This window comes from Podarcis gaigeae (genome assembly GCF_964106915.1).
Source record: "Podarcis gaigeae genome assembly, chromosome: 6".
In the NCBI taxonomy this organism is placed as follows: Eukaryota; Metazoa; Chordata; class Lepidosauria; order Squamata; family Lacertidae; genus Podarcis; species Podarcis gaigeae.
In genome coordinates, this window is record NC_139682.1 from 37,510,860 (window position 1) to 37,773,750 (window position 262,891).

The following is a 262,891-nucleotide window of genomic DNA, read 5'->3' on the forward strand; positions in this document are numbered from 1 at the left end:
AGAGAAACCATGCAGGAACCTGAGAGCCTCCTCTCTGCCCTATACCAAAGAAACGCAAAAGGTAGATAACGTTTCATTTCGTAGACACCAAGGCGATGAAGAAGATCAGCATGTCCCTAAGCAGTTCTAGTGGAACTTGCAGCAGCCATAAAAAGGGCTTGTTGCAGCGGTGAGAAAACCAGTCCTCTACCGCAGTTACTGCCAGACTCCGATTCCCATGATCCCCAGCCACGCCCAGGATGATGGGAGTTGCAGTCCAGTAACACTTCGGAGGCCACGGTTCCCATCCAGGGAGAGCGACTCGCACGCCCCGGGCTAACCTTCGCAGGTGGAGCCTGCCCCTTGGTTTCTCCTAACTCCCGACTGGCCGGATCTGCACAGCTGGGCGTCTCCTGCTTGCCGCCGGACTCGACCCGGGCAGGTCCGCGAGACCGGCGCTCTGCACATGCCCCGGCAGCGCGTCGACCCGCCGGATGCTGCCTCTTTAAGAGCCGCTGCCTACGCGGACGGTGCCCCTTGCTGCGAACTCAGCGTCCGCCTCCTCCGCTCAGGCGAGGGAAGCGGAAACGCCGCCCGCTCGCCCGGCAGGGCGCATGCTCGGGCTGGAACGGGGCGAGAGGTGAGTGAGGCGCGTGCAGAGGGCGGAGAGGCGGGAGCTCGGGAGAAGCAGTTGGCCGGCTGGCCGGCGTCGCTTCATGTTCCGGTAGAGGAGCCTCCTGTGCACCTGAACTCCGACCCCGGTTGCTCAGGGAACAGAAGGAGATGCAGCATCCCTGTGCAGATAACACGCATAGCCGGATGCTTCATCAACACACGCATTCACATATGCACACTCCCACCTAGCGGGAAGGGGATACCGGGCGGGGAAGCAGGGCTAAGAGCACGTTCTGATAAGAGCCCCGAATTTCAGAATTAAGAAATTACCTTCAGGCGTGATCGCGACTTCGAATTCTTGCAGCTTTTCTCCTTTGCTACAGAAGTTTTATCTTTGGAGATTGCTGGCGAGTTCAACCCCAAGAAGGGGCTGCTTAATTCTGAAAGGCGTTGGGTCTAATAAAATGCTTTGGCTTAATGCACAAGCATTGCAATTTGGCTGCTGCTAGGGCATGCCTCAATCTAGCTGCAGCTTCTCCTCCCAGGTAACTTTAAAAATTAGAATATAATAGGGCATTAGAACTGTAGAATTGGAAGGGACCACAAGGGTCATATACTTTAATAATAATGATGATGATGATGATGATGATGATGATGAATATTTGTATGCTGTCCATCTGCTGGCTTGCCACAGCTGCTCTGGGTGGCTCTCAACATAATATAACACGATAAAACACCAAACATTAAAAACTTCCCTAAACAATCTAGTCCAACTCCCTGCAATGCAGGAATCTTTAACCCAGTGCGGGGCTCGAACCCATGACCTGGAGATTAAGAGACTCATGCTCCAGCGACTGAGCTATCCGGCCTGTAAAAACACTATTCATTTAAGTGTTTCAGAATTACAAACATGAACCGACCCAGACCCTGTGATCATCTGAGGCCCTTCTTCGTAGCGTCCCCCATGAAATGCCTGGAGGGTGGCAGCAAGAGAAGAGGCTTCCTACTTGCAGAATGCTCTCCCCTAGGAGGTTCATCTGGTGCCATAGTTACATAACTTTAGGTGCTAAGCAAAAACATTGCTCTTCTCGCAGGCCTTTGGCTAACTAAACAATCTATGGCCTGTTGAACTGTGTGTGTGGCAGGGGGTATTGTTTTTGTTACTATGTGCTTTTGTGCATTGATACCACCCTATGATCCTCATATGAATGGCAGTACAATAGTACCTCGGGTTAAGTACTTAATTCATTCCAGAGGTCCGTTCTTAACCTGAAGCACCGTTCTTAACCTGAAGCTAATGGGGCCTACTGCTGCTGCCGCGCCGCCAAAGCACTATTTCTGTTCTCATCCTGAAGCAAAGTTCTTAACCTGAAGCACTATTTCTGGGTTAGCGGAGTGTGTAACCTGAAGCGTATGTAACCTGAAGCGTATGTACCCCGAGGTACCACTGTAAAGTTAAAAGATCTAGTTAAAAAAACAAATGGAAGTTCATGTGCCCTGTCCTGTTTATATATGTTATGTGTACTAATTTAATTGTTTCCCCTTATCAACTCTTGAATAGCTAACAATAGTGGATGTGGCATGCTTATCTCTTCCATCGCTGAGACTCCTGACCTCATATTAACAAGAGTCTCTACCCTCCCTTCCTTCTGTCTGTGTCACATGCATATATAATACACGCAGACGGAGGTTAATATTTAACGTTTAATGAAGTAGGCTCTGCTCTAGGAAAGCTTGTTGGTCTTTCAGGCGCCACCACACATTTTTTTGCAGGGAAAGTGAACCTAGACAATTCAGGTTTTAATGGTGAGATGCCTGTCTAAGTGGTTGATCTTAGGATGAAGTGGTGAATATTTTTATTGGTTGTTGGAAGGTGGGCTGTTTTGCTAGTCTTTGGTGCTGAAGTGGTGCAGAGAGCCTGCAGATGTGGTTTAGTCCTCAATCCCTTTTATAGCCCTTGTTACAGCAAGGCTGATTGATCCATTTTCATTTTTGTAATACCCGTTTTCCACTTCCAAGATGCAACTACTGTGGCTTAAATGAGGCCACATGTTCATGAAGCCTGAGTTCTACCATAGTTTCATCAAGACAGTTCTATCTTCCTAAAGATAAAAAGTGCACTGGTTGTTGTTACTTTAGCTATATTGATTGCTGTGATTTTTATTCCTAGAGCCAGGTTGAAGCATCTGATGGTTAAAGGCCTGATGGCAATGAGGTGATTCAGTTCCCTAAGCAAACCCAGTCTAGGAAGTCAACCCACAGGGTTAAGAATGGCCGAGCCCTTCCCTCAACTCCTCATCGCTGCAGCCCGCCAACACCTGAGAATCGGGAAGAAGAAAGTCTTATCCCGCTCAGCCTCCTTGAACCTCGCTGGCGAGATACTGGCTGTAGCCGCTGGCTTGAAGCCAGCTTTCCTGTACGATTACAATTCTGCTGGGACTTCTCAGATCCTAAGCTACGTTCAGCAGCTTCAGACCATCAATCCGCTTGGATGCCGGCTACACATTCTGAGCATAGCTGAAAATGTTCTGATTGTCAACTTGGGGCTGATGCTGCTGTGGTTGGAGACAATCTTGCTTAAGGACAACATCCCCTTTGTTGACGTTTCTGCTTCCAGGACATGCCCTAGCCTTTGTGATCTGGAAGACGTGGGTCTCATCAAAGTCCATCTGTCGGAGATACTCAATCATATTAAAGCCCAGGCAGCAGACACATCTCAGATGCTTTCCTCCAGTGCGGTCTTTTGCTCAAAGTGGAATCTATGCACTCTCTTTGGTGTCTTGCTGGGCTATCCTGCTGCTTACAGTTTCCCTGTTCAGAAGAGCTTTGACAATTGCCTTTCTCTGACCCCACTGAGGGTGTTCACTGTCCAAGCCACATTCTGTAAGATAAGCAACGATTTTAGAGTACGCTTTTACTCCTTCAGCATCCCAGAACTCTTGTATCCCGTCATGAAAATAGGCCTTGACGCGTGGTGCGAAAATCTCAAGGATGCTTTTAAAGCTCAGAAAGACTTTGCAGATCTTTGTATTACAAATGAAGTCGTTGCTCTGGCAGCAGTGGCCTTGTAAATGTGGGATGCAATCCAGAGGAATGCAGCAATTTTTCCTCACGCCATATTTGAGCAGTATTTTGGGGAGTGTGACTCACTACTTAAGAAAAGGAAGTGGGGAAATGGTGCAGCTCTTATTCTGTTGGAGTCAGGGGTAGCCAATATTCTGTTGGAGTCAGGGGTAGCCAGATATTGATGGAATAAAGCTCCCATCTTCCTTGACAGGAGGCTCTCACTTGCAAATTTCTGTGGGTGTCTATACCCAGGCTCAGCATATTTATAGAAGGTGGTATATAAAGCCTCATTTTGAAAGCCATCCTGCATTCAGTCTTCTCAAAATGAAGACCAGCCTGTCTGGTCTTAATTCTGTGAGGATCAGGATTAAATTGGCAAAATAAAAAATGAAGCCTTGTTAACCCCAGGCAGAAATATTTCAGCTGTTTGTTTCTTTGTTTGTACGAGTCCCAACTCCTAGGCCTGGGATGGGGAAGCTGCAGTTCTTCAGCTGTTGAACTCCATCTCCCAGCCAGTGTGACCACTGGTACAGTCAAACCTCGGTTGTCGAATGTAATCCGTTCCGGCAGCCCGTTTGGCTTCTGAAATGTTCCAACGATTGAGGCGCAGCTTCCGATTGGTTGCAAGAGCTTCCTGCACTCAAGTGGAAGCCATGTCAGATATTTGGCTTCCGAAAAACGTTAGAAAACGGGAGCATTTACTTCTGGGTTTTCAGTATTCGGGAGCCGAAACATTCCAAAATGGAGGCGTTCAAGAGCCTAGGTTTGACTGTATAGGATGATGGAAGTTGTAGTTCAATAACATCTGATGGGGCATGGGTTCCCCAGCCTTGTCCTACATGGTCAGACAGCACATAGCTGGATTGTGGGTTTTGAGGTTTCCAAAGCTATGGGACAATTGTGTGATGTTTCCATTCAAAACCCTCTGGAGGGTTTATGCATCAGACAGGCACTGTACTTTTTGTATTGTAGCCTTTAATTTTTTTTTTTAAATAATACAACAGCCAAATGAAGCAACATACAATGCCAAGCAGTCCAACAAACTTCTTTAGGAGATAGCAAAGTTCAAAATTCTTTAAGAAATTAAAAACATGTTTGATACAAAAATAGTCACTCTCTGAAGACAACTCAGAATGCCCAAATGCAAAAACACATAAGCAAAACTAAAGATAGGTTGTACTCAGGGTACAAAATTTATTAAGTAGGATACTACAGCTGTTGCCATCACTACCAGTAGTAGAGGAATCCAATGATCCGGCCATCTCTGTGGGTGGAAAAAAGAGAGAAATCTAATAAGATAAACAAACTAGGGTATAATGTGTCTCTGTAATTCCTCCCTCTATTCAATCAGCTACACTTACGTCTCTCCTACACTTCCCTTTTGTATTTTATTCCAACAAAGTCTGTGGTTCTATTTGCATGGAATGGTGATATTAGCGAATTTTTGGGAGTTGAATATTTCCCCCACTTTGCAAAGACAACAAATGCGACTCACTGCATAGATGCTGAAGACTGATTAATTCAGAACTTATCATAAATAAAATACAAGAACTGCCAAAACCCACCACTCTAGTGAACCTAAAAGAGTTGCAGTTTCCTGTATCTTGCTGGTCCACGATGGTTGTCCTAGCGTTACTGTTTGAGTTTGTGCTGAAATCTAAGACCACTGACTCACATTTTGACCTGACATCATGGGTGTAGCTGGGAGCGGGGGCAGCTGCCCTCCCAAATCAATAAAAATAAAAATACGTTGCTAACTGAGGTTCTGCCCCCCCCCCCAAAATCCTGACTACGCCCATGCCTGACGTGGCACGCTCTATCAACAGACTATATCAACAGTATGAGGTAGCACAAAGGGGGCATTCAGAGTGAATTCCTACTTTGGTCTTTTTGCTCTGAGGGTGATTGATCTCATCTCGGCACTGCTGTAACTTGGCAAGGCAGCTGCGGTACTCGTCACTCAGAATCTCTAGCTCACAACGGAGATCTATGCACTGGGCAAGAAAGCAAATGTGTTTAGTATGGTTGTTCACTCTGGTTTTTTCAAATGGTTTTGAGGGCAGCAGTTACCAATAAGTTTAGTGTGGTGGCACCTTGAGCATCCCTGATTCTGAACCAGGGTGGTTAGTTCTACTGTCCTAAACCCGGCTTTCTCTCACACCTTACTTCACAGCACATTTAGGGCTTCCTTCACCATTGGCTAAAAACTTCCTTCTTGTTTCAGGCTATGAATAAGGTAAACGCAGCATGTAATGCCAGAAAATGACATTGAACTTGAATGAATTCTAGTTCCTATAAATGCTATTGTGAATGAAGTGTATTGATACAAGTCTTCTTATCCTGATGAACAGGCATGGGGGTTGAATTCAACAAAGCCATTGCACAAGCAGAACAACTTCCACAAGTAAACCTTCCCCTGTAAACACCTGCCTGTTTTCTTCCCCATCCCTCCAGAGCAAGTTTGGGGTCCGTGTGCAGGGAGAGGGGAGAGGGAGAGTTTGCGTTGCATTGCATTGCATGAGCAGAGACCTTTCCATTTGCACAATCGCTTTGTGGGATTCAATCCATGGTCTTCAAAAAGTATTCATTGTCAGCTGCTATTCATACAGTTTCCCCTAAGAAAGAAATGGTATCCGGTCTCTCCTCCTGACTCCAAGGCCTAGCAAACAGTGGGGTTTGCTGTTTCTACATTAATATTTGAACATGCATAGTGCAATTGGGTGTGATGTCCTGTGAAGATGGTTCATGTGCCTTTGACATCACCTTTAGTTCAGAATATTGGAGAATACCATGCATGTGCATCTATTTGTAGAAACTTTGGTTTGAAAAAATCTGGAGTTTCTAGTTATTGTGAAGCCTTTATTTTTAATAGCCTGAGTCTGTCTCTTGTTTTGTGTTTTTAGCTCTCAAAGCCAATTCATACAAGCATTCAAAGTAGGCACCAGAGAGCCACCTGAACAAACCACCTGTTATCTGCTGGCTGTCCACAACCAGCTAGTCAATAGTATGTAGCTGCCATCCTGGGCAATATTTTTGCATGCAGTGTGCAGGATTTCAAAATGAATACAGATGGTCACATGAATCAGCAGCGATTTGTTTTCTTCAAGCTGACGTGTCCTAGGGAATCACAATTTGTCTACACATAAGTCTACACATAAGATGTTTGCCTGCTTTTTTTGTTTGGTTGCTGTTCCATACACGTCCAGGAGGATGCTTGTTCCAAAACAGAAAGAAAACTCACACTGGATGTGGGTCATTAGGATGAGCTCTGATAGGAACATTGCTATGAATATTCATTTCACTGGATAGCTCAGTTGGTTAGAGTGTGGTGTTATTAACACCAAGGTTGCAGGTTTGATCCCCATATAGGACAGCTGCATATTCCTGTATTGCACAGGGTTAGACTAGATGATCCTCAGGGTCCCTTCCAACTCTACAATTCTATGATTTCTATAAAGCACAGAAATAACAATAACCTCTAAAAGCATCTAAGTCACCTTTCAAATGTCCCTTCTGCTCTCTTGTCACTCAAGTTGCATGTACTCAGAAAATACTCTGTTCCAGAAGGAAGCAATGATCTCATGAAGAAAATGTTCAGAACATTTAAAGACGGTTGAGAATGACTCCCAGCAGGATATGGAATATTTGCCAACAATCAAAATCTAACAAGGGCTAGAATGTCCATGGTTCATATGCCTACAGCCTGTAATTAAAACTCCCACCTTTTGTGTGTCATAGATTTATACTGCTAATAAAATATTTTACAATTGTGAACAGGTCCTTCTAAGAATCTTTTTAAAAAAATTGTAAACTTGTATATTTTTTGTTTCCTTGAACTATGGAATGCAAACCATTTCAAAACTCCGGATATGCAGGTAACAGGCTTACCTGTGTCTCCCTTACCTTTCGGCATGTTGCTTAGAGCAGTGTTAGAAACTGAGATATAAAAGGTAGGAGCTAAATGGCACCTTAAACCTAGGCTATGGGCACAATAATGGAATGTCTAGGCACACTTTTTTATAAGAATACAAAGCTGAAAATGAATGAGCTGCAGCTAAAATATTATTCCTTCCAGTAGCACCTTAAAGACCAACTAAGTCAGTTCTTGGTATGAGCTTTCGTGTGCATGCACACTTCTTCAGATACCAGTATCTGAAGAAGTGTGCATGCACACGAAAGTTCATACCAAGAACTGACTTAGTTGGTCTTTAAGGTGCTACTGGAAGGAATTTTTTTTGTTTTGACTATGGCAGACCAACACGGCTACCTATCTGTAACTAAAATATTATGTTCATCTTTTACATGGTCTAGTCCTTTCCTTGTCCACCCCGCTAATATTTTTATGAGGCTTCAGGGGGGAGGCAGAAAAAGGTCCTCCTTTCTTTCCACTCTGCAGTTTTAATCTGAAAACTTGGCCTCAGTACTGCACCCAGAGCTCAGAAACTGCTTGTGCTAATGAAATTCCCTGTCACAAAGTGTGCCCAGAACAATGGGAGTTTCGAATACTGGCTTAGAGCCAAACTAGACATGAGTGCAGCAGATTTAAATATGTTTAAATCTGGGGTATCCAGTCACAAGAGCAAAAGGAGGATGGAGGTAAAGTGTGTTAAATCCTCGTGTACCTGCAGCACAATCCATGTAGTCTGCATACTCCCAGTGCTTTCCAACTACAGGTGAGTCTGGCTGGGAGAAAGGCAGTGGAGGCAGGGAGCAGCAAGCAGAGGGAAGGTTCTTACTCAATACCCGAGTGCCTCTTTCGCTGATAAACCCAGAAGGCCACCACCATGGGTTGCATTCAACTAAGTTATACTCTAAGTAGCTCCAAAGAAATAAACTGATGTTAATCATTCCATTAACTTCAATGGGCCTACTCTGGCATTGAGTACTACAGTGATGTAACACAGGTTTGTCACTACCATGTCCAGTTCAAATGGGGACAGGAAAACTAAGGCCTGGGGGCCAAGTTTGGGCTATAGGCTGGGGGAAGTCCTGCAGATTGGATAGAACACTCATTCAGTGTTAACGTCTGAATGCAGATGCAACCAATGAGAAAAAGTGGCTGAAAGCAAGCCTTTCAAATCAATGTGCTTATTTTTAGTATTTTTTTTAAAGAGTTTTCAGCTGTCTGGTTATCAGGTATACACACTGAAATGATGCACACATAGCAGGTATCTGTTGCCATCCAGAGTTTTCAGATGTGCATTGGAAGGCATTTGAAAATAGAAGTTAATCTCCCAATGAGATCCTTTAATCTCATTAGCTGCTTGAGTCACTTCCTCACCTCTTTTTCCTTAGCTGAAAGCTGGGATGTCCTCTTTTGCAGCTGGTCCTCCAGGCTGCTTTCTCTCCCCCCTTCGTGGTCTTTGGACTGTTTGGTTCTGGCTGAGCTGAGTCCAGAGCTGCTAGCTACAGAACAAAATGGATACTTTCACAATTCTCTGAGCTATCTGGGAATCTCAGCAGGCATCACAGCACCAGTGTGCTCTCCTCTGTTTATACTTCATAGTTTAATTTTTAAAAATAAAAAATCAGCAAAGCTGGACATCTCTCCCCAAACCTTATACTGTACTGTATAAAACAATGTCTCACATCGAATGTAACTGATCTGGAGAAAAAACTACTGAGTCTAGAGCTTGCCAATCAGAAGGTCAGTGGTTCGAATCCCCGCGACAGGGTGAGCTCCCGTTGCTTGATCCCTGCTCCTGCCAACCTAGCAGTTCGAAAGCACGTCAAAGTGCAAGTAGATAAATAGGTACCGCTCTGGCAGGAAGGTAAACAGCATTTCTGTGCACTGCTCTGATTCGCCAGAAGCTGCTTAGTCATGCTGGCCACATGACCCGGAAGCTGTACACCGGCTCCCTCAGCTAGTAAAGCAAGATGAGTGCCGCAACCCCAGAGTCATCCGTGACTGGACCTAACCTGGTTAGGGGTCCCTTTACCTTTACCTAACCCAAGAAAATCTTTAATAAAAACTACTTTGAAAAACAAAAACAAAGTGGACATCAACGTTTGAGCAAAAATCATTTATTGTACAAGAAGCTTGCTCCAATAAAAGCTTACTCCAATAGATACAGCTTCATGCCAACAGAGGAGAAAACTTCTAACATATATATATATATTTCAAGCAGCCTTTTGCAGACCAGTAACAATACACACTATGTGTAATGCTTCTATTTGTGATTCTTAATCTGAGAGCGCACATAAAACTAGAGTCTAGATCCAGTCCTATCCTGCGAGGAGTGGTTCTTAGAGTACCAGTCACAAAATCCCAGATGCCCAGAAGTCCCACTACTAGTTTAGATGAGTTCTTTGCATCTCATCTTCATGAACTGGACTGATTCTGCATCCCATCTGCAAATGGAAGAAACCAGAGCAGATCATAGTGCAGAATGTTTGCATGAACCAATTGCTTCTCTCTTTCCACACTGCTTTCCTGTCTCCAACACTCGATTCAGTTCTTCACGAACAATTCAAACAGTTGCATAGGTGCTGCAAACAGTTGCAGACTGCATCGACTGTACTGGTGCTGCAAAAACCCCTACTTAGTATAAAGGACAAGCAGGGAACCAGCACACACTGAAAGAACCTGTGCACTTATTATGGTGGGTTAGGTCACATCCTTAAATAACTTGCCACCTTATCCTGCCAGCAGGTATTTTGGACTTGACTTGGGACTGATGCTCATCAGTTGCTCCAAGGGTAAATCTGTTGAAAACCTGAGCAATGCTGTCTCTTTCATTCTTTTCGTAATCAAGTAACCATGGAGTTCTGAGAAATTAAATAAAATCTCTTGATCTTTGGTAGTTTGAATCATCAAATGTGTGCACTTCACAAGTTATGATTGGGGACAGCTGGCTCCTTTGCAAGTAGGAGTTAACGTGGGAGCACAAATTGCAGCTATTTTTGCAAAGATCAATGTATACAACATTTTCCTGCCTGTGCACCACATGTTCAAATGCTCCGTGTGGTGTACATGAGAAGTACATGTTATTTGCCAACATGGGAGTTGTGGTCATATCCTCTTGCACAAAGCATTCTTCATTATGTCATCCCTTACTGGGCACTCTTTCAATGACACAACCTATTATTAAACATAATCAGAAAACTATTGCCACATTCAGATGTACAGCTGGCAACACCCTCTTCCTGTCCCTCTCCACAAGTGAGTGTAGCAAAGGAAAACAGCTGTAAAAATTGAAGTATACAGTAATTATCTCTGTACTCTCAAATATTTACACTTTTATAGGAACCAAATAAATTATACCCAGAGGGATTTTAAATAGGGCTATTATACCATGAAGCACAATGTGTGAATCTCTTTGTGGTCCTGCATGTTCACTGTCAATTTCTTTGGATCGCTATGATTTACTTACTGTGCAAATGTTTAATTGTTGCCTCCAGCTGTAGCTTATCTCTTTCTTCACTTCGCAGCTTGCCTGAAATTAACAAAACCATTCAGGAACAACACAGTTGACTCCATGCAGGGCTTTTCCTTTTCCAAAACAGCAGTATTTGCCACCACAGGTGAGAGTTGTATTCAGGTGGGACTCATGCTTTAGCCCACTGAAATTGAGGAGTCAGCACTACACTGTGGTTTTGCAATTTGTAAATGTTTTGCTTTTACTGAAACAATAGGAATCAAAAATGTGTTATTGCCGCTGCTCAGATGGGGAAAACAGATCTACACATTACATACCTTGTTTGGTATTCCTCAAGCAGCTCCCAGCACAAACAGAAATAGGATCCACGTTTCCCCAAAAGTTATTTTTTCCTGAGGAAGTGACCTGACTTTGACTTCTTGTACATTGCCTGAATATATTTTACATGGCAGGCTGTATATGCATATTCGAAACAAAAATAAATACCCACATGTTCAGGGAGGTATGCAGTACAATCGTCCATATGACTGAATGCATACAGAGAATTGCTTGCTCACAAACATCTCTATCCCAGCATGTAGAAAGCTAGCACTTTTGGTAAGAAGTATCCTCAAGTCTAGCTTCCAAGTTAGACATTAGAGTCATCTTTCAGACAAGCAATCTACTCTGCCCATTCAGAGGAGGTACAGCTGTAAATAAGGGCTGTGTCACTTGTTTCTCACCAACATTTGAATCACCTTCTTCCCCCTAAAAATAACTGACTGAAACCTAACAGTTGACACTATGCTCAAAACAGCAGGTTAGTTCTAAGAGTCATGTATTTATTTATTTTTGGAAACCTGTAACTTTTCATTTTCCTGCTCTGCCTAAGACCCAGATCAGTCAGCATCCAATCTCCTGTTTCCTCTACAAATGTCTTACCTTCCACTACACTGAGACACTCAATTGTGACCTTGTAGTCTTCCTGCAGATTATTAATTCTGGAATAGAGCTGGGCACGTTCAGTCTCAGAGCTCTGCAAGGCTTGGTGCAGCTGAAAGTTCTGCTTGTCGGACCACTGCAGGTAGCAAACAGCCGCAATAACAAGGAACTGGTTAGCAAAGAAATAACTAGAGAAAGGCTTGTAGGAATTATTGTGGCGTGGTGAGGTGGAGGCACTTACCTGACATTCTAGCAGGTGAGCAGTTGCTGCTCACCAGGAGGGAGATGGGAAAAGGAACAAGGTGGCAAGTGGGGGGATGGTGTGGTGCAAGCGCAGCAACAGAAGCCCCGAACTGGCCTCCCGTACTGGCATAATGAGTCACTATTCTCAGCACAGCAGCTGTGAACTAGACCATCACATTCAGGATGAGGTCTAACATGGGCCCAGGATGCTTAAAGGATCATTGTCTCCCATCCTTCATCCTGTCTGCTCCATAAGATGAGAAGGAGAGGCCATTCTCTGTGTCGCAACTAGGATATGGGTATGGCTGATGACAACAAGAGATAAGACCTTTTCAGGGACTGCTGCACTGACACTTTGGAATACCATAAAATGCAGATGGCCCCTTCTCTAGTTGTTGTTTTAGGATGGTGATTAATTTTTTGGTTTTGTGTGATGCTTTTGCCTACTAAGCAGGGCTTTTTTCCAGCTTGAACACACCTCTCTAGGCTGCTGTGGCTGTGGTGGACGTTCTCTCTAAAAAAAAAAGGTCAACAAGTTCCTGCACCTCTTTTTCTAGAAAAAAATGCCCTGTTGTTAAGTATTATCTGAGGCTATTTTTACCAGTGATCTCTGTTGCTCTTAATGCTGCATATTTTATGTATTTTTATTATTGTTTTAATATTGTATTGTGATTTTTAATGGTTGTAAGCTGTCCTGAGAGGTGCATGGGCATTAAAAGGGCAGGACAGGGGTAATATAGGTTGAGCAGTAAATGTGTATAACAACTATCCATTGCACATATTCAGGCCTCAAGCACATAATCTGCCTGTGAATAGAGAATTGTGCACCTTTCCCAGTCATTATACATGGTCGCCAACAGGTCTTCAGAAATGTACATATTGTTTTATATGTAGATTATATTTTCCAGTATTAATTTTTTTTTTAAAAAAACCATGTATCAACTGAAATTTGTACAGTCTCCGTTCATTACGCATGCTATCAACAGGCCCTGGGAAATATGCATATCTGCAGTGAATTTTGTACATTCTCCAGTCAACATGCATAGTCCCCAGCAGGCTGTGGGGAATGTGCATTTCTCAGCGACAATTTGTTCATTCTCTGGCCATGATTCACCCTCTCAAGAATCCTGTGATGTTAGCCACTATTATTCCCATTTTAAATTCTGACTTTGAGAACTGATTGCCAGACTTGCTGCTGTGCAAGGGAAGGTGGTCTGACAGAAGGACAAGGAAGCTACCTGAAGTTTGTTCTCCAGGACATGAAGATTGTTTTCCAGTTCAATGTGCTTGTCAGTCAGCTGGCTCCAGTCTTCGTTTAATGTGTTGTAGTGTTCTTTCCAGAGGGCACAGTCTTCTTCTGCAACAGCTAGGGCTCTCTAGGAGGAACATGGTCACATGTAAGGGTGAAAGTCAACAAGCATGCCTTCTCGAGAGTGACAAGCGACAAAGGGAGCAGGTGGTGTGGATAAGGCAAGCTGTGATCTCCATGACTTGGGATGGGAACTCCAGAGGTCAGCTGTGTCAGGTGGCAGGACTAGAGCCAACAGGTGGAGATGGCACGGAAATGAAACTCCCTAACAGTGTCCCAGGAGGAGCTGGGCTCTCTCCTTTGTTGAGGAAATTTAAGCAGAGGTTAGGAGGCTCTCAGGCATGCTGTAGTTCCAGGCTAGCTGAGGGTCTAAGGGCCACACTGTCTCATTCTGGCCCCGCCACAGGCCATAGGTCAGCAGTGGAGGTGGCCACAAAGTGTATGTGGCTAACTCACAGTCTTGTACATACATGCACACAGCACAAGTCTCTCTCACACAGAGGCAGGCACAGAGCTCCTCTTCTGATTGATACAGATCAACAGAGGAGCAGGGGAAAGCTTTCCTTCCCATCCTAGCACTGGGCAGGGCCCATCCTAGCACCACAATATCACTGGCCAGAGATTCCGCTACTGCAGGCAAAATTGGTGGCTGTATCTCCATACTAGCTCACAGGCCTCCAGTTAACTACCCCTAATGTAGGAGTGCATTGAGTAGGGATTTGGGCTAAATTACCTCCACGATTCTGTGATTCAACCTGCTGTAGATGGAAAACACCACATTCATTATAACACATTGGAACTTCCCTTTCATCTCTTCTGCCCCTCCTAAAAAATTGTTCCTGGGGTTTCCCAAGAGGGCAGAGAAGTTCTGTCATGCAACTCAATCTTCATCTTCTTTCTGTCTGCATTTATTTGCTTGTGTCACAATAACTGATCTGTCCCTGAGATTTATGGATGTGGATACCTTAGGCTAACCTTAATCCTCTCCCCACTGCTGTTTTCCTTCAAGATGTGTGCTATTAAAGAGAGCTTCAGGCAGTTGCTATTTTCAAATTTACTTCCAGAAATACTATCTGGCAACCTCAGAAGCAAGAGGGGAATCATCATCACCAGACACATTGCCCCCATTTCTCTGCAGCAAAGCAGCAGTTGATATTTCTGCCTGAAGGAGGGCTGGGTGAAACAAAAGCTCAAACATTTCCGTCAACAGATCTTGCTCCACTAGCAATCTTCTATTTTATGCCATATAGCTTTCCATATGGTGCCATCTAGTGGGGATGTGAAGGGCCAATCCAGATAATACATTTAATATTTGATCACATTTATGTATCCTTCATTCTTTCCAAAAACAAATAGCACAAGCAGGTCTCCAAACTGGACTAGGACAATGTGGAGGAAGGAAGCGAAGTCTTCCCTTATACCAGAGGAAGCCAATGTGGTTCCCTCCATATATTTTTTTCTTGGACTATAACTCCCATCAGCCAATCATGAGCAATAGTAGAGAGTGATGGGAGTTGTAGTCCAAAAAATAAAAATATGGAGGGAACCACATTACAACCCCTGCTCTATATGATACATTCCCAATGAAAAATTACCCTCTAAAACTGCTGTAGAAAATAGCTGCTCCAAAGGGCAAGAAGGATGAGGCCTTTTTCTCTTTGTGAGATGGTGCATGAGGAATAGGTTAACTCTCCTCCCCATGTGGCTGCTGGACATCCAGTTTTCAAATACATAAAAGGTCTGCAATGTGGCCAGTCACTGTGCACATGTGTGTCTGTGTTAGTTATTATGTCGGGCTCTATTTGGGATCTATAGAATACTGAAGCTTTGCTGAAAATTAATTCAAATGATTGATAAATGCATTCATTTATTAATGTGGGATTTTATTTAGAGCTTTTCTCTCCTTTGTGCAGTATTGTATACTGTTAACAGAACATTCAAAAATAAGTACAGTAAGATGCCTTGGTTGTGTTCACAGTCCTGTTTACTGTGCACACGTCATTCCAAGCACTGGGTTTTTAATCCATGTTCACACCAAGTTATCCAAAATGCATTTGCATCCTGTACAGTGGTATCTCAGAAGTCAAACAGAATCCGTTCCGGAAGTCCGTTCAACTTCCAAAATGTTCAGGTTTGTGGCATTCGGGAGCCAAAACGTTCGACTTGCAAGGCATTTGGGATCCAAGGTATGACTGTACCTTGTTTCAAAAATGCTGGTGTTTGATGCATTGTTTCTCAAACCAGATTCACGGTGACTGGAGTCCTTAAGCCTATGAAATACATCCGAAAACACAAACAACTTAAGCACACTCTAAGGAGGTAATGTGAACACACCCCTTGTTGGAGCTTTAGGTAGGGAAAAAGTAGCAGAGGTGAGATCTGAGCCAGAGAATGCCTGATTGGCTCAAGTCTTTTAGTAAGTATACTGCACCAGTTTAATACTTTCTGAAGGTACATAATTAACCACCCACCACAGAAAGACATGTGGCTGCTTTGCAGAGTTGTTACACATATTACCTGAAATAACCCCCTTGTACATGGCGTGGGGTAATAACATGCTTAGTGGGGTAAAGAAAAGCCTGTGGAAGTTGGTGTAGTGAAGGCAGACAAAATCCCCACCATGCTCTTTCAATTGAGCAATGTGGTTAAGGTTATGCTTCAGGCAGACCTGACCACAATGATGCAGCCAAGTGGTTATTGTCAGCAACCATGCTCCAAAAACACACCTCTCACATTGCTCTGGAGCTTCAGCCTTGTACTGAATGCACAACAAAATTCCCACATGTATGTAAAGATGGAGCATGCTGTGTAAATTGCTGCCCAATCCTGTCCTTGTTCCAGGCTGAAATTCCACACCTACCTGGGCATTCTGGAGCTGCCCTTCCACCTGCAGTTTCTCCTCAAGGAGTTTCTGAAGAGACTCTTTCGCTTTCAGCTCATAGTTCTGCTTTTGATCTTCCATCTCCAGCAGAATCCTCTTTAAGCTCCGCTTTGAGTGACTCTAAACAAACAAACAAATGGAGAACTGAAGAATAATGCCCAATTTAAAAATATTAAAACCATTACGACAAATAGTTCACCAAAGTAGACAACATGACCTGGAATTTTTTCACACTGGGCAATTATTAAACCCATTTGCTAGAGAATGTGGATGTGCACACACTCCTATTTATGCCGCCATTAAGAAGCAGAGGTTCTTCGTTTAATTGGATCTTTAATTGGTTTTAAAGTACAGTGGATCTCGAGTTACATACCGCTCTGGATATGTAACTTTTGGGTTGTGAATGCAGCAAACCTGGAAGTGTATATGTCTGGGTTTTGCCATGCACACATGCATAGAAGTGCTCTGTGCACCGTACGCATGTGCCGAAACACTCTGCGCGCCATGTGCGTGCAGAAGCAGCGCCTCCAGTTATGGGCTTTTCAGGTTAAGTAAGAACCCCGGTGCGAATTTAATTCGTATCTGGAGGGTCCACTGTCCCAGCACATGATGGAAAAGGGTTGTAATAACATACTGCGGAATATACCAGTTACATGGATCAAGGGTTTGAATTGAGATAAGATTTTCTTTGGCCTGAGTCGGTTGGGGAGAGGGAAACCCATGGTTTGTTTATTCTAAGCTTCTTTTATATATTTATGATTTAGCAACCCTCTCCGGAATATAATATAAAAAGATATTCATAAGTGAGGAATGGACGTTGGAGTAATATTGATATTAACAAGGAAAAATGGAAACCGCGTGTGATCTGAAATGAAGGAGGGGGAGGGGAAGCTCAAGTATGACTATGTTGGAAAAACCATGTAATTCCCCTCACCTCCGTTTAAAAACAATAGACAAGGAAAAAGAGACTGAGATTTGTGTGTGCTACTGACGGAATATAATCTAAGATAAAGTTTAATTGGGCCATAAATCTCTTGCTGGAAGGAAAAGAATTTGGGGGCTGCGATTAGAACGCCACAGAGATTGGAAAGTTGGAAAGGAGATTTGCGACATGTTTTGCTAGTGAGACAGAATGGTTTCGAGCAGACTGTTGCCTGTTCTGAGACATCAAAGCAAGGGATGGAGAGATAAGAGCTTTGAGAAACTTCAAGATTCAGTTCTGCCCCAAGCCATGATGGGAGAAAACAACAGCTAGGAAGTGAAAGAGACAACACCATATACGGACAGAAGGAATCTCCAAGGACATAACGGTTTTCACACACAGGGCAGAATAAAAGATAATAGTTTGTTTTTTTTTATAATATTTTTTATTAGTTTTATGAAATACAGAAAAAAGAATAAAGAGCATATTATAAAAGTAGAAAAAGAAAGTTACAAATTTTCTTGTTCTTTTTTCCAAATCTACTGGACTTCCCCGCGTCCTCCCAACCCTGCATTCTCTGTAATACATAACATCTGCAATTTGTTAACTTGTTTCAATACTTATTGTATCTTCCATTTTATCATGTTACCCAATTTCAAATATATTATGACCCAAAACATGTACGTTTTCATTTTAACACAATAAAGTTGTTTCATTATTCTATCTCTGACTTCTTGTACCTTAATTTCCATTTCTTTAATTTAACATTACTGAAGCTAGAATTTCCTAAAAGGTGTGTTTTTTAACATTCATACAACTTATAATATTTTTCCAAATAGTCTTTAAATTTTTTCCAATCCTCCTCAATTGTTTCTTCTCCCAAGTCTCGGATTCTGCCAGTCATTTCGGCCAGTTCCATGTAGTCCATCAACTGCGTGTGCCATTCCTCCAGTGTGGGTAAATCTTGTGTCTTCCAATGTTTTGCAATCACGATCCTTGCTGCTGTAGTAGCGTACATAAAAAAAGTTCTGTCCTTCTTAAGCACTCTCTGGTCCACCATGCCCAGGAGGAAGGCCTCTGGTTTCTTGGGTAAGGTAAATCTAAGTACCTTTTTTAGTTCATTATGAATCATTTCCCAAAAGGCCTTCACTTTCGGGCAGGTCCACCAGAGGTGAAAGAATGTCCCTTCCGCCTCTTTACATTTCCAGCATTTATTATCAGACAGGTGATATATCTTAGCAAGCTTGACTGGGGTCATGTACCACCGGTATATCATTTTCATAATGTTTTCCTTCAAGGCACTACATGCCGTAAATTTCATTCCGGTGTTCCATAACCTTTCCCAGTCTTCAAACCTAATGTTATGCCCCAAATCCTGCGCCCACTTTATCATGGCGGATTTGACTGTCTCATCCTGAGTATTCCATTTAAGCAGCAGGTTATACATTCTCGAAAGTAGTTTACTTTTTGGTTCTAACAGTTCTGACTCTAGTTTCGATTTTTCCACCTGGAATCCAACCTTCTTGTCTACTTTAAAGACCTCTTGAATTTGTGCATAATGCAACCAATCTCGCACCTTGTTTTTTAGTTTTTCCAAGCTCTGCAACCTCCAATTGTCTCCAATCTTTTCAATAATTTCCTCATATTTAGGCCAATTGGCTTCCATATTAGGTCTCTTACGTGCCTTGGCCTCCACCGGTGAGAGCCACCTCGGAGTCTTACTCTCCAATAAGTCTTTATATTTTGTCCAGACCATTAAAATTGCTCTCCTGACAATGTGGTTTTTAAACAGTTTGTGCACTTTAACCTTGTCATACCACAAATATGCATGCCACCCAAAAGCGTTGTCAAACCCTTCCAGATCTAGGACATCAGTGTTTTCCAGTAAAATCCAGTCTTTCAACCAGCAGAAGGCTGCGGATTCATAATATAACCTCAAGTCTGGCAGGGCAAATCCCCCTCTTTCTTTCGCATCAGTTAATATCTTAAACTTTATTCGGGGCTTTTTGCCCTGCCAAACAAACTTAGTGACATCCTTCTGCCACCTTCCAAAGCATTCCACCTTGTCCACGATCTGTAGGGTCTGAAACAAAAATAACATTTTTGGCAATACATTCATCTTTATAGCTGCTATTCGGCCCAAAAAGGAAAGTTTCAATCTTGACCACGTTTCCAAATCTCTTTTGATTTCTGACCAACATTTCTCGTAGTTGTCTTTAAACAAATTCAAATTTTTGGAGGTCAGATACACCCCTAGGTATTTTACTTTTTTAACCACATTTAATTCTGTTTCTTTCAGGAACTCATCTATTTCTGCAGTTGTCAAATTTTTTGCTAAAACCTTAGTTTTTTGCTTGTTCAACTTGAATCCCGCCACCCGACCAAAGTCAGAAATTAATTCTAGCACTCTTTTAGTACTAGAGACTGGCTCCTGTAATGTTAATACCAGGTCATCTGCAAATGCTTTCAATTAGAATAAAAGATAATAGTTTGAGTTCCTCACTGGAAGCTTTATAAATTTATATATTGTAACATCACGAATGGAAATCATTAATTATGTAGTAGCTGTTGACTAAGGGATTATTATAATAAGTGAAATGTAACTGGCATTAAGTAAGATTATGGGAAGCAGTGATATAAGATCGGAAATGCACCCAAACCACCATGCAGGGAGCCACATTAACAAAAATGTATTAATTGGAAATTGATTGGTTTTTTGATAATTGTATAATTTGGGAATTAATTGTTATTGTTATAATTTGGCTATTATTGGGGGTATACTGGAAAAGAATTTTTTAAAAAGGAGGGGAGAAAAAAAAGGTTGCCCACTTGTGATCTAGAGCATGGCAATGTTATAACAGAATTGGAATCTCTATCAGGGAGTCAAGTAGGTCATGCCCAAGCACTCATCTCTGAAACACAGAGCAGCCCCAAGAATACAAAGACTGGCCATTCCTGGCATAATTATTAAAATTCTCTCAGAGGGGACAAACCACCCTTCTTTTTTGAGCCAAAGATGATTACATTATATTATAATTATTATATATTTATTTATACCCCACTTTTTCCCCTGACAGGGACTCAATGAGGCTGACATATAAAACAGGAACAGCTAAAAACATTTTTTTAAAACAACAACAACAACAACAACAACCAAACATTTATAGAATTGAAACAATGTTAAAACTATGAAGAATATGTTACCTGGGTGCAAGTCTGCAACTGATTCTCCAGGGCACTCAGCCTGCACTTGAGTTTGTCTTCATTTAGCTGACCCTAAGAGGAGGGTGAGGGAAAGGTTGGAATTTTACATCCTCAACTTCCAAAGATTTGTCTAACAAACAAACAAAGAAGAAAATGAACCCACGTCCCCATATCCCTGTGCCCTGGTTCACTCATGTTTTCCAGAGTTGTTTTTTGTTTTTTGCAAAATATGAGCAATTCAGCTGAATAATGGCAGCCTGGAAGTGCCTCTATCTCCAGCACTCCCTAGTTATTTGTATCTATGCATTTTATCACTGTCTTATTGAGAGTGACTTGGTGCATCACAGAACAGGGTTCCTGGACCTTTCGCCGTTGGGTGGAAGCCATCTCTTGTGCTGAGGAGAACCTTTCAATAAGTGCTGCTTTCCTCACCACTGCATGACAAGGCGTACCTTCCAGAATCTCCTCTTCTAAACACCTACCTAGCAAAGTACTGCACACCAAACCTGAGTGGAGCATTTCTTAATATGCTTGTGATTAAGCACAAAAACAATGGCTCAGATCCCTAGGAAATGCCTCTGTGCATTAATCCAATGTGCAAAACGGCAAATCTGCTTTCCAAAGAGCAATGCTCAAAATTAATGGAGCTGGTGCCTAGGGCAGCACCCTTTGAAACACCAAGGAAAGGGGATTTTAGGTACTTGAGTCTCTTTGCTATAACAAAGGCGGCATTTTTTCATCTCCGCCAAGCTAAGCAGTTGGCTCCTTACCTCTCTCGCCCTGACCTAGCCACTGTGATCCACGTGATGGTCACCTCCAGACTGGATTATTGTAACTCGCTCTACGTGGGGCTGCCCTTGAGACTGACCCAGAAACTCCAGCGGGTGCAGAATGCCGCGGCGAGACTCCTTATGGGGTCTTTGCTGCGAGATCATATTCATCCGGTACTATACCAGCTGCACTGGCTCCCGGTGGAGTACAGGATCAGGTTTAAGGTGCTGGTTTTAACCTTTAAAGCCCTATACGGCCTAGGACCCTCGTACAGTGGTGCCTCGCAAGACGAAATTAATTCGTTCCGCAAGTCTTTTCGTCTTGCGAGTTTTTCGTCTTGCGAAGCACGGTTTCCCATAGGAATGCATTGAAAATCAATCAATGCGTTCCTATGGAAACCGCCTTCAGACCAGGTTTGGGGACAGTCTGTCCCCCGACCTCTTCTGAAGGCCGACGGGGGGGGCGAAAGTCTTTGCTTCCCCCCCCTTCCCGGGACAGCGGAGAAGCGCTGCGCAGTTCCCGGACCTGTCCTGAAGGCTTGCGGTGGGAGGAGGGCTTTCCTCCCCACCGCCAACATTCAGAATGCTGTTCTGAATGTTGGCGGTGGGGAGGAAAAACCTTCCTCCCACCGCAAGCCCCGGGAACAGAGGAGAAGCGCTGCGCACCTTCCCCTCTGTTCCCGGACCTGTCCTGAAGGCTTGCGGTGGGAGGAGGGCTTTCCTCCCCACCGCCAACATTCAGAATGCTGTTCTGAATGTTGGCGGTGGGGAGGAAAAACCCTCCTCCCACCGCAAGCCCCGGGAACAGAGGAGAAGCCCTTCGCGCCTTGTCCTCTGTTCCCGGACCTCCCACCGCAAGCCTTAGGACAGGTCCAGGAACAGAGGAGAAGGCGCGCTGCGCTTCCCCCTGTCCCCGGAGATTTCCCTATGGGCTTTCGTCTTGCGAAGCAAGCCCATAGGGAAATTCGTCTTGCGAAGCCGCTAAAAAATCGGAAAACCCTTTCGTCTTGCGGGTTTTTCGTTTAGCGAGGCATTCGTCTTGCGGGGCACCACTGTACCTACGGGACCGCCTCTCCTGGTATGTCCCACGGAGGACCTTACGGTCTTCAAACTAAAACACATTGGAGATCCCAGGCCACAGAGAGGTTAGGCTGGCCTCAACTAGAGCCAGGGCTTTCTCGGCCGCGGCTCCAATCTGGTGGAACGCTCTGTCACAAGAGACTAGGGCCCTGCGGGACCGGACATCTTTCCGCAGGGCCTGCAAGACAGAGCTGTTCCACCAGGCCTTTGGTCAGGGCGCAGCCTGACCCCCTCCTCTGGCAATCTGCACAGAATTTTGCTTGATGGTTGCCATTAATTTGATTTTAATTTGATTTTAATTAATTTTATAATGAATGTTTTTAGAATGTTGAACTATTTTGATTGTTGTTAGCCGCCCTGAGCCCAGCTTTGGCTGGGGAGGGCGGGATATAAATATTTATTTATTTATTTATTTATTAATTATTATTATTATTATTATTATTATTATTATTATTATTATTATTAAGGCATGGTAACAAACTAGTGCTTCCATTTGTGTCCAAAATGGGCTAACACCACCTACAAAGAGGTACTATGTTGCAGCAGACTTTCAGTAACACCACACAATCCTAAGGCAACAGAGAGACATCACATTCACAGGGATGTCTGCACTGGAGAATTATCTAGCTGTTAATCCACTTCTTCCCTTGTTCAAATTAGATCACATGTGTATGAGGAACAACTTTGGTCTTTCCTGTTCATACCAGTAGGTGTTCTCTTTTGTGTTTGTCCCCATCTTCCAAACTGCTGAATCTATTATGCAAATTCTATTATGCCTATTAGGCACAGACAGGGCATGCCCAGATAGCTGTGTGCACAACTTGGGGGCTGTTTTTTAAATCTCCCTGTCCAGGAAGTGTGCAATAGCATACAGTGAAGGAACTGTAAATTCTCAGCACCCAATTTTCACGTGGTTTGCTTGTACAGTTTTCCGATTTTGTTCAAATCTGAGAGATATGGAAGGCTATGCTTCTTCATTCAAGAGCACTCCAGAAATAATTGTCTGCATAGCTGGGAAATAAAATTAAAAGAATCGTAAATTGTCAGCACACACTTTTCAGAATAATGGTGCTGCTCAATAGCTGGTGTGCAAATATTTAATGATGTTTGCTTGTGCAGTTTTCTGGTTTTGTGCAAATCTGAGGGATCAAAAAGAAAAGAGAAGAAAAGAAAAGAAAAGAAAAGAAAAGAAAAGAAAAGAGCATGTGGTCCCTTCAGGAGTGTGCTGGACATAGTTATGAGCATCATTAGGAAAGAAATTAAAGGATGCTACAGGACACTAGCTTATAGGTTTCCAGAGGAGCCACATAGCCATTTCCAAATCAGATTTATTTCTCTTCTCTTATTTGGAAACAAAGGGGTGAAAGCTTCCCCCCACTTACACTCCTGATCCTGACTCTGTGCCAACTGCTTATTTCTTTAAAAATCAAACATGGCAGAACAAACTACAAGACAGGCATCACGTCAAGTTTGCTCCTTAGACATTTTGAGGCACTGAAAATGTTAGATGCCACCTACGGTTTTAAAGAGGCTCTTATTTTTTAATTAACTCATCTCTCATCTGACATTTGCCATGCCAAATCTCAAAGCTTCCAATCTGTGTTTGTTTTTGAAATCCCAGCAGCAGGCTATTTGTTCCTCTCCAGAGGTATGCTGTTAAGGCAAAGGCTGCAGTGGAAAACTATTTTCTACAACATCACTGCTGAGAGGTGAAGTGCAAACCCACCTGTTGCTAAGTTGAGGTTTCAGAGACACTTCCTGCCAGCGAGGGTGTCAAGCTATTTTTTCCTCACTCCTCTTGAAGCTTGACTGAAGTCTTTCACAGAGGAAGTCTCAAACCACAAAAGCATCAGACTGTACATATTCTTTGTCATTTCTCTTCTGTCAGAGCTCTTGCTGATCTTATTTTTGGGCAAACTACTTTGCATTGCTTTTCTTTTTTAAAACTGCCTTCAGCATTTTAAGGGCTTAACTTTCAATGCTGCCTACCTGTCTAACTGTGAAAAGCTGTTTAGGCTGTAGAGAGGACCTAACATTTTGTGGGGTTTTGGGGCAGTACAATAAGACCATCCTTGCTAACAACCGAAACACACTTCTTCCATCCCATAAAAGGATGTTCTTTTACTGGTCTGGCGGTTTTTCAATATGATCCCTGCTGAATCCACAAAAACTTGATTCCTCCTCTCAAAAGGGCGATAAAGTCTGTCAGTATGGCTCCTATAAGCACCTATATGCAAGTGGCCTATGATATTACCCCAGAAAAAAACACATGCACTACAATAGCCCAGTACAGAAATGGCCTGCTATTTAAATGATCGTTTCCTTGTTTCCAAAAACCATTTCCCCCTCACCTCAGCAGAGTGAATTCCCACTTCTAGTAGACCTACTAACACTGACCTAAAATTTAAAAACTTCATATAAAATGAGCACAAATGTTCTCCCGCCCTCTGCCCCACATGAAGGCACTCTACTGGGGAGCAAGACTCCTACTCTCTGGTTATCTAGTCTGATCATAGTGAAACAGGGACTGGAGTCACTAAACTGATACTGGGCAAAATCACTCTCAAAATGTGATACTTCTCTGAAATACTGAGGTGTCAGGCCCCAGGTCTACTGCAATTTCCTTTTTTGTGAGCCTTGTTTACACACTATGGACAAATGTGGTGGCACATGAAGCACTTGATTGGACAGACTTACACAAGTCTCAAGCACTTAAAATGCATTTTCTAATTTTCAGGGTGCTAACTCCACCACCTTGAATCATGGTAATTAAAATTGGGGTTTTTTTTAAAAATTAAGTTTTTCAAACAGAATAAAAGCCAGGTAAGAAGGAAGCAGAGAAGTGGGATAGGAAGGAATAAATAACAATCCTGATATTCTGTTAGTTTGAACCATGCTTATACAGTAGTTTCTAAGTCCATAGCTTTTATCTGAAACACCTGATGCTTTTATGCATTTCGAGCTTTGTTCTATGGAAAGCAGATAAGTCATTTTTGCACACAGGGTCAAGTTGAGCATTGGTGCATATGAGTGCATGGCTAAATCTTAAGCGTACTTATCAGGAAACGTTCAACTCATATTTGGAATGTGGTACTTTTCTTGTCCCTCTTGTAGATGCCTAGAAAGGGAGATTCTTGGCAAGCACACCTTGTCACAACAGAGCACTGCACCTACTGAAATTGTCTCTTCTGGACAAGGAATGACCTGGGCCTAAGAATGAAAGGTCCAGGAACCATGTTCACTGATGCATCTGGTCACTCTGGGTAAGATAGTGATAACATGTGTAGGTGCCTTGTCCTTACTCCTCTACCTCCTGGTAAACAGCAGCATTATGGCAAATCAAAGATCAGGTGAGTGTCACCACCCCACCCTGTCACCTGCTATGGATAATCTCAGCATGGCTAATCAGTACCTTCCAAGACTTTTCTGCCGCTTGCAGCAATGCGGCAAAAAGTTCCTGTAAGATGGCCATCTTTTGCTTCAGCAGTAGCTCCCGATGAAGTGCCTCCTGAAAAAAGGAAAGGAGGAATCAGGCTCAGCAAAGTGTGCAAAAGGTGTACTTATTCCCCAATGCATCCACACTATACATTTAAAGCACATGGCTTCCCCCAGAGAATCCCGGGAACTATAGTTTGCCCCCAACAGAGCTATAATTCCCAGCATCTTTCACAAACAACAGTTCCCAGGATTCCTTGGGGGAAGTCGTGTGCTTTAAATATATGCTGTGGATGTCACACCCATCTGCTGTGTCAGTAATGAGGTTTCCCTTAATCTCCCAGTAGAAATTGCTGCCAGGCTGGTTCAGAACGGCTTGACTACTTCACACAAAAGAGGCACCCTGCATTGCCAAATCTCTTATGGGGCTCTGATTCTGCACATGCTCTCACACCAGCTTCCCGTAAGCTGGCTATCAACCTGCATTTGTTGACCCCATTGCTCGCAAGGGGCCACCTTTAAACCGCAACCCCCTCTATCTTCTTCACTTATCTGTGCCTGAGATGCCATTTCCTGCACACCACTGTTATCATTTCTCTTAGGCTTTCAGAAGGAAATCCCAGCATTGCGTTAAGATCAGACCGCTGGTCCCTCTAGCTTGCCCTTTCCAATGACTGTTAGAAGGTTTCTAGGTTTTCTTCTTTTTAAAAAAAAGATATTTATTAGAGTTTTCAATTTTAATACAATGAAAATCAAAAAGAAAAAAGAAAAAGATAACAAAAATAAATAATAATAATAATAATAATAATAATAATTAAAAACACACAAATTTTCCATAACTTGTTTTCCTTTAACTTATTTCCCAGACTTCCTCATACCTCCCTTTTTTGTATTCCAATTCAAATTGTTAGTTCAGCAAATCCTTATCAATAAGCTTTAACCTACTTCTAAACCTTTTTTCCATATTCTCTTAAACATTACAGCTGGAAACCACTTAATTTCTATCCGACATCGTTCTAACATGAAGGTTTCTAGGTTTTCAGACCTTTCCCCACCTCCAAGGACCAACAGAGCAACTCATAGACTTCAATCCTATTCAAGCTTGCAGGTGAGTAAGTCCCAATGAACTCAAGTGGGTTCACTTTTGAGTAGATACATACACAATCATACTGCTCAGCAATAAATTGGATGGCATTGTAATGACTGCTTGATGAAACTTGTGCAAAACTGCAGATGATGATGATGATTATTAAAAAATGTGATTTTGCACTAGCAGAAAGCACTTACTCGCAACTAAAGGTAAAGAGACCCCTGACTGTTAGGTCCAGTTGTGATCGACTCTGGGGTTGCGGCGTTCATCTCACTTTACTGGCCAAGGGAGCCGGTGTATAGCTTCTGGGTCATGTGGCCAGCATGACTAAGCCACTTCTGGCGAACCAGAGCAGCACATGGAAACGCCATTTACCTTCCCGCCGGAGCAGTACCTATTTATCTACTTGCACTTTGACGTGCTTTCAAACTGCTAGGTTGGCAGGAGCAGGGACCAAGCAATGGGAGCTTACCCCGTCACGGGGATTCAAACCACCGACCTTCTGATTAGCAAGCCCTGGGCTCTGTGGTTTAGACCACAGCACCACCTGCGTCCCCTCGCAACTAGTTATTGCTAGTCCATCCCTGCAACTCTCCATGTACTACAGCTTCCTATGTCCTCTACAAAGATGCTTCTGATGGTAGGGAGACCTTCTGGAACAGCAAGGATATGGCAAGGAGTGATGCAGTAGGCAGGGAGAAGTTGGCTTTGCATGAATAGAACCAGAGGACTTTCCAGGAGTTCAGCCTCACCTCACCTAAAGATGCTAGGGATTGAACCAGGGATGTACTGTAGGCAAAGCAATTAATTGCATTTTAAATAATTTAAACTTTCTTTTTTAAACCTGCTGCTTGATTCACATGGGGTGGGATTATTTTTTTTAAAAAAAATACTTTAAAAGATTATTAATCCATTAATCTAACTGTCTGTTTTTATACTTAACACTATTGGTAATCCAAATGTCCAGGAAAATGGGTAGCAGCCTTTACCTAGTGAAAATATGCACAAGGCCTAAAGCCACACGCTAACTTTTCTCCATTGGTATTGCCTTCAAGGTGTCTGCTAAGGCACCAAATGTGAGGAAATGTTTGACTCTAAATAATGCTTTTGTCAAGCCTCTGAGAGCAAAATCTGAGGTAATTTTCCCAATTGGTGCATGTCTCATTTACAGTTATGGTCCTATCTGAAGGACAGAAGTCCTTTCAGAAGAAACAAAAAAGTCCTGGCACAACTCTTCTTGAAAAATGTTCCGATTTAGTGTTAATTACTCACCTTGAGGTAGTTAGAAAGTTGAATAATCTCCTGAAATTGAAATAAATGGATTTAAAGTTCTGCTTGAGTTGAACATGGAAGTATTAGCATATGTCAAGGAAATTAAACAGGCACTATCAATCTGCAAGCCTCAAAATGAAGCTTGTATTCTTGGCAAGGTAACAGATAGACCAAACATTCAGTGTGTTTAGGCTATGGATACTGGTGGGCATTGCAAAGTTAAGGGTACTTGATAAGAAGTATTCAAGGCAAAGCCTTCTACGATACAAAGACTACTGGGAAAGACAGCTCTTCCCAGCCTGGTGTGCTTCAGATGTTTTGGGCTACATCTCCCATCAGTCTGGTGCAAATTGTAGCCCAAAACATCTGGAGAGGAGGCTGATTTGGAGAATAATCCACAATTGGCTGCAGCACAGTGATATGACCTGCCCAGGTTTATCCAAGATGAAAGTCACTGCATGGCTCAGTGGCCTTTAACAATGGCCTGTGACTGTTTTGAAGTCCCAGACAGGCAGCAGAAAATGAAAGTCTCATTATTTGTTTAAAAAGCTCACAAGGAAGGGATCTAGAGGTCATCCAGCTCAACCCCAACCCCATCAAAATATAATATAAGCTGTTTTCTTTGAGAAGTTTTCCAGAGCTTAGTCAGTATTTTTCAAGGATTCCTCAAACCCAGTTTCAAATTGGTATGATGCTGCTGTGGGTGTTTTGCAATCCCAGGCAGGCAGCAGAAAAGGAAAGTATTACTATAAGCTAAAGTGGAAACACATGTACAGGTTAGTTTGAGCAGCTTATAGTCTTTACCACCAAATATATTTTATCTCTAGGATCTGATGTGTGCTGCTACACAGAGTATATCAATCATTAATGTCTTAAAATAGGTTTCACATTTCTTGTATTCCATACCTTATCTAAAACTGCTGTTCCACAACTGAAAAAGAAAAAAAGGAGAAGACTATGTCAAAAGAGGATGTGCCACTATTGCAAAGAATGATGCCATAGGAAAGAGGTAAATGATCAAAAGTGTCTAGTGAATAGTATAGGTAATCATCAAATGTGTCCATACAAAAACCAAACAATGTGCTTCCTTACTCTGTCTGTTGGCCTGAGCTTTTCTTTACTGTACTCGACTCATCTGTGGTTTGGGTACCTGTAAAAACACAAAATGAATAAATTCCATATAACTCCTTTCAAGAATGGAAAGTTAAATATGCTTGGACATATTTATTTTGCGTTTACGTATGCTGTTTATTTATGAAAGGAGCAGCAGAGGGGGGAAATACTTCCATTCCAGAGTCTTTGAAATGGAAGCGTTTGCATCTTAATGGCAACATTTTAATCATGTTTATGGGAAATAAATCCCACTGTGTTCAGTGAGGCTTTTTCCTACCTAAGTGGACATTTGAAGTCTTGCCATTATCTGAAAGAATGTCCAACCAGTTCAAATGGAATCATGTAAAATTTAGAAATAAGTTGCATACTAGTTTTTGCTAAACTGATTTCAAAGTTTGCAGAGTCTTACCTTTGCAGGTTGTGTAAACTTTCACAGTGAACATGTTTTCGGGAGAGGAGTTCAAGTTGCCATGTGCAAAAGTGTCAGTGAAGCTATGCTGCACAGATTTGGTATGAAGCTGAGAGGTACAGTTATCCCAAGACTCCTGAAACAAAGTAAGAACATGTCTCTCTTCAACATATTGGTCTCAAGCCACACTGAAATAGAGTTGGGTAGTATTAGTGCCAAATTACCTCTAAATTGCCCCAGTATCAGATTGTCTGCCCGTGGAAGGATGGGACTTAAAAAATAAAATAATTTGAGGAAATGAACTATTTAAGTGACAAAATAGCACTACTTTGCTATTAAACAAAACAAAACACTGTTGTCATCATCAGTAGTTGAAGCTTTCTGACTACAAGAACAAAAACTGACCCTGGAGTAATTTATGAAAGCTATTCAGGGGCTAATTTATTTATTTGAAATATTTGTTTTGATTCTTTTGTTTCCAAAACGTGAAAACAAACAAGAAGAACGGCAGAGCTACATCTTGTAATTACTAATAGGAAGTAGTATGTTTAACATAGATTCCTTCTTATGTAGTAAGCCCTGTGTGAAAGATCCATTGGCAACTTGGAAATTTCAGTCATCACCATACTTGTACTTAAGTCTCTTTCCCATGATCTGAATAAAAGCTTTGATAAATAGCTGTTTGATTTGTGTATGAGGTAAAATCATACCACACTATATAAAAATAAAATATTTTAGCTTTGCCCTTAGCTAATTCAAGTTGGTAAGTCATCCCCCCCCCCACCATTGAAACATTTATATGCCACTGTTTAGCCAAAGATTTCTAAGCAGTTTAACAAAAGATAAAACCAGAGGCTATTCATGACTAATCCCCCAGCCTTGATCAACAGGAAGTTATAAAACATCAGGAGCTGCCTCTGTTAGAACTTTGATATAGCTAACTCAGGTATGTCCACACTGATGGGCAATGGCTCTCCAGAAGGGTTCAAAAGAGGGGATATTCCCAGTCCTATCTGGAGCTGCTGGAAATTGAACCTGGGATTTCTACCACTGAGATACAGACGTTTCTCAAGGAAAATGGGCCACTGAAGTCACTGAGGCCACATTTGTATCATTCATTTAAAGCACTATTATACCACCTTAACAATCATGGCTTCACACAAAGAATCCTGTGAACAATAGTTTGCGACAGATGCTGAGAAAGACCTCCATCATCTCATGGAGCTACAATTCTCTGAGTTGTAACAATCAATCTCTTTTCACAGGGAATTATGGGAATTGTAGCCCTGTGCGGGGAGAAAGTCCCATTGCCCTTATGTTCAGATATTACCTGGTTAGCAGGCAAAGATCTCAAATATGCTGATCTCTCCCCTAAATCTCCAGGTTTGTTCTCAGGAACCAGGGACATGTCTGTGCCAGGAGTCAAATGCACTCCCTTCCTTCCTGGCCCTTCCATTATTAAATTTCTTCTTCTGAGTATCACTTTTTCTCGGCGTCTTTGAAGTAGCTCCTTGGCTTCTTTGCTCTGGCGTTTATCCGTGAGACGGCATGTGGTCCTGTTCCTCCTCCTGCCCAGGGTTTCTCGCTTTTCCTGCCGGCGTTCATATTTTTCTTCATAACTTTCATGCCTGGGGCCACGCCAGCCATGGGATTTGAAAATCTCTTTTATCATACTGATGGCACAAGACACGGCAGTGCAGAGCACTTTCCAAATACACTTGAGAGTCACCTTCCTGGGGAAACTGTGAGAACAGAAGTTAGCAGGATGTTAGGCTGTGGGAGATTTATGTATACAATAATACACACAATGTATCTATGGAATAGGATGCAATTGACCCCAAAATGAAAATGTTTTTTCATAAAATCAAATATGCTTTCATGAGGGCAGGGTAACTAAATTCTGAGCTTCTGGAAGATGAAGCAAACTGTACTGTTCATATCATATTGCATATTGTGGAAATTTTACTGCTTCACTTGAGCAGGGTTATTTTAAAAGCTGTTTTCCTGTTACGGATAGGTAGCCGTGTTGGTCTGCCATAGTCAAAACAAAAAAAATTCCTTCCAGTAGCACCTTAAAGACCAACTAAGTCAGTTCTTGGTATGAGCTTTCGTGTGGGTGTATCTGAAGAAGTGTGCATGCACACGAAAGCTCATACCAAGAACTGACTTAGTTGGTCTTTAAGGTGCTACTGGAAGGAATTTTTTTTGTTTTTACTGTTCTCCTGTTATTCAAGTCTTTGGTGATTTCAACAACATGTGGGAAAATCCTAGAATAATATTTTAGAAGAAGATCATTCATCTAATTAACCTTCCCATTCACCCCCTCCCCCAAGTTTTATGCTGGACCAAAATGCAAATTCCATGGCTTTTTAAAAACGCATGTAATTTTTCATTTTTCCAATGAAACTAAAATTAATCTACTACTAAAATACAAAAGAAATTCAATGTAGTGCCCAATATTTTGAGTATTTTTTTTTATATCCCTGAAGCTCTGTAAAGCTTTTGAACTAGGAAATTCACTGATAAATGCACACAGATATCTGCAATAGATACAATTTTTGAAAGTGGGTTTCTTCCTCCAGATGCTTTTTGCATTTCACCTTCTGCTTAGGTTTAAGGGCTGCAGAGAGTGTGCTTTGCAGATTGCTTGGGAGTCATCAAAGGAACATCTAGAGATGACAAATTCTGAGGGCAAAGCTCACTGTAACAATGAGCAGGCATGCCACTGTTCCTTTAAAAACCCCCGCCACCACTTACCTCCTGTAGTAGCTTTACTTTCTCTGTTCTCCACACTGTCCAAAGGCTGTTGGATTAGGGATGTCATGTTCTATTGCTTAATGCTACACAGTTAAATATATTTATGTTCACTTTGAAGAAGGCTTACAAACTAAAGCCCGAAAACTGCAGCTAAAGGCAGTTTTCTGTGTATATCAGACTTAATCCAAGTTACATAGGCAGGTTGTGCCAGAATTCAGACAGAAGAATGAATGCCTTTGTTTTGGCATTACCTTGTTACCCTGTGCCTATATAAAGAGTGAGTTGTTAACCTCCTCCTTCCCTCATTAAAATCTTGACGGCTCATATGCTACAAGTATGTACGTAATTTGTCCTAGGAGTCAACTATATGAAAGGATTCAGATCTTTGCTTTTCCATCAGAAATAGAAAACAGGGTAGTGGGGGTGGGCGAAAGAGAACCCAACAAACTTCAAAAAAACCCTTATCCATCCTTTAAGCCAGTGGGATAATCCCTGTGCATATTCTAAGAATGGTGGCTGAAAGGAGGATCATGTGAGCATGTTAGGCATTCAGGAAAGAAGGTTAGAACAGGATTGGCCTTACACTACAATTTAGTGGCTAGCAGAGCTTTATTTCTGTCCATACCCTCCCCAGTTTAACAGTTATCTAGCTGCAACAGTAAAAGGGACGCGGGTAGTGCTGTGGGTTAAACCACAGAGCCTAGGACTTGCTGGTCAGCGGTTCAAATCCCCACGATAGGGTGATCTCCCATTGCTCGGTCCCTGCTCCTGCCAACCTAGCAGTTCGAAAGCACGTCAAAGTGCAAGTAGATAAATAGGTACTGCTCCAGCGGGAAGGTAAAGGGCGTTTCCGTGCGCTGCTCTGGTTTGCCAGAAGCAGCTTAGTCATGCTGGCCACATGACCTGGAAGCTCCCTCGGCCAATAAAGTGAGATGAGCGCCACAACCCCAGAGTTGGCCACGACTGGACCTAATGGTCAGATGTCCCCTTTACCTAGCTGCAACAGTACACTTGACCATGAGGACTAGGAAGCTGGTTTAAAATGCAACAGCCAGGATTTTAAGTGGAATTGCTTCCTGGGAGCGTAACTTGACAGTTTTGAGAAATGCGCACTGTTAGCCAGTTCACTTCCAAGCCCAGTTCAAGGTGCTGCTTTTGATGCTTACAGCCCTTCAAGCTTTAGGTCCCAGGTACTTTAAGGACTGTCTAGTCTCATATCTACCTACCTGTCTCAGTTTTGCAATACTAAGCCTAGCTTGGTTAGCAGCATGGCAGAAAGCGACAATGTGGGCATGGGAGAAGAAAACCAAGAGTAAAAGCGGACCAATGTGTGGCACCCGAGATGAAGAAGGAACCATAATCAGGGAAACAGGAGCAAAGGGCTCAAAAAGTTTATTGCAGAAGGTTCTGCAGATTCCAAGTATCATTACTCACAGGTTCAGTGTGTGTTTTGTATGATCTGGTCCAATTCTTCCTGCAACCTACCTCTTTCTTGGAGTCTTGATTTCTGGGCTTGACCAATGTGAAGGAAGTTTTCCGTGAACTGCGGAGGCTTCACCTACTGGGAATTAAACACATGGCAATCAAGGTGACTGTTGCTTTATTTTGATCATTGGAACACTTCTATTACTTACTGCTCAGCAGCTTGCCAAGGGCAGGGAAGCACTCGCAACAGATGCTTTGTGTTAAAGTTTGAAGAAGGCAAGCAGAAACCAGGATGTATGGCTGTGGTTGCATACTTTGGAACCGTCTTCACAGTGATGCTCAATTAATACCAACATTATTATCCTTTGGCACTGAGAGAAAATCTTTTTATTCTTCCCAACTTTTAGACTATCTATTGGATCTGGCCAAAACAAAAAAAAATCCTTCCAGTAGCACCTTAAAGACCAACTAAGTTAGTTCTTGGTATGAGCTTTTGTGTGCATGCACACTTCTTCAGATACACTGAAACAGAAGTTTCCAGACCCTTCTATATAGTGAGAAGGTGGGGAGGGGTATTACTCAGAAGGGTGGTGGGAATGGGTGATTGGCAGATAGCTGTGATGAGCCTGTTGACGACTCTTAACGACTGCAATAGGTCTTACAGGAAAAAGCAAGGGGTGAGAAGGTGAAAAATGGCTATCTGAAGAAGTGTGCATGCACACGAAAGCTCATATCAAGAACTAACTTAGTTGGTCTTTAAGGTGCTACTGGAAGGATTTTTTTTGTTTTGACTATGGCAGACCAACACGGCTACCTATCTGTTATTGGATCTGGCTTTTACACTGCTTTAAACTGCTGCTCTTGCTGTTTTGGGCTGTATTTTACTTTATATTGATGTTTTATTGTGTTATTGAAGGGTGATACAGAGGGATTGATTGTTAAATCACTCTGGATCTATATGTGAGGGCAATAGGTTTCTTAAAACCTCTTAGCAACCTTAAAAACTACAGTTCCCAACATTCTTTTGGGAGATGTTCTGAATAAGGCCAGGACCCAAAGAACTATGAGGCTAGCTTTTGTAAGTCCAAGGGTTTACAGAACTTGCTTTTTTCAAGCAGCTGTCACATGTAAAACTGCTTTTAAAACTGAGGGGTGTTTCAAAAGCAGTTCATGAGAGATAAGGGAGGGGATCATCAGTTCAATGAAAAGTTAAAAGTTTTTTTAAAAAAATCCATTAGTATAGTGTAATGGCTCCTTTGTGAACTTAAGTCACTCTTTGGATTCTGAGCTAACATGCCCAAACTTCCAGAAGTAATGGCCAGCACTTTCTGGCTGCAACAGCTATTCTTCATACAATGGAAAGTAAATACTCATGCTCTTTGATTTATAAGATATATACATCTTCATAATGTACCACAAAAATCAAATGCATGAACTACTGCCAATGTATTGGAAACAACGGTAGCCCCCCCCCTGCAAATACCATATGGGGTTGTGATTCCAATTGGAGGGGGGGGAGCTAAATCCTTCTGTCCATGCCATGGTCCTGCTCCAGCTTAGCCCCACCCCAAGGTATTAGTTAAAAACATAAAACTAGCCAAACTCTGTAACTAACATCACCTGTAGCTCGGCTCTTACAGAGAAAGGCAAAAACGCAATGTTCTCACACAAGCCAGGTACTCAATTATAAGTACACACCAAATGTTTGTATTGAAATTCAGGTTATTATCCTTATTTTAAAAATAATCAACTTAAAAATAACCACTTTTTAATATATATATATCTAGAGATAAACACAAACCCTACCTACAGCCTCACCACACTGCAATAAAATAAGCACTGTTACCTCTTTGATGCACAGCTGGAAGATGTGTAAGGGAATGTAATTGGTGTCCATTGCACTCAGCTGCTTAAAAAGTCACCCCTCTCCCAGCTGATGCCTTTATCTCTGAATCAAGCATTTTGATCTGACTACTCTGCAATGTCCTCTATCCAAGTCTGTGCTCTGGGCCTGCAGCTTACTAGGCTGTAGGACTCCTAGGCCTGCTCCACCAGGAGAGCGTCTCTTTAGGTCAAAACCCCCATCACAGACAGGTGGGAGTCTGTCCCCTTGGCAGATGAAACGATTCTCACCTCACTTCCAAAGTGGAGGTAAGAGTCCCATTGTTCACCATGTAAACACAAAGCAGAATGAAGGTAGGATGTAGGGGGCTTCAAAATGGGCTGTAGCATTCCAAGTTGCTAGTGAATTCCCTCCTGTTTAAAAAAATGTTACTGGGGCTTGCTTTTCTATTTTTTATGAATGCCATTTTTTAAAAAAAATTATAAGCAGTTTTGCTTATGGCCTTAAATAAGTTGCTTGGTGACCTTGGGTGTGTTTTACAAGCAATCGACAATTTATAATAGTGCTGAAAATGATGATAATGTGGGAATGGGATTAAAAAAATTGGGACAGTCCCCACAGTCTGAAATGGTACAGTCCACTCTGCCAACCCCATTATTTCGTTTATATCCTGCCTTTTCATATTTAATGCCCAGGGCTATAATACTATATCATCTTCCACACTCAGTGTAGGGGTGGAGCATGTGCATTGACAATTTGTTTAAAACATTTCTATATAGTTTAAAAATTATCAGTTTACTGTAGCTAACAAATATAAAAAACAGCAGCAAAAAGAAATCGCCCTAGAAAAAGAATCACCTTGATTTCAATGTGTTAGGCAGTGCTCCCCCCCCCCAAAAAAATGTTTAGGGGTACAGCATTCTCATTTTCCTACTCATATTGAAATACTGCCCCTCAATGAGGTCAAACTTACATTCACAAAATGTTTAGGGGTATGCGTCCCCCTGCGTCCGCCCAGGAAAAAAGCACTGGTGTGAGGTGAACATTATTTTAGGGGTTTCCTTCCATCTTGAATTAGCTTTTTGGTTGTGATTATGATTGCTAGCATTCCTAGGTCAGGAGCATCCCAGAACCTGAGATTTCAGGGCCCAACCCTGAGACCTGGAGGCGGCCCCTGATGGTGTCATAAGGGTGAGCCCTAGAGATGGAGATTAATTGGGAGAAGGGAGCAGAGGTGGGCTGACACCTCAGAGCAGCAATACTGTCATTTGCAGCCAGGCCCTGCCAGGTTGAATATTATTATTATTAGTAGTAGTAGTAGTATTCTTGCGCTCCACCTGGAGACTCTTCAGGTCAGACTTGATTGTCTAGCAACCCTAGTGACTGCACACATAGCAATTACAAAGCTAATAAAACAACAACAACCACTTGTGGATATAAAATACCCTAGATAATCTACAACATCACACAATATAGCTTTATAGGCTAAAAATCAAACAAAAGCCCAAATGAGCAGAGGACTTTGCAAGCTTAAGAGCAGCACCATCTATTCTTAAAGGCAGATTTTTTTCCCCTAAGAGAAAGACAACTTCAAAAATACTTTATCCACCTTTTTGAAACAACACTATTAGCCCACGTATATATAGACTTGCAGTTTCAGAACATATGAATCATCTGCTTCCCTTAACATGCAACCGGGAAGTAGAGACAAAGTGCTGCGGCAATGTGTGGAGGGATAGGTTGTGTCACACCATAGCAGCACAACTGGTTAATGACTGTGGGTGAAGTAAGAGCAGTTGCAGTGTGTGACAGAGCTAGCCACAGGCCTCTCTGCTCCTGTACTTCAAGCATACTGTGCTTTATTTAGCAGATGTTTTAAGAAACTGACAAATTTCCTAGCGTTAAGCACTTGGTAAATTGCCCATCTTCATTGCCTCTTTGCTTGCCAGTCCAAAGGTCATCTCAAATACAGCCGCATCACGTGGCTAATAAGTATGGTAAATGTATTATTAGTAAGTATCCCATTTACCTGAATGGATAATTTATTAGAAATTATTTGGTATGTATTCCACATTTGTTCGTTTTTTATTGATTATCTAAAATGCAGGTTGGTCTCTGTTATTTTTGTTTTCATTCATTGTATGTAATGTATTTAATTTTATTATTAGCTGACGAAGGTTCATCTTTGAAACAGTTGACTTAATCTGGAAACAGTGGCGTAGCGTGAGGGGTGCAGGGGGGGCCGGCTGCACCAGGCGCAACATCTGGGGGTTAGGGGGCGCAAATCCACGGGTTAGGGGGTGCAAATTACTTGCCTTGCCCCCGGTGCTGACAACTCACGCTACGCCACTGTCTGGAAACACTGTTCTGCTTGTTTGCTGTTCATTAATGAATTCTACATACCCAGCACTACAATACTGTTGGACAATATCTGTTGAAAGGCATTCTGCCTGTGTCATGGTGTTCCCTGACAGCAATTTATTACGTTGACTATTTCTTGTTTATGGATTTATATATACATTATATAATGATGTTTATGATTTGTAAATTTTGGGTTATATTCTAACTACTACTAAAAATACATTTACCATACTTATTAGCTGTGTGTTGTGGCTGTATTTGAGCAGATTATTCTGTATTGCAACACAGGGGTTTTGTTTTAGTCCAAAGGTCAGTGCATATTGGATGCTAGGCACAGCTGTATACCGACTGAAGATCCAGGGCCAAACTACACTTTGAGAATGGATTTCCTGAGGCATGGATTTTCTCTTTTAAAAAACCCCCAGTCTCTTCTCCTCTAATAGGACTGGAGAAATAATGCTGGGGAAGTAGTTTTTTGTAAACCTTCCCTCCCACTGTTTCCCAACCTCAGCTGCTCCCTCCTCAAGCTGCTGTTTTCTCTACTGAGGAAAAAAATAGAGGCACCCACAGTGCATGCTGGAAAGTGTACTTTGCTTAACTAATATTATTCAAAGCAAGCTTCATTCTGGTTTTAGAAGAGACATGATTGCTGCCCACCAAAGAAGACAGCTGCCACACATTTCGCATACTGGATCCAATATCCCAGACCCTCCAAGTGTCCCTATTTTCCAGGAACGTCCCTGATTTAGAGAAGCCATCCTGGTTTCTGATTAGATCCTGGAATGTCCCACTTTTCCATAGGACGTTCCTGTTTTCAGTGGCAAAAGGTTGGAGGGTATGGTAGGATGTCCCTATTTTCATTGGTGAAATGTTGGAGAGTATGGAATTATCTGACCCCCAAGCCTTCTGAAGGCAATCCTGTATAGGGAAGGATTTTTAAAACTGTTTTTTATTATGTTTTTATATATGTTGGAAGCTGCCCAGAGTGGCTGGGAGAACCCAGTAAGATGTGTGGCATATAAATAGTAAAATAATCATTATGAAATGGGACGTCCCTATTTTCATTGGAGAAAGGTTGGAGGGTATGTTATTCAGGCCACTTCTGGCAGGAGCCAGTGAAATTAGAAAAATTCTATGATGCTTGTATGTGTGATTATGCCTGTGTGATCTCAAAAAGCAAAGGCGCTCCTCCCTGTTATGTATCTCCTGTTTTGATGTGCAATGCAATCTCTTTTTAAAAATAAGTATATGGTTGACTTCATTTTCAGTCTTTCTCTTGTGAAAGTATTTCCTTCTTAGATGGGAATAGTCTCTTAAAAACAATTGAAAGAGTTAACAGAAAGGGTGGATAATTTATACATGACTTGAAACATTCATGTAGCCAACCACAGAAATGCAGGCTCACAGGATGACTTTCAAATGAATCATCTTTCTCAAAGTATGAGAGAAGTACAACAGTTTTTACATTTAGTGCTTACGGAGACAGACAGACAGACAGACAGACAGACAGACAGATGCTTTTTTAATGTCCCTTTTGAATAACTTCAGAAACATGGCAGATAGTTAGGCCCTGAGTAGGTACCAAGCACATATTAAGTGGCTGGATAGCTCACCAGTCTAAACCCATCTTCAGTCCTTTAGTACCTGACTGTTATCTCACATTTCATGACAACCTGAAATTATCAGGATCAGTATTGCTGGAATGATCTAAAAGGAAGACTGTAGTGCAGAAGAAGTGCCCTCCAAATATTATTAGACTCCAACTCCCACCATGCCCTGCCAGCATGGCCAGTGTTCACAGATGATGGGAGTTTTAATACAGAAGTGTCTGGAGGGCATTACATTGGCTAGACTTGCTGAGGGCTATGCTGTTCATGCACAGAACCCTACTGGCTACCTTGCTGTAGCGCAAAGCTTTCTAAACTTTTCATGTTGGCAACACATTTTTTAAACGTGCATAATTTCGTGACATGGTAATTCAGTTTTACTAGCAAACCGGAAGTTAAACTGACCCCTTTCCAGCCCCAGGAGAAGCGCAGGGAGCGTTTGTGCGACACACCTACACACTGCAGCCAACACACTAATGTGTCGTGACACACAGTTTGGAAAGCTCAGCTGTAGTGTAAACTCTATCCAATATATATTATCAGTCGCTATTTCCCAGTTTAGCACTGCAGGAAATCTGCCTCTAGTGCAGTGAGAAACTGGAGGCAGATTGCACCTAGCAAAATTCATCGTGCTTGGATCTCCAATCTCCATAGGGTTTGTACCAAAACTTTTCCTGCTTATTGCTAGTCCAATGAGATAACATGAAGAATACCAAGATTAGTGAAAAAATATTGTATCAAAGAGCCGCAATATGGTTTGCCTTTTTAATTTTTATTCGGTAGGATTCCTTTTACTTGTATTCTTCATAGCCTTTTTGTCAAAAACCATTCAGGAATTTGTTCTTCATTTTCAACTCTTTCTCCCACTCACAGCCTGAGCACCTATCTTCTTCCCATACTGGACAATGTCATTGGCCTACTGGATAGCCTTATAAAGGTAAATGGGTTAATACTACTACTAATAATAATAATTTATACCCTGCCCATCTGGCTGGGTTTCCCCAGCCACTCTGGGCGGCTCCCAACAGAATATTTAAAAAACAATGTATACAGACAGGGTTAAGTGGAAAGTCAAGGCATATGTTTGCGATTAAACTTCCTTCATAGGATTTATATCCTAAAAAACAGGATAGAAATAATTATAGGATATAATAAAGTATTAATTTAAATAACAGAAAGCTGCAAAAGCTGAACAAGTACCTGTCCTTGCTGGCTAGCTTCTTATCCACAACTCTGTTGTTATGACATAAGGCAGCCAATTGGTGGGAACTGCAATACGTGTTCCATAAGTTGTTCATTAATTGCCACCACATTTGATGTTCACATGGTAGAAATAAGCAATTCAGGTTTCGTCTCCCTGCCACTAAAATTTAATTGTTCATTTTTCTGCACGCACACACAATATATTCACATTTGCATTTGCCACATGGTTGTTAGACAGGCTGTCCTCTTTCTACAAAATTCTGTCTGAATTTAATTCCATTTACTTTCTAGTATTGCAACACTGTACCAAAGCTCCTGCTTGAGGGCATACAGTAAATAGGTTTGTTTTGCAATTTCCTAGCTTTCTCTTGCATTCAGACTTTCTTTGCACATCTTGTCTTGGCACATTTTATGAGCCAGCTACCAGGGCTGGACCAAGACATTTTGCTGTTTGAGGCAAAGTACAGGGTGTCCTTCCCTGAGCATTCCAAGCCTAGAAGCTTGGCAGCTAAATCTTTATTCAGCTTGGGTGATGGGACACCCAACATGTGAGGCAGCAAGTCAGTTCAGAGAGGCAAAGGCATGCCATGTAGCAAACACAGCTCTGTCCTCCAACAGAGGGGAATGGCCAGGCTTGTCTTAGCAGGAACAACCAAGGGCTCCTGCTGCCGTCCCCCAGTATCTGCTACCTGAGGCAGGTGCATCTCATTTCCTATTGGTAGGGGTGGCCCTGCAAAATTCTCAGGTGAGATATCCTGAATGAGATGTGCTACATTATTATTATTATTATTAACATTATCATCATCGTTACATTAAATTTGTATACCACCCTATACCAGCAGGTCTAGTTATTTAGCTGACACATTATTTCATCCTCATTCTCTTTTACTGGTTCCATGCCACCTTTCCCCTCCTCTATTTTCTGCCACGTCCAGTTTAGATTGAGAGGCAGCATGAAAAGCTGCTATTTCTGCTTGCTTGAAGAAATAATGAAAGCTGTGTGCCATGTTTAACTGTCATAAAGGGGGGCAGGAGAGAGAGAAAAGTATGGCGATCACCACCTCACTCCCTCTTAATGCCCACCACCACTGCAGTCATAGTTTGTTTGGTTTTTCCTGAGAGTTCCTTTTAAAAAGTGAAAGGTTCACACATATAATGTAATTTTATACTAAACATAACCAGTTCTTTATTTTCAAAAATCAATCCATTTCAAAGTCTAAAACTAGACAATATTTTAAACGAGGATTTTGAAGCCCATTCAGCCTGGCATATGAATTAATTCTGTACCCCAAAAAACTTATGAAACAGGTTCTCCCCCCCCCCCCCCGAGAGCTTAGGAACTACCTACCTTCTCCAGATGCCATTACTTTATTTTGTAGCTGCTTGGAAAAAACCTTAGATTCAAACCAGACTATGAAGATGAGAAGTGCTCTCTTTATTTAACCCACAACACTGGGCATACTGCTGAGGCCTTTTAAATACATTATTGGTTTCCTTCTTCCAGTCTTGGCCGAAGTATTTGCCTTGGATGAACACAGATGCCCTTTATCTTTCCCTTGCAGGCATGGTCGCATACACACCAGTTTAATCAGGGGAAGTAATGCCTGCTCATGTTATGGCTGCACGTTGTCAATTGTGTTGTCAGAGGCTCAAAGCAAAACGTTCCTTTTTGTAGATTGCGTTTGCTTTCTATAATCAACAAACAAAAATGGAAGGTCGTTACGAACAAGGGAAGTCCTTACCTTTGCTTTTCCATGGTGGGCCCGAGTGAACTCGACAAGATCCGAGAAGCCTGGCTCTTCACTTGCCAAGGCACAAACGAGAAGATGCCCGTTTAGCTATCAAGTACTAACATGCTGCAACTGTCATTTTCATTCGGACAGCTTCACTTTGCTGCTCCGTTAAAAAAAGCAAAAAACAAAACAAAACAGGAACTATAAGCCACAACACTTTACCCTAGTTCCTCTCTTTCTCTGTCTCTCATTCTGGCTTACTCTGATATGACAAGGGAGGAGACAGGAAGCCCACAACTCTGCAAGCAGGTTCATGGTATAATAGTTTGACCTCATTGTGGTTGGGCAGTCAATGTACCGGTATTTCTTTCACTATCGTTGGGACTGCAGCAACAGTTCTTTGCTGAATTTCTGTTATTAGTTTTGGCGCCTTGAGCCTGTACTTTGTTCCAAGGGACTGTGGTTTGCACCCCGGGACCGAGTCAACCATGATATAATGGCATCAGCCATGATACCTTTTGGATTAAGAATTCCTTGATTTGTGAAGAAATCAATGTTCATCCATTCTCAAGCATTGTGACAGTCAAGCTTTTAAGGTGGCAGTAGAATAGTGGTTTCTTTTGTGAGCTTTCAACCAGGAAGTCCTCCATCATTCTGACTTCTGCCAACAATTCAATTTTTTTAAAAAAGATGTGCCCTTAGACTAGTCACTGTGGCCCATTGACCCATCCTGTATCTATAATACTATGAGTAACTTAAAGCACACTATAAACTTCCAACTTAGGCTGCAAGTGTTCACACTTTCCTGGGAGTGAGCCACATTTAATACAGCAGGATTTACTTCTTCCTCTTCCTCTGCAGGTTGTTGGCAACACTGAAGATGGTGTCTGTGTTATGCCAAATTCTAGCTTGTTTGTTTGTTTAAATATTTATCCCACCTTTACTTACAAACACTCCCACAATTGCTAATGCTAAAAAGAACAGTAATGAAATCAAGACAACAACAAAAAATTTAAATTTAAAAAACCCAGATGAAATATAAATCACGACCATTGGTGCAAAATTTGAAGCCATAACAGCAGATTAAAACCAATCTTAGTTAATATTTTTTATAAAGGCTTGGGGAAATAAATAGGCCTTTGGTGCTGAACGGATATAATGCTTTGCGGTGAACTGTCCCAAGGAAAGTCAATAACTAGGATGTCACAATTGAGAGAAAAAAATAGCACAGACAACTGTTTTAGTAGATATTATTTTAATGTATGCCCTTAGTTAGAAGGCACTTTCCTTGGTGTACAATCCTACAGTAGTAGGTTGTGAGAAGTTGTAGGACAAGCATCTCACAGTCACAGAAGAGCCCAGTTCCCTCCATTGCATAATCCCATCAGTTTAATTGAAAAATTAGTTGGGGACTGATTTGCAAGTTCACACCAACCAGTTCATTATTTAAAGCAATATTCACCCAATGGATCCCATTATGTTACCTGTCATTCTTCCTTCTATAAAAACACAATACTCATACTGAAAGAGAGGGTGAAGTCTACTGAAAACAAAGTCTAAGTCCAGTCATGAACATTGGAAAATGAACTCTAGAGGCAGGGCTTAGAAATGGCTGGCAAACAAACAAGGTGATAACATTAGTATTGTAGTAGTGTAAATATTAGTACTATAAAAATTGGGGTGCTCTAAAGTGAAGTGAGTCTTGATTTGACAGCATAAATAGGTGATATGGGAGTAGGAATGGGTGAAGATGTTAATCTGGTTTCTCTTGGCTTCTAATTTTCCAGTTTTCAGCTCAGTTCTTTACACTTCCAAGTCAATTTGCATTTTTTCAAAATAAGTCCTCATGAAAATTCATCAACATTTTTTGTGAATTTTGCTTAATATAGGGCTTATCCACGCTTACCCTTTGTATCTTATTTTCACCAATAGATGTATTGTTATTCAGACTTTACCCTACTATGTGCATTTTTGTACACATTACTTAGCTGGAGAACTGCACCACAAAATTTGGAAAGTGTGAATTTTGAAGCATGGTTGTGTTTTAGTTTGCAAATGATTTCAGAGAGTGAGAATCGGGTAAGTTTGGCTAATCAAGTTTCTCCTCCATGCCTGTACAGCAGACAGGAAATTTTCCCAGGTTGCCACCAAATTGAGGTTTTATTTGTTTTGATGGTGTCAGAAGGCAACGTATGCCTCTCACCTCTGACCTCACCAATAAGACAAACCATAGTTGTACAGCTTCAAACTTGTATTGATTTTACAGTGCCGGGGGACAACAGAACAAACACTTTCATTTTCTAGGCCTTCCCTTCTTCTTTAAAATCCTTCACATTTTGCCATGAACCCATGCATCAATCCCTTTTGCACTGATTCATCTGGCTCTGTGTTCATCTGGGTTCAAATAGCAAGCTTTGCCCAACAATTTGTCTTCATTTCTCCGCAGTCTCAGTTGGAGAAGCTTAAAATAATTTTGTTTCCTGATGAGCAAAGCTTTCAGTTTGCAAGTCTAACAATTTGCCTAAGCTAAGCCTTTGATACAATAAAATGAGAAGAGCTGTGTTTTCAGTACAGCTCATTTCTCATGCTGAGCTTTTAGGAGAAATGGGACAGAACAAAAACTGCTGGATGCCTAATATTTCTGAGAATCAAAAAACTGTGCTCTTTCCCCTTATGGTTCCTGGACCTCACAGTGAGGGTTACAATCTTTCTGAATGAGAGATAATCAAAGGCAAAACACCTTGAAATTAGGGGTAAATTAAGCAGCAATGCAATTTCTTTTCAAATATAATCAAGTAATACTTTAAGAAGCAATGTCAGTCTTTGAATGAGATATTGGTCATTCAGGGGACAGGAACCGGGAGTCCCTAGGAGGTACTTCATTTGAATCTCTGAATAGGAAGCCTATTTGCTGGGACAAGAATACTCTGAAATAAGGTGCATTTCCTAATAATGATATTTCCTCTCTGGAGAGGATAGCTTGAGATCAAGATGCCACGTGGCTATTTAACAACGGTTAGAGACAAATCTAGACAAAGATAAATCATAGTAACATCAGGAACATTGTCAACCTAATGAACAGTGGCTAAAAGAAGTAGGGCTCAAATACAGGAATCCCTACTGGGAGGGCATTCCAGAGTGGTGGGGGCTGTGGGACAAATAGAGTATTTTCTCATATTTACAGTTAGGTTTTCCTGAATAATGCTGAACTGTGGTGTAACTTACTTCCCCCCCTTCAAATAAACCACCAACAAGATTATATAGCAGTAGTTTTAAAAGTAGACAATTCTTACGCAGAAGCAATATATTAAAGCACAGCATGGTTTCAAGAGCTACAGCTGGCTGGCATGTGTTCAGATCAATGTGTCGTCTGTGAATCTAATCCACCAGATGGGGGAGCCATTGGATGCACAAAAAACATTGCTTAAAAGGCCATAAATACAAAACCATCCCTTAATATAGTCAGTAGCATAATATCTATGTTATAACTTTAAAGATCAGGTTTTAAAAATGAAATAATGTCTTTTTTCTGGAGTGAGGAGGGAAAGCAATATAAAGACATATTTACATATAGCTTTAATTTTACGTCTCCTTGTACCCATTCTGGACAGCTAGAGCTAAAATTTTGGAGACAATTTCTTGCAAGAAATCAACTTTATATTTCCCTGACACATTTTTTTTACAACATTTTCAAATATGGATTTAGGTAGTTCAGTGTTTCTCTGTTGGTTTATTTTTTAAAGTGCAAAACCTCATGGGATGTATCAGTCGTCGTTTCTCAACTGACAACAAGGCTTCCATAAGTGATATAGTAAGGAAATCAATTTCCTTCTTCTAATCCCCATGCCTCCCTAAATCTACTCTGAAGGGTCTCACAGCAGATTGGGAGGGGGAATGCAGATTGGGAGGGGTTGCTGTCATAAAAAGCCCTCCCTTCCCTCCTCTGTCAATGGAAGACTTACAGTCAGTTGAGTGACATCTTTGGATACAGACCTATAACTTTACCTTTTTATCAGCAAAACTAGCTCTGTCAAAAATGAACCCCAAAGACTTCAAATTTTCACATTTGATTTTTGTATGTGGGTGCCAAATCTGAAATTTGGGCAGAGCTTTATTTCCAAGTACACTAAGTTCTCAGTGCTCTTAAGTTCTAGGTGCTATTATATTTATTTATACCCTGCCTTTTTCCCTGACAGGGACTCAATGTGGCTAATATATAAAATAAGAAAAGCTAAAGAGCAGTTAATCTTTCAGTTTTTCAACGTTATAATTCCTCTGAATGATATAATCCAGGAGATTTGGAGCCCAGTCCCGGATCAATAAAGGGATTCTTGTAGATAAATATTCATAATAAATCTCCCTTTGGCGCAGGGCTCCTCCCTTAATGATTTCCAGTGCACATTCCTCCTTTGGTGCTGCAGAGATCTGGACCACTCCAGAAATTGCTTTCATGGCCGTTTCTAAGGGAAGAAAAGGAGCTCGAGTTAAGTAGGTACCCTCTGTTCAAGAAGTCAGTCAACAAGTGCCTACTGGGCAGAGTGAATTATACCCAGGGATCAGCAACCTTTTTCAGCTGTGGGCTGGTCCACCATCCCTCAGACCATGTGGTGGGCAGGACTATATATTTTTTGGGGGGAGGGAGGGGGGAAATGAATGAATTCCTATGCCCCACAAATAACCCAGAGATGCATTTTAAATAAAAGGACACATTCTACTCATATAAAAACACACTGATTCCCGGACCATCCGCGGGCTGGATTGAGAAGGCGATTGGGCCACATCCAACCTTAGATCGTCTACCCCTGCTTATACCTGTCTACTCAGAAGTAAACCCCATTAGGTTTAATGGGGCTCAGCCTCATAAATGTGTAAAGGATTGCAGTCTAGTGGAGCTGATAAGAAACTTTGCCTGGTTTTGTTTCCACTAAATACAGTGGTACCTTGGGTTACATACACTTCAGGTTACATACACTTCAGGTTACAGACTCCGTTAACCCAGAAATATTGCTTCAGGTTAAGAACTTTGCTTCAGGATGAGAACAGAAATTGTGCTCCGGCGGCGCGGCAGCAGCAGGAGGCCCCATTAGCTAAAGTGGTGCTTCAGGTTAAGAACAGTTTCAGGTTAAGTACGGACCTCCAGAACGAATTAAGAACTTAACCCGAGGTACCACTGTAGTGCATCACTGAATTTCCAAGTGCGTGGGGGTGGTATGTGAGAATAGACGATTTCAGAGGAATTCAGATGACTAATTGCAGTGGCAGTTTCCACATCAGGAGTGTACCGTAGACCATATTTGGCACCGCCTTCATAGGATGAAACATTACAGCTTGTGGTGGTTGCCATCCGGTCATGGTTTTGCCCAAGTGGATCCCTACAACTTGTGCATTAGACCAGTGATTTGTTAGAAATCACTCTTTCAAGTTCTCAGGAATTTTGAGTTACATGTGCTGGCTGTTTCCAATGGTAACTCTTGTGTCTTTGTGCCGTTGCATGTGCAAGTGTGTGTTTATGTAAAAGGGTCTCTATGTAAAAGGAAGTTGAAGAAGCTCACATGGTTTGGAGGGAAGGAAAGCTCACAGCCAATTCCAGACCTAGAAATGTACCGTTAAACATTGCCCTCTTCTCTTCAGCACTGTTCCTTCTCTTCTAAATAATATATGATATATAGAGAAGAACTGATGCAAATAGAGGCTTTCTACTGATGCAAATGGATGCTTTTGAGTTAGAAATAATACTTCATCATTAATGCAAAAGTTTGCATATTCACTTCAGAAGCAATTTGCACGCCTTATCCATTGGCTTCACTGTCCAAACATAATTTATGGGCAAGCCCTACTTGAGAAGACGTTTCTTGGCAATTTCATGGCATTACAATCTATGGTGTTTTAGATTAGAAAAACGGCAATAAACAAACGATCCATATTTACGTTCACGTTGTTGAAGTTGAGATCTGAAGGATTTTGAGCACAGCACAAACCTGCCAATGAAAGCCAGGTCCTTATAGTCAGGTTTCAAAATGTTAAATTGTACCTGTATCGATGAGTCCAAGGACGCAGAGTGTGATGGAAACGTTGGTGTTCTTCATGGCAAATTCTTGCCTCAAGGAGCTGAAAAACCCATCCAGGGCAAATTTTGTTGCAGAATAGTAAACAGTGAATGGGAATGGAACTTTGCCTGCAAATACAGTATAGCAATAGTACAGTCATGGGTGAATTCCACTTTAATCCTGCAGGTGGCAAAGTAAAACCAGCATTGCTTGCATCTCTGTGAGAGATATTTTCCCCCTTCCTGCTTCCATTTGTTTACTTATTATTTTGTTTATAAAATGTTTCCAAGTTATGTAAGCACTCAGAAACTTGAACTTATGGCATAACTGGACCTTGTAAGAATTTTAAAAAAGATATTGCATATCTTTCAAAGCTCTCAAGATGAACTGTTTCGCCCTCCCCACCCCCTCTATAGGGCTGTTTTGTATATTAGCAGCTATATGCAACTCTGATTATAGCCTGTGAAATTTTAAAGCAGAACACTCTGATAGAAATGCAATGAAGAATTGTACAGAACCACACTTAATAAAAGCACAAGGCTGCCGGACTGTGACCCAGAGATCCTGTCAAATGCTTAGGGCACAAGTGGAGAAAGTTTAGTCCTCCAGAGGTTGCTGGACTACAACTCCCATCATCCCTGTCCCTTAGCCATCCTGACCGGGACCTAAGGTTGATGGGAGTTGTAGTCTAGCAACACCTGGAGGACTATAGAGTCCCGTCCCCTGTGCTAGGGTAAAACTGCTATGAGGATTATTATGAATATATGAAATTCAATTGAGATACCAATAATAGAACACTTGAATACCATTCCCTGAGCAGTGGCAGGAGACATTCAAAAAATAGCCCCTGGCCTGTCTCACAAGCAGAGAGAGAGGTGAAGGGACTACAAGCCATCCTTGCAGAAGTACCAATGGAAGAATTGAGTAGACCCATCCATATAATTCACACCGGGTTTGTTTTGCACCCTACAAAGGAGAACAGTCACCAGAATCACTGTTATGGAAAATTCCTTAGCCTTGCTATTGCTTAACAAGGTGAGCAGCTCAGAGATTTTTTTTTTTCATTAATGGGAGCATTTCAGGTAAGAAAACACATTAAAGATGTGAGTTGATCACCACACGTGATCTTTTTTGGAGTTGGCTGAGGGTGTGCACAATTGGAAGCTGCAACCAGCTGAGTGTGCAGTCATATATGTTCGCAGTCATCAGCGTGCACGGCGATCATAGCAGGGAAATCAGAAATGTTTTAAGGAGCTCTAAGGCTCTGAGGGCCGCTGAGAGCTACTTCACACAATTGCTGCTTGTACTCACCTGCCAAGGATGAAACCACTACGATGCTTCCTCCACTGTTCTTAAGCATGGGAAGAGATGCAGCTGTCATGGTCACATAGCTTAAGAAATTGATATTCAGGACCTTTTGCATATACGCAACATCACTATTGAAATAGCTTAAGAAGGCAGGGCTAACATGATTCAGAATAAGCATATCTAGACCTCCTAAAAACAGAAAAGAGTTGTTAGAATTGTTTGTCTTGATCAGCTATCCTAGCAATGCTGTTTAATTTCTAAAATAAAAGATACTTGGATGCCTGGTTCCAACCCATGTGTCTGTATAATTTGAGGTGCCTAACTGAAGGACTCAGCTGTGTCACTGCCCTTTTTTCCTGCATTTGGTCCAGAGTTTCTGGACTCAGCTTGTGCTTGCAACAGGCTTGTTATCTCAAGGAAACAATGTTAGAATGACAACCCTGAAGCAATGATTCACATTTTCCTGGGTGTGATCTAGCTCTGATCTGCAGCAGAGGTAAGGCTGGGCAAGGTTTTCTATCAGGCCATCTATATTTCAGTGAGTTATGATGCTCCATACAAGCCTGTGCCTGATTCAGGGCATATAAGGCTGTTAACACTTCACACTGGAGCCAAACTCTTCAGGTAGATTTGGAGTACTTCCAGTTGTGTGCTTCTAGCTAGGGAGGTCCATGGTTCAGTTCCCAGTGTGTCAGCCATGCAATCATGTCACAAAAGCTTCTGCAAAATGGTTTGGTGGGTGTGAGCAACTGGGGTCGTACTGGGCCAGAAGGCTCCACATTCCTGATTCACAGAGAGTGCTTGCAGCCCATGAGAATCAAAAACAGAGCTTAAAGCTTTGGAAAGCTTTGGAAAGCTTTGGAAAGCTTTAAGAGCACTTAATAGCATAGCAGAACTCAGACTAGCTTTCGCTATCAGGTTAATGAGTGATGCTTATACTACTATGGTAGTGGCCATTTTGGAACTGAAGATTTCAGGACATCTTTTCTTTGATTAAGTACTTCACCAAAGCCACAGCATAGTAGTATGTGTTAATTAGCTAAATATTAGGCATAAAAGGGCAGTTTTAACAAAAACAGGGGAGTAAGTAGTTTAGTGTACCACCAAGGAGTTCTATTGGAACACATTATTATAATTTGGAGTCAGGGTGAGCATTGCGGTGACCAAGGTTGTGAATGATACCAAATTACGGTATTCAGCATAGTGAAAATCCAAGTGGACTGTGAGGAGCAGGTTTAGAAGAATCTCTTCAAATTGAGTGAATGTGTGAGATTCAGGTTGCTTCTAAACTTGCCTTTCCCCTGGAATATTTTATTCATTCATATATTACAGGGAATACAGATAAGCACTGCATTCCAGTGTTTTGTCCGTTATCCTCCCACGCTTTTACAGGGATGATTTTGGGATTCTTCTTTTCTCTACTCGTAATACACAGCACTTCCACACAGGGCCTTAATATTCTAACGATGTTGGTAACAGGTTTTATTTTCCTTAGAAAGGATGCACTTAGATTAAATAGAGGAGAACAGGCTGGCACTGGTGCCAGTGTGGATGCTGTGAAAAATCTGCAGCTACGGGGAGTGCTCATCCCAGAATAAACATCTCCTGGAAGCACCCATAGGTGCTGCGCCAGTGTGGACAGACATACAGCAGGAGTGAGTTGCGAGGCACTTGATGGCAGGGTTGAGTTTCCTGCATTGCTCTGACCCACTAAACCTTCCACTATTAATTTCTGGAATTTGTTGCTACAAGATGTAGTGATGAATGATCACCAACTTGGACAGCTTTAAAAGGTGACCAAACAATCCATTATGGAGGATAAGGCTATCAATTTATGATGGCTGTGTAGAAGCTCCAGGTTCTGTGGCAGTCTACCCCTAAATATTGATTGATGGGATCATGAGTGGGAGAGGGCTATTATCTTCATGTCCTGTGTATGAGCTCCCTATGGGTATCTGGTGTGGAGAGAGTCTCTTCCTTTAAATTCCTGGGAGTTTACCTTAGTGAAGACCTCACTTGGAAAAACAATATAACTCAGGTGGTTTAGGAAGGCCCAACAGAGACTCGATTTTCTCAGGGTCTTGAAAAAGAACAATGTTAAACAACAGCTGATGACCTTCTTCTACTGGTCCACAATAGAAAATGTCCTCTCATATTGTATCACAGTGTGGTACGTTGGCTTGACAGCCACGGACACAAAGTCTTTACAGAGGGTGGTGAACACAGCACATGATATCATGGGCTGTCCCCTGAGCCTGCTAGATGACATCGCAATGGATCGTTGCCTTAGGAGAGCAAGAAAAATTCTCAGGGACAATTCACACCCCAGCCAGCACCTCTTTAATCTTCTACCTTCGGGTAGGAGATATAGAAATATAATCAGTCATAACAACAGGCTAAAAAACAGTTTCTATCCATGGGCTGTTAGGCTGCTGAATGGAAAATAATATAGTGCAACTGACATTCGGGGTTGGTGTGTTGTGTGACAAGCACACAGACTGCAATGAGATTGAGTGTTTGTCGGGGGGAGGGGGAGGCTTGGTTAATTTCATTGTACACAGATTGTACATTGACAATAAAGGTATTATTTATTTATTTATTTATTTTATTTTTATTATTATTATTATTAGTTGACCACTGTGCCAAACAGGGCCCTGGACTTGATGGGCTTTTGCTCTGATCCAGCACAGCACTTCTGATGTCCTTATAAAGTAAGCATACCCCACAATTCCTCTGCTTTCTTCACCACAGACTGAGCGAATGCCATGTCTTCCATGCTGCCATTTATGTAGCTGGCAGATGCTGCCCCCAGCTCCAAGCACTGAGCAACCACCTGAAACAAAGAGGAAAGGAGAATTCTGGAGGCTCGTTGCCCTTTCAGCCCCTTTTGCATCCCAGCAAATTAAATTCCTATGCTATGCAGCATTGCAAGGAAACAGCTGGCTAGTTCAGCTTACCAGAATACTCTGAGCACAACATTTTTTCGGGGGTGGAGGCTGTGTGAGTAAAGGGTCAGCATTATTAGTAGGGAATTTCCAATGGAAAAAGCAGCTTCATCAAAGTTTCCAGCTGCAAGAACACCGAATTTCTCATTTGTAAAAATCAAAATGAAGCAAAATGGGCTTGAACATTCTTAAAATGAACTTGCAAATTCTGGGTATGGGCTCTGGCTTTAGAACTTTATCCCTTACTGGTGTCATCACAACAGCTGCTGTCACAGCCATGTCAGGCTTCTAACTTGCTTTTACAAATGTATTGGAAGTCCTAAAAATGTGTCTGTAATCATGACCATATTTTGTATTGAGCAAGAGCTGCATTTTAAAGTCTGCAACAATATTCAGGAGACCATTGGATTTTCTATAATCAGGGCAGGTGGGAAATCCTCTTCATTATTCCAGTTTGACAGACTTAATTGTAAGTGTCACTGGCTCTCTAGTACCTAGTTTTTGCATTCTTCTTTACAATATAACAAATAATTTAAATATAAAGGCTATTAAAATCTAAGCAAAGGTGATGCATGGACGCAGGTGGCGCTGTGGGTTAAAGCCTCAGCGCCTAGGACTTGCCGATCGAAAGGTCGGCGGTTCGAATCCCTGCGGCGGGGTGCGCTCCCGCTGCTCAGTCCCAGCGCCTGCCAACCTAGCAGTTTGAAAGCACCTCCGGGTGCAAGTAGATAAATAGGGACCGCTTACCAGCGGGAAGGTAAACGGCGTTTCCGTGTGCGGCTCTGGCTCGCCAGAGCAGCGATGTCACGCTGGCCACGTGACCCGGAAGTGTCTCCGGACAGCGCTGGCCCCTGGCCTCTTGAGTGAGATGGGCGCACAACCCCAGAGTCTGTCAAGACTGGCCCGTACGGGCAGGGGTACCTTTACCTTTAAAGGTGATGCATAAGTATGTACTAAGCATAGAGTGCTGGCGTAGTTGCAGTTGTTAACCCTATCATAGGCTTTGTTACTTTTTCTGTTAAGTAATTCAGTCAGTGTACAAAGATAAAGATCCCTAGCTTGGACCCACTTCTGCCAAAACTTGCTAGGCTGTTCTCTACAAGTGCAATATCAGCTTGGCTTAGTGGCCAGAAGTGAAGCAGAGGCAATGCCCACAGCTCTGTGTGATCATGGCAGGATGAGCCCGAATGCTCTAAAATGTTGAGAGAAAATCCTTGAAAAGATATTAGGTGACATATTGCATACAAATATGTGTATGTCGGGAGCAATGTGAACAATTCAGGTTAGGAGGGGCAGGCCTTAGGGCTGCACAGCTTCCAGTCTCACTTTGAATTTGTTGTATAAAACACAAATAAAGTTGTGGCCCTTAATGAACCTGATACACACTGCCTCTTCTTGCCTGGCTAAGGGTACAAATAGGAACAAATGGAGTTGAGTTCCAGCATTTCAAGTCACTGTGTGGGTTGCTATTGTCTATTGTCTATAAAACCTCCTGGGTTGTTTCTTTTTCCACTCTAGGGCAATAATCTTCCCACAGCTGTGCTTCTCACACTGCTGTTTGTCATTATTGACATGCATGGTGACCCTTGGGTGGTTTTTCCTAGTGCTGTGTACTGAACTCTCTGTTCTTCACGTTCTGAAAAAGTATTCTTCCATTGCAGAAGAGACTTCACCATCCCGCCTCTTTCTCACTTTAGGATTTAGAATTTGAGTGGATGAGGGGTCAGGCTTATCTTATCACTGCAAAGTGGCTGTAGGTGCCTCTTGTGTTTTTCTTTCCATGAAATGTTTCTCCGGAGCTCCACAGTCTTCCCAGCAGCCTGCACTTCCTGATCTGGTAAAGGCCCATGGGGGGATGTTACTGCATGATTTCTTCCCCTGAGTTTGAATTGAAACATAGGAAGCCAGGAGGGCTGGCTGCCAAGGCACAGAGAACAGTGTGATCACTGATTTGGTGTTTTTTTGTTTTGTTTTTTGAAGTAAGTCCTTTAAAAATCATTTTTCAATGGTTTCTTTAAAAGGAAAAAATAAAATTAAAACCCTTTACTTTTCAAACAACAACAGCCAATAGCTGCCAGGAGCCTCCCCGCTTTCCCATGCTTACAGAAAAGTGCAGCCAAGGACATCATGGCTTTTTCAGGAAATGCAGGCACCCAGGAATGCTGCAGAGTACAGACCACTGGAGAGAGGATTTGCAGAGTGAAAAGGAAAAAATGCTCAGAAACATCCCATAACCAACCTGAAAGTAATGTAAGCACAAGAAAAGGCCTGCATGCAACCCACCAGGAATTCTCCAAATTTTTATCTTTTCTTTCATAATTTTTGAATGCCCTTATATGTGGATCCCTTTTCCCATGAGTCACACTTCTGTAACGGCACCTACTGCCTCTCTCTTCCATTTTTATGAGCAAATGCATTGATATTCCGGTAAATTGATATTCCTGTAAATTGAGACATGCATTCACACTCTGCTGGTGGTAAAACTGCAAAACCTAAATTGCATCTGGAAGTAAATAAATGTATATAAATCTGAATTTTAGTAAAGCATATGACTCTCCCTTCCTTCCTGTCAGGTTTGGCAATTTATCGTCACCCGTATGTGAATGTTTATCCCAATGCACATAAATATGAATTTTACATTCATGGGGTTACACATTATCTATCACCTGTGTGTGCAGGTGACTCTACAGAAGCATGCCCAGTAAAAGGCATGCATATATGAGTATATGACATTTACTTTCTGGAGCTTGGCTTCTGTTCGCGCAGTGATCAGTATGTGGGAGCCCATGCGTGCCAGGTGGTATGCCATCTGCTCACCGATTCCAGTGCTTGCCCCAGTAACAATCACACGCTTCCCTTTGAGCATTTCTGGAGAGCAAGATATAGGGACAGCCATTTATAAAGATCGCATTAAACACACCACCCAATGCTAAATCAGTCTCTAAAAGGGCAAGAAGCTTAAGAAGAGAAACAGCCATTTCTGCCTGCCGATCAGTTGCCCAGTCCAAACAATCTTCCGGTTTAATCTGCATTCTTCTCCCAAGAAACCAGCAGTCATAAGAATTGCTAACATTCCAAAAAGGATGCAGAATGCCAAGACAGCCATTTATTTTTGTTGTTGTTGTTGTTGTTGTTATTTTACTCTAATTAAACATGAACATGCATTTCTTTTTCAAGCCACTTCATACGTTCAGCTTTCTCAAGTTTTTGAAGCAATTGTACAATTAAGCAACTTTAAAGAAAGCCCAATCCTTTTCGAAATAGACAGAATATGAAAGGCTGTTGGAGAATCCAAATGGCAAGCCTCCTAACCACACCTGTTTGCAGGAAGAAAAAAAAATAGCCCTGCCTGATGCATGATGTATTTCAAAGGCTTGCCAAGCAAAGCCTTCTATTATCGGCAATGCAAGCAACGCCCAGACATGTTTCGTTTTAGGCTTGCACCAGTTCCTGTATAAAAACCATTCCGGTGTGACTCCTTTCTCTTTCTCCCCCTCTGTCTCCCCCCTGCTTTTATTTTAAAATGTCTTTACTTAAAAACAACAACAACTTACCCGGCTTAAAGTCTTCATTTCCCGAATAAAAAAAGAAGGCCAAGATCAGTCCTGCAAAAAGAACCAGAATCTTTTGCAGCAGACCCATCCCACTGCAGAGTCAGGAAATAATCAAGCATGAGAAGCAAGGAGGAGGAGGGAAAAAAAGCCCTGCAGAGCTGTTCCAGACAGAGGGAGCAATGTCTATGCTGCAAAAACCTGGTAGCATAGAGGCAGCAACTTGCCCAAATGTCCAACCTTCTGACAATTCAGGGTACTCGTGGCAACAGCTCCATCACAAGCCTCTAATTTACTGTTTGTCAAGAGTTGATAAACTTCGGCCTACGTGATCTTTGGATCCTGGCTGTCCCATTTCATATTTCCTGTCCCTACGGTTAAAATAGAGAAATTTGCACAACACCCTGAAAGAGGTGTGTCTTTGCTGAAAAGCATCAAGTTTCACTTCAGAGAAGATCCCAGGCTGCCTACTCCAGGTGGGCTATTTTTTTTATTAAAAAAAATCATTGTTTAACATCTGCCAGGCATAGACCCCCCACACAGCACAAGGCTCAAGTGCAAGAAGCTTATGACTTCCACCCCAAAGAGCTTGCAGAGACTGAAGTGCAGAAGCAGAGGATGTTGTTGTTATAATATCAGGGATTCAGGGCAAATGGGTGGACATGACTAAGTTGCACATGTTTGGGAAGCTGAGCCAACAAACGTGTTGCTGTGAGTTTTCAGATCCTTTTTGGAACTCTTGACAGTCTCGCAGAGTTGTTATCAGTCTCCAAAGTACTTTTATGCCCATAATTAGTAGAATATTTCAAAACTTCATATTCATCATTGGCATTACGTGGTGCTGTTTATGCTTTCTGATACCACAGAGTAAGCCATTCTAAGATATGTTAATCCCCACTTTACAGTCGTGGGCCTCCGACTCTGAATGTGTTCTAATACAGATTTGTGAGCCAGATCCGCCCTAATTGTACCATGGTGTTCATGTGACGCCCAGTGCCCACGCAGCTATGGACCAGTCAAAGATTCAAGTTGCCAATGAACTCAGCACTGCATCCAATGCAATTGTGGTGCCAATGGCTGAACCACGTTAGGTTCACTAGCAGCACTGTGTTGTGTGCCATTTTGTTCTTCATGCACTAGGTGCATGGCTTCCCCATGATGAAAATGAAGCAACTGGTGATACGGGCCCAGAACATACCACCCCAAAGATTGTACATCTAGTCCACCCCCCTGCAATGCCGGAATCTTTTCGATCCCTGGTTTCTCCACCCACAAAGATCTGGGAACAACCTCTGTTGGAGACCCTGGAGTACCACTGTCAGACCAGTCAGCTATGGGGCAACTTTGTATGATTCTTCCAAGACATACTGGAACATAGCAGAGGCTTGACAACCATATGTCAGGAGTGCTCTGATGGTGTTTCCTGCTTGGCAGGGGGTTGGACTCAATGGCCCTTGTGGTATCTTCCAACTCTATAATTCTATGATTCTATACAAAAAACCCCTTGTGCTTCTCTCTCTTTCTTTCTAATCTTTTTCAAAGTCAGTGCCAAATGTGACTAGCATGACCAGTATGACTAATGAAGGAGCTCTAGATGAAGATGAGGAGGCAGAGTTATGCAGAAAAGAGCCAGCCTGATTCTCAACATTTGGGGTTATTAAGCTAATAAAAGACAAATAGTTTCTCTCTCTCTCTCTCTCTCTCTCTCTCTCTCTCTCTCTCACACACACACACACACACACACACACACACACACACACACCGTAGCTTATATGCTGTACAGTGCTTTTTTTCTAAGAAAATGTTTAGGGGCGCTGTCATTTTCCTACTTATATTGAAATACTGCCCCTCAATGAGGCCAAATTTAGATTCACAAAATGTTTAGGGGGATGCGTTCCCCTATGTACCCCCAGAAAAAAGTCCTGGCTGCGTACATGTTGCTTATAAATGAACTGCTGCCATCCATGCCTATGGGAAAAGGAAAGGAAAGTAGACACTGTTCCAGCAAAGGGAGGTGGCAGAAGCAGGGGGTCCATATCAGACATTGGGTGGCCTCAGCCTTCCATGTCAGAGATCCTGTAAGGCAAGTGTGGGGAAGCTTCTTCAGCCCCTGTAACTTTCCAGGGGCCACATGCCAGTGTTGGGTAGAGCAATGGATACCAATTTACCTTTATAGTGGTGGACCTACATTTTTGGAGCTCTGAAGCTTGAACTGTTATGGGGGCCTCTTTGCAACCAGTAAGGGGGTCTGGGTAACCACTGTTACCTTCTTCAACCTTTACAACATCTGGGCTACTAACTCTTAAACTTTAGGATTGTTGAAAAATATACAACAAATTTTATACACACAGACACAACAAAAAATAAATCTGTTTGAGTTGTGTGACTCAAATTGGGTGTACTAAATCCAATTTTTAAAGGACGTTTAAGCCATTTTTTAATAAGAGAGAGAGAAATTAAATGTAAACTAAAAAGCATCTAAGGTCACTGTACACTAGGAATTAGTATTGACAATTCAGCTCTTATATAACAGGTGTCATCTTAAATTACCTACTGCTTAGATCTATTTCAGAGAATCTTCTTGGATAGTACAGAACAGTAGAGTACATCTCATTATGTGGCATTCTGGGCATGATGCCATAGTACTTATAGACTAGGCATGACCCCAGTTGGGCTAAGAATCACCTAACAGGATCCTGAACATCTGTGTTTGGAGGAATAACACAAGATTAAAACCAATGTTCCACAGGAAACATTGTTGGCAGCAGTTTGATGATGTCGAAGTGTTCTAGTATAATGGGCATCTCTCCCACAGTCTATGCAGACTCTGGAATCTTGACTGCTAGAATCAACTTAAAAAACAATTAGGAAAGGGGGAAGTTAGCAACATCGTCTCCCACTCAAAAAATAAGCCACTGAAAAGTTAACCCTGAAGTATCTGTTCTTGGTGCAAATCCCCAATGGCATAGCAGCCAAGTAGTAATAGAGTATCAGAGGGAGAGAGAGATGCAAGGCACTGGTAACACTACCAAAAACAAAGCAAAGGGTGCAAATTTCCATTTAATCATTAGTTGCAAAGCTATTCTTATCTAGGGGGCTGCAGTGATGGTTATAGTTAATGAATACCTGCCAGTTTACTCTGTCTTGGGATCATCTCAAAAGCAATAATTGCCAGCTCCTGGTAATTAAAGCCAACTAATTATGAGCCTTGTTATTATGAAACAAAAATTGCATGCAGAAGGTCCCAGTTTCAATCTTTGACATCTACAGGTAGGACTGGGAATGCCTCCTGCCTGAAATGCTGAACCACTGCCGGTAATGGATCAGGCTCATTATTAGGCAGCTTCCTATTTTGCTATCAAATGATGTAAGTTCCAGAAGGTCTGAGAAGTGACAATTTGTCAAAGGCTTTTTGAAAGTCGAAGTATGCAGTGCTTATTGGACCACCTCAATTCACAAGCTTGTTGACACTCTTGAAGAACTAGAAGATAAGCGAGACTGGGCTTACCTTTGCAGAAGAAGTGAAGCTTCAGGCAAGACTTGCTCTCTGAGAAGCTCCATAATTTCATATTGAACACTGCTTTCCATCATTAGGAAGTGCGGTCAGGCTTGATTCATCTTATAGTCAGAGGTTACTTAGTGACTGAACTTCCACATGATTAGAGCTGCCATTCAGTCAACTTTTGAATAGCCATCACATGCTGAGCTGTATGATCCCACCTTGTTATACAGACCATGATTGGGACAAAAAAATAAAAATGAAAGTTGGTTTTCCCCTTCCACACCCCCACAGCAACTGTTATATTACACAGATTTTGCTTGCTGCAGTGTTTATTTCTCAACTTCCCATTGTTGGTGAGGAAAAGATTTTCCAAAAGAAGCAGCACTAGCAGCAGCAGCAGCAACCCCCTCCCCACTTCCTAATAGACATTTAAATAGAGCCGGATGTTTAAAAATGCTTATCACCTGCACATCCCGTTGTGCTAAACTGAACTCAGCACTCTGCGGAAGTGGGAGGCAATTGCTCTTACAAACACAGCCAACCTTTTGTGTGGCTTTTCAGTTATATAATGAGTCCTTGTTTTGCAGGGAAATTCTCAGCTTTCCTGTGACTCTCCTCCTTTTCTTGTTCTAACCTTGAGGTCACAGACTCAGACACTTGACCTACATGAGTGAATCAATGAAGAATTAACAGCTGTCATATCTAACACCTGTATGCTACACCAGTGGTGGGGAGCCCCTGCACACTGCAGAAACTAGCTCTTCTGTTACTTGGCCACATTTTCTAAAACTGCAAATTCAGGATGAATCTAATGAGTTTGTTCAAGTTCATAAATTTAAAAGTTCTGTCATCTAATGAAAGAATGCCCAACTTTGACTCATACCCTGGCAGAGTTTGCAGGTACTGTGTGTGGTTCCCTTGTAGCTCAGTTTTGGATTTCAAGCATGGCTTTTAGTCAATAACTTTGACTTCCAAGTCAAATGAATACTAAATAACTCAGGGCTCTTTCAGACAACCTATTCACAGAACAGCCCCCTTCTCCCCCCAAGACTGTGTTACAGAGCTGTCTAACTAGAGCATGAATGGTTGGGGATAGATCAGGACATACGGTGGTGAGAAGAGTTTCTGCCCATCTTGAAGGCATTAAAGTTATGAAGCCATCAAAAGGATGGCAATTCTGCTCTGACAGATGTGCGTCTCTTTTAAACTGACCCTGGCCCAGTGAACTCAGCCTTTGGTATGGAACATGCAATTTGCTGATGTTCAAATGTGTCATTCCTTTCTAAAGAGGCCATCATAAAAACAAAATTAAGCTTTTGGCCACTTGCCTATACCACATATGGTAAGTCTGTGGCCTTCCAGGTGCTGTTGGATTCAACTTCAATCAACCCCAGACAGCATGACCACTAGTAAGGAATGATGGGAGTTTTAGTTCGACAACATATCCAGGGCATCTGGTTCTCATACCCCTGATTTGACAGCAACCCTGTATTATTTTTTTAAGGCAACAGGAAAATGCTTAATAAATACTGCAGTGGAGTTAAAATGCATTCCTCCACTGCCAGCCCACCCCACCCACCTACGCTCAAAGTTGCTATGGAAACCTGTGAGTATCTAATGATTTGAATTCTAGATATGGTCCTGTCCACACCAAACATGGAAAGCACTATCATGCTACTTTGAGCACTCATGGCCACCAAAGAATCCTGGGAATTAAAAGTTTGCTGAGAGGTGTTGGGAAACACCGGGATTGATTGGTAAATCACTCTGAGAATTGTGAGGGAATAGGGGTCTTCCAGGATCCAGTTCCCAGGATTCCTTTGGAGGAGCCATGAATATTTAAAGTGATATTATACTGCTTTTTAAGAAAACAGCGCAGAAGGGGCCATGAAACAATAATTGGGGCCAATCCCTGGTAGACACCCGTTTGTGTTTTCCAGGATTTTGCCTGTTGCCTTTTCCAATACAGTGTTAAAGTAAAACACATCAAATGAAGACTCTACCATCCCAGGATGAGTACTCCCATCACAGCCAAGAGCACACTTCCAAAACCTATTTCTTTTCCTGTATGTCATCTTACATATTATCTCTTTTTTATTATTGGCACCAAAGCTGCACTGCACTGAATCATTCCTCTCCACTGCAAGTGCTTCTGTTTACATAAGGGATTAGCACGCCTCCTACTTGGCTGATCTCTCCTGATTTTGGCTTGATGAGCTCTTTCAAACATTCAGAGGAGGCTCATGGCCAAACCCTCTTGGGGCTGCACCATTTCAGAAGGTGAGCGGGTCTCCTATGAAAACCCCACACATTGCATTGCAGCCAGTGGTAGCTTTGTGCTGGTAGAAGTGCTTCCACTAGCGCAAGGCCAGGCACCCCACTTTCATCAATATATAGGTAGCCCTCTATACCTTGGGTACCCAGATGGGAGACTACGACTCCCATCACCTGCAGCCAGCGTAGCCAGTATTTAGGAATGAAGGAGGTTGTCTGGGGGCCCAATGTCGAAGAACACGACTCTATACCATATACCATGCAGTTCTCGTGGGAATTCTAGGGAACCCTCTAGGGAAGATTTTCAAGGGGCTTGCATTGCATTGGAGGAATCAGCACAGACTTGTGGGAAATTCAGTGTACCTTCTAGCACAGGAATGAAGAAGCTTTTTTCACCCCAAGGGCCATATTTCAGTACAGTGGTACCTCGGGTTACATACGCTTCAGGTTACATATGCTTCAGACTCCGCTAACCCAGAAATAGTGCTTCAAGTTAAGAACTTTGCTTCAGGATAAGAACAGAAATCGTGCTTCGGCAGTGCGGCAACAGCAGGAGGCCCCATTAGCTAACGTGGTGCTTCAGGTTAAGAACAGTTTCAGGTTAAGAACAGACCTCTGGAACAAATTAAGTACTTAACCTGAGGTACCACTGTATTGGACACCTTCCTGGAGGTATATGGAACTGATGGGCAAGACTAGAAGCAGAGCAATGGATGCTACCATTGCCATGCAAAGTCAGAGGTTTCTACACACACACAACACACACACAGACCCCATTGTCTCTGCTTCACAACCTCTACGTCTGCTATTATCCTTGCTTTGTTTTCCCGACTCTGGAATGTGTCCTCTTGCTTAGAGACAAGATAGAGAAGTAAGAAGGGTGCAGGAGTGCATACAGAAACTAGGCTGTTGTACAAAGGTAAAAATTTATACCCATTGCCCCACCCAGGAATGGCATGTGGCCCCAAGAAAGTTGCTCAGAATGGAATGTGGCCCTCAGACTGAAAATGGTACCACAACCCTGGCACAGTTGTAGGAAACGGAAGAACACTTTTCACAAAGTCATCTGCACCTTCCTTATTTTACCCATTTTACAGCTGGGGAACTGGGGCAGAAAGATTCTATGGATTTCAGCATTTAAATAGCATGGAAAGCATCCATGAAGGGTTTGAAGAGGTCTGTGTGTACAAGAATAAGTTTGATAGAGGCAAAGTGATTGCATGTAAAATGCTCATGGGGTACCTTAAGGGTCAACTGGTTCAACCTCCTGGATTCACTGGATCAAACCCTCCTACTACAGCAGCCCTGACAAGTAGCCATCACAGGGATATAGGATTATAGGAAGCTACCTGATAGTGGATCAGACCACTGAGCCATCTAACTCAGTATTGTCTACGCTGACTATGAGCTGCTCTCCAGGATTTCAGGCAAGAGTCACTTCCAGCTACACCTGGGATTGAACCTGGAATTTCTACATGCAAAGCACTGAGCTAGGGCCCTCCCAGCAAACAAACATAAACACAAAAGCAGTGTTAATTTTTATAGATGCGGAGAAGGCCTTTGATAATATCTCTTGGAAATTTATGAAGGGAAATTTAAAAGAAATGGGAGTGGGACGGGGTTTTGAGAATGGGATTGATGCAATATACTCAGAACAGAAGGCAAAACTGATAGTTAACAATGTGGTTACAGAAGAGTTTAAAATTGAAAAAGGTACACGACAAGGCTGCCCGATTTCCCCTCTGTTATTTATTTCGGTTCTGGAGGTGCTCTTGAATAGAATTAGAGGGGACCGGTTGGTGCAAGGGATTCAGGTCGGAGCGAAACAATATAAACTTAAAGCCTTTGCAGATGACCTAGTCTTGACCTTGCAGGAGCCAGAATCTAGTACAAAAAGAGTATTACAACTGATTCAAGACTTTGGTCGGGTGGCGGGATTCAAACTAAATAAACAGAAAACTAAGGTGTTGGGGAAAAATTTGACAGATACAGAGTCAGAACGGTTTCAGAGAGAAACAGAACTAACTGTGGTTAAAAAAGTAAAGTACCTAGGGGTAAACATAACAGCAAAAAATCTGAGTCTATTTAAGGATAATTATGAAAAATGTTGGTCTGAAATTAAGAGAGACTTGGACAGTTGGACAAAATTGAAGCTTTCTTTGTTAGGCCGAATTGCTGCTATTAAGATGAATGTATTGCCAAAGATGTTGTTTTTGTTTCAAACATTGCAAATTGTGGACAAGACGGAGTGTTTCCGGAAGTGGCAGAGAGATATTTCTAAATTTGTCTGGCAGGGCAAAAAGCCCAGAATTAAGTTTAAGATATTAACTGATGCGAAAGAAAGAGGGGGCTTCGCCCTGCCAGACTTAAAACTGTACTATGAAGCCACAGCTTTCTGCTGGCTAAAAGACTGGCTACTTCTTGAAGACACTGATGTGTTGGACTTGGAAGGTTTTAACAATGCTTTTGGCTGGCATGCATACTTATGGTATGACAAAGTCAAGATCAATAAGGCCTTTAAGAACCATATTGTCAGGAAAGCAGTATTTAATGTCTGGACAAAATACAAAGACTTATTGGAAAACAAAACTCTGAGGTGGCTGTCCCCTCTGGAAGCCAAGGCCCGAAAAAGGCCCAATATGGAGGCCAAATGGCCAAAATATTGGGAAATATTAGAAAAAGACGGTGACAATTGGAAATTGCAGAGTTTGGAGAAAATGGAGGGTAAAGTGTGAGACTGGTTACATTACGCTCAGATTAAATAAGTTTTTAAAAATGACAAAAAATTAGGGTTCCAGGTGGAGAAATCGAAGTTGGAGACAGAATTGCTAGAACCAAAGACTAAGGTACTATCAAGAATGTATAACTTGCTGTTAAAATGGAACACACAAGACGAAATGGTTAAATCTGCTATGATAAAGTGGGCACAGGATATTGGGCATAACATTATGTTTGAGGACTGGGAAAGGTTGTGGACCACTGGGCTGAACTTCACTGCATGTAATGCTTTGAAGGAAAATGTAATGAAAATGATATACAGATGGTACATGACCCCAGTTAAACTTGCCAAAATATACCATTCGTCTGATAATAAATGTTGGAAATGTAAAGAAAATGAAGGAACATTCTTTCACCTCTGGTGGACTTGCCCTAAAGTGAAGGCCTTCTGGGAAATGATATATAATGAGTTGAAAAAGGTATTTAAGTATACCTTCACTAAGAAACCAGAGGCCTTCCTCCTGGGTATTGCCGGCCAGAAGGTGTTAAAGAAGGACCGAACATTTTTTATGTATGCAACAACAGCAGCAAGGATACTCATTGCCAAGAATTGGAAGACTCAAGATCTACCCACACTGGAAGAATGGCAGATGCAGCTGATAGACTATATGCAACTGGCAGAGATGACCGGCAGAATCCGAGACCTGGGAGAAGAAAGGATTGAAGAAGATTGGAAGAAATTTAAAATTTACTTACAAAAATATTGTAATTTGATTGAATGTTAAGAAGGATGCTTGATCATAAATAATTGGCCACCACTAAACTAGATCGGAATTAGATGATAAGTGTTTAAAAGACAAACCCTTTGGGAGAACTATTAGATTATATTTAAACAAGTGGATATAAGATTGTAAACAAGATGATAATTTGCTTGAAAAACCTTTTAACAATGTAAGTGGGAGCAGGAGACGTGAGGAAGTCCAAACAAGTTATGAATTTTTGTGTGTGATATAAGCAATGTTGTTTGTTACTTATGCTTTTCTCTTATAAAAATCTTAATAAATATTTATATATATATAAAAAAAGAGCTAGGGCCCTCCCAGCCTCTACTTAAAGACAGCTAATGAAGGAAAAGTTCACTATATTCTGACACAGTTTGTTCTATTGGCGAACAGTATGTACCTTCAAGAAGCTCTTCCTAATCTCTAGACAGAATCTCCAGAATGAGACCCTTCACTGGAGGACCTCTTAATAGCCTGCATGAGCTTTTTTATTTCCAAAGAATGATTTGTCCCAACATCTTGGCCAAATATCTATCACACTTGGTTTCTGTTGTACCAGACGGCAGGGGTATGTTTACTAGACATAAGGAAGAACAACGTCTGCTGAAGCAACAGAAAACAACAGAAAACTCTCACAGAGTTTAGTGGGACTTATTCCCAAGTATGTTTATTGATTAGACTATGAGTTGCAGAAACTGCTTGTCAGAAAGACTGACAAGCCAATTGCATTAGCTTGCTGCATAATTTTTATCTCTGATGTAAAGATCATTTCATTAGCAGCTTCAATGGTATTTAAACATAGCAGGTCTCATTTCCTTTCTGACATCGAACAAGACTCTGCCGCACATGTACAGAGACCATATAGATCAAGCAAAGGTATTTTGTTGTTTATGAACAATACAATGACTGTCTTGGGGGTCTCTGGCTCCCTGGGCACTCCTTAGCCTATCATCAAATGAAAAGGAGAAAGTTTCATGAAGCAATTGGTCTTCTGACATCTGCTCACATGTATGCTACACACTACGCCTGCTGCTTCCTTTATCCTTCACAAACATCTTCTAAATTGAGCTGGGAAACATAGTCAAACATGAGGAAAAACCCCAAGATCTAGTCCAGACAGTTGGGACAAAAGATACATCAAGATGCCCTTGAAAAAAGCATCATGAAGAAGTCACTACTGAAGCAAGGAATTCCAAACTCAGTGAGACTCCAATGCCCATCAGCTACAGCCTATGCTGGCTGGATAATAAAAAACTGCTAGATTCAGGCAGGTAGCCGTGTTGGTCTGACGCAGTCAAAATATATATAAAAAATAAAAAATTGTCCAGTAGCACCTTAAGACCAACTAAGTTTGTTCTTGGTATAAGCTTTCATGTGCATGCACACTTCTTCATGCACACAAAAGCTTATACCAAGAACAAACTTAGTTGGTCTCTAAGGTCCTCCTGGACAATTTTTAATTTTTTTAAAAATATATTTCAAAAATTGCTGGAAAGCATCAAGTTGGCAAAGGCTGCCTAGAACTCCATTTCTCACTTGAATATTCAAACTATTTTCAGTCAAACTATTTTACAGTAAGTGCATTAAGGACTGTAGCTGTAGATCTTATCAACAAGATTTTGGCAATGCCTGTTTCTGGATTTCATGCAGAGTGAGTCACTGATCCAAAAGATTTTTTTAAGCATACCACGCGGTTTAAGATACTTGTATATTTCAACCACTTTCAACAGGCAGAAAGCAGTATATCAAATCTGTCTCTTCTCCTTTCACATTTTGCGTCAGCTGTGGGGAAAGGGTGCAGTTGAAACTGGATCTTAACATGCTAGGCACAAACCTGGGGAATTGTCTATTCACACCTAGCCAAAGCGAGTTGATTCCATGTCATGGTAAAGTAAGCTTGAGAGCACGTTCACGGTTGGGTCTCAGATTTGGGATGCTTTAAATTTCACTGGAAGTCCGACAGCTTTAGGTTCTGAATAGCCTAAAAGACAGCGAACTGTTGCCACTGCGTGGCTCTCCTCTCTTTTCCTTGCAGCATCTAGCACAAAACACGTTGCGTGTCATTGCACTGTGCAACATGTTTGGAAGTCACAATGCCACTATGTACCACAGCCTTGGGCTCACATACTCGACCCCACCTTAAACAAGAAGAACAGGAGAGGCACAGGAAATTTCTGACAACAGCCAGATACAAAGAAATTCTGTGCCACCTAGTGACTAAACCCTATAATGACACTATCCGCATAATAACCAAGTCCTGAGATCCAAATGTTTCTTTTATTTTATATCTTTCTTCTATCATGGAGCCTGAGGTGGCACAGATGGGGTTTTCAGAAGCTCTGCCATGCTAGCACAGGCCAGCTCCAAACCTGCTTAGCACCAGCAAGATGACTGCCTCATGTGCACTCAGACCTTGCCCTTACACATGTTTTTACAATTCTACCACGACCCCTTAGGAACTGTTCAAAGCTGCTTTCAAACATTGGGAAGCTGATTTTGCTTTTTCAAGGACACGTGTTTCCGAGACCACAAGCAAGAAATGGATCCTTCCCCCAAGCTGCCAAATACCACCAGGAATTCTTTATGAAAGGTTCAATTGACACCATCAAACAATCATTTAGGCATCTAGAAAAGCAAGCCAATGCCCGCCTCTGCTCTTTGGAGAGGGTAAGATTCTATTACAGGGAGTGGAATGCACTTTTATTGTGTTAGGAAGTTGTTTATTGGGCAAGTGTCACACTGAGTAACACTAGACGCTTTTGCAAGCATTTTGCTCTCCATGTAAATAGATCAGGGCGGCAGAAGCCAATGCCATTTTCTTCCGCCATGATGGTGCTATGATTTAAGCCAGGCATGTCCAAAGTCTGTTTCGGGGGCCTAATGAGGCCCACTGGTCGGTTTAATCCGGCCCCTGTGACAGTTTATTTCCTGGGGTAAAATCCTAAAAAAAGCTCAAAACTTCAATCCTAAAAAATCCTTGCTCCCCAAACACCCATTTCAGGGATTTCTCCCTGCCACCACTAACAGTTCCTTTCCACCCACCTGGACCTCCATCCATCAATGATGGTACTCCTCTATCTGCCAGCATCCTTTCTGCAGAGAAGTTCCTAATGTACCATACCACCTTCCTCCACTATTCAGCACGGTGATGGTAGAATTGTTCCCTTAGTAATTTGTCAGTGAACACATTCATGTTATGGTCGGGAACTTAATCTTCTGGAGCCACTCTTTTGTGAACGTTTACTGAAGGGCATGTAACCGCAGCTATCTCAGAAACACTTCTATGTGCATTCCCAACTCGTGTAGGCATGCATCTGGCAGCCACTCCTGGATACTATTCTCGATACTTTCTTTTTAAAAAAGAAACACCACCCCTCTACATTTAGTCTTGGTGGCATTTGGAACCTGATGCTTCAAGCCTGTAAATAGCAATATCTCCTTCTATAAACAGCCTCCCTGCCCTTGAGAGAGGTCTAAAAGGGTGGGTGGAATTTGGAAATAATACAACAAACTATCATCACTTGACTGAACTGGCTGCCTGTTAGTTTCCAGGCCCAATTCAAAGTGTTGGTTTTGACCTATAAAGACTTAAATGGCACTGGACCGCAATACTTCAAGGACTGCGTCTTCCTGTATGAACCATCCCCGACCCTCTGCTCCTCATCTGAGGCCCTTCTTCATGTGCCTCATCCATGAGAGGTGTGGAAGATGGCAACAAGAGAAAGGGCCTTCTCTTCAGTGGCTCCCCTGTTTGTGGTTACATTGCCCTTCCACATCATAGCTGCTATTGTGCATTTGGCTTTTATTGTGAGAGAGAAAGGATTGCAACTAGTTATACTATGAGCTCAGAAATTTGTCTTCTACAGTCATACTAAATGGTCCATTTAGCTCACTATAGTCTACTGTTTCAGAAATCAGTCCTTTCCAGCCCTACAGGGAGATGCTGGGGATTGAACCTGGGAACTTTTGCACTACCACTAAGATATGGCTCTTTCCTGCTTTACGTTTTAGAGTAATGGTAGCTATGTTTGCTGAAGTACAGGATTCCCCTTGTCCTGGAGTCTGCATGAATACCTACTTTGTACTGGGCCAGAGCAATGGCTCATTCGTTTCAGTTTTCGCCCTGTCAGGAAACAGCTTTTCAGTTTGGATTTCCCAAACAGATTGCATAAGATGTTATATAAAACAGGCCTGAAACACATATTGTACTCTGCCCTCAGAAGCCGTGCCCACATCTTTTTATTAGTTAAAAAAAACCCACACAGATTTTATAGGAAGGAGGTTGAAATGCTCGAAAACTTTACACATATTATTGTATCAATGATTCCCACCCCCCCCCCAACACAATTTACTCTCTAGCACTTTCCCCATTAGTCTGGTTATTAAATGCCACATCGACAAAGTAAGATGGATGGGTTGACCTCTTTTGGTAATATTACGAGAGTGTTGACCTCTGAGATTACAACAGGTCAGGAGGCAGAAACAGTGCTGGACGGAAGGACTAACATAATCCTGTCTATTCTAGCTGCCTGAGCCACCTGGGTGCTATTCCAACAGTTACACATATCTCTTTGCATTAAGCTTATAAACGATGACATTGCACAACTGCTTCCAAAACGGTACAGGCTGCAGTGCTCTGCCCCGTTCATCCTGACGAGAATCAAATTGCCATTTTTAAGTGTGTGAAGTTGAAAATATTCATTAGATTAAGCTCTGCTCAATCAAGCATTAGCCAAGACCAGTGTTGCTTTTGAATAAGGTGGCAGGGGTGAGAAAGTGTGTTTTCTAATTTACATGTCTTTTTATTGCTACATTTTATATCAATAGCCTTGCTCAGTGGAAACAAGGTTTAATAGCTAATGTGTCTTCTAGGAGGTAAAGTATGATACTCTGCAATTGGGCATTTTCACTGGAGCAAATATGACATACTGTGTTGATGGATCATCACTTAACAATAAATTACTACTACTTTACTGTATCAAATTTTTGCATCCCCCCCCCCTGCAAAAGTTGCCTCTTTAGAAGTGGTGGCAAAAAAACCCATAGGAACATTGCTACATTCCACTCTTTCACAGATTTTTTTTCCACATCTATTTGTCTCTACTTCTGTTTCTCCTCTTTTTAAATTTGAAAGCTTTTTCACTGTGTGATTTCAATCAAATGTCATGTCATACATACATACATACAAATGCATACTTTGGGGTTTGGAAGCTGGTTCCAAAGTACTAAACTAGTTATGGATGTCAAGGCTGAAATATTGGAATTGTCTGGAGATCATAAGCTTTGGTGAATACAGATGTACAGTGGTACCTCTAATTACAAACTTAATTCATTCCGGAGGTCCGTCCTTAACCTGAAACTGTTCTTAACTAGAGGCATGTTTTCGCTAATGGGGCCTCTTGCTTCCGCTGCACCTCCGGCACACAATTTCCGTTCTCATCCTGGGGCAAAGTTCTCAACTTAAGGTAACTCTTCCAGGTTAGCGGAGTTTGTAACATGAAGCATTTGTAACCTGAGGCGTTTGTAACTCGAGGTACCACTGTACAAGGTTTGAATCATCATTCAACTTCTAATATCAGTGAAACCAAAGCAAGCTGCATTGTAAAATTATTATTTACACCATTACCTTTTTGAATGGGTTGGGGCCAAACACTACATTAATAAGCAGTAGGGACTTTGGGTTCCTACCATTCATCACTGCCTGTACCAGTAAGCTAGCTTGAAGTCACATAAGTAGTACAAATTCCTGTAGACGACTTGTTCCTCAAACATTTTGACCCCAAATACGCAGATGTTGAAACAAATTATGTCTAACGTGCTGTCTTCTAAAAACCAGGTTTCTAGCCCCAAATGGTACAAATATGAACAATGCAGAGTGAGGTTTCAGGTGTCAGATGGGTGGGTGGAAAAGAGCGGAACTACTAGGGACTAGAGGGTGGGGGTTCAACACCCTGTGTTGTCTTTGCAGAAACAGGACAAATTATGGAAATTTACCATGCATGTATATAGAATTCAAATGATCAATGCAGAGTTTTGGACTGAAAGCATCCTTGGAAAAGAGGTTGTAGCAGCAACGTCAGACTACCCATGAAGAATGACAAGCAGAATGAAAAATCCACATGGATTTTACAGGAAAGCTCCACGGACAGAAACTGGGGCATCATGGTCCTTTCCTGAAAAATATGTGTCAATTCTACCCTTCAGTCTAAGACGTGCATTTCTTTCTGGTATTCCCTTTGAACTGATCTTCTTAACCCAGCATTTAAGACCTCAGCTGCCAGTGTTAACATGCGAAAGCAAAAATTAAAAACCAGCAGTTGTTTGTGAGTCTGTTTGCAAAGGAAACCATGTTGTGCTGGCAGTCTCCCTAATTATGCTCCCTGGAGATCACATTCTCTAGGCCCAGAAGCATGAAGTTGGCAGGCTGGCTGAACACTTGATGGGAGGGTGCTTTTCTTATCTCTTAAATCAAGCATGGAATTGGGCCAGCCACTTGTCACTCCAGAGTGCTGGAAGAGAGGTCAGACTTATTTTCCCATATTTGTTTGAAAGTCATCACAACCTCATAACTCTTTTTTCATAGCTTCCTTGCTGGACACTCTCCATGCAGAGTGTTTTAACTAATCCCCAGTGGGCTGGCCAGATTCAAAAGAGGAAAAGGCTCTTGTGCCTTTAGAAGCTGCACTACATGCTACAACTGCTGAAATCCTTCTTCTACATAACCATTAAAGGTGCAGGGATCCTGAGTTTCCATTTGAAAATCTCATGCCAGTAAAGAAGCAAACATTTACTTTAAAAACATACAGCTATCAATGGCATTTCAGCCATGGGCACAGCATTTCACATTATTAAACAGGTTTTCTTGCTCCACTGGAAGAGTCATATGAAAGCTACAAAATCCAGTTGAAATGGAACTTCTGCCATTTCAGAATCACAAGCTTTACAGTGCAGTCCTATGCATCTTTACTCAGAAGTGTACCTCATCATGTTTCGTGAACCTCACTCCCTAGTAGCACAACCTGATGCGTTCATTTGCCCCAGCTGCAACAAAACATGTCTCTCCCTTATTAGTCACTACAGCCATGGCAGGTGCTTCAACCTTCCAACAGTTTGACTTCACCCCCAGAGGCACACATCTCCATTGTCTCCAGAGACAGATGGATGCCCACAACTCCCCAGTAAGTGTATTTAGGATTGCAGTCTTAAATGTTTCAAAATATATTTGTAGTGTTTTCTGTTGCTCTCCTTATTTGAAATCCATTGTCCTCTGTCTTCCTTGTCTGTCAGAGAGATGGGCAGGTGACCAACATGGGCTCATTTTAGGGTGATTAGGGGGGAAGTGAAGTGCCCCCACATCCCATAAAAGCAGACACACCCTTAAACTTAGTCGGTTTGGGTGGTGTGTGAATGTTTGGGTCTCTGAATCAACTTCCACCAACATGTCGGCTGTGCAGCCAGAACAGATGGGATCAGTAACTTAGTTACATTTTTTGAAATATCTGCCTTGTTTTTAATTTACTGTGTGCTGTGTCTGTGGCTGGGATTGCAACATGCCTTTTAGGGCATGGGACTCTCTGAGAGCTGAACTCCAATCTTGCTGCTGACTTTATTTGAGGAAGGCAATTGCAATTTTATCCTTAGTGAAGTTTGTTCTCATTTGTATGCTAGCTGCTAGGGAATGCAATTATCTTGGATCTTGACTGCCTGAGGAAAAGAGCACTGAAAGACTTGGTGGGAACAAAGTACTTTCTCAAATGGAGCTGTTGGCTGACATCTTAAGATTTCCCAGGACAGGGAAACTTGTGTGGGTTTTGCCATTACAGGAGCAGGACATCTCACATAGCATTTGTTCTTTTTTTGCAATAAGGGTTTTTTTGTGGGATGATAATACCCATTTCCATTTGGTTTTTATTTTTTATACTGAAGTCTTGTGCAAGAGTGATATTTTCCTGATTAAGGATTGCCTAAGAGTGATAACAGGGACGTGGGTGGCACTGTGGGTTAAACCACAGAGCCTAGGGCTTGCCGATCAGAAGGTCGGCAGTTCGAATCCCCGTGATGGGGTGAGCTCCCGTTGCTCGGTCCCAGCTCCTGCCAACCTAGCAGTTCGAAAGCACACCAAAAAGTACAAGTAGATAAATAGGTACCGCTCCAGCGGGAAGGTAAACGGCATTTCCGTGTGCTGCTCTGGTTCGCCAGAAGCGGCTTAGTCATGCTGGCCACATGACCCGGAAGCTCCCTCAGCCAATAAAGTGAGATGAGCACCACAACCCCAGAGTCGGTCACAACTGGACCTAATAGTCAGGGGTCCCTTTACCCTTTACCTTTTAAGAGTGATAAAGAGGTGTTGTAAAGAGTACGTTTCCGAGCACAATTCAAAGTGTTGGTGCTGACCTTTAAAGCCCTAAACGGCCTTGGTCCTGTATATCTGAAGGAGCGTCTCCTCCCCCATCGTTCTGCCTGGACACTGAGGTCCAGCTCCGAGGGCCTTCTGGCGGTTCCCTCATTGCGAGAGGCCAAGTTACAGGGAACCAGGCAGAGGGCCTTCTCGGTAGTGGCGCCCGCCCTGTGGAACGCCCTCCCATCAGATGTCAAAGCGATAAACATCTACCTGACATTCAGAAGACATCAGAAGGCAGCCCTGTTCAGGGAAGTTTTTAATATGTGACATTTTAGTGTATCTTTCATCATTGTTGGAAGCCGCCCAGAGTGGCTGGGGAAACCCAGCCAGATGGGCGGGGTACAAATAAATAATAATAATAAAATAATAATAATAATAATAATAATAATAATAATAATAATAATAATAAATCTCTGAACTATTTTTTAAAAAAGTCTGATGTATATGATTACGGCAGAACAACTACTCCAAACAGGGTTGCTGAAATTTGAGCATGCCTTTAGCATGCGGCAATTGGTGGAAATAGTCATAGACTTACAATATTGGCTGCTGGAAACAAAATGGTTAGGTTGTGCTCTGGTAAGGAAGAAATGAGAGCGGTGATAATGACCACACATATGACAAATTGCTTATCCCAAATAATGCACTGATCACCTTCCACACTGACTGGAGGTGTAGAACAGGCTATGTTTACTGATCAAATCTCCCATGGTAAGAAAATACTCTGGATTAAATTTAAACTGAAATACGGGTTGGCATTTTGATGGCAACAAGCTTGTGTGGAGGCTTTTCTTAATCAGCAGCTAAGATTCCACAATACACTCTCACCAGGTAGGAGCTCTCTATAGGAAAATAAAAGACAGGTCCCTTGGTTGCTCCTCCTGTTTCAGAAAAAGGACTCACCACTGCCACCCAGTGCTACTTCACATTATCCCCACTTCTCACCCATCCCTGAGCCATAGGCAGTACAGTACCTCCCCCCCCCCCAATCAATAATTTCCTAGGGCATTATAAGGTTATTGTTGTTGTTGCTTTAAAAGGAGAAAACAGAGCCTCTCCCTCTCTAACCTCTTGGCTTCTCCAGACACCTGTGGTGATAAGATTCAGCCTATGGCACCCAAATCTCTCAGTTCTTTGCACTACAGTGTAGCTGCTTGTGGAAACTCCATCATGGCTTTTTGTTGTCGTTTAGTCGTGTCTGACTAAAGAACTGTAAAGGACATCTTGATCCCAAAGGGAGCAGTGAACCAGAAATATGCTATTTGTTTCAGCTGAGCAAGCAGCTTGTTTATGCACACTCCTTTTCATAGTGTGCATGCACACGAAAGCTCATACCAAGAACTAACTTAGTTGGTCTTTAAGGTGCTACTGGAAGGAATTTTTTTGTTTTGACTCCTTTTCATAGACAGGTGGGTAACCTGCAGCCTGAAGGCAGCAGCTTCCAACCTAATTTATGTGACTTCCCGAACCACCTGAAGCTGCTCCACTCTTCCATCCCCTGGAGAGCTCCTTCATTCCTGTTCATTTCTTCTTTATTTACCCTAGCTTTTAAAAGAGCCCCCTGCCCCCATTCACCCATGCCTCCTTTCTATGCATTTTTCAGAACTGGAAGGGGTAGTATTTACAAAAAAAGAGAAAAAGATAGGTTTTTCAAAAAAATTCATTCCTTTTTCCTTTCCTGGTTGTATGGCCTGGGGAAGAGACGTTTCCTCCCCTAGCTGCCTAACAACAACTTGACAGGTTTAATGTGAGCGGAGCAGGGCTTTTTCCCCCAGCTGGAACTCACTGGAACTTTCAGCATCTCTCAGGTGGGCACCGTTGCCATTCTAAGAGAACAAGGGAGGCATTCATGGTACCTCTTTCTCTGGAAAAATAGCATTGGGGTGTATCATGCATTAGTACACAGCATTCCTCTTTTAACTGGGTGTGGTATGATGTGTTTTTATGTTATTGCAAGCTGGACACTTTTAGTTAAGAATATTGTAAATCTTTTGATGTATTGCAATTTAGTATTTTTTTTTTAATTGTAAATTACTTTGAGATGTTTTTGTAGGGACAACTATCATAGTAACAATAGTAACTATTGTTATAGTAAAGTCAGAAAGTAGTTACAGTAGCTATATTGGTCTGTTGTACTAAAAATAAAATAAATCCTCTGTCTACACATTTGAGAGTAACCCCATCAGTGGGGCTTACTTCTAATAGAATTCCTAGTCCTATTCAGGTCTGTCTGAGAATTGAAGCAGGGTTGTTTTCAATTAATTGATATAGACCATCATTTGATCTGCCTCTACCCACCATTGGCATGCACCCCTTCCTTGATGGAGTATCCCCAAATGAATGTGGCTCAACAGGAAAAAGTGGCCCATCACTGTTTAAATACTATAGTAGCATCATGACCTGTGACTTGATTCATTCTATAAAATCTGTTCATTGACAAAGTGGGCTCTTAACTACCCTCTGAGAGCACCAGCTATTACATTTGACTGGGCATGGAGAGGCTATAGAAGGCCCAAAACTTGTTTGTTTATGTGACAGTACTCACTGGTAGGGAGTACCAGCACTGCTTTTTTGCTGCCCATGGCAGCCATTTTTTACTGGCACAGATGGCACTTTTATCAGTGTATGAGTACTGACACCTCATTTATAATAATAATAATAATAATAATAATAATAATAATAATAATAATAATAATTTAATGATAATAATAATTTATTATTTTTACCCTGCCTGGGTTTCCCCAGCCATTCTGGGCAGCTTTCAATAGAACATTAAAAACAGAATAAAACCTCAAACATTAAAAACTTCTCTAAACACGGCTGCCTTCAGATATCTTCTAAAAGTCAGATAGTTATTTCCTTGACATCTGATGGGAGGGCATTCCACAGGGTGGGCACCACTACCAAGAAGGCCCTCTGCCTGGTTCCCTGTAACCTCACTTCTCACAGTGAGGGAACTGCCAGAAGGCCCTCGGAGCTGGACATCAGTATTCTTTTTTGGTGGAGGGGAAGACAAATTTTATTGGAAGGACACAGGGTGGATTATCTCTCTCTGACCAAGCTGTACAAACATGTCACACAGGGGAGTTTTGACCCCATTGGGCTACAATCAGCAGCGGGTCACAGAACAACCAGTGGGCCTCACGTTCAGACTCCAGAAGTGTGAGCACATCCCCTTCTCAGACTGGATGTTATGGAATATGGATGATCAAAAGGCTGATGGCATCCTTGAATTCCACACAGACCTGGGTGGACTGTGCCTGTGAGTTAGTCCAGTCCAGCACTTCGGTGACTCAGGCCAACTTGATGGGTCCATGGCAGAAGTGACACCTCATTTCTTACAAGCAACCCCAACCCATTGGAAATTCCTAAAGCTGGCTGAATCTATTTATTAAATTATACTTGACCTAATTATCTATTATGTTTCCTCTATTTTCTGATGGAGTGTAGTCAAATTAGTAAGTTAACCATAATGTAACAATGTAAAGAGTATTATCAATATAAGGCAGCACCGTGACTGCGGAAGTACTGTATACTCCAGAAGATCCCTTTGTAGAGCAAGCTACGTGCTAAAGCCAAAAGATGACAAAGCACAGAGCAAAGAGGAACTGCCTAATGAAGTTTCCAGGCTGGGGAAGGCACAGATGATCTAGTGAATTTGAAACACCAAATCAACTGACAAATATTTCATGATTTTTAAACATTGTATTAATTGTTTCAATTTTTAAAAATTGGCAAAATGTGTGGGTTTTTGGAAACAGAACCAGGAAGTGTTCTTTTTTGGGTGATTTCCCCCAAAATGCTCAACAACCTTCCAAAGAAAAGCGAAACTTTTTGCATCTGGATTTCTACTTTTTGAAGTATGGCAACCCTAGGCTACTGGGACATCTCCATTTCCCCCTCCTGATATATTCAGATTCCCTAGTACAGGGATGGAAAACATGTGCCTCTCCCCACCATATATTGCTAGGCCAGCTGGGCTTATGAGAGTTTTGAGTTCTATGCCCTATCGAAGGCCCCAAATTCCCCATTCTTGTTGTAGTATTCTGTTCCTAAATTACCAGCAAAATATTCCTGTATTCTGATGAAAGGTTTCAGAATTCAGACACTTAAACTCAACCCCAAACATATTTTTCCTTGGCAATGTCTCATTGATTGCTTCTGTAGCAGTGGATACCATTTCCCCCCTCAGTCAAGAGTGCTCAGGAACACAGACCAATTGCCCCAATCCTAAGTATACTTTCATAAAACTAAGTTCTACAAAACCCAGAAATGATGATGAAAGATCCCCCACCAATGCAAGATGACCAAAGCCAATAGTGTCAGGTATAAAATAGTTTATTTAAAATGAAAATGTATGTAAATTGTATGCATAGTTATCATAATAACAATAATATAAAAACAACCACCCCACACAAAGGTGGGTACAAGATGCTACAAGCTTCACATATCCATACCTAAAGAACAGGTATGTAGATTGAAATGGCTGTGTAGTTAAAACTGCTGCATGGCAGCAAAATAAAACTGTCTTGGTTTTAGGTATAGAGTCCATTTGCATCTCGCATACAAGTCACAGTTCTCTTGCCTTCTGGAAACTACACTGTCAAGAAGGAAAGGGGCAAGGAATGTCCTGTGCATTTCATGTCACCATGTTCTTGCAGGCGCTGGACGCGTTCTTATGATGCATGCTGCCGGTTCACCAAATTTCTCACTGCTAGCACCTGCTTGCTTTTTTCCAGTGTTACACCCTCCTGTTTCTGAGGCACAACCTCCTCTTTTGTCAGGGGGGTGGCAGGTCTCTCCTCTTCCTTCTCCCTCTCCTCTTCCTCCTGCCTCTCCTCAGAAGCGAAAGGGCTGCAGACCGTCTCCACCAGGCCAATGACCACACCAAAGAAAGTCAGCACGCTGCCCAGCATGTACAGCTTGACCATCTTCCCGTTGGGTTTCTGGCTGAGCATCTCTTTGGCAAAGGGAATCAGCTCCTGCATCGTCTCCATCGTTAGCTAAGGGAGTAGACACAGCGAGTCACAGAGACCTGCAGAGCAAAACGGAAAAGAGAAAGGACATCAGTTGCAGTTCAAAGGATGCCTCCCCCTCGCCAAAAAAATCCCACAAGCTGATCTGACTTTGAAGAAACCGACAGCATTTACAGAAGTGCAATTTACAATGGCCACGTTATCTCTGCAATTGCAATGCAGTTCGGATTATCTACCTGTCTCACTGCAGGACGCATGCACCAGGCTTACCAATGCAAAAAGCATGGGGGCTCGGAGAATCCCGGCCCCCAAGCAGCCCCACGCTTGCAAACCTTTAATTCGAGGAATTCAAATCGCGCTCTGCACAACCTCATCCCAAACTGGATCTAGGTGAACTGAGCCGCCAGCTATCGACCTATCTCAGCGCCTGTCGTTTAACATCCTGATTTTGCTTTCAGAAAACAGAAACCCGCCGTACTCACCAGAACCACAGAGCTGTCAATCTTTGCCTCGAGAGATCTCTTGCTTAAGCAACAGCGGTGCTTTTTCTCTCTGCTCTTTAGATCCGACCAGGCACTCGGTGCTGCTCAGCTGTTGCCTTTGCAAGCGCGCAGCCCGGGCCTTTATATTCCCCACGCTGGGCGAAGCCCCGCCCCTGGCCCCAGTCAGCTTGCAAGAGGTCGCCCAGGCAGGCGGAGGGCCAAGGGGGCTGTCCATGCGCCGAGCACGCCGCGAGCACACGGAGGGCTTAGGGGGCCGGACCCTCCCGGGACGCGCGAGCTGGCAAGGCGCAGGGTCGGGGTGGGCGCCAGCTGCCAGTGACCCGGGCAAGGAGACGGGAAGGGGGAGGCCCGTCTCCTGCGCCAGGAGAGAGGGGTGTAGTTGTGTGTCACGTAGCAAGCGGCGGGCCCTCAGACGGGATCTTTACTTTTCTTTTTGCAAAGGTCGGGGGGGGGGGTTAGCCCATTTTGCGCAGCCAGGGAATAAGCAGGCGGAGACGTGCGCGGGTGCCAGTGTTAGGATGACCTTCACTCCCCCCACTCTAATAAAACAGCCTTGCGCTAAAGGGCATGAAGGCTTTGCAAGGAGGCTTAACCGGTGACTTGGCTTATATGCCTCTTCGTTTGCTTTGTTTCGCTCAGTTGAGTGATTGGGGTTATTGACCGGCCCCCAAGCGCAATGGTTTAAGAGCAGGGGACACACGCTGCGTCCAACAGCAACCAAGTGCCCCCCAGTTGTTGCTGAGATGCACCTCCCATCAGCCCCAGTCAATGCACTGGGATAGAGGCTCCTCTAATGACTCCGGGGTAGCTTTGTGGATAGGTAAAGCTTTGAACCCTGGTTTTCCTGTGCCAAACTGTCTGCTGACTTTGCCATACCTTAGATACCCAGTTTCTATATACAGTGGTACCTCTGGTTATGTACTTAATTCGTTCCGGAGGTCTGTTCTTAACCTGAAACTGTTCTTAACCTGAAGCACCACTTCAGCTAATGGGGCCTCCTGCTGCTGCCGTGCCGGCGGCGGCACGCGATTTCTGTTCTCATCCTAAAGCAAAGTTCTTAACCCAAGGTACTATTTCTGCGTTAGCGGAGTCTGTAACCTGAAGCATATGTAACCTGAAGTGTATGTAACCCGTGGTACCACTGTATCATAGAATTGTAGAGTTTTAAGGGACCTATATATGGGTGGGTGTGTTTCTCTTGTACCCCACCTTTCACTCAAGGAGTTCCAATGCCCCCACTTTTTATTTTCATGTCAACCCTGTGAGATATGTTAGGCTGAGAGAGAGCAACTGGCTCAACTTCACCCAGTGAGCTTCATGGCTGAGCGGGGATTTGAACCTGTGCCTTTATATGCCCCATCTGCACTATACAGTTATATCTCGGGTTACAGCCGCTTCAGGTTGTGTTTTTTCGGGTTGCAGACTGCCAAAACCTGGAAGTACTGGAACGGGTTACTTCTGGGTTTCGGCGGTCGCGGATGCGTAGAAGTGCTAAATTGCGCTTTGTGCATGCGCAGAAGTGCCGAACCGCAACCTGTGCGTGCACAGACGCAGGTTGGGAACATTGCGGGTTGGGAACGTGCATCCCGCATGGATCACATTCACAACCCGAGCGTCCACTGCACATTTAAAGCAGTATTATACCACTTTAAACAGTCATGGCTCCCACCCCGCAAGAATCTTGGGAACTGGAGTTTGTTAAGGATGCTGAGAGTGGTTAGGAGACCCCTATTTTCCTCACAGAGTTACAACACTTGAGTCGTTTCACAACCAGTCCCTGTACTATGGGAACTGTAGGCCTCTGTGGGGAATAGGGGTCTCTTAACCACTCTCAGCACCCTTAATAAGCTACAGTTCCCAGGATTCTTGGGAGAGTGGTATAACATTGTCTTCTTTGTGTGGTGCAGATGGGACCAAAACTCTAACCACTACGCCACATTGGCTGTATGTAGGTTCTTTATGTTAAAGCCCTTCAGAGTGGGGACCAGCCACCTCTGAGCAGATCCTTCCAGCCCCTTCCTCCAGTGCTTGACTCATGTTTTTTTTTTAAGGGGAAAGGCAAGCAACCCATGTTAGCATCGTTTCTGTTCTTGCCAGCTTTGAGAATGGTTTGGAGAAATTGCTCTTCTGGTACACAGGGCATGGTTTTCGGCCTTTTGGGATCTGTGTTCTATTTCTGTCCCTAAAGCTGCTGGGCACTCTTGCGTAAGCCTTTATGCCTCCCTCTCACCTCTCACCCACTAGCTGTGTTGTCTATTTGGATAATAAGGGGTTGCGAATGCATGCAGTCTGTTGCAAAAGTGTCTCTCATTGCAGCAGAGACCTTGTTGCTTTATCCAGATAAGGAAGGGTTGAAAAAAGTGAATCAGTGAAGGATAGAGCTTGGTTTAGGCTTTCCAAATGAAAGTGTGGAGGGCGGCCGATATCATGGTCGTGCCCACAGCACCCCACTTCCATGCATTGTATGCCTGAAAGGGTCATCACATCAGCTGGCGTGACCACATTTCATGTTTTTAGAAATATGCTGAGGTACACCAACTGGTGCCAGGTGCAACACAATATCTCTTTTTTGGTGTGTGGAGTTGTAGAATCAGGTGCAAAATAGTGTTTAGGTGATAAAACCATTTATTTATTGTACCCCATGAGCTATACACTGGTATTTTCTGTATTTACAGGTACAAATCTACATCTGAACTAATACAAATCAAGGTTTGAGCAGCAAAACGTCACCCACCTTTTGCATTTGTTAAACTGCTGGGAGTTAGAAACCCTTGCTGATCCACTGCAAGTCATCTAGCAATGTACCTCCAGATCCCAATTTACCTTCTGCCCATTGTGGATGTCCAGTGTTCTCAAAGAGTTTAGACAGAATAGTGATTCACAAATGATTCCAGAAGTTGTTAACAGTTTGCAGGCAGAGATTCACTTCTAAACTGAGATTAGGGGACTCAGGCTAAAGTTTATGATCTGAGAATCCTACTTCTTCACCCCACATGTGTGGCAGCAGTTGGCTGGGCTTCCTCAGTGGTGGAAGAACATCACTATTCTCATGTTCAGAAGCCATGTTTTATTATTCCACATATTCTAGGGATGAGCTCTGGCACTGAAAGCAAATTTTCAATACAGACATAGGTACAGACCCACATTTATAAAATATCCCCTCCCGGCAAAACTACTGTATCTGAAAAAGAACACAGCAGTGAAACTATTAACAGGGATTTAAACTAAAATAATGCTGCATGCAACTATTTCCTTTCCGCTTTCTACAAAACTTTCCTTATGCAATGGGCTTCCCTTCTCTAATAAGGAAACCAAGCAGAAACCAACTGTCCCCCAGCAGCGAGTCAGAATGACCGCTCCCCACATTAAATGGGGGGCGCCCTTTGCATGGTCGCGCACAGCCCTGGGGACTCTATGTGGCACCATTAGCACAGGCTTGGCTTGGCCTTCTCCAGGTGGGATACCTGGAGGTCTCCGCCTACCTCAGCCAGTTGCCCAATCCCGCCTGGGGCGGCGTTGCCAAGGTGATCAGGCCAGGTAGGGGGAGGGACCACTCTGCCCACACAATAGGGGGAGGATCTTACCGGGAATCCTCAGTTGGCTCCAGAGCTTCTCCCGCCCTACCCACCCTCAGTTAAGACTTCTTTTGCAGGTTAACCTTTTATTCACAGGTACGCAGGTGCTGCTATGTCAGGGTCGCTGTTGAAGGGCCGGAAAGGAATTCTCCTGAATTGGCAGGTTTGCCTTTCCCATAGCAAAACATCACAACTTTAGCGGTATCAGGCCTTGGGTGGAATCCTTTAGTCTATCTTCCCTAAATGGGGGAGGGCATGTAGCGGTGACCCATGCCCCCCTTCTCTTTGTGGCAGCAATTCCAGGGTTCCCTGTTAAAGGGGTTGTTTTGAGGGGAGGCTTTGGCCGTATGCCTAGAGGTTGTCATTGCTCTCCCCTGCGATGGCAACGTAATGGGGGCGGGCTCGCTCTGCTTGAACATATGTTCTCCAGAGCCAGCCCATCCCCCCCACACTCTGGATAACCCTGATGTTCCCCAGATCCCCAGCAGGGGACTGGGAAGGATAAATGCCCAATGTCTGAGCCCAGGTCTACCCACACCTGAAACATAATAAAGTTGTGGCCACTTTTAATCCCATAGCACATTGTCTGTAGTTGTTATTCCACATGGGGCCGTCCAGGGTTTGGGGGACTCTGCCTGTCCACGCAAATGGAAGGGATGCACATTCTGTGAAGGTGATAGTGAATCTCTTCCTACCACTTTCACACTTCTTCACCTCCACCTCCAAATGAGCATTGCATCAGCAGCATAAAGCAGGTTACATAAACTTTGGTAATACATTCTCTAACCTCAAGCTGCTATTAACCCATTTTACATAAATAGTAAATACGTTCTATATTTTGAAAGACTGTGTCTCTGGAGGATGGGACAGATGCACAATCAGCTCCAGTGCTGACACAAGGCATTTTCTCACATTTTCCCTCCCTGATGTGACTGTCAGCATTTTAAGGGCCAAACTGGGCAAGATGCAGTTAGCATTAATCGCAACTGTAGGAGGAAGCACTGAATCCCTTTGATCACTGTTTCAGATAGCCAATCCACTTCTAACCCAAATGCAGCAGCTAGGTAAAAAGTTAGCACACTTCCCATCATTCAATGTGCCCTGGTCTTGTGCTTGCCCTTTGCCCTCAACTACTTGCACTGTTTTCAGTTGTGCTTATACATTTTTCCTGCAGTTGAGACAGGGATCTGATTTCAAAACAAAATTTCCTTGCTAGCCTCACAGGACTTAGCTGGGCACTCTGCCTCTTATAAGTTTGAGTGCCCAGCAATGTGCTTGGGATGTCTAACTTTACTAATAGGGAGAGTGTTTCTACTTTGCTATTCTCAGACAGTAAAGCATTGGGGTACCTAAGGAACAGGCATATATAGAAAAATCCTTTCTCCTTGAACAGACCTTCTTAAAGAATTAGCATGGGCTTTGCCACATCAGATGGGTTACATCTCTAAACCACCTGTCTGACACTAATTATATTGTCCTCAAACTTTCCCTACTTAATTTCCTAACCATGGAAGTTATCTTCTGTGCTAATGCTCACTTTTCAGTCCACAGAGAGGAAAATATACTTTAAACATGTTAATCAGCAGTAACCTTTGGTGCCAAATTGGAGCCCCAGATAAGAGGTTTTTTGCTTTTTTTTTATCAAGCAGTCAGACCAGAAAGCTGTTTACATGCTGCAGAATATTTCAGCTGTGTCTGGGAACCAATGTAAGCAACCTGGAATTTAAAGCATTGATTGCAGCCTGTTCTACCTTAGGAGGAGTTCTCTGTTTCACACATTATCTGGCACCAAGGGTAGGGAACCAAAGCCAGTCCTGGCCACCAGTTGCATGAACTGGAGGAGGAAGAGGAGTGTGGGGGGAGCGCCCTGCCCCCGGCAGCATGATCCTGGCAGGGTGCCATTGTGGCTGGCCCCTGACTGTGCTGGGTGCCATGCCCCCGCAGGTGGCGCACCCCGCCTCAGGATGTGCGCCCTGCCCCTGCGGGCAACACACCCTGCCCCCAGGATGCGCTCCCACTACCACCTGCTCTCTGCCCCCCCCCCCAGTCCTGGAGCATGAAGCTCCGCCACTGGTTGCATGTATCTGCATTGCACATCTTGTAAAACATATGGTTATTGCATCCATATTCCAACTTTTTGCATGCACATTTTAAATACTTGAATGTGACAAATAGCCATTGGTTTCACACCATTTTCATCCGAAGGTCCCAGGAGTGGGGAACTGACTTGGATTGTCCACCCCTAGAGACCAATGGAATCTGGTAGATGCTCTGGGGAATTTCCAGATGCTCTGGGAAATTTCCCAGGAGACAGACCAGGTGCTCCATGTTTCACTGTAAAATGGCTCCCAAGGGTTCTCTTTGTTGCTGCAGAGCCCACATTGCTGCTTGTTCTACGAGGAGCTGCAGACAGTGACGCATGCTGGAGTGCAGGTAGTGGAAAACTCACTCTGAAGGTGTCTGGACACGTTAGGTTACATATTTTTGTTTACCAATTGACAGTGAAAGCTTCAAAGGCACTTCAATGCCTTCTCTGGGTCATACCAAAAGTGGTAGATGGGTCCCTGGAGCATAGCACTTTGAGCATGAAGTCTCCCAGCTCCATAGTGCGTTGGATGTGCCAGAATTGCAACTCCAGTCAAGGCGTCCAATGCAGCACCTTCTCACATGTTATGTTATTGAACTCAGTTTATGAGGCCTGATGATTATGGCCAGCACTGTTGCGATAATGTGGCCAGCTTCCTTGATGCCCATCCACCCCAGCTGGTCTTGCTCAGGTGCATCCAGGCAAGTGCATCTCTATGTGATGGATTTGTGTCTTTTGCAACAAGAATTCAAAAACGTTCCTGTATAACCAGGCATTTGTGGGTGAGATGTTTTCAGTGTCCCTCCCTCTTAGTTTCAATTTATCTGTGTGGGTTCTCTGTTTGTTTCTATGTTGCTTTGGAGTGCCTTGGGCAAGATAGGACCAACAAATGTAATAAATAATAATAAATAAACAGCAAATTGCTTCCCCTTTGTGACAAACAAAATCTGCTGCCTTGCTCTGTCTTATCCTAGGGCCAGCTTTGGAGCTGGTATAACACCCTTACTCTTCAGAAGGCTCATTTTAAGAAAAACAGAAACATTTGGGGATCTGTTGACATATTTCCGACATCTTATCTAGGTTGGTCCTCAAGTGTCTCATAGAATCTGAGAGACCATTTAGGTCTATTTCTGTATTACATACCTGCATATGAAATCCCTTCATGTTTAGGAGGCACCTGAGTACATGAGATTTCCTGATCATAGAATTGTAGAGTTGGAAGAGGCCCTGGTTGAGTCATGATGCTTTTTTTCTCTTCCAGTCAGACCCTTATATGGATTTTTAATATGGATAGTTAATAGGAATAAGCATTAAAGAGACACTTTGCATTGGTATCAAATACTGTACCAAATTCTAACCTAGCTAGATACAGCCAACCATTTGAATCACAGAGTTCAGGATATAATCTGAACAACTTGCAGGGTTCAGAGAACCATTTCTACTAGGCTACTACAATAACTGGTGGCTGGGCAGGGTTCTAACCTTCTCCTGTGTATTTGCACCAAACATAGGGGTGTGCTTATCAGAGGATAAGGAGACTGATGGTGGCCAGATGGCTGCTATTGTAATTGCCCACAATGTCCCGGAATGACACAGCACCTCTTTGGAGCATTGTAGGCAGTTGCCATGGCAACAACATGGCACTCAGAACTGTGGAACAGAGAGTTAGAAGAATCTTTCTTTGCATTAGCCACTAGCCATAGCAATAAAATAAAATAAAATGTACTGAAGACAGAGGTGAAAACTTAACTATACAAAATACATTCTGGAGATTTACATTAATAATTAAATAATAGATCTTATTCTAATTGCCCTGGCTAATTTTTTTGCAGTTTTTCTGCCTCTTCTGGCATACAATATCAGGCCTGCTGGAGAATGCTTGTAATGTTCCAGTGTGTACTATCAGACCCAATGAATGGATGCAATATTATTGTTCACTCGATATCATGGGCAAAATGATGAGGTCAACCAAACAACAGATTCTTTGGAAAACTTACCAGACTGGCCTCCAGTATCTACAACTGAGGTCAATAACCTTATTTCACAGTTAAAAAATAATAAAGCACCAGGCCTAGGGGATCACATCAGAAATATGCAAAAGGGAAAAGCGCCTCAAAGCACCAAGATTCTGACACGCTTTTTTCCCATATAAAATGTGGCAATCACATACCATCAGCACCTGAAGTGTTTAAAGCTAAACCCCCAGCAACATATTTATTGTATGGGGCTCAGATTTGGACAGGCGCTCACCTTGAATCTACAGAAACTGTTTAATCTAAAGCAGTTTTTTATGTTCCATCCTGTGTTCCAAATGCTTCATTGCACTTGGAGGTTAATTTGTTGAATTACAGATTTGATGTAGGATATTTAATTATTGGCTTCAGCTAAATTTAAACTCCACTGGTCTACTACCCTTAGTATCACAAGAGTTATGAGTGCGCTTGGTCTAAAATTGTCAGCTGTGGAACAGGTGGCTGAAGGCTGTGGTGTCAGCAGCACAGTGCCCTTGGCACCTGCCTGTGGATTGCCACCTGCTGTAGCTCCAGCCCTGCTTTCTGCATTAATGTTTCTTTCTGCCTGTGGATTGCCACCTGCTGTAGCTCCAGCCCTGCTTTCTTTGCCAGGGAACCTCTGGGCATAGCAGAAGACTTTGTGGTTTGTTGTAGGGTGCACATAAAACCCCACCTGATTCCTTGGATCTCATCATTGCCTAATATGCACCAAGCATACTTACAGGAACACCACATTGCAGGGGAAGTGAGTATCAAGTTGCCTTTCAGGGGAAAGTTGCCTGCCACCACTAATATTTCTTATTGAGCAAGTCTCAGGCTTCTTTGAAACACAGCCTGACCGCTGTGAGGATAAGATGCTGAAGAATTCAGGGGAGCTCATACGTAGAGTTTGTAGTCAGTTATTGGAAGTGATTTCTCTACACTCAGCCTGTTGAGTAATGCCCAGTCCTAGAAGTAACTTGTGTCAAAGCACACATGTCTGTGAGGAAGTGGGAACTCCTTTTGCTACGTGCAGTTTGGGTGCACAGGGTATGAATGACTCAGAATTTAGCAATAATTGGGAGGGTGGCTTTAAGTCATGAGAAAGATAAGACACTGGTCTTACAAAGTTTACCATGTGAAATCCTTAAAACTGCCCTGTTTGCACAGTGAAAACCCTTCTTTGCTCAACTATTACATATCGTATTCACAGAGTAGTAAACGTGTGTTTTTCACACATAGTGATCTAAATGCACTTACTGTACTTTTCTCTCTGAAAATGCCTTTCTCATTAACAAAACTGTTCTCTCCATATCCCTCCAGACAGCTGTAGGTGCATTTGGTCTTGGCTCTGGCCTATCCAGTGCCTCATGTGGCCCTTGGGTGTCCGAGGGTAGAGTCTGCTTTCAACACCAGTCATCTTACATTCAAGCTAAAGTTAGAAAGAAACATAATATGAAAGTTAATTATCCAGTGGTGGGGAGGGTAGAAATCCAAAACCTCATGCAATACACTAGTGCAAGAAGCATAATGGATTCTGAATAGGGTTGCCAGGTCAGGAGCATCCCAGACCCTTAGGATGGCCCCCAGTGATGTCGTAGGATGGGCCCTAGAGATGGAAGTTAATTGGGAGAAGGGAGAAGGGCAGACCCCTCAGAATATCTATGTTATAATTTGTCGCCAGCTGTTGCTGGGCTGAAGCTTGCAAGCTACATGCACATTCATCTTCTTTTTTCTGCTTCAATACTTTATTATGAAGTTAAAACAATCCAGTAAGAAATATGAAATAAAATAAAGAAAAAAAGAGAGGAAAGTACAAACCCTTGACCATAAAAAATCAAGGTTCACAGCCAGTACATCATAAAACAAGGTACATTCTCAAGAGACTGCACATTGAATTACATGTTACAACATAAACCAATCTGATACAGGAAGAGTACAAAGGGATTTCTGCCCAAGTGATTTGGTACTGAAGTGTTCAGTCATGAACACTCAGGTTGACAGACTGTGCCTTAGTAATGAACTGGACCCCCATCATCAAACTGCCGTGAAGCCCCCCTGAAGGACTGATGCATTACCCAGTTATTCCTATTTATCAAGGGTTAAGGTCTACACCAATTTGGGTTAATTGCCCCCTAGATACTGTCTCACCAATTGGCATTTGCAAGATTACAGCAGCATGCAGGAAAAGACTTGAAGAATAAGAGAGTCCCTCAGGCTTTGTTAACAGCTTGTAGAGCATGGAATCAGCTAGGAACCTCTCATGAATATTATTAGGTTTTTCTTTTCTTTTCTTGCAGAGCTAAAAAAAGTTGGAAGGCAAGGAAGCAATGGGGAGCAAGGGGTCACCAACGTGGCACCCATGTGTCTGCAGATGCCTCCACAGGGTCCCCTCCCCCCATGGAAATTTGAGAGAAGAGTTATTGAAAGAAGAGTTCTGTTGTATCCAATAGAATAGGTGGCAGTGTGGGCTTGGTGGTGGTACATGTCGGAGTGCCCACCATGGTGGTTTTTTTTTTTTATAAATCTTGGTAGTGTTATTCAGATCTGTTGCTTTCTGATTCATTACTTTCAGTGATTATACCTTTCAGTGATTATATTCTCTTCCAGTAGACTTCCTCAATTGCAGTCCTGGTTGAGGGGCTGTACATAGTTGAAGAAGGGCATCTGACAAAGAGCATTTCAAACATAGGTTGAACACAGGGCTGAATGAAGCTGAGATGACATAGTAAACATATTTATTTGGGAGCAAGTTCCATTGCATCCAGTGGGCCTTACATGGCATCACACTGTCATCATGCTGTTAAGTAGGGCAAGCGATTCTCAAGTGGGGGGTGACACACAAGAGGGAAAGAAATGTGCTTGTTGAAATATTAAAGAACCATGATAATGTACCCATTGATTTATGCCTGTTGGAAAGGAGATCCCATTGATTTTCCCTTCTCCATAAGTGGCTTACCTGGTGAGGTGGAGCATGCAGCGCATGCTTCCTGGCAGGTGAGTTGCTGCTGCTTACTGGGAATGACCAGGCAGTGGGTATGTTGCCATGGCACAGGTGCACCAGTGGAAGTGCCGGATTGACTCCACTGGTGCACCAATACTATGGCATCCTCTCTCTTCCTTTGCCCATCTTTTCCCTGCCAGAAGCTAGTGTTGCGGCTCTGCCTCATTAGGCAAGCCACTTCTGCTTCTCTCTTAGCCCATGATATCAGAGCACTAATACAAGACTAATAAGATACAAGACTAATAAGGAAGCATTTGGATTCTTGATACAGCCCACACTGTGGCTGATAGGTGTAGAGAATCTTCATTATTGCCCAGAAAGCCCAGTCCCATTTCTGGGTGTTTGCTTACTAGAAAAAAGGTTGAATGGAGTGCTAAAAGATTTTGATTGTGTTGTAAGGTCCTATCATTCTTCTGATATATTGCATAGCTGTTCTTCTGTGTATAAGACTTGTGAGCAGGACTCAAACAAGGTAGCGAGGTGAAAAGGAGGACGGAGGTCATGTACCATTTTTGTAGTTGAAAGGGCAATTGATTCACTCAAGTGCAAATCAAGAGCTCAAGAATAGTCAATCAAATGCAAAAAGCAATTGCAAAAGAAATCTGAAAAATCCTGGGATAAAGGGGCAGAAGAAGTGAAATAACTGCACATTGGTGAGTGTGTGATGACCATGACTCATGAGCAGCAAGAAGTAGTGATACTGCAAAACAACCACCCAACTAAACAAAAAACCCTAATGTGGATCAGGCACTGCTGAAATTCCCTCTCTTACACAACTTTGTAAGGTACGTGACCTCTGTCCTCCTTTTCCCTGGGATGCTCAAAATCCAACTGAGTGTATCCCAAGCTTGGAAAACACAGCAGTAAATGTTCAATAAAACTGGAGTCCATTCTTGTCGCATTCACTCTTAGTTTTCAATCAGTCATTGTAGGAATGAAAATCACGGGAGACGAGTAGTAGGTGTCATGTGAGAGGCGTCTGCCGGGGAAGCCCCGGGAACTCTCTTTTATTGAATATTACAAACATTGCCACAGGTGTGCTTGTGGCTGATTGGTTGATACAAACACAAAGAAACTTAATGCTGATTGGTTAACATACATACAAGGCGGGAATTACATGTGAGGGGTGGGAATTACATGTGAACATTAATCACCGGTAGATTAAAGGCTGGGAAACGAGGTTGGGACTAGACAGGCATGAAACCTGACAGGCATGATTGATCATAACATGAAAGAATACAATAATCAAGTTCTATAGATGTGGTCAGCTATGCATGGAGTACAAGTCACCATGAACTTAAGGTGAATGGAGCGATGAGGGAATGTCTTGGTGTTTGGAACAGGTTCGTACAGTGTGTGCAGAAACAGAGAAAAGATCATGAGCGAGAGTTCCCAGAATGCAAGAGAAAAGAAGCAATGCTTCCCCATAATGCAACAGTTATGTGCAGAGGGAAAACATATGTGCAGAAGGAAAACTTCCCTTTAAGTCATAGTCTACTCTCTCATTAACTTTTGTAGCAAGTCCTTCCCAACTTTACTATCTGCACTTCCATTTTATTGAACTGTCATTGTAGCTCTCTGAAAAGAAGAGCTACAATGTTTTTTTTAGGGCATTCTACCCAATTATTTGTGCTGAGGAGAACAGAAGTAGTGGAGGGAGAACCATAACCATTGCCACTAGTAGCCATCAGTAGCCCTCTCCCTCCATGAATTTGTCTAATCTTCTCTTGAAGTCACCCAAGTGGTGGTCTTCACTGCATCCTGTGGCATCAAGTTCCATAGTTTGTGTGTGGAAAAGTGCTTTCCCCCCTCTCCATTCTGAATCTTCCAATGTTCAGCTTCATTGGATTGCCTTGAGTTTTAATATTATGAGAGAATCTGAGAAAATGAATGATGGCGTCATGCATATTATAGAAGCTTTCTGAGATGGAACAGCAAGCCAGTAAAAGATTGTGCCTCTGTGTTTTTCCTTGAAGTCTGTTCGTTCCATTGTCTCTGGGTACATGCTTGAGTGCAGAAAGAAAAGAGAGTACAAAATATGAGTCTGAGAGGTTCAGGATCTCAGGATAATACTTGCCAGAAGAACATTGTGTTCTTCAATGTAGTGAACACCGAGTCACAAAAATAATTACCTGCACTGCTATCCTAAACATATTTGCATTATTTGCAAACAGGCCTGTCATAGTAAGGTCTGCTTCTGTCCTTAGTTGTTCTGGTGTGGTGCAGTATTGCTGCAACCAACTAATGCCTGCCTTCATTCCTGCAGCTGGATCCTATGTAAGTTTACTTGGAAGTATTTCCCACTCAGTTCAGTGTATGTAAGATTGCTGCTTTACTTAGATAAACATCATTGTGAGGTTGCTGCAAGAAACAGGTAAGTAAATTTGGCTCACCAAGGGTGGCATATTTTCTCACCTTAAGAGCACAGATTAAGACAGGGTTCTCATCCCAGTTTTTGGCTGCTACCACAAGGGTGGTCACTGGGCTAATAATAATAATAATAATAATAATAATAATAATAATACCCCACCCATCTGGTTGGGTTTCCCTAGCCACTCTGGGTGGCTTCCAGCACATATGAAAACATAATAAACATCAAACATTCAAAACTTCCCTGATACAGGGCTGCCTTTAGAATATGTGTACTAGCTGCAGATGCAGTCACAAGTCATCCAAACAAAATGATTCAGTGTTTGTGTTTAAAGTAGTTTCTGATCAGGTTTGAGCAACTGTGGCTACAATGTTGGTGAGGTGGGCAAACTTCTTTTTGTTTGGTTGATTATATTTTTCATGTGGTCACAAGATACAGAAAACTCCCTTATACTGAGTCAGACAGTTCAGTGCATCTGGCTCAATATTTGTCCATTCAGCTAGCAGACGCTCCAGAGTTTCAGGGAGGGGTCTCCTAATCTGGAGAAGCCAGGAACTGAACCAGGTGCCTTCTGCATATCTTTCTAAAGAAGCTAGATGAAGGGTCAGCAACATACTGCCTTCCAGAAGTTGCCCCTCACAGTGGCCTCCCATCATCCCTGACCATCCCTGGAGTCCAAAGACATTTTCACAGTGCAGATGAACAATTGGTTCACTCTTTGAGGACCACTTTTGATTTCAAACCACAGGATGAGGGAAGCAACATAACAAGCCAGTATTTTATCACTGGAAATAAACCATGGAAAAATTCACACCCTATTTAGCCTTCATATTTATCAGATGGTTTACATCTCCATGAAAGCCAGTACAGTGTATATATATACCAATCAAAACCTGATTGTGTTGAGTACTCAGGTGGCTAAATAACACAGCCAGTTTAGTGCTGGACCAGCGGTATAATGCAGGTGACTGCTGAATTTAGGGAGCTGCTCAATAGAAGGTCCTGCCTTCCCAGCTGCATCCTATTTCTGATGTGCGCATGGGCTGGTTGTTTAGAAGAGGCTTGTCTCATTGCTGAGCACAAGTTCCCAGGACTGGGATAAATGGCACAGCTCCTTATCAGCCACCTTTGTGAACAAAGGCCTGTGGTGAGGAAAGTGTCCTTCCATAATCTTTATAGCTGCAATAGGACCTGGAGCTGCTCATGTCTGCAGACACATGAGCGGAGAGCGAGCACTTAGCTGGCTGCTGATCTGTTGTTTCATTAAGGATTTTGTGTTGTAAAGTTATATGGCCCAGCCGAGCTCCTTACTGATCTTTAGTGTTTGTAAACATTCCATAGTCTTTAGTGTAGTCCTGGTGACGTGGGGCATCATGGTCAGGCCATCAGCCACCTTAAAGAGACATTGACAAGCATATGAGCCATGCCATGCCTTTGCTTACAGTTACAGTTACACCATGGTATTCAGTTCTCACCAGGAAGGCGTTTTTTAAGGCAGGCTCAGGGGCAGACATGGGTGGCGCTGTGGGTTAAACCACAGAGCCTAGGACTTGCCGATCAGAAGGTCGGCGGTTCAAATCCCCGCGACGGGGTGAGCTCCCGTTGCTCGGTCCCTGCTCCTGCCAACCTTGCAGTTCGAAAGCACCTCCGGGTGCAAGTAGATAAATAGGTACCGCTCTGGTGGGAAGGTAAACGGCGTATCCGTGTGCTGCTCTGGTTCGCCAGAAGTGGCTTAGTCATGCTGGCCACATGACCCGGAAGCTGTGCGCCGGCTCCCTCGGCCAATAAAGCGAGATGAGCGCCACAACCCCAGAGTCGGTCACGACTGGACCTAACGGTCAGGGGTCCCTTTACCCTTTACCTTTACAGGGGCAGAAGCCCTGTCAAGCAAGTGCAAGGTTACCTTCAGATGATTGGTTTGGGGTCCATCTATTCTAGAGGAATCCTTTCCCAGTTTGTGTCAGAGTCCGTAGTCAAATACCCAAGGCTCTGCAGGTGCTCATGCAGGACAGGAGGGAAGCTGTGGACAAAGGACTCCAATAGCAGAAGGATGGAGTGGGACAACCTAGGAATACTGGTCAGGAATGTGGAAAGAATTGCAGTGAGCAGAAGTCCCAAAAAGCTGTTGTTTCTCTTGACCAGATTGAAGTAGGAATTTCAGTAGGGAAAATTCCTCAAAAACAATCACCGTATTTATGGAGGCTGCAAAAGAATAGGGAACATGAAGGGCAGAATTTCCTATCTTGACAGTGCAAGGATTTCTGTTTGTTCAGGGGGAGTTTCTCTTCTACCACTATGCATGCAACCTCCTCAAATCTGCTCCAGGAGGGATGGGGGAACCTCTAGAACAGCTTTGGGGGGGATGTTCAGGGGGAGGATATCCCATTCTGCAGGCAGAAATCCTTGCGCTCTTAGTGCTACATTGGATACATCCTGAAATCAAGAATGCAGTGCTTTTTTTTGCCGAGCCTCAGAATATTTCCTTGTGGGATTTTCAAAGGGGAGAGCCATGGCTCAGTGGCAGAACACACATTCTGCATGCAAAAGGTCCATTATTGGCATCTCCAAGTATAGCTGGGAGAGTCACCCATCTGAAATCCTGATGTGTCACTGCTGATCAGTGTAGACAATACAGTGATACCTCGGGATGCGAACGGGATCCATTCTGGAGCCCCGTTCGCATCCTGAACACAACGTAAGCTGCAACGGCACATCTGTGTGTGCATGGGTCGTGTTTTGCCGCTTCCGCACATGTGCATGGCATCATTTTGAGCATCTGCGCATGCGCGAGCATCGAATCCCGGAAGTAATGCACTCCGTTACTTCCGGGTTGCCACGGAGCGCAACTCAAACGCACACAACCCGAAGCACATTCAACCCGAGGTATGACTGTACTGAGCTGGATGGATCTCCCCAACCCCCCCATAACATTTTATTAATTTTTCAACAATAGCAAAAATACTGTAAAAGAAACAACAATAACAAATCAAAACAGTTTGACTTCCCCCTATTCCCTTTCTTGGTTTCATTGTATATCAATGTGCTGCATGGCCATTGTGAAATTTTAACCATTTGAATTACTTATTATCCATTCATAATAATCTTAAAGTAATCTTAAAACCCTGCTAATGTATTAACCTGTGTACATTGCTTCTGTATATATGCAATAAAGTCCTTCATTCTTCCTTAAATTCGTTGTTGTCTCTTCCTCTTAATTTCATTGTCAATTTTGCCATTTCAGCATATTCTGTTAATTTAACTTGCCAATCTTCTGTAGCTTGGGACACTTTCTTTTTTCCAGTGTTGTGCTAATAATGTTCATATGGCTGTAGTTGCATACATAAACAAATTCTTTTGTGATCTTGGTAAATCCACTCCTCTAATGCCTAGTAGGAAAGCTTCTGTTTTTTTTTTTTAACAAAGGTTATTTTAAACATCTTTTTCATTTCATTATAAATCATTTCCCAATATTTCTTAACAATTTTACAGTCTCACCACATATGAAAAAATGTCCTTTCTGTTGCTTTACATTTCCAACACTTGCTTTCTTTAGTTTTGTACATTTTTGCTAATTTGACAGGAGTTAGATACCATCTGTACATCATTTTCATATAATTTTATTTAATTGCCACAGATGCATGAATTTCATCTCATTCTTCCATAGTTTTTCCCATTCCTCCATCTGGATATTGTGTCCCACACCTTCTGCCCATTTAATCATGACTGATTTAACCTGTTCATCTTTCGTTTCCCATTCCAGCAACAGATTGTACATTTTCGATAATAGTTTCTTATCATTTTCTATTAATTCTCTCTGAAAGGTTGAAATTTCATATTGAAATCCCAACTTTTTATCATTTTTAAGTATTACGTTGAGCTGGATGGAGCAATGGTCCAACCCAGTATAAGGCAGCTTCCAGTGTCTTCAGATATGCTTGGTACCATTCCTGTGCATCTCGTAAGATCACATTGCTGGGGGCACACATTGTGTCTAGCCGCTCTTTCAGCCAGACAGCAACACTTTCCAAATATTGCACAGTGTTATTTTTACCCTTGTCTATTGACAAGGCACAAGTGACCATTGCCACATCTCCCAGTTCCACATGGTTTCCGTATGGGCAAAGGTAAGCAGTACGTGGACTTTGGTTCCTGAAGGATAATGACTTGCTGGTTCCTAGCATGGAACAGAGATTACATAACACAGGTGGCTGATGCTGCAGACAAAAAATGACTGCGTTCAGAGGAGACGGGAAAAGAAAAGGACTCTGGTTATTCTGATGGTTATTGTAGGGTTACCAGACATCCCCGGTTCCCGGGGACATTCCCTGGATTTGCAATCTGTCCCCAGACATATTCTGTCCCCAGAAAGTCCCCAGATTTGTAAATCTGTCCCCAGGAAACATGGCAGCGGCAGCCTCCGCAGCCTGGAGCCAGCCTGGTAGCACAGTTGGCTTTGGGTGGCTTCAGGAGCTGCTTGCTGCCGCCGCCAATGCCAAAGGAACCAGGGATATGTGGCGGTACAGATCTCCTGTCCACTTCCCCCTTTGTTTTGACAGATTGGGGGAGGCTTGGGAGTCACGGGTGGGTGGCCGTTGCCCAGGAGGGGCGCAAGGCGCGCAGTTTCTCTGCCGGGCAAGGTGCAAAGCCCTTCTTTCGCACCCTGTGAAACATAAATGCGCAGTTTTTTTAAAAAAAATGGGCAACAGATGCCCACCTGCGACTCCCGAGCCTCCCCCGATCAGTCAAAACAAAGGGGGGAGGATATTGGGGGAGGCTCGGGAGTCACGGGTGGGTGGCACGCTGTTGCCGTTTTTTAAAAACTCTGTGCATTTATGTTTCACAGGGTGCAAATGAAGGGCTTTGCACCTTTATATAATATGCATGTGTGCTTGGGCCCAGGGTCTTTTGCCTCACCATCCCTCCTACTGACTCCCTGTTGCTACTCAGCTTAAAAAAAAAAAAAAGGTGTTCCTGGATTCATTGGAAAAAAACTGGTAATCATAGGTTATTGGGAGGGCGGACACTTAGTTCAGGGATTCTGTTTTAACCAGCCAGTGCATGCTGATGCCATTCTCCTGCAATTCCGAGGGTCTCTGCTTACCTGTTAGCTAGCATTTGAAATTCACCAGGTGCCAGGTTCATTTTGCACCTAGCTATCGGCCACTTGTGACCAAGTGATGTCGCCCAATGTCTTCACTATTTGGAGCTGCATACCTGGGGATCCTTGGATCCTGACTCTTCACACACTAGCAACACACCCTGTAGAATTCTATCTGTTATATTTTATTATCTGAACAATCAGAATGAATTTCAGGAACCCAAAGGTTGGATTGAAAAATGGCAACTAGGCCATTTGGGCAACTGTAACTCTGGTTTAAGGAGCCATTTGGCACCTAGCTTATATATCTGAGTTTCTATCTACATTTGGATCCTGTTAGATACCCAACCATGCTGATTGCTGGTTCCTTGCTCGCAATCAGCTCCTGCATGTCTTCTTACAGAAATTGAAGATATGGTTGCTTCGCAGCTGAAACTTCCTTTCTCTAGAGATCTGAAAGAAGCTGAAAACTAGTGGGTGTGGGGACACTTGCATGTATCTCAACCATCCTTTTTCTTCTGTTGCCCAGTTTTCATTTCTCTCTGAATTCTGTCATCTTGTTTCCAGTAAATGGAATGTAGTCATTGCAGTAGACATTTAAATTCAGCAATGTCAGCCTTGGCTGTCACTCTGACTGCAATATTGGTCAATAAGCCCAAACAGGAAACATTCCAGTCCTGTTTGCTTAGGGTAGGGGTTTTGTGTGTGTAAATGTATAGACAAGCTCAGAATGGTGTATCCGTCTAGTCAGATGGGACTTTAGCCGTGCAGCAATACATTGGTTGTCATGCAGAGTCCCATATTGCTAGACCATGGTCAGCTGATCTCCAGTAGGTGAGACTTGAGGTCAGTTGTCCAGTTAAGAGGTTCACATTTCCCCCCCAATGCAGATAAGATGAAGTAGCAAGAGAATATTAAAAGAAAATTGGAACACATGGCAACTTGCAGAAGATCACTACATATCCATTGTAAAAATGCGTTAAAAATTGGTCAAACCCGCCCTCAAGAAAACAGCTATTTTCTGTTTTTTGTTTTTGTTTTTAATATGATTGTGAATTGCATGGAAATTGCTGAAGGCTAAGGCACACATTTTACAAGCAAACAAACAAATAGCTCGACATTGTTGTAGCCCGGCTTCAGCTTGTGAGGGCGGGATATAAATAAAATTTATTATTATTATAACAAATGAATAAATCTCTATTGCTCAGTTCAGAAGTTTTGCTTCCACCAATAATCAAACAGTTCAGGGCAGAGGAGCCAATGAAACACCTATGATTTCCTCAAGTAGAGATGCCGCCACAAGAGAAAAGGGGTGGGGTGCCCTTAGAGGTTCTCTGCCTTCTGCATAGAGAGACCTGCATAGAATTGGACTGTTAGCAATTCAGTATATCTACAAAGAACCTGATCATACTGAAGTAGCAGTAGCAGTAGTTATTGTTATTATGATTATGATTATGAATATGATTTATTTATTTACTAAGTTGTAGAACTGTCTCTTCCCTCCTTACACAGCTTTAAGCGAATGCTGAAGATGAAGCCCCTTACCCTGGTTTTTGGCATTTAAGATGTACATTTTAAGGACCTGCCTTAGTCCTGTGATTGTAAGTTGTTTAAAACTCTTTTTAATATTGTCTTTTTAATGTTGTGACCCACCTTGGGACCTTAAGGAGAAGGGTGGATTACTAACAACAACAACAACAACAACAACAACAACAACAACAACAACAATAACACTTTCCAAGATAGCATTTGCATCCTCTTATATCTTGTACTGAAGAGGCTATATAGATGTTTTGCTTCTAAATAACGATTTAAAAAATCATGTTATTATCTTAGGTACATTCGAAAGCACGTCAAAGTGCAAGTAGATAAATAGGTACCACTCTGGTGGGAAGGTAAACAGCGTTTCTGTGTGCTGCTCTGGTTCGCCAGAAGCGGCTTAGTCATGCTGGCCACATGATCTGGAAGGTGTACGCCGGCTCCCTCGGCCAATAAAGTGAGATGAGCGCCACAACCCCAGAGTCGTCCATGACTGGACCTAATGGTCAGGGGTCCCTTTACCTTTACATAAGGGATTCTCTTTTCTTTATGTTATATTAATCAACTGAAATGTGTTTTGCCATTTAAAGCTGCACAAATACATTTTTAAAAAAGAAACAACTCAAGCCTGCTGTGTACTATTTAACAGGCTTGTTCTGTATCAAAAGCTATGAACTTAAATAATATTGTTATGTAACTGTCTTTCTTGGTTGCTCCTTTGGGGAGGGGATTATTTCATATTCATCACCAACTGCTGGCTTTTATTACTGAAATCTGCATCCAGGGTCAGGAATATTTTTTTTAAAAAAACACTACACTAGTCCCAGAACAATTTATTTTTGAGGAGGAGGGGAGGTTTGGCTCAATAACGCTTTCAAATTATTTCATGGGAAAGACTGTGGAGATGATGATGATGATGATGATTTTCTATACTACTTTATATTTTAAAGAAGAAAAAAACTACAAGAAAACAACCCAGAATCAAACAGTGTGAAGGAGATAAAGTGCAGAATGCACATTTAATGCAGCAAAGTTAACCCCAAAAGAAAATGAGCTATGCCTTTCAAAAGAAAGCATTATTAAAGGAAGTAAAATATAAAATGCACAGTCCTGACTCTTCCCTCCCAGGCCACGTGGGAAAAAGTCTGTAAAGCAGGGAGCAGGTCTTCCATAGCCAAGATGGTACAGAATAATGCTACATTCCAGCACAAACCTAGGATCTATCAAGACTGGTTGACATAGAGCTTTAAGTGATAATAGGAACCAAAGACAAGCCCTGCTGGACCAGGCTAAAGACCCCATCTAATCTATCTTCCTTTTCTCACAGTGGCCATCCTGATTCCTGTGGGAAGCTCACAAGCAGGACTTGAGAGCCACAGCACACTCCCCCCGTGGGAATTCCATCAACGGGGGTTCAGGGCCATGCTGCCTTCCTTGTGAAGGGAAATGGCAGAAGGGAAGGAAGACAAAGTTGAGAATGAACTTTGACCTGCAGGTGAGTGTCTACTTAGTGCCGCTGAACTGCAACAGGAGATCATTTATAGCAAGTTGGCATTTTCATGTCAGCTTATCATCTTGTGAATCTCCTTAGTGTTTGATGGCTAATTCTCAAAACAGGAAGCAATAATTTAAAAGTACTGATTGATACCCAGTGTGATCAGAAACTTGATTTCTCTCAAGGTCTTTGTTCACATGCATTGGGTTATATTTGGAAAAGTGGATTGCTGCAGAGATAACTGGGTATGATTTGTTTTTCTTAGCTCCTCCAACAGAGTCCTTAAAAAAAAAAGAAGGCAAAACAGTTGCAAACACATGGATGACAATCTCATACTGCCCGGGTTCTGAGATCTTCTGGAGAGACCCTAGAGCACCCTATTAAATTGCAGCAGCTTAGCCTATGGGAGCTCAGCAAAGCCATGCCAAGTTTCTAGCCCATTTTGTGAATATGTATGAGATGGTGTTATGGGTTGATATGCAAGTCTGCTGTTTAGTTGCTGCTTCCGCCCATCAGTTTCCTGTATGACTAGGTATTACAGGGAAGAGAGGCATTTTCTTATTTTGCACTGCGTTTTTGCAACTGGTGTTTGTAGATTAGATCTCTTTATTAAAATTCCTTTTCCACATGTACATCTGATATTCATGCACCAAGTTGAAAGAAAACAAGCTCTCTCTCTCTCTCTCTCTCTCTCTCTCTCTCTCTCTCTGCTAATCTTTCCTGACAAGTTGAGAGCTGTTGACTGCAAGGTGGTTTGTTGAATCAAGATTCCACACTAAAAAATTTGGCGCCGCAGCATTAGTAATTGGAGTCTGAGCAAGCCCTACAAAAGCAGGCACACCCAGATTCTCTACCCACTTACCAGCATTCTTGCCACACCCAAGAGCAGGAGAAAACTCCCAACCAAGCCTTCAAATCTTGTAGCTTTAGGAGACAGTTCACCATCTTCCCTTTTTTTAAACCCTGGAGCTATAGATCTTGATTTTCCTTGAAAATGGAGTTAGGTCAGGGTGACAAATCAATAAATGCTTAAGAAAGCACTCTGGCCCTGTACGTTTTGGAAATGAGAACAGAGAATGGTTCTTATGTGCTGTAAAATGTGGCTCAGATAAAATAATACACACCAGCATCTGAGAGTAAAGCACCAGTGTTTGCTAGTTGCTGTAAATGTAGTGCTCGGGTTAGGAAATGGTCTCATACCAGGTCAGGCTCCTTGTCCATCTAGCTCAGTATTGTCAGCTCTGAGGGAAGGCAGCTCAGCTCTCCAGGCTGAGTCTTTTGCGTGTTTAGACCCAGAGACCTCCCCCCTAAATAAATTCACACAAATTTTAGTTTTGGTTTTTGGCAGAATTTAGGCCACAACTTTATTGATTACAGAAGGTGAGTGGTTGCACAGGCTCTGGTTCGACTAGCTCCCTGCACCCTTGCAGGCAGCGCTGACCCAGGGCACCAGCATAGGTCAGCCAATGGTGAACACCTGTGTAGGCGAAAAGCTGGGAACAGACTATGTTCACCACCCAGATGCTCCCCTGGACTCAGGCATGGGCACAACCCCCTCTCGAGGGTTGACCAAACCAGTTGAGTCCCTGGATTCCTTTAACGGAATACCCTTCACATAGGGATGGCAAGAGCGCTCTCCCATCCCTATCACCAGAACCAGAACCACAACCTTACAAGTTGTGACGATTTGCTACACTGCAGGCAAAACCTAAATGGCAACAGCCAATCAGCCAAGTGGGGAAATTCCTGCTGTGCTCCTGTCCCAGTGACAGACGACACATGACGGCATAGCAAGGTCAGTCACACAATGCCCTAAAATTAGGGAGAGGTAGGTGGGTGTTCTGAATGCATGAGCTGAAAGAGGAAGCTCTGGGTCACATGCATGGGTATATATAGGTCCCTCAATCCATTTAGACTGCGCCCCATTGGCCAGATTGAACCCAACATCAAGGGACCTTCCAATCGGGTGTTGTGGCTAACCCATCCAACCCACCCACAACACAGGAGGTCCGTCTCCAGGTCTCACCACAACATGTGCCGTCTTTTAGGGAGGACACGATCTGCCTCAGAGGTGGGAACATTTACTTTATTTCTTTTATTAGAACACCAAGATGCACAAGCTAAAACTATATGCAAAAGACATCCACTTAGAATTAACAGGGTGCCTCTGAGCACATTCTGAGCCTAGAAATTTGTTTTCAGTGCCAGACCTGAATTGAACTCACAGTCTGAATTGAACATACTACTTCTTTATATATCCCCAGAGAACTAGAGGGCCGTTTGATAAGCTATTTGAAGTTCTGTTCCTATCCATGTTCTATGCCAACTGCTCATATATGGGAGGCCCTGAATTTTTTTAGAGTAGAGGTTGTTGTTGTTTGCTGGTTCTCCTCCTGTGCCTTTTTCTGTTCTGATGTGACACCCAGAAACCTAAGCAAGTACAGCTGTTTCCAGCACAAGATGGAGCAGTGGGAAAGGTTATCTTCCTATGCTTAGTTTTTGCATATCCAGCAGATGCTTAAAGGCAAAGGAGCAGCGACAGTAAGAAGTCGTCAACCCTATTTGAAAGCAGAAAAATGAACTGAAATGCGGGCCTTTTCCAGACGCTGGCTTTTCAGAGGGTGGAGTGGGGAAAGGCCACACAGTCACCAGTAATCCCTCAGTTATCCTGCCTGATGACCTAATAGGTGCAGCTGTTATGAGGAAATCAGAATATCCCAGCAATCGGACCACAGAGTGACAGAGCACAATGTTTTATAGGGAGAAGGCCCTGGTTTAATACCTGACACCTCACTGCATGTACAAATACTCTGATGCAGTTTAGGTACCTTCCTAGGTTCCACAAAATGTAAATGTAATTGTTACAAAAAAGCTGGCCAGTGGTGGAACAAGCCGATCGGGTGCCTGGGGCGGCGCGTGTGTCCTGTGCCTGCAGGGCCGGGGCCAGCCACCAGTGGGGTAAGCCTCCGAGGAGTCTGCCTGTCTCCTCCCACTCAGCAACCTTACAGCTGAGGGGGAGGTGGTGGGCGGACCGTTTGGGGCAGCGTGGAGCCTGCGGACACCCAAGCCACTGTGTCACTCCCAGGAGAGACGCATGGCTTGGGCGTGCTGCAGACCCGCGGTGAGTGCCGCCCAGCGTTTTGTCACCCCCTGAGTGGTGACACCCGGGGCAGACTGCCCCCACTGCCCCCTTCCTCCACCCCTGCAGCTGACCCCCTTTTTGCTCTAGAAAGCACAACTGTCCTCCATTCACCCCAAAATGCTTTTGGGTTATACAGTGCTATTTTTCAAGAAAAAGAAATGCCAGAACTCACCATATTTCTCCACAGGAGAAATAAATGGACGCTGGACACAATAGTGCTATCTGACCAACTGAATATGCAGTAAGAGGCAGAGCTTCTTTTTCAAAGAGTTGTGTGCCATTATGGTTAGGGTTATTCAAATGACCTTTGTAATCCAAATGAATAAGAAATGAAATTCAGTCTAATGAATACTGAGTAAGTCACCTAAAGAAGTGCACCTTTTTATTTTCACCATATCCTTTGCTCTTTTCCTTGAATGAACTGGGCATTTGAATGAGAATGCCAGAAAAAAATGTGACTATATATTTTATGAGTGCTGTTCACATGAAATATTACTCCTAAATACATGAAATGTGACCCATCTCTCATTTTGGATCAAGAGTTACTTGACTCAGAGTAACCTTGTTGAGACCAAACTCCTGAGGACATAATTCCTTTTCATTTATTTCATTTTGGACCTTTCACTCAAAGGAAGAGCCTTGGATAGGGATGCACAAATCTGTCAGTTTTCTTTTCTTTCACTTTCCCATCTTTCCAGTCTTAGATTCAGTTTTCCACATTTCTGCCTCAGCTTGTGATTTTATTTTATTGTATTGAAAACGTCCCCCATCCTGAAAATTCACCAGTCTTTTTGTTCAAATTTCTCCTGTTTATACAAGCAGTTCCCCCAAATATAATGCATTTTATATGTCATTTTTCACTAATATGTGCAATTTATTGTACATATTCCCCAACAGACACATTTTTGTATAAGTTACTTGTTTGAAGAACTGCATTTTGAGAAGTGTGACTTTAGAAGGAAAGCTGTGCCTTTGCCTGCATTCTGGAAAGTGTGAATTAATCCTAACCACACCAAATTCCTCCATCTCTTAGGTGGTTTTAGAAAACCAATATTCTTTTGAAAAGATTTACTTTGGAGTTATGGATTCCCTTACTTATGGGTACAACAAAGCAAAACCAAACTGCTCTCTTCCTGCTGTTTTAAAAGTTACTGTGACATATTTTCTTGAATTTATGTCCCTTTCTTAGTGGATTAAAAAATCCATAGTTCACATCGGTGAATAAACATGTGCTCATTGTCTAGGAGGTATAATGAGTTATATTGTAAATGGGTGTGTCTGTCTGAAGAGATCATTGAATCACTCCTTGTATCATTATTACTACACCCACAACAGCTTACTTCCCCAGGTGAGGCGTGTTTAAAATCAGAGATTGAAAGCACAAGAGACCAGGTGTGGGATTCATGTTGACCCTGGCAAGCAAGAGGAGGAAAAATCCTAGGGAAGAAGCAGGTAGGTTCTACAGAGTGTGGGATTGGGAACTGTACATTATCCCACTTGGCACAGCTTCTGTGGCACAACGGAATTCTGTACTGTATTTTAGTTGAGAAACTGCTATTGTGCTTCTAGCAGGCTGTCGATTCGTGATTGTGGGGATTTGGTTACAAAGGTTGCATTGTTTAGTCAAGTTTTGAATCGGTTATTCTAGGGTAAGGGGGATTTTGCTATCCAGAATGAAGTAGACAAAAATAAAAATAAAATAAAATAAAGATAAATGCTGGGAACAATACACATGCTGCAGGTAAAAGTTTAGAAAGTTAGCTTGCTTGCTGTGTCGATTGACATTTAAGAGTTATCTGTTTGCCCTGTGTTTGTAGACTGATTTGTAAAAGAGAGATTCAGAGGCAGCAAATTCGTCAGTCTCTGAAAAATAAGGTTCTCCAAAGTCCATGTGGAAATTTAGGGGTTTTTTGTTCCCCAGAGAGAATAGAATGAAAGAACTCAGCTGTAGTTGATTAGTGCTATGGAGAGAGTCTTATCTTTTATGTATTCAAAGAGGTTTTATGCAAATGCAAATAGGCAAAAGGTGAATTGAGAAGAAGCTATTATGTCCCTAAGCTAAAGAGGACATCTTTGAAGTAGCCACATTTTAGAATCAGTCTCTCACACAAGCAAGCTGGGCAGTGAATATTAGGCTATGCATAACTTTGGCCTAGTTTTACATATGGTGCACAGAAATGCAGATGTGAGCCATATGAATTGCACTGTCAGTCTTATATTAGATGTATGTCAAAGTGCAACTGAATGCACAGTCAGTACTACAGAAAACTTTTATTACTGATCCCATTGTTCCATTTGCATCTTCAGCGTTGGGAATGAGCTGTGTCCCATAAATCATTGTTTCTGATTTTAAAGGGGGTTAATGCTGATATGTTTCCAGGCAGCTGACAGTTTTTCCATGACTGCATTTCCCCATTCACTGCCATGAAGAAGGCATTTGTGTTATATATATATGTTGGTCTGTCTATCTGTCTATCAAGTGCTTTTTTCTGAAAAAAATGTTTAGGGGTACTCTCATTTTCCTACTCATATTGAAATACTGCCCCTCAATGAGGCCAAACTTAGACCTACAAGATGTTTAGGGGTATATGCCCCACCCCAGAAAAAAGCACTCTATCTATCTATCTATCTATCTATCTATCTATCTTGCACAAAGCTGTCTCCACCACTGAAAGGACTAGATAGCGGTCTTGGCTAGAGGAGGCCTGTGTGACAATGTGCATTTTATCCCTTCCATCTGCTTCCTTCTGCATTGGGTTTGCACTTCTTTACATTGCAGAAGCAACCACAGTGAAATGACATAATTGCAAACCAGTGGTGCAAAGCTGGTAATCAGAGATAAGTTAATGGGCTGAGGGATTGTCCTTTTCTGTGTCTTCATCTGTGCCACTGAATTTATGCTTTACATTCATTTCAGGTGAATTTTTAGCGTTGCGAAATCTCAGCATCATGTGGATATTTCTTTTTTTTCTGGGTAAGTGTTGGCATTCTAAGCATGCATCTACTGAAAAGAAAATGAAGTCTTTGAGATTTGTTTTTTGTGAAAAGCACAGAGGTGAAATCAGTTGTCGAAGATGGTTGGATATAATCTCTAACTGAAACTGGTTAAAAATTGTATGCATTCTACTAAAGACCACTCACAATAAGATACCTCATCTTTGGTATCTGCCAAAATCAAAATATGCTACTGAGTAGTAGGCTGGGGCAGAAATTATAGATGTACTGCGGTAGCAGACTGTGTAGCAGGGCAGAGGAGCTTACCTGATCTCCTGGCAGGTGAGTCGCTGCTCTGATCTCCTGGCAGGTGAGTTGTTATCTCTGACGGCTTCTGGGAATCCAGCAGGTTTTACGTTGCTATGATGCTTTTTAAAATCTCCTTTTGTCTTTATTAACTGAAATTTGGTTCTTGTTTCATTCTAGCTTCACCACACCTCTTGGCTGCCCAGTCTACCTGCTCCAATGGGGCTTGTTACCCACCTGTGCAAGACCTTCTCGTAGGAAGAATCCATCACTTGAAAGCCTCTTCTACCTGTGGACTTGTCCAACCTGAAACTTACTGCACTCCATATGGGGAAGTACGTATGGCATAAGTATCTTTTATTCACACAGGAAAGGTACATTGTTTAGCAGCACTGGCTGTCGTTTTGTGTTCTCCACTGAACAGAAATGGCAGTATTTAAGCACTAAGGGGCCTCCTCAACTTCCCAGAATATGCAATGCCTGGTTGCAGAGAAGTATCAGAATTTTAATCAGGCTTAAAGGCAAGGATTAAAAACGTTAGATATTTCCCATAGGCTTCAGTTCTCCTCCATAACACATCCGACAGGGGCCAAGTTACAAGTTGCAACAAGCAATAATGTTCTGTATGCCTTTTCTGCTTTGATTGGTGCCCTTATTTGGTCAGTCCCTATGTGCCTCAGCATCAGGGGAAATTTAGGCTTCTCATAGTAACTGTATTCATATCTTTTTGTTTGTTTGTTTTGGCCTTGCTCATTGAATGTCAGAGACATTCAGTTTTTACCTGTAGGAGTTTCTTGATTTAGGGCCTATGAGCACAGAGGTGGTTTTTTTAAAATAATAATAATAATAATAATTACGTAATTTTATCCTGTACATTCCAAATAAATTTATGTTCTCAGGATACCCAACAGAGTTGTAATTTAAAAATAAATAAATAATGTGTGCAAACAGATTCAGCAAATGGAAACTAAAATGGCTCATTCAAGGAGATAGTATCAAGCAGGTCTGAGTTAAAGAATGCTTACATTAGCAGTTCTGGAAAGCCTGGGAAATTAGAAATGTTTTCCCATGGCACTTGAATGATAGCAGTGAGGTCTTTAGGTGGGCCTTCTTTGAAAAGGGCGTTATAATAGCACTCTCTTTGGTCGCCACAAACAAAAATTCAGATGGCAGGTGATGTCATCAAGACATAGAATTTCTGCTAGGGAAAAAAATGGCAACCCATCAGTATCTTGACCTTGCTGTGTCAATTTTAGCAGTTAAAAGAGCTAATCCATTAAACATTGGTCATAATAATAATCGATTTATTGCATTAGCCGTGTGGCCATAGCATAATATACATAGAAATAACAACATAAAATGGGGGTGGGGAGGTAAAAGGAGATGTCGTCCTGGGCGAATACTTTGAAAAAATGGGGATAACAAAAGTAACAGGGGATTTAAAACATCGAGTGACAGAGAATACAAAAACAGGTTCGATTGTGCGGCGTATCGACTACAGCTGTGGTATTAAAGAAGAAGTTGGTGCCGCTTTCCTCTTCATCACACTAAGCAGGAAGTTAGCTGTCATCTCGGTAATCCAACAGTCAGAATCCTGCAGAAGAAGGGACACTATCCAAGGCTGGATTGGGAGATGAAGCTTGTTCACGAGAGGAGTTAATTGGTCAATTTACATCTATATCTATCCTATCATCTATCTATCTATCATCTATCATCATCTATCTATCTATCATCTATCATCTATCTATATCTATCTATCATCTATCTATCATCTATCTATCATCTATCTATATCTATCTATCTATCTATCTATCTATCTATCTATCTATCTATCTATCTATCTATATCTATCATCTATCTATCATCTATCTATCTATCTATCTTCTATCTATCATCTATATCTATCTATCTATCATCTATCTCTATCTATCTATCTAATCTATCTCTATCTATCTATCTATATCTATCTATCTATCTATCTATCTATCTATCTATCTATCTATCATCTATCTATTTCTATCTATCTCTATCTATCTATCTATCTATCTATCTATCTATCTATCATCTATCTATCTCTATCTATCATCTATCTATCTATCATCTATCATCATCTATCTATCTATCATCTATCATCTATCATCTATATCTATCTATCTATCTATCTATCTATCTATCTATCTATCTATCATCTATCTATCTATCTATCTATCTATCTATCATCTATCTCTATCTATCATCTATCTATCTATCATCTATCATCATCTATCTATCTATCATCTATCATCCATCTATCTATCTATCTATATCTATCTATCTATCTATCTATCTATCTATCTATCTATCTATCTATCTATCTATATCTATCTATCTATCTATCTATCTATCTATCTATCTATCTATCATCTATATCTATCTATATCTTTCTATCATCTATCTATCTATCTATCTATCTATCTATCTATCTATCTATCTATATCTATCATCTATCTATCTATCTATCTATCTATCTATCTATCTATCTATCATCTATCTATCTATCTATCTATCTATCTATCTATATCTATCATCTATCTATATCTATCATCTATCTATCTATCTATCTATCTATCTATCATCTATCTATCTATCATCTATGTAAACTATCTATCTATCATCTATCTCTTCCCTTTTCCTGAGGTGGATGGAGCTGGAGCTATAGGAGTCTTGGTTTCTCACTTTCTAAGCAGCCAGTTTCTGTTGATTTCCTATTAATCTGCCACTGAATAAGTCTGTGTGTGCATTCTTAAGAGTCCAACAGATCATCATGTGTGGATCACACAGGGCTGGTTCACATGTGACAGCTATGAAGTGAGACATTGGAAGGTACCTTGAAATCATAGAATGACTCACAGTTAATGAGAACCCAAGCCTCTGTAAGTCTCTACATGTGCAGGGGGTGGTGCATAATCCACTCCCTACTATTTTTATGGTGGGTGGGCCTCATGAAAAGGAACTAATGCTAGAGCATGGTAGGGTAAAACTTGTAAGTCCAAAGCTTGCTTCTGTGCCCCATGGCATGAATAAATTATGTACTAGGGCCCTATGTAAACGAGGCCATGCACTTGTGGAGTCTTGCACCTTGAGAAAATCAGATGATCTCACCAAGGCTATAAAACCTTTACCTGTGTTTTGGGGCTGTCCATTATATTCCCCTGCCACCACTGTTATTCCATGTCACCACTGCGAACCCAATAATTCTCTTACCTAGTTTTTTCTCTGAGCATGTATTGGCTCACAGGGATATATGGTTAAAAATGGCTACAACAGAAAGGCAGAGTTATGAGGTGTTTCTAAGGAGGCCTGAATCAAATGTTGCGGCCATGGCACATCTGTGGCTGAGAAGGCAAACTTTTTTTACCTTTGTGCATGAGAAGGCTTTTTGTGCAGTGGTACCCAGGTGGTTTACAAGGAATTTGATCACCACGGCACAACTGACCTATGTTTCAGCAGTTCAGTATTGCGCTTAGGTTTGATGAGGCCCTAAGCTACTGAAGGTAATGGGGCCCTTTATATGCCCAGCTATCCTTTGTCAACAACAAATTGTCCCTGTTTTTTGTTGTTGAATATATGCTATATGGTACCCTATATATAGAAATGAGCAAACCAGTGATATTTTAGGGAGCAGGCTAGCTTACATCATAGGAGCCTACACAACAAAAAACACTGTTGCTGCATGTAGGTTTTATTTTATTTGTTTTTTATCTTTGATTTTAGAAATGTGCATCCAGTTTTTCCCCCTCTTAAAATTTTTTTGGGGCCCCCAAGAGAGTGGGGCCCTAAGCTGTAGCTTGTTTAGTTTATACATAATTCTGGCACTGATTGCGCTCATGTTCAGCACTAAAGATGACTCATAATAGTAACTGTCTGGATGTTACCTTCAAATTTGGTCTCCCACACACACACACTTTTCTGTGCTCTCAGTGAAGAAAAGTACAGTGGTACCTCAGGTTACATACGCTTCAGGTTACAGACTCCGCTAACCCAGAAATAGTACCTTGGGTTAAGAACTTTCCTTCAGGATGAGAACAGAAATCATTAGCTAAAGTGGTGCTTCAGGTTAAGAACAGTTTCAGGTTAAGAACGGACCTCTGGAATGAATTAAGTACTTAACCTCGAGGTACCACTGTAGATCAATAGGAGAGAAGCCACTTTTCCCATGGTACATTTCCACTTTGCACGCATTCAGCTTTTCTGATATGTACCAGGAGCAGCCAATGCAAAAGCATTGGGCGGAAAATGCCCAAATGAGCGTGCTTGGTTGGCTTAACCATAGAATTGGAAGCAATTTGCGTAATATTCAATGCTGCCACCAGGATTAGGGAGGACTGGGACATGGCAACCATCTTCCGACTTGGCATGCGCCAGCCACTTGCTCTGTATCAGCTCTGCAGCTTAATAGGTCAGTGCTGTGAAGACAAAGTGGCAACAGTTTCATCATCCATCTGCCCTTCCCCCTTGTTTTGTGCCCCAAGCTTCCTGGTGTACTGTTAATGAGGCTGTGTATCACGTTCCTCGCTTTTGTGCCAAACGGTGGAAAAGTTTTAGAGTCTTTTTTTTTTTTTTTTTTGCAACCTCTGCACAGGGTATGGGAGGAGGGGTTGCATTAGCTTGCTTGCTTTGCTCACACTCTGCCCTGCTGGCCAATGTGCACTGTCTGAGTCTGGTGCCAATCAGAGAAGTGTCCCAAAGTGTGTGTTTTGTGTCCCAGAGTCTTTTGCAATCCTGGTAAGTTCCGTGCTGATGGAAGCACTCCAATCCCGAGCCTCTCGTCTGCTGCCTTTGCTTTGGCTGTGATTCCTTCTAACCTTTATACTTTGTACCCCCACAGAGGCAGCCTCTTGCCCAGGACTAGGCAAAGTGCAGCCTCCACTTCCACTATTGCAAATTATGCAAAAGGGGGCATTAATCCTGATCAGTGATTTGGAGGTGCTTGACCTCAGATTCTGGCTTGCCAAGAGATAAATCTTGGGTCCTATTAGAATCCTACATTAGTTTCCATCTCTTTCTCATCCTGGGTCAATAAAAATGGGTTGCCAGGGTTGCCACTGGTTTTCCTGGCAAGGCTGCTATGCATTTAACAGCCATGGGACAGGCAGAGGTTTAACTGGTGATGTTTTTTCTAGCACACAGATGGAGTCATGAGGAAGTGTTCTTCAGTTGAAATTCTGTCTGTTTTGCTCCTTAATTAAGGAAAAAACCCTTTTAACTGCACTTTTTAACAAAGGTTTTTAAAGCAGTTTCTAATCTTGGAGAGTAGTAAAAACCAGTCAAATATCCAGTTTAAACGGTAGCTGGCTATAACTTAAAGTGGATTCGTTTTTATTGTGTATTATGTGTTAAATTGTTGTGACTCATCCCAATGCAATAAGGAGTGGGATAAAAATCTCCCTTATTTTATCTTCACAACAACCCTGTGAGGTAGATTTTAGGCTGAGAAGTAATGGCCGGCACAGGGATTTGAACACAGGTCTCCTCAGTCTCCACTCAGGGATTTGAACACAGGTCTCCTCAGTCTCCACTCAGCACTCTAACTACTTAGGGTTAGGGTTAAAGGGATGTGAGCCTTCCCAGAAAAAAAGGGGCAGCTCTGGGGGCAGATTATCGAGCTGACTGAAATCATATACCTCCTTCTGGTACCTGCTGTAATGGTGTGTCTGTAATAGGCATGGTGCCTCTGATGCTCTTTCAAATAGTGGTGGGAGCATTAAAATATTACAGTATGATACCATTTTGGATAGTTTCAGTGGCAGGGAGGGAAAACAGCTGAGAGGCTGGTTGAAATATTCCATTTTCAATCTTTATGTGAAGTGCCTTCCACAGTTCCAGCTTTTTATGGTGAGGCAGATAATCTTGGAGGCTTATACATGAACTCGCCAGTCTAACTTTCCTCAGTGTTTATTATATGAAAGGCCTTGGATATTAAGACTGCTGTTTGCCTTAGGTCAAGGACATCAGACTCTCCCACCATTATCTTGCCTGGCAGTGAGGGGGCTATTAATGCATGATAATCACAAAGAGTGAGAAGATGCTTTTATCATCTGAGATATGGCAGGATAAGAAAACTATGTCAGTGTACACACACACACACACACACACACACACACACACACACACACGGCAAGCCAAGGAAAGTGTCAGTTACTGTCTGTGGGGCCTAACATACTTCAGTTACTGCCAAGGGGTCGGCAAGGTTTATCTTGCCTGGGCTGGATCGGTCCTGCAGAGATCCCTCTGTGGGCTGGATTGTGTGTGTGTGTGCCCACGATTTCCGGCATCTGCACAGACGTGACTTCTGGTGCTGCGGAAGCGAGCCCCCATTCCACCTTGCGCTGGTTTAGTGCAGCACGTGAGTGGGTGGCTTGGTTTGGGAGCAGATTGTGGACCGGTCAAACAACCTCCGTGGGCCGCTCTCAGCCCATGGACCTTAGGTTGCTGACCCCTGGTTACTGCCCTAAGCCTGCTTACTCTGAAACAAGTCCTATGGAACTCAGTGGAACCTACTTCTGAGTAAACAAGCTGAGGACAAGATTATAAATCATAAAAAAACAGATGAGTTATGGCAAAAGAGTTACAGCAACTTTTCAAGACAGGTAGAGGTGGTACTATACAAAGCTATTAAGCAACTAATCATACTTGTTCTTCTTCTTCCTTGGCTGTTATCATAAGTCAGAATGGTATAGTGGTTAGATTGTTGGTCTAAGACTGGGAAGAGCTGGGTTTTGGTCCCCACACAGCCATGAAGCTCAGCGGGGAACCCTAGGTCAGCCACTTTTTCTCAACCTAACCATCTTTGTTGGGTTTTTGTGGAAAAAACACACAAGGGGGGGGCATTTGCACTGCCCTAAGATGCCTGGCATGCTCTGGTCCATGGGGTCACGAAGAGTCGGACACGACTAAACGACTAAACAACAACAACAACAAGATGCTTGAAGTAAGGGCAGAATCTAAAAAAAAATTGCAATGTCAGAGCTGGGTGAAAGTGACCTCAATTTCTCCAGCCTCTCCAGAAGCCACAAATTTGTGGGTGTCAATTTTGCTGGATATTCTCCAGAGATAACAAGACATTTGAAACATTCAAAACACCCACTTTTATAAAAAAACCAACCAACCTGTGTCTCATGAAACCTCATATATGTTATTAATATTTCCATTTTATGAATATTGAACTGAGGCATGTAGATAGGGATATTCTGAAGGCCTTTTCAGGTTTCACTTGTTTTGTGGAAAAACATGGCTTCAACTGGCATACTCCAGAGCACAGAATTGGGAGCTTCCAGTAACAGCAACAAACCTTTCCACTAGGCCATTCCTTGCTTGCATCACCTTTTTACAGGGATGTGCTCTAACCTGTACAGTTCAAATCCTTGCTGGCATTTCCGTTTATGTCATCTGTTAAGGCTGTTGGTCTTCTGCAGAAGCCCATAATCTTCATGTGTGTTTCTTTGCAGTGGTAAGGAGAGACAGCACTGTTCAGCCCAGCATTCACATAAGAATGGCTGGCTGGTGTGTTGTGGTTTCTCCAATCTGTTGCTTGAGCAGTTTCCCCTCAAAAGGTTTCTTATGAAGAAGGGGGAGAAAGGGCTGAGTGAACAAGTCTCTGAGACAAGCGCTTGCACGTTTGCCAAATGAAATAGGAGTTAGGGTGATTGCTTCATCAGATTCAAGCAGCACCACTCTCTAGATTTTGATTGCAACTTGCTACTAATTTTTCAGATTCTGTCCAGTCAGGGAAAATACTAGGGTACACACCAAAAAGCTGCTTTTGGCATTGGGTGGTATTTGCTGATTGGACTTACTGTGGTTGGATGTGGATGATGAGGGATTCATTGAGTGATTGATTATATATCTATGCTGCTTTTCATTCAAATGAATCGCAAAGAAGTTTACTATGTGATAGAGCACATAGGTTGCGAGCGAGGGGGGGGGAGACCAAGTTGGCAGCAGTGGCAGGTGCAAGTGTGGCAGAGAGTGGTCCCAGAGAGTGGCAGCACCACTGCAGCTGGAGGATGGGGCAGCAGTGATGCCTCACCTCATGCAGTGTGACTGAACCTAAGTTGATACTTTGCAGGGAACCAGGACTGCTACCTTTCTCCTTATTCAAGTCCCATGCTTTGGAGCTGTATTTTATTTCAGATCATGCCATGCTACCTTTCAGGGCACAGCCCTTCTGAGGTGCCTCACACACCTAGCAAAGTCTTTGGGCTAAGATATGGCTGTTTTTAAGCCTGATACCAAGCAAATTTACCTTTCAAAGTTCATACGGTGATTCTATATGCATGCACTGTTACAGTATGTACTGTGTGAGTCATTCCACTCTGGCACCTCGATTAGCGGTTTACATACACAAAGTGTGCACTGTTACTAATTTCCTGCTGCCCTCAAATGCTCCTACCTCGTATATGTTTGTTTAAGGCATATGCTGTTAACTTGATTATTAGATCAGCTGGTAATTCTGACTTTTAATCAGGGGAAAGCAGGAAACTAAATGGTATAATGTTGATTTAAACAGCTTGATTTATACAGCCCATTGCTCTTGAAAGGACGGCGCTCGTGTCCTTGCACGGCATCTCTTAAACATGTCAGCCTATAAATCACATAACGGGGCCCTCATGGGATTGGTTCCAGACGGAGCTGAAATCATTACAGCATGCAGAGTTAAGATCAATTCCAGCATTTTTAAAGGTACTTGAGTTAAGATTACAGGCTGTTTCTCCATTCTCTGTGCAACATACTGGGAACGGGCCAAGCTCATTCTTCTAATTTAAGTGAGGTCTTGTCAACATCACTGTGTTAGAGGCAGTATCTCTAAATGGGCATGCCAAGGCTGCAAAATAAGTTTTCCACAGGCACTGTGCATGAGCGATCTGTTTCAAGGTGGGGCTGAGACAAGACTGTGTGGCTACAGGTATGTGTCAGGGAGTTTAATCTTTTTGATGGAAGTAGAATAACCAAGAATGCATGGTGTATAGTTGGTGAACAGAAGAATAGCCTGCTGGATCAGGCCAGTGACCCATCTGGTCCAGCATCTTGTTCCCACAGGGGCCAAGCAGATGCCAGTGGGGCGCCTGCAAGCAGGACAAAAGCGCCCTGCCCACCTGTGATTCCCAGCTGCTCATATTCAGAGGCATGGCTGCTCTGATAGTGACAACATGGAACTAGATCTAGAACTAGAGGGCAATAGGGAGTTTGTAGTCCTCCAGTTGTAGCTGGACTGCATTTGTAGACCCCCTACCACCCCTGGCCATTGGCCGTGCTCGCTGGGGCTAAGGGGAGCCGGAGTCCCACAACATCTGGAAGGCCATAGGTTCTCCAAGGTTGGATCAGGGGGTCCCTCTGGACTGTTGTTTATTTGCAGGAGTATTCTGCAACATATCATTGATAGAATGCAGCAGTGGTGGAGTGTTTAAGAGGTTCCTGTTAGAATGGTTCCTGTTCACTCACTACTTGGTTTTGCAGTTTTGGCTGACAGCAGGTGAACAAAGAAACATGGCTATACATTTTGCACAGCAATAACTGTTTCTCTCATGCTCCAACCTAAGAACTCCAGCAACTCATATTTTTTTTTTTTTGGGGGGGGAGGCTTCTGCCATTTGTTATGGTGAGCTTTTAGGAATGCATGCTTATCACTGAAAGAATATTTCAAATTACTCAGTATCACTTTATAAGCACCCAGGTATATTCAGGGTTGAGCAGATATTTTAAATTCCTGGGGCTAGTATCAATTTCCTGGAAATCTTGAGTGTAATTTTCTCTCTTGTCTCTGACCATTTCATACAGTGAGAACTGCTTTTGTTGCCACATGACATTTTTCCTACAGGGATATAATTTTCTGTTCAGCGAAAAGTATGTGTGCATGACAGTACACGCGTTTTATAATAAACATGCATGCTGGGAAACTAGTTAGTACATTGACTTTTGGTTTTTTTTTAAAAAAAAGCAATGGTAGCTATGGGGAAGGAATTAATGGGATAATATAACATCATCTTTGACACCCTGGATGGCGTTCTTGGCCAACACTCCCCTTTGTTCACAGAGATGCAAAGTGTCTGAGAGCTCTATTTTTGGAGCTGTCTTGTATGATGCGACTTGATGCTATATTTTCACCGGACTTAGGCATATAAAAAGAGCATTGTGTAACCCAGCTTTAATGGATGACCTTGCTCTGAGCTGAAATATAATTCCTCACAGTCCCGATCCTGCCAATTCTTGATAGATCTTTTCACTCTCTTTTTTTCTGAAAGTCTTAAGTAGCATCCCAGCTCCTCCCTGACACATTGAAGCCAACAGTGAACAGTTCCATTAATAGCACAAATGTAAGGCCATAGACGCAGGTGGCACTGTGGGTTAAAGCCTCAGTGCCTAGGACTTGCCGATCGAAAGGTCGGCAGTTCGAATCCCTGCGGCGGGGTGCGCTCCCGCTGCTCGGTCCCAGCGCCTGCCAACCTAGCAGTTCGAAAGCACCTCCGGGTGCAAGTAGATAAATAGGGACCGCTTACCAGCGGTAAACGGCGTTTCCGTGTGCGACTCTGGCTCGCCAGAGCAGCGATGTCACGCTGGCCACGTGACCCGGAAGTGTCTCCGGACAGCGCTGGCCCCTGGCCTCTTAAGTGAGATGGGCGCACAACCCCAGAGTCTGTCAAGACTGGCCCGTAGGGCAGGGGTACCTTTACCTTTACCTTTTTTAAGGCCATAGAAATATTCAACTTGAGAAGCTGGTTATTGACAGGCTGGGATTGAGAGAGAAGGCCAAATACGTGACCATGAAGTGCCCCAACCAAGCACCAAAGGTTTATACATGGGCTTTCTCATGCTAGAGGATGCAGGATGGAAGGGTAGCTTTGCTGAGATGTTGCAATTCTGCCTTTGGTTTAATATGCACCCACATGCTCCATTAAGTGGAGAGGCTATACATATATTTACTCACTAAGTCAGCTTAATATTCTCTCCTTGAGGCGAATGACCTTCCTTCAGTTCCAAGGTCACTGGGATAAACAATGTGCAAGTTCATCTGAGGAAACAGGCCTCTGTGGAAGTGCACAATGTGGGTGGGGGTGAGTGTTTTTTGCTCAGCTATTTGCCTTGCATTATAATGCAAGTGATCAGCTGCAGAGAGGCACATAATGCAAAAAGTACCCAAACAGTCACACATAAAACTGCTATAAGGAGCTTGTATGAACTTTGTACTTGGGCTAAAGCTGCTTGCATTCATTCCTCCTCCTGCCTCTCTCCTCACTGCTTGACTGCATGTTTAATTAGGGTTTAATTGGGAAGAGCCCCAGTTTGGTTTGGGATTCAGCCAAATTGGGGGTACAGCCATGCTATTTTATCCTGAGTATAGTTCTGCTGCTTCATGTCCGGCTTTCAGGAATTTCAGCTTTTCCTGAAATGTTCTTACCTTACTGGGTAAACCTTTGCCACATTTTTACACAGGAAGTTTGTTTGTTCTTTAAAATTTGCTTTCCTCTTGGCTGCCTATTTTGCAGTACCACAGCAATTGACTTGCCAGCTAGCCAGAAAAGAACAACAACAGCAATCCTGGCTTAGTCTGTCCCTCCTAGGCTTTTTGCTGGCGTCTGATTTGTAGAAAATCAGCCCTGGAGTCTTTTCATAGCATGGAGCTAAATATTATCACAGGCTAAATTGCTGCAGCTGAAATTGCTCTTAAAGGGACAGTGTAAAAACTGGTGAAACCCCACAGAGCTGTCTTTCACCCCACCCAATTTGTTTACATCTGAGCTGCCGGGGGGCACAGTTATATGCCCTACAGAGCCCTCCTTTTGAAAGTTCTTCTATTTGAAGGGCTGTCCAATCCATGTCCACTTTTATAGAAAAAGAACCTGAATCCTGGTCAGACCAAAGCACTGAGGGTGAATGGGGCAAAATATGCAGCCATGCAACTTGCTCAGTGTTGAACTTGCTCTAAGACTATGTATCTTTAAGCAGAGGCTTGACAACCATATGTCAGGAGTGCTCTGATGGTGTTTCCTGCTTGGCAGGGGGTTGGACTCGATGGCCCTTGTGGTCTCTTCCAACTCTATGATTCTATCTTATGATGCAGTGTTATCTCAATGCAAAAGAAAAAATTAGGGGCCCAACATTCAGCTGGAAGACAAAGTAGTGAATTATAAAGGTGGAGTTAGATGAATTCCATGGATCTGTCCATGGTAATCCACTCCTTGCTGCAAGCATGATGATCTAACTGTCTTGATGGTTCTGACTCATCACCTCACAGACCTTTATCTGCTCAGCTGGACATACAACCTAGAATTAAGGTACCTGCATGAACAAGAATACTTTTTCACAGTCTCCCCCCTATTCAGAAGTGGGCTCTATGTGTGGAATTTATAACCTTTGAAAACCAAGCCTTTTACATCACTTTCAGATCTTTAAAGCCTGGTTGTTGTCCCCCCCCCCCCCCGTGCAAATTAGAGCTGTGATCTGCAACTGGGGAGGTTTGGTGCCTGGGGGAAGCCCTCCTTCTCCATGCCATTTCCGTCTCCCATATCTCCCTTCCCCTGATTGCTTTCCCTTGAATTTAGGTTCAACACTCAAGCCTGCCCTGAAAACATGGATCTAGAGTGGGTGTGGGGAAACTCACCCTCTGGGTGCTGTTGAACTACAACTGGATATACAACCTAGGGTCAAGGTACCTGCATGAGCTTGAAGACATTTTCACCCTGGTCATGTTTGCTAGGGCTGATGGGAGTTGTAGGCCAGCAGCACGTGAAGGACCAAAAGTTCCTCACTTCTAAAAGTAGGCTGGTAGGAGGGAGTTCCTCTCCAAACCTTTGTTACTGCTAGGTCTATACATTTGCATAGGAGAAACAAATAGCCTGGCATGAGGCTCAAGTGCACTGCGCAATTCTTCTAATCATAGGTTAGACCTGGGATGGAGAACCTGTGGACCACAGCTCCTGTCATCCATGGCCACTGGCTGATAGGAGTTGGAGTCCAGTAACATCTGGAGGCTGCCAGGTGCCCCATCTCTGGGTTAGGCAAATACTTGGAGAGAAAATAGGCAATGTAAAGGACTGAATAGGCAATGAGTGAGATATTATATTGCACCCTCTCCATGGGATCTCTTGGTTCCAACTGGTTACCAAAGGCAACAGAATGAAAGACGTTGACAAATGTTCCCCACTCCTCCTTATCTCCTGGTGATAGGGTAGAGTAGAGGACATTGGTTCAGGAGATCTCCACCATTTTTCTCATGAGTAGGCCCTTGCTTCTCTGTTCCTGGCAAGGGGACTAGCCAGCAGCTTCATGTCCTCCCCTTCCTGGGTCAGCTGCAAGAAAAACCAACTTCCTGTGGCCTCTGTGGTTAGGCCACTGAGCCCTCCACAGTTTGAGTTGTTTCACCTCCTTGATCCTCTTGCCCTAATGTGGGCTCAATTCCTGTGTCCCATAGCCTCAGTATAGTGGGAATACTGCTTCCTGAGCCTACCCTTCATATGTCTGTATTCTTGATCATAGAGATTGTGCCCTGTTCATTTAGCCACAACCACACTTGACCCCAAATAAGTGGTGAGTAAGGGATTTGTGCATTTCTGTCAAATGTCAGCCTTCTCAATTGTGATGTGCCCATTATATCTGGCGCCAAAGCACTTGGTAGAGATCTTCCAAAGCAGGGTGACCTTCAGTTCAGCCAAAATAAAACCCATAGTTTTAGTTTCCGGGGCAGGGACCCTATCTTCCCAGAGGAACTTTGAGACACACACCTCCTCATGAAAGCTGCAGTTTCAACAATGGGCAGAAAATATCCTCCGAAGCAGTGGAAAGGTTACACAGCTTGCTCAAGAAAGTAAACGTCCCATGCGTCTGCCCCCAGTGTTAATTTTAGCCTTCCCAAATATTGAAAAAGAGCACAATTTCGACACTGTGGTGGGTTGCCACATGAAATGATTATTTCAGGGTCCAAGTGTTTCAGTGTCTGGGCATGAAGGCATCCAAATTTGGTAGGCAGGACATCTGGCATTAGCCTGATCTTGATTTGAGGGAATGTAAGGTCCTGCTGGAATTCTAGCAAACTTTTTGCACAGTATATTGTGCTAAGCAAAAACGGGCAAGATTTTAAAGGGTTCCATCTTTCTGAGAGAGCCTGGGAGAAGGACAATCTCCCTTGGTGTTTCAGTACACACCTTATTCACGTTTCCTTGAGGGGAAACTCATACAACAATGGCAGGAGCAGGGATTTAAAACTGTAAGGAGAAACCAGTGGTGGGAGCAATCTTCAGCTATTGTCCTGCTCCAGTTCCTCCAGGTGAAAGCTGCTGGCACCAGAGGAAGAGATGAAGCATTGGAGGCTGTGCTGGATGGTACCTGCACATTTCTGAGCTCATTGCACATCGTGCTGGAATGCTGGAAACAGCATACAAAACCCTGGATAACCAAGACCACGTGCAAGCTAAGAGTTGCATCCCAGCATCCTCTGTGACATTATAGGACTGGAATAGACAACATGGTGCCCTCCAGACACTGTAGAGTCCAACTCCCATCAGCTCCAGCCAGCATGGTCAGGGATGGTGGGCTTTGTAGTGTGGCAGCATTTGGACAGTACTATGCTGGCTATCCTTGTTGTAGGGGAAGTTGGGGTATATCACCCCAAGCTAGCAAGGCCAGAGCTCAGGGATGATGGGAGTTGTAGTCCAACAACATCTGGGGACCCACAGGTTGAGAACCGCTGCTCTAGTGCATTGAATGTGGCAAAGAAATATGTTTATAGCAGATGTACATCTTTCCTTACAGGAAACTCCATAGTATTGTGGGACATGTCATGGGTATGGAGATCAGACGGAACTGGGGCAGCTTTGATAGTAAATTAAAATGGATTGGGTTAGATAAGAGTATGCTAGATGAAAGGTTCCTGTCCTAAATATGAACCTTGTAACAGGTATTGCTGAGCAATGATGAAGGAGCTGAGAGTCCATTATATTGAACCTCTGCACCTGTGTAAAGGCCATGGACTTCTATAACTGCACTCTCCAGGTGTTTGCCTCTGCCTCCCCTCTAAAAAAAGCACTTTTTAGTGGGGAGGCAGGGCCCACTGTGTGACTTTGGGCCAGTTTCAGTCCCTACTTCACAGGGTTGCTGTGCAAATGAAATGGGTGGAGAACTTTGAGCTCCATGGATGAAAGGTAGGATATAAAAATGTAATAATCAATAGGCATCTGCTAAGTCACCAGATAGCCTGGTTTTTGTTTTTTAAAAAAATCTTTAAAGAGTCAGGACTTAACCGGATCTGTCATCTTTTAGTATTTGTTTGCCAAGTTGGGACTGAAGTCTCTCTAAGCCATTTGTGCACAAAACCATTAGGGGATATCCAGGCCTGGCCTGCTTCTTGAATTACTCACTCCAGCTGAGGGATGACATTTGCTTGGCTTGACTTTCCACCTAGTAACCTTTCACCCACTGAAGCTGCCTAACCTCTGCTTGACTCTTTTTTGGGGGAGAGGGTGTTAAAGGGTCTAGGTTCAAACTATCTTGAGATTTAGATAAAGGTTCCTTTGTTTGCCCAAATGAAACATCCCACCACAAAAGCCTGACCAACCACTGCAAAGTTGGGTACTTGTGGCTAACCTTCTGCTGCATGGCAAATATTGTCACAGGGACATTTTTTGTGGTCTGAAGACTTCTCTGATTAAATCGAAGGTGCAAATTTAATCTTGAGTACCAAACAAAGGATATAAACCGGTGAGCCAGAATGTACTGTTCTCCTTTGTGTTTAGGGGGATCTGAAGTTGAGCAAATACTAAGTGGCCATATGTGAAACTGGGGGAAAGAAGTCCATTTTCACCACAGTTGAACAGTGGGTGTTCACCCCTTGAACTGAAGCCCATTCTTTTTCTACTCTGTCATCCTTTAAACTAGGCAACTAGTTAAGTGGCTCTATAACTTCAATGCATGTTCTGTTTTTTTTGTTTTAAAAAATCTGTTTTCTTGACAAGCTTGACATTTCTTGACAAGCAGTCCAAATTTCAGAGTGTAGCAGTGGTTACAACCCATGTCTTTCTACTCTTTTGCTCATGCCCTTGGACCTCATTCTCCGCATCAGGGATAGGGAGCATGTGACTCCCCTGATGTTGCTGGACTACAATTCCCACAGACCTGACTATTGGCCATGCAACCTGGGGCTGATGGGAGTTGAAGTCTAACAACACCGTGAGAGTTGCAGGCTTCCCATCACCGCTTTACACTCTAGAGCAGCCTTTCTCAACCTGCGGGTCCCCAGATGTTGTTGAACTACAACTCCCATCACCCCTAGCTAGCAAGGCCAGAGCTCAGGGATGATGGGAGTTGTAGTCCAACAACATCTGGGGACCCACAGGTTGAGAACCGCTGCTCTAGAGTTTCCTTTATTTCTACTGTACAGTGGGCTATAGTATATTTTTGGCCAATAAGTAACAAACCTTAACCCCCAAAGCATCCCATGAGAAGGATGTCAAATCTATCTGGCATAGCTTCAGCTCTTAGATCTACTTAGCATTGTTCTCCTGAATCTAGAGATATTGAACAACCCAAGAAGAAGGACATACTGCCTAATTGGTATTGATTTTTATTTTATTTAAAACATCACTATACTGCCCTTTATCAGCCAGGCAAGGATGGTACGCAACAAGGCAAAACAGTTCCAGGAAACTCGGCTGGTTAAAATGCGTAAAAATACACCAAGCGCTAAGATCTATTAAACTACGCTCTGATTTTCTTGAGGTTTGAGTGGCATCCTTATTTGGACTCTTGGGACATCTTTGTTATGTTCAGTTTTAAGCTTTTTTATATGGTTGTGTGCACCTCTCTGTGTGTATGTGGTTCTCAACATTCTGTCTCCAAAGTTTGGTGAAATTTTGATTTTTATAATGGAAAAAAAAATATGAGAGACATTGCACACACCTTTGTAAATCAAGAAAATCTTTAATAAAAATACATTAAAAAAAATGGACATGAAAAGAAAAAGCTTCCACAGTGCAATAGCAGATTCCACGCTTTGCCTGCATGAAGTTCTAGGTTCAATCACTGGCATTCCCACATCAAAATAATATGGGGTATCAGGGCTAGGAAAAAACACTCCTGCTTTGCACCCTTGAGGGTCCTCAGCAGCAACAGGAGACACCACCATCACTAAGTTTATTAATTCAAATTCCCCACAAAAACCAAATGGCAGGTAAAAATGATATAATACATGCAATTGGCAAAAATGACAGGGAGAGTTAGAGGATATTTGATGCAGACGTTGAATAAAGAATGGATAGTATTGAAAGAGTACTTGAAAAATTGTTGTGATAACAAAAATCTCCGGGCAGGCCTCGAGTGACTCTTGTAATATATTGGTGACAAATAATAGAACTTTTTGTAAAGAATTGGAAAAATAAAATAATAACAAGGCACTGTGGGTAAAATAACAAAATAATAAACAGTACAATGAGAATAATTGAAAGTATATTTTATTTATTCCATTTTTTGTCTTCTATCTTTTGTTTTCTTCTTTTTCTTCTTTTTTTGTAAAGTATGTGTATGTAGGTTGTATGTCTTATATTATTGTGTATTGATGTGTAGGTTGATGTTCATTGTTCAATAAAGTTCCATTTAATAAAGTTCCAAAAATCCTTTTTCCTAGGCATCCTAATCTGATAGTCACCTTTTGTTCTTTTTTAGTGGCAAATGAAATGTTGCCGATGTGATTCCAGAAAGCCTCATGCATTCAACAGTCACCGGGTAGAAAATGTCCTCTCTTCTGCAGGAAATACGCGGTGGTGGCAATCCAAGAATGGTAAGCCTCTGCCTTGCTTAGTGGGCCTTCAAGAAAACAAACAAACAGTGCAGACGTGCTCTGGACAATGTCTTGGTTGGATAGCATAGAATAGTAATGATAAGTTGAGTGGGGCAAGGGTTGTGTAGATTCAGCAAACAGGGCTTGGGTTTCAGTGGATTAAATGCAAAGGGGAAATGGATGGCCTGACTAATGGGAAAATCCGATTGCAATTTTGTTTTCACAACCTGCTGTTCTAAAAACTGCTCTTTTCTGTCTCTTCAGATGTGAATCCTGTCTTTCTCCAACTAGATTTGGATAAAAAGTTTCAACTTGATAGCATCCTGATGGATTTCAGGGTATGTGAATAATAACTCTTACACTATTTACTGGGGGTATAAACTTGAATTCAGATGGCCTTTGGAAGCTTAGTTACATACACCAGTGGTTTTCAACCAGTGTGTCATGGCACTCTGGAGTGCCTTGAATGGTGGTCAGGGGTGCCGCGGGCAACACTGCCCTCAGTCCCTCTTTCCTTCTCTCTCTCTTCTGAAGCCCTCTCGCGTCTCTGCCTCCCAAAGGCTTGTGCAGCTGTTTGTTGCAGCAGCCCTGGCTACAAGCTCCGCAGGTGAATGGTGCCTCTAGGGCTGGTCAGGGGGTGCTGGTTGCCAGGAGCTGAGGCGGCATCAGAGTAAGCAAGCAAGGTGGGCAAGGGAGCCCAGCCAGCCAGTCCACCAGCCCTTGCTTTTGGGAATGGACAGACAAGTCCTATGCCCCTGTGGGGCAGTGTGAGGAGGCACATCTCTTTGGGGCAGAGAGGGATGCAACTCAGAGACCAGGGGCAGCAGCAGAGGCGCCCATAGCACTCCCAAGGAGAGAGGAGAAGAGGTTGGGGAAACACCTCACAAGGGGACGGTGTTCGAAAAAGCGTGAGAGGCTGCCAGCTCTGTAGGCAAGGGGTGACATAACTGAGTTCCTGAGCCCCATAGGGGCGCCACAGAAAGAATGTAGTTGACCAAGGAGCTGTGGATTCAAAATGGATGAAAACCTCTGGCATACACTATTATTGTTCTGTTGGCTTAGGCTGCATCCAATTCCAACCCATTGTTTGTTAACGTTTTCAAAAAGATACAAGGAAAGGAGGAAAAACCTACATTAAAGAAACTGCAGCTTTTCAAGAAGAAAATCAATTGTTAAGTTCAGACTCAAGTACAACATTAAGCATTTTTGTTCCATGTACAATTGCACCAAGTATATTTTGATGTGTTAATTTTAATTTTATGGGGGAAGAGGCACAATAACACTGAGGGGCACTGGAAAGACCCTTATGTCAGGTCTGACTATTTGTCCATTGAGCCCATGTCATCTATTTCTTTGGCAGAAATCTTCCCAGTTTTCTTTTATGTGAGCCTTTTTAACCAGAGATGTGAACTAGGGATTTCACTTGGGATGGTTTGCATGCTCTGCCTTAGAGAAATGGCCTGCTCCTTTGAAGTATATCTTCCTCTGTTTTGGCATGTCCAGTCCAGTCTGCTTTGATACCTCTTTCCCTCTGTCCCTCCAGAGTCCTCTGCCTACTGGCATGGTGATTGAGCACTCTAAAGACTTTGGCAAATCCTGGAAGATTTATCAGTACTTGTCCACAGATTGTGCCACTTCGTTTCCACGGATCTCTAGAGGTCTCCCTCAGACCTGGCAGGATGTGCGTTGCCAGGACATCCAGACTCAAGCACAGAACGGGGGAAAGGTATAGCAAATGTGATGCTTAATGGATTTCACCAGAGTTAAGACTTCTAGGACCTAACTAGTTTGACAACAGCCATCCCCAGAGTGACTTTACTGCACTGTGAAGGCACCTGGCTTCCACTCTTCCAGGTGCAGATCAACAAATGCCAGAGGGCCCAGCAAGCCCTTTTTGTGGAGAATTGGTAGCCCTTTCCAATCTAGCTGCTGTAGGGCACAGAAGGCTTCAGGTCTCTGGGGATGATTTCTTAAGAGAAATCTGGAGCTCAGGAATCCACCCCCTGACTTGGAAAAACTGCCCTCTGGTGTGTGTGGGGAAGCTGTTGAGTAACATTAATGAGGTGATATTCTTTCCCTCCTTTGATGGGTAAAGAGACTATAGTTTTCCTTGTAGCAGTAATTTGGTGCAAAATCGCCATTTTAGTGCTAATGTAAATAAGCATTTGCCTAACTGGGAAGTGCCGTTGATAGTTTTTAGAATGACAGGATAGAAAACCCCATGCTTTGACTGCCATCATTTTTTCCTCCTCTGTTCTTCTAAGGTTGAGTTCAACCCCATTGGTCTTGCATCTGGGATGAGGACACCTCAAAGTCAAAAAATCAGCAGTATGTACATATTATTTTGTGTCTGCTGGGGTGGGGTAGGGGAAGCTTTTCGGGGAGCAGAACTTGTTTAGGCACACAAGTGGATGGTTTATAAAATCCGGTGCCTGAGCTCACTTTCCTGCTCCTCCTTCCTCCTTCCCTTTCCCTTGCTTGTATTATTTTTTAGATCTTCAGCCTGAGGGCAGGTCTTAGAAATGAGCTTTGTAAGCTGCTCTGGGAGCCTTTTAAGCTAAAGAGCAGGGTGAAAATTATTTAAATAAATTTGACTCCTTCATATACCAATGGGGTCAGTGATTTAAGGTTCCTGTGTCTTTTGTGCTGATCTGCATCTGACTCCAGTCCTGGCAGCCTCACTCAGACTTTTGGTGTGCTCCTCAGTGCCAGGTGGCAAGTGGTGTGAGCTTTTTAAAGGTCCACCTGGCCCGGCAGGTGCCAGTGATGTTTGGTCCTGGGAGGCCCAGGCACTTGCCCAAGGATCACAGTTGCTGATGCTGGGCCCATTTGTTAAATGTGGTTATTGGGACCTAACAGTTATATTGTTTGTACTTCCATGTATTAAGAGGAAAACCACATCCAACGGAGTTTGCATCTCCCTTTCTCACTTGGTCCTTGTCCCAGGAGCTAAAGGCTTTAGGTTTCCCTTTATTTATCTTTCTCTTGTCTCCAAAAGATTTGGGCCAATTCACCAACTTGAGAATCAACTTCACCCAGCTGTCGCGTCCTGTGCACCAGGGGTACCGCACACCCAGTGCCTTCTATGCCTTGAACGAGATGCAAGTGAAAGGGAGCTGCTTCTGCCACGGACATGCAGACCGCTGTGGTGCCCCGGACGCTGCTTCTGCAAGACACAATGTTATGGTGAGGGTGAGGACGGGGAAAAGTTGCTACAGATCTATGTATATCAGTTCTATTCTTCCCAGTTCTATTCTTAGATTCTCGCAGGCCTGCTCTGCAACCTGACCTCTCTCGACGGTTAAATTTGTCCTTACAGGTTTGTAGCGATACACCAGAAGCCCTCTGTGCTTTTGGAAAGCAGATAGTGTTTCCTTGTATTATGCAGAGTGCAAGTGACCGAGATGATAAAGGTCTTGCCATCTTCTCTGCCTTAGCCACAAAAAGAAGGTATTTGGCATAGCACAAAGGCCAACCAGCCTGCTTCAAATTGCATTTCTGACTATCTTTAAAAGGTCAATGACCAGCTGCCCTTGGGCTTAATAAGGCAGCTACTAGCTTCTTTCTAACTGGGCTTCTGGGGCTGCCCAGAGGGCTGAAAGGGAGGGCAGAACAGAGAGTGGTGTACATGTTCTCCTTTGCACATCCTTCATTCTGTAGCTCATTTTCCCTCCTCATTGTAGCTCCTCATCATAGCTCTTGGAGAGGAGAATGGGCAGAAGCAGAGAATGGGGATGGTGGAGAAAACCATTTTGTTCACATCTTGCGGCGAACCTATCCACCATTTCACGCTTCACACCAAATCACAGCAGAACGCAGCAACCGTTTGAAACGTGCACTTCTCTGAATGTCGCAAAGCTGTTTTCCAATCAAAAACCACCTGCAAAAAGGCACATGCGAGCAGAAAGTGTGCCTCAGACTTGAACATATTAGTGAAAATAATGTACCAAAGTGCATTATTATATTAGAGAAAATGCAAGCATGTGCATTATTAGACAAAATGAGGAGAAATGCACACAAATATGTGCTTTAATTTTTGTGTGGACTTGAAAGGAAAATGCATTGTTGCAGAAATGAGGCAAACTGAACCTAAGACTGGGAAAAAGAAAGAGCAACTGAGACAGAATCACCCCTGCCTAGCAAAAAAAGGACTTGAGAAAGAAAATAATGCTCTGTCTCTGTGGTCCCTTCAGATGGGATATGGCTCCATTGGGGCACAGAGGAATGTGTGCAAAGGGCAGATGAGAGGGAGTTTTCTCTTGCTTTTGTGAACAGGAGAGTGCAAATAATATTAGCCAAACAAAGTGACAGGCTTCTTGCAGGGGGGAGAGGGTGCCTCAGCACACCCCCACACCTCGATTTATAGGTAGTTTGCATCTAGATATAAAAGCAACATGGCTTCCTTTATTGTTTGGCCTGGAGCAGCTTGGACTGAACAGGAGTTTCCAGACAGAAACTTCAGAGTTATGCCTGAACTGTAGAGGCAGCACACACAAAGAAGAGGGATTACACAGTATGGTTTTTTAAAATGGCAGCCGTATTCACTCTGATAAGCTTTTCAGCCCTGGGAGTTGCAGGGATCATCAGTATGGTCTTTTCTTTTCTTTTGCTTCTGATATAAAGTGCTCTGATTTGGCACGAATGCAGAAGAATATGTCCCTCCCCGCAATCAGAAGAGACACAATGTGAGAATTCATAGCATACCATAGAAGAGCAGGCTGATCTATGATACCCGCAAAGCAAAGCTTTCTTTGCATCTTCTAGGTGAATGGACAGTGTGTGTGCCAGCACAACACTGCTGGAACAAACTGCGAACAGTGTGCGGCTTTCTACAATGACCATCCATGGAGAGCCGCTGAAGATGGCAACCCCAACGAATGTCACAGTACGTATGCCTCTATCCAACTTCCTAGGGAAACAGGCCACACTTTAACTGAGCAAAGCTGTCTTGGAAAGATAACTGGAGTTTATAAAATACAGTGGAACCTTGGTTATCAAACGTAATCCGTTCCGGAAGTCCGTTTGACTTCTGAAACATCTGAAAACCGAGGATCAAAGGGCTGTCAGCAAGTTCAACGGGGAAAATTGAGAAACACTCCCCGGAAGCCGTTCAACTTCCGAGGCGCGTTTGAAAACACAAGCATTCACTTCCGGGTTTTCGATGTTCGGCTTCTGAAATGTTTGGCAGCTGAGACGTTCAAAAACTGAGGTTTGACTGTACATACTTTTTCATTGTAGCCACTGGAAACATTGTGGTTTCTCCAATGCTTTTTTTATCTGGGGGGGGGGGATGCAGGGGTAAAATGGTGATTCTCTTGAGTCAAAATGAGGGGGGGAAAGTACTGGGTTTCTCATCAGTTATGGGATCTGCAGATTCCTAAAAGGGTGGAGGTGATCAGGGAAAGGGGAAGCTGAGGTAAGAAGTACAGGAAGGAGTGTTTAAAAGAAAATACTAGCAAACATTTTTAAAAAGGCTGAGGCAGATGAGAGGAGAGCTGTGATTTCCATTTGCAAAGAAGCTAACTGTTTCTTGTCAAACTTCCTCCATCAGTTTGGAGAAAACAGGCAAGTTTGGGGAAATTGCAGTGTGTGTATAGAACAGTGCTGGTGAATTGATGTTCCCTAAAGTCCTAAACCTTGCACTCTGGCTGTTTTGCATGTTCTGTGTGGACCCACAATGTGATAAACCTTTATACACTTTATACACTTGCTGTAGAACTAACTGAAGAGGGAGGCCCAAGCGCCACCCAGTGGTGAAGTTGAAAAGTATAGGCACTATTGTTTTCCTTGAACTTCGTTTCAGAAATGGCTTTGTCTCTTTTCTCCTAGGGTGCAACTGTAACGGTCATTCTAACAAATGTCATTTTGACCCAGCCGTGTACCAAGCAAGTGGGGGTGTGAGTGGGGGCGTTTGTGAAGACTGCCAGCACAATACAGCAGGGAGGAACTGTGAACATTGCAAGACCAAGTTTTTCCGTAATAAGCGTTTTGAACTTGATCACCCAGAAGCTTGTCTCCGTAAGTGGGTGCTTAAGCATTTTCTTCATGAGTTCTTGCATAATCTTTTTAAAAAGATAATATTTGAATATGTAGTCTGCCTTATTCCAATGATAGAGAGAATTCCCCTGTAAGATTGGTGCTCAAAAGAAACATTTTCTGTATTTTAAGTTGAATCTGAAGTGTAGATACGCCTCCAGATTCTTCACGTCCTTCCTTGTGTCCCATCTTTGGAACTCACAGTTCTTTTCCTGAGTCTCTATTTTGGTAACTGGAGGAGGTGATGAGGCTTTCTTCTTGCTCCCCCCTGAACTAGAATCCTCAAGTTCCAAGTGCATTATCCTATACATTTAAAAGGGAGGAGCAGTAGAGCTGCCTTGCAGCTGACCAGAGAAAAATGAACGGGCTTGTTTTCCGAAATCTTTTGTGCCAATTTCAAGTGAGAGAGAGGAATCCTGAATGGGCAACAGTGTCTGCAAATGAAGAGTGGGAGAAAGAAATGATGAGGAGCAAAGCAATGCTAAACCCCTACACAAAGCTCAGGTTTTGATGACACCTTTTTGCTTTGGCTGTACTTTTAAAATTTGTTGATTCCATGTCTTCTCTTTTTAGCTTGTGAATGTGACCCAGATGGCACTGTTCCTAACTCCAGTTGTGACCCCCAGACGGGCCGCTGTGTCTGTAAGGATAACGTGCAAGGAGGCCGTTGTCATTTGTGCAAGCCTGGATTCACCCAGTTAACTAACTCTAACCCCCAAGGTTGCAGAGGTTAGTCAAATTTCAACCATGCCAAGCTAGATGTGGGCATGGTGGAGATAGCCACCTCCTGCTGTTTATTAACAATCAAACGTTTATTTCTTTGGGAGGGCCCTTTATACACTGTGATAGAGATAGATAAATATGTAGATTAAAGCTATCTAAACGAGTAGCGATCACTACATCCCATTACAGTTCATTCCATACATGAAAACTGTACAGTGGGTGAAGAAATTCTTCCCTTGTGTTTGTTTGGAACCTATAGCCGTTCTCATGTTTTGAGAGACAAGCATTTCTTTCTCCACTGTTCATAATTTTATAAAGCTCTCACATGACCCCTATTTAGTTACCTCAAAGGCCCCAAATCAGTCAAACACGTGTCTTCATGGGGGATCCACCCTCCTTGGTAATCCTTTCTCTGTAACTTAAGAGACCATAATATTGGTGAAGCTCTGCTTGTGCTGTTGCACTAGTATGAATGCAGCACATAAGCTGTGAGAAGATCAATTCAATGTGAGCAAAACCTGGACCATTTTCACACAGCCACCACCAGCAAGCCAGCAGTCAATCACACTGGGCAAGTTGAGTTAACTCTTTATTAGCAAAAAAACAGGATCTGCACAGGGCTGTCAGGTCTAATGAGCATAGAAACTCATAGAATCATAGAATCATAGAGTTGGAAGAGACCACAAGGGCCATCGAGTCCAACCCCCTGCCAAGCAGGAAACACCATCAGAGCACTCCTGACATATGGTTGTCAAGCCTCTGCTTAAAGACCTCCAAAGAAGGAGACTCCACCACACTCCTTGGCAGCAAATTCCACTGTCGAACAGCTCTTACTGTCAGGAAGTTCTTCCTAATGTTTAGGTGGAATCTTCTTTCTTGTAGTTTGGATCCATTGCTCCGTGTCCGCTTCTCTGGAGCAGCAGAAAACAACCTTTCTCCCTCCTCTATGTGACATCCTTTTATATATTTGAACATGGCTATCATATCACCCCTTAACCTCCACTTCTCCAGGCTAAACATGCCCAGCTCCCTTAGCCGTTCCTCATAAGGCATCGTTTCCAGGCCTTTGACCATTTTGGTTGCCCTCCTCTGGACACATTCCAGTTTGTCAGTGTCCTTCTTGAACTGTGGTTCCCAGAACTGGACACAGTACTCCAAGTGAGGTCTGACCAGAGCAGAATACAGTGGCACTATTACTTCCCTTGATCTAGATGCTATACTCATCTCTGGTAGGTCTTGCCACCTTGAAGCAGTTGCTGAAACTGCTGCCCAGGTCCCCTCCTTTCTGGGGTTTCCCCTAAGCAATCTGAGACTGTACCTGTGTGAAGCTATCTCCTGGTTCTGGGAGACCAGGGGTGGGGTGGGGGGTGGGGTGGAGCTTGTTGCAGCAGGAGGGGGAGACACTCATGCCTCTTCACCAGCTGGAGTTCTCTCTCTCTCTTGGCCTCCCTGCTTTCCTGCTTTAGAGCCAGTGTGGTGTAGTGGTTAAGAGCGGTGGACTCGTAATCTGGTGAACCGGGTTCGCTTCCCCGCTCCTCCACATGCGGCTGCTGGGTGACCTTGGGCTAGTCACACTTCTCTGAAGTCTCTCAGCCCCACTCAACTCACAGAGTGTTTGTTGTGAGGGAGGAAGGGAAAGGAGAATGTTAGCCGCTTTGAGACTCCTTAGGGTAGTGATAAAGCGGGATATCAAATCCAAACTCCTCCTCCTCCTCTTCCCCTGATAAAGAACTTCTCTCTGCCACAGACTCTTCCTGCTCACTAAACCCTGTTACCTCTTCACCTTCCAACACCTCCTCCTCCCAGCCTTCTTCCTCTTCTCCCTCTACTCACTCCTTGTTGTCCCACCACTAGTCCGCTGGCTCTAAGCCGCCTTCCCCTGGGGGTTCCCCAGCTGATTTCTCCCATCATTTCTCTGCATTCAACCAGTCCACAACAGCATACTATGTAAGGGCAATCTAGCCTTTAAAAAAATGTTTTTTTTTTAAACAGAGCAGGTTGAAACATTCAAAACATAGCTCTAGGAAGATGGAAGAAGAGGGAAAGAGTTTTTCTTTCAATTTCAAACAGATTTGAAGATCTTAACGCTTATCCTCCAGGCAGGTCCCTTGTGGCATATGGTTTCAACTGAGGCTTGGCTTACATAACCAATCTCACGTCTCTAGATCCACCTTCATTTATCCGTCGCAATCTCTTGGGCAGACCTTGCCTTGCTTTAGATTAAAATGAAATGTAGCCTCTGCAAGTGGCTATACTGATGGGTTTCAGCTGCCTCCCAGCAGGTGGCAGTAGCTGCTTTGCTAAGCTTGATCTTGGAGAACAGCCGCAGAACATGACAGCATTAGCTGGACAGAATCACCTTGGGGAAGGACCGTAGCCTAATGGCACAGCAAATGCCTTCCATGCAGAAGGTTCCAGGTTCAGTCCCCGGCATCTCCAGCTGGGAATGTTCTCTTCCTGGAACCTTGGAGAGCTACTGCCAGTCAGTGTGTGAGGTGGACTAGTTTGCTGGCTCAATAGAAGGCAGTTTTGTACGTTCCTGCCATTATTCATTAGAAGCCTGACCTCCTGTGGTCAGCTGAGGGGGGAAGGGTCTGTGCTGAGGAAACAAATCTAAATTCATGGAACAATATCTGCTTGGATATAACTAGTATCTGGAGTGGTAATGGGCACTGTCTGCCATAGCCTCGGTTCAAAACTGTAATTGATTAGTGATGTTGCTAAAGAGTAAAGGTAAAGGTAAAGGTACCCCTGCCCGTACGGGCCAGTCTTGCCAGACTCTGGGGTTGTGCGCCCATCTCACTCAAGAGGCCAGGGGCCAGCGCTGTCCGAAGACACTTCCGGGTCACGTGGCCAGTGTGACATCGCTGCTCTGGCGAGCCAGAGCCGCACACGGAAACGCCGTTTACCTTCCCGCTAGAAAGAGGTCCCTATTTATCTACTTGCACCCGAGGGTGCTTTCGAACTGCTAGGTTGGCAGGCGCTGGGACCGAGCAACGGGAGCGCACCCCGCCGCGGGGATTCGAACCGCCGACCTTTCGATCGGCAAGCCCTAGGCGCTGAGGCTTTTACCCACAGCGCCACCCGCGTCCGTTGCTAAAGAGTGCATCTCCTTAATTTGAAATGCAGACCTTGGTGTCTCATGATGCTCAGCTCCAGTCTGAGATGCATGCTTTGATAATTGCAATGTCTGTGGTGACATCAAGCATGAAGAGCAACCAGCCTTCATTCTTAATTTGATGCTGACTAGATTTAGTAAATTTCTATACCACCCTTCATCTAAGGCTCACAGGGGGGTTTACAATATAATAGCACAAAAATGGATAACAAATGAAAACAATACCCCATCCGTCACACCGTTTTAAAAGCCATAGATTGTTTAATTAGCCCAAAGGCCTGGGAGAAGAGGAATGTTTTCCCCTGGTGCCTAAAGATGTGTAAAGTAAAGATGTGTAATGAAGGCACCAGGTGAGCCTCCCTGGGGAGAGCCTTCCTCAAGTGGGGAGCCAGCACCCGCCCACTGCCCCATCTGCAGATGTAAAGGAGAAGTAGAGCTGTGTGTTGTCAGCATATTGCTGACAATGTACTCCAAAGCTCTGGGTGACCCCACCCAGCAGTTTCATGTAGATGTTAAACAGCATGGGGGATAAAATTGAACCATGAGGAACCCCACATTGAAGGCTTCATAGTGTTGAAGAGCACTCCCTGAGCACCACTCTCTGGAAATGTCCGTCCAAGTGGTGCTGCCCTCAACGCAGACATCTGCCCCAGATACAGTGGCCAATGGTATTGAAAGCCCGTGAGACATCAAGGACACATTGATGAGAGGTTGAGGACATGAGGATACATTTCCCCTGTCTCTCCCCCAACAGAGGTGGTCACGAAGGGTGGCCAAAGCAGTTTCTGTGCTAAAACCAGCCCTAAACATTGACTGAAATGGTCTAGAAAATCAGTTTCCTCCAACAGCACCAGGATCTGGTCTGCAGCCAGATGGGTGGGGATCACCAACACTTCCAGGGAGATCCTTTCCTTCTTCCAGATCAATGTGTTGCAGGAAGTCTATAGCAGAGCTGGGGACTGGAGGCGAATCTGCCCCCAACACCCCTCCCTATCTGGCCCTCTGGACGTTCCCCTTGCTTGGCTGGATGGAAGACAGAGAGGGGTATATAGAAAATAGCCTACTGCAGAAAGGTGACATTTACATTCATTGCCCCTGGCTCCACCTGCCATTGGCATGACTTTCAAAACCTGGAGCCAGCACTGAAGGGAAAGAATTTTAGAACAAGACTTTGCTACTGGCGGACTGAAGGGTTTCATCAGCTTTGATTTTATCTATTTAATTCTATATCACCCTGTACCCACAGGTTCACAGGAGACCTGATACCTCCTGCGCACACCCCAGGAGCATCCCCCAGTAGTTCTGACACAAATGCTGGCTCCTTTGTTTTCCAGATTGCGCCTGCAATGTTTTAGGCAGCCGCCGTAACGTGCCATGCGACGACGAGACGGGCCGCTGTTCTTGCCTCCCCAATGTGGTGGGAGACAAGTGTGATGAATGCGCCGCCAATCACTGGAAAATTGCAAGTGGGCAGGGCTGCCAGGCTTGCAACTGTGACCCTCAGCATTCACGCAGTCCTCAGTGTAACCAGGTACTGCCCACGAAGCAGCAGTGCAGCAGCTTACAGCTCTAGAGGTGGGCGGGAAGAGGGAAATTCTGGGTCATTGCACTTTGTAGCACCACGATCAGGGCATTGTCGTCTTAGACCTGCAGAGAGAGGGGGAAGCTGTTTTGCTCAGTATCTAGGCTACCGTTGAGAGTACTTAGTACATTCGGTGGTATTGGGTGGTAATGCTTTCTGCAGATTTTACTAACTGAGGCTGCATATCTGGGCATGGGGGTTGCTGTTTCCTGTTTGAATTAGGGATGGAGGAAAAATTCATTTTAAAGCAAAGTGGCCTCATTTGCTGGTCCCTGATGGCTATGTGGATTAAAATGCAGCTGTCCATCAGATCACACATTTCTCTGGATTTTGCGAAGCAGTTTTTAAAAATGCACACGAAATTTATGTTTTATGGAAAAATGCACACAACAATGCATATTTGTGGGGGAGTATTAAAAAGCATACAGGACTGTGGCTGGTAACCACTACTCTGACTTTTACTCAGAGTAGATCCATTGAGATGAATAAGCCTGAGTTGGTCATGTCCATCAATTTCAATGGTCCTCCTCTGAGTAGGAATAGCATTGGTTGCAATCCCATGTATTTAAGGGGATGAGTACAACATGTGTACCATTTAAATGTAATTTTTCTTTTGCATTAAAAAAACCCCAACACTGTAAAACGTAGAATATAACAGACCTAAAACTGAACATAATGCTCAAATACATGTGAAACTGACCTGTAATGGTAATAGACTGATTTTTCCATTCCTACCACGAATGCTTTCTCATGAAAAACAAGCAGCTGAGGCCGAAGTTGGAGCTTTTCTTTGTAAACCCCTTCTGGAACTCAACTATTCTCCAGACCAACAGGCCTAACTCTGCAGTTCTATGTCAAAGTGATTTCCTCCCTGGCATCCTTCTCTCTTGTTCTGCAGTTTACAGGGCAGTGTCCATGCAGAGAAGGCTATGGGGGCCTGACATGCTCTGCTCCTGAAGTACGGGTTTGTCCGGACCAGTCTTATGGAGATGTCAGGACAGGATGTAGAGGTAAGGAATGCAGGTTGCACCCACCTGTAAACCACTGGGTATTTAAATGGTTCTTGCCACCTTGCTGTTCCATCTAACTGAGGTCTGGAGGAGCCTGTGGCCTTCCCAATGTGGTTGTAGTTCATCTCCCACCTTCTCTAACAGCTGGCTGTTGGGGAGAAGAGTGAGCAGCCAGAGGGATGCACTGTGGAAATGTCAGCCTGTAACCAGCAAGTAAAGCCTGTGACTATTTTTGAGGGATCCAGACCCTTCTTGTTCTCTTTCAACAGCTTGCAACTGCAACTTCCAGGGCACAGAGGAAATGGGCTGTGACAAGCTGACAGGCAGATGTCTTTGCCGTCCCGGCTTTACTGGAGACCGCTGTGACCAGTGCCAGCGGGGCTACTGTGGCAACTATGACCACTGTGAGGCATGCAACCCTTGCTTCCAGGCCTATGATGATGAGCTCCATAGGTTTGGCTTGCGCCAGGCCACCTTGAAAAATTCCACCCAGCGGCTTCAGGTGGGGACAATGAGCTCCGGCTTCAGCACCCGCCTCTTAGAAGCAGAAGGCGAAGTGCAGCTCATCCAAGGGATCCTGGGAAACCCCCTCTTGACGGAGCAAGGGCTGGATCAGGTGGCCAATGCCATTGCTACGATCAGGTGAACAGGAATTGCATTCTACTTACTGGCAGCAAGCAAGCATTGTCCAAAGCATGCAGATAACAATCTCTGATGCTTTGCTTTTAAGCAGTCTCTCTTCTACTTAATGGGTAGAGCATGAGATGCTTAATCTCAGGGTTGCAGTTTCAAGCCCCACCTTGGGCTAAAGATTTCATTGCCGGGGACCTAGAGAGGGGCCCTAGTTCCTTGCCAATCCTTTCTTGGGTGCCTCCAGACTGCCACTGTTTTGTGAGAGGGATTCAAGTGCATATTGTAAATGGAGGTTTGTGAAGTTGGATTAAAGTGCTCTGTTGCTCTAGCGAGACAAATCCAACTCGAAAAAGAGTGGCTAGGAAAATGACAAGGAAATGTACTTATGTACATATGAATGCCAGGCAACCAATCAGGATGAAGGCTCATTGTTACATTAAAAGGTAAAGGTAAAGGTACCCCTGCCCATACGGGCCAGTCTTGACAGACTCTAGGGTTGTGCGCCCATCTCACTTAAGAGGCCGAGGGCCAGCGCTGTCCGAAGACACTTCCGGGTCACGTGGCCAGTGTGACAAAGCTGCATCTGGTGAGCCAGTGCCGTTTACCTTCCCGCCAGTAAGCAGTCCCTATTTATCTACTTGCACCCGAGGGTGCTTTCAAACTGCTAGGTTGGCAGGCGCTGGGACCGAGCAACAGGAGCGCACCCTGCCGCGGGGATTTGAACCGCCGACCTTTCGATCGGAAAGCGCTAGGCGCGGTGGGTAAAAGCCGCAGCGTCCCGCATTGTTACATTACTGCCCTGCAAACAAGATAGGAACGAATACTCAAGAAAGACCTCACATAGTCTAACCTCTGTGTAAACTTTGTGCAAACAAAGTGGAATGAATGTTCAATAAGCAGATCATCTGCAGGAGCCCCTTGATTCACTAGCAGTCTATGAAGAAATCAGTCTTTTAGTCTCTCATAGGGGCACAGAATACTAATGACATGCTTTCAATTGTTTCACAGTATAAAGTCTGTGAAACACTGTGCACATTCAAGGTGGTATCCAGCTGCCCATTCAGTGATTATATGTTTGAATCAATTGTTTTAATTACTTCATCCACTTCAGTCCTTGTCTGTTAATTATTATAAACTGCCCTGTGATCCTCAGATGGAGGGTTGTATAGAAAATTAGCAAACAAATAATAGTATTAAATTAAAATTCTGTTCTGTCCCTTCTGTTACATTTGTTGTCCTACATTTGATACCAGTGGGTACTCGGCTGCTGATATATGAGTCAGAATCTTCGAGCTTTATTTCAAAGAAGTGCCACTGATTTCATGGGTGTATGTTGCCATGAAGGTTTTAAGGGCAGTAATCACTGGATGAAAGAAAGAGAATAATGACAAGATGTAGGCGGAAACCAAAACCAACTATCCTGTTTTGTTTTGTTAATTCCAGGCAGACCACTGAAGGTTTAAGACATGAAATACCTTTCAGGGATGAAGCATCCTCTTTATCCATAGATATGGATAATCTTGATAGAAGCCTGATACTGATCATCTCTGAGTACCAAAACAAGAAGGCCCAGTTTGAAGCCAGCCGAAGTGCAGATGTCTCAGGTATAATACCTGTGTTTCAACCACTACATTCATCATTTCATACATAAGCGGCTGTATCTCCTACTGTAAATACGGACAATTATCTGATTAATGGGCGGCTTTGCCATATTGTGGATTTTGTGTCCTGCCTGAAAGAAATTGAAGAAGAGAGATCTTCAACTTAAGTCAGACTTTCGCAATCTTTCCCACTTCTCATTTTTCCTCTTCCAACCCTCCCCCCTTTGCATGTAAGAGTGGATCCAAGCACAGGAGCTTATATCAGAGACAACATTGCACTCTCACAAAAGCACATTTCCTAGTGACCCTCAGTGGAAGCTTTGCTCATTTGCACACAGCACTTTTGTTTTCAGCTGCTTAAAAATGGCAACCTACTGTGGATGGAATATATTTCTTCTTCTTCCCCCCTGTGTTAAAGGTGTTATGAAACCGGCCTCACCGCTCAGGGTGTGTAGCTTCATCCCACTAGCATATCTAGTAAACAGATTTTGCAGTGCTTCAAAGTAACATAACAACTCTACATCAAAAAGAATGACTTTCAGTGAATTGACCCCGGGCTCCAGTCTCGGGCAGATCTGCAAGGCGTTTCTAATTATTCTTCTCACTCACATCACACAGCCTATAGTTCTTACCAGCAAAGTGCTGCTCTGAGGCTTTCCAGACACACCCCAGTGGTATTAGTAGGCCATTTCAAGAAATGTATGTTTTGTTTCTGTTCCTGCTTGGTGATCTAATTAGAAGTGTGCAGAACATCCTCCCCTCCAGGGAATTATCACCAGTCTGATTGAAACTTTTTTTGCTTCCCTTGAAAATCACTGGATGTTTCCCTTGATTAGGAAGCTCCAAATTAGCTTCCAGATTTTGCTGTAGGTGAAGTGTGATGGCAACTCTGGATGTACAGCGGTACCTCGGGTTAAGTACTTAATTCGTTCCGGAGGTCCGTTCTTAACCTGAAACTGTTCTTAACCTGAAGCACCACTTTGGCTAATGGGGCCTCCTGCTGCTGCTGCGCCGCCGGAGCATGATTTCTGTTCTCATCCTGAAGCAAAGTTCTTAACCTGAAGCACTGTTTCTGGGTTAGTGGAGTCTGTAACCTGAAGCATATGTAACCTGAAGCGTATGTAACCCGAGGTACCACTGTAATATATTTACTCTGGAACTGATCCTCCAGCACTTTCTCAAACCAACATGTTCATTTACTGCAGTAGCTTCAGTTTTGCCTCCTTTTCTGAACCTTTTCTGAACCCTGATGGAAGGAAGGAGGTGTGTCGGACCACATACCTTAGCTTGCGGAGTTCTGATGTGAATCTTGGAGCTGCAGGTGGCAGAGGCACATCTCTACTATACCATGTACAGTACAGCTTACCTTTGTATAATACATTTTCAAAACAAAACACTAATGCAAGACAAAAACAGCCATTAAGCAGTTTCATGTGAATTGCGATTGGCAAGTGCTTTTCAGCTGGCGTCCTTGTGATTCACTGCTCTGGCAGATCCTCCTTCCTCCTTTTTTCAAGGTAGAACTCCATACCAGGAGGCCTTGGAAAGGAAAGCTGCATTGTGAGTCACTAAGCCATCTAAACATCATTTTTTCCTTTGTTTCCCTAGGAGCATTCAAGACACTCAGCTCTGCGCATCAGACATCTTCCAATGCCAGCTTGCGCATAGCTGGCTCTTCCAGGCGGCTGGCCCAGTCTGTGGAAAACAGGCAGAGTGCTGAGGAGCTAGAGAGTGATCTTGCAAGCCATGGGTCAGGACTGGAGGCTCTGCAGGCTGAAATGACCTTCTCTCCAAACTTGACTCCTGCCATTAATAAGGTGAAGCCAGCAGTTAACCTCTGCCAAAGGTGTCACTGCATAGCATCATTGCTCAATTTGCCTCATAAATTGTTACCCAGTGAACACTGCTTCCTATTGTTCTGACTGCAGCCCAATAATGGCTGCAGACTAATGAGGCGGAAGGTTGTTTGGGGCCAAAGTCTGTTATTGTTATTGGGTTTTTTTATTCCTCTTTTCTGCAGTTCTTCTATTGCCATGGAGACTGATGCCAGCATCTCCAGTTTCCATGAAAAATCACCCATCTAATCTTGCTGCATTTCAGCGCAAGTGCTCTCAAATGAAATCTATGGGTGTGGAGGAGTTGGGGATATCAGGAAACTCAACTGCCTCTAGATCTCTTTCTCTCCTGTGAACCCTACAGTTGTTCGTAGTTGGGGTGGGGAGAGGATGTCTGCTTTCCTCCTGGAGTAAGGGTGAAGGACCTCCAACCCAAATACCCAAGGCAGCACCCATTGACTCTCTGTCCCTTGAGACACTTTCCAGGCCATGTTCCTTCACCAGCCAAGAACTGCGCCCCTTGAGTGCTTTGGCCTGGCCTGCCTTTTGCTTGCCTAGATGGAGGAATATGTAGATATAGTGTGTGTGTAGAAATCTCTGGATTTTGTGTGACTGGAATGTAGTAAGAAAAGGTAGGGCTTACAACAGTTGCCCTGTCCATTTGTGGCTCCGTGGGGCTGCAAATGGTTTCTTTTAGCTTGCTGCTGTGGCAGTGCTTTTAATCCCTTTCTGGGAAATTTTACTTAATATTTATGAGAATCCAAAGCATTATTTGTGTATGAAGTATTAAAGCAGAACAGCAATGTTCAGCTCTCCCTTTGGGGCTGCCCTTGAGGTTGACCTGGAAACTGCAGCTAGTGTAAGATGTGGAGGCTGCTCTGGTCACCTTTTGCTATCATGTTACCCCGCTGCTGGAAGAATTGCACTGGCTGTCAATTAGCTGCAGGAAATTGGATGGAATGGACTTAAGAATGAGCAGGTGCAAAACGGACACAGACTGGAAAAAAGTCTCCTTCCCCATCCCACCCCACTGACTCCCAAGCAGTCCTTTTATGTTGTCTCCATTTGGGCATCTAAAGCTGGGTGCTGTGCATCAGTGGATGTGCTGTACCATAAGTGCATGAAGATAGTAACTCCCTGAATCATTTTTGGGTTTTGTATTATTGAAGGCATAACTTAACTGATTGTGTGGCTTCTATGTTTAGATTTGCAGTGGCATCAGGTCAGAGATTTGCAGCCCTGGAGAATGTCCTGGAGAAGTATGTCCACAGCAAAACACAACTGGATGTGGCCCTGGTCGGAGCTGTACTGGAGTGTTCTCACTTTCTGGAAGTTCCATCCAAACTGCCACGAAAACCTCCCAAGATATCCACAACTTAAATATCCGACTTCAGGAGACTACACAGATGGTGTGTGTGTGTGTAGAAAGGAAAGGGAGAGCTCCTACCTTTGCTTTCTTGGGAGACAAAGAGTGAAAACTCTTTTGCAATTGCCAAGGAAAATGCATGACTTGTGCTGTGTGGCATTTTGTGAACATGTGAACATGTTTGTCACGACACCCAACATCAAACAGCATTCCTTCAATTTTAAACTCTGCCCAGGTAACTTTTCAGTTTGGGAGATCCACCTGGCGAATATTGCTTTGTGAGGGTGCCCTGTCTGACAGGTACACTGCACAGGGCAGGGTGTCTTCCAGAAGTTGTTGGACTCAGGCTTTCATCAGCCCTAGCCAACCTCGCTAACATTCAGGGATAATTGGAGTTGTCATTGAGAAGCACCTGGAAGGCACCAGGTTGGCTGTCTCTGCACCAGCACAACAGCTGAAAGTGAAACATCCAAGAAGCATCTTGGGTGTGTCCTCTTCCTGAACAAAACTATGGTGTGTGGAGCAAATGAGAACCTGCTTGTGAATGTGCATAATGCATGTTGTTGTGATGCCATAGTGGGATTGTGCAGAAACAAATATCTGTGTTCTGAGTGCCTGTTGGTTGTTGCAGAGAAGGCAATGGCACTATTCATTTTCTTCCTCAATGTCTACATTTTTCACTATAAAAACACATTTTTTTGTTTCTGAAATACTAGGAAGCACTGGGTAATTAAGAAACAGGGAGATTGAAAGTATGGATGAATGACACTCTGGAACCAGTTTAGGATCTTAGAAACTGACTCTGCCTTGCATGTTGTTTGACATAGATCAGAGCTGCAGAAATAGCCGTTGGCCAAATTCAGACTAATGCCCAGAGCCTGGGAGACCAAATGACTTCAACTAGGGCCCAGATAGAGGGAGACATCCATCGCACCCAGCAGTTCATCTACCAGGTTCGCAACTTCCTGTCAGGTAAGTCTATGCATGAACTTCTGTCTTTGATTACTTGCCATTACATTATCTTTAAAATGGTCAGCTTTCTCATAAAACAAACCTACATGAAGCAAATGATCATTCATTGGACCAATTCATTGATTAAAAAGTTTCATGCTTACAGGAATATGAATAGTCCTAAAATGTATGCTAAGGCCAGATAGATAGCAGCTAGCTGTTGCTGGGGAAAGGAAAAAACATTAGATAGCAGGCAAGACTTCCTCCAAGCCTTTCAGAGACAAATACAGCAGATGAAAAGCATACAGCAAATTTGCCGCTATTCGAGGATGGCTGTTACAAAACCATTCTTCCTGCTTGTATTTTCCTTGCTCAATATCTTTTGTCAATTGTCTGTGTCTCCTGCCCGCTGGTACAGAAATAGAACCCATTGTGCATCATAGTGGTTATGCACAAAAGCTTTATCCAAATGGTTATGAGCTGGACTACTTCCCAAGTTATGCTTAAAACATGTGGGAGTTTACTTTTGAGTAAAGGGCATGTGGTAGAAAAGTTGTACTGGCAGTGCAGGAGTGCATTTAAGAGAAAGGATATGCCAGCCCAGGATCTAGTTGCAAAAGTTTGGTCAATGGGGGCCTTACCTTCAAAGATATCGGTGGCATTCTGACATTACAGTTTCGCACAACTTCGGGCAAAGCAGGAGGGTTTGACTTGATGCGCTATGAGGTTCCTACCAATTCTAGGATGCAAATGCTGACAGTAATTCAGTGAGGTAACTGTAGACAAGGGACGCAGGTGGCGCTGTGGGTTAAAGCCTCAGCGCCTAGGACTTGCCGATCGAAAGGTCGGCGGTTCGAATCCCTGCGGCGGGGTGCACTCCCGCTGCTCGGTCCCAGCGCCTGCCAACCTAGCAGTTCGAAAGCACCTCCGGGTGCAAGTAGATAAATAGGGACCACTTACCAGCGGGAAGGTAAACGGCGTTTCCGTGTGTGGCTCTGGCTCGCCAGAGCAGCGATGTCACGCTGGCCACGTGACCCGGAAGTGTCTCCGGACAGCGCTGGCCCCTGGCCTCTTGAGTGAGATGGGCGCACAACCCCAGAGTCTGTCAAGACTGGCCCGTACGGGCAGGGGTACCTTTACCTTTACCTTTAACTGTAGACAAAGAAGGGAGCCATGCATATTTTCCTAGGGAAGCTGTTCCAGGGATCTGGGACCATCACAGAGAAGAGTCTATCCCTGGCTCTTCCTTCCCACCCACCCCTGTTCCCCGGCAACACATAGGTGCTACTAACCAATCCCACGATAAGGAAGCTGATTTGGTGCCATGGCTTATTTTTTTGTTTGGAGGTGAACATTTTCACATTTGAGCTCCTGGGTGTATGAGAGTATCTGGAATTTGTGACCTGCTAATTTGTATTGTTTTGCTAGAAGTTCCTCTCCTGTCATTGCTAATTGACTTAGTGGTTCTTCAGTTGCCCACCCCTGAAAAAAATTAATTCAGACATGGGTATCTGCCCAGCATCTTCTTCAGGGGAGACCAATGTGTAAAGAAGAAGAAGATATTAACCACTAGTCCTACTCAGACTAGGCTCACTGAAGTTAATAGGCATGACTAACTTGAATTCATTAATTTAATTGGGTCTAATCTGATTAGGCCTTAGTTGAATTCATCAGGCTATGCCAGCTAACTTCAATAGGACTTATTCCTGAGTGGATGCATATGGGATTTCACTGTTAGGCTTTAGCCCTTGGGACTCTTACTTTAGAGTAAGCTCTGCTGAATACAGTGGACTATATTTCTGAGTATTTAATCGTCCAATCATCTTCTTGGGTGATTTCTTCCTTATGCATTTTAACACATTTGTTTTTAAATTGCAGGCATTATTTAGCATGAAAATATGCTCCTCAATCCTTTTTTTTTAAGTCATGCATTATCATTAGTTAATATTATTTTGTTAGAAGCCTATATATAACAACTTGCCTATTTGAATAGCGCTCTCTCTAAATCCCCATCTCTTGCTTGAGACTTCTCCCTGAGCAGTGCATACTGACAAGCATGAAGGCTGTGATTTGACAAGTATCTAGGGGAGAATACTGAGAGGGTGGGATACTTTGGTTGTGAGAATAAATCATGAAATGTTGAGACATCTCAGATGTGGCAGATGCAGAGAGTGATGGACCAGTTAACTCCTGCTGCTTTGAAAAATGTCTACATGTAGAGAGAATAAGAAGTGCTGCTGACAGCTAGGGTGGCCAGATTCAAAAGGGGAATGTCTACACAACTGGAATGTTAACTAAGAGCTCCTCCTCCAGACAACCTGTTTATTTAGAATTCACCTGGATTTTCTTGCACAAAGCTTATGCAGAGGTTAGACTCTATGCAGTCTTTAGTGAGCATTTGTTCTGATTTGCGTGTGAGATGGTTATACAACATTGAGAATTTGTCCTGTGTTTATCCTGATTTGCTTGTGGGGTGTTTTTATATCCTCCTGTTAATCGTTCATTCATCCCACCCTTTTCATTGCATTTCCTTCACTTTCCAAACTGCAAAGAGGCTGATTCTTTTATAAAGTCGATTTGTTGCACTAGGGTGACAGAGTGTGTTAATCCAATTGGATTGTGTGAACTTAAATGTACAGTATGCGCTTGAAACCCTCCCGCAAAATGGTGACAGTTTGATGTCCATGCCTAGTTTCCCCCTTAACTGTTAGCTTCTGACGCTTCCTGAATTTCTTATTAGCACCCTTATGTACTCTCTTCAATCTGCTTCCTTGTTTTTTTTGAACATTTCAGGCTTTGCTAATATAAGGAACCAGTGGGAACCTACAACACACACACCCCCCCAGTGTATCACCCACATCCTAACAGGAATGCTCCTTGTCAGTGCTTTGTACGGTCTAGAACAGGAACCCTTTGAGTGTTGGTTGGAGGTGGCACCTCTCACTGTGCTATACAGTTGCAAAGGAGTCAAGATTGATAAAGAGCTTGGAGGAGTATAAAATAGGATGGAGAGGGTCATTTCCTAATGCTGAGCTCAAGGATACTATAAACAATTTGACACACCCACACAGGCCAATTCTCATTCTCTCCCTCCATTTCCCAGCCCATCAACATCCCATGGCTTAACTGGCCTCAGTTATGCCTTTAATTCCTAGACTCACAAAAGCCCTGTTCAGGAGAAAAAGCCTTTGTGTGGTTCTAATAATCACAGGAGAATGGAGCCATGCTCATTAGCCATGCTCCTTGCATTGTGCCCCACTGCTCTCCAGGTGTCACAACTAGAAGGTCTGAATCTCAGAGTCTGCTTTATGCCTTTGGGCTCCTTGTATGATTTCAAACCCTGATCACACAGAGCTTTAGCCTGTGTCACATGTTGTGGAGGCGACATGTTGTGGAGGCTCCCTTCTCCAGACCCCTTCCTCTTCATATGATGGAGGCACAGCACCTGAATAGGGCTGTGGCCTGCCTGAGTTCAGTTTCTTCAGATTGTTTTCTGAAATCCTGGGCGAATCCTGGATTTTACCATAGCCATGATTGGACAACAGTGTTTCCTTCCATCTCCAAGGAAAAAATAACAGTAAGGACAAGAGTTTGGAGTAAACATAGGTGAAGATGAGATGTGTGTGTGTCTTTGCACCAATATTTGTCCTGTAATTATATTTAGAAGAGCAGCAGATCTGGCTTTCCCTAGCGACCCAGTGTTTGATTTGCTTCAAGGAAACTTCTGGTTTGTTGAATAAGATATATACTCTCACTTGGCCTCGACTTGACTTTTTTCCACTCTTATCTTTGCAGATCCAGATACTGATGCTGCTACCATCCAGCAGGTCAGCGATTACGTCCTGTCCCTTCGCCTTCCCACTGACACTGCCACAGTCCTCAGGAAAATGAATGAGATTCAGAGCCTGGCAGCTAAGCTGCAGTGCCCTGAGACATTCATTTCCCAAACGGCTGGGGATGTTGCTAAGGCCAGACAGCTTCAGCAGCAGGCAGAAGAAGCCAGGTAAAGAGGCCTTTAGTACTGTTGGATCATGTAAGGAGAGTGATGGAACCTGTTTGTAGATATTATTCAGAAGAAAGGTCCTGCCCTATAGCTAGTACAAGATTCTTTGCCTTCTTGAGGCTTCCCGGGGACGTGTGTGCAAAACCTCAAGTTTTTAAACCAATTCAAATAAGACACTATATATGTGATGTGGTTTCATTTAGCACCCACTGAGATCTGTTGGTAGAAGCATGCCAGCCACATCATTGAAGCATCACCCCACTCTATTGGTTGAATACAGGAACAGTGCTCTCCTTTCTGGACAGACATTAACCCTGCATCCAATCCACCTACACTAGTGGCCAAAATTGTGGAAACCTGTTGGGAAAAGTGTATTTCCGAGCTTTGGTGGCTCTCATAACACCACTTTCTTTTAGAGTAATACCATAAAGTTATATATCGATGGAAAGATAATTTAATGAAGAATGTAATGCAACAAAGTTTGTTCAATTTTCTGTATTCTATCAAAGGTTATATAGCCAAATAACAAAAAAAAAAGGGTGGTGTTATGAGTATCCCTGCAAATGTAGAAGGTTAGCCTATTGCAGAAACTTATCCTTGGAATGGAGATGGGAGCCAAGGATTTCCTGGATGACAGATCATATATTGTAGCTGCTGTACAATATGTTATTAGCTCTCACCATGCTAGCATAAAGTGATGGGATCTTTTACACAGACAACATTTTTCACTAGCGCTCACTTCGGTAACCACCTAAGATTCTGAATTAAAGTTTGCTGGCTTATCTTGCTTGGACGCTGCTCAAGGTTTTGTCCCTGCTGCATATATATATATATATATATATATATACACACACACACACACACACACACACACACACAGAATACGTCCAAAGCACCACCAAGCATCATGGGAACTGTAGTTTACCTCTCACAGAGCTACACTTCCCAGCACTCTAAGCAAACTACAGTTCCCAGGATCCTTTGAGAGTAAAATGTGCTTTACATGTATGGTGTGGATGCTTTGTTTATAGATGCTTGTTGTAGTCCATCCTCTCTGCCACTTCCCACTTCTTACTGGCCCAGTCTGTCTATTTTTCATGTAGCAATATGTGATGGGAATTCAGAGGGGTTCTTTTTCATAAATATACATTTAACATTTTCCTAGGAATCGGGCCAATGCTATTGGGGCCAATGTGGAAGATGTGGTGGAGAATTTGAAGCAAGCAAACACAGCACTTCAGGAGGCTGAGGACACCATCAGTGGCTCTGGCTATTCCCTCCGGCTCATCCAAGACCGCCTTAATGAGGTGAGTGATACTTGAGTCTCTGGCTCTGAAGCCCCCAAATGAATGGCTTACTCTAAAGCAAGCCGGCAGGACTTGTGATCCTCCAGGCCCAAATACATCTTTATTGTTCTGTCGATGACTCATGTTAAAAAAAGAAGAAGTTCTGTGAAGGTGGAACACCTACACACTCCCCGACAGAAACAATAAAGCACATTACCTATTTAAAGGAATAGCATTATAAAGATTGATTTCAGACTCAGAGCATCATAACTTCCCTTCCCTTGCACAGTCCAGGTAATGTCAACTATTCTAACCCTAAACAGTTAACCTAAAAATATTCAGTCCCATTTCAAGTCTGGATAAGCTAAGTGTCTTCATTATTTCCTGAGACATGGATTGCCAACTGGGAGGACATGAGCAGTTGTTGGCCGTCTTGCATTTTTTCATGCAAGAGAATATATTTTTGTACACACACATTTCCCCCGGTTCTGGGGAATGCTCTGTTTTTATTAGACAACAACAGCATCGTGTGTGCGTGTGTGTGTGTGTGTGTGTGTGTGTGTGTGTGTGTAGGTAATCAATATTGTGCCATCTCCACCATTGAGATTAGCAGGGCATGGGTGACTTCCTATGGCAAGCAGGAGGTTCTTGGGGGAGCAGGAGGCAGAAATCAGTAATGACTGGACACGCTTGTTTTGTGTTCTGCCAGCCATTTTGTATTCTGCCACGTCCTAACAACCACCATTTTAGAACTAGCACCCATAGCAGTCTAAATATTTGAAGTGTGCCTGCTGGTCCAAAAAAAGTTGGTGATTTCCATAGATTCTTGAGTAGAACAAAGTTTTTGCAATGAATATATTTTTTCAGGGACAAGAATTTTCATTGCTAAATGTTTCCTCTTTTGGGATGCTCAGATCCAGGCTGTCCTTAATCCAGCTGAGAAGCGTGTGCAGGACATCACTGGTCAGCTGGATGGTTTCACTGGGAGACTTGCCCAGCTACAGCTTAATGCAAAGCAGAACCTGTTGTTGGCTGCTGATGCTCAGCAAAAAGCAGGAGAAGCCAGTGAGCAAGCAAGGAGCACTCAGCAGGTATGGGAAATGGGAGCTTCCAGACACTACAATGTTTCTTCCCCCCTTCATTTTAAAGCTGTCATATTGTGATTCAAGGAAAACATATCACTGTGTTTCCTGTAGTTGTTTGCATGCTCTGGGGGGCAATATTAGTCAAGCAGCCCTGGCCAATACCTTTTGGGAGCTGCTTTGAATTCTGCTCCCAGTTTGGTGGTTATTCATGACGATGGCATGGTGCCTCACTATAATATAGTGTCTCTATCATACATACCCCTTTTGCTTGTCCAGCTTTCCATGCTAGGTTCAATTATAGCCCTAAACAACAGACCACTGAGGAACTGATGGAATTCATAGAACTGGGTTGTTTAAAGAGCATTTTACATATCACATGCAGTTGTCAGCCTCACCTCATCTTTTTTCATAATCCTTTGATCTAGTTATACAGGGGTGTATTCAATGCACTTGTTCTATTAGTGCAAGGATTTGTGCATGAGCAATGGAATTTCCCCCTTCCTCCTCTTTGCACACTCTGCACCTTCCACAGATCTGCTCCAGAACATTGGGGGATATTGTAGTGGAGATTGGGATATTGGAAATTCTATGGCATCCACATGATAGAGCCGTCAGATGTGTGACTTTAGCCTGTTCCCTCAATTTCTTCACAGAGATTTGAACAGGTGAGACAAAAATATGCAGAACTTAAGAGGAGGATGGGACAAGGATCAAACCTGGGAGAGCAAGGGGCTCGGATCCAAAATGCCCACAAGGAGGCCAGCTCATTGTTCACAGAAGCCTTGAGTATGATGGCCAAAATGGGAGGTAAGGAGAGCATGACTTATAGCTGACCTCACAGTAATTTTCTCTGCCTTGCCTGACCACACAGGATTACAGTTTTTTAAAGCACTAAAGGTTCTCTGTGGATTAATTTTATCTCTAGAATAAGTAGAATCCTACTAAAGTCAAAAGCAGTATTGAAGGTGTTTCATTTTGGATACAAATCTGGAATGGGGAACCTTTGGCCCTTTGGATGTTGATGACATCCAACTTGCATTAGTCCTAGGTGGTGTGGCCAGTAATCGGGGTGATGGGAGTCTGCTGAAGACTATAAGGCCTTGTGAGCATGTTCTCCAAAATGGAGGCTCTGTGCATTTTTGGAGTAGCAAAATCTCTGCCAGTCCAGTTTCAGGGTTTTGTGGAAAGGTGAAACGAACGGCGACTGCAATAACCCCCGTGTATCTCCGCTCTTTCTTTTGATGCTATGTCCACTGAAGGGTGGGGTGGGGGTGTCATGTAAACACAGTCTCCTATAGAGCCACTCACAGGCTCGCATCTTAACAACTGGTTGCCAAGCCAAGTGCCAGATTTTTTCGATGCTTCATTTGAACACTTCAGTTTGAAGCTTTCAAACCTAATGACTTTGCTCGACACGCTTTGGGAAGCAGCCAGTGCGTAGACTAAATGCCTTGGCCCCTGTAGCAGGTGGAGCATGAGTAACTGGCTGGCTCAGAGCCAGGGATGTTGCTGGAAAGGGGAGTCGGCGTTGCTTCCATTGATAAAGCTGTGCCTCTAATGAATGGCTTTCATTGAAGGTGCCTCTCTGTGCCAGAGACTTGGCAGCTGGCTGCTGCCAGGCAGTTACTCCTGCTCAGAGTTTGCTAAATGCAGCAAGGAGTGTTGATATTACTAAATAGAGCAGCAGGCAATTTCCTATGCAGAACACGAAGAGCATATTTTACCAGTGTCTGCTGACGTCAATGCCAAAACTTGTTTGCCCCTAATCGGAAGGAACTGATTCAGGATGCTATGTGTTAGAGCAGCAATTTTTTTAAAAAAATTGTGGTTCAGATCCTGCCACTGTTTTAGGAAGGCTCAGTGGGGGGTGTTAAGGATAGGCATAAAATGTGGTCTGCAAGGCATCTATGAGTGTAGACTCAAGCAAAAGTCAGCTGCTGAATTTGTCTACTAAAATAGATGTACTACTATCCAGAACTTGCAGGAATGCTTGCATCAAACTGTGGCAGCACTTAATTGATTTGTTGTGCTCAAGGTCCTTTTTCCATCCTTGGAACCTGTCTTCTGCTTTCTGCATGCATATGCCTTTCCTCCTCTTGGGACTGAAGCTTGTTCTTTGCATTAGGAAGTTTAAAAGTAATGCTGAATTTGTGCACAAAGAGCTGTGCATGCTTGGTAATGCAAGCAAGGGGGAGGGTAGGATGCAAGGAATCAGCCAGTGATCTCCAGAGATAAAGTGTGACCTTGAAAGATTAACACACACTCTGCAACAGGGGGCATATTATATAACAGCTTAGTTTCACTCTGATCAGATGAATGAGAAATCCATGGCTGCTGCTGAGCAACAGCCTACACACACATATATAATGTTAAAGAACTGGAGATGACACAAAAACTTTTTTTTCCTGTGCATGTACCCTATTTCTTTTTCAACCCACAGCTATAGAAACAGAGCTTCAAGTTAGCAACAGCGCATTTCTCCTTGAATCAGCCAAGCTGGCAGGCCTGGAAAAAAAGGTGGAAGCCATTCGCGATCATATCAGTCGTCGAGTTGAATATTATGCCACATGCACAGACTAGCACAGCCCTTCCTGTCTCTTTTCAGATGCCTTTCCCCCTTTACAAATAAAACAACTTTGTTCACTTTTATCAGGAGGAGAAGCTAGCTGTGAACCAAAAGAGCCCTAGCTTTTAAAGAAGTCAGTGGGTTAATTTATTTGCCTTTCAAGGTCTTTTTTTATACTTTAGAGTTACTGTTTTGAATTAAAACTTGCAGATGGTTCCTTTTTATGTAGAGTGTGTGCTTATTTTGCAACTTTTGCACTACAGAAACAAGGGGGACTGAAGCTGGATTTGGATTAGGGAAGAAACACAGTCATGAATAGTGATTTTGAGCAGCAATAATAATGACACTGCTGTATCTTGGACTTTATATTACAAGGACATCTTGTCTTATTAGCCACCACCTGCTTTACTGGCAGCATAACACTCTGCAGACGGCAGGAAGAAAATCTGCCCTTGGAGTTCTGGTGAGCGCCCTCCAGAATGAATTAACAGACCACTTCCTTTGCCATCAATAACCAACAAGCACTTAAAAACCAAACAGCTTTATTAAGCATGGTACATATTGTAGAATCACTGGCTTGGAAGCAGAACTTGGCTTCATCAAGAGAATAGGAATGCTCTGTATGTCCCCTCTGCATCCATTGGAAGATGTACAAGGAATATGGAAGTTTTTGCCCACCTACAGCTGGAGGACATCTCGTTGGCTACCACAGCTGTAATGAAAGCTACACAAGCGAGCCAGCATAGAATGCATTCAGACTTGATCACCTTTTCCACATGGGCTCAGCACAAAAGAAGAACTCCTGGCAAGTGTTCTGTTATTCCACTGGACAGCTACAGGCTATAGATACAAAGCAAACATGCCCCCTACTTCCCGCCCCCGCATAAAAGATAGCTTTTTGCAAGGATGTAGATAAGTACACTGAAATGGCTAGCAAAAACCTGCCTTCCTTTCATAGAAATGTTTTCTTGTTGGTATTAATAACCCCGCTAACATTTCAAGTCAATTGCATCACAGAAATCCTCAGGCCCACTGTTTTCCCCCCTAGAAAAATAGGTGCCGGTACTCACCACGAAGTTGTTACAGTAAGTGCCATACTTTTTAACAACAAAAAAGAGGTGCCGGTACTGGAGTACCCCCTGAAAAAAAGCACTGCTCAGGCCTATGAATGTGTAGCACTTAAATGAACAGCCACAGGCAACTGAGAACTCACTTCGGCCTGGCAGAGCTCAGACCAGGCTCCTCTTCTCTCTTCTTGCACAATTGATGTTTGATTTTGTGGCTTTGAAGAGATGAATCCAACAGCCCTCTGAAAGAGATGAAACTTATTAGTCACGTGTAACATAGTTCCACAAAATTCAGAAGTGCTACAGTTGTTTATCTTGTGGCTGGTGTTTTTAAAAGCTCTGCCCACTGAAATGGAGGATAGTGGCTCAGCAAAAACTACACAGTAATACCAGTGATAAAACTAAGTGTTTGTCCCCAAGAACCAAAACCACTGCTGGCTCTCAAACTGCTTTTCCACTTGGCAGAGTTTATATACTTAACATTAAGGATCTCTCAGAAGAAGGAACACTGGCCATAATCTAATATAGAGTTAAGCATGCTTTAAGGTGTGGGGATCTTTTTCATCCCAAAGGGCACATTTCCTCATGGGGAACCTCTGGGAGTTGCATGCAAGCAGTGCATGGGGCAGGCACCTTCATTCATTAGAAGTCAGAAGTTTCTCTACACCCATCTCTCTAACCACCATCCAGGCAACCCACAGGTATCATCACACTTCAAGGACACATTCCAGTCAGGAAAAAGCACTCAAGAGGCATTGACCACCACGAGTCAATGGTGAATTAGAAAGGCCTAGAAGGCCATACTCAGCCCCTGGGTCTGAGGTGCCCTGCGTTAAGCTTTTTGACACCAATGGGTTTACACACACCTAGCTATGAGTTGGACAGATTCTCATAGGGGAGCTTGACTTAAAGACATTTCTCAGAGTGAGATTGGAGATATTTTCATTCAGGAGTGTTACAGCGACTGGCTGACTATTCATATCCTAAAAATCTCTAACCATAGGGTCTCTTGGTACCTGACAATTTCTTATGAGATACATCAGCATAGTGGAAGTTTACACCCTCCAGCTAAGGAGAATGAGAAGCAACTGGGGGTGTGTGCACATGCTAGCAATTTGGAGCAGATAGAGAGCAAGAAAGCAGAGCCTTTTTTTCTGGGGATCTGATGTGGGATAGTGGACCTGATGGCTTGCTGAGGAGGTGCATGCTGTTTCCTTTCATTTACTCCCTACTTGTATATTTGTAAACCAAATAAATACTACAACAAGCATCCTAGGGCTCCAGTGGACTATAATGCAAATTAAACCAAAGAGTTTATAGTATGTGCCCAAAGAACTTTCTACTGCTCATATAAGTGCATTTTCTAGTCAAAACAAAAAAAAATCCTTCCAGTAGCACCTTAAAGACCAACTAAGTTAGTTCTTGGTATGAGCTTTCGTGTGCATGCACGCTTCTTCAGATACACTGAAACAGAAGTTTCCAGACCCTTCTGTTTCAGTGTATCTGAAGAAGTGTGCATGCACACGAAAGCTCATACCAAGAACTAACTTAGTTGGTCTTTAAGGTGCTACTGGAAGGAATTTTTTTTTGTTTTGACTATGGCAGACCAACACGGCTACCTATCTGTAACTGCATTTTCTAGTGCAGTGCACCCTCCTGCCCTCCAAAAGCTGTCCAGTGTAATCAAACTAGGCATGAAAGAATAGAGTGGGCCACAATTGGGGGGGGGGGGGAGCCAACCTGCATTCCCCTCTCCAGTGCTTTGGTATACATGCACATTTAAGCCAACTTCTCTAGCTAAACAAAGACACTTTTCACCTAAGCATTAAGCAAGGACAAGAGAGAATGGAACTGGAACTGGATCATCAAGGTTTCACCACTAGAAAGGGCCCTCAATACATCTGGATCTAGACACACTTACCTGGTAAATGTATGAGAAAGACTCAAATGGCTGATTTTCCAATCACATCACCAAACAAACTCCAGTTTGCCCAGTGCCAAAATAGGAGTGGTTACTGGCTTTCACTGGAACAAGGACTTCTGAGTTGAAATGACTGAGATTTGGAAGAGAACATTGAAAACAAAACAAGAGTGAATTATATGTGCGGAAGACAGCGGCAGCATTGTTTAAAAATACTTACATATGAATCAGCTCATCTATAGGTCAGCAGCTTTATGGCTCAAGGATCTATTCACCAATAAAGTGTGCAAGAAGTAAACTACTACTTTCCCCCTTGCATGATTTTGAAACTCACATCAGCATAAAATCCTTACAGCAGATTAAATGGTTAAGAATCAAGCTGACAGTCAGTTGGGGAAATAGTCTACTGCTTAACTTGCAACAATTTGGGAATCTTATCAGACACATTTCATACAAAACTGAGGCCCCGTAGAATGTAATAACACACTGACATCCAAATTACAGATGTATCCAGCCTGTACAAGCGAGTTTTGAAGAGTGCTGCAGTTCAGATGAAGTTACACACCCATATGCTTCACTGCATACACATAAGTCACAGGTGCAGAAGTCTACCTCTGCTTATTAACTTCCCTTGCTAGATTTGGATATTTTTGGGTTGTATCCAATGTTAATCATACTCAGAGTAGACCTACTGAAATCAATAGACAAGGCTAATTTAGGTCAACTCATTTCAGTGGGTCTACTTCAAGGAAAACTTAGTTGGATAAAAACCTTTGCCTTAACGTTTCAAAAGTAAGTGGATTAAAAAAAGCCTAATTTGAAAAATGAAGTACTTATAAGGCTGGGTTTGCATGCAAGACCATAAAGTACATTTGAACATCTCATGCACTGCTTGTTCTATGTGGGAGTGTTGTTAATCTGGGATAAAATATGGATAAATTTAATGTGAACATTCCTGTCATAGGCTTTATATCCACCTTATAGAGTAACCTGAGAACAAACTAATTTAAGCTTCTTAAAGCTGTCATACTTTTAGGAGTTACTGTGAATCTGATGGGTTTTCATGATTTGATGACACCAAATCGCAGCACTCTACTTTTTAAAGCCATCAGTGCATTCTGGTTTTGTCAACGCATAGCAAAGGGAATAATTTCCAGCATGGTCTCCTAACAAAAGCAAATATTTTTGCGGGGTTCTGTGTATGAAAGCAAATTACTTCAAGCCTGATATTACACCCTCAGGAAATTTTCAAGGCAAGGGAAATTGCCTTTTCATATTTTCCTTTGAATCAGAATCCGTGAGTTTTGCAATAAATCTCAAGATACGCCAAAGAAGATAAAGCAAAAATGGTTACAGGTACAATTGTTGCTCTGTAGGAGCACATGCCAGCATCTCATTTGGGACCTGGTGGCAAAAATGCAATGGACAAAGCAAGTCTCTCCCCTACTGGATCCAGCTGTCCTGAACTGGTTTGGCAATCACAACCCATCTACAGCATAATGGAAAGGTTCATACAATGTATCAGGGAAGGCCGAAATGGTTGAGCACATTTAGCACAGAGGTATAATGCATACTGAATGCACTTTTTTTGGCTTAACATTTTCCCTCCCATTGGAGACAATGGAGGGCAGGAAGTGGAGGGACAGATGTAGTCAGATTCAGGAGCATAACAAAATTATTCCCCAGACAGAGAATGCATCAGAGAACTAAAGCAGTTCAGGAGCCTTTGGGTCCAAGACCCTTCCTGGCATGTCCTTTGTGGCCATGCTGAGATTGGAGCTCTGGTGTTTGGAGGAGTCAGTAGTGAAAAAGGGAGGAGGATAATAATAATAATAATAATAATAATAATAATAATAATAAATTTATTATTTATACCCCGCCCATCTGGCTGAGTTTTCCCCAGCCACTCTGGGCGGCTCCCAATCAGTGTTAAAAACCGTACAGCATTACATATTAAAAACTTCCCTGAACAGGGCTGCCTTAAGATGTCTTCTGAACGTCAGGTAATTCTTTATCTCTTTGACATCTGATGGGAGGGCGTTCCACAGGGCGGGTGCCGCTACCGAGAAGGCCCTCTGTCTGGTTCCCTGTAGCCTCACTTCTCGCAATGAGGGAGCCGCCAGAAGGCCCTCGGCGCTGGATCTCAGAGTCCGGGCTGAACGATGGGGGTGGAGACACTCCTTCAGGTATACAGGACCGAGGCCGTTTAGGGCTTTAAAGGTCAGCACCAACACTTTGAATCGTGCTCGGAAACGTACTGGGAGCCAATGCAGATCTCTCAGAACTGGTGTTATGTGGTCCCGGCGGCCACTCCCAGTCACCAGTCTCGCTGCCGCATTCTGGATTAATTGCAATTTCCGGGTCACCTTCAAAGGTAGCCCCACGTAGAGCGCGTTGCAGTAGTCCAAGCGTGAGATAACTAGAGCATGCACCACTCTGGCGAGACAGTCCACGGGGAGGTAGGGTCTTAGCCTGCGTACCAGGTGGAGCTGGTAGACAGCTGCCCTGGACACAGAGTTAATCTGCACCTCCATGGACAGCTGTGGGTCCAAAATGACTCCCAGGCTGCGCACCTGGTCCTTCAGGGGCACAGTTACCCCATTCAGGACCAGGGAATCCTCCACACCTGCCCGCCTCCTGTCCCCCAAAAACAGTACTTCTGTCTTGTCAGGATTCAACCTCAATCTGTTAGCCGCCATCCAACCTCCAACCGCCTCCAGGCACTCACACAGGACCTTCACCGCCTTCACTGGTTCTGATTTAAAGGAGAGGTAGAGCTGGGTGTCATCTGCATACTGATGAACACCCAGTCCAAACCCCCTGATGATCTCTCCCAGCGGCTTCATATAGATATTAAAGAGCATGGGGGAGAGGACAGAACCCTGAGGCACCCCACAAGTGAGAGCCCAGGGGTCTGAACACTCACCCCCCACCACCACTTTCTGGACACTGCCCAGGAGGAAGGAGCGGAACCACTGTATGACAGTGCCCCCAGCTCCCAGCCCCTCTAGACGGTCCAGAAGGATGTTATGGTCGATGGTGTCAAAGGCCGCTGAGAGATCCAGCAGAACTAGGAAACAGCTCTCACCTTTGTCCCTAGCCCGCCGGAGATCATCAACCAGCGCGACCAAGGCAGTTTCAGTCCCATGGTGAGGCCTGAATCCCAATTGGAAGGGATCCAAATGGTCCGTTTCCTCCAGGCGTGCTTGGAGTTGTTCAGCAACCACCCGCTCAATCACCTTGCCCAAGAATGGCAGATTTGAGACTGGGCGATAGTTGGCCAAATTGGCCGGGTCTAAAGATGTTTTTTTAAGAAGCGGTTTAATGACCGCCTCTTTCAGCGGGTCTGGGAAGGCTCCCTCACAGAGGGAAGCATTCACCACCCCGCAGAGCCCATCGCCCAGCCCTTCCCGGCTCGCTTTTATCAGCCAGGATGGGCTGATCAAGGAGACAGGTGGTCGGTTTCACTCGTCCAAGCAGCCTGTCCACATCCTCGGAGGTAACAGATTGGAATTGATCCCATGTAACAGGACCAGACAGAACTCTAGCACTCTCCCGCCCTGGCCCTGCTCCCACAGTGGAGTCTACCAGTGGATCTAACATGAGATCTCCTTCTCCTGTGTTTGAGGTCTCCAACACTGAGTAAGTTAGACCTGATCTATTCCATGACCCCTGGCATGCCCACCCAGGAACCATAAGATTGCGCCCTCACTGACAATTAGGGCCTCCTGTTCAACAATTCCATGTGGTGGAATGGACACTTACTGGGGTTTGGCACCTCTTTTGAGGAGCACTGACTCTGAGCAAAAAGCCGTCTTCACTTTCTCATGTGTTCCACATGCTGTGTTGCAGCTAAATGAAGGTCCGTTTGGAGAGCTCTGGTGGTCTTCTATGGCTGTGCTGGAAGTGACAGGGAGGGGTGTGGTAGCCGGGTGATCCAAACACTTGCTGTCTGCCATCTTGCTTTGCTGATTAGAAAGCTCCAAAGTGTTCTGGCATGATAGCACAGGCCCCAGCATCTTGGCCTCTCGATTTGGTTCTTCGTGGCTGGCGACTGATGGAGTATTGGGTCTTGATGCATTTTGCACTTCTATGAGCGGGAGACTGCTTTTGGTTTTGGTATCTGGGTGGTGGCAGTTCATATGGAGCTTCTTCATGTGGTGTACGACAGCTGCAGCATTGAAGGCTTGCTAGCAAAAAAGAAGATAACAAGTTTTGTAAGAGTGCCTACCGGACTACTGAACATTAAGTCTGTTCAGATGCTACTCTGCTCTTGGAATTCTTTCTGGAGTGACATTGGAAGCAGAATCAGGTTCCTGCTCTCCCCGCCCCATTCCCTCAAGTACAGACAGAAGTAACAGGAAAACCTGGAGATCCCATGTTTATTTGAATATGGCACCTTTGGCAACCCAGTGTCCTCCAGATTTCTGGGCTACAATTGTCATCAGCTCCAGCCAACAGAGTGTGGATATGGGGTCTGCTTCTCATGTTCATTGCAAAAGTGCTCAAAGGTTTGTAATGACTAAATGTTTTATCCACTAAATAGAACAAATAAATAAAAGGCAAAGGTTACAAACCACTTTGCACAAGGGCAATGCAATCCCATGCAGACATGCTCAGAAGTGAAAAGTGCATTTTGGATACCAATCTAAAATTGGTATATAGAGCAGCTGCCATAAAGGCCTAACACAGGGGAAAGTTAAACTCCTAAAATGAATGTCAGTCCTTTATTTCTCTGGTATGACAATTCTGCCATTAATGAGGGACATTGTACAACATGGCAGGGCCAAATCCATATTAAGTCTTCTGGTATGCCAGTACTAATGCTTAGGGGAGTTCCAGGAGGAGTGTCTTAGCTGGGAAATCTTTCTTTGGGGTATTTATTCATTGCTAGACACTGAACTGAATGTCCTTGGGTATCGTAATACGCTTGGATAGCAGCACCAAGCAACTTACCTTCCACTTGCTCTTAGCAAAATTTTTCTGGATCTGTGCACTGACAGATGGATATATGTCACGGTGGAGAGCTGTGTTTCCATTAATCCTGCAGACAGAGGGAGAGGAATAACAGGCAGAAAGGCAGATGGTGTTTGTGAGGCATTTTGCATTCTTGCAACAGTTAGCTAATGCCTTTGTATGTTCAATCAGTAGTAATTAAACCCAAAAGGGAAAAGGCAATAGAGCACAATATAAACAAATTCTTCAGTGTTTGAGCATGGTCAGAGGAGGATGTCCCCTCCCTGGCTGTCCTCACAGTAAACAGCCATGCCAAATGGTAGATCTAATTCAAGGTGACCCATCTTTTCATACCAAATGGGCCACAAGAGTACTTTGACATGGAACCCATGGGCCTTGTGGCGCCAGGGGATGGGGGAGCGAGGCCAAAATTTGACATGCCCTCATCCCAGTCCTTGAATTGCCTTCCTGAAGGTGGCTAAGTGAGGCACTGGGCTTTGGGAAGGAGGCGTGAAGCTCAGGCACGGTCCAAGAGCCCTCCTACCTCCTTCCCAAAGCTGGAAAACCACTAACTAGGCTTTGGGAAGAAGGACTCTATGACCCTGTCAGAGCCCTCATACCTTCTTCCCAAAGGATCCCCCTTACCAGGCTTTGGGAAGGCAGCATGAGGGCTGGGCTGGGGGCATCAAATGTTGCTGAGGGCCACCCAAAAAAGCCCCTGAGGGCCACAAGTGACCCTTGAGTCACGCACTGGACTACCCTGATCTAACTTATAGGAACTAGAGCAGAGAATGACTGGGGCTGCTTCAGTGAAACTGTACAATCTGTGGATCTTCTGAACTATAGAATCATAAAACCATATAATTCTTTTTCAGTTTTTGACAAACTCAGGGAGGTGCAACCAACGTACCTTATTTTGTGTGAACATGCCCCTCTCAAAGGATTTGGTTTGAGCAGGAAGCCACTCAAATGATCATTATATTCCCTTGAATTATTGTTTCATTTGTTTTTTCATGCTTTGATATTCCTGTTTTATTGGTTTTAGGTTGCATTCTTGTGTAAATTATATTGGCCATTTTAAACGTTGTATACTGCTTAGAGGTTTTTGAACTATTAAGCTGTTTGTAAATGTTTTTAAACAAACAAAACTGCTCTTTATATTGTTCGGTACACAGGGCTGATGGAGTAATTCTTAGCTTTTTGAAGGGTCTACTGGCTTTAATGGTTATCCTGGGGAGAACTTAGAACACACCACAAGCCTGTCTGCCCCTGTGAGGCTCAGCTCAATTGCTCCCTTGCTTGAGAAGGCTCACCATAACAACCTCAACAATCTACACTAAAAGCTAACACCAGTTTTATACTATTTTAATTGCCAGAATCCTCAGAACTGAAGTTTAGTAAGGCGGTAAGAATCCTCTCCAGTTCTCACTTTACAGCACATACTGTACTACAATTCCCAAGGTACAGCATGTACATTCTTAAAGAAAAACAATTCCCTATCCATATTTTCCCACCTGCAGTTTCCGGCAAACTGAGATCTCATAGAAGGTAATTTTGTCTTATGAGCCATGACCACTACGATTTCTCTACGATGTGGAGTTGCATGTTTTTATTCTACTAGCAGCACTCGTCTTACCAGGGGTGCCTGAGGGCCTTCTCACAGGTAAACCTCTCATTTGGATCCTTCTCCAGTAAGTGACAAATGAAATCCTTGGCTGTTTGGAAGGAATGAGGAGAGGCAGGGTTCAGCACAAAGGCAGGAAAGCAAAACAATGCACCACAGAGCTCATCGTTTCAGGGTTCACCACATGTTTCATGGTTCATTTGGTTTGTAACCAAATACATGGCCTGTGTTGGATGGAATGCTAACTTAGTTGACAAATTCCTTACACGTGTAAAATATTTTATGTGAATGTCTATGAAGCTCCCTTATAACCAGTGCTTTTTTAAAAAAATAAATGTTTAGGGGTACTCTCATTTTGACTCAAGAAAATCACCATTTTATAGTTCAAATCAGGAAAAATAAATACAGTAAATGGACAAAAGTAGAAAGATTCACAGAATCTTTAGGGGTATGCGTCCCCCTGAGTGCCCCCTGAAAAATAGCACTGCTTATATTGATCAAACCACAGTACAATGCTGGTTTGTTTCGGTTGTCAGAACCTTTCCAGGACATTTCTGAGCCCTGTTTCCGGAGGTCCTTCTAACTGGAGATGGCAGGGGTTGAATGTGGGACATTCGACTTACGAAACACTGAACTATGATCCTTCCACTAAATTACAGGTTATAGCAGCCAAAATGCATATATTCTTGGGGAACTATTCTATAGGCAGGCCTCCTAAGGAACTGCTGAACTCCATATCCTGGAATTGTGACCAGCTGTATCCTGAGGAAATATTTTTATTAAAGTCTTCTTCCTAGCCTACTATTTTTGAATTTGATTAATATAGGAGTGTATTTGATCTGGTGTGCCAGATCAAAAACTGGCCACTTCTCCAGTGTGGCATCATATACTAATGTCAGGTGGATTGGAGCCCACCAGAAGACAACAGGCTTTGCATTTGGTACTGAATTTAAAAAGCATCAAGTGCATACCCCATTGCAAAGGAACAATTGGAAGCGCAACCTAAACCATGTACTCCCAATTGTTCCTCAGCAGTAGGTCTTGATTTTGATGTTTGGCTACAAGCCAAGTCCTGCTCCTTGACTCCCAGTGGGGCTTGCATTCAGCAACAAATTTAGATGGCATCAAATGCAAGTTCTGTTGCACAGGTGTTCTCCCAATAATTTGTTGGTGGCTATGACTTTATCTATGACTTTATAGGGACGCAGGTGGCGCTGTGGGTAAAAGCCTCAGCGCCTAGGGCTTGCCGATCGAAAGGTCGGCGGTTCGAATCCCTGCGGCGGGGTGCGCTCCCGTCGTTCGGTCCCAGCGCCTGCCAACCTAGCAGTTCGAAAGCACCCCCGGGTGCAAGTAGATAAATAGGGACCGCTTACTAGCGGGAAGGTAAACGGCGTTTCCGTGTGCGGCTCTGGCTCTGGCCAGAGCAGCGATGTCACGCTGGCCACGTGACCCAGAAGTGTCTCCGGACAGCGCTGGCCCCTGGCCTCTTGAGTGAGATGGGCGCACCAACCCCAGAGTCTGGCAAGACTGGCCCGTACGGGCAGGGGTACCTTTACCTTTACCTTTATGACTTTATCTGCTCTGCACCTGTTGCCACATGATGCCAAGTGAGTGACAAGTGGAGGGGGCTGTCCAAAAATGGCTGCACAGGCCAAGCCGGCTAGCCTGGAGAGCCTAAATTTGCCCATGAGCTAGATGTTCCCATCCCTGATCTAGAACAAGAGCCCTGAAAATGTTGAACTACAATTCTCATCCCCACCCCAACTATTGGCCATGTTGGCTGATAGGAGTTGGAATTTAACATCTGGAGGGCAACAGGTCCATCCCAGAATATCATAGGCTGAACTCTTGGCCAGCTGAAGTCAATGAAGCTTTGAGACCGAAATGTCTCTGCAAAATCTCTGTTTCCTGGCCACAGTAACACTGAAAACCCATTGGTAAACAGGTCAGAGAATGAAAAAGGATCATCTCATTTATCCAATAATATTTGGAATTCTCAGTCTGAATTTTAGAAAATAGATCAGTTTCACCTAATAAATGTAGCAGAACATTAGTAGCAGCTGATGCATTCCAAACCGTGTTAGATTTTAGAAATGGAGATTTACCCACTTTACTAAGAGATAAGAAAACTCCAGGGTCTACAGGATTAGATTCCAGGACAGCAGTGTATGTGTGCACGTGTGTTTTAAGCTGTTTTTAATGCTGTATTTTACATTGCTGTAACCTATCCTGGGACCTTCTGCTAAAGGTTTATAGAAGAAGAGTTTGGATTTGATATCCCGCCTTATCACTACCCGAAGGAGTCTCAAAGCGGCTAACATTCTCCTTTCCCTTCCTCCCCCCCCCCAACAAACACTCTGTGAGGTGAGTGGGGTTGAGAGACTTCAGAGAAGTGTGATTAGCCCAAGGTCACCCAGCAGCTGCATGTGGAGGAGCGGAGACGCGAACCCGGTTCCCCAGATTACGAGACTGGCTCTTAATATAAATATAAAATCTTATAAAATATAAATCTTATAAAAGTCAAACAATAACTACAAGAGATTTACAGAATCCTTATAGCATGCAAGTTTTTGTTTATATTATGAAATATATGAGTATCGGTCATAAGCAGATTCCTAAGGGTGGAATGTACCTGATTCAGAGATATCATCCCAAAATGGAGACTCAAATTCATAGTATCCTTCTCTGATCTTCTCAAACAGTTTGGACTCTGTCTCTTCATAGAAAGGAGGGTATCCACATAGGCTAAAGGGGATTGGAAAAAAGGAGGAAGTCACCTGGATTAGATGCTGCTACTGTACACATGACTGACCTTTAATGTCTATTCAAGGAGGGATGGGTGATGAAGAAGAAGAACAGAGACCTGTGCTGGCGACACAAAAGCTTCATTTTGTGAACTGATTGTCAGGAGCCCTTACCTGTGGCCCCTTTATAGCAGGTGTGTTTTCACTGGAGGGGGGGGGCTCCAGAGAAGAGTCAAAGTCAGATTTTTATGAAAAAATATAAACAACCATTGAAAAGATTAGAAGGGAACATACATTGTCATGTGGCACCAGTGGGAGCTTTCCTTCCATTTCGTATGGCAGGCATGCCTCCAGCCATGGACGAAGAGCATAGCAATTATGGTTAGGGGTTTAGCCTTCTTTTTCTTTGGTTGTGGAAGGTGGTTGCCTGCTCTTTTTTGTCTGTGCTTTATTTATTTAGGGTATGAGGTGTTATTGGGGAGTTCTGAGCATTGCCCATTTTTCTTCTGCGAAATGTATATTTTGTGGTGCACATCACCATTTCTTTGGGCCCTCCTGGACCCAAAAGGTTGGGGACCCCTGGTTTACAGCATTTTAGCTTGTAAGCTTCTCAGCCAAGGTCTTTTGGAGATCAAGCACAGTCACGATGGAAGAGAGCAGAGGAAAAGTAAAGGCAGAACAGGAGAATTCCAGGCCAGGGTTTTTTCAGTGATGGCTCCAACCTGGTGGAATGCTCTGTCCCACGAGGCTTGGAACCTGCAGGACTTGATCTCCTTCTGCAGGACCTGTAAGACAGAGCTATTCCACCTGGCCTTCAGTTTGAATTAGCCTGATCCTCTATTCCCCTTTCCCTTTCCTCTTCTATGAAGAAACCCTTTCTGGGACCCCACATTTAAATTCTTTCCTCGTCTCCTTGCTGGCCCTAGTAGGACCAACTTGGCCAGTTAGCCCTGGTGATCATTTGATGTCTACTGACTGGGGTTCCCCCTCCCCAAAAAATGACCCCTGAATTTTTGAATTTTATTATATTGATGCTGTATTTTATATTGTATTTTATGCTGTTTTAAAGTCATAATTTAATCAATGTTTTATATTTGCTGTTAGCAGCCCTGAGCCCGGTTTTAAAACCGGGAAGGGTGGGGTATGAATAAAAAATATATTTATTTATTTCCTCAGTTTTAAAAGAGACCAATATCCAACGATGAATGTGCCATTTTATTGTTTTAGTGTTTTAAATTATAAAACTGCCTTGAATGCATTGAATGCACACAGTAAGAAAGAAAGCAGATTTTTAAAAACCCATAATAAGGATGGAAAACCTGTATTTATAATGTTGGCTTGTAAATGTTGGTTTGTAATGTTGGCTGTATATCTGTTTATGGTGAGTATTAGAGCACACTAGGCTACTGAACAGAGTATTTTAAAATGGGAAGTGGGTTGATTCTTCTTTTCATTCAGGTCATCAATGAATCACAGATGTTTGCTTATGCTTTTTTTCTCTGTCTCTGTCAGCCAAGCATGCAGGCAAGAAAACATCTTGTGGGCTAAAAACTGTGGTGGACATTTGCAAACTTACTATTGGGGAATGACACTTACAGGATGTAGGTAATGACTCCGATGGACCAGCAATCCACAGCTTTGCTATATGGCTTTTGTTCTAGCACCTCTGGAGCTGCAGAAAATGAAAAGGAAAGCCGGGTTAGCAATAAAATGAGCAATTTGAAAGCACACATTCCTCTAATCAGCACAAAAATCCCTTTCAATGATGCAAAGTAGAATGGAAAAATCCAACACCTCAAGCAGGTGATGCTGGAAGTTGGAAAGTCTGAGGAGGAAATTATAGTCCATCTGTAACACACCTTAAATTATGTGTAGAATATAGGGCAGCCTTGAATCCCCTGAAATTACATTTGGCTCAGGAGTGAGACAGTAACTTTAAGCAGTGTATCACCAAGCTGCCTATGGAATAAGGCTGCAGTTCTATGCATGTTAAGTCTAAACAAAATTCCGCTGAAATCAATAATCCTTTTCATTCATGAACTAAACTTGTGGAGCTGTGCTCAGTGTCTAGGCACTGAGTATGTCTGAAAGAGAGTCTTCAAGACGGTTACTCTTTTGTGGGTGGGATTCACTGATATACTGACAAATTTAAGACTGTAATTGGAGCTCCTGTGCAGTTCCCTTTCTTTCTTTCTTTCTTTCTTTCTTTCTTTCTTTCTTTCTTTCTCTCTCTCTCTCTTTCTTTCTTTCTTTCTCTTTCTTTTCTCTTTTCTTTTAAATTGACTTTTTACAGTAAGAAAAGCAACAGGATAATTCAGTGGAAAGTATGGAATGAAATTCCATTGATGCAACTTTAAATAACCTCTCTACCAGCAAACCAGAATTAATGTCCAACAAGCAGCTGATGTTGTAGAACCGCCCACAAACTTTGTGCAAACAGATCAGGATGAATGTTCAATAAACAGAACGTTCAATTTCGAAGCGACTCTAGTATATAAAACTGTAGAAAAGAAGACTCAATGTGACTGATCTTCCAAAGGGTTCCCAATCACATGGAGAATGCCCTCGAGGCTTCAAACATGTTGTTATATGTATGAGGCTGTGGGGGCCAGGCACGTGGGATCACTCTATGCATTCAGATAACATACACACAGGAGCAATGGGTTGGAGATCAAGATGTTGCGTATGCATCAATACATTCTAATTTCAAGATTCAGTCAGCAACCTGCAGGTTGAGATAGCAATTTTCTTTTTAATTAACTGCCACACACAAAGGAGAAGGAAGTAATATAAAAGTGGTTAGGCACTCAATATCATATTTATGTTCACTACATTCAAATAGATAAATTTGCTGGCAGGAAGTGAATACATGTTGTCATGCATGATGACTTCAGTGATAGAGAGCAAGCATACTTGCTTACCGACATATCCTGGAGTCCCACACGCTGTCGACATGATGCCATTCTGCTCCATTTTAGACAAACCAAAGTCTGTGATCATGATTTTGGAGTCCTCCTCGGGAGTTAGGTAGAGCAGATTTTCAGGCTAGGGATAAAGGTTGAGAGTATAAAGTAAAGTAAGATGTCTAAAGAAAGGGTTTCTTCAGTGGTTGCTCCCAAGTTCTGGAACTCCCTGTTAATGGAAAACCTGTCTAGTCTCTGCTTATCTTCTGCTGGCAAAGACATTATTATTCACAAAGACATTTAGCCTTGTTAGATGACAGTATGCCAAATGACTGTAAATATGCAATTTGGGGCTTGGGACTGTTTTTTTATTAAAAAAAACACACCCCTACCCGCTTTTGTGTTTTGTGTTTTAATTTGTTAGCTGCCTTGAGCATCATTTGGTGATGTTGAAGCAAAAATACTGTAGTAAGGTGATGTACTGGACTTGGAAGGTTTTAACAATGCTTTTGGTTGGCATGCATACTTATGGTATGATAAGGTTAAGATCAATAAGGCCTTTAAGAACCATATTGTCAGGAAAGCAGTGTTTAATGTCTGGATAAAATATAAAGACTTATTGGAAAATAAAACTCCGAGGTGGCTTTCACCTCTGGAAGCTAAGGCCCGAAAAAGACCCAGTATGGAGGCCAAATGGCCAAAGTATTGGGAAATACTAGAAAAAGATGGAGACAATTGGAAATTGCAGAGTTTGGAGAAAATGAAGGATAAAGTGCGAGACTGGTTACATTACGCTCAGATTAAAGAAGTCTTTAAAAATGATAAAAAGTTAGGGTTCCAGGTGGAGAAATCGAAGTTGGAAACAGAACTGTTAGAACCTAAGACCAAGGTACTTTCAAGAATGTATAACTTGCTGTTGAAATGGAACACACAAGACGAAATGGTTAAATCGGCTATGATAAAGTGGGCACAGGACATTGGGCATAACATTATGTTTGAGGACTGGGAAAGGTTGTGGACCACTGGGCTGAACTTCACTGCATGTAATGCTCTGAAGGAAAATGTAATGAAAATGATATATAGATGGTACATGACCCCAGTTAAACTTGCCAAAATATACCATTTGTCTGATAATAAATGTTGGAAAGGTAAAGAAAGTGAAGGAACATTCTTTCACCTCTGGTGGACTTGCCCTAAAGTGAAGGCCTTCTGGGAAATGATATATAATGAGTTGAAAAATGTATTTAAGTACACCTTCACTAAGAAACCAGAGGCCTTTCTTCTGGGTATTGTCGGCCAGAAGGTGCTAAAGAAGGACCGAACATTTTTTATGTATGCAACAACGGCAGCAAGGATACTCATCGCTAAGAACTGGAAAACTCAAGATCTACCCACACTGGAAGAGTGGCAGATGCAGCTGATGGACTATATGCAACTGGCCGAGATGACTGGCAGAATCCGTGACCTGGGAGAAGAGAGGGTTGAAGAAGACTGGAAGAAATTTAAGACCTATTTACAAAAATATTGTAATTTGGTTAAATGTTAAGAAGGATGCTAGATCATAAATAATTGTCCACCACTAAATTAGATTTGAATTTGACGATAAGTGAGATTAAGGAAAATATAAACCTTTTGGAGAACTGCTAGATTGTATTTAAATGAGCGGATATAAGATTGTAAACAAGATGGTAATTTGCTTGAAAAAAACTTTTTAACGATGTAAGTGGGAGCGGGAGACGTGAGGGAGTCCAAAGAAGTGATGAAATTATGTTAAGATATAAGTAATGTTGTTTATTATTTATGCATTTGTATTCAAAAAAACTTTAATAAATATTTATATATATATATAAAATATTGTAGTAAGGATTATATATGAATGACATTGCCAGTCAATGTAGATAAAGAGTATCTAAAGGAGTTTACCTTCAGATCTCGGTGGACTATCCCATTCTCATGAAGATAATGCACAGCTCCCAGGACTTGCTGAATTACAATGCTTGCATCCTTTTCCGTGTAAACACCTCGTTCTAAAATACGGTCAAATAATTCTCCTCCAGACACACTGTGGAGGAAGATAATTAGAAGAAGAAGAATAAAACTGCTTTTACTGAACTGCATGCACATTCGTTCTGATCACATATTCAGGATGTTCTGTTTAAATTCTACTTTCAAGTTCAGCACACCGTGCCACTGAATAGCTTGGAAGCCAAATCAGTGGGGTAGCAAAAGAGTTTTGGACCTGACTGGCGCTTCTTCAGGAAAATTCAGAGAAAGCGTGTTCTCACTAAAAGGAGAGCACGGGTTGCGGATGGGGCTATACAAGGCACCCCATGATTGCTAGGCAAGTTAAAGCCAGGGCTTGTTTAGATGGGAGGATCTGGTTATCTGGGGAAAGTTGATGTTGCAAACTTAGGGGTGGGGTCAGTGGCTATTTAAGCAAGGTCCACAGCTTTCTCTTTCTCTTTTGCTGTGGACATCGGATCTCATCGGATCTCTGAGTGACTACAGCAGAAGTTTGGGTCGTATACCTTTTCCCTTTGTTTTTCTTCCTCCATTTTCTCCTCTTTCTTTAATTTGTTGCTGAAAGATCCTTCCCCACTTTATTTAATTTTCCTGTTTGTTTTGATTCCCTTTAATTTAGTCGGGGGGGGGGGGGGGTGCTCGGCCTGGGCCCAGGGGCCGTGTGGGGAGGGCTTCCCTCAATTCCCCTGCCCTCTTGCAGGGTCGATCCCCAGTCAAGGGAACATTTCTTCTCAGTTTGTCCTTGCTTCTCCCTTCCCCACAGGCTTCTGTTGGCTGCCTGGCTAGGGGTGGCTTACCTTGCCCTGTAGCAGGCCCTGGGAGGCCGGCCTGGTGTTGCTGGGGGGCTGGGTGCCGCTGGTTGTCCCCAGAGGTGCATTGATTTGAGCGGAGAGCTGTGAGGCCTCCATTTTGCAGCCTCATTAGGCGGGAGCGCCATTTTGATTCCTCTCGGCCACATGGCGGCCTCTAGCGTTCAGGCCTAGTAATTGCAGGGCCTGGTGGTTGCTTTATCCTAGGCTGAGTATAATTGGTACTACTGCGACCTCTTGTGGCAGTTGATATGTTTGCAGGCAATTAATTTCTTCAATTGCACGCAGCCTGGACGGCTAGTGTAGGTGTGTGTGCTGGTAAAGAGCACAAGGTTGTGGTTTGTTTCCGTATTGGACAGCTTCTGATTTGGTGGCTGGTGCTCTTCCCAGCTGCTCCTGGGTTACCGATCTGTTGCATAATCTGTAAGCAAGTGGTTGCCTCCTGTCTACTGGTGCATCATTTTATAGTCTAGGTCTTAGTTTTAATTAACTATTTAATTCATTCTGCTTCATTTTCTTGCAGATTCTAGCGTCTTAAAGAACTTAGTTGGTTTTTTTTTTTTTTTTTTTCTCTACTTAATTTTATTTTCTTTTCTTTTCTCACCAGTAGTAGGAATGGCTCCTAAGAAGGCAGCAGGAAGGCCTGTTCCAGCCCGCTCCTCGAAGCGGCCTATAAAAGGCCCATCCCAGGCCTTGCGATCTCCGCAGCCTGGTCAGTCCTTGAAACGCATCCAGGCTATGGTTTCAAGTTTGTCTGGCGACCCGGTGACACTGGCAAGGGTAGAGGCGGAGATGGATGGCCTGCTACACCGTTGCTCGACCCCGTCAACGTCATCAGCATTCCCGCCTCCCCCGGTGGATGTTTCCTCTCCTGCATCATCATCTAGTGAAGAAGGGGAGCCACTGCTAGCCGGAGTTGGCTTACCTGATGCTCCGCAGGTCCAACCTCCGGTGCTGCCTGTATCGCAGGATGCAGTGCCTAGGGGCCGTGGTCGTGCCAGGGTCGGCGCCAGAAGAAGCGCATCGACCCGGGGCCGCGCTGTACGGGGCTCACCTGTACGGCCCCCAGCGCTGGGGCATTCTAATCCAGTTCATTCACAAGTTGTCTCTGTTCAGTCAGCCCCAGGTGCAGTGCAACAGGGTGAAGCGTCAGATTCTTCGATTGAAGACAGTCTTCCTCTTCCTCCAAGGTCCTCTTCCGGTGGGCATCGTCGCCGAAAAAGGGGCTCCAGGAGGCACTCTAAGAAGAGACGGAGGGACACATCGTCCTCCACTTCAGGTACTTCCTCCATCAGCTCTAGCAGTGATGAGGGGGCCCCCCCTTAAGCTTTACTGGGGCTACGGGGAGTCGTTGGGGCTGCCAAAGTGAGTTTGGGAGCGTAGGGCAAATTCTCATAGGGCCAGGTATGGCGCCGTACAGGAGTGTCGAGAAGGGGTCCTGGTGCCTGATGTAAGAGTCTCCACCAATTCTGCTAGGGATATTATTCCTGGTGCCCACTTGTCTTCCAAATTGCGGTCTAGGATTCTGGATGGCCGCTACGTGGATATTTTCAGCTTGGCTCCTCCGCTCGATGGTCAGGAGCCGCTGGACAAGGGCCTTTCCGTTCCCAAAAGACGGACAATTGTAGCAAAGGCTGACAGGACTTTTGAACGTTGGATGGATAGTTTCCAGGTTTTTGCTGGTGTGATTTCTGCAGCGTCTCCCAAGAGGTCTCTGCACCTCTGGGTTTATCTGTCTATTGTCCGTTCAGCTTTTACGATGGCTGGCGAGACTGCTGCATTATCATATGACCAGAACTTTAGGCGTAGGGCGGCCAAGATACCGACGGCCCGCTGGGACAGGAAGGACTTGGATGTGTGGACCACTTATGTGGCACCACGTATTGAGAAGAAGGCTTCTGAGTTGCAAAAATTCAAGCCTGCCACCCAAAAAGTTGGGCGCAAGTGGTTCTGCTGGGACTTTAATAAGGGCATTTGCCAACGTCAAGCCTGTAAATTCGCACACCTTTGTGACAAATGCTCTGGGAGCCACTCGGCTTCTGCTTGCTCCGCGGCCAGGCGGCCCTTTTGCAGGGGAGGGGGCTCCCAGCAGCCCCCCAAGGTCCCTGCCCAGCCTCCTGTTCCCGGAGCAGGAAAGTGATATCTTTTCTTTGGCCTATACTCCGGTTCGGCTACAGCCGTTACTGGCGTTACTGGAATCTTACCCAGACAGAGAGTCAGCGTCGTATTTGAGTAATGGTTTTTCGCTGGGATTTAGGATCCCAGTGGTCGTGGCCCCTGTAGCCCAGAATCCTAGGAACCAGAAATCCGTTATGGACATGCCTGGTGTGGCGCGTAAGAAAATTGAAAAGGAGCTGGCTTTACGTCGTATGGCTGGTCCTTTCGCCACCCCCCCCTTTCCTAATTTGCACATTTCACCCTTGGGAATAGTTCCCAAGAAGGCCCCGGGGGAGTTTCGCCTAATTCATAACCTCTCTCATCCTAATGGTACGTCGGTTAACGACGTAATTCCCCCGGAGCTCTGTTCGGTGAAGTATGCCTCTCTTGATCATGCGATCAAGATGATAAGGAAGTTTGGGCCTGGTGCCCTATTGGCCAAGTGCGACATTGAGTCGGCTTTTCGTTTGTTGCCAATTCATCCTGAGGATTTCTGGCTGCTGGGTTTTCAGTTTGACGGGGGATTCTATTTTGATAAGGCTATGCCCATGGGCTGCTCGGTAGCTTGTGCGGCTTTTGAGTGTTTCAGCTCATTCCTGGAATGGGCCTTGCGCGACAGAACCGGTTTGGGCGGGGTTACGCATTATTTGGATGACTTTTTACTGGCCTCCGCGAGGGACACGGGGAATTGCGTGGTTCTGCTGCGTGCCTTTGCGTCCCTGGCTGAAGACCTGGGGGTTCCATTAGCGGCAGAGAAAACTGAGGGTCCCACTACGCAACTTACCTATTTGGGTATCTTGTTGGATACCGTGGCCCAAACCTCTAGTTTGCCGCCAGATAAGTTAGTTGCTTTAAGGAAGGTCATTGAAGAACTGCTCCCATTGAGGAAGGTTACCTTGCGACAGCTTCAGTCGTTGCTAGGTCATTTAAACTTTGCTTGCAGGGTGGTGGCGCCGGGGCGCCCGTTCTGCTCTCGCCTGGCCAAACTTACCTCGGGGCTGCAGGCACCGCATCATAGGGTTCGTTTGTCCGCCCAAGTGCAAGCCGACCTCCGTGTGTGGCTGGAATTCCTGGAAGAATTAATGGCGTATCACTGTGGCAGGACACTTTGAACCTCCACAATGATTTTCAAGTGCATTCGGACGCGGCAGGGTCACTGGGGTTTGGTTTGTTTTGGGACGGCAGGTGGTGTGCTGAACCTTGGCCCCAGGCTTGGTGTGGGGAAGCGATAACTCGAGACCTGACATTTCTTGAGTTTTTCCCCATAGTTATTGCGGTACACTTGTGGGTCGAGCATTTTAAGGACCATCGGGTTTGTTTTTGGTCCGATAACCAGGCAGTAGTGACTGTTTTAGCTAAGCAGTCATCCCGGTCGTATAGGGTTTCGGCCTTGCTTCGGGTGTTTGTTTTGCACTGTCTGCGTTTTAATATTGTATTTCTGCTCGCTTCGTTCCGGGTATTTCTAACGAGATTGCTGATGCTCTGTCCCGTTTTCAGATGGAACGATTCAGGTCATTGGCGCCAGAGGCTCGAGACCGTCCGGAGATTTTCCCGGATCATCTCTGGAACCTTGGCAACACTTAGTTTCACAGGGAGTAGCAGCATCAGTCGCCCCTTCCACGCTAAGGTCCAATAAGAAGGCCTGGGCTGATTTTCTGTCCTTTAATGGCCAATCGGCGGGGGCGGTCATCACCCCTCATTCTACTGCCCAGGTGCTTAAGTATCTGGCACATTTGTTCCAGATGCGCCGGGCGGCTAGGACCCTGCGACTTCACTCGGCAGCAATTTCTTTCTTTAGCAGGGCCACTTTTGACAAGGACCCATGTAGGAAGTTTGTGGTGCGCCGGGCATTGGAGGGATGGGGACGGCTCACCCCATCGAGGACTGTTCCCGGAAGTCCCATCACTTTTGAGTTGCTGATACAGATGCGCAGTAACTGCGGAGCATCTGTTGGTCCAAGTTTGAGGCCCGTCTATTTTCAGCAGCCTTTTCCTTGGCATTCTTTGGGGCACTGAGGGTAGGCGAGGTGGTCCTGGAGCAAAAACGGGATGGAGGTTCCAGGGGTTTGCTGTTGCAGGACGTGAGCATGTCACAGTCGGACCTGAGGGTGCATATCAGGAATTCGAAGACCGACCAGGTGGGTAGGGGAGCCGTCATTCGGCTCTCGGCAACGGGAGAGAAGGGTCCTTGCCCCGTAAAGGATCTTAAGAGATACTTGTCCTTGCGGCCGGCAGGCGAGGGGCCTTTGTTTATTCATGAAAATGGGCACCCTTTAGTCCGGCATCAGTCCACTAAGGTGATGCGCAAGGTGGTAGTGGCCTGCGGCCGCAAAGCATCGGAATTTGCTCCTCACTCCTTCCGTATTGGTGCCGCAACGACAGCTGCCCATTGGGGTTTGTCTGCAAGGAGGATAAAGGACCTGGGTCGCTGGAGATCGGATGCATTCAAGTATATGTGAGGAAATAATGGTGGTGTGTGTACTGACATTTTTGTGTTTTAACCCTAGGTCTGGCCGCTATCCGTATTTGGATAGTGGGACACAGCATTGTGCACTGGGCCGCTGTCAGAGCTCGTCAATCTGGTCTGGGAGCTGGCTTGGGCCTTCCGCAGCACGTGCAGGTGTCCTGGATTTCCAGACGAGGGATGCAGTGGAGAGAATTATTGCCTCTCATGCACAGACGGGTCCTCCACGCTGGCCCCCCCTACAGCGATAGTGGTGCAGCTGGGGGAGAATGATATGGTTTCCTCTTCCTGCTTTGGGCTGCGTGCTGCCATATTACTGGACTTGAGGGATTTGGCGGCCTTGGTGCCTTCAACCACACTAATTTGGTCGCAGCTGCTGAAACGCCGCATTTGGAGGGGTAGCCCTTGCCCGGCGGCCACCGAAAGAGTTAGGAAGCGGATTAATTCCGCGGCAAGCAAATTGGTGGTTGGTTTGGGCGGATTTGTGATTCCTCACCCTCTGATTTCGTTCAAGGCCTCTGAATTATTCAGGGATGATGGGGTGCATCTTTCCCCGTTGGGGAATGATGTCTGGTTGGATGCAGTGGTGTCCAAGTTGAGGGTGTGGTTTAGTCTGTGAGTGGTTGGCGGCGAGCGTAAAGGGCTCGGGTGGCGGTTAGGCATTGGTTAAAATTGGTTGGTGGAGGGGTATGGATAGGCTGGGCCTGCCCCTCCAATGCTGCACGGGTATTCCGTTAAAGGAATTCTGGAACTTACCATCCCCTTCGTCCAAACCCTTGGTGCAGGGTGCGGGCCGTGTAAGTTCCAAGGAGCATGCGGGGATTAGCTGAGGGTCTGTTTCGCAGCTCCAGTTGACCCTGATCTTGCTCTTCCGCACTGACTACGGAGTCAGGGCTGTCCCCAAGGCGGGGAGGACAGATAGTCTAACCAATGCCTAAGCAACCACTCACAATTTGTATTGATAATAAAGTTGTGGCCAAAATTATGCCAAAAACCTTAAACAAAAATAATGTGTGAAGTTTGAGTTATTGGGTTTGGGGTGTCTTGGGGACCTCAGCACGCAAAGCGTGTTCTCACTAAAAGGAGAGCACGGGTTGCGGATGGGGCTATACAAGGCACCCCATGATTGCTAGGCAAGTTAAAGCCAGGGCTTGTTTAGATGGGAGGATCTGGTTATCTGGGGAAAGTTGATGTTGCAAACTTAGGGGTGGGGTCAGTGGCTATTTAAGCAAGGTCCACAGCTTTCTCTTTCTCTTTTGCTGTGGACATCGGATCTCCCGCCCGCCCTCCCTTGTTGGGCTTCGCTTGACCTTGCTATGCCTGTCATGGGGTCGTTCGCCTTGGTGCGGGGGCCCAGTAGGAATTTACCTCTTGGCTGATTAGTGTGTGCCAATTGGGTTTTGCCTACTGCGTAGCAAATCGTCACAACTTGTAAGGTTGGCGGTTAGGCATTGGTTAAAATTGGTTGGTGGAGGGGTATGGATAGGCTGGGCCTGCCCCTCCAATGCTGCACGGGTATTCCGTTAAAGGAATTCTGGAACTTACCATCCCCTTCGTCCAAACCCTTGGTGCAGGGTGCGGGCCGTGTAAGTTCCAAGGAGCATGCGGGGATTAGCTGAGGGTCTGTTTCGCAGCTCCAGTTGACCCTGATCTTGCTCTTCCGCACTGACTACGGAGTCAGGGCTGTCCCCAAGGCGGGGAGGACAGATAGTCTAACCAATGCCTAAGCAACCACTCACAATTTGTATTGATAATAAAGTTGTGGCCAAAATTATGCCAAAAACCTTAAACAAAAATAATGTGTGAAGTTTGAGTTATTGGGTTTGGGGTGTCTTGGGGACCTCAGCACGCAAGCAAGATTCAACGTTCAGATGTGCTGCATAAGAAAAGGAGAAGCAACATATCTAAATGGTGAACATTTGGTCACATCCACACTGTATTTTTAAAGCACATCTCCACAAAGAACAGACTGTAATGGTGCTGGGAATTGTAGCTCTGTGAGGGTAAACTACAGTTCCCATGATTCTTTGGGGGGGGGGGTACATGCCTAAAATGTTTTGAGTCACTAAATATCTACTGTATTTCTACTATGCAATTGCTTTTGTTTCCGCTTCCTACTCAGAGTTCCCATTTTTGTTGCATTTTTCACTGATAAGCCTATGATCAAGAAACTTGAAAATGCAGCTAGATAATGGAAATTCTGCCGCCCATTTCCTGGGTTTGTAAATAAAAACCCTGTCAGTAGTAATCTAAACTGGATGTACTAACACACTGAACCTAGACCATGCATTTTTCTGCCATGTTTTCTTTGAAGAACAAGGATCAGTTTTCATTTAATTCTTTCAGCGCTTGAAATCCCCCGTCCCCAACCCTTTCCTCTGTAGTTTTGTTGGAAGCTGCACAGACTGGCTGGTGCAGTCCAGTCATACAGGCAGATTATAAGAAAATAGTAACAACAACAACAACTAACTTTGCTCACAAATCTCTTTCGAGTCTTCTGTGAAGCAATCTGATTTACTAGTACTTAATTGTCACAAAGTACCTTCATTAGAAGAATCAACCTTTAATCCAGAAAGGCTTTCGGAACCTGATTGCTGACACACTAACCTAATTTCTTTTTTTAATGGTCACAGTATGAAATCAAATCAGAAATCTCTCTCTTAATCCCTCAGGGTTGCATCCAAGCAAATCATTCCGTTCGCGCAAGGACTTCTGCTTGCACAACAAAAGTTGTTCTCCCTCTATTCTCCCCCTGCCCCACAAAATCTACTCCAGAACAAATTTGGGGAAACTGCAGGGGAAGGAGTGGGAGGGAAAATTCCATTGTGCAAATGGAAGTACTTTTGTTAATGGGATGACTTCGTTGGCTACAATCCTAGTTGCCTTTTTTAAAAAAATGGGGGTGAGGTAGAGTCTGAAGATTTTCTTTAGAATTCAACTGCCCACTATGGATGGGTCACTTGTATTGAAGAAGACACTCCCCACAACCCATTGACCAAAACACTTCAAGTGGAATAAAGGTGAAAAGTGGCCTGCACATGGATTTTAATGTCACTGGGACCAATCTCTTTAAAGCTGAATAGTTTTTTTAAAAGTGCTCTTCTCCCTTCTGTTCCAGATCCCTCCCTCAATCCCACCTACAATTTTCTTTTTCCTGCTCTGAATATCTCCTTATCAAGCTGTTATTAATGGAGGGGGGAGAAGTGGACTTATGGGTGGGTTTATGAAAACAAGGCTCACAATTGTACCATCTGCAATTCTGGGATATTGTGTGGATTTCATCGCAAAGATGTGTATGATGGACCTCATTCATGTTGTCACTTCATAGCCAGAAGCTACTGAAGCAGTGTGCAATAAGAGAAAATACAAGACTCAAAATAGAAAAACCGTAAAACCATTTCTATAGTTGCCCAACTAATATTCCATAAATTGACTGTCAGACTTCAGAGAAAGCCTTAAACAAAATGTGTAAGATGCAGCTCTTATAGCACAACAACTCACTGACATTTCTCTACTTACAGCTGCATGACCAGATAATAGTGGGTCGTACTCTCATAAATGTCCTCCAGAGTCACTATGTTGTCATGCTTTATTCTGCAACCAAAGATAGAAATGTTTCACAACATAGCAAGTGTCAGAAAATGTCAAACTAAAAGCAATTCCTCTCTTGTGCAACACTTATTCCATTCAGAATGAAGCACCATTACTTCAATGTACTTATTTCAATCTACACAGGAAAGTGGGAAGCATCCGTTTTTTCTAAGCACTGTGAGTCTCTTCTGTTCAAGGAACAACAACAAAAAATTGTTTGAAATTCTAAGAGCAAGAGAAATTTTCTTCCCAGCTATAACCAAAACCTCCCGCAGTACATTCATAAGGAAAAGAGTTTATCTGTTTAGAAACCACACAGTTTCTGAAGCCTGTTTTGCTATGTACACTCAGTCTTTGGGAAGCATACCCACATTCTTATTTATTACATAATTTATATACTGCTTCTTAGGGCAGAATTGCCCTTTCAAGTATACAATACAATAATCATTCAAATAAAAACCTCCTTGCACTTATCTCATTAATGATGCAACTAAAGGTTGAATTTCCTAGAAACAGCTCTTATATTTCCCTCCCTCCCTTTCTAAGTTTTACCATGCCTTCTTAATAGTGTAAATATTTATTTGAGGGATCAGAATGAAGGTTGAGATAATCCACCTTTTTGTTGCAATCATTGGATGAACAATTGGAATGAGTGGCATGAAAGAAATAACTATCTCCCACTGATTGACTATGCTATATAATAATTCAAGGAACACTGCCTCTGAACATAGAGTTTTTATTTAGCTATCATGGTCCACCCACCCTCATTTGCAAAAGATCATCAAGAAGTCCATTCTGCATAATGCTAAAACCAGGGCTTTAGTGTGGTGGCACATGCTCTTTGGAACATATCTGGTGCTGTCTTTATTGCCTTATAGCTGTATGCTGAAGATTTTTCTCTTTCAAAAAGCCTTCAAAGTGGATCCTACCCTCTACCCCAGCTGGTATCTGCATGCATGCAAAATTCCTTTCTTATACCCTGCCTGTAGGGCTGGGTTTTCATACATGATATTGTTTTGCGTGCGGTTTGAATTGTATTGCAAAATCACTCTGAGATTTAAATTATTCCATTTATGAACCACAACAAGTCTATGGTGTTGTTAAGCCCTCACAAAAGCTTGTCACCCACTTTGAAAACCATGCCACTAAGCTAACATGTGCCATCTAAAGGCTGATTTAAATTTTAGCTGTTATATCTGTTGGTTCCTGGATTGCAACATGGCAAGAACAGATCAGAAAACATATTTAAAGCATTTCTTTCTTTAGTGCATTAAATCAAATATGAAACTTCACTGTTTCAGCTATGACTTCTTCTGTCCCTCATGGGACGTATTTTTTGTTGATGCCCTTTAGTGCTTCATATATACATATCTAGTAGCCTTTTTGCGAGGCTCTGGAAACAGCACCTGGCTTTGTGTCATTAAGTATAGTGTCCCAACTATACTTACTTCTTCAGCACAGCTATTTCATTATCTAGGCTGCTGTCCCGGATGACAGGTGACTTTTTAATGCATTTCAAGGCATAAAGTTTGCCAGTCGTTCGGTGCTTCACCAGGAAAACTTCTGAAAAAGCACCTCTGTGAGGAAAGCAAAGGTTGAAAGGTAGGCAAATCGATATCAGAGGCATGGTTTAACTTCTATCACAGAACACATGCAGAAAACGCTGTCACATCAATAGCCAGCAAGGAAAATGGTAATAAATCAACACTCCTTTCATATGCAGATGGCATTAGTAATTAGACCTGGGGGGTTGGCTGCAAACTCAAGTATATTAATTGCATAAATACACAGTGGGATTTGAAGTTCTCTATCGAGTGATTGCATAGGAAATGTAGAGAGAAAACAGCAGTGTAGAGTGATGGTATTTATGAGGGCTGAAATACAACAGCTGCAAAGATTAAAAAAAACAAAAAAACTTGATAATGTATCATTGCAATGTATAAACCTAGAATGAAGACTTGGATTGATATGTTTGAAGATGGCATTAAAATGGCATCTTTCAATGAGGAGGAAGGAGGGGTTGGAAGCATATCTAGAATCACAGAATTGTAGAATTGGAAGGGATGGTGAGAGTCATCTAGTCCAACTCCCTGCAATGAAGGAATCTTTTGCTCAAACCCACCACCCTGAGATTAAGAGTCTTATGCTCTACTGACTGAACTACCAAGGCAAATCTAATACACATCCAACCGCTGGTGTCTTGGCCCTTTGCTTTCCCTTGCTATTTTCTACTCCATTGATTCAGAAAGTAACTATAGGACTAGAATGGGATGGGCTTCAGGTTGATTCCAGCACATCACACTTTTGGTCAGGCATTTCAGTACAGCACACATCCATTGTTGTAGGTAAAGGCTTGGGAAATGGTAGGAACTGCTTTTCTCTGGACATCCTTGCATTAGTGGTCAGGCTGTGCTGAGGGAATAATGATAGAATCTGCATGCTCATTGCCAGAAGGATTCCCCAAATTCAAGGGCATCTTTACTACACAGAGGCTGGGATGGCATAATTCAAGAGATGCCCTCTCTCTCGCCTCCTGCCCCCTGCAATGCTAGAAGCATCACACCCATCTAGTCTCTTATGACATGGCCTGCTCTGCAAAGAAGCTCAGAATAAAATACCCTATGATCTTTGGATGAAGGGCAACATCTACACTTAATAAATAAATGAATAAACGCAGGAAATTCAACAGTAATAAATATGACAGGAGAGGCCACAGATTTGCATAAAATTAGCTCATGTCAGATGCAAGAGTTGGCGCCTCAGGACAGAACCCAGGCTGAAAACTCCTTGTCGTGGCTGGAGTAGCTCTAGGATGATGCAGTTTGCATTTCTGCTTGTGTTATTTTATATTGTGTATGCCAGGCTGCTCACCTATATGGATCATGCACCAGCAGGTTCATCAAAATCCTGCAGTCAAACAATGGGTGGGAAATGACCAGTTATTTCAGCCACAGCAGAAACTTTCTTTTTTGGCCTCTGACCTTAGTTGTCCAGTTCTTGATCAGCCTACTAGCTAGGCTTAATTAAGACCTGATAAATGAACACCCATCGCAGCTCTCAGGTCTATGGCAGGAAGTGTATTTTTAACTTTTTTAAAGCTTGCAATCTTATTAAAGGCTTTTTTGCAGGCAGCTAAACACATGGGCAGCCGAGATAGTGCTGTCTATTTTACAGGTCAGCCGTGATTTATCCTCACCACCTGAGTAGCCCTTGCAGCTGGTAATGGCTACTCTACCGACATCTCCACAGGAGCTTCACACTTCTGAAGCAAGATTCTCCCAGAGCTGTCCTTCAGCCATGAGGAAATGCATTCTACAACCCGCATGGTGCATTTATTGGGAAGGGATCCCTAATGTTCTCTGGGAGACAAAGTTAGCGGTTTCTCCAAAGCATTTTTAACGTTACATCGATGGTTAACTTTTTGCAATGTTTGTGGTTTCTCTTCCCCCATTCACAGACCTTAGTGTCATTTTCAAAGAGAAACATAATTCAAAGCCATCTGGATAAAAAATGTCATATTCTTTATCCTTCAGCTTCATTTTCCATTCAGTACGCCCACCTGCCTATTTACCTCATCTTGATGCTGCAACGATGCAAAAGTAAATTGAAGTTTAAATAAGCTAGAGACCTTTAAAAACAACACCTGAACATGTTTTTTTGAATGTTTGCAGTACCTTCTTTGTAGTCCCTCTGTCTTTTCCTGCAAGCAAATACACACACTTACACACACACACACACACACACACACACACACAACATTGCTTTTTCGACCAAACAGATCCTGTTTATAGGCCCTTTTATGTGACATCTTGAACTCCTCAGGTACTAAACTTTTTTATTCTGCTCTTTGGCCAAAAGGGCCCTGGAGGAGATACATAAGAGCAATAAGAATAATATCATTAACCAGGTGTAATGGTTATATGGGGTTGCTCGTGCGTACGTTGCCGCCACTCCTGGCTAGGTAGCCTGGTTAAACCTTTCCTGGCTGGACAGCCCTTCACTTCGTGGCTGTTCAGCCGCTAGCAGAATCCGTCAGTGGGCGTTTCTTGAACTTCTTCCAGCAAAGAAGTTCTTTGACGCCAAGTCTACGCCTACTTTCCCTGCACGGAAGTCTTCTGCGCAGGGTGGGTGTGGGTAGCGGAGGACCTGTGCTCTCCCCGCTGGTCTCCGGTGAAGAGTCCTGGAGCCCCCTCTCCGATTCCCCCATCCGCCCCCCTTTATCCCTGGTGTTACGCTGATTTCCTTCCCCAGCCGATGAGTTCCCTCTCTCCCTGCTTGGCCCTTCTCCGGCATCGCTTGGGAGCCTTGCCTCCACTTCTGGCTCCGATGTCAGTTCCTTGACACCAGGTTATGTAAAAAGGTGGTGATAGGGACAGTCTCCTTCTTAGCGTTCTTCCACTAACAGTGGAATCTATGAGTCTTAGCCAGTGAAGGAGCAGCAGTTAAAGACGATGTATGCCTTGTTGTCTTCTTCATCTTGTAAGCATCCCATGACACCACAGTAACTCAACCACTGGTGGAGAGAGGCTAATTTCTTTGATTTCTAGGCTTACATGACATCACAGCAGTTCAGCCAATGGCTTGGGAGGTCTTAGAATGTGCAGCCTATTCTTACTTCCTTTTTAGTGATCACACTGGTTAGTGATGGTGGTGTGCAGGGACGCAGCAAAGCACAGCAGATTCTTATCCAATCTCTTTTGCTCCTCCCTTGTTGCATGACTCAACAAGAGCTCTCTTTAAGCCATCTCCATGGATATGATCTTCAGAGAAACCCTGTAGTTTCTTTCAGCAGTACTTAATCTGCTGGGCTTGTGGGTTGTAGTCAGATGGGCTGGTAGAGACAGAGGGTCTATCTGGGAAATATCTGCATGGGGCAACTTGCATTTGGTATTCCTTGCAGGTATTTCTGCTGGCAACTTGGCTGTCCCAGTTGACAGTGGATGGCTGAAACTGTGACAAGCACTGGCATATGGATGTTGGGCATAACAACAACAACAAAAAGGTATATGGAAAGAAAATAATGTATACTCATTATTGATTCACTTCTTTGGCTAAACTGTTCTTCATGGATATCAGGATGCAACACATGCCAGTTCCTAGATGATACTTGCCCTCAACAACCCATAATTTGCACAGCACAGCTGAACCTTCCTCTAACGTAAACAGTACTTGGGGGGGGGGGGTTTGGCATAATGTCTGCTACCAATACTACTGTTAAGAACTGTGCAGAATAAGCCATATTCATTCCTGTTTCCTTTGGGTATTTGAAGGCAAGGCTAGACAAGATAGTATCCCCACAATTAGCAATTGCACTAAGTCATAAGCATGCTACCCCACACAATCTAAATCAAGACTGTGGTGCAGCAGGTAGAGGCCTCTAATCTTTTGCCACCTTCTAGGGGTTGCACCCAATGCTACTCCTACACAGAGTAGAACCATTGAAATTAAAGAACACAATGAACTTGGGACCCATTGGTCATAGTGGGTTTACTCTGAGTAAAACCTCGTTGGCTACAACCCTGTGATCCCAATTGGCCACCTTGTGCCTCATATTTGCATTGGAAGAAAAGTTCATAGTCACACCAAGGGAAGTTTTCTCCCAATGCAAATAGTAGATATGGGGGCTCTGATCTGGATCAGGACTGCATCTGTGGCAAAGGCGCCCTAACAGCCCCATAGGCCAGATGACTGATCCACCACACCCACTACCAACTTTTTTAAATGCTATGTATTTAATGGCTAATTCTGAGAACGTTGTCTAATCCATGTTGATCCTCAGCATGGCCTGCGCTCAGCTCACTATGCCTGGTTTCTTTTTCTTTTTTATGAGGTCTGGAAAACTAATGTGCTGCTTTTTTAAAAAAAAGAGAACAGAAGCCTATTAACTTAGGATCACAAATGAAGAACCAGCAGGTTCCACGGTTTCACAGCGCACCTACACACATGTGGCGTGTGAACAGCTCGGAATGGTGGCGTTTTGATGAGATTCTGGGTGCTCTTGTCTCCATCTTGCACTTAATTTTATTCTCTTACCTGCCCTTTCCAGTAACGCTTCCCCACTGAAACGCCCACTGCATCGGGGAAGGAGTCAGAATTTCTAGCAGCATCTTTCCTCGTAACTGAAGACAGTAGGAAATCAGCAGCCCACAGCTCAGATGCTCCGGCATCTGTTCTATCTTTCATTTCTAAACAGTTTAAGATAATTACAGCCCCACATTTAGACTACTTGAATCAACAAGCTGGCGCAGAGGAAACAAAAGCTTTCTCTCGCCTTCCTTCTGTATTGCACTGCAGGGTACTGGCTCTGGATAACTGATCTCATCCCTGGGGTGACTAACCATCGATGCATCACCAGCTTAGAACATGTGTTCATGAAAGCATAAGTGAAAAAGACAGGCTATACACCCAATATATTTAAAAAGCATTTAAAGGAACAGACCTCTGTATATTCTTTTAAAACCAAAGCTCCAGTTCCATCACTATTCAAAGTCAGGTAAATTTATAAGTTTCAAATCCTTGAAATAGGGTTTTGCATTTTCTCTCTCTAGCAAATGAAGCTTTCATTTAACCGTATCAATTATATTTCAGTTTTGCTCACAATTCTTGTATCATTTTCCATTATAGGCCCACACTGCCACTGGCTGTTTATAACTTTGTTATAAAGTCGAAGGGAGGCTTGGTACTTTGCGCAGGGGCTGTTTATTTTGGAATTTCCTTTGCCTCTTGCACTTCAGTTGCCTGTTGCAGCAATGTACAAGCCGCAATTGACTTCAGTAACAGGAGAGCTACAAGCCGATTTCTGATTAGCCAGAAATAACAATCAGCTTTTAAATATAAAACAACCTATTTGGCCCTCCAGATGTTGCTGAACTACAGCCCTCAGCTGGCATGGCAAATGGCTTGGGATGATGGGATTTGTAGTTTCAGCAGCGTGTGGAGGGCCACAAGTTCCCCATACCTGACCTGCAGTAACATAACTCATTGACAACACATGAAACTTGACTTCTTTGCATGGTTAAGGGTTGGTATTAGAAGCAAGCAGGGCTCTTATGCCTTTAACAGCTAGGGGACAGAAATATATTAAGTGGATTAAGCCTTTTGGAACTACAAATATGGGGGAAGCTTCACCTGTTGCATACCCATCAAGCACCCCAGAAAAAAGGGACATTTTTTTTCTTGTGAAAGGACGGTGGCCAAAATGGCCACCACAGTCTTTTGCAATTTCAAGCTGCACTTTTTTGGGGTGTGGAGCTGCTCCCAAAAGTGCCTTTTGGGGACTGTGATCTTGCACATGTCACGTGACTAACCCAGGAGTGTGGACCTGGAAGATGGTGTTCCAGATTTGGGCCACATTGTGTTGGAAGGTATGCTGTTGATATTCTCTCTGTTGGACATCTTGATGTGGAGGTAACGCTCCACTTTGCGGAGGCAAACCTCGCACCAGACATGCAACAGTATGTCAAGGAGCGTTGCACCTGCTTTCCCTGGCTGGAAAACAGGGTTTTTCCCTGAACCGTTTGTCCTCTCACAGATTTGTTTAACATAACACTTGGCTGGAGCATGACCGGGGACACAGACGTAATCAAGTATCGGGGAACATTTTAGGGAAACACCTGCTGACACGTGTATTTGCTAATGCTGGAAATGTGCTTAGATGGAAATACGTCCAGGATGGTTTCACTACTGTTTCCAATTGTTGACTTCTGCTAATAAAAGGAGCCTCTACAGAGCTAGCCGGCAGCTTGCTTGGAGCATGCTTGCCAGTGTGCTTCTGCAAAGCTCACCTGCATCCAATCTCCTATCATCTCCGTTATTCCTACATCTTACTACTTTGCTTGTGACCCTGATGTATTTGGGGTTGCTCCCCCCAACCAGCAAGAGAAGCTACAACATCGCATGTGACATAAAGCATATGCAACTTTTATGCAAACTTGCATCTTCTTTCGTAAGTGCCATAGAGGGCCCAGTCTACGTACAGGATACCCAACCCTGCCTAGACCCTGTTTCTACATAAGTATTTCAAAACAACAAATACTTTTCAACCAGTTGCTAGCTTTTAAGATTAAAGTGCCTCTTGTTCATTTTAGGATACATCCAAATGCAAATTTTGCTCACGGGGAAAATCACCAGCAGTTCAGTAATTTGTCCTGGTCAAGATGCAAGTAAGAGTTGAAATACAAAGGTTTTTATAAGGGCTGGGGCTTTCTAAAGGCAATTTGGGACATTGTTGAGACACTTAAAAAAAAGGAAGCCTGTTGGGAAAATGTAAATTGACACAGTGGCAGTGAGTAAAGTGTTTTTAAAAATCCATTATGAGCAAAATGAATCTTGGTAGGCAGGGATAATTGCGAAGACAAGCAGACCCCTCACGGGCTTGAGGGAGGAGAAAAATGACACTTGTGGCACAATATTGGAGTCACTTAAATGCCATGGCAGAATTAAAGAGGATGTAATGTGTGAAGGAGAAATCTTTTGACCACTCAGCCATGTAATCATAATCAAGAGGCTGTGGCAGCTGCAATTGGGGCACAGGTCCTTATGAAACTCACTGATTGTGTTTGTCAAACAGAATGGAAAAAGGGGGGCAAGAAAGGGGGAAAGCAAGTAAAATGACTCTGTAAACACTCAGCCAGAATGAAGCAGGCAGTAAGAAACGAAGACTGCAAGCTCTACAAAAGATTTCTACTGCATCTTATAACTTAACTAGACATCACACAGGGAGGGGGGAACCTGTGGCCCTCCAGACTCCTCCTCCTCTCATCTGTGACCATTGGCCATGCTGGCTGAGGCTGCTGGGAGTTAGGGCTGTGCTGTATTTATACTGGTATAGTTGCTGTCTGATCCACATGGCTTTCAGAGGGAATTTGTAGTTGACTGTCTGCCTCTTTGGTCATGTTTGTTGTTATCAGAGTGAGAGAGTGGGGTTTTCCTTTCCATGCTAATGGTGGGTCGTGCTCAATTTGAGGGAAGTCTGGTGGCCATAATGACACCCATTATGCACTCTTATGTTCATGGAACTCTCCTTAGGGCACCCCCTTTCCCCAGTCATACTCTCTCCTCCCAGGTCACACCCCACACCAGCCTTCCTTCTTTTGTAATATACAGTTACTGACTCGCACTTGTGTGCATGAAAGGGTTAATCTGAACCCTGAGTTTAAATTAGAGTGGGTGTGGCTTAGCAGGTTAATAACAGCCTCTGCTCCCCCCCCCCCTCAGTTTCTTTTTCCCTTTCATGGTTCCTGGAACAAGCAAGGAACTATGCAGCCATGGCTCCCTGAAGGTGAACTGATCTCTCCAAAGGGAGATTTTACAGCCTGCACTCTGAGATTGCATGATGCTTTTTGGAAGTAAACCATGCACTTTTCTTTTAAGTCGTTTGGAACCCTTTTCACCTTCATTTTACTGCTGACCAATGGGGACTTGTTTGCTGCAACTTCTGGAAACTTGTTGAGCAAAACATTCACTTATTTGCAAAGCTCGGTGTCTGATTTATTCTAGCCTAAGTTATTTGTGGGACGTGGGTGGCGCTGTGGTGTAAACCACTGAGCCTTTGGCTTGCCAATCGAACCAGAGCAGCGCACAGAAAGCCGTTTACCTTCCCGCCAGAGCGGTACCTATTTATCTACTTGCACTTGGATGTGCTTTCAAACTGCTAAATTGGCAGGAGCAGGGACCGGGCAACGGGAGCTCATCCCGTCGCAAGGATTCGAACCGGCGACCTTCTGATCGGCAAGTCCTAAGCTATGTGGTTTAACCCACAGCACCACAATGTACTGTTTTATTATTTACAATAATTGCTCTACTAAGTTTTGCCTCTGGGTCTGGATGTGGTCCTCAGAAGATTACCCATAAGAGAATGGGGGCTGAAAAGCATTTCCCACCCCTGCTGTACTGTGTGAAGTGATCTTTTCTGAAAATTCTTTCACTGTGGTGTGAGCATTATTGTTAATTATATCATGCCAACTGATTTGTTTTTAACTGGTTTCATTGTTACTGTTGTTGTTTACCTCAGGTACCTTCAACCTTCTCGGAAGGGTTGCTCCTGTTGCAACCCACCTTGGATCAGGCCATGACCAACAGTGGTCTACCTCCAGCTGGGTGCTGACTTGCACCTTGCGATGACTGTGCATAAGTGCTTTTAAAGATAAATAAAAAGAATAATGAACACTTACGATCCAAGTGCTTCCATGAAAATGAATGTTTTTCTGATGTTGCTGGTTTGTTTTTTCCAGGAACTGCCCTCCTCCTCTTGTTGGCAGCCCATTTTCTCCAGAGTTGAAGCTGAGAGTTCTGACAGGAAATCAAAATGGTGTCAGAGAAGTAAAAACTGTTACAGAGATTAAAACAAAACAAAACAAAACAAAACCTGGTTGCTGCTTTTGCAGCTGGAACACAGTTACTAATGCTAACCCTCCAATACATTCTCATCTTTGTGTGGCAGGTCTATTTCATTTTTCAATAGGCCCCAGTATAGCCTGTGGCCCATTTCTGTAATTCAGTTCCCTTCTTTGCTCTGTAGCCTTTCTTCAAACCACATGCCTGAGGAAGACTAAACTATTAGAAATTATGTGAACCCACAAAGGACTCTGTACTATCATGTGATGAAGTCTAGGCTAATTTGGGCAATGGTGATTGGGCTGCTTCTCACATCAGTGGTACTCCGAAGCAGGGATGGGCAAAAAGTAGATCAGAATCTACTGGTAGATCCCCTGGTGAGTCTAGGCATATTGGCAAGGGTTTCTGACTTCTGTTTAACAACCGCAATAACTCTTTCTTTCTCTCTGTTGAAATTAAGAAAATGTGGGTGGGGGTGGGAGCCAAATAGGAGGAATTTTTGTGTGAAAATGCTGAGTGTTCAGTTCTGGTAATGTATACAAGTTCCTGGGCCTAGCACCTAGGCTGTGTATACATTACCACTTACTCCAGAGCTAGCTCAATCCTACCCCTGGTGATTGAAGCCAACTGAATTTATGTGACATTAGCCACAACCCATAGGTATCCCATAGCTGCTGGAGAAAAAGGTATCCCATAGCTGCTGGAGTTTCCCTTCAAACCAGCTTCTATCCAATTTATAAAAAAGAAAGAAAAAAGGAAGCCATGGTTAAGCTGAGATGTATACATTTCAGGCAGCTGTTGTACATGTGCAGATGACTGCTTCAGTGAATTAGAGTTTAGTATGGGGAAACAAAACAGGTAATACACATAAGTTGAAGACATTTCTGGATCCTCTCTGGTGCAAACAGCAACATATAATAGTAATGAAATGCATTGGGGATGGGGTAGGGCGGGAAACAACCTCTCTTGAGTTTCAATTCACAGAGCCTGTTTAAACAGCCTCTTTGTGTCCCACCTGCATCACTATGGCTCAAGCCTAGCTGATGGATCTTGGGGATCTAGTAAACAGAAGACAGAGATTCCACAAGCCTCAAGCATGCCCACCTCTGTTTTAAGTTATCGTGCTTCACAGCCACTGAACTTAATGTGTAGGAACACTAAGTCATTCTTCTTGAGCAGGAGACTCCACTTTTTTTAATGGCTGGTCTCCCATATCCACTATAACATTAGACTGGCTATGGTCAAATTCACCTTCACAAGTTTTGTAAACCAGCAGTCTTCAGCATTTCTCAACCAGGGATTCCTGCAAAATGGGACTTACTTTTGTTAATTTTAACCAGGCACAAAGTGTTCATTGTGCTTGCAATGAAGGAAGAAAAAGACATTTTGCTAATGCACGAGGTGAATTATCATGGTAACACCTAGTTATGGTGAATAACTACTTGTAGCTATCACACACCAATATTTTAAACCAGGAATTGGTAGGTAGCTGTGGCATTTAAGACCTACCGGCCACAGCAAGGTACAAAATGTAAATTTAGGAAGAGACAGTTTTCCTCTAACACATACATTATTTGCTGGGATGTTTTGCAAGTCTATGGACTCAGCTACATTAGCAAAAAAAGAAAGAAAAAAAGCCTAATTTTTAGAGAAAGCATTTTGCTGTTGCTACTGAGTGTTAAAAGAGTTGAAAGTTAAGGCTTGCCAATCTACCATTGTGGCCATCACAATCAAGATAAACAAAATGATTGTCTCTGAAGTTTAGTAGTGCAGTAGATCCATCCGTTACTGAATTCAACAATGGTGTTTTGCTCTTGAGGTACCTTCTTCTGCTGTTGTCTTCAGGGCTGAAAGAAGGCATCATACACTCAGGCTGTGCTCTGGTAAGTTTTGACTAAAATAAACCCAAGCAGGGGTTTCAGCACAACTTTGAAAGCTAAAGTTTTAAAGCGAGAGCTGATTCTTAGCTGAGTTGAGAGCCTACAATTCTTACTGAAGACGCACATCCTTCAAGAAATGAGCCACTAAAAACGTACATGTGAAACACAAGCATAATTTCTATTAATGGCTGAGTCCTATTATTCACTGTGATAGACAAGGTTGGATTCTCATTGCAAAAGATATTAAACCTGTTCATTGTTTATACGCAGAGAGCAGGACATGTTACAATTACCATACTGAATCAATTTTGGAAATAATCACATGGAAACTGTTCCCTTTCAATCCCATCACAATGCACCGTAATGATTATGCTTGCTATTTCTATTAGGGTGGCTGCCTGCACATCTTCATTTTAAATGGAAAGCTTTGGGATATTAGATGCTAACACAGTAGTTTAGATGCTAATGATGGTAGTTTATAGTTGCTCTTAGAGACGTAGGATCTCATTCTGACTATGCTCATTTAGTTTAATAGCCTACCAATGGAATTCAGAGCAAGCACACAGAAAGCCAGACAAGTTCTACAGCCACCAGAATGAATACGTCTGTCAATTATTCCAAGATACGAATTAGTGGAAACAAACCTTAACTTGACAGAGTTAACACTTTCCATTCAAAGCAGGAATTAAAGATAGATACTGGCCATGAATGCTCCCAAATGCTTAGTTTATTAAGTTAGCAAATAATTACTATATGGCCCAATTGATCAAAAAGGTCCAAAATGTATCAAATCATTAGAATATGAATGGGAAAGACACATTTAGATGTTGTTGGACATCAACTCCCATCATCATCCATGAACATTGGCTGCACCAGCTGGGCCTATGAGAGTTGGTGTCTTGAAGACCACAGGCTCCCCCATCCCTGCAGTAGGAGAATTCACAAGACAATATTACCTTGGCATGAAGCTGGGGCAGGACATAAAACCCTAGAAAGAAATTTACTCTTCATGAGAACCCTTGCCAGGATTTGGATAACAGTGTATTCCTTAATCAATTCCTTGGATAATGAGTGCGGGTACATCTATTTTTTTTTAATGGCGAACAATAATATTTTGAAATATCAGTAGGGTAGCCAGGTGAAAAATAAGGCAGGGCTCCTGCATGTTTAATAGTTGTGTCTTCTTTTGCCCTTACCCACCTGAGTGAGTAGCAAGGAAGGTGGATGCGCCTCCACTAGAAACCTCCTTAGACAGCACCTATTTTGAGAACTATGTCTTTGGGCAGTCTTTGCCAACCTAGAACATACTGGTTGGGGCTTTGGGCAGTCTTTGCCACCCAGAACATACTGGTTGGGGCTGATGGGATTTGTAGTCCAAGACATCTGGAGGTGACTGTGTTGGCAAAGGCTGCTTAAGAGTATCCTGCACTGATATCTAAAAACTGACATTACTGCACCAATATCTGAAAAACCCCAAAACATAATCGTTTGCTAGTCAATAAAAACTAGTGGTTTCTGTATCATCTGGGTTTACATTATACCTACTTATGTGGGAATTCTGCACATTTTGAAATGCAAACAGATGCTCCGCCTTACAACCTAGATCTATAAAGCATTGATTAATTAGAATTCCCCTCTTTCTCAAAAAGAGTTCAGAGCAGCATATGCAATCCCATTCTTTTTTCTTTTAATCTTCACAACGACCCTGTGAGGCTACAAGAGAATGACAAGCCTATGGTCATCCATGGAATTTCATAGCTCAGTAGATAATTGAATTCAGGCCTTGAATGAATCTATCCACCACACTGAGTCACTGAGCCCATAAGTACAAGTGGCACCTTATATGATAAACAGAAAATGTAAATGTACCAAAAAAATGTTATACCTTTGCTTAAGAAGTTAGTGTCCTTCAAAACAGATTTCTGGGAGCACTATTAAGCGCAGGCACTTGAGAATTCTCTTTCTCTCTTTTTTGTGAACCAAAGACTAGGAATTGATGCTAAGGACAATATTGCCTCAAGGACTAAAGCACACTCCATTTCTCACTTTCCGAACCAAGGAAGGAGAGCCTCCAGGTCCATGGCTGAAATTGCCGGTGTCCTAATTGAATCTTTTGTTAAAAGGAACGTTCTGAACACGGAGAAATAGCTATAGCTAAAGAAGCCAAAAGTTCACTTCTTGTGACAGGTAGTTAAGATTTTCAATTCCTACTGAAACTGTATTTGCCACCTTTAATTAATGGGGTGACATGATTTTCCAGTGCCCCAGCATTGGGTTTCAAAGGTTAATTCAGGTGTACTGAAAGAGAAATTGACTCAGCTGCTAAAGAACGACAGCTTCAGTCTACAAACTCCTTAAAGGCCAAAATGTGAGTTGGCCTTTATCCACTTGCAAGTGTGCATGTTCCCCTGTGAGCTGTTAACTTGCACGTCTCAGTAAAAGATGGCTTTCTGTGGCTGTTATCTGCATGCTGATAGACAGATTCAAAAGGGAAATCTTTATTGTCAATACTTGCAGCTGTCTAGTTTTATTTGGCATTGTCCTTGACCTACCTAACAATCTGCACAAGAAACACCACAAATTGTAATACTGCATGGCTGAGTCACACAGTCACTGGAAAGTTACAGATAGGTAGCCGTGTTGGTCTGCTATAGTCAAAACAAAATAATTCCTTCCAGTAGCACCTTAAAGACCAACTGAGTTAGTTCTTGGTATGAGCTTTCGTGTGCATGCACACTTCTTCAGATACACTTCTTCAGATGTATCTGAAGAAGTGTGCATGCACACGAAAGCTCATACCAAGAACTAACTTAGTTGGTCTTTAAGGTGCTACTGGAAGGAATTTTTTTGTTTAGTCACTGGAAAGTTTGCCATCACTGAAATTTGAGGCAATTCAGGTATTTGGAACCTGGATTTTAAAGATACAATCCTACTCAGAGAAAATCCTACTCACCCTGAAAACAGGGCCACATCACAGAACTGTATTGCAAAAGTCAGTGTTCACCTAATCAAAAGAACTTTGACAGGATCAAATGAATGTGGCGGGTAAATGTCATCTGATGGTTCATTCCTCAAATAGTTTAATCAGTACTGAGCCAAAGAGCCACTCTGAATGCAATACTGTATTTTGTTCTTATTTTTTGGCTCTTGGGCAAGATTTAATTGGTTCAGCACTTCTTTAGAATAATATAACTTGTTGGTTCAATGCAAAAATATAAAACTTGAATCTGGCACTGTCAACATTGTACATTAACAAATTAAAATGCAGTGCCTGCACAATGAATAGTGTTATTTTCCAGAAAGTTCTGGCAATTCTTTCTGGGCTGGCCAAGATAGACCTGATTGACAGGTGTATAAGAATGAGATAGCAGAATGAACCACATGAAGTGATGAACTGGGTTGTACCACCTGAGACTCCAGGTGAGGGGGTATCATGTCTGAAGCCTCTCTCATATCAAACCCAAGCCACAAAAATACTTCTTGCTAGTAACAAAAAAACAACAACAACCCCTTAGCACACAAGGCTAAAAAGCTTTAGTCCCATCTGTTCCTTGCATAGAAGTTTCTTAACTTGTATTGAACTTATAACTTTACTGAAGCAAAGTGTATGTTCTTCTACTGAGGTACAGAACCACCTCATATTCACTTAACTCCCATTAAACTCAGACTATACCTCCAAGACAACGTGCATAGAATTGCAATGTAAGACTGCAAACTCTTCTCAAACAGATATGCATGTCTTTTTTATTATTGCTATCCTCATGAAACATCAGGAAAGACTGGCTAATATTTATCAGTAGACATGTAATCCACAATGAAGACTGGGTGAAACTAATTCTTAAAACTGACTTTCTGAAAATTGTTTAAACAACTCTGAGGAAAACAACAGCAGAAAACTTTCAGCAATCCTGTCAGTGCTCAAAGCAGTATATTCAAAACAAAGTCACGGCAAGTTTTTTATCAGTACCCAACCTTTTTTTGCTGGGCAGCTAATGGGTCATAAAATGACAAAGTCTAAATTTCCCCTCTCTCTACTTTAGACAAGACTTCTGAAGCACAAGAATAGAAGCATGAAAATAGAATCTGCCACACCTGAAGTTTCATTCTTGTATATAAAACCTTTTCCAGATAATGTGATGATTTTGTCCTTGCTCCAGAAATGGGACAGGGAACCATGAAGTTTGCTCCTCTCAGGCCATTCAGTCGAGGAGTCTGACTGGTCAGCAGACAGCATAACTCAAACATACAGCTGAGCTGTTCCAGTCAGCATGCTTCACCTTGTGATCAGTGAATTCACATGGACACCATGTGAAAGCTAAGCTTCCAAAAGATAGCTTGAATAAGCCACTGAAATGAACTGCAGTGACATGAGGAATCAAGAAGCCACTGTCATCAGCAAGAAAGCAGGGAAGCTGTGAACCAAGCTGATGGTGCCTTGAACAGTTAGGAAGGTCCACATGATGCCTCATTCTCCTTATGGCTATTACAAACGCGTAATGAACATGTGATGGAATGTGATAGGGTTGCCATATGTCTGGAATTTCCTGGACATAGCCAGTATTCGGCCATTGCAAACAGTACCTGGGCGGAAAAATCACTGAAATGTCAGGGGAAATGTGGATGTATGATTTTGGCATCCCAGCCCCTATAGCTCAGAAACATTTTTCCCCCTCTGAGATTTTGCAAAAGAAGCTGAATAACTTTGGGCAAAAATTACTTTTGTGTCCGGATTTTATTTTTTGAAATAGGGCAACCCTAGAATGTGATAGCAGATCACATGGGAGAATCTCATTTTTCATTCCATCAACAATTTCTGTTGTCAACCAAAACAAACAAACAAAAAATTCCTTCCAGTAGCACCTTAAAGACCAACTAAGTTAGTTCTTGGTATGAGCTTTCGTGTGCATGCACACTTCTTTAGATACACCCGAAAGCTCATACCAAGAACTAACTTAGTTGGTCTTTAAGGTGCTACTGGAAGGAATTTTTTTTTGTTTGTTTTGACTATGGCAGACCAACACGGCTACCTATCTGTAACTGTTGTCAACCATTTTGCAAATATGTGCTGCATTCATTAATGGTGCTTGGGCACCATCAAGTCTCTCTGGCAGTTGGAGGCCACCCCCCTTTTTTAAAGGAGCTTAAGGTAGTATGATAGAGCCTTTGGGTGGAATTCAACATGGCACTATTATGAGTATTCGGTTAGTGTAAGCATTTTCGCTTGCCAGATGGAACAATTTTCCTTCTGCATGCTGTTCTGGGGTTTCTTTGGAGCCTCCAGAGCAGATTTGGAGGGTGCATATAAAGAGAAAAGATGTGGGAGCCCTGTTGCACTAGCAGGAGTTTTTGCCCGGGCTTTAGCTTCCACACCGGGTTAGTTAAACCATGCACAAAACCAAAGATTGAAGGACATGATGTAGAATGATACCTCTGTCACACTATATTCAACTCTGGGGATGGGGACCTCATGCAGATGTTCAAACGGTCCACTGAACATACAGTGAGGTGGGAGAACAGTCTTCACACTTTCAATTCAATCTACAGATTGCATGTATAGAGTTGAACCTGCATAGAGCTTCACCTGCACAATAGGAACTCTGGTAAAGCGGAGTTCTCTAATTGAATAGAGAATGTCCTACACACAAACTGTACACACATATGCTCTATGCAAACGTTCAACTGAAGAAATGTAGAGTGGGGGCCCATCCTCACAATCCCTCTTATGTGTTCACTGTACACAGTTTGAACATCTTCATCAGTTGTAGGGGGGATCCCAAAGCTAAAATATAAAGTCGTTAACAGATGCCCCCTTTGCACCTAAATTCTACCACTTCCCCTTCTTTTCCTGATGTTTGCCCTCCTTAGGCTACCCATCTGTTGGGTAACATAAAAACAGAAGAACCAGATTTTAAAGTGTTGACTTCTCTTTGCTCAACCTCCTGAGGTTAGTATGTGTAGGCTCTTCAAATAACCTAATGAAACATTTCCAGTATGCAGAAATTTAAGAGAAAATACACGCTTACCAATGTCTTAAAAGTCTAGTGGTGCAATCTCTGTAACTCTCAACTTATCCTGTTGCAGATTTCTCTAGCGTTTACATAGCTTTGGAATTTCTAGTTGTGTTACGGTAATTTAGGAGTTCTTTCCTCAGATTTGCTTTGCAACCAGATGCCATGCATGTTTGCTTTTAGAAGTAAACCTCATTGAGTTCATTGGGGCTTACTCTTGTGTATGGTATAAGTGTATATAACTGTAATTCTTCTAGGAGCCAAATCCCATGGTACTCAGTGGAGCTCCCTCCATAATAAATAATAATAACGATGATGATGATAATAATAATAATAATAATAATAATAATAATAATAATAATAATAACAAGACACCAGGCAGTCCCATACTTTTTTTTTAAAGAGAAGGGCTGGAGGCTAGTTCAAATTGAAACCCATTCTTCAAACTTCTGTGATTATGGAAATAGTAGATGATGGGCTCACAGCTTTTGTTTACTTGTGATGTCAAGGCAACTTTGCACAGCTACAAGTACGAGTACCCATAGTTGTGAATATTCCCTCTACCTGCTCCATGCTTCCACTAAATTGCTCTAAAACCAGCCTAAATCTTAAAGACTACTGATATATACTACTGGAAAGGGGGAATCAGATGCTCAAAACCACAACATAAATTATCCTCTTCTGTCACAAAAAGAAAGATGAATGGAAAGAAAAACATGTGAGAAGGGAAGAGGAAAGACTTTCAATACAGTGCTAATGAGACCTGTAAGTCAGAGGAAGAATAGACACATACTATGTATGTCATACATCTTGTAAAATCAAATGCTTGTAAAGCACAGGAATGTCTACCCTTGATTTACAATGTATAAAGTTTGCTCTATAAAACAAGACAACTGCTCCCTGGAGAGCCTTAAGCAGGTAAAATGCATCACACATTTTCATATGTTTTTGCCACCCAACAATAAGAACATACAGAGTTGCTGAATTGCTCTCTTCTGTAGCTTAACCAATAGATCTATTTGCTTTGCAGACAGAAAGAAGTTGTGTTATTTAAGTCTAAGGGGAGTATTTCCTCCCCCCCCAAAAAAAACCCCCAGATAAATATAAGCTAGACCTGTTTTCTTTTCTTTGATCCACAAAATGATGTGCCATCCATTACAATCTAAGAACAAGTGTTACGACCTTCATATGAAAAAAATGTCCTTGGTTTTTATATATTACGGTACTGGCAGATCGGTTTGGGTCTGCTGCCTAATAACATATTAGAAAAACTGCAGGAACATTGCTTGAGAGACAAAGTTAAGATGCAAAGGAAGGCAAAACCATGCCTCTTAACCTCAGCCCGTATAACCAAAGAGAAAGAGATGATGCATGTAATCAGAACTATTTGACAATATAATTCAGCTCATTCCCTGCGTCGTTCAAATCAAGCTCTTCTAGCAGTCATCATCATTGTTAAGAGAACAGAACAAGAAGAGGAAACTTAATATAGCCTTGCTAATTGCATGTTAGAAGACGACGACGAGCTATGCAGTAACACCACTGATGCCAAAGGAATACATTAGACTGACAGTAATGAAATGGCATTCAAAATCTCTCTCACTATTAATTTTCATATAAACACAAATGTTTGCAAAGTAAACATGCACCCCATGCCTAAGTTCTCCCAGAATAAAAGTATCAGGTAAAGTATAACACCAAGCAACAAAATCTGCAAAGCTGTATGTTCATGATGAAGACACACAGAGGCAAATCTAGCTTGGAAATAGCCTGGCCAAAATGCCCCCCTGTACTTTGGACAAAACAGGTGCAAGACAGAAATGGTTGTCAAGGAAAAAGAATCAGCTTACCCCTCAAGACCAAAAAGGAAGCAACTTCTCTTCTCTGACTCGGCTGCTCTGCTCTTACAGGTCTGCAGGGATTAAAGGCAGGCACTGTGCTAACAATAAAGTGAGATTAAAGGGGAGGGAAGCAGGAGGCTCCTTTCATGAGATAGTAGCTAGGCAGCTCTTAAAGGGGAGTGAATGAGCACCAGAATGCACTTTCTCTGCGAGTGCCTCTAAAACAGCAATGAAAGTGGTGTTTTACATTTCCGGAATACCTGTCATCAGCACACTCCAAGCTACATAGCAACAGTCATTAATTTATATTTCTGCATGCCAGTAGCAATTGGTTTAGCTGGTCCCTAGAATGGCACATTGTCAAAGGAAACTCATTACCTTTTAAGAGTCCCCTTATTTTTACCACCTGATTGTGAGGAACTGGTTGCTCTCAGGCAGCTGAAGTAGCACCAGATACTTAGCAGGTGGGGAAGAGCAAATACTGCTCTGCCACATTTGCTAGAGTCTGCTTTTTGCAGAGCTGCTCTGCACATAGTCAGAGGCTGCTTGAAGTGCCAAGGTGGAAGGGTTGTTTGCGTTCCAAGGTGAGATGGATCAGATTAAGAGAGGGAAAATCAGGTCCCAGCACAAAGACACCAAGATTATAAAACTGAGCCATAAGAAAGATTTTCATAACAGAAAAGGGATGTGGACACCTCTGTGAAGTCCACCCCAGTTTTACACACACACACACACACACACACACACACACACACACACACACACACACAGCAAACTTATGCAATTCAAACTAAAAGGCACTACAAACAGCTGCAAGATATAAGCTTGGAAACAGTGGCCAGATAATTGTAGCAGCAAATATCTTGGCCTGGCTGCACAAGTTGCCATTTAGTTTCCCGGCCCAATTCAAAATTCTGGTTTTGACATATAAAACCTTCAATGGCTCAGGACCACACCTCAAGGACCACCTCTCCCCATATGAACTGACATGATGGCCTTCATTGCGTGCCTCCTCCACGAGAGCTCTGCAGAATAGCAACACGAGAATGGGCAATTTCTGCAGTGGCTCCCTGTTTGTGGAATGCTCTCACCAGGGAAGCTTGCCTGGTGCCACCATCATATATCTAGAGACACCAGGCAAAAACATTCCTCTCCCCACAGGCCTTTGGCTAATCAAACCATCTATGGCCTTTTAAACAGGGGTGGGTGTGGGTGTATTGTTTTCGTTACTACATTATGCATATACACATTGTGAATTGCTCTGTGATCCTCAGATGAAGGGTGGTATAGAAATTGAATAAATAATAACAACCACCTCACAAGCATAATACTGAATTTCAAGCCCAGGGGTCGGTCCCGCAGACGCCACGGTGGGCCGGAGTGTGTGCGCGCGCATGTGCAAATGCTATTTCCGGCCCTCCTTCCCATTGGCTGCAGGAGCTTCTGCAGCAGGGGTCACCAAGCAGGTGGGGTTTTTCCCCCCATCGGCCGGTTAAATGACCCCCATGGGCCGCTTGTGGCCCATGGGCCTTAGGATGCCAACCCCTGTGCTAGTCCTTCGAAGTCTGGCATGCTAACTGCAGATGAAAAAGGGTGCCAGGAAGTGTTAGCTAGTGGTGAAGGAATTGCACTTGGAACGTGCTCAGAGGCACCATGTGGTCAGTTTTCAGCTAAGTTGTACTCAGAGTCAACCCACTGAAATTAATAAACAGGGTTAAGTTAGGTCCATAGATTTCCATAATTCTGTGGGTTAAACCACTGAGTCTAGGGCTTGCCGATCGGAAGGTTGGCGGTTTGAATCCCCACGACAGGGTGAGCTCCCGTTGCTCGGTCCCTGCTCCTGCCAACCTAGCAGTTCGAAAGCACCTCAAAGTGCAAGTAGATAAATAGGTACCGCTTTAGCAGGAAGGTAAACGGCGTTTCCGTGCACTGCTCTGGTTCGCCAGAAGCAGCTTAGTCATGCTGGCCACATGACCCGGAAGCTGTATGCCGGCTCCCTTGGCCAATAAAGCGAGATGAGCGCCGCAACCCCAGAGTCAACCACGACTGGACCTAACGGTCAGGGGTCCCTTTACCTTTACCTTTACTCTGATTAGAACTTGGTTGAATACCTCCTTTGTTATTGCTCCACATGTGTCAGACCTACGTATATCCTAGTACCGGTATTTAAAATCCTGCATTACTGCAAGACAGTGATAACACGAACAGGGAGCATGTTTTCTTTCTTTCTCGGCACAAGCCACTATGCTAAAGAGCTTCATGAAAAGAACTTGCTTGTGCATCTCACTTCATCTTCATGATGCCTATGGGGTTTTGCCATAAATGTGACTTTTTAAAAAAGACACAGCTGACTGGATTCCACTTAAACACAAGTGGAATTGCCCACATAAATTTCACTTCGCCGCTTAATACATTATACCTATGTCTCAGAGCTATAATCAAGATAGATAGTTTTTGGAATTTAAATTATATGATGTGTCCGCCTCCCGCTTAGCTTTCTCAATGTATGGAGAAATGTTGCCCTCTAGAGGAAGATACAGAGTAGACTTCATGGAGTCTATGCCTGCACACCACTTCTCTGATAAGGATTCTACCTAAGGTTAGAATAATAGAGTCATAAGAGTTGGAAGGGACCCCCAATGCCATCTAGTCCAAGCCCCAGCAATGCAGGAAATCTCAACACAGTCTCCCATCCAGTTTCAATCTATACTGGATCCTACTTAGCTTTGCAAATGAGCTAGTGGTCTTATTGCTGCACTGCTAGGTTGAGTCAAAGTTTCTCAGAGAAGAATTTTATCTTAAAATTAAAATAATAATTGCTCCTTCAAGCACATCCTGAACTGTTAGAGAATTTCAAACTGGAAAGTAATTGACAAAATGGTCTACCCTGCTTCACCATCCAAGCATTTTTGAGTGCAACTGTCAGATTTCAGTTTCAATTTCATCATCATCATCTTCTTTATCATCATTCTTAAATTATAACTCACCCCCCCTTTAATGGGACTCCAGTTACCTTACAAAAATTAAAGCAAACATGGATAAAACTCAGAAAGCAAAATAGAAAAAGAAAAAAAGATAATAGTTTTAAAATAACAAAACTATAATGGAATTAAAATAATGCAAAACCCTCAAAACATATTAAAATATAGATAGCAAAAACAGTAAACACAGCACTATTTAAAAGCCCTTTCCTTAAAAGTAGTCAGATCCCAAAGGCCTCTTGGAATCAAGTTGTTATCTGCTGCCAGGAGGTCAGTTAAGCACCGCCATTTCATCCTGCCAGTTGCTCCTAATTTCTGTTCTATTTGTATTTAACTTTTCCTGCTTCAGTCTAGGTTGCCTCCCAAGTATACAGCATTAAGGGGAAACAATGATGTATTAATCTTTACCAGGTTTTGCTGATTGTAGCTTCTGGAGGGTGCTCTCAATCAGGGAAATGTCCATTTATCGATATAGGTTTTATAGGGCGTTTGAATATCTGGGGTGGTAAGACTGTGTCCCAAACCCCTGGCCTACCTGGCAGCAAGTCAGTATGTCAGGTTCAAAGTTCAAAGTCTAGGGGTCAATCCACACAAGCAAAGTGCAAAGGTCAGGAAACACACTCCAGGGTCAATCCAAGTAAGCCACATCTGAAGTCCAGCAGTCAGGATACAGTCTACAGTCAAACCCAAAGCAAAGTAATGTAAAAGTCGAGGAGCATCCTAGTCAAGGTGCTTCAACATGGGTAGTTGAGCAGACCCAGACCTCACTCTGCTCCCTTTGTGTACTTTGCATGCTGATTGCAGCATCTGGGCTTGATGAGGCAGGTGACCCTCACCTGCTCCAAGCCTACTCCACCTGAGGAATCACACCCCTCCTCCCAGAGCTAGTGAGTCACACCTGGGCTGGGCTGTGGACCCTTGCTTGCCTCAGCTTTCTAGAGGGCCTGCATCCCCCTAAGTCTGGCACTGCTGTTGGCATGGACAATTTACTGCTTTGTATGTGCGTAACGCAAGATGCAACCTAGGTGAAGGATATTTCATCCTCCAAACCCTGTTTCTAGATTAATTAGACTAGAGCTCAACCTCCTGTGGATGGGTTTAATTTTAGTGTTCTAAATGTGTTGAATTTTGTAGTTGTGATTACTTAGGAATGTTGGAAGCTGGCTTACAGGAAACAGGTCAGAACATTTATTTTGTTGTGGTCCATCTAGCCCAGTATTGTCTAAGGCAGTGATGGCAAAACTTGGCCCTCCAGCTGTTTTAGGACTACAACTCCCATCATCCCTAGCCAACAGGACCAGTGGTCAGGGATTATGGGAATTGTAGTCCCAAAAATTGTTGTCCCGAAACAGCTGGAGGGCCAAGTTTTGTGCATGCTCCCCTTTTGTGGTTTCCGGCAACTGCTATTCAGAAGCATTACTGCTTCCAACTGTGGGGACAGAGCATGGCCAGTGTGGTGTAGTGGTTAAGAGCGATGGACTCGTAATCTGGGGAACCGGGTTCGCGTCTCCGCTCCTCCACATGCAGCTGCTGGGTGACCTTGGGCTAGTCACATTTCTTTGAAGTCTCTCAGCCCCACTCACCTCACAGAGTGTTTGTTGTGAGGGAGGAAGGGAAAGGAGAATGTTAGCCACTTTGAGACTCCTGAAGGGGAGTGAAAGGCGGGATATCAAATCCAAACTCCTCCTCTTCTTTACCTGGATTACTTTATCCAGGGCCAGCCAATCCATGAGGCAAGGTGGGGTGACCTTGGGTGGCAGGATCCACAGGGGCCACAGATCCCAGATCTTTAGTCTCCCCTTGTTTGCGATTTAGATCTTCACTCACTCTTTCTCCCCTAGCAGGGGGTGCCATTTTGTGGTTTTGCCCGGGTGCCAAAATAAGGCCCTGGCCTTATCCTCCATGAATTTGTCCAATCCTTTTTTAAAAAAAACATTCAATGTTGGTGGCCAGCACTGCTTCCTGTGGCAGTGAGTTCCATAGTTTATGGCCTGAGTGAAGAAGTCTCTTCTTCTAGCTGTCCTGAATCTTCCAACATTGAGATTCACTGGATGTTTTAGTGTTTAGGGAGAAAAACTTTGCTCTCTACTTTCTTCATGCCATGCATAATTTTATGAACTTGTGACCTCAACTACTTTGACTGGTATTGGTTCTCTGCAAAAGACCCTTTGTATCACTGGCTGTCTGATCATACCCACCAACCCAGCTATACTGGGGTGGGGGTTGAACCTAGAATTTCCTGAATGCAAATTCTGTCCACTGCCACTGATCTACCCTCATTCCCAGAGTTTGCAAACTTCTGGTTCAGCTCTACATCTACGCAGTCTCTTTATTCTCCACTCCCACCTAATAGAAATCTCCTGACTGTACCCATTTCACATGATAATAATTGCTAATAGAACTGAAGGGTTTATTAATCCAATTACTACACCCACATTTAAACACTGGCTTCCTGACAACACAGGGAGCGCTAAAAATGTGATTTTCTGGGTTTTATTTTTTATTACTCTCATTCATCAACCATATTGAAAAAGACTTTTGCAAAGTGTGATGGTGTAATTTTTTAAAAGCCCCACAGTTGATTAGTTTTCCAATCCTGAGAATACTGAATTGTTTTTAATTAGGCTGATAATTAGCTGAAAACCTCCTCATAACTTCGTATTTATGATGACTATGATAATTGGCTCATAAAGAAAGCTCACGGGGATTTGAAGTTTCCTGAAAACCAATATGAATTTGTTGTAATGAAAATATAAAAGGGCCACGAGCTGTTAGCAAAAAAGGGGTATTGTTGGTAATAGCTAAATACTGCTCCACCACCATTGAGCAGTTTAGTTAGATAATTTTGGACTCTGGATTTAATGATCTCAGACCAGGTGTGGGGATCTTTATCTTTCCTGACCTTTGACATGTGGGCAGGGCTACCCACTCTTTGCCAGAGCTGTAGTGTATGGGGGTGCCAGAGATCTTTTGGTCAAAGGTTTGTGACGTCAATGGTATATGCCTTGGTTTCCTCCTTTAATATGGACACAATAATGTTGTAGCTTTGAGCACCACAGTGTTTCAAGTGGCTTAAAACTCCACAGTTACAGGGCACTGTTGGCTACAAGGGGTTGTGGCTTGAAAAATAAGTGGATTCCGATTCCACAAAAACAGGAGATTTTATTTGTAATATAACAACATAATGCATGTTATGCTTATTCCAAATGACATCTTTGACCATTGGTTTCTATGGCAACCATTCACTTGTACTTGGCCAATTCTTTAGTTCTACCAAGACCCATTCTCCTGACACATGGGAATCTGCAAGGCTATCTTCAACACAACAACTGTTTTGATCGTGTTTTGCAGCCCTCCTATTTTTGGATCTTACAGCTATAAAGTAACAGGACTGGTTGGTAGATGCAGTTTTTTTAAAAAAGGGGCTTCTAAATGCAAGTGTGGGAAGCGGGTGGCACTGTGTGTTAAACCACAGAGTCTAGGACTTGCCGATCAGATGGTTGGCGGTTTGAATCCCCACGAGGGATGAGCTCCCGTTGCTCAGTCCCTGCTCCTGCCAACCTAGCAGTTCAAAAGCACCTCAAAGTGCAAGTAGATAAATAGGTACCGCTCCAGCGGAAGGTAAATGGCATTTCCGTGCGCTGCTCTGGTTCGCCAGAAGCGGCTTAGTCATGCTGGCCACATGACCCAGAAACTGTACGCCGGCTCCCTCGGCCAATAAAGCGAGATGAGCGCCGCAACCCCAGAGTCGGCCATGACTGGACCTAATGGTCAGGGGTCCCTTTACCTTTACTAAATGCAAGTGTAATGAACAGTGCAAAAACAACAAATAGTTCTTGCCATGTGTGTATGTGTGAGGAAGAACTTGTAGATAGGCTCAGTCTAGTCACCATTCTTTCAGCTACAGCTGCTGCCCCCCTCCCATCTGCAGTATGAGTACAGTAATAATATTGAACAATAAATCCAAAGTAGTAAATTTATGTCCTAAATTCCTGGTCCTCCTGCTAATGCGACATCTGCATCTGCTTTTCCTTGTCAGGGTTCCCCCCCCCATCATTGTAACATGGCAAATATGGAAACAAAGTTGTTTAAACAAACTCTTCCTCCTCCTCCTCCTCCTCCTTCTTCTACCACCCATCTGACTTGGTTGCCCAGCCACTCTGGGCTGCTCCCAACAGAATATTTAAAACATGATAAAACATCAAACATTGAAAACTTCCCTAAACAGGGCTGATTTCAGATGTCTTCTAAAAGCCAGATAGTTGTTTATTTCCTTGACATCTGATGGGAGGGCATTCCGGAAGTCAAGCATATGCCTTTTGAAAAATCTAGAGTGTGGCAAATGAAAACTCCATCTTTCTATTTTACTCCCCACTATTGACTCTGTAGGAGTTTGGCATGTGGAAAACAATAGTGGCATTTCAAATCCAGTCAAGTATATTCAGTTGCACATTATTTCTCTTGATCCCATTTCAGGCCTAAGCATACATTAGGCACACGTGAGGGCAAGACCCAAGCATCGCAGGAGACATTGTCTTCCCAGTTATTGGATGGCACGATTCTGCTTTGTCCTTCTCACAAAGCAATCTCATGCAGCATTTAGAGGTGAACTGGGCAGCAGTCTGAAAAGCAGCCCTACTGTGTGAAGCTAGCAAGAAGAGGAACGACTGCCCTCACAACAATAACAAAAGAAGGTGGGTGGCTTCGGATGCTAAAGAGAGCCTGATAATTTTCTTTCATTTGCCATTCTGAAATGGGGAGCAAATACTGATTAGTCATTTTGCTGGGTTTCTCAAGACAACTCATCAATCTCTCTCACTCCTGCCTCCTCTCTGTAACCTCTCCCACACTTAATGTATATATTATGCTTTGCTTTCTCACTTGAATGTAGGGTGGTGGGCGGTATCCTGCAGAAAACATTAGTTTTCTGATAGATGTTGTTGATTGGACTACCAGGGAGACATGAGTTTCTGGTTGTGCTGTGAGGTCGCTGCACGGATGGGGATGTGGGGGTGTAACACAAAGGACGGATAAATCACATCAGAAGAAAGTGAGTTCTTTTGAAGCTGAACATTGATTTCACTCTGGGTGGGATCAAATGACCACTTACAGCATGGTAATGACTTGAAAACTCCCTGTGTGGCAACTGTAGGCATATAAAGAGTTGGCCATCTGTAGTCAAGCATTGCCGTAAAGATTCAGAAAGCTAGGAAGGTGTGTGTGTGTGTGTGTGTGTGTGTGTGTGTGCACAGTCTTTTATAAAGGTTAGAATCTTAAGACTATTAGCTCCTCACACAGGTAGAGCTACTTCTTCAAACGTGTAGCATGGGTATGTGCAGTCACACCCCTCTCTATCCTCCATTCAGAAAAGTGGGAGGCATTATCAAAATTCTTGACAAAAACACTCAAGGAGGATAAGATGGAGGGTCAGTTAGGGGTGTGATCCATAGCTGTCAACCATCCCTTATTTGGCGGGAAAGTCCCGTATCCCAGTGCTGTGTCCCGCTGCTGTCCCTTATTGATGATGTCCCTTAAATTTCCTGGGTTTCAAAGGAAGCAGCTCCTCTCCCTCCCTCCCTGCTGGCCAGGGAGGCTCCAACTGTGTTGCTTGGCTGCGTTGCTCACCCAATAAGGAGTCTAAGAACGACTGGGGGTGGAGCTTGCATGCCTTGTGCTGATCAAATTGGCTGCGTTGCCTGGGGACTCGCCTTTGCTCAGCGCTTCCCAGTGGAGAGGTGATGGTGGTTTTCCTTGCTGCATCCCCTTTGCCGGGTTGCTGTGCTGTGGGAACCACTGCTTGAGGCTTCGTTTCGCTGCTGGCTGGGCTTTCTGCCTTTGGCTCGGAGGGGCTCAGAAGTTGAACATATCTGTGCTCGCAAAATCCCTTATTTTGGCTGCTGATCCCTTATTTTCGAGGCTGCTGGTCCCTTATTTTCAAATCTGTAAGTTGACAGCTATGGTGTGATCTGGGGACTCTGGAGGAAATGTGTGGTGTGGGAAGAGCCCCAAAGCCCAGACAAGAGAGTCTTGGAGAGTCACATTTATCATAAGCTTCCCCACCCCTTCTCTAAGTGAAGTCAATATTGCCTCCTGGCTACTTGGAGATAGCCTAAGGGATCTGTTCCCTCATCTCTGGTGGAGTTGTGATCCTCATGCCACTGTGGAGTCTGTGCATTGTGGATCATAGTGGCTTCTCTCCTCCTGGCTGTCCTCATCTGCTAGCTGTCGGAACATGCCGGGGGGGGGCAGGCACATGCAGCCCCCAGAATGAGACAGACCTCTCCGGGCATCTTCCTGATGAAGCACAGCCCAGGACATTCACAAATCAGTCCCAGTGCGTACCAGCGACACATATCTAAATACTATCAGCACACTCACTCAGCAGAGTATAGCAGAAACGAAGTGGAGCTTTGATTTGTGCATTCTAAGTATTTATTAAGCAATATATACAGGACTAGAGAGAGAGAGAAAGAAAACAGTACAAAAGTACAGTACAGCAGAAGAGATAAGACTGGCTTCTGTTCTCACACTTTCCAAGCCTGGAAAGTAAACACTGACATGTGGTGTAATAATCACACATCCAGCAATGGAGGAGTGAAATACTAACACCAGTATCTTTGCTCCTGGGTACCTTCTCTTCCTGCTGTGGTCAGGGCCCGCCTGCCCATGAAGCAGACTGAAGCAGCCACCTCAGACAGCAGCATCTTGTGAAACAGTGCTCCCATGAGCATCCTGCCTGTCTCTGCTGCCTCTGTGGTCATGCAGCTATGGGAATTGTGGCTTCCGGCGAGATCTCATGAGATCTTGGGTAACTCTCGTGAGATCTCACCAGAAGCTGTTAACACGTGACTCCGGTAGGCAAGGCTGTGACTGGGGGTGGTACCCTCCCATTTCACCTTAGGTGATGAAATGGAATGGGTTGTCCCTGGTGATGGTCATGGATTATGTAGCACCAAAGGCAGCAGCAGGATGTCAGTGGTCCTGCACACCCCCAGCCTGGCGAATATTTACATCCAATTCCGAACACACAACTCCCACCCTCCAGACATGGCCACACTATTTTCAGCCTTTTAGAAGGGATTACTTTCCATGAAAATAACTTACAGAATGGGCACGTTCAACAGTTGCGCTCACACAGGCCTTTTATAGTTATTTATTATAGTTAATTAATTAATATACCGCTTAATGCCAAGATAGACCTCTAAGCAGTTTTCATAGTATAAAAGACTCATTACACAGAGATTAAAATATAAACCTCTGTAATTAATGTACATGATAAATCCTATTAAAATATAGGCATAATTAAAATATGCAATAAAATGGTCCCGTTGAAACAACACAGCAAGAAAAACAGGAGGCTGAGATGGGAGATCAAGGGAATGTTTGTGTGACCAGGTGCATCTTCAAAAGCCAGCAGAATACCAACATGGACAATATAGTTTTGCATTTCAGCAGGGAGCGTGTTGTAAAACACCAGCACTACTAGTGAAAAAATCTATCCATCTATGTATTGCCACAAGCTAATAACTACCAGGCTGTGGCAAGACTAATGGGGTTCCACTTGTTGATCTTAACGCCCTTTCAGTTAACCTGGCCCAGAGTGGTTCTTAACGAAGAAAACAACAGATGACTTTAAGCAGTCTAATCTCTCCCACATGACAAACATGTTGTACTTTCATTGCTCCTCTCTGCCTTGAAGGAAATGCACTCCCCAGCCCCGTGTACTAGAATGACATAATCATCATTAATTTTTCCAAGGATCACAGGGTTTACAATATAAAAACACAAAAATACATACCATAGTAACAAACAAAATCATTTGCACCTCCTGCCATACGCACACAGTTTGAATGGAAATAATTGTATAATTAGCCAAATTCATGGAAGAAGAGGAATGTTTTCACCTGGTGTCAGAGGAGTCTCCTTGGGGAGAGTATTCCACAAGCGGAAGCCACCAAAGAACGGCCCGTTCTTGTGTTACTCCACCTCTTGTGGAGGAGGCACACAAAGAAGGGCCTTAGGTGTTATATATTGTTGTCATCTTAGCTGAGGTGGTAGATTAGGGTGCTTTCTCCTTCAAGAAGACTACGCTCCCTCAACAATAATTCCCACCCTTAACATACAATGTGGCCAAATGTTGCACTACAGCTGAAACGTTGGGTCCAGTACACTGGTGTTGTTGTTTCCAGTTGTTTCCTTTTTTTAAAAAAAACATTTTTTTATTGCTTTTTTAAAGATACAGAAATACAGAAAAAAGAATAAAGAGTGGTTATAAGAAAAAAAGGGTATAAATAACAAATTTCCATATTCTTTTTCCATCTAATCTATAGGACTTCCCCACATCCTCCGAACCCTGCGTTCTCTGTCTTATAAAGCATCAGCAATTTGTTAACTTATTTCAAAACTTATTGTAACTTCCATTTTATCATGTTCCCTATTTTCAATTTTACTATAGCTCAATTCTTATATGTTTTATATTAAACACAATAAAGTTATTTCATTATTTTACCTCTGAATTCTTGTGTCTTAATTTTCATTTCATTAACTTACATTTGCTGAAGCTAGAATTTCCTGAAAGGTGCATTTTTTAACATTCATACAGCTTATAGTGTTTTTTCAAATAGTCCTTAAACTTTTCCCAGTCCTCCTCAGTTGTTTCTTCTCCCACGTCTCGGATTCTGCCAGTCATTTCAGCCAGTTCCATATAGTCCATCAACTGCGATTGCCATTCCTCCAGCGTGGGTAAATCTTGTGTCTTCCAGTATTTTGCAATCAGGATCCTTGCTGCTGTGGTAGCATACATGAAAAAGGTTCTGTCCTTCTTAAGCACTCTCTGGTCCACCATGCCCAGAAGGAAGGCCTCTGGTTTTTTAGGTAAGGTAAATCTCAATACCTTTTTTAGTTCATTATGGATCATTTCCCAGAAGGCCTTCACTTTCGGGCAGGTCCACCAGAGATGAAAGAATGTCCCTTCCGCCTCTCCACATTTCCAACATTTATTGTCAGACAGATGATATATCTTGGCTAACTTGACTGGGGTCATGTACCACCGGTATACCATTTTCATAATATTTTCCTTCAAGGCAGTGCATGCCGTGAATTTCAAACCGGTGTTCCATAACCTTTCCCAGTCTGCAAACATAATGTTATGCCCCACATCCTGAGCCCATTTTATCATAGCGGATTTGACTATCTCATCCTGTGTATTCCACTTAAGCAGCAAGTTATACATTCTCGAAAGTAGCTTACTTTTTGGCTCTAACAATTCAGTCTCTAGTTTCGATTTTTCCACCTGGAATCCAACTTTTTTATCTATTTTAAATACCTCTTGAATTTGCGCATAGTGCAGCCAATCTCGTACCTTAGTTTTCAATTTCTCCAAGCTTAGCAGCCTCCAATTGTCTCCAGTTTTTTCAATTATTTCCCAATATTTAGGCCAATGGGCCTCCATGTTGGGTCTCTTACGTGCCTTGGCCTCCACCGGTGAGAGCCACCTCGGAGTTTTACTCTCCAATAAGTCTTTGTATTTTATCCAGACCCTCCAAATTGCTCTTCTGACAATATGATTTTTAAACAATTTGTGCACTTTAACCTTGTCATACCACAAATATGCATGCCACCCAAACGCATTGTCAAACCCTTCCAGATCCAGGACATCAGTGTTCTCCAATAAAATCCAATGTTTCAACCAGCAGAAGGCTGCAGATTCATAATATAGCCTCAAGTCTGGCAGGGCAAATCCCCCTCTTTCTTTCGCATCAGTTAATATTTTAAACTTTATTCGGGGCTTTTTGCCCTGCCAAACAAAGTTAGAAATATCCTTCTGCCACTTTCCAAAACATTCCACCTTGTCCACGATCTGTAGGGCCTGAAACAAGAATAACATTTTCGGCAATACATTCATCTTTACAGCAGCTATTCGGCCTAACAAGGAAAGTTTCAATCTTGACCATATTTCCAAGTCTCTTTTGATTTCTGACCAACATTTCTCATAATTATCTTTAAACAAATTCAGACTTTTGGAGGTCAAGTACACCCCTAGGTATTTTACCTTTTTAACCACATTCAGCTCCGTTTCTTTGGAGAACTCATCTGTTTCTGTAACTGTCAAATTTTTTGCTAAAACCTTGGTTTTTTGCTTATTTAACTTAAACCCCGCCACCCGACCAAAATCAGAAATTAATTCTAACACTCTTTTAGTGCTGGAGACTGGTTCCTGAAGTGTTAATACCAAGTCATCTGCAAATGCTTTCAATTTGTATTGTTTCACTCCGACCTCAATTCCCTGGACCAACCGGTCCTTTCTAATCATATTTAGCAACACCTCCAGAACTGAAATGAACAATAGGGGGGATAGAGGGCACCCCTGGCGTGTCCCTTTTTCAATTTTAAACTCCTCTGTCACCACATTGTTTACTATCAATTTAGCTTTTTGTTCTGTATAGATTGCTTCTATACCATTTTCGAACCCCCGCCCCACTCCCATCCCTTCCAAATTTTTCTTCATAAACATCCAAGAAATATTATCAAAGGCCTTCTCTGCGTCAACAAAAATCAAAACCGCTCTGGTGTTCAGATTTGTTTGTAGAAGTTCCAAAATGTCAATAATGTTTCTTGTGTTATCAAACAAATGCCTACCAGGGAGAAAGCCAGCCTGGTCCTTGTGAATCACTTCATTTAGTACTTTTTTAAGTCTATTTGCCAAAATATCTGCAAAAATTTTATAATCCACATTTAGGAGTGAAATGGGGCGGTAGTTCTTAAGTTGGGTCTTTTCAGTCTCTGATTTAGGTATCAATGTGATGAAAGCTTCTTTCCACGTTTCCGGTGCCTTCCTTCCCTCCATTATCTGGTTACAAACCTCCATCAAAGGTTGTATCAAATAGTCCTTTAAAACTTTATAGTATTTGGAGGTTAGGCCGTCCGGGCCTGGGGACTTGCCAAGTTGAAGATTTTGAATGGCACTTTCAATTTCTTGCTGTGTAATGTTACAGTTCAGGTTTGTTCTCATTTCCAGGGGTATTTTTTGTAATCCATTAGTTTTAAGAAATTGATCCACCTCTGAGGCTTTTTGCGGCCCTTGTGTATAAAGTTATTTGAAGTACCTCTGGAAGTACTTTCTAATTTCCTCGGGTTTCTGGACCATTCTCCCTTCGATCTCTAGATTTGTAACCGTATTAAGCTTTTGTCTCTTTTTCAACTGCCAAGCTAGCAGTTTCCCACACTTATTCGCCGATTCGAAGGATCTTTGTTTCATTTGTTTAATTTTCCATTCTACCTCTTGATTTATCAGTTTTGAATATTGCGCCTGGAAAAATTTCACTTCTCTTAACACGTCCTTCGACTTAGGCCTAGATCTTAATTTTTTCTCTCCTTCTCTTATTTTCTCCAATATCTTCTCCTTCTTTTCATTCCAGAGCCTTTTCTTAATCGTGTTTTGTTGTATTAGAAACCCTCTCATGACTGCCTTACTTGCGTCCCAGATTGTTCTTTTTTCCACAATAGTATTCAAATTTATCTCAAAATAGTCCTTTAAAGTTTTTTGGGCCTTCTTCACAATCTCCTGATCTCTTAATAAAGTGTCATTCATTTTCCATCTAAAAGAACCGGTTGTGTTAAGTCTCAATTCCACTTTCAAAGCACTATGGTCGGAGCAGGTTTTTGGGCAGATTTCCACTTTTCTAGTCTTAGGTGCCAGTCCTCTAGTTGTCCAGATTTGGTCGATTCGTGTCCATGTCAGATGAGCTTCAGAAAAGAAAGTCCCTTCTTTCCCTAGAGGGTTCTTAACCCTCCAAATGTCAACTAAGTCCATATTGTCTGTCATTTCAAAAAAAGTTTTGGGTAGTCTGCCGTCTTTCGATATGTTGGCACTTTGTGACTTATCCATATTTACAGAGACAACCCCATTCATATCACCCAGCATAATGATGTTACTATAGTCCAAATAATCCAGCATAGTCTCATGCAGCTTCCTGAAGAATTCCGACTTTCCCTCATTTGGAGCATATAGTCCTAATATCAAAATTTTTTCTCCTTGTGTCTGTATTTCAATCGCCAAAATTCGGCCATATTCATCTTTGAATAAAAATTTCGGTGACAGGCTCTCCTTTGCGTAAATCACCACTCCTCTCTTCTTAACTTTGTCCGAAGAAATAAATTCTTGGCCTAGTCTTTTGTTAATTAACACTTTTCTATGGAGCCTTGTCACATGTGTTTCCTGTAGGCAGATAACGTCCAGTTGTTCCTTTTTCAAAATGTGAAAAACTTTCCTTCTTTTTTCCGGGGAGTTTCCGCCATTTATATTCCAACTAAGGAGCTGCAGAGACATCCTGAATCAATTGACGGGTTCTACAATGGGGTGTCTAAGCTTCCGCCCGATCCCGGGGGAGGTAATGCTGGTCCTGATCCTGGTGGTATAACTCTTGGAGATGGTCCCGGTGGTGGTGGAGGCCAAGAAGCTGCAGCTCCTTTTTGCAGGTCCTCCTCGTGGTCGTGTAGGAACTTCTGCTGGTCTTCAGGTGATTTAATCTTTATTTTCCTTCCTTTGTAAGTAAATGAAAGTCCTTGTGGAAACTCCCACCTGTAAGGAATTCCGTTGTGTCTCAACAATTTGGTCAAATCTATATAGGTAGTCCTAAGTTCCAAGAGATATTTGGGTATATCTCTGTAAATTTCGGCCCTTTTGCCTTCTATCTCCAAAGATTTCTTAAAATGTAGGCCTAATATCTTATCCCTTTCTTCTCTTGATCTCAGAGCAACCAAACAGTCTCTGGGCTTGTCTTTCTTTACTGATTTTCCCAGTCTAAAGGCTGTCACAATTTTAAAGTCCTTTTAAAGTCCTTTTCTTCCTCAATTCCCCAGAATTTGGAGAACAGAAGTGTCAGAAATCCCTCTAAGTTATTTTGTTCCAATTCCGGGATAGCCCTTATCCTGAGATTACTATCTTTACTTTTCAATTCAACCAATGCCAGGTAGGCTTGTTGTTCCCCTACCTGCCTTCTCAGAGGTCTTACCTCTCCTTTAATTTCATCCACCTTTAAGTTCGCCTGTTCTGCTTTTTGGTTGGCTTCCACAGCTAATTTGTAGTTTTCTGCCGTAGCTCCTTGCAATTTCTCAATTGCCTGAGTGTGCTGCGAAACCTGTTCAGTTAATTTGCCAATAGAGGATGTAGCTTGGTCAATCTTTGATGTTTGATTGTCCACTTTTTGGTTTAAAACTGCCAATTGTTCCAAAATTTGTTTTAAAACTGTTTCAGATCCTCCAGTTGCCATATCTTCTGCAGCAGGCTGCACTAGTTCCACCTCCTGTGCTGTCAGCACAGTTGGGACAGATGATCTGCGGTGATGAGTTAAAGTTATTTGCAAAAGTTGCCCAGATTTTTTCTCTTTTTCTTTATCTTTAGCTTTAGCTGCTCTTGTTCTCCCTGTGCCGCTCATTCCACACCTGCCTCTGTTCAAGGTCAAATGGTCTTTTGTCCCATGGGAAAAACAAGTCCCAAATATAAACAAAAAGAACCACAAAAAGTTTCAATAAAGCTCAATTCCCATGCCACTATATTTCCACAGACCTATAGGGGGAGTATTTCAAAGTTTCAAAAAAGAAAGGAACTATTTTCCGCCATTGAAGTTCCTCAATTCCCCATATTGAGTTTTGTAATTCCCAAACACAAAAGGAAGGTTTCCAGAACTTCTAATCTCTTAAAATCCAGCCATAAAGTTTCCAGTTGTTTCCAACTGAGCAGGGACTTTAAGTTCCTGCAAATGATGCCCATTGGTGGTGCTAAATGTATCAATTAGTTTACCATTGATAGCACCGCAGAGAAGCCAGCGCCACTACTGTCTGAAAAGCAACTTGTATCCTGCCTATAAAACAAACCTTACTGCAGCATCTAAAACTATGCAGGTAGGAAGGCATAGCCCGGGCACCACAATTTTGGATATGCGAAGCAAACACAAAATGTTGTGAAGACAGTTGCAAACCTTTTCCTAAGGCTTGGGTCCGGAGTTCCTATGAAATTCTCCCCTGCAGAACTTTACAGCCTCAAAGGGTTGAAGACCCATCAAAACAGTGTGAGAACTGGCACGGTGAGCTGCAGAAAGAGGAAGAAAAACCAAAAAAATCACTTTCCTGTTTTCTACCGACAGGAGCAAAATGGAAGTAACTGGGAATGGAAGGAGCCTTTCCATTTAAGGAAGGGACATTTATGATCCAAGCCATAAAATATTACTGGATATTTAAAAATATATAGCCATTAAATTGTATAAATCAAAACCACAAATAAACAAGTTTGTGTGTGCACGCGCACGTGTGCGCGCACACACACACACACACACACACAGAGAGAGAGAGAGAGAGAGAGAGAGAGAGAGAGAGAAGGCCACCAATAGTACATGCTCCTTACCACAGAACCACAGGATGTGTTGATGTAGCCACTTCTTTGAGGCTATAGCATGGGTGGGCAACACTGAGGCCTGGTTTGCTGAATGGGCCACTCCAAGCTTATCTGGCCCTCAAAACTCTCCTTGGACCACATTCCCTTTCCAGTTTGCTTTGTACTCTTGACAAGTGCTTGTGTCTTTTTAAAGTGTGTTAATGTTTCTCGCTTGCCTGGAAGGGCAATGGTCAGAGGTGTGTATATATGCAGAAAGCTCTGCCCTGGCATGCCACTCTGCCAAGTTTTGCCTCTGGTCCTGCCCATGAAATAATGTGGCCCTCAGGTTGAAAAAGGGGGAGACGCAGCAAAGGATTAGTTTGGTTTGTGCTTTGGTCTCTCTAAGGTGTCTGTGGACTTGCCCCATTATGCCACCCGGTGAGGTTTCAAACAGGTGAATCACATTGTTATCATCTTATGCGCACAGATAGGAACAGAATGAATTATATCAGCTTATGTTGGCTTCCCTTGGATTTTCGATATACACCTGTGTGTGCCTAACTTTTAAAAAATAACACAATTTACCAGCAGAGGGCAGTGGACTATAAGCAATAAAGTGATGGGGACCAAAAAAAAAAAAAAGCCTGTATTTTACAGAACCAAACTAGATATTTCGAAGCAGTGCTTATAAGAATTTTAGGGTGCTGGTAGTATGATTTTGATTTTTTGACTGGATTATATTTTTTTGAGTGAACTGCATTTAAGCATCTTGTAGAGGTGTATTTTTTAAAATTTTTAAATTTGTTTTCTGATATTAGAGGCTTTTTCCCACTGGCAAAATTTACTTAGAAGAGAATGCTAAACTTGGTTTGCAATCACTGGAGGTGCAATTCTCAGCAGGCATAGTGGAACAGTTTGTTAGATTCCAGCTCACAAAATACTCTGTGAATTTAAGAGCACAGGAAAAGGAAGAGCCATAGGTACATGGCAGAATACATGTAAAAAGTCCTTGGTATCTCAAGATAGGACTGGTACAGACCCCTGCTTGAAATCCTGAAGAGTTGCTGTGAATTGATCCTATTATGCACATTTTTTCCCTATGTGAGTTTGCCTATTATTCCATTTTTTAAAATGTGCAATTTACTCTAGTATATACATTTTTGTGCAGATTAGTTGGCTGGAGAACTGCATTTTGAAATTCAGAGAAGTTCTGCAACTTTTTATATCAGAAATGTTCTAGGGATGGTGGGTTGTCATGCATTTGTTGCATTTCAATGCACGAGTGGCCCTCCTGGCAGCAAAAATGTGATAACATTGGGGAAACATTGCAGAACAACGAATAAAGCTAAATTATTTGTGGGTTGTCCAGTATAAATCCAGCACATGGCAGAAATTACCTTTCCCAAAATGGGATGAAGGGGGAAAATATTATCTGAGGAGCTGCAGTAAATCAGGAAGTTGTCCCTAGCACTTGGGCACCAATGGTTACTTTAGGTTTCTCCAGATAACCTGTTTATTGTCATTCATTGTTTCCCAAAGATTACATAGCGGTAATGTCTGCTAATAATTGAGTATTTCTTTGTGTGGAGGTCATTTGTCTTCCTGTCAATTAGTCATTATCCCACACTTTTCTCACTCCCCATCACTTTCTTCATTGTAAAAAAAGAAGAAGTCTGTGTTTTTGTTAAAGTGGATTTGTTGCACCAGAGGGTTTTAATCTACTTTAATAATGCAAACCTAAATTTCCGGCCTAAGATCGGATTCCTCCTGCAGTGGTTCCTTAAGAATTCCTGGGAGGAATGCCAGCTCTTTGATAAGGTATATCTTCTCAACAAACAGCCAGATAAAAGGCAATGATGGGAGACCAAGGGAAGGCTGAGTCCTCATAGATTTCCTCGAGTCCCATATGGTATGAAATTACTTTTGCAATGAAGGGAGATAAGTATGCTTGGCAGCTGTCCTGGAGCCATAACCAACTGAGTATAAAAATAACAAAGATGGAGAAGAATTAGGGAACATTGGGAAGGAGGTGGGAAGGGGAACCAAACTATCTAGGAGTGGAACAATCCAGGCTGATCTGATGCTAGGCTGATGCAGACCAGGAATGAACAGACTAGAATCAAACACTAAGGTTTAGAAGTGGATAACTCTTGAGGGTTTACCATGAGTTTGAGGCTGCTTGAGTCCAACATTTCTGGGCATTGTTCACGTGATCTTTCCCTCATCCAGAACCCATCTATTTCCCTGTAAATTCAGATTTCCCCAACCCTGGAAGAATATGAAGAGCAAAGCAAAATTCAAACCCAATTCACTGCTACCCAGCTGCCAGTCTCTGTTGTCTGAATTTCTTCAGTTAAGGTGCCACTAGGCAATCGTAAGGAAGGGGTGGGAGTGTAATCCAGAGTTTGTGTTTGTTTACAGAGTGGAAGGGAAAGGAGGACCTTCTCTATCCTTGCCCACTTTCAGCCACTTACTGAAGACTGCTGAAGGGACTCATATAATAATATTACCAGGGGGTGGGGGAAAGCATGGCTTTGTTTTTGATAGAGGAAGGCAGTTTGTGGGGCCATCTTAATATTTGCATTGGACCCCAGAATGCCCACAGGAAGCAGTGGTTTTCTTAGGACATAAAGGGGCAACATCCAATTGGCTGTTTGTTTTTGCAAAACTATGGACTGAACCGTGGATTGAACTTGGTATCCTGCCCTTGGGTAAGCCTGCCCACACAGGTTAGGTCACCTGAGGGAGGCATTTCCGAGAGAGGAAGACATATCTGGAGTTCAAGTAGGATATAAATTTACTCACCTTAGGTAATTGGTGCAAAGGTGTGTGTGGTCCTAATCTTGATTGGGAGCAGTGGATGTTCAAGTCCCTATAATGTGTTTACTAACACCCTCCCGTCAGATGTCAAGGAGACAAGTACCTATACAACCTTTAGAAGGCATCTGAAGCTAGACCTGTTTAGGGAAGTTTTTAATGTTTAATGTTTTATTATATTTTTGTATATTCTGGAAGCCGCCCAGAGTGGCTGGGTGTCAAGGCTCTGTCCAGGCTTCAGGAAGGCTATTCCTCCCCCAGTTACAGCAAGAGCAGAGAAAACAAGGTAGATTCCTTTTTAATGAGCTTTATTCAATCTTAACAGTGAGAGACAAAAGAACACAACAAGCCTTAACAACGGCGTTGCTCCAAACTGGGGCTCCACCTCCCTTCCTTCCTAGCAACAGCACTTTCCCTTACGGTGGCCGCCAATGATCAGTTGCCATTGATTACGTTGTTCCTGCACCCTTAACGAACGCCGAGTTCTGGGGGAAGGGGGATCTGAAATACTTTCCAGTGACAACACTAGTGGGGTTTCAAGAAGCACTGTAAAAGTTTAAGAGGTATTGTCAAAAAGAAATAGAAAAGGGAGGGAAGACAAATGGCAATACAATGAAGGGAATGCGTATTGAAGAGTAATTACGGATGATTACCAGAGAAACTTAAGGAAGTCCAAAAAGAGTAATTTGTTAAAATTTGGATAAAATTGAACAATTGTGTTAGAAAATTAATAAAAAATTATATGAAGAAAAAAAAAGAAAAAAAAGAAATACTTTCCAGTGACAACGTGTCAACTGGTTCCCCTTCCACATTTTCCTCCCCGCCCCTTCTTCTAACACTTGTCAACTCTTCTGTTCACCTGTCTCTGAGTTATGACTTCCTTCACTCTCCTCAAAGCCCTGATGTAATTCAATACTGCAATCTTCTCCTTCTGCAGCGTCAGGAGGAAGGGGGGTTGATCTCCACCATTCTTCCCCCTCCCCCTCGTCCTCTTCAGTCCAGTCCCTGACACTGGGGCAACCCAGTTAGATGGGTGGGGTATTATTATTATTATTATTATTATTATTATTATTATTATTATTATTACCACCAGTGTTTGGCAGGGCCTCTTCCCTCAGGCATGGAACATCTTCCAGCAGGACTCTTGAATAAATTGGATTAGGATGTGCTTGGATGTCTTAATTAGGTTAAACCCCTTGCAGAGAGGAAAGCATTTGCAATTTCTGGAGGTCTCACACTACTTCTCACAACTAGTGAGAGTCAATCCTATTGATTAAGCTAAATAGAGGGTGGCGCTGTGGGTTAAACCACAGAACCTAGGGCTTGCTGATCAGAAGGTCGGCGATTTGAATCACCTCGACGGGGTGAGCTCCCGTTGCTCAGTCCCTGCTCCTGCCAACCTGGCAGTTTGAAAGCACGAAGTGCAAGTAGATAAATAGGTACCGCTCCAGTGGGAAGGTAAACAGTGTTTCTGTGCACTGCTCTGGTTTGCCAGAAGCGGCTTAGTCATGCTGGCCACATGAAGCTGTACGCCGGCTCCCTCGGCCAGAAAAGCGAGATGAGCGCGACAACCCCAGAGTCGTGGACCTAATGGTCAGGGGTCCCTTTACCTTTACCTAAGAACACATTACAACTTTCTTGTCTTGTATGCCCAGGTTTTTGTCTTGCATACTTCCCCAGACAACTTAGAGACAACATTGACTCTAAGGCACTCAGTGCATACTTGCATAGACAGCAAGGCTGTGTTCCTCTGCAGCAGACAAGATGAAATAGAAGGGTAACTATTGTCTGATAGGAATGGCCAAACAAACTCAGATGCTCCAGTGCTTAGCTAAGTGTATTGGAAATCCAGGGCAAAATTTAGAATGATGCTATTCATCTTCTTATTCTAGCTTATCTCTTGGCCAAGTTCACCACCGGAGATGATGATAACAACTGCCTGGAAGTGATGTGTAGATTACTGACTCACAGTACTGCAAAGCTACTGTGAAGTGCTTAAAGTAGGCAGAGAAGGCAAAAAAGCAGTTTGATGTGAAAGTCCTACTGCTGCTGTTATATATATAAAAAGCAGTAAGACACAGCTGTTGGACTGAACAGAAAGGGGCAAGGGAAGTTGCTTGTAAATGTAGCAGAAGATGAATGTGAAGAATTGCAGTTACATGGACTTCAGCGTTGGGGGTGAGGATGGACAAGGAGTGGGTCAGGACTGGGGAAAATGAGAGCCTCCAGGTGTTGGATTCCAAGGCCCATCAGTGCTGGCCAAGATGGTCATTGGTTAGGGATAATGGGACTCCAACAACATCTGGCAGGCCTTACCAAAATGCAATTTATTGGAATATACAACAAATAGTATTGTGGCTCTACAAAGGCTGTGTGTGTGTGTGTGTGTGTGTGTGTTAGAGAGTGCTTCATCAGATGCATGGCAAAATAGGTTCTAGTAGATAAAATTTAAGGCATCACAAAAAACTTTACTTTTTTTTGCTATAAATAAAGCACTCCCCAGGATTGGTTTTGTTAGATAATGTTGACAAACTTTGGGAAAAGGAAAAAAAACAAAAAAAACCCACACAATAATTATTGTGTAATAGAATTCTAGAATTGACCCAGGAGCTATCCAGCTCCATTTCTGCCCCCAAACATGGCATGATCCTATGCTGTCGTTTGGGGCTTCATCCCTAAACAGTAGGAATTTCAGGGTCAAACGTCAGCCGCAATGGCACCATGCATTCAAAGGACTGTGGTATCACTTTGAACAACCCTGGCTTTCTCCAAAGCATTCTGGGAGCTTGAGGTTATTATGGCTGCTGAGAGTTGTTAGGAGACCCCTATTCCCCTCATGGAGATATGGTTCCCAGAATTCCCTGTGAAGAGGGCTTGGTAGAGAAACAGGCAAGTACAGAACAGTCCAAACCCCCCTAACATCTCTCTCTGACAACTGGTATCAAACTTCTGCTAATCATCTCTCCATGCATACCCTCTTCCAGGGAAATGCTAGTTTCGGTGCCCTACCCTGCAAGACAGTGTGATTCCAACTGCCCAGTTTGTGATTTTATTATTTTCAATGACAGTGTATTTTGTTATTAATTCTGATTTCTTTTGGGTAACCTGTCCTCAGCTTAAAAAGTAGAAATAATAATAATATCAAAGCCTAACTGAATTGTTGCAGACTGTTCATTTGTATTCTGTTCCCATTTAATGCTAACTCTTTGTTGTTGTTGTTGCTTTTACTTTCTCTTAACACCCCATAAACAAATCAGAACAAATGCTCAGTAAAGGGCAGGCAGAGTCTAACCACTGCATAAGTTTTGTGCAAGCAAAACACTCTCAAGCAGCCAGTTGTGTATGTTGATAGGGAGTTGTATAATTTGCAACTAATAACATGATGGATTAGCTCATGCTATTTGGGCAACCATATGCCATATTATTATTATTAGTTAGGACTGCATGGATGAAGTATCATGTTATCTCGAGTACAAAATGCTTGCCCCAAACAGAAAGTCAACTTGAGACTTTGGTGTATATCAGATACACACACACAGAGCACACGGGACTCTGGCCCAATCAGGAAGAGCTCTAGGCACATACATTGGTATGTGCCTAGAATACCTTTCAACATATGTCAGAAACAGGTGTTGGGGGAGCATGGTTGCCACCATAACAGTAGCTAGCCCTCATGGTCCTGCAGCTCCCTCTATGTGTGGGGAGGATCTTATGAGCTGCCCCACACATATGCATTTAAGACCGAGACTTTTTAATGCGCCCATTTGTTTCTCCACGACAGTTCTTAGACATGTCTGCATTTGGTAGCTCTCTCTTTCCAGGAATGTTCCCAATAGCACACTTCAGGCCTGCCTGAATCTTTCTGTTGGTTAGGATAATCAACATGGGACTTATAGCTGAGTAGCAGGAGTCAAAAAACATGCGGGCATCTGCGAACCTCAGTGAGACTGGGGCTACACAAAGGTTGACCATCCAGAAGACACTGTCCAGTCCAAAGCTGAGAAGGTACATGGCCAGCAGGCCCATGACTGATTTTGCTGCTCGGATCTCTGAATGCTTCAGCTGTAGCATGGGCAAGCGGCTCATCAGTTTCCCATGCTGCCAAAAAACAAAGAGGAGGTATCCACTTGAGAGGCTCATCAACCCCAGGAAGAAAATGTCTCGAGTGACAAATACCACTCCATTTCCAAAGTACAAGAGTTGGTTAGGGAACACCACACAGCAGAAGTCATACACTACCATGATCTCTTCCTCGGTGCAGTTGGTACCGGTGCGAGGCAGGGAGTAAAGCAAACGGGTGCAGCAGACCAGGAGGTTGAAGCACCAAAGGGAAATCATGATGGAAGGGAGTTTTGCAAGGATGCTATGCCTTAGCCGCAAACATCTGAGAGGACATGGAGCAATGAGGAGGCACTGGAAGCAGCCCAGCATGGAAGTTAAGAAGATGCTCATAGCTCTGCTCACACAATAGATGTAGAGGGTGATGCCACAGGTCAAATTATCATGCATGGTGTGGATGCCAAATGCTTGCAAAGTGAGTGGGACACCCCTGGTCAGGATCACCAGGAGGTTGGCCAGTGCAAGTTTGCCCAGGATGATTTCACTGGGTGTGAAGTTTTGCCGGCAGGTGGCTTTGAGGAAGGCATAGAGGATGGCTAGATTTCCTGGGATCCCTATCATGTCAAGAGAAATGAAACCAAGCATGTTCACCACGAACCAGACTTGCATCACGGCTGCGTAACCCTGCTGGGAGGAAGGTTGCTCACTCTGTGTATTCTACAAGACAAAAGTGTTGAAAAGTAGCAGAGAATTGGTTCCCCCCCACAGCAGTCAACAAAGCCATATGTAAATTAAATTAAGTTCCTTTCATGTTGATTGGAAAACACACACACACCCCACTCATGTATTTATTTAGGCATGCATCCATGTAAGCCCTTCTGTTTGCAAAATTATTGCATGCTGGAAAACTGAAAAGTTGCTTAAGATGCTGAATTCTAAGATAGGGGGAAAAGTTATTCTGCAAGCAGACATTCCTGCTTGAAAAAGTGAGAGGCCTTTCAGAGGCAGCATGGTGTAGTAATCAAAATGTTGGCCTAGAACCAGCAAGAACCTCCACTCAGGCATTGCTAAGTGTCCCTTATGACATCCGTTTGGCACCTAGATTTGTATATTAGGCAGACATCCTCATGTGTTTCATTTTGGATTTATCTTCTTCTGATCTTTGCATTTTAATTTTACGTTGAATTCTTGTGCACCATTCTGAGAAGATTCCTCCCTTCCCTGCCGCTTGATTTAGCAGTATCCAAGTTGTGCCCACCCTGTGGAATGCCCTCCTGTCAGATGTCAAAGAGATAAACAATCATATGACTTTTCATAGACATCTGAAGGCAGCCCTGTTTTGGAAGCTTTTAATGTTTCATGTTTTGTTGGGTTCCTTTGTATTTTGTTCGAAACATCCCAGAGTGGCTGGGGCAACCCAGTCAGATGTATGGGATACAAGAAACAGATTGGTATTAATAATGATTTTTATTATTTTTATTATCAATCATGATATAATAATAATAATAATAATAATAATAATAATAATAATAATAATAATAATAGAAGCTCACTGAGTGAGGTTGGGCCAGTCATTAACTTTTCTAACTTCCTGAATCATTGTCAGGATAAAACGGGAGAAGCATTTATATCTCCCTAAACTCCCAAGAGCAAGAGTGTGATTAACAATCCCATAAATAACAAACAAGCATGCAGGCCTTCATTTCAAGTGATGTATATTGCAATCATATCTTTGGAGGCATTGTTCCAACTGATAACCTTTCTGTACTGTTAAAAACTGGTGATTTCTTTCTAGCCTGTATCAGCCCCCTTTCCACCCGTTTGAGTTTGTTATGGCCTTAATATGCTAGATTAAAATGTTTCTGCCTCTGTAGGATGTTATAGACTCAGTGTGATGGAATCACTTTGTAGTCTTTTTCCTTGCATAAATGACATAAGCTTTCCACTCATGTCCCTCGATGTGTTCTTCTCAGTTACACTGCCAAATTCTGACAAGGGTATCTGCACAGGAGACGGCTTTCATTTCATGCTGGCTGATAACCATTTCTGTTTGACATCTACTTGGCAGCCTTTCAAAGACAGTTTGGTGATAACGGTTGCAGCCAATGCTAAAAATGTGTGAAAGTAGGTGGGTAATTAGATCTTATAAGAACTGAAAACTTTAATGATTATGTCTGGGATACAGTTTGGATCAAAGTGGATGGAGATGTCTCTAGAAATGAAAAAAGAAAAGGGAGTGGAGGGGAAAGGAGCTGGAACAAATAGAAAGGGGGGGGGATCTTGCCATAACTTCAGGGAAAACAAAGCCATGCTTTTGTTTCATATTTTCAAAGGGACGTGAAAATTGTATACAAGTCCCTAGACTGCCCTAAATCAATTGTTCACAAAACAAATGTTGTTGTCACAGGTTTGCTTATGCCTCTATCGCTATCAGCATCCATTGCGAAAGGCAACAGGGCACCTAAAAGGGAGCAATTGTATGCATTGGTTAATTTTCAAATTTAGGATGGTATCCAACTAAATAATTGCACAAGAACTTCAACTTGTGCAATGGGACTTTCCCCCACTTCACTTGCCTGTGCATGTCCTACACCCTCCCTAAATCTGCTTTGGATGAGAGGAAACCCCGGAACATTTAAGGGGCATGCAAGGGAATGAGGGGGGGAAATATCATGGCTCAAGTAAAAATTGTTCTGCTCATGCAAGGATTTGCTTGGTGCTACTTTGGAAACTGGGACGCAGGTGGCGCTGTGGGTTAAAGCCTCAGCGCCTAGGACTTGCCGATCGAAAGGTCGGCGGTTCGAATCCCTGCGGCGGGGTGCGCTCCCGCTGCTCGGTCCCAGCGCCTGCCAACCTAGCAGTTCGAAAGCACCTCCGGGTGCAAGTAGATAAATAGGGACCGCTTACCAGCGGGAAGGTAAACGGCGTTTCCGTGTGCGGCTCTGGCTCGCCAGAGCAGCGATGTCACGCTGGCCACGTGACCCGGAAGTGTCTCCGGACAGCGCTGGCCCCTGGCCTCTTGAGTGAGATGGGCGCACAACCCCAGAGTCTGTCAAGACTGGCCCGTACGGGCAGGGGTACCTTTACCTTTACCTTTACTTTGGAAACAATGTAGAGAGGTTACTGAGGACTTTCTGTTGGATCCACCTTGCATTACCAAGTCATATATTGATTGGGAAAATGCTCTAACTTCTATAGAACTATAGAAACAGGAAACATAGAATGCGTACATTTTTAAAATAAACAAGATTTTTGTAGTGCAAGAGAATCCCATGCCAGTTCTATGGGCTGGACCCAGACTAGCAGCACAATCCTAAAATGTTGACTCAGAAAGTCCTGTTCCTAGGCAATATATTGTGTGTATACGTCCACTCACATACTAGTGAATATAGCAATAGCTGGAAGATGTAAATTGGTATTGCTAAATGGAAAGACAAACTATATTACTCAGACTAATATCTGACTACATCCGTGTCCAGAACAGACTTAAAATAGTGTTCATGGAGTTTAAGTTACTGAAGCTGCAGATAATCTCATTATGGAACTAGCTAACTAATGGAAAGATGTATGACCCATAAACCAGTAAGTGAAAACTGCTTGGATTTTTGCTCACTAAAGTAAGCAGCAGCAAAATAGCTTAAATCCGGCTTGGAAATCTGTTTTAACAGAAATGGATTGCTTTTACAATGCAATCCTTTATGTGTCTAATACTCTGAGGTGCACGTGTATAGGACTGTAGCCACAAAGCATCTTTCAGCCTTGAAGTTCAAAGATCATTTACATCAATCCCCACCAATTTGCTAGTCTCTAACATGAAATTCAATAATGGATCAGCACCGAACAATACCTGTAGCAACAGCTGGGGATAAGTTGTCTTCCTGTTGTTATTTCTAAGCTCCCACGCTGGAAACTGAAGCAGGTAAATTTGCCATTGTGATGCAGCTGGGAGGGAAAACGCTATTGCTTGGAAGGGTGGAAGGAAAAATTACGCATCTCATAATACACAAGTACAGTGGAAAGAAGCAACCCACAATGGGATCTCCAAAAACAAGCCAACAAACATCTCTTCCCCTCTGAAATAATGGAAGACAATGGTGTAAACCAGAGATAGCCAAGCTTTTGACATTCAGCTTCTTATGCAAGATGTCTCGAGAGGAAACCAAGTCTGAGTTTTTCCAATGCAAATCCTCACTTTCCCATGCTACTGTTGTCAGCCTCTCAGAAGCCGCAGCAGTAGCACAGCAGATACCAGCCCACACTAATTAATGAGGAGCTGGGCAGGCACAGCATGTGCACAGCCACTTCACCAGGCTCCTTACAGGGTTGCAAGATTGAAGGCTGGAAGTCCTGCCTGCTCCCTATCTATCCCTCCCACCCCATAGTTCTTCATTGTCTTTCCTGCTGCTTGCTGAAGTGAGAAGCAGGTTTGCTGTTCAAAGGACCAGAGGCCAGCCACTGAACTCTGGGTGCAAGAAGCTAAAAGGAATCGGAAAAAGTGGGCAGCTGTTAACCACTGGACCTGGTAGGTCCAGGGCAAGGAAGTCACTGGTTGGCTCCATTTTCTTCCACATCCGCTCCCCTTGAAAAGATACGGTGGACACTTAAGCATTAGTCATATGCACAGTAGTGCAATCACTTGGCATCTAACAGAACTTTTCACTTTACCACAGGGAAGAAAAGCAGGCATCCCCCTACTTATGTGAGGGTTACATTCCAGGCCCCTCATGCTTAAGTGAAATGGCGTAATGTGGGGAGCACCCTCTAAAAAGCCTCTAAATGTCCATTCTGCTCCCCTCTCCAGCTCTCTCTCTGCACAACTGTCTCTGCAACTAGAGCTCTGGGGCCAGCAGAAGGTTGGCGGATGAGCAGAAAAGCGGCAGCTGCTGCTGCACTGCCCCACATGCCAGCTGCTTAGGCAGGGAGGCAAAGCAGCTTAAACAAAGCTCTGCTGCACCTCAGGTTTCTTTGGGGCTTCCTTCACCCTCACTGACATCCTCTTCGGGCTCTGGGGAGAGTCTCCTCACTAGCCACAAGGACTCTCCAGCTCTATCCCGACATTTCCTAGCATGATTCTTTCTATCTATCTATCTATCTATCTATCTATCTATCTATCTATCTATCTCTATCTATCTATCTATCATCATCATCTATCAATCATCTATCTATCTATCTATCTATCATCTATCTATCTATCTATCTATCTATCTATCTATCTATCTATCTATCTATCATCTATCTATCTATTTATTTATTTCCTGGTGCTACATGTATATGTGGTCACATGTGAGTAGAATGCAGAGGATGCCTGCATGCTACCTTGAACTCCTGAAATAAAGGTGAGATAAGATTGCAATGAACAATTAAAAGGAGTCATGCTTAGTTCAGCTTCTGCCAGGAAACAGAGGTTGCAATCTTCCAACTCTTGTTACTATATTGCTACCTACTTTTCCACAACCCACCTTTCATCCCAACACCAGTGTCCTTTGAAATGACCTGCCTGCAGCATTTGAGGGGGAAATGCAACAAAAAAAAAAGGGGGGGGGGAGAAGACTTTTACAGCGGTTACATTCTAAATGGATATACAAGGTGCAATTTCCTAGTTATTGTCTTGTTCTTTGTTCTACAGCAGAAAAAGCACAGCAGAACCTCCTGCCCTTGGATATAAGGCCCGTGGAACCTTAATTACCTGGTTCTGGTAAGCAGAAAAACTGAGCTGAATGTTCTACTGACATGAAGCCCCATGGTAATAAAGTCCTCGTCTTCTTTTCTGTATGACCACATAGCAAATAGTACTGTTTAATTTGCAAGTAGCTGGTTTTGTGAGTTGCTGGTTTTGTTTTGTTTTTAAATCTGCAGCTCCTTTACCTAATTTTGTTATACAGTGGTTTCTTTTGCTAGAACAATGAACGACTAAAAGTAACTTTAGGCAGTTAACTTTACCAAGAGATTTTCATGTTCATTTTAACCTTAGCCAATTAGTTTCCATGAGCTGACAATCATTAATTAAAAACTGCCAAGGGATCATGTAATTGGCTCCTAATAAACACATGCTGCTAATTCAGCTACTTGATGCATTTATTTACAGCTTAATTGGGTATCAAAGTCTCCAATCCTCTGTCCCCTTACATGGAAGTAAATCGATTGACCTCAAAGGTACTTACTTTTGATCAGGCATGTATAGGTTTTTTAAAATAAGTAGGAATGGGTGAATCTATCAATTCCAGTTTTCTCAGTTTCTTGTTTTTCCAATCTAAACAAGAAGTCCCCCCACTTTTACATACTAAGTTTGCAACTTTATTCATGTTTGGTGGGAATGCCCCCATGTTAAAAACATTTGGAATAGAGCATTCTCCATTGTATCTACAATTACAAGCCAACCTCTTTCTCCAAATCTTCCCTTAACCCTCCTATCTTTGGACATAGATTTGGGCTCACCCCTGCACAACAGTAGCCTTCTTACTGACCACAGCATGATTAGCGATATCTCAGCACTGAAAGAACCAGACTGAAATACCCCTGAGCATATGAGAAATTAATATCTGGGATACAGCACTGTCTGTGCATCTCACCAGACGCAGAAGGGCAACTGAAGGCATAATGAAAAGAAGTACATGTCAAGAAACGGGGACCCCTTGCTTTAACTATGTTAATGATCAAATTCAAGACCTTGTTATACCAACCACTCATCTTCTCAGTTTATGTCTGCTTTCTTTATATCCTCTGGTCAACGTCAGGCTTTCAGGATTACATTTTTGTTTACAAGAGTACCTAAGAGCCACCAACCAGAGCCAGGTCCTAAATAGTGTCTGATGAGGTGGAACCCATCCTTGCATTTAAGCACTAGCCTGGTAACTATAAGTGACATGCAGGTGAGTGAGCGAGGAGTTGTAGGAGATATGGAGGGCTCCATCCTTTATGCACCAAACATAGAAATTGGAGAACTGCTAGAGGAACATTCTTTGCTGTTGTCCCCCACAACTGCTCCCCTGTGTCCAGTGGTGATGATGATGTAAGCTAGTAACTTTTGTGAGGCTTAGTTACAATACTGATGGAATGAATTAATCACCATCACCCTGGGAGCCAAACAGTGGAGGGATCTAGATAAACAAGTACAAATAACATCAGAATTACTACAGTTGGGGGTCAGAAAGCTTTGCCAATCCACTACAAATCTACTGAATCACTGATTTACTTTTTGCACGGTCCCTGCATTGGAAATGGAGCATGATCTGTGTCAAAATTCAAAGCTGATTTGGTTTTATCTGGCTTGATGAGATATCTGGAGACATGATGAGTATGGTAGTTCTGCTCTTCCTCCACATTACTGCAGTAATGCTTCTGAATGCCAGTTGCTGGAAACCACATGAGGAGAAAGTGCTCTTGTGCTCAGGCCCTCCTTGTGTGTTTCCTACTGGCATCTGGTTGGCCACTGTGAGAACAGGATGCTGGAATAGATGGGCCACTGGCCTGATCCAGGAGGCTCACCATATGTTTTTATCTTGGATCACTCAGATAAAATATGGAATACAAGCATTTCCCACCATGCGTTTCATTTTATTCATAAGCCCAGACAATATTGCATCCCATTCTATCAGCTGTTGCTTTATCCTCTTGCTCAAGTCACGTATTTCCCAAGTCGATTATTTCAAATGCTCAAAGTAAGCTCTAATAGGAGGTGGCAGCCAATTAGGAGCCTAAAAGAGATTTTCATCAGCTACTGGAAAATTAAATACCATAATTATTTAGCTTTAGCTGCCTACATACTCAAGGGGTTAATTATGCGCCTGTAAAGAAACAACATTTGATTTGCCCGGCTTGGGGAGTTAAAAAGGTCACACAATGGGAATATGGCCTGCAGTTGTGTTTGTTAGATTTTTAAAAAGTGAGGCCATTGAGCTTTAAGGCAAGACCAGAGTCTTGGCACTTCAAAATTTGCCTCTACGCCACTGCTGCCACACATTCATCAGAAGGGTTAACTCTTAACACAACATATGTACATACAATCCTGTGCCTATAGGCTCTATATGTTGAACTGTTGACACACACATTTCCTGAAGGTATGAAAATGGCTAGAGCAGAAGTAAGTTCCACAGAAATTAATGGCATGTGCAAAATGCAGTGGAGATATGCACATTCCCCAAGGTCTGTTGGAGATTGTGTATATTGACCAGAGAATGTTCACAATCCCCTCTTCATTGAAAGAGTATGTGCACTAACCTGGTGAAAGGCCAGTTGTTGAGCATATAGCAGTGACTCAACTTACAGTACCCTAACACACACCCATATTTTATATATAATAGTATTATAGAAAATCACGCAGAATATTTTTTTTGTGTGTGTGTGTATTATATACCAAGTGCAACAGTATGATATATATTTTTTTCCTTTTGCCTGTCATTGCTATTAGTTCCCAGTGACCCAGCACCTATTCTTGCAACTTCTGTTGCAATAATTTTAGGGATAAGACACATGATGCAGAAATAAATTCTGAGGTAAAGAAAGGCATGTTTTCAATTTTATTTGGGGACCAGGTTGAGGAGTTAGCCTCTGAGCCCCTACCTCATACAGTTGCTGTAAGGATGGGGGTGGGGGTGGGGAAGGACTGCATGCTCCTAAGAAAAACAAACATCATGGTTTTTCAGTGGATATAGATAATCCTGCTCATAAGACATTGTGTTCGTGTTAAGAATCAACAACTCCAGAGGATGATAAAGCAAACATGAGTGTGTGTAAGTCTGGTCTCATTCATATGAGTTCATTAATTCATGCTAGAAGTGACATATAATGCAATAAGATCCTTTTGCCGTTAAATGGCAACAGCAGAGGAGCTTAACTGCTGCAGCTACTGGAGCCTATCCCTCTTTTTTATGCCTTTCACATCACAGGATATTCAAGGAAAAAACAGTGGAGTTGTTTTGCTGAACTGTTGCCATACAACTCACTGCTGGGGTTGATGAGAAAATGAACAAAGGATTACATTGGAGACCTTGCACGGTCTTGTGCAATTGTTCCAGATATACTTTGGCAGCAGATTGGCTCAAGGGAAGATATTTTGCAAAACAATTTGAACAAAGTCATTATGATGGACGGAACAACACATACCGTAGCGGCTTTTGTCAGCATGTAAGGCTCGCAGGTATCAGAGGGGCTCAACAAGCCACAGAAGATACAACCCTTTGCTGCAGACTTCGCCTTTGCCAGGTTTGAACAAATACCAGACCTGAAACAAATGTAGAAAAACAAGATGGGATCTGAAATGGCAAATGTGATGTGAATTTTGTCACCTAACCCTAAAACCCAACTAACAGAAGAGAGTCATTTATCTGTTTTTAGCTTCTAGTGGCTGTAAATAGTACTCTGGGTCCAGAGACATCTGAGGTGATGGGCAAGCTTTAAATCAATAAAACTATCAAATTAAATCCTAGCTTGTGGGGGCGGGACTTTGGATAGGGAGCCTTCCTTACTCGGGTGAGCAGGCCTATGCACTGAGCACCTGGGGGCAGATGATGATGTTTTCGTGGCAAATCTCTAAGATGTGTGAAGAGCAAAGACTAGTTGTAGTTTGGGGATCTATTTTTCTTTTTTCCTTTTTAACCAGGCAGAGGGCTTTCTCGGCAGTGGTGCCCTCCCTGTAGAACACCCTCCCATCAGATCTCAGGAAGCTAAAGAATTACACTTTTAGAAAACATCTGAAGGCAAAGTTTTTAATCAGATAAGTTTTTAATGTCTGACATTCCCCCCCCCCATATTTTTCTGCAAGCCACCCAGAGTGGATGGGGAAACCTAGCCAGATGGGTAGGGTATAAACATCATCATCATCATCATCATCATCATCATCATTATTATTATTTCCTTACTGGCAAAGCTTGTTTTGCATTAGTGATTGTGAACCACCAGGGCACCAGGGAACCCACTTTTTGGAGTGCATACCCTCCCAAGGTCAGATTAAAAAAAATCAATTAACATCATGAAAATTCAAAATGAGAAAATATGATCTCTTAGATAAGCAGGTCCTCTGCTGTTTGGGGCTTCATATATCAACAGTAAAACCCAAAACGTGTCCCAGTAGTTAACTGGCAGCCAGTACACACCCCTTAACGATGGTGCTGGGAATAGGGCTGCTCCTAAGAGCAGCTTAGTTGTGGCACAATATATGTATAAATAAACAATTTAAAGACGTTTAACATAGGAATATGCTTACACTGAGTTAGACCCATTGGTGCATCTAGCTCAGTATTACTGACTGGCAGACGCTGCCTAGCATTTTCAGATGGCGGTCTTTCTTGGTCCTACCTGGAAATGCCCAGGACTGAACCTGGGACCTTCTGTATGGAACCCTGATGCTCTGCTAATGAAATACAGCCCTTCTCCTGACCGATAGTGTAAACACAACCTGCATATCCTCATTTGGTCTTTTCCCGAAAATCTCACAGAAAAGAGGTACTGGCAGTAATGGTGATCATTGGAAAACAGATTGCCCTGCGTTCCTGTGTAGAAAGGGTCAAGCCTACTTCAGAAGTCAGAGTGGTGGAAGCAAAGCAAATGTGCTACCCTGTAAAAATTACCTGTGAACCATGAGGATCTCTCTGAAGGGAATACTATAACATAAGTCAGGCACACACTTGAAAATATCTCCCAAATCAGTGCTTGATTAATTGGGCATTTTATTAGCTGAACAAAGTTTTAGGCACTATTAAAACAAAAAGGGAATAGAAAAATAATTACAGGACCAAACACCAACAGAGAATACTAATGAAGGATTTAAAATGCAATTTAGGATTTAATCAATTCCTTTACAACCTGACAGATAATTAATTAAGCCTTAAAACAGATGTCCCAAAAGCATGAACCGAATCTCGGGCCCTATTTATCTGTCACATCCACTCAGTGGCGTGATAGTTTCTTGGCATTACCAGGTTCCAGTGACCTTCGAGCAGCTGAGATTTCTTAGTCAGTTGCTCCCTCCCTTGGCCTCAAAGGAAATTGCAGTCCCTGTTGGAACCTAATGTTGTTTCTCACTTGCAAGCAGCACAATTCCAGAAGGTGCATCAGATGAGACGTTGCTGTTATTTACAGAGAAGAATGTGGTGCAGCTACACTGTTCACAAAAGTGTGCAAGAACTGATGCCACAGTGATGATAGTGTAGGCTTGGCAGCACACTAAAGATTCACAAGTACAGCTTGTGATTTCATGTGACTGCCAGCATGAGAAATAAAAATTCAGTTTCAGGGCAGTGTATAACAGTTGGGAGGTTAAAAAAAAGGGGGACCTCACTATTGGATTTTTGTGAGTGGTGCTGGTGGAGAGCATTTACTCCAATTTTCCCCGGTGGGCAACTGCCAAAAAAATAACACCGCCTCTACAATAATAATGCATAATGATGAGAGGAAATCTGTTTAAAAGACTGTTTTAAAACAATGCTGTTACAGCCAATGACACGGGTGCTAAACTTTGATTTAAAGGTAGTAACAATAGCATTGCCCCTGCAATTGCCTGGTTTACTAAATCATCATTTCACAAATGAAGACAGAGCCGTGCTGATAAGTCTTGAATACCAATGCCAACTTCAGGACCTATGCTTCCTCACGCTCCTCAAGTATCCATTCCTATAGACTCTGCTTTAACTGGTGCATTTACAAATGGAAGCGGCCTTGTTTTGAGTCATTTGACTGATCCACCTAGGTCAGTATGGCTGACATTGACTGGCGATGACTCTCCAGGGTTTCAGACAGGAATCTTTTCCCAACTCAATACCCTGTGGGTGCTGGTGTGATGGCCTGGGAATCCGATTCAGAGGCTGAACCGGAGGAATCCCAGCCTGCACAGGAGTCCCCACCTCCAGGGCCGGCTGAACTAGGGCAGGGCCTTTTTTCTGAAGTGCCTGCACCTGTGCCGGATCCTCTGGAGCAGGCACCAGGTGAATCCACTCTGGCTCCGGAGGTGGTTGAGGACACAGTGCCTCCAGGTGCGCCTCTCCCAGCCCTGTCAGGGGAAGGTGAGTCTCCCCCTGGGTCCAGTAACCCTCCAGCCTCTCCTGAGCTGCAGAGGCTCAGGGCAGAGAGGCGGAGGGAACTGGTTTCTCCCAGGAGGAGTGCTCGCGGGTCTCCTGGGGGCTGGGACCGCCCCTGGCCTCAGAGAAGATAAAGGCCAGTCAGCCTGGTCCCAGGTTGCGGGAGCAACGCCGTTGAAGAGCTTTTTCGGCCAGCATCCAGTCCTGTTCCCCAGAGTTCCTGTCCTTGCCCAGCTCCTCACTGTGGACCCCGCTTCGCCCGTGGAGGACTTTCTGCCGACCCTCGACTCAGGTCCTGGACCTCACCCCACGGTAACCTCCCCCCTGGACCAGCACAGCTGGGTATTAAACATGGGAGCTTTTGCATGTGATGCATGTGCTGTACCACTGATCTATTTCTCTTTTTTGTTTGTTTGTTTTAACTCTATAATGAATTGACCCACCGAGGTTTCAGATCCAAGAGAGTGTGTGCTCCTTGGGCTAAAGAGGATATACTTAGAAAAACATAATTGTACTGCAATGTGTTATATTGTATCAGTTCAAAATGAGGCTTCCCAACTTGTGAGATGGCAGTCTGTGCATTGCCACCCTAATGCCTTAGGGTGCATTAGGGGCAAGATGCAACCAATGCTCCACTAGAAGATTTAACTTCTAAAGACCCTGGTCTTTAGCCCCCCCCTTTCTGAATGCAGTAAGGCTGGATTACTGTTAAGTTGTGGGCGAACATATCAGACGACACAGCGATTCTTCAGACAGCTCTTGTTTATTCACAGGCCAGAACAGAACTGAGCTGAAGGGTTCAGCCAACCTGCTTATATAGAGCTCAACTACAAGGCAACAGTAACAACTTTCCTTAGCTATCCAATCACTGAACATCATTTTCAATTCCTTATTTGCATATGTGGACCTGAGTGAAAACTATCTACAGCATCCCCCTGCTGGCCCAGGGTAAGAACTTCAGTACATAACAATTACCACATTTTGAAGTAAGCTACAGTATGTAGCAGACATTACCATCTAGAGCAGTGGTGGTCAACCTTTTAATACCAATCAATGCCCACTAATGCATCTTTCTTTATGGTAAAATTTCCTTACCGCCCACCAGTGCTTGATGGAAGGAAGATTCAGCTTGTGCTGTAGAACCCCCTGCCGCCCACCTAGAATCCTGAAATGCCCACTAGTGGGCAGTAGAGACTAGGTTGACGAGACTAGGTTGACTCTAGAGAGTCCTCTGCCCAAAAGACCATTAAGCCTAGAGCCTAAAATTACCTCACTGCACTACTGCCTCCAGTCTGGTGCTTGGGGTATAATCAGTGGAAATTAGGATCTATTCTCTTGCCTCCCACTTATGGCTATTACTGCGGTTGCCAATAACGTTATAGCTTTTGGGTAGCAAAACCATGCAGCAACTCTTTAAAAATGGAGGATCGCACCACTGACCTTTAGCACTGGCATTGAAAGAGATGGATCAACCCAATGGGGGCATTGCATTGAACTGCACAGAGTTCAGTACTCAGAGGTTGGCTGAGTATGGGTATCCATCGTTCATAGCTCTTGTCCAATCAGTACACCCAACCAAACATGGGAGGGATTTGCAATTTTGGGGGAATTGTTTCCTTCTCTCCACATATTTTCACTGTGTCCTTTAAGAATCATTCCTCTTAATAACTAAAGCATTGCTGCATTGCAGATACTCTTATTGTAACTGTCAATGCTCTTAGCACTCCTCCGCCACCAATTCTGCGGTATTTGCTATTGACTTGAGTAGGATGTGAACTGAACCCCAAGTGCACAATTCAAACTGATGTAGGGGTTTTATTTTGTAGAAACCAAAAAGAAGAAGAAGCTAGAAATGGTTTCTTCCATTACGGTAGAATATAAATATTTAATGTGTTAAATATTAAATGTAATAAAGTAGAGGAATACCTAAAGGTGCCCCATTTCATCATTTACGTTAATGATGTTTTAATTTTAGTGATTTCTCATTGCAAAGAGAGGGTTATATTGTATAGAGAATCGTTTTCTTACTACATGTGGCTTGATTCAGGCTGCTTGCTGGCAGTTAGCATGTCTGCTTGGGTTCAATAAATATTTATCTATCTTTAAAAAGATCTTGTCATCCTGTATTTTAAAAGGCCTCCAAAAATAGAAAAAGTCTGAAAAAAACATTGAGAAGGCACCAGGCAAGCTTCAATGGAGTGAGCATTGCCTAAGGTGGGGCACCATGATTAAAAAAAAAAGTATTTCTCTGTCTCTCTCTGGTCACTACTTGCGTAACCTTAAGAAGTAGAGGTAACAGGGAAGGGTTTCTGGAAATTTTCAAATGCAACGTCTTTTCTCATTAACTGCTGAGAATGGTAAAAAAAAGCAACAACATATACAACTTTTAGTGTTTGATGTGTTCCCCCTGTATTTTGTTGGAAGCCACCAGAGTGACTGGGGTAACCCAGTCAGATGGGCGGGTTATAAGAAATTTATTATTGTTATTGTTATTGCCCATAGGGCTGATTTTGGCGTACCACTCGTTTTAATGGCACCACCAATTTTTGTCTCAAATTCTACTTCAACACTTCAAAAAAATAAGATAAAATAAATCTTCAGCACTGTTGTAATGTTATGGTCTTTCTTAAGCAAGCATTCTCCTCTTAAGTATAAGAGATAACTGACATCATTATCAAAGGTGAATGAACATTTTGGGAAAGTTCTCATGGGTGGAGTATTTTTTTGGGGGGGAGCTTACCTTACTTTTGAGGTGGCTGGGGGCTGTTTTCATTCTGCAAATCATCTCACCTGTCATCTGCACTCTGCAGCCTCCACAGGTGCTCATACTTCAACTGAGGACTAGGAGAAGATTGGTGCCATTGAGTCTTCCTCCCAAGTAAATGTGTTTAGAATTATTGTAACCTTTGTCATACTGAACACGGATACCATTTTTGAACCCACTGCTTTAAATCATGTATCTTGTATTTCTGGAGCTTTAATCTCCAGACATACTGTGAGCTTCAATCAATTTAACTAATCCATTAATCAACCACTAGATATAATAATACATTAACATTTGCACCTCAGAAAACCATATGACCATAAAAGTGCTTTTCTGGATGAGACTAGAGGTTAGTTTAATGCAGCTTTCTGGCTATAATCCCAGCTAATTATTTTCACAGAGTAATCCTATATTCCCATTTTGGTGGGACTAGAGAGACATTGCTGCTACAATTGTGACTGTGAGTATACTTCTCCCTTGGCAGCTCTAATAAAACACTTTTTGTGTGTGCGTGCACACAGTGGCTGTCTGTTCATGCATCTGTGCTGCCATCCTGCAAGGCAAAAGTGCTTCTGAGTGTTTGGCCAGGCATGGAAATGGCTAGAGTAGGGGGCTTGGCCTTTAGCAGCAGAGAGCATGTCTCCATACGGCTTCCCTTGTGTGGAGGATGCTACTCTTTGCTATTGTGCCTTTATGTGTGAGAGTATGTGTGTTAGAGCAAGACAGTTCAACAAGTTATAGTATTCACATATGGCAAAGAGGGAGACAGATGCAGCAGTTACATATTATAGCATGTCTTCTGCCTTCCCTTGCATGCCTGTGTGGGATGCTCTGTCCTGTAGAGGAGCTAAATTCCTTGCTGGATGTTTGTGCCTGCAGTTTTGAGGCAGTGGTACCTGTTAGGATTCTAGGCAGAGGGATGTTAACAATTTGCACAAATTCCCCATATGTCTTGTGAAGCCAACCTGTTTTGTGCAAGGTCTCCATAATTCCCACCAGCAGAGCTCTCCTTGGTGTGCTCTACTTGACATGAAACTCAGACATAGCCACAAGTTGTGCACCCTGCTTGAGTCAAACAGCAGCAGATAGTTTTGTGGGCCTGTGCCGTTAACCTGACCTCCATCTAGCTGAGTCCGTTCTGCATACCGGGATGGAGAGGTGGTGAGGTCAGTATGGTGTAAATAAACCAGCAGAGCCAATCTGATGCTACTGTTGGTGCATTTTCACCTCACCAACCTCACAATCACTGCACCCCTGCATCTTCCCCATTCTGATATGCTTCAGTGACAGCCTTCAGGTGAGTGGTGTAGCCCCACCATGTTGTCTTCTTCTGGAGTTATGTTAACTGGATGGCCATAGCCTTATAGCAGCTGGGCAATCCTTCCACCGGGGTTTTGCCATCCATTTGGCAACCCATCAAGTAACCAATGTGAGAATAAGTTGAATGGGTGGGACTATGCAGATAGGAGCTGGGTTAGTTCTTTATTGACTTCAGTCAAATGATTTGGGACAAACTAGTCTGGAACAAAGTTGTAATAATGTTCCCAAACCAGTTTATCCCTTGGGTCACCAGGACATGAGACAGAGTTAGCATTAAACCAAGTGGTGTCTCTTAATCCAATCCACAACCTTCTCACATCTAGGGGAGTTGCTACCCATTCATTTCTATAGGAACAATGAAGCATTGAATTTGGAGACAACTATAGAGTGGGGGAGGGGGACTTTCCAACGTTATACCTGATCCTGGGTAGTTTGGTTCCCATCAACTAGGATAACCCCTTCAGGAAGTTGAGACACCTTGTACACCATCCCAGACATTTCTGCAATTGCAGTATATGGGTCATCTCTCCACAAATGTGCCATAATAATAATAATGAGCAGTTTTTCCGGGCTCAATATACACAAATATCTCTTGACTAACTGTAGAGGTGCAAATTGTTTAAAGTTAAAAAGTCACCTAAAAGCCTTACCACTCTTAAGAGAACTGCCCAGGGGGCTCCCCCCCCCCCCGTTTATGATGGTATTTTGTAAACAACCTTGTGATTTAAATCCAGTTCATTGCAAATCCATAAACATAAGCAATCAATTAACAACGACACCTATTAATTTAATGCATTCTGCTTGGGTATTTACATGTTTTACTGCTCTGGGAAGCAGCAATTTAACAGACGTAGGAGGACAATTCCTACTTATTTTCCTTCACATTTATTCTAAGGGCAGTTATATGACAGGAGAAAACCAAAAAATGAAACAAAAAGAACACCCTGCTTAAAAACAAAACAAACAACCCACTTCAGAAAACAGCAGTCGTGTACATCTCATTTGATCATGTGTAGTTCAACTTAACTCACAATACCCTTTTGTCATTATGCTGAACATTTCTTGCTTCTGCCAGCAGCAGTCAGTGACACAAGACAGAGATAGGGAAACACTCACTGTAATGATATCACAACACAAGATAAGGTGTATTACATGCTCCCTGGGGTGAGATCACTACTAGCAGCACCCAGTGTTTCCCATAATGTGTAATTCTACCCTAGCTGAAGAAGTTTAGTTGGAGCTCAAATTCAAAAATGGCAGAGGAGTGCTGCGTTTCCTTCCGAGCCAATTTTCAAATTTCCTATGTTTATTAGCACTTCCCTTGGGACTGACAATCAGTATATTCCACAACCATGGTGAATTATAGCATCTTTAATTTAATTTACTATTAGGAAAATAAAAACAAGAGTTAGGGCAGTTCACAGCAGTCTGTAAATCCATCTTCCAGCACCAGACTTTTCATTAGGAGGGCCTGAGTTATTGCAGGGTCTCCACATGGCAATGCCAAGTGCTATAACTTCTAAGCAGCCAAGATTTATACTGATTTATCCTTCTGAGAGCCAACCCCTTTCTCATAAAAGCTGCATATCAGCTTTGTGATGCTAGCCAGCAGACCACCTGCCTCCTCACCACCCGATTTATTATTCGAGTCATCTAATGCCACCAAATTCCACCCAGAACACAACTCATTCATTATTTAGGCACTAAAGGTCTAAACTCACTTTCATGTGTTGGAATTCAAACACGTCACACTTCCTCCTCCTGACTTCAGGCTGTTGAGCCTTTTGCCAAGATGCAAGGTCCCCCCGAGAAAAGAAAAATGATTATCACATCTTCCTGTGATCTTTTTCTTTCTTTCTTGATTAATATGCATGGAGGAATGAAACAATGGCAGATATGGGAAAGTCATTGATATAATATTTAATGTGACTTGCCCACATTCTTCCTGACAAAAACTCTGTGCTTTTAACATCTGACTTTCGAGGAGAACTTCAACAGGGGCAGTTTCCTTGGCACTCCATCCCCATTCCATGAAAACTGTACTGGCTAAATTTCTCTCTGCTATATAGCTATTTCAGTAGTGATGTATGGAAGTCAGAGCTGGACCATAAAGAAGGCTGATTGCCGAAGAATTGATGCTTTTGAATTATGGTGCTGGAGGAGACTCTTGAGAGTCCCATGGACTGCAAGAAGATCAAACCTAGCCATTATTAAGGAATTCAGCCCTGATCGCTCACTGGAAGGACAGATCATGAAGCTGAGGCTCCAATACTTTGGTCACCTCAAGAGAAGAGAAGACTCCCTGGAAAAGACCCTGATGTTGGGAAAGATTGAGGGCACAAGGAGAAGGGGATGACAGAGGACGAGATGGTTGGGTAGTGTCTTTGAAGCTACCAGCATGAGTTTGACTAAATTGCGGGAGGCAGTGGAAGACAGAAGTGCCTGGCGTGCTCTGGTCCATGGGGTCACGAAGAGTCTGACACGACTAAATGACTAAACAACAACATGTGACTATTTCATTCTAGCCAGGGGCATGAAATGATAACTTGCAGAGTTTTGTTTTTTTTAAATAGTCCTAAAGCTGCATGCATCCATAAAGCACAGATGGCCCATGTCTGGTGAAGAGGGCATATGTACCATTTGATAATATGTTTTCTTCCTCTACAACAAACAAATGCAGCATATCTACAGTGGTACCACAATGGTTAGCCACAGTCAAGTGAGTCAGGTTTGACATGGCAATTCTTGGGTTCTACCCTTTCAGCTGATTGAGTCTGTCCGGTGCTCTTTCATGTCATTTGATACATTTTTTAATCACATTTCATTGCCAAACAGCCCCAGAGCAGGGTATATTACATTCAAATATACACTACATTTCAAAGAAAGCTGGGGACTATACAAGCTAAGACACCATCAGCATGTTGGCTATGCCCGAGTCTGGGCAATTAAGTAAGCCTTAAGGTGACATAAAAAATTGTTAAGGCTTGTTGCCAGCTACATCTAGGTGCCGATGTCTGCCATGTTGCCACATACAGAATTTCAATTGACTGCAATACAGATAAGAGTGGCTCCACTCGGTGGTGGGGTACACATGTTTATTCTTATTTATTTATTTATTATTATTATTATTATTATTATTATTAATAATAATAATAATAATAATAATAGTGGCTCCACCATAGATCTTAATGCCTGGGCAGATCTATATGGAAGAATAAACTTTATCGGGTATCCAGGTCCCCAGTTGCATAATACAGGTCAGTATAAACACCTTGGGCTTGGTTTACAACATATAGACTGGCAGTAGTACTCTTTCAAGACTTGTGTAGACCAGACGTAGCCTGCCTGATGCTCTTCAGATGGTGCAGGTCTACAACTCCCAGAATTTGTGACCATTGGGCATGCAGGCTGCAGGTGATGGAACTGTAAGTTCAACAACATCTGTAGATCACCACATTGGCTACCACTGCGGTAGATGATCTCACATAACAGCCCAGCTGTGACATTCTGCACTAGCTGTAGCTTTTGAACCAATCAACCCCTAGAGCTATGAAGCACATTGCTGTTGTTGTTTAGTCGTTTAGTCGTGTCCAACTTTTTGTGACCCCATGGACCAGAGCACACCAGGCACTCCTGTCTTCCACTGCCTCTCGCAGTTTGGTCAAACTCATGCTGGTAGCTTCGAGAACACTGTCCAACCATCTCATCTTCTGTCATGCCCTTCTCCTTGTGCCCTCAATCTATCCCAACATCAGGGTCTTTTCCAGGGAGTCTTCTCTTCTCATGAGGTGGCCAAAGTATTGGAGCCTCAGCTTCAGGATCTGTCCTTCCAATGAGCACTCAGGGCTGATTTCCTTCAGAATGGCTAGGTTTGATCTTCTTGCAGTCCATGGGACTCTTAAGAGTCCCCTCAAGCACCATCATTCAAAAGCATCAATTCTTTGGCGATCAGTCTTCTTTATGGTCCAGCTCTCACTTCCATACATCATTACTGGGAAAACCATAGCTTTAACTATACGGACCTCTGTCAGCAAGGTGATGTCTCTGCTTTTTAAGATGCTGTCTAGGTTTGTCATCGCTTTTCTCCCAAGAAGCAGGTGTTTTTTAATTTCATTACTGCTGTCACCATCTGCAGTGATCATGGAGCCCAAGAAAGTAAAATCTCTCACTGCCTCCATTTCTTCCCCTTCTATTTGCTAGGAGGCAATCTAATTTTGAGGCTACCAGCACCTCAGATTAGATCACTGTGACATTTCTATCTAGGAATGGCTGTAACTGGCATTCCAACTAAAGCTGGCAATAGGTGCTCCTCACTGCGAAGGCCACTTCTGCCTTTGGTGACAGTGCTGAATCTAGGCAGTGGTTAACCTTGGCATCTCAAATTTCAGAGGTGCCCTGTGCAACACCAAAATCTGATGCCCTCTGCCTCTATGGATGTCATAGTTGCAGTACCTGCTGTGGCACCCCAGAATCTCCCCTAGATCCGTCTTTGATCTGGGAACCCTCAGATTACATACTTGTGCTACATATCGTCCAGGTAAGTGCTGGAAATTCTAGCTCCCAATGGAGTACTAAATAAAAATCCTCTATTATTAATTACATATTACTTTCCTATTCTTCCCAGGGCTAGGATTGTACAAGGCATTATTCATGCTTAAGTTACAAATGTGGAGTAGATGTATCACTTATACAGAAGCATATTACCTCCTACCTATATATATGATTAAATGACTTTACTAGAAGTGTATATCAAGCCATAAAAAAATCTTATGGACATGAAAGATGACTTTTAATATGCTCTTGTTACTGTTGCGGCAATGACACCTGAAATGGCATCTCACTAATCAAAGTGTTCTAATGGGACGGAATCTGATCTGCCAGTCCTCAAGAGAGAGCTAAAGGAAATGGAGTGCCAGTTTGCTTTGTGGTTTTTATTGCAGCATTATAATACTTTGCCAAATGGGACAGCTCCTGTTGAGTTTCATATCAATGTGCTCTCATTTGACTTAAATAAACTGTATGACCCTATGCTAGGCTGTGCAAGAAGGGCCAGTGAGATCAGTACTGTGACAGGTGACCTTTTATCAATCAAATACATTTATTCATATTTGTTTTCCTAGATGATGGTATTTGTCCTTGCAGTGCATTGTTGTGAAGTGTTTGAAGTTCTTGTAGCCAGAATCATGTCCCCACCAACCCAACTCCCAGACTTTCCATGGGAATGGAGAAAGCACAATTTCTGAGAAGCTCAGAAAAAGATACGAGAGGAAATCACTTCCCATGCAAAAGGGAAGTGAGAGGTAACATAAATTTTCAGAACAAAAAAAATTCCTTCCAGTAGCACCTTAAAGACAAACTAAGTCAGTTCTTGGTATGAGCTTTCGTGTGCATGCACACTTCTTCAGATACACTGAAATAGAAGTTTCCAGACCCTTCTATATAGTGAGAAGGTGGGGAGGGGTATTACTCAGAAGGCTGGTGGGAATGGGTGATTGGCAGATAGCTGTGATGAGCCTGCTGACGACTCTTAACGACTGCAATAGGTCTTACAGGAAGAAGCAAGGGGTGAAAAGGTGAAAAATGACTTTGTCATGTATAATGAGATAAGAATCCAAGGTCTTTGTTCAGGCCAGGTTTCTCCATGGTTTTAAGTTTGGTGATAAGTTGTAATTCAGCAGCTTCTCTTTCCAGTCTATTTCTGAAATTCCTTTGTACTGAGGGTGTTGTCAAGAACTGGAACCACAAGCCCCTGAGCAAGTCCTAAAAGGATACAGTGGAACTTTGGTTTTTGAATGTAATCTGCTCCAGAAGATCGTTCAACTTCCGAAACATTCGACTTCCAAGGATCAATGGGCGGTCGGCAAAATCCATTGAAAAAAATGGAGAAACGTGCCTCAAAAGCCATTGGACTTCCGAGGCACATTCGAAAACTTCTGGGTTTTTGGCATTTGGGTTCCGAATCGTTTGGCTTCTGAGACGCTTGAAAACAGATGACCAAGGATGCCCAGGAAGATGGAGCCATGCAGTCTTGCAACAGCCAGTGGTAATGTAAATTAACACTAATTTTTGAGAGGGAAAATGAAAAATAGGATTTTTTAAATTTTAAAGAAAAGCCTACATGAGATTGAAATCCAGATGCTGTGACCTCAGCTCAGTTCAGTGCTTTCTGTTCAGCTAGATTACAGACATTTTACACAGACACACTTGTGAGTATCTCGATGTTTCCAAATATGTTATTTTCCAGGAAACTCACAGGGGTCTGAACAGATTCTTCCCACTGCTTGCAATTTATCAATACATAATTCAAACATCTGCTGTTTCTGTATGTTTGGCTGAAGCAAACTCTCAAATGAGACCAGTAGAAGGTTTGCGTCCTCACATATTATCTGGGCAAGTAGTTTGGCTCTTAACTGCTTCTTCTGATAGAAATCAGGAGCAGCAGGAGCTCCTGGTATGTCATACAAATGTGATTTAGACATGTCACCAGCGATGGCCCTTGATGAATTTCACCCGCAGATGCTGCCTACAAGCTTGACTTCCCTTGTATTCTCACCACATGTTTGTCTACATTTTGCATTCTGAAAATGGAACAGAGTTTATCAGCTGCAGTTCATTTGTAAATGTAACCTTTCAAGATTCAATATTTGTTCATTTCCTAACTGCTTTCTTTCCATTCTCCATTCCTTTCTCATTTGGGGTACCATGGTAAGGAAGTGAAAGCTAGAAAACCAAACCTTATACTCATATATACTTGATTATATACTTATAATCAAACACATACTGAGTTGGTCCTTTTAAGGTGTGCACGGTAGCTTCTTATAGCTATGAAGATTGAATTTCTTTCTATACAGTGGAGAGCACCAGTGACTTAGGTTTTTATTTATTTATTTATTAGAAAGTTATATTTGCTGCCTTTTTTGTTCCAGACGAACTGCAATGTAATGTTCTTTGTTCAGTCCTGTAAGTGTCAGTGTGCACACAACCCATGTCTCTCCTGAGGACTGATCTTGCGGCAGGCAGGTATCCAATCTACCCTACAACTTCTTCTTCCAGCAAAAATGACATTATTTGTCTCGTCCATTGTGGCAAAAGGGTATAAAATATTTAAGGAGAAATTTGCTCAAGGCTGAACATTTAGATCTTACACAAAGCAGTGCCAAAGCAGAGGTTTGCAGGCAGAAAAGTCACAGGTTCAATATGTAGCATCTCATCCCCACCACCCTCTTCAAGGAGCTTCAAGTAGCAGATGATGAGGAAACGTACCATTGCCTATGACCCTGGAGAGCCACTGTCAGAAAAAGCAGGCAGTGATATGGATTAAAAGAATCTGATCCGATAAAAGACAGCTTCCCAGGTTCCTAATATTCCTGGTGAGAAATGTTCAGGTACATATATATATATTTTAATGTTAATTGGAATGTTGCTAGGCAAAACAATTGAAACCTCCCCCACACTGTGAAAAACATCAAAAGCAAAAATGCAGAAATAGATGTTTTTGAACTGTGTAATGCAGTGCCCAGAGACAATTGGCACTGCAAATCATGGGACATATGGGCATTTCAAGGCCAATACTCACAACTGCGGCATTCACAGTGGCCCCTTTCCCCCATTGCGGAGGCTCCTTGCTCGTGGCAAACGACTTGTCTGGTTAATTTGCCTGAAGCAAAAACTGGCTGCTTTGCCTTCCATATGTGCTTAGCAAATTAATTAAACCAATGAATGAATCATAATAGAAGCTTGCAGGCTAAGATGCCAACGTTCGATCTACGATGCTTGGCCTTTCGAGGATTTCCCCCTTGTAAGTTCTGAACACTGCTGAAATAAAACTTTTAAAAACTGGATGAATTTATAATGCAATATTTTCTCTCTCCCCTGCCACCTGACCCGCCTTTGGCCTGTGACAATTCTTTCTCAGTTTTTGCTAACAATGCATTCCAGAGAGCATGAGACGTACAACAGGAACTCAGCTGTCGAAAGGCACAGAGCTGCCTTTCTAACAAGCCTCGGTTTTCTGCCTGCCCCTCTCCGATTATATTTTTGTGCTCTCATGATTAGCTCCCGGTAGGAGCCAAGCTATGAATCTCTCCCCAGCCCTGGCTTTTTATTAGTATGGCCCATGCAGGTTTGGTGAGATGGAACAGCTATAACTCTGAGATGCTGAATAGGAAACCTTCATTTGCATGAAAATGAGGACGCCCTGCTGGCCACCGTGCCTGGATCAACTAATAAATATTTGCAGCATTTTGTTCTCATTAAATATATGCAGACACGAGAAGCACAAACAATGTCTCCTTCTGGCACGCAGCCTCGGCGGAAGGCCTGGGGAAGGACACTGTGCAACCAAGGAAAAGCTCTTCAGGAATAATTTAGAAGAAACAAAAATCCATTAGCTGGGCTGAGAGGAGTCAACCCACAACCCACAGAAACAGCTTTGCCTAGTTTGGCTTTCAACCCCATCAGTCAGTGACAGCCCCACGTGCATTTGCTAGAACATGCCTACAAGATGTGGCTTTTGATATGGCATTGCAGACATGGCTCTCAGATAAATTTATGGTGTCTCACTGAGTGCCAAAGTGGTTATGCAAACAGACTTTGCATCCCTTGAAAATGCAGGGCAGTGACCTCAGATCTGAAAGGCTTCTGGCTCACACAGTAAGATCAGATGCTTGTAGCTGGATCGCTTTCTCCCTTTGCACTCTCGCTGTGGTCTCCTGTGGCTTGATCCTGTGAGCTGCTGCACTGAAGTAGATCTGACTCATGAGAGCTTGAGCTGTGATCCTGTTGTGGTTTGTGTTGTATTGTGGACAAATAAAAAAAGGGTTCAACCTTACTTGGATAGCACATTCATTTTCCCCTACCATGAAAATAGATACGGAAGATTATAGAAAATAGATTATGGAAAACGATATGTTATCCTGTTGGTTAAGATTAAAAATAGCAAACACATTCTCTGAGTACTTATGCTTATGCAGGCAGCATGGCCCCTTCCACACACAAGAGGGAGGTGTCATCAGCCTTAGAGAACTCCCCAATCTTTGCAGAAGCGCATATCATGTTTAGGGGGAAATAATGTGGGGAGTGGGCAGCCCGAAACAGCCCAATGCAGACTGAGTGTGCTCTGTGGCCATGGAGTGCTGACTGACTGTTGGAAGGGGAATAGAAAACCAGGAGGTGGGGGATATAACAGAACATCCTGGAATTGGACATGGCTAGCTGGATGAAACCCTGAGCAGAAGTACTCTATACTGCAGGACTCTGTTGCAGGTCCCACTTATATTTCATAAACTACCAATAAAATGGCATATTATGATGTCCACTAAAGACTCCAGGAAGTCTGAAAATGCTACAGAGACAGATCTGGTTGGTAGTACTTTTTCCACTCTGCGCTCCAGTAATTACTTGTCAGTTTTCAGATTTGAATAGACACTGGCCATATTCATTCTTCCTCATTAGCGGCTTGGCTCTTCACAATGACTAATCATTGATGAGCAATCAAGATTATGTAGAAATGCAGCTTACACCTACGTCCTAGGATGGATGTTGAGACAAGTATTCTGCCTGTGTGGATGTGTGGAATAAGAGTGAGTCTGGCTGACAAGGGGCAAGAAATTTGAGTTTTTGCAGCTGGCTAGGGAAAAAGGCAAGCTGGGAAGGCTGCTGTTACTTCCAAGGACAAATGCTGTTTCATTGTAAGTGCTTCCTTTCTGTGTGCCAACCTGCACCTTGGTTTCATTGCTAGATTAATCAATTAAAATTTTACTTGATCAATCCATGGAAGCCATTTTTAGTCAGTGGGGACACATTTTAATCAATAAGGTCATTTCCTGCACTGGCTCAAGAAGTCACATCCAAATGTTGTATTAATATTCAATGTATCCCTCAATTATGAAAGAATTCAATGACAACTTATTATGCAACTAATATTCTTTAATAGGTTGACAGTCCTACAAAAGTGGGAAATGGATTAAAACGTACTCATCCCTATGCAGAATCTGGGAATGGCATGATGAATGTCTACCAGTGGCTGCTTATCTTTATATGAGTGTCTCATAACGTTGCACATATCCCTTAAGAGGGCCCAAGTAAATGTTGCAGACAGGCAAAAGGTCAACAGGGGCGGAATATAGTGAACAGTATTCTTTACACTCAAGTCAATCTCAGTGTGGTAGCTGTCATCTAGGTTGATGCATCTATAAGCTATGAATGCATGAGTCTTTAAAAATGGATGTGGAAAGCCTGACTCTGTTGCTGGGCAGTAAGAGATTCATATGCATCCTCGCAAATACCTTGCACGGTGCAGCCCATTCTTCATGGGAGCTTTACCTAGAAGGCAGTGCACTGTTCACATTTCTTTCGGTGACAGACTGTGCTTTGGGGATATGGACACACATAGCTTTTCAAGGCACATCCGTCAGCACACACACACACACATGCACACACACACTTTCTTTTCTTTAATAGCTTTTAATAATTAAGTCTAGCTGAGAAGCTTTGATTGCATTATACACTTAGTGGGTTAATTAGAAACCTCTAAATAAGTTGCAAACTGGTTCCTCCGGACTCGGCCCATTGGTCATTCCCCCAGCTAAAATGCTTGATTCTCTGGAGGGCTCGGGTTTGAGAATTGAATGGAAGTAATTGCTACCAATAAGTAAGACTACAAAGTTAAGTAATTTAATTTTGCCCCCTCCCTCTTCCCCAAACCCCCAGGAACAGCTGTGTAACACTATCAATAAAAATCCCTTTAAAAGGTTAAGTGGGTGTTCTATTGGAAATGCTTAGAATCAGGGGAAATCCAGTAAAGATGTTTAGCAGAGTGATAAGGTTCTCATTGAATGAATGTTCTCCCTCACCCATCAAAGTCTTCTTTGTGATTGCTTGCATGTCTTCCATGTATACCCATGCAGCTAACTTTTCCTTCTTGGAGGGCTCTGCTTCCTCCCAAGAATGCTCGTCTCCCCTATTTGTATTATTGGCAGCACAAGAAGAGATATTTGCAAAGCAATGGGAGGTGGCTGGCTTTGGAGCCTGTCCTACTCATTGCTTATGATGATTAGCTAGTCAACTGAGATCTCACAAGGTTCTGCAGCATTTGTGAGATCTTGGCAGCTCCAATCTTGGGAGACCTGGGATTCTGGGTTTCCCTGGAGTCAGGGCATTCAAATGGGAGCAACAGCACCAGGTGGGAAGTTGTGTCATGGAAAGCCAGGACAAACCACCAAGCGGAGCAAGGAGCTAGGTAGCAATCACAACTCTCCCCTCCCCTGTTATTGCTCCCATTTTAACCAACATTATAGCAGTCAATTTCGGGGGGCGGGGGGCAGGGAATCAAAGTTGTGGCCATTTAGCTCCAGCACTCCTTAGCTGCCACATAGAAGATGCACATGAGAAAAAACTCCTCAACTCACTTCTCCACCTTGAAACCAGCAATGCTTTTGGCTCAATCTCCTTATCAATGAAGCATGCTCAAAGATTGGCTTTTATTAACTGACTCCTTGCTAGAGCTTTCTGCAAGTCCTGCTGAGCTGCAGGCAGTTTAAAGTTCCTTTAACTGTCAAGCTTATTGCGCCTACCTCTATGATCACAACTGCCTGCCAAGTTGCTTCTTTTAAATTGGCCACCTGTAATGAAGCCTGGGAGTTTAGTTGCCTTTCGTGCAGGGGATGTTTTCTTTTAAAAGGTAATCAGTTGTTGTTTTTACATGTGTATCTTTCACTTCCTTCATAGAGCTCAGAGTGGTGTTTTAGCTTCACAGCACCCCCTGAGATAGACAAGCTGAGAGATAGAGAGCTGCATAGCAAGAAGTCCTACTAAGATTAATAACTTGACAGGGGTTGCATCTGGGTCTCCCAATCTATGCTCAACATCTTAGCAGAATTCAAGTCAGTCCACTATCCATCCAGGTAACTGAACCTTTTTTTTTTTGCCAATTGTGTCAGGGTATTTTGCAGTTGATGGGCATTGATGTCCTAGCCTCAGCTCCCCCAGTGAATTGTATTATTGATAATACCTCATGAAGCCAATGCAGAGTACAGGGCAGGAATCATCACTCTTGCTCTGGATGGTTTAACACGTTCACCTTTCTCCATGCTCCCCACACTTCTGTTGGCACCTTGTGAAAGCTTTCACAAAAAGCTTTTCACTTTTCCATTCTATATTGGCTCTCTCTTAAGTCCCAAACTACCTACCATTTCATAATCACTCTACAATGCATCCAACTGCTCGCTCTCTCTGCTATCAATAACATCTGCTCTTGCTTAATTGTATCAGAACACCTGACAAATACTCCATTTCCTCAATCTCTCCTAATATTCCATTCCTAAGCCATGCTTGAACTCTCCTTATTACATAGTAGGGACTGTTCCTTCCAGGCACTGCAGGAGATAATAAAAAAAATGAAGCGCTTGTAGTATTTTCATGCTGTTAAGCCCAACATGTTATTTTAGGCCAGGGTTTCTTAAAATTGGATGGCAGGTCCCCAAACTGCAACAATGAAAACAACAGCAATTGTTGCGTGTTGAGGTCCCCAATCCACCCCCCAAAATAACTCACAACGGACACGTAATTTTTGTTTAAGATTTTTGGCATGATTTTGGCCACAACTTTATTAAAATACAAACTGTGAGTGGTTGTTTAGGCATTGGTTAAGACTATCTGTCCCCCCGCCTGGGGACAGAACTGACTTCCGGGCACCACCGAAAGACAGTGCGGGGGAAAGCAAGTCGGGGAAGAATTGGAGCTGAGATACAGACCCTCAACTCTCACCCGCCTGCTCCCCGAAGGCTTGCCGGCCCTAGTCCCATTCCAGGGATTGGACGAAAAGATGGCAAGCCCCAGGATTCCTTTAACGGAATTCCCTTTCCGCAGCAACCATGGAGGGGCAGGCCCAGCCTATCCTGAACCCCTCCATGGAGGGGTAGGCCCAGCCTATCCTAAACCCCTCCTCCACCAGATTTATAACCAATGCCTAACCACAACCTTACAAGTTGTGACGATTTGCTACGCAGTAGGCAAAAACCACCCAGCCAGCCAATTTGCCAGGTGGAAAAATTCCTACCAGGCCCCTGCTCAAAGGCAGACAACCCCATGACAGGCATAGCAAGGTCAATGCAACAACCCCTTATTCTAGGGCGGGTGGGCGGGTGATCCGTTGCACGCAGCAAAAGAGAAAGTACAAGGCTGCGTGCAGAGTATTTAAACCTTTTACCCCTCCCACCAAAATTGCAACATAACTTTTGCCCCAGCAACTCGGCAATCCAATCAATGCCCCCTAGCCATCTTGGAGAACTTACCCAGCAACAAAGGGGTGGCTCAGTAGACCCCACCGCAACACGTGCTCTCCCTGAAGGAGAACACGCTTTGTCCTATATCTGCTGCATACAAAGATCCAGCAGATGGCAGCATGGAATGTTTTTGTGTGTTATATATTCCATTTTGTAAATAGATTTGATGCAGTGTTCAAAAGCATTTTCCTGAAATACAGCACTTTATCCAGAAGAAAGCTGAAAGTAAGCACAGATATCCTGATATCTTATAGTTTTAAGTGACTTGGTTAAACATAAGGTGATCTAGTCCCATTGGAGTAAACTCCAATAGTTTTTGGCAAACACTGGGGTTTCCTTGCAATGGAAATTAGCTTTAAGTCCTTATAATTATATATGGATTACTATCTATGGGTTGGGCATGAGATAGATGGGTGGATGTGCTGCAGTTGGTGGACATCTGGCCCATAGGTCTTTAAAAGGATATTTCCCCCTTTGTTGTTTGGATTCAATGTCTGTGATACCAAACGCATCCCTATGCCATGTGATTTCTTTTTGTAGAAGCTGTAATATCACTACTTTTTTGATAAGATTAGGGATATGGCTGGTATTTTGCTGGGTTCTAGACAAGGGGAAACTAGCATTTCCATGCGAAGGCAGTTGGGGTCCCTGTGCATCAGCCCTCATTGAAATCTTGCCACTTGCTATCCTTCATCACACAGAAAACACTAATAGTATTGCCGTGTCTCCACTTGCTCTTGCTTGTGAGATATTAATGTGAAAGATAATATATTGGCCAGAATCAATACTTTTCCTGACTTAGTAAAGATCACCATCCATCAGTCCCTTCTTTCATTTGATAAAATCCTCTTATGTCACTTTTACTTAGACTGATGAGATCACAGTGGCCCTTTTGTTTCATGATCAATGGAGCCAAGATGAAATATTGTCCTATAAATTAGCACCTCTGGATCAAGACTATGAGATTCCCCCAATGGCTGCCAAGAGGACTCACCAAACATCATAATAAAGCACAGCACAGTCTAATGAGTTAATTAATTTAGAGCTGGAATTTGCTGCACTAACACATGCTGGGAATTAGCAATATAATATCCAAACAATATACCATGAACTCTGTTTGGTGGTTCCTCAAGAATCTTGAGTCAAGATGTACAGACTTTAGTCCAAATTATTCCTACACACAGAGGTCAACTAAATATGATGATGATGAAACACAGGTTACCAAATCAGTTTGTTTTCTCTCTCTTATAATATGAAGGTAAAACCTAGAAGGCATTTGCGTGGGCAGGCGGAGTCCCCCAAACCCTGGGTGGCCCCCGTGTGGAATAACGACACAATACAATGTGCTATGGGATTGAAATTGACCACACCTTTATTATGTTTCAGATGTGGGTAGATCTTGGCTCAGGCATTGGACGTTCATCCCTCCCAGTCCCCCGCCGGGGACCTGGGGAACATCAGGATTATTCAGTTTGTGGGGGGGATGGGCTGGCTCTGGAGAACATATGTTCAAGCAGAGAGAGCCCGCCCCCATTACGCCGTCATCACAGGGGAGAGCAATGACAACCTCTAGGTGTACGGCCAAAGCCTCCCCTCAAACAACCCCTTTAACAGGGAACCCTGGTATCGCCGCCACAAAGAGGAGGGGGGGCATGGGTCATTGCTGCATGCCCCCCCCCATTTAGGGAAGATAAACTAAAGGATTCTGCCCAAGGCCTGATACCACCAAAGTTGTGACGTTTTGCTATGGGAAAGGCAAACCTGCCAATGCAGGAAAATTCCATTCCGGCTCTTCAACAGCGACCTTGACCTAGCAGCGCCCGCGTACCTGTGGAGAAAAGGTTAACCTGCAAAAGAAGCCTTAACTGAGGGTGGGTAGGGTGGGAGAAGCTCTGGAGCCAACTGACAATTCCCAGGTAAGATCCTCCGCCTATTGTGTGGGCAGGTGTTCCCTCCCCCTACCTGGCCTGATCACCTTGGCAACGCCTCCACAGGTGGGATTGGGCAACTGGCTGAGGTAGGTGGAGACCTCCAGGTATCCCACCTGGGGAAGGCGAAGCCAAGCCTGTGCTAATGGTGCCTCATAGGGTCCAGGGGGCTGCGTGCGACCCCCATTTAATGTGGGGAGTGGTCATTGTAGCAGATATCTGTGGGGCGCTTAACCCACTAATTCTTTCTTGCAAAACTCACCCCAAATTTCTTTGCACTGATTACCCCTCAGTCAGACTCTGAAACTAGAAGTGAGTTCAGTTGGGGGGGGGGGGGAAGGAATTGTATTGGAGAGCAGATGGGGAGAAAATAATTGCAAGAAATAATTGACAGATCTGGAGGAGTTGAGTCACTGCCATCCACTCAGAAGTGCTCTTGCCCAATCAACATGCAGTTAAGACTATGTTTTTGCTGAGCAAATGTCTAGTTTAAGTTTCAGTGCATTCCATAGCACATCCCACCAAAGGATATATTGGAAGCCAAAGAAGAGAAAGATGCTGCCTCTCAGCAGTGAATCGGGTGGGGGGTAGTGTTGCAGACACATGATGCTTCCACATACCAGCCCCAGCACTGTCCCTTCCTGTCCCTCTTGCTCAGTCCCTGAAGCACCCACCCTCCTGCCCTTGAATGGCAGTAGAGGTAAGAGGGGAAGATTTTTTTGTCTGTAGTCTTGTTGGCCATGGGAAACTTGGGTCCCCTTCCCACACTCTATTCTTTATATGGGGGAAGGCAGAGTAGTATGAGAGTGGTGAGCCCCCTGAGACACCCATAGCATAGCTCTTGATGGGGAGGCTGCTGGCTGCCTCCCACCTCTGCCAGAACCTGCACAGTTTGAAATGGCTGCAGATCTCATTTAATAAAATGGTGGCCCTAGTTATTCATTATCCATCTCTCTCCTCTTTCTTCTGGATATGGGAACAGTAGGGATCCTTCCAAAATCTGATTGGATATTTCCACCTGATATTACCTGCTCTTGATTCTCAGATTTGTGATGGCTTCTCGCCAAAATTATGCTAAAACAAATATTTCCGGGTAAATATGATCTGAATAGTTTCTATACAAGTGTGGCTGAACCCACATCCTTTGATGACTTCTCTAGAACAACTCTGGTTCATAGTGGGATTGTGTGTGTGTTATGGAAAACTGGAACTTGAACAAACTCTGCAGAATCAAAACCCAGGATTTAAATTTGGACTGCATTAGCACAAACAGCTGTAATCAAATGATTTTATATACAGTTACAACTGTAGTCACATATGTTTGGTCTGATTTTCAGAATTTTTTTCTGTGCAAAAATGCTAGCAATGAGCTAGTCTGGTATTTTCTAAAGTTTCCTAAAGTTCTGTACAAGTTTCATACTTTTAAAGTTACAGATAATTTCAGTGCAGCTAGCAGACACACACTTACACACCCACGTTGTGAGCTATTTGGTGAGAAGTAGTTATTGTGCATACAACAAATGCCAGAGGAAATTACAGAGCTCCTTCTTTTAAACATAGAAAATAACCTCAATCTCTTGAAGTGAGAAAGCAATAAATACAATGTGGCCCATAAAGTTGTACACCATAGGGTAAAGTACATCCTGAGAATAGATACCAATGGATGGATGCTGCTGTTTTCTAGCTAATATGCCCCTGTTGCATCATTTGCTGTTCAGTGACATTGAAGTATCTTGAAACAACCAGCCTGGATTGAATGATGAATGATGCAGCGCAGCTCGAAGGTTCAGCTCTTTCTTTTTTTAGCCTGGCAATTTGGCAGGGATTTGTTCCAAACAAGTTTACCGCTGTTCCCAAAGTGCACCTGTCAGGGTTCAAGGTAAACAAAACTTTGCTGTTGATTCTTTTTGTACATAAACCACAGGACTTCACCTTCTTTCTGGCTACATAGCTGCCACTTCACTGTAGCAGAGGGCTAAGAGCTACAGAAACTTTGGTACCAAGAACTTTGAGCAAGGGTGCCCATGTAGCCAGGCATCCCAGCATGGAATGTTTGTCCCATCCCTGTCACTGCCCACACTGTGCCCTCCCTATCTGAGCTGCTGCCGCTGCCACAGATTGTGTGCCCAAATAAATCTAGGGACCCTATTCTTCAAGCATTACCAGAGCCCGTCACAGGGAAATATGCAACTGCTCCACTTCCATAATCAGGACTTTGTGTTCCTCGGCTGACAGCAAAGGAGGAGGTAAATAGCTGCTTATTGCTTGGCTTCTCATTCCTCTGAAAAAGAGATAGCGGTGAAGTGATGAGTTACACACCTGTCTTATTGAAGGTGAGAGCTTGTAGTGTGATTCTAACATTTTCTCCCTTTCTTATTCTGAAGGTTATTCTTGCAACTTTAATTGAGATGATATATTAATAGCTGAAATATCTTTCACATTTTTCAGTGGATTTTCCAGAGCCTATCATTATTAATGTGTCAACAGGTCTTCTCTTTCTCTTCAGCTCCAGATGGTGGCCTGAGGTATTTTTATTTTTATTACTTTAAAATTAGGTTGTTCATAAAATAATTATTATTAATAATAATGTTGACTCTTCCGTTAACACCACTGCTTCAAATAAACTCAGCACCTTTCTTCCAATGTTGTTAATAAGGTAGCAGTGAAACTATAAGAATGAGGGGGCGGGCAGAATGCCTTGGTCTGTGTTGTCAGAATAAAGAAGGAGGTATCATACCCCCACCCAACTTTTTTATCCAAACTATTCTGGACTCATTGCCTCTTTACCCATACACAATGAAGTCAGGTTTAGATTAGGGATGTGTGATGGATTTCATTTCTGTGAATTCTGATGCAAACTACCATGATCCACTGATGTGCAGATTGAAACAAAATTATAATTTGGATTTTGAACATCTCCAAATTGTGTGGTGCAATGCTTGGCTAAAGAATATATGTGCCAAAATGCATGCTTTAGGATACAACCTGTTTTAAAAGGTTTACACTGAGATAATGTGTACATTCCTTTAGTAGTGCACCTGGTGCCATTCTAGTACAGGCAACTCCCCATTCAAGTGGGGGTTACATTCCAGGTCTCCACACGCATAAACAAAACTCACATAAGTGGAGAGCTTGCTGCAGTACATATAGCTTCCTGCCCAACAGCTGCTAAGTGGGGTAGTACAGCAGTAGCAAGAGCTTCCACATGCCATTTTGGAGCACTTGTTGTTTTGGCTCACTGCTGTTCCCTTCGGGCTCTGGGGAGGGTCTCCTTGTGAGCCACAAGACTTTCCAGCTCTCTCCCACCATTTCAGGTTAGAACTGAATTATTTATTTATTCCCCAGTGCCACACATATACACGGTCACCTGCGAGTCAATAGCATATAAATTGTGGGTGCCTTCTAGGAAATTATGAGTGTCTTTTAGGGATGGATGAATCTGTCAACTTTGGACAAATTAGAAACAGGGAGAAATACCAATCTTAAATTCAGTTTACCACATTTCTACATCACATTGTGATTTTTTAAAAAAATCATCATTTTTAATTCATCAGCATTGTAGTGCATATTCTAATATACTCAATTTAAATGTAACTTTGCCTATTCTATACATTTTTGCAAGCAGCATTTTAATGTATTTTTAATGAATTGACACAGTTTTATGCACTGTTTCTCCCAACGTTCCCATTTTTGTACATATGCTTTAGTTGGAAAGCTGTTCTGCAAAAATTTGGAGAAGTGTGAATTTTCAGGAAGGCCATAACACCAAGTGCCTTTCTGGTCTCAGGTCTTGATCTTGGTGAGTAAATGCATTCATGAATAGGTCAAAATGCTGCTTATTTTGAATTTTCTTCAGCCATAACAAGAAGCTACATCATGGACTACCATGTCCTCCAGGATTTGAGATCTCACCTAGATCAGATGTGGGGAACCTGTGGCCCTCCTGATGTTGCTGGACTCCCACTCTCATCAGCTCCAGCCAGCCAGCCAGCTCAATAGTCAGGGATAATGGGAGTTGTAGTCCAATAACATCTGAAAGGCCGTAAATTCCGTAGTCCCAATGCAGAAGCTTGATAAGGAGCTGGAGCGCGGTGGCTCTCACTCAAGTAATGCCAGGAAGAACAGGTGTTGTGCCTGTGTTGCTACAATAGACTAACAGAGAATACTTATTTAGTTTTAAATAAGTTTACCATTGCTGCTGGTCTCTGTAAGTCCCTCAAGGCCACCATACAATTTACTGTAGATGGAAAACTTGGTCATAGCTTGGGATAACCTGGTGGCAACTTATTTTGAGTGCAATCTTTCTGTTTTGGACAGAAATATAACTGCACAGGGCAGCAAATGAACCACACTGCTGTATTGTCATAGCATTAGCTCAACAGCAAGCCAAGAGATATGTGTCATTATGTTAATGCACTTGTCTGCCTCAGAACAGTGTCCCCAGCACTCCTATCCATCATGTAAATGCCTTGCAGAAACAGTCTTCTGGATTCTCTTTGTGTACTTGCTGTCACTGCTATGGGAAGTAATGGCCTGAAATCATTCACACCATTAGTTTTAATGGATTAGAACTGTGTCATTTAAGGTAAGGTACAGGTGCGAGTGGGCTTGCAGAGTGCATCTCTACCCACATGCCACTGGCTAGTGTTACTCTGAGGGTTAAAAAGAAAATGAAAAGAAGAAGAAGACATTTTCCTCATCACCTTGGGAATGAAAGTGATGCATTTTCCAACTGTCCCCACTGGAGGTCAGTGGAACATTGTTTACCATTGTTTGCTAGAACAAAGAAACTGCAAAACAGTGACATTTCAAGGGTGAATGTATATCTTTTTCAGTGTCTTTGTTATTGTACATCTACAGATAATTCTGTAAATTGTCCATAATGCCTAGTTTTAATGGTCACCATTCCATGCTTTATGGGACATTAAATCAGTGTTTGTTTTATTGGCATAATTGCTTATTTAGATGCACAGAAACTGCCAGAAAAAGGTGCCCCCTTGTGCTCTCTAGGTGCTTGGGGTATAACTTAATAATATGCAAAGCACAGTGGTGTGTTTTAAAATAATTCTCTAAAGGCAGAAAATGCCTGGGCTCCTGCCCCCTATATTCGGTACCGTCTTCCCAACTAAGCCTGGTGCTCTAGAAAGAATGTCTCTCATGGCTGCATCAACTCTGTATCAGCAGTGTACTTGAAAATGGTGCTAATCATTGATGCAATAGCATTGCAGTACTTAATGACTGGAGCCAGGCAGTTCAGGGTGCAATCCTGTGGAGAGCATCTGAAACACAAATAAAAATAAATTTGCTGAAGGAGGCAACATCAGGCACTGTAGGTGGCAGTGCCAGACATCATGAAAAAAACAAAGTAATGAAATAAAACTATAAAACAGGAGCTGTAGGGTACATTCAGAGATGGGGAATATTGCATTTTCCTGGTTATCATGCTAGCACCTCTGTACCTGTTGTGTTATGGAGATGTGGCTTTTGGACTGATATAAAAGCACATTTTGCTACATTCCATTCAGACCAGTGGGTGTGGTGTGGTACAACAGTGACTGTCACTGGATGTCGTTATTCCTCCATCGTCTCCACACATGTGTGCTTCTGTTCCTCCATCATTCAGCCAGGAAAATGGCAGGAAAGAACTGTGCGAACTCTCATGATTTTCCAGGTTAATGGGCTTGCAAATGGATTTATTTATGGAGTCAAATAACATGAATATCAGCACCAATGGAGGTCATTTTTACATCACATGAAAGCTCAAATATAATGTGGAAATTAACACTTAGGGAAACGTCTTGAAAATGGAATAAACTGCCATTTATTCCTAAATCAGTGGTAGTGCTTTGCAATTCCTGGCACCTCCAGATAGAACTGGGAATCTCTTCTATCTGAAATGCAGGAGAGCCCCCGCTGATCAAAATCTGAGCTAGATGGTTGAGTGGTAGGACTTCTAGAAATAGGGCAGTTTCCTATGTTCCTGTTAGGAACTATTTGTGTATCTGAGGGGTGACTGATGCCATTTCTTTTTTCCTGGCTAAGTAACCATCAAGATTTCTCCTTGTGCAACAGGACTCTTTCCTACCCTGTACATGTACGCACACACGCACGCGCACACACATATTGTTCTCTCCTCATCTGCTCTGGGGGATGTTCAGATGGAGAAGAGGGGTGAATCCTGTGGCACATGTGGAATTCCTTTCAATGGTGGGACTGTTACTTAGGGCTGTGTCGAATACAGTCCTCAGTAAATAATGTCTGATATCAGTGGTGTGGGACCATGCCATGGTAAAGCAGCTTCCATATTCCTGTAGCCAGGCATGAACTGAACCTCAGCAATAAAACACTTCTCCATACCTTCTAAGTCAAGATGTCAACATGGGGAGTAGGAGAACTGAACTGTCTTGTTTCGGCTCATGATGACTCGCTTATGAAACAGTAAAGGTTTAAAGATGAAGAAGCCTTAGAACAGGGACTAGCGATAACATTAAGCAAATATCCCATTTGAATATGCTAGCAGAAGAAATGTGAATTTAGGCTATAGTGTGTTTGTATACTAAATGTATTTGAAACATAGCAAGCATTTTGTTCCTTTTCTGTGTGGTTTGCAAGTAGAAATTAATTAACTCCATTGATGATAATGAGGTTACTTCAGGTTTACGTCAACATTATGGCGAACAGAAGGTAGAATTGTTCAGCAAATGGTTTGAAAGTCTTTCTTGTACATGAATAAGCATTGAATGCACATTAGAAAGGAATGAAAGCCATTGTTATTGCTATTATTTAACACAGCTGTCTCTTATTTCCACTACATAATTCTTGTCTAAATGTACATAACGTCTCCTGCTTGCGAGCTGATAGAGCTCAGGTGACTGACTATGACTCACCAAGCAAAACAGGATTGCTGACATGAGAGGAAAGAACAGTGGGTTGGATCCATACCATTAGTTGCACTTAGTTCCCATTGATTGATTGATTGATTGATTGATTGATTCATGGAAGGTAAGACTAACAATGGCTAATAGTCATTATAGCTATACATTACCTTCAGAACCAGAGGCAGTATGCTTCTGAATACCAATAGAAGGGGACACACATGTCCTACTTTTGTGCTTCACATTAGCATCCATTCCCATAGGTGGTTGAGAACAGAATGTTGGACTACATGGGCTTTTGATCTGCTCCATCAAAGCACTTCTCATGACATTTGTTCCATCATTGCTGATGGCAACTAAGTGTGCCCAACTTAATTTGGATCCAACCCAGTTATTTATAGGAGGCTCTAATATAAGGTCATGTTCTCTGATATAATGGTAAAATATATCTGATCCAATGGGTTAGTGCTGATAGCCAGCCTTCAGGGAGAGGAAATCCATAGTCCTAAACTAACATATAAGGCAGGAGAGTATTCTAGAGCTGTGCACAAATGATCCCTTGAAAGTCTCCATCCTGTTGTGGACAGAAAAGTGGAGCGGAGGGAACTATTTCACCAAATTTATCCAATGGATGGGCCCCACTATTAGCCATGACAGTAGCATAGCTTCTCTCCCCTGCCCCCAAGTTTTTGTTGTTGCTGCTACAGCAGACAACTGTGTTGTTTTGCATTCTCCACAATGCCCTGGACCTGCAGCATTTTGTAGCCACTGCCACAAAAAATGGTGGAAAATATTCAAATCTATCACTGAAGATCCATTTTCTAGTGGGTGGTGGTGAGAAAAAGAAAAATCACACCATTTTTTCCAGAAATACATCATCTGGGAAATTTTAGTTCAACTTTCGATTATCCTTCCCAGACACTATGACTGCTTCTAAAATCATTCTGAGTGCACACTTAATCACTGTGCATAAATAAAAGCATATTAGGTAGCAACACTGACATGTGCCGGCTATGATAAAACAATGAAGCCTCTTTTTTTTTCAATTGTCTAAGCTGTTATAGTTACCTGGCTTCTTAAATCTAGATAGAATGTGTCTACTAGCTCTAAGAAGGTCTTCCCAGAGAGTGGACAGCTTCTCTGTCCTTGAAAAATAACACTTAGTAGTGTCTGGGAAAAGATATACTAAATCAGAGAAGGAAGTTGTTGGAAGATTCTTCTCCTTTAGTAGAATTCATGTCTCACTTTCCATCGTCTGAGGCTGAAAATTCTTCCCCAACTTCAGTCATGCTCAAATTGAGCCATTGTTGAGGTGGTTCTACCTATGGTGACAAAATATTAGTGTAAGTACGGTGCTATAGATGTGAAAAAAGATGGCCTGGGACATTGAAGATGTAG

At 43.2% G+C, this 262,891-nt stretch overlaps 7 protein-coding genes and 2 long non-coding RNA genes across 19 annotated transcripts; 4 read left to right on the forward strand and 5 right to left on the reverse strand.

The window, feature by feature from the left end:
* Nucleotides 1-328: 328 nt before the first annotated feature.
* LOC310847633 (UPF0739 protein C1orf74 homolog) lies at nt 329-3,984 on the forward strand. Of its 2 annotated transcripts, none has more exons than XM_083745640.1 (2): nt 329-619; nt 2,765-3,984. In XM_083745640.1, the coding sequence occupies exon 2, from the start codon at nt 2,865-2,867 to the stop codon at nt 3,663-3,665; it is 801 nt and encodes a 266-aa protein (XP_083601766.1). In that variant the 5' UTR covers nt 329-619; nt 2,765-2,864; the 3' UTR covers nt 3,666-3,984. The 2 variants fall into 2 exon arrangements, with proteins under 2 accessions (XP_083601766.1, XP_083601767.1); XM_083745641.1 differs by lacking the exon at nt 329-619 and adding an exon at nt 653-703.
* Nucleotides 3,985-4,050: 66 nt separating this feature from the next.
* On the forward strand, nt 4,051-5,224 carry LOC310847663. The gene is made up of 2 exons (XR_014565952.1): nt 4,051-4,375; nt 4,408-5,224. It is a non-coding gene; the product is annotated as an uncharacterized lncRNA (long non-coding RNA).
* Nucleotides 4,619-43,490, reverse strand: TRAF3IP3 (TRAF3 interacting protein 3). Of its 8 annotated transcripts, none has more exons than XM_083745542.1 (16): nt 42,627-43,490; nt 33,931-34,003; nt 31,019-31,421; nt 29,689-29,824; nt 29,259-29,316; nt 29,073-29,097; nt 28,167-28,196; nt 25,782-25,877; nt 20,520-20,591; nt 16,373-16,513; nt 13,442-13,579; nt 11,961-12,096; nt 11,034-11,096; nt 8,942-9,066; nt 5,541-5,654; nt 4,619-4,924 (listed from the first exon to the last, which is right to left on the reverse strand). In XM_083745542.1, the coding sequence occupies exons 3-16, from the start codon at nt 31,358-31,360 to the stop codon at nt 4,841-4,843; spliced, it is 1,560 nt and encodes a 519-aa protein (XP_083601668.1). In that variant the 5' UTR covers nt 31,361-31,421; nt 33,931-34,003; nt 42,627-43,490; the 3' UTR covers nt 4,619-4,840. The 8 variants fall into 8 exon arrangements, with proteins under 8 accessions (XP_083601668.1, XP_083601666.1, XP_083601664.1 ...); XM_083745540.1 differs by having other exon boundaries at nt 33,931-34,006; XM_083745538.1 differs by lacking the exon at nt 42,627-43,490 and adding an exon at nt 42,233-42,435 and having other exon boundaries at nt 33,931-34,006.
* Nucleotides 36,832-43,577, forward strand: LOC310847658. Its single transcript, XR_014565947.1, has 3 exons — nt 36,832-36,904; nt 40,555-40,618; nt 43,479-43,577. It is a non-coding gene; the product is annotated as an uncharacterized lncRNA (long non-coding RNA).
* A 278-nt stretch (nt 43,578-43,855) lies between these two features.
* Nucleotides 43,856-57,068, reverse strand: HSD11B1 (hydroxysteroid 11-beta dehydrogenase 1). Its single transcript, XM_083745639.1, has 6 exons — nt 56,472-57,068; nt 55,655-55,785; nt 52,694-52,805; nt 49,976-50,161; nt 48,649-48,792; nt 43,856-47,077 (listed from the first exon to the last, which is right to left on the reverse strand). Exons 1-6 carry the CDS (start codon nt 56,557-56,559, stop codon nt 46,860-46,862), a joined length of 879 nt encoding a protein of 292 aa, XP_083601765.1. The 5' UTR covers nt 56,560-57,068; the 3' UTR covers nt 43,856-46,859.
* Nucleotides 57,069-78,467: 21,399 nt separating this feature from the next.
* Nucleotides 78,468-79,735, reverse strand: G0S2 (G0/G1 switch 2). Its single transcript, XM_083745914.1, has 2 exons — nt 79,604-79,735; nt 78,468-79,180 (listed from the first exon to the last, which is right to left on the reverse strand). The coding sequence occupies exon 2, from the start codon at nt 79,140-79,142 to the stop codon at nt 78,822-78,824; it is 321 nt and encodes a 106-aa protein (XP_083602040.1). The 5' UTR covers nt 79,143-79,180; nt 79,604-79,735; the 3' UTR covers nt 78,468-78,821.
* Nucleotides 79,736-100,732: 20,997 nt separating this feature from the next.
* LAMB3 (laminin subunit beta 3) lies at nt 100,733-152,987 on the forward strand. The gene is made up of 25 exons (XM_083745464.1): nt 100,733-100,783; nt 104,113-104,280; nt 105,261-105,377; nt 106,843-106,899; nt 107,346-107,500; nt 124,854-124,968; nt 125,233-125,306; nt 126,512-126,694; nt 127,233-127,296; nt 127,967-128,154; nt 129,733-129,853; nt 130,798-130,986; nt 131,578-131,733; nt 136,180-136,376; nt 137,326-137,437; nt 137,707-138,079; nt 139,514-139,674; nt 141,280-141,488; nt 142,712-142,915; nt 143,700-143,844; nt 147,619-147,826; nt 148,992-149,133; nt 150,027-150,203; nt 150,851-151,004; nt 152,638-152,987. The coding sequence occupies exons 3-25, from the start codon at nt 105,329-105,331 to the stop codon at nt 152,775-152,777; spliced, it is 3,573 nt and encodes a 1,190-aa protein (XP_083601590.1). The 5' UTR covers nt 100,733-100,783; nt 104,113-104,280; nt 105,261-105,328; the 3' UTR covers nt 152,778-152,987.
* Nucleotides 152,988-153,288: 301 nt separating this feature from the next.
* On the reverse strand, nt 153,289-199,404 carry CAMK1G (calcium/calmodulin dependent protein kinase IG). 3 transcript variants are annotated; one of them, XM_083745570.1, is made up of 13 exons: nt 199,094-199,404; nt 189,193-189,310; nt 180,469-180,597; nt 178,949-179,023; nt 169,902-170,040; nt 167,997-168,120; nt 166,672-166,747; nt 164,964-165,076; nt 162,344-162,422; nt 160,708-160,795; nt 159,517-159,941; nt 155,752-155,884; nt 153,289-154,070 (listed from the first exon to the last, which is right to left on the reverse strand). In XM_083745570.1, the coding sequence occupies exons 2-12, from the start codon at nt 189,282-189,284 to the stop codon at nt 155,794-155,796; spliced, it is 1,431 nt and encodes a 476-aa protein (XP_083601696.1). In that variant the 5' UTR covers nt 189,285-189,310; nt 199,094-199,404; the 3' UTR covers nt 153,289-154,070; nt 155,752-155,793. The 3 variants fall into 3 exon arrangements, with proteins under 3 accessions (XP_083601696.1, XP_083601694.1, XP_083601695.1); XM_083745568.1 differs by lacking the exon at nt 199,094-199,404 and adding an exon at nt 195,328-195,633; XM_083745569.1 differs by lacking the exon at nt 199,094-199,404 and adding an exon at nt 185,054-185,205 and having other exon boundaries at nt 189,193-189,299.
* A 23,584-nt stretch (nt 199,405-222,988) lies between these two features.
* Nucleotides 222,989-223,981, reverse strand: LOC310847720 (olfactory receptor class A-like protein 1; the record flags this gene model as incomplete). Its single annotated transcript, XM_083745781.1, has 1 exon — nt 222,989-223,981. One exon carries the CDS (start codon nt 223,979-223,981, stop codon nt 222,989-222,991), a length of 993 nt encoding a protein of 330 aa, XP_083601907.1.
* Nucleotides 223,982-262,891: the final 38,910 nt, after the last annotated feature.

Coding starts and splice junctions, on each gene's coding strand:
- TRAF3IP3 (XM_083745538.1), bottom strand. Junction 28,197..29,072: donor GAACAGCAGTTTTAGATAAG/GTATGGAATACA, acceptor TTTCAATTTCAG/GAGATTATTCAACTTTCTAA. Junction 4,925..5,540: donor CTCAGAGCAAAAAGACCAAA/GTAGGAATTCAC, acceptor TTCCACCCACAG/AGATGGCCGGATCATTGGAT.
- CAMK1G (XM_083745568.1), bottom strand. CDS start 195,469: ATGCTGTCTGCTGACCAGTCAGACTCCTCGACTGAATGGCCTGAGAGG. Junction 166,748..167,996: donor TGGGACTCCAGGATATGTCG/GTAAGCAAGTAT, acceptor CATTTTCTGCAG/CTCCAGAGGTGCTAGAACAA. Junction 159,942..160,707: donor TTGCTAAGAGCAAGTGGAAG/GTAAGTTGCTTG, acceptor CTTTTTTGCTAG/CAAGCCTTCAATGCTGCAGC.
- HSD11B1 (XM_083745639.1), bottom strand. CDS start 56,559: ATGGGTCTGCTGCAAAAGATTCTGGTTCTTTTTGCAGGACTGATCTTG. Junction 50,162..52,693: donor GAAAGCAGAGGAATTGTGGG/GTATGCTTACTT, acceptor TTCTGTTTTTAG/GAGGTCTAGATATGCTTATT. Junction 47,078..48,648: donor CCTTGGACTCATCGATACAG/GTACAATTTAAC, acceptor TTCTTCCCTTAG/AAACGGCCATGAAAGCAATT.
- LOC310847633 (XM_083745640.1), top strand. CDS start 2,865: ATGGCCGAGCCCTTCCCTCAACTCCTCATCGCTGCAGCCCGCCAACAC.
- LAMB3 (XM_083745464.1), top strand. CDS start 105,329: ATGTTGACCCTGGCAAGCAAGAGGAGGAAAAATCCTAGGGAAGAAGCA. Junction 126,695..127,232: donor AAGCACAGAACGGGGGAAAG/GTATAGCAAATG, acceptor TGTTCTTCTAAG/GTTGAGTTCAACCCCATTGG. Junction 142,916..143,699: donor TTCAGGAGACTACACAGATG/GTGTGTGTGTGT, acceptor TGTTTGACATAG/ATCAGAGCTGCAGAAATAGC.
- G0S2 (XM_083745914.1), bottom strand. CDS start 79,142: ATGGAGACGATGCAGGAGCTGATTCCCTTTGCCAAAGAGATGCTCAGC.